This window comes from Podarcis vaucheri (assembly GCF_965113315.1).
Source record: "Podarcis vaucheri genome assembly, chromosome: 6".
NCBI lineage: Eukaryota > Metazoa > Chordata > Lepidosauria > Squamata > Lacertidae > Podarcis > Podarcis vaucheri.
Window position 1 is genome coordinate 64,887,115 of NC_138764.1, and position 288,358 is coordinate 65,175,472.

At 44.0% G+C, this 288,358-nt stretch overlaps 1 protein-coding gene and 1 long non-coding RNA gene across 4 annotated transcripts in view; both read right to left on the minus strand.

Annotated features, from left to right (window-relative positions):
- Positions 1 to 30,445: 30,445 nt before the first annotated feature.
- Positions 30,446 to 186,390, minus strand: LRRN2 (leucine rich repeat neuronal 2). 2 transcript variants are annotated; one of them, XM_082228145.1, is made up of 2 exons: positions 185,695 to 186,390; positions 30,446 to 33,963 (listed from the first exon to the last, which is right to left on the minus strand). In XM_082228145.1, the coding sequence occupies exon 2, from the start codon at positions 33,687 to 33,689 to the stop codon at positions 31,539 to 31,541; it is 2,151 nt and encodes a 716-aa protein (XP_082084271.1). In that variant the 5' UTR covers positions 33,690 to 33,963; positions 185,695 to 186,390; the 3' UTR covers positions 30,446 to 31,538. The 2 variants fall into 2 exon arrangements, with proteins under 2 accessions (XP_082084271.1, XP_082084272.1); XM_082228146.1 differs by lacking the exon at positions 185,695 to 186,390 and adding an exon at positions 185,292 to 185,597.
- A 100,025-nt stretch (positions 186,391 to 286,415) lies between these two features.
- The window catches only part of LOC309535272, a 5,629-nt gene continuing 3,686 nt past the window's right edge, over positions 286,416 to 288,358 (minus strand). The window contains exon 3 of one of the 2 annotated variants that reach the window (XR_014221168.1): positions 286,416 to 288,013. This is a non-coding gene — a long non-coding RNA (uncharacterized lncRNA). Of the gene's footprint in view, positions 288,089 to 288,358 lie in introns of both variants that reach the window. The other variant, XR_014221169.1, reaches the window with a different exon arrangement.

Sequence of the window (288,358 nt, forward strand, 5' to 3'; positions counted from 1 at the left end):
GGTGGAAAGAGGTCTAGCTCAGTGACAGAGCCCGTACTTTGTATTTGAAATGTCTCTAGTTCAATCTTGGGTATCTCTTGGTAGGGTTGGCAGAGCCACTGCCAGTCATTGTGAATAATGCTGATCTAGAAGCACCAATACTCTGGTTGGGTGGAAAGCAACTTGCTCATCTTCCTATGTACCTGGTTCCGCCTTTGTTGTCTTTCAGCTGCCAGGTAAATAAATGATTTCATTTAAGAGCTCAGGTTTTTAATAACCAGTTTGTTTGTTGCAGCTGCTACTGTGTTTAGCTTTTTAAAATTATTGTTTGTTGTTTGGAACTAATTTTATTGGTGAGAATTTGAAGTCAATTAAACGAAAAACATTTCTTTATTTTGTTACCTTTGAAATGCTGCGCTTGAAAGTGTTTAACTGCTGCTGGTTTTAATTGACGGTTGTGAACAGTAATTTGTTGTGCGGATTGTATTTCTGATGTTTTATGTGTTTTTAAATGTATTTTGGTATGCTGCCTCGTGAGGGCAATGTGTCCTGAAAGGCAGTTAAGAAATTATTAAAAAAGAATAGAATGACGGGTTTATAAGGTTGTTCTGGTTGGTTATTCCTAGTATGTGATCATGGCCAAAGTAATATAAGAGCTGCTCTCATCTGGCTCCTAAGCAAACAGGGAACTTGCCAGTGGCAAAACCAATAGAGCAGCAACTAAAGTGGTTTCCAGGGCCAATCAAAGGTCAGGGTCCAACCTAGCAGAGTTCACCATAAGGCTCAGGCAAGAGGCAAGGTCAGAGTAGTCTGCAGTCAGGTTTGCATAGGCAGTTGATGCAATAGCAGGTAGGGCAAAAAACTAGTACTTAGATGTTGTTCAGGCAGCTCTTCCAGCCCAGCACCCAGGGTTTTTGAGCTGGAGTTGTGGGAACCACATTTACTCTCAAGGAGACCTCTACCCCTGGAGTTCTTGCCTGCAGTCAGGCACTTCTCTTGATGGACTTGGTTTCTACCTAGTATTTAAGCTGCTACCCTTGGTCTTGGCACCTATTGGGCCTTGAAATTAGAGGCTGAACTCATCTGGGTGTGGGTGGCCCCTCGTTGTTGCAAGATCCTGGTTCCTCACCCTCAGATGGAGCCTGATCTAGGGCTCGGTTAAGGCCAGATCCTTCCAGCCCTCCTATAATGAGGGCTCCCTTGGCTGAGACAAGACATGTACAAGAACCAAAGCTTACTTGCATTCCACACTGTTAGCATTAGAGTTGTGCAAGGCCACCCCTGATTTTATTTCTGTGATTTGGATTGGGGCCCAGATCAATCCAGACCCCCAGATCTGAATTAAAATATGGAAATCCGAAACATTGGCACACCCATTCATTTCTATCAAAAAACCATAACAGCCACAACTTTTTTGTTGTTTCACAATAGGTATATGAAATTTGGAGACATGGTAGCACTTCAAGAGGGGGTTAAACCTGCCACATTTCAGATCTGTCGCTCAGTGGACTTTTGTGGTAGCCACCTTTTAAAGTCAGCTTTTTTTCTGGGGGCTGGGTAAGGTGTTAGACTTGGATTGGAAGTTAGAATGGCGAATGAGCGAATTCCACTGACACTTTCACAACCCGGTATTGTCTATATATGGTATTGTATTTAATAATCACAACACTTCAGAAACAGGCTTTCTGGCTTTCTGACAGATTGGTTTTCTTACAGATTGCTTTGGGTGGACTCAGCTTGATCTGGAGTTGCTTTGATCCAATCTGGTGCCACCTTGAGTCAGTCTAATTCAGTTCAGAATTTGGCCAGATTGTTGCCCTACCTGTTATTGGACTCGATGGCCCTTGTGGTCTCTTCCAACTCTATGATTCTATGAACAATAACATTATTATTATTTATGCCCTGGCCATCCAGCAAGGTTTCCCCAGCCACTCTGGGTGGCTCCCAACAGATTAAAAACAGAATAAAACACTCCCCTAAACAGGGCTGCCTTCAGATGTCTTCTAAAAGTCAGATACAGTGATACCTCGGGTTACAGATGCTTCAGGTTACAGACTCCACTAACCCAACAATAGAACCTCAAGTTAAGAAATTTGCTTCAGGATGAGAACAGAAATTGTGCGGCGGCCGCATGGCGGCAGGAGGAGGCCCCATTAGCTAAAGTGGTACCTCAGGTTAAGAACAGTTTCAGGTTAAGAATGAACCTCCGGAACGAATTAAGTTCTTAACCTGAGGTACCAGTGTAGTTGTTTATTTCCTTGACATCTGATGGGAGGGCGTTCGACAGGGCAGGCACAAGAACAACTTGAAAAATATGTAACAAGGTCTCTTATTGGTAGGTTGCAACATTCTGTACCATTTTCTACAGAGTTTTTTTTGCGATTGCCCGTTCAATATCTCTCCTTTTTCTGAATTGTTCTTGCAAGATTTATTGTCCACTCATATATATTTCATGATTTTGCTTCGGAATAGTTCAATATTTGTTGAACAATCACATAAGTGTATGCTTTTTGTTTTAAGCAAAACATTTTTTGGAAAAAGGGGAAAGACTTCAAACTGAGCTACTAATTTGAATCCAAATATTTCTAACGACTGTTAACCTGCACTCTGTTCCTGTGGTCTGCCGCTTCCACCTTCTCCTCCAGTCAACACCTTAGCTACAATCCACAAATCTGGGTTTAATAACTAGATATTTGGGGGAGGAGGTTAAATTAACATTCCATTGAACCGCACACTCCTTAAACAAGAGTCCTGTTGTGCTGGGATTGTTGGTAGAGGCTCCTGAGGATTTGATTTAATTTTGTCTTTAAGTTTCAACAAGGAAAGTCTTCTAAACCTGACATGTTTTGTCATCCCTTGATGCCAACTTTGACAGAAGTGCTGTAACAGCTCCGTTGACTACTTCACAAAGACTCCCAAGGCTTCTCGCAGTTTAAAGACCAGTAATGAGAAACATCTAACTTTCCTTAAACCCCCCCCCACACACACAACTTTGTATTTGCCATTTTTAAAACGTTAACAGATTTAGCATGGCGGATTTCAGTGGGAAGATGACTCTGTAGTTGCCAGGCATAGCTGTAGAGAGAAAATACCTTATTGCTCTGAAAATTGCCTCTTAAGTCATTGTGTAGCATATTAAATTTTGGTGTTATCTCAGGAAGGAAAATGAACTCTGTTCAGGAGAGAGGAAATCCACTGATAGGTAACCCTGAGACTTGCCACCATCCGTATTGTAAATCGGATATACAATCTAATGCAGGATGGGGAACCTTTTCTGGAAGGTGGGCCAATTTCTTATCTCTTTGAACCATGTTAGGCCAAATTTGACAGGGCTGTCCATCTTTCAGTTGCCTGATATCTCTATGATGCTAGGTTAGACCTATGGGCTGGAGGTTCCCCACCCCTGCTGTAATAGCTACCTCTCTTTTCTTGTAATAGTAGGGATTGGGAATACATGATATTTCAGGTGTTATTGGGCTCAAACAAGGCAAATGTTCAAAGATGATGGGAGCTGGGAGTCCAACAGAATCTGGAGGGGCACCATTTCTCCATCCCCTACTGTTGTCTGAAGTGGAACTTATGCATTAGAGGTTTGATATGTCCTTTAGAATCAAATGTGCTTTCAAGAAACCATGGTTTGATTGCACTCTGTCTTGGTATAATTCTCTGAAATTTCATTTAGGGCCACCAGACAAAGTCAGATGATTGAGTAACAATAATGGCACTACAGTATTTAACTGCCCTTCACCCTAAGATCCCAGGGTGGGTCTCAGGGAACTACCATCAGCTTAGAGACGAGAAATAGAAGGGCAGTTGTGTTATAGGGAGCCTCCGAAAATCTTGTGAAGCACTTCGTCTTCCGGGGAGGAGGAAAGCCTGACCTCCAGTGGGGAAGAGGTACAAGGACCAGAGGATGCTGATGGGAGCCTTAACACCACACCTGGGCAAGCCGGACAGGAGGGAAACACGCCCTTGCCATCACCCATCCTGCGCAGTAGCCTAAGGCGCAGAGAGGGAAGGAGAAGGTTGGGAGTAACGAAACTCTTATTTTGGGGGAGGTCCAAAGAAAGACCACTCCCAGATTCTGCTAGCGATTGAGCCAGACATGAGCTTTGGGGCTCTTCACTGTAAATATTTTGCACCAAAATAAAGCCAGTAAAACACAGGTTGGAGTCCTGCCTGGTTACTCTCGAGCAATCGCAACAGCCATCTGACAGTGGGTTACAACAATACAATCTTAGAAACACTAAAATAGTTAGAAACAATTTTTAAAACTTACAATTATAAAAACAACAACATGCAGTCATGTAAAATAGGGCGAGCCTTGAAATATATAGGGTATTTTAAATGTTTTCAGTGGTTTGATACAGAGGACCATTCATTTGTTAAGTGGCAATTGCCATGGTGTTTATGCAATGCTGTGATAAGTGGTCATTTGTTGCAATTTGCCAGTAATGGGAACAATCCTCACTCAAGCAGAAAGGACCACTATGGAGTGTGCGTGTGTGTGTGTAAACGGTAAGGTAGGAGCTAGAGACTTCTAAAAGAGATCTCTCAACATGGCCAAACTACAATTTTCAGGTGTTTTTTTCGGGGGGGGGGGAGGGAGGGAGATGTAATAATTAAAGTGGCAGAATGTACACACAAACACACACACAGTATTGATATACCCAAAGTGATCTCTACTAATGAGCTTCCGAGGCTTTCAAAAACCCTTTGGAGCATCATGAGAGTGACATCATTTGCATGTGTATAATTTAATGTTGACTTGCCTACTGTGCTTTTACTTTGATTTTAATGTTCTGCATTTGTAGTTAGCCCTCTTGGGCTCTCATGAGAAGAAGGGGGGGAGATAAGAAATATAATTAATAATAATGAGTAAGATTGCAACTGTTGTTTTTAAAATTTGCAATATTTTTAATATGCAGGATGCAACTTATTAATTATATCTGAATGGGGAAGGGCTATGCATCAGTGGGAGAGGGCATGCTCTGCAGGAAGATGGTCCCTGGTGCAGTTGCTGCAGGTGACATGGAAGTCCTCTATTGAAGGCTGTGGAGAGCAGCTGTCAGCCACAGTAGTCTAGGTGTGGGCATGGTCAGTGCTTGCTGGGGCATGGTCAATGACCAGGAATGGTGGGAGTTGCGGTTCAGCAACATCTGGAGGGCCAAAGGTTTCCCACACTTGCAGTACACAATAACGGCCTAGGTGAACAAAGTTGACCTGGGGTAATGAAGCTCCATTGGTTCCAGCATTGGTTCTGGACCAATGAGAATTCTGAAATTGGTTTTCATGATTGAAATGCCTACTGCTCCTCTCTTCTCCCTTCTCCCCATCTGCACTCGTACAGTTACAGAGGCAGGGTGCGCAAATATTTCAGCATTCATTTTGAGTCTGTAGAATGTTACCCTTTACCCAGTTGCACTTTGCTCCAGAGCCTGCCATTTTCCTTTGCTTTTTATTCCGCCAAACCTCATCCCTCCCTCCCTCCCTCCTTCCCAGCAAACACAAACCTGTGCTTCTGGAGGTGTCAGTCATCAAGCAGCCCTGCAGCCCCCTCCCCCAATCGCCCCCCAGAGCAGATGTCTCTCCTGGTCTGTCAGCGTTGGAATGGCTGTCAGGGGCCTGCATTATTTATCTGCTCTGTAACATTTACTGGGATTTAGTGTTTAATAACTGTCACTCCAATATATCTTTTCCTAATCCCTTCAGATCTGTCGCTGTAGCAATTTTAAATATTTAGCAACACAGTTTGTGTGTTCACTGTTAGGGTTGCAATTTTCTTGTAATTAAAGATTTACAAGACACAGCTCAAGATTTAGAAAGGATTGGTAAAAGATCAAAGCTGTTTAGCATTTGGGCTGGATATCACCGGTGTTTGGGAGCTGTTTGTTCAGGGCCTCAGCTTCTCAGGCAGTGGCCCAGATTTGGCGGCAGCATGCCATGCTTCCCACTTGCTTAGCCGCTGGAATTTTCCTTTCACTTAATCTTCCTATTCACAGAAAGGCCTACGAAGTTGGCTTTATAATGGTTCTTCTAGCCTAGTGTTACCTGCTTTTGATTGGTGTAGCTGGAGTGGTCCTCCTGCATATACGATCTCCATCGGAGATGTGGCTTGTGGGAGCACACGGAAGAGTCGATGTAGCCACCCAGGCTGTGGAACTCGGTCTACTCAGTTTGTTTCTTGCTGTTAGCTGAAAATGTTCTAAAACTACAGGGAGAGTGGTTCCAGAACACAGCTTGGTGTGTGTGTGAGAAAGAAGAGAGGTCCTAACTTCCAGACGCATAGTTGGTCAATTCGGTTATCCCTCAAAGAATGAGGACTCCTGTCTACATTTGAAGCAATATCATGTCTCTAAACAGTCATGGTTTCCCCACAAGAATCCTGGCCAGTGTCATTTGTTAAGGGTGCTCAGAGTTCTTAAGAGACTCCCCTCACAGAGCTAGTCCAAGACATTTTACCACTTGAGGCAAAACAGAAAATGGTGTTTTCCCACCACCTCATTCACCAACTGAGGCGACTGGAGGCAGTCCGGGGAAGCCCTGACATGCTAAAGATAAGCAGGGGAGAAAATAGGAAGCCAGGGATTAGCAGATGGTGGCTGCAAGTGACAAGTGTACAAGGTGGCAAGTGATGTGCTGCTTGGGGGTCTAGATCTGCCGCCCCTCCCACCTGTCCCCAACCTGCTGCCTGAGGTGACTATCTCACCAAAGCTAATGAGTGGGCCGGCCCTAGAATTACGGTTCCCAGAGTGGCTTAACAATCAATCCCTCCATACCCTCCAACATTTCTCCAGTGAAAATAGGGACATCCTAAGGAAAAGGGGGACATTCCAAGATCAAACGAGAAACTGGGATGTTTTCTCTAAATCAGGGACATCCCTGGAAAATAGGGACATTTGGAAGGTCTGTCCCTCTTTGAGGGTGAACTATGAGAATTGTCTTTCTGGGAGGCGAATAAGAGTATCCTAACAACTCTCAGCTCCCTTACAAACCACACGGCCCAGGATTCTTTGGGGGAAGCCATGGCTGCTTAAAGTGGTGTGACGCTGCTTTAAATGAATAGTGCCGGTGGAGCCCAAGATGCAGCCCATTCTGGAAGCTTTCCAGCCCCACACTGGGCTTAGCTCTAGAGTTGGAGATGCTCCTTGAACAGTCTGTTCTCTGCACTTCATCCTGCTATACGCACACCTCTCTTGTCTCCTGACCTAGCTTTTGTTGCGACTGAGCTCAGCATTCTGTGCTGAATGATGCATTATCCCAGCAAAGGTCCATTGGCATCACACCCCCTTCCTCCAGAGACAGGATCAGCTCCACAGGCTTGCTGGTGTTAGCAGATCATGAATGATTAAAATCCAGTTCTGGGCTATGCACCAGGTCAGGCCAAGGACTGATGGGACTGGTCACACGCTGCATCTGTTGCTCCAAAGAGCTCAGGGGATATATATGCCGCCATGTTTTATTAATCACCTGCCTCGTCTTTAGACTCTATGAGCTGAAATATTCAGGGGATAATTCACCAAACAAATTAATGCAGGACAAAGAATCCTGCATAATTGAATAGGAATGTGTAACAGATGTGTCTGCAACCCCTGATGTGAGCATGTTGTGCTGCCTTTTCCTTCCACTCCATTTTTGGCATTTTGACTTTGTTCCGTGTACGAGAGACCCTGTTTTTGCAACGGGTGTGACTTTGTACAAAATGTCACAACCAGCCCCTTCTAAAACCTCAGGTCCCCCAAAGTGTCCATCTCATACAAGTACTGCTCGCTCCTACACCCAGAAAAGTTTCTGCCAGATTGATATTCTAGAATATATCTAGGATCCAGACCGGAGGGAGATCTTAAATATTTGATACTTATTGTGCAGAAGGCAGAGTTAGCGGCCAGCCTTTTGAATGCATCTGTAGAAAAACTTGGCAACAGAATCTGCTTCTGGTTTTAGATGATTGGGCTTTCTGCTTGGGCCTGAGCTCCTGGCTGAACCACTGCTTGGGCTTCCACCCTAGCCTGGCCACAGGATACCCCCAGAACAGGACATTGTGGGCATCTCTAGCCATTTAGGATACATAACTGGGCAAGAGATGCCTCTTGAAACAGGATGTCAGGTGACCATGGGAGACCATTCATGCCTTTCTTCCTGTTTATATAGTTTCCAGGTTCTGCTGGAGTTCTTAGTATTTGTTATTTATACATTATATTTCTGGCCCACCTTTCACCAACTGGTCCAAAAGTGGGAATGCAACAAGGGAATACAACAACGAAACAGCAGCAATAAAACAGTCACATAGCAATCAAAACATCATTAAAAGTCTTCAGATTACATCAGATCAACAAGTAGCAGCTTCAAACTGAGCGGCTCATTACAGTTCTCACCCCCACCCAAAAACTGGAGCAAAGAGGCATGTCTTCATGAACCAGCAAAGCCAGTGCTAGATGCATCTCCAAGGGGAAGTCATTCCAGAGACAGCCGATTTACTCTGCTCTTCCCAAAAAGAAAAAAGAGGCTTTCAGAGTGTTTTACAAATATCAGTAAGATAGTCCCTCCTCTTAGGCTTGCAATCTAAAAGTCACGACACAAAAGGAAAATGGGTGGGGGAGGGAAGAAGGACAAAGGAAACTCAGGCAGTAATTATTTGTTACAGAGTTCTTGTAGTGACCAGTTGGGATGGAAAGAATTCAAGGATGGGAGAAGCAAAGGGCTGGACTCTAAGCTGAGCGGATGGAGAAGAGCTGTGGTCCCGTCTTCCCCTCTGATGTAGCCTGATAGAATTGCTGCTGTTTGATAACAGAGGCACATCTCTCTCCTGCATCATGGTGATGCCATTCTGCATTGCTCTTGTGTACCTTTGTCAGACTAACCTCCATCCCAGGCAGCAGTGAGCATGGAGCACCCTGAGGACCAGGCATTTCACAGAGAAGATGCTGGCATTTGGTTGCTTGCTTCTCCCATTTCCTTTACAGCATGTTATCACCATTTGGAGTGTGTGTGTGTGTGTGTGTGAGAGAGAGAGAGAGAGAGAGAGAGAGAGAGAGACAGAGACAGAGAGACAGAGGCAGAGTCACTGCTGTCTAGGAGGTGCCCCATGCTGTGAGTGCTTGATGATTTTGGGCGATTACACCTGCCCCTGTATGTAAAGGATATGATGGGGTTTTGTAAAGGAAACGGAGCCCTTTAACTGGGGAAGGTAGTGACTGTGCTTGTGTTGCGTGAAGACAGACTGACATGCCTTAATTAGATGTTTGTCCCTTCTAAGTGGAACTGATCTGCATATCAGGCTGACCCTCTTGCCCTCATCCCCATTAGCTCCGGAAGCTGCTCAGAAAACAGCCCTGATTGTCAGCTCAGGTCTGCCTTTCTTTCCAAAGGGCCTTCGTCTTGCTCTCTCAAATGCTCCAGCTGAGTGGTTGTGGGTGGGGTTCTTTGAGGGTGGGTGGACGGCTTGCTCTGCCCGCCCGCTCTCCTCCAATTCCTGCATTGTGCATCAGAGCTGGGCGCACGATTGTTAGCACATATTAATATTAATTTCTCATCAACCCAAACCCTGCCCTTCTCTGTATGCAAATCAGAAATAGATTTCCCCCCTAATTAAGTTTTAATATGGCCCTAGAATGGCACAGGAGCAACAAGATTAATAATAAAAGTCCTGCATCCTTCAGACAACAGGCTACAAGACTGCAAGAGGGGAGGTGCAGAGGGTGAAATCTGAGGCTCGGGATGTTTTGCCTGGAAGGCATTTCTCTGCAACAGAACTTTTGCTTGCTCCTCCTGTCTCCTGGCCGTCCTTGGCAAATGAGGGATGCTGCTCCTGCCGCTGCTTCGCTTGATTGGAATCGGCAGGGCTCCAAGCAAAATGCCTGCGAGGAGAAACACTGAACTTGCGCTCATGAATGATCTTACCTGGCAGGGCCTGTTGTAAGAGACTAGCAGACTTGTGTCTTGCAGGATGGCCACGGCCTGATAGCAAAACTTCCCCCCCTCCCAAACCTCATCCTGGAAAAATTATTTCCATAGTCTATCTCTATCTCTATCTCTATCTCTATCTCTATCTCTATCTCTATCTCTATCTCTATCTCTATCTCTATCATCTATCTATCATCTATCTATCATCTATCTATCATCTATCTATCTATCTATCATCTATCTATCATCTATCTATCTATCTATCTATCTATCTATCTATCTATCTATCTATCTATCTATCCTATCATATGTATAGCTCATCTCTCCTCCAAGGAGGTCAAGGTAGAAAACATATTTCACTTCCTCCCCATTGTATCTTTACAAACAATCCTTTGAGGTAGGTTAGGCTGAGTGACTGTGACTGGCCCACAGTCACCCAGTGAGTTTCAGGGCTGAGCAGGGATTTAAAGCCTGGCCTCCTAATCCTAATCCATGCTAGCCACTTCACCACATTGGCTCTTAATGTGAGCCAACTTCTCTTATATGTGAAGTTGCAATGTTTTTGCCCCAATGTGTATCTGTTTATATTTGCTTGTTTTGGACCTTCACCCCCCCCCCCCGTGGCCCCTTTTCTGCTTAAATATTTTAAGCGACATTGAAATGTGGGGCATTTCTAGCTATAGGTTAGGTTTCTCAGTATCGCCTTTATCTCTCCCCCCCCCCTTTTGTTTCAGAAACTGGCTTTTATACAGATATTGGCAAACACTGAAGTGACACCAATGCTATAGGAAAAACCTCCAGCTTTGGCATTTCTTGAATGCATGCCTACTGCGTACAGCAGACCCTCCAAGTGTCCCTATTTTCCATGGACGTCCCTGATTTAGAGAAGCTGTTCCAGTTTCTGATTTGATCCCAGAATGTCCCACTTTTCCTTAGGCTATCTCTGTTTTCATTGGAGAAATGTTGGAGGTTATGGAATTATCCGACCCCCAAGCCGTCTGAAGGCAATCCTGTATAGGGAAGGTTTTTTTTTATAATGTTTAATGTTTTATTATGTTGTTATTATGTTGGAAGCTGCCCAGAGTGGCGGGGGCAACCCAGTAAGATGTGTGGGGTATAAATAGTAAAATTATCATTATGGAATGGGACGTCCCTATTTTCATCAGAGAAATGTTGGAGGGTATGCATATAGTGAAATATACGAAACAGTCTTTGACTTTTCAGTTAGCCCTGTAGCTAACTATCAGGTCCCACAGATGAGTATCTGACTTACTCAAGAAGCCTTTTTGCAGGCCAAAAGCCTTCTCAGCTTTTAGGTAGGGCCACCTAGGCCCTTATACCTTTTAAAGCCAGGAAGTGTCATTCAAAAAATGGTTGTAGCCTCTCAGATGCTATATGCCACAATAAAGATGTGTTAGAATTTGCATCCTACTTTAAGCTATACCAGGAGCTTGGAATGGCATGTGGTTCTGGGTTCACTGTGGCATACATCCAGTTGGCAGAATTTTCACCACCTGTGCTCACTTGCATTTATCTACCCTGCAATTTGGTTTAAATGGTATGCAGGCAGGAAGACATCTCATACAGAGGTACTTGGATTGCACATTTGCTAGGTTCTTCTCCATGCATGGATTGCCCTGCATATCAGGACACTTCATTTGTTCTTGTGTGTGTGCTTGAGAGAGTGCTAGGATGTTATGTACTGAGCTGAATCCTAGAACAATAGGATCCAGAATGCAGCAGTCTGATTGGTCCACAGGAGCCACTCAATCCAGCTCCAGGTGGAAGTGAATCAGTGACCTGACTGGCCTGTAGAAGCAGCCAATCAGGCTTCTGGAGGAGGTGAATCCGCAACCTGATTGACCTATAGGAGCAGCCCGGAATTAGCCAATCACACGGGGCCCATTGTGTAAATAATTTATATATAGCTAGACGTTTCGGGGAAAGTTTCATTGATTGCTACTATGAGCTGAATAAAGAGCATGAAATGCTGAGTATATTTCTCTCTCTTTCTCTGAGAGAGAGAGAGAGAGAGAGAGAGAGAAAGAGCTCTCTAGAAGGGAACAGTTACTGCTAGAGGAGAAGCAAGATGGCTTTTAAGGGTGGGGGTTGGCATCACCTAGATCTAGTCTGACAGAATCTTAACTCAAGGCCACAGGGGTTTCATTACCCATCTCGGTACAGTTTCAAGGTCATTGCAATCAGTTGAAAGAGAGAACACAGTGACTTTTACATCAGTGCTGATACCTACAGGTGCTCATCAGACATATGTTCTTACTCTCGGCTGGGGAATTGCATCCTTTCAAAGTGCCAGAATAACTTGGAGACTCCTTTATGTGCATCCCCACACACCCCAAAAGAATCTCATTCTCTTTTTCTTCTGACTGCAGATATTACTGATCCCATGGAGTTTAGCAAAAGGTCAGGCATATGTCATGGAAGTTTCCCATCTCCAAATGCTGTATGTCTGTTTCAGGTAGCACTCCTAGCACTGCCTTTCGGCATAGTGACAAGTATGCATATGCCAAAACCATTAGGACTGAAGTTGGCCTATAATTGAGATTTGATGCCACATTTTACTACTACTGAGGGGCACACATTATTACTTTGTATTACATGCACGCATAAAATGCTTTATGTGTACAAATCAGGGCAATGCAATGTGTGCATGTAACTGATATATTGCTACTCAAGTATATTGGCTGAGTGGGTGGAGGATGGATTGGCTGGTATTCCCTGTCACCGTGGCATCCAGCAGTGAATACTCGTCAGTCATCATGCTTGAAGCAGTCCGTAGGGATGGTAAGGGTTGACTGTGGATGCCCTCCATTTGTTGGCCAACTCTTATTTCTCTCTCTGGCTTTTTTTGCGGTGGTGCTAGATGGGTTACACCTTCACCTTTCAAGTGGAAATGATTAATGTCTGGTCTTAGAAACCTCCCTATGACTGCCAATTAAGTCTGCAGAATGAAACCACAAGACCAGGATTAGTCTACGTGGTCCCTCTAGATATTGCAGGACTACAATTCTCATCATCCCTAATTATTGGCCATGCTGGGTGGGGCGGAGGGGAGTTACCGAGTCAAGCAACATTTAGAGGAAACCATGTTGGCTACTCCTGATAAAAACAAAAGGAAAATATTCTTGCTGGGTCAGGTTAAATATCCATTCAGGGGAGTGCTATGGCCCCCAAGCTGATAAACATAGGGTGGCGCTGTGGTCTAAACCACTGAGCCTCTTGGGCTTGCCGATCAGAAGGTTGGCAATGGGGTGAGCTTGCATTGCTCTGTCTCCGCTCCTGCCAACCTAGCAGTTCAAAAGCACGCTAGTGCGCGTAGATAAATAGGTACTGCTGTGGTGGGAAGGTAAATGGTGTGTCAGTGCACTTTGGTTTCTGTCATGGTGTTCTGTTGTGCCAGAAGTGGTTTAGTCATGCTGGCCACATGATCCAGAAAGCTGTCTGTGGACAAATGCCGTCTCCCTTGGCGTGAAAGGGAGACGAGCACTGCAATCCCATAGTCACCTTTGACTGGACTTAATGGTCCAGGGGGTCCTTTACCTTTTAAACATATATGGCAGCACCTTACAGGTTTTGTGGGCCCCATCTTCTGTTGGCCCCATCTAGCATGGTCAGTGGTCAGCCACAGGTTCCCCATCCCTTGTGCCCTGCTGATCTTGCACCAAATGCTGTTACATCGACCTAGGTGCATTCTGCTCTTGACTGTACAACTCTGTGTTGCAGCTACACCTTTTTAAGGATCAGGGTGCCTGGGCATTCCTATTTCAAGCTTTCCTTCTGTAAGCTGTAACATACAGTAGCAAGGCTGTAATCTTTTAGTTTTGTACTATTCTATGTTGCAGTAACTTCTGTAGCGGCTATAATTTCAAATGGTAACAGCATGGCCAGGCACCATAACTCATCTACTGATAAAACATTAAGACTGGGTAGAGAGGAAGAGCCACAGAAATAATCTCCACAATCACTGTACTGTGCCAGAGCCTGGAAGGATTAATGTCCATACTATGGCCAGTTTGGGTAAACTTGGAGAAGCAAAACAGTGTAACAAAATAGTTAGTTTCCATGAGCATACACAAGCATATATGCACATTTGAAATTGACAATATTGTTTGTTTTTTAATTTAAAAAATCAAAACCGTTTCTTCAAATTCTCTGCTCTCTCCACTACCCATTTTTACTTTATTTTGTTTACAGAGCTTTACTACCTGATCCTAGGGCTTGCTGGGCTAGCAAATAAATACTCGGGATGGATTTGCTGGCTGCTGAGCCAATCTAGGCAGCAGTATTACAGCAGCAATTCCAAGACATTATTCATGCATTCCAAGTATTACCCTGGTGCAAAGATTTTAAACAGCAAAGTCAAAGTTGCAGCTGCAGAGAATAAACTAGGCTTACCGAGAGTCCAGATTCAAACATGACTATTACTTTAATTTTTAAAATATACTTAGAATAGCATGAGTTGTATTAGACCCGTTTGAGTGTGGAACATTCCTTTTGAGTGTGGGGCATTATTTTCCAAGGGAAGCCCTTTTCCTCATGTTTCTACTGCAGGGGGTGTTTCCCATGGAGAACCGACTGCTGCTTCTACCAGCCAAATACCCCTCCCTTGCTCTTGTATTGACTTTACCTGGCAGGTGTGTGTTTAGGAATTGCACATTTGCTAGCAGAATGTGTAGCTCTGTGCTTCCATATGGTGACCATGCCTGGGGAGCTTTCAGTTTTCTTTGGGAAGCTTTCTTATAGATTCTACAGCAGGAATGGCTAACTTGTGGCTCTCCAGATATTGCTGGACTCCAACTCCCATCAGCCCCAGCCAGTGTGATCAGTAGGGATGATGGGAGTTATAGTTCGCAGGTAAATGGGGATGGGGATGGGGATGCGGATGGTGCTGTGGTCTAAATCACTGAGCCTCTTGGGCTTGCTGATCAGAAGGTTGGCGGTTTAAATCCCCGTGATGGAGTGAGGTCCCATTGCTCTGTCTCAGCCCCTGCCAACCTAGCAGTTTGAAAGCACCCCGGTGCAAGTAGATAAATATCTGGAGGGCCCCAGGATCTCCTGCTTCTCCTGCTACTGCTACAATGTGGTTTACATGCAGAGGATCCAAGGTTCTCCAGGTAGGGCTCCAGAAGGGAATGACTCCCTTCTGAAATATTGGAGAGGTGCTGGAAGCCAGTATCAACAATATACCAGTGGTCTGACTCAGTGTAAGGCAGCTACTTAGGTTCCTGATGTGATAGGAGAAAGTGTATCTCCTTCACTTCTCCTTGCTATAGAGTTGTTAAAGGCAGGTAAACACTATTTGGGACAGGATGTGGCATAATAACCAACCAGATATCCTACCTGAGAGCAACCCAGTGGTTGAGCACTACCCATGGCCAATTAGAATAATACTCATGAGTTTATACAGATGGAGAGAACCAATTTTCTAATGCAGGATCTGGGAAGAGAAGACCTGAGACTTGAAAATAATTGAGCTTTTGATGTTCATTTGATTTTGCTTACAGATTTTGCATTTAAACTTGAATTAATTCACACTTGGTTTGTTTCATTTCTAATGTTAATTAGTACGCATTTGATTACTTCAGGTTTGAGCAATTCATCTTCAGCTGATTTATTTTTTTACATTAAGCAATGAGCTTGAGAGGTATTACTGTCTCAGCTCACTGTGTGAATTGGCCTTGAGTGGTGAGAAGGCCAGCAGAGTCACCAGCCTTGGCAGAATCAGAAGGGGCAGAACTCTCCTGATTCTGCCCCACTCCCCAATTTGTTGCAGGATCTACTACATCCTGATTGGCCACAAAACCTATATAACTCCTTGTTGGTCAACTCCAGATTTGGACTTTTACAAACAATACGTGACCATCAAAACAGGCCTGACTGTTCTTTCTTATCTTCAACCTTTTTATCTTCCAGTGCAGGGGTGCAGAACTACAATCCTGCAGGCCAAATGTAGCCCTCTAGGCCTCTCTGGCCCCCAGAAAGCTTCACAGGCTGCACCCCTCAGTGGCCTTGTTTTCCTCCGAAGTGTTTCTGCCTGGCTAGAATGTGTCTTTGAACTCTAGCAATGTCTCTTGCTTGCCTGGATGGAGGTTGGATGGGGCATGTGAGTGTGTGCAGAATCTAGCCTATGGGGGGCACAGGTGAAATTTACATTTGTGGCCCCGCCCACTGACATGTGGCCCTCTGTAGATTGCCATGAAGGGAATGTGGCCCTCAGGATGAAACAGGTTACCCACCCTGTTGTAGGGTTGCATTTCTCTAGTCATAGATCTGGCCTAATTCCTCAGGTGAACTCAGCAAATGGTTCATCCATCTCCAGTGGTTGAGTTCTTGCCTTTCAGGTAGACACACAGCTATGGTAGGAAGAGCTGGTTAATTTATATCAGTGAAACCTTGACTTGTGGCTCCTGAAGCTGTTTCCTTCTAGACACCTTGGTGGATAGAGCACATGTTTTGCATGCGAAGAGGTCCCACTTTCAATCTCTGGTATCTCCAGTTAAAAGGGCCCGACACCAAGTAATGAGATCCTGAAGAAGGGCTGCCATTCATAATAGAAAATACTGGGTTTTATGGACAAACAGGGCAAGGGAGTATAAGTTCCTTTCTATGTTCCTAAGTAACTTATATGCCCCCTGCTGATCTTGCCAAGTAACCAACCCCCAAACTTCTCCAGAAAGTTAAAATTAATTAATTAAACCAAAAAAGGTCAGCATTTCGCATGAGTCAAAGTGCGAGTATATATCTTTTTTCCAACTTTTGTTTCATTAAAATATAGCTTCAGTTCTTTTCACCCTCACCCGTCGTGCTATGATCTGTGACCCTGCTGTAAGTCTTGATGAGGAACATACTGAGTTTTGATAAATGAGTTAATGAGATTTGAAAGATGATAAAGCCAATGGATGAGGCCTGCAATTCTGAACATGGTTCATTGCAAATTGGAACCACGGGGCCCTTGGGGAGGTTAGTTATGATGACCCCCCTCCCATCTGATAGCTCAGTAAATTACTCATTTGTTTCTTTTTTTGTCCCCTTGTACTCTCAACAGGCATACATTTAATAGGAAGCTACCTGCTTGAAATCACTAGTGTTCTTTTAATTAATGGTCTCTTTGTTCTTGCATTCAAAGAGACTATTTTAATGATCAATGTTTAACAGTTAAAGATATAAATAAAAAGTGTTTCTGTATCTACATACTATGGTCTGGTTGCACACTAGTATAGAGCTGGGACATGTTTCATACATGGTAGAGTGCAGATCTTAGGATGGGACAGCCAACAAGATGCTTTCCCCTCCCTAGAAATCTTGGACTCCCACTCACATCAGCCCCAATCAGCAAAGCCCACAATCAAGGATGATGTGAGCTGTAGTCCAACAACATCTGAAGGGCACCACTTTGGTGACCTATGATGGATGGGTTGTGCTCTGAAGCCAATGACTTCAATCTTATTGGGAAAGGTGTTGTGACCAACTGCTTTGGAACACATTTCATAACATGCCTGTTTTTTTAAGGGCTGCGAGCTCAGAACCAGAGACTGTGGTGTCTGGGCTAGGATTAAAAGGGTTAACTTGCCCATAGTTTTATGTTGCTGCTTCCCCTTGTTGGAAAGCCGAATTTGCACTACAAATTCCAAAGCATCCACATGATTTTGATCTTTCCGTGATGTGCACACCTTGGTCCTTTCGGATGCTCTGCTGGTCCCAAAGCCATTGGAATGAATCTGTCTTGTGTTGATGTGGTATACTTTTATGAGTTGACACTTGAATTCCTCTCTCAACAAGTTTTGTCTCTGATTATGTTTAAAATGTTTGTTTTGCTTTGCTCTTTTTGAGAGGTTGTCACTGTGATATGACCCAGTCCAACTAAAGCCAGCCATGACTAAAGTCTCTCCACATGTTTTTGAATGTGTGTATGGGAGAAGCTCTGCTCCTAACTTACATGTGGTCATTGTGCTTCCAACTGTATCCCTGGAGGGCTCTGGAAAAGCGGGCTGCTGGATGCATGAAGAAGAATATAATGTAACATAAGAAGAACCCTGCTGGGTCTAGTCCAACATTCTGTCCCCAGAGTGGCCACCAGAAGCCCATGAGAAGCCTGTAAGAGTACAGTCATACGCACAAGGATCTTTTTAAACACTATGATGAGCAGGGCCACAGAATAAAGATCCACAAGGGTGGGAGGAGACCAGTTGTGCCTCCTGTTTCCAAGAGGTGGCACAGTGGGAGGTGGGGTGCCTAGGAGACAGCAGATCCAGCCTGCAACTAGTACTGCAGCTGTTGTTGTCACTGCAGCAGCACCACCAGGCTGTGCATTCCTCGGAGGCTAGATTTGCTGCCCCTGTGGATCCTGCTTCCTGAAGTGGTCGCCCCACCTTGCTTCATGGGTGGGCCGGCCCTGATGATACGGATACATACATCAGGACCAGAGCCTGCCATCATGATGCTGCCCCACTGGGTGCATTCATTATACGTAGCTAAATGAATGGAAGAAACTTTTGTCCCATGGAAATAAGTAGAGTGTTGGTCATGCATAAAGGGAGCCTCATTGATTTTAATGGGATATAGCTGGATCAGGCTCCTGGATTTCCCCTTTAAGCTTCAGCAGAGTCTTCTATCAGTAACTTCCCTTCTGCACACTCTTGAGTCTGCATAAAGCCCAGGGCAGTCTGGTAGCGGCCAAACTTCCCTTGATTGCAGCTGTGAAAGCTACCATTAATCCAAACAATAACCATTCTCTTGCAAAGAAAGATTCAGCAGTAAATTTCTCCCCCCCCTTTTTAAAAAAGAATAAAATAAAATCAAGTGCTTAAAATAGTGTGGCACACAATGCCCTCAGCTGGATTTTCCTGAATTTAATAAATTGCACATGAAACTCACAAAGCTGTTTACACTAAGAAGGACGAGGGTAGAAAGGTAGAGAGCAGAAGGTGCCATGGAGGTGCCTGTTGTGTTAGATTGTTATTCCCCAAGCAAATGTAAGATGTAAACAATAATAACGGCAGTGACAGTGGCAGCAGAAGTCTTCTGGTTTGCAAGAGGGAGATGAGACCTCAAAGTGGGGCAGGGATACATGCTTTCAACAAGACTTTCACACTGCAAATGAAACCATCAGCCGAGGAATCGTTCTTTGGTCTCCCAAATAGATCATTTCTTCATCCCATCTGTTTTTCTTAATGTTCCTGTTATTTACTCAGGAAGGCTTAACTGCAGCATAAAACTTTCCCCTTTATCATGTTCATAGATTTTAAGGTCAGAAGGAAGCATTGTGAACATGAGTTTTCTAATCTTCCGTGTAGCACGAAGTAGAGAAATTCACCCATAATTCTTGCATTCGGCCCATTAACCTGTGGCTGAACTACAGTGTATTTTTTGGAAATGCTCCTGCAAGTGATGTCTGTTGGCAAGCAAATAATTGATTTACCCATTCAACACCCCCCATTGCAGTCATATATTTGGGATGCCTTCACTATCCTCATAGTTTCTTGGGTCCAAACAACGCATTATATGCAGTCACATATATATTTCTCTCTGACTTTTTCTTTATTTCTTCCGCTCCCATCTCTTTTTCTGTTCAGCCTCTCCCCCCCCAGCTGCTTTTCATCCGGAGGGGGGGGGCGTACCAGTATCTTTCTCATCACAGGGTCCAAAGCTGTGTGGGGAGAAGCTTTTGATTGGGAAAATAGTATGAAAGCCACTTGTCCCCCAACACCATGGAAACTCACAGCCTCTTGTCTTTCCAAGGAAACAGAGGAAGATGCAGGTGTCTATGTGGCCACTTCAGTGCATTGCAGATGTGGACAAAAGCTCTGACCATACTGAATTTCCAGTTCCATCAGCCCATGGCAAGGAAATATTGAGCCACATGCTGAATTCAGCCCAGAACTGGAGTTTGACATATTGTTGTACATGCTGCAGTATCTATGTTTGCAATATGCAAAACACAGATCCAGATTGAACAGAAGAGTATGCATATGAGTGCCTCACTATATGAGCTGATACAGCTGGACCGGTTCCCCACAGCTCTCATGCGCCAGCTTTGTAAACAGGTTCTAGGACTTACCGTGGTGTGCAGATAACTTGCGATGAAGTGCATTTTATTGTTCAGAAGCTGTGTATAATGCACCCATAGATCCATGATTGTAACTCCAGGTGATGGTTGTGATTGTGTGATAGAATTTCACTTGACCCATGTAATCATATGGCTAAGTCCACAATCCTGAACGGAGTGTAATTTCCCCCCCACCCTGGGTGTAATAACAGTCACAATCATTCATTTACAGTGGTATCTCGGGTTACAGACACTTCAGGTTAAAGACGCTTCAGGTTACAGACTCCTCTAACCCAGAAATAGTACCTCGGGTTAAGAACTTTGCTTCAGGATGAGAACAGAAATCGTGCTCTGGGGGTGTGGCAGCAGCAGGAGGCCCCATTAGCTAAAGTGGTGCTTCAGGTTAAGAACAGTTTCAGTTTAAGAATGGACCTCCAGATCAAATTAAGTTCTTAACCCAAGGTACCACTGTACCTCCATGGATAACAGTCTGAATCCTATCACACCACCAGTTTCAGCATTGCAGCTCAATTTTGATATGAGTATACTTGGTATGTGATGCCAGTGTTGAATCTGTTTCATATACATGGGATGTGCCAGTGGTTCTCCAAACTGTGGCCCATGGTTCACTTTCAGGCAACTTCCCTCCCAGATTATGATGAAACAATAAAAGTCCCAAGACCCTCGTTGCTTCATATCAGAAGAAAGAGCTATAAACAAGGACTGTTATAATGGAAGGATCCATCTGAGTTTTACTTCTACTACATTTTAGTTCTGCTTCTGCACTGGTTAGGCTTTTAGGGTTGTTATGAAATGGTTTAAAATAATGGTTTAAAATGGTTTTATATTGTACTTGGACTTGGATTTGTCATTTATATATGTGAGCTGCTTTGTGGAGCATGGTTTCCAAAAAGCAGATTATAAATCCTATAAATGAATAAACATGCAAGTGAGTAGGCTGAAAAGCATTTCCATAGGAAAGGGCGATGAATTAAAAGCCCTCTCCTCCTGGACTCCAGTGCTGCTGAACCAGTGAACTGGGTTCTAAGAAAGCGGAAGGTGGCGTAGCTCTTTGAAGTCACTCATGATCAGATATCCCTGTGGCACAAAAATATGCAGGAATCTGCTACCTAGACGCACTTTCCTTTCCCTTCACTTCCTGCTCTGTACAACTGCACCAGAATGAAGAAGGGCCTCAATTTTGAGTTCTTTCCCATGTAGCAACCCTAATGGCAGAAAATGTATCTTGCAAAGACCAATCAATTGGAGCTCTGTGACAGCACTAGGAGGTCTCCTAAGAACTCTCAGAACCCCTGCCAAACAATCATTTCCAAGATTCATGACTGTTTAGAGTGGTATGATACTGCTTTAAATGCATAGTGCAGATGGGGCCAAAGACAGGGTGTGGGTGGGGATACCCAGGTTAAAATCCCCTACTCAACCACAAAGCTCACTGGGTTATCTCAGACCAGTCACTATCTCTCCTCAGGACTGTTGTGAAGATAACATGGAGGGAGATCCATGAATAATGTCTCCTTGCAGGAAGGATGGGGTACATTTGTCATAAGCTTAATAAGAACATTTTTAAAATGTTTAAGTTTTATAATGCACACCTTTCTTGAATAAATAAAAACAGTCTCACGTTACCCATTGTCCTACTGACACACTTTCCCCAGGGTGATGATAAGCATGGTTAGGGCAATAGCTCATTTGGAAATGGTCTACTCTGAGTCAGGGGATGTTTTGGATAAGCAGAGCTGTGTTGAGTCACGTTGGTGGGGCTTAATATGCTGCTCCCTTTTGAGTGGCACCAGCTAGAAATGTTCCTATTCTAAAAACAAACAATGGGCGCACTGCCCCACCTTGAGCACTGATTTGTTCCAGTTATGCATTTTCTTTAAAAGAGGCTTTTAAAATTGAAATTACAAACTGTAATTTCTATTTCAATGCCTGACACGCACACACACACACACACACACACACACACACCTCTGAACTGGAACAAACCAGTGCTCAAATGGGGCAGTGTGCCCATTGGCTCCTACTCTGGATACAACCCTTGTGGGCATCAATTGTGCTGGCATCCTCTAGCACCATCACTTACTGGATCTGTCTAGCCAGTGGCAGGCTTCTGAAAAGAACATAAAGCAAATGGTGAGAGGCTAGCTTAGAGAGAGCCATTTTGTTTCATTCTCATGAGACAACATCTGGAAGTGACTTATGCCTGGCAGTCAAAAATATACCCCCTGTGGAGTCGCACAACTGCTCCATTCACAGGATTCAGCCATGAGCTACACAGTGGCCCATAAGTCCCAATAAGCAGGGCCTATAAAATTTTGCAGCCATTATAATTCACAGTGCACAGTTCATCCTCTGACTATTCCCTCCTGATTAGTGATGTTATCACGGCGCCACCTTCAAGGTAGTGATTCATGGAGGCAAGGCTAGGCTGACTTTAATAGGAGCTTCACTGATTTGTGGCTTTTTCTGCCTCTCTGGTGCATGGGCGAGCCTGTGAGCCACTTCAGACAAATACCAAAGAGCCATATGGAAGTGGAAGGGATCCAGAGAAGTTCCTTTTGCCTTTGTCTGAAGTGGCTTTCTCTAGTTGTGACTTAGGAACCTATAGATCTGCCTTATTCCAGATTAGACTATTTCTGTCTGGTGTTCTTGCTTTCTAACATTCAGCCACTGGGATTGTGGCAGTTTTATCTGCAGCTTATCTACACATGCATGTTAAGAGAAACCTCAGATGGTTTGTTTTTTTTAATCTGCCCTCAAGGATGGAATAGCTGAGCTTGCAAATTTTTGTTTCTGTACTGCTTTGGGGAAAAACCCAACACCCAATGCTTTGAAGATGCTCTCTCAGATCTTCCAAGTGTCACTACTTTCCAGGGACAGTCCCAATTTTTCAAAAGCTGTCCCTGCTTCTGGTTTGATCCTGGAATGTCCTGCTTTTCCTTAGGATGTCTCTATTTTCATCAGAGAAATGTTGGTGGGTATGGAGTTATCCAACCCTCGAGCCATCTGAAGGGAAGTTTTTAAAATGTTTAATGTTTTATTATGTTTTTATATATGTTGGAAGCCACTGAGAGTAGCTGGGGCAACCCAGTCAGATGGGTGGGATATAAATAGTAAGATTATTATTATGGAATAGGATGTCCCTATTTTTATCGGAGAAATGCTGGAGGGTATGATATGTGTCTGTGGAGCTATTACAAGCTCCTTTCCATGCTATTTGATACGTGCATGGGGGCTGTGACTCCAAGAAGTATTATTGGTCCATCTGTCAGCATCTAAGAGCCCAGCCCCTGTCTGGTATGCCCATTGTAATGCTCTGTGTCTGGGGTGGGAAACCTGTGACTCTCTGGATAATGCTATGTTGTCTGGGGCTGATGGGAGTCCAAAACATCTAGTGGGCACCAGGTTGGGGAAAGCTAGTCTAAAAGAGCAGGAGTATTTAAAGCTAATGCAGTGGCAGAGCTTGGGTTGCTTTCTTCCTAGACAAGGGAGGCCAATTCATTATTTTCATTAGGCCTTAGCCCAGAGGCTGCCTGTCTAACTGTGTCTGAAGTCCTATACTCAGGAAATGTTTCCAAGGCTATGCTACTTTGCTCCAACCCAGCTGCACAGCTGGGCATCTTTTCTAATTTTTGTGTTGATGCTTCAACAATAGCTTATTATGATGACCGTCCTTGCATTGAACCAGATGCTTGTCTTTTACCATTAGGCAGCTTCTCTCTTGCCTGAGTCATTCGGGGGTGGGGGGTGGGGAAGCTCTGCTCTCTTTGGAAGGAGAATAGCTAAAGAGAGGAAAAGGAAAGCTACTTTACAATTGATATTGGCCTCACAATCCAGGGTAATAACAGCTGTTAGCTCTGTCAGATTAGAAAGGTGCATGTTGAAAGGGCAACACAAAATGTCATGTAATACAGTTCTGCGCTTCCCTGCCAGGGATTCATTGGTGTTGAGCATTCGGCCTTGCACCAAATATGTGTTTTCTCAAGGTGGGTTCTTCTGATGGCCATTTCCACCTTGCCATAGGTTCAGGTCCCCACAGAACTGGGTTGTCTGAAAGAATCCAAATAGTGATGGGTGCAGTGGCCAGGCCACTATGCTTTGCCATCCTATATTGGACACGTTTGGGCAGTCCGGTTCCATAGGGCGCTTAAAGTAAGACTCTGCCACAGCAGAATAAGAAGCTGCCTTATACCGAGTCAGACCATTGGTCCATCAAGCTCAGTATTGGTCTATTTAGCTCAGTCTCCACTGACTGATAGTAGCTCTCTAGGATTTCTGGCAGGAATCTTTCCCCAACTCCACCTGGAGACGCTGGGGATTTAACCTGGGATGATTTTCTTCCAAAAGGACGCTCTGCCACTGAGCCACTGTCCATGTATTAGGTTTCTATCCTGAGTAATGTTGGGGATAGTCATTGCCTTATTGACTATACAGTGGTACCTCGGGTTACATACGCTTCAGGTTACATATGCTTCAGGTTACAGACTCCGCTAACCCAGAAATAGTGCTTCAGGTTAAGAACTTTGCTTCAGGATGAGAACAGAAATCATGCTCCGGCGGTGCGGCGGCAGCAGCAGGAGGCCCCATTAGCTAAAGTGGTGCTTCAGGTTAAGAACAGTTTCAGGTTAAGAACAGACCTCTGGAACGAATTAAGTACTTAACCTGAGGTACCACTGTAGTTCCAACTATTTCAATTTTTTCTTTTATGCTCCTATGACAGTAGCCTTGTGGCATCTCTATCCCATTAGGTTTAATTCAGATGAGCTCAGCTCAGTTCACCCTGACCAACAATTATTATGCAAGAAACAGACTTAGATAAACATAATGTTAATAGCGGGATTTGTAGACAAGGCACTCTCATTCCTTGCACCAAAATTAGACCACAGCTAGAAAACTGTCCCAAGTGTTGATGTTCTCAGTGCATTTCCCTCACTGTTTGCACAGCTAGCATGTAGCTAGATCAAAATATGTAGACCAGGGGTAGGCACCCTAAGGCCCATGGGTCGCATGCGGCCCAATCGCCTTCTCAATCCGGCCCATGGACGGTCCAGGAATCAGTGTGTTTTTACATGAGTAGAATGTGTCCTTTTATTTTAAATGCATCTCTGGGTTATTTGTGGGGCCTGCCTGGTGTTTTTACATGAGTAGAATGTGTCCTTTTATTTAAAATGCATCTCTGGGTTATTTGTGGCGCTTGCCTGGTGTTTTTACATGAGTAGAATGTGTCCTTTTATTTAAAATGCATCTCTGGGTTATTTGTAGGGCATAGGAATTCATTCATTGCCCCCCCTCAAATATAGTCCAGCCCACCACATGGTCTGAGGGACAGTGGGCCGGCCTACGGCTGAAAAAGGTTGCTGACCCTTGCTGATTAGATGTAGACTATCCAAACAAATGGATAAAAAGGAGGACCTCAATGCCAGGTGAAGGTCAAATATCTTGTCTTGTCAAATATCAAAGGCTACTTTCTCTGTTGACATTCCAAAGCTTACTAAACATTATGAAGATCCTCCTGGCTGATTGAAATGTGTGTGTTTAAAATGAAGTATAAAATGGTGAATAAGTATAAAATGGTGAATAATACATTTCACCAGTTCTGGAGGGAACAGCTTTTGACTGAAAGCAAAAGTCAAACAAGTGACGTACAGATTAAGTTGCTTACATCAATTTTGTACATGCAATAGTGACCAGAACTATCCTGTTTTCTTCCTGAGCTTGTCAAAATTAGAGTTTTTCAGAGAGGATTGTGTTCATTTTCCTTCTTGGGGTGGGCAGGCTGCTCAGAGAGAGAGCCAGTGTGGTGTAGTGGTTAAGAGTGGTAGTCTCGTAATCTGGGGAACCGGGTTTGCGTCTCCGCTCCACCACATGCAGCTGCTGGGTGACCTTGGGCTAGTCACACTTCTCTGAAGTCTCTCAGCCTCACTCACTTTGCAGAGTGTTTGTTGTGGGGGAGAAAGGGAAAGGAGAATGTTAGCCGCTTTGAGACTCCTTAAAGGGAGTGAAAGGCGGGATATCAAATCCAAACTACTACTACTACTACTACTACTACTACTACTCTTCTTCTTCTTCTTCTTCTTCTTCTTCTTCTTCTTCTTCAGTAGAGAGAGACTCATCTGAGTTGGCAGAGGAAAGTAGAACGCTTGCCCTTGAGAGGTGGTGGACTCTTCTTCCTTGGAAGTTTTTAAGCAGAAGCTGGATGGTCATCTGTTACAGATGCTTTAGTTGAGATTCCTACATTTCAGGGGGTTGGACCTGATGACCCTCAGAGTCCCTTCCAACTCTACAATTCTATGAATTTGTTGAACACCTCACCTGTGCAATCCATGTCTATGGAAGACATTGCTATTGTTAAGGCGTTTTTGCTGAGTCAGCTGTGTCCAACAGTTTTGGAACTCCTCCCTGATTTGCTGTTTATGGCATTGCTGGAGCAAACCCAGATATGTGTTTGGCCTGCCTGGCCTGGCCAGGAAGCAGAGACAGCCAGGCCAGTGCTAGATATTGCTGCTCTGTGCTGCTGTTTCATTAAAATATTGGCTCTGTGGTTTTATTTTAGGACTTCAGTGTACAGTGGTGCCCCGCAAGACGAATGCCTCGCAAGACAAAAAACCCGCTAGACGAAAGGGTTTTCCATTTTTCAATGCGCTTCGCAAGACGAATTTCCCTATGGGCTTGCTTCGCAAGATGAAAACGTCTTGCGAGTCTTGCGATTTTTTTTCGCTTTCCCCCCTTTTTCTAAGCCGCTAAGCCGCTAATAGCCTTTTAGCCACTAATCCGCTAAGCCTTTAATAGCCGCTAAACTGCTAATAGCGCTAATCTGCTAAGCCGCTAATAGGGTTGCTTTGCAAGACGAAAAAACCGCTAGACGAAGAGAATCGCGGAATGGATTATTTTCGTCTTGCGAGGCACCACTGTAAATTGTACCTGTTTTAATTGGGATGCTTTTGTAACCAGCCCTGGGATTAAATAAGCAAACAAAAAACCAAAACATATCAAGAACCCCACCCCAACAAACCAAAGGAAACAGAGTGCTTTTCTGCTCAAACATGACACGCTGTTGTCAAAGAATTGGCTCCAGATTTTAGAATTGTATGGTTTGGGGAATAGAGTAGTAAGTTGCCTAAATGGGGGAATGCAAATCCCCCCCCATATGCCTCTGAGTAACTAATTTGAAAGGGCACTGTAGATCAAAGAAGCCTTGCTTCATGACAGCAGTCCTCATTTAGGAAGTTACTTAAGCATGCATTTAATTTAAACATGGGAATTAGGCCCCATTTACTCAATGGAGCTAAAGCACATGATTAAAGTTAAACAGAAGATTAAGTGCTGTGCCCAATGACACCATGACTGCCAAGAGCAAATGTTTAAAAGCCATCAAGAAGGCCCCTAAAACCAGGAGCTTGAAGGATTAAACTGTATCCTCCTTGCTTCTGCTGTCAAGAAAATGTCTCCTAGGAGGTGCCCAGCTAAATACAGTTGTGTTTTATAGGGGAAGACCCAAAAAGAAGAGGCTTGCATTTTGCCAGATGAGGCAAACTTGCAGCCAGCATCGGACTTTAAGGCTAATCCCTTTCTCACTTAGAAAAATAAATTCCAGTGTTAGCCTTTTCACACTCATCGTGTTTTATTAAGCACTGCTGTGGTCAGTTTAGGGAAACTGGCCAAGAGCTGAGCTAACAATTCAAGTGTGGTCTGTTCCAAGGCGAAGTTCTGTATATTGGACATGAAAAAGGCAGCAGGGGAAGTTGTGAAATGTAGCTGTTTTTAATGAATTGTGTTATATATTTTGTATGTTTTATCTGTCAGCTGCCTCGAGAAGGCTTTCCCCCCTTCCGTGAAAGGTGTTGTAAAAACTTTTTAAAAAATAAATACATAAATAAATAAATATTGTCCTGGGAAGATTCAGGTGACCTGGGATGAAAGGTTAAAAGTTTTCGTGGGAAGTAGGTTATCTACAGCATCCAGCCAGAGTCAAATTACACCATGGCATGAGGGTTGGGTGTGGTAAATAATATTGGAAAATGGAATATCATCTCCCCTCCATGAGACTGCAGGCAACCCCCTCTTGAGCTAATAGGTACCACATGCAGAAGTGAATCTCACATTGCTGGCAGATTGCTAAGGCTGGGACTGCATCTGTCCCATGCCCTTTTAATTTTTAATGACAGCCTTTCCATTGTACACCTTGAGCAACAGTGAGTTATTTGCTGTTGTTACCTTACAGCAAGCTTGCTGTAAGTCGTAAGGGAAACGTGTTGGTTTTCCCTTTTCTCTCTGATCAACTCAAGGGCCAAGGCCTCCCTCCTGCTAAAGGGAGTTGGCACCGTTGTGTTTACAGCACTCTGGCATCTTGTATGCACTGTTCCCTGGGCTTTTTAAAGCTTGCTAATGCAGCATATTCTGCATTAGATGATTACTGCTGAAAAGTGACTGGAATTTCCCCACCGGCACTTCAGTTTTTAATTGATGAACCCAACCTCGGGTTGTAAAAAGTAAGGAGTGGGATTTCTAATCCCTGGAGGGATGGGCTTTTGCACAGGAAAGCCCTAGGCAACTTTCCTCTGCAAAGCTCTGCCTATGCCCTTGATCCTATGCTGTTGAACTCTTGACATCAAATCTGCTGAATCCCTTTTGCTGTTCCAGAATTTTGACCCCTGCTCCCCCAGCATACACACCAATTTACCATCTTCTAGGCCAGGGGCAGCTCACAGAGTATCCTATGGATATTACTGGACTCCAGGTTCCTTTGGTCCCAGCCAGCATGGCCAACGGTCAGGGATAATGAGAGATACAGTCCAACAACATTTGGAAGTCACCACATTGTCTCTTCCTGTCCTAAACCTAGCCCAGCTCTGTAAAAAAAATTGGCAATCTATCTTCCCTCTTTTCCCTTCTTTGAAATCCTGATTGCATCCTCTATTAAGAGAGGTGCAAAGTCATTCCCACTTCTGTTTATTTGACCATTGTTGGCTTACCGATAGGGGCTCATTCATACATGTCGGGAAGTTAAGCAAGGGGCTGGACATGTTTTCAGAACTCAGAAATTTCAGACCAATTTATTGGGAGGAAGGTGAGTGTAGCTAGTAGTTCTTGTTCATAGGTGTGTCTAGAGGGCTAGGATGCAGTTGTGTATGGCTTCTGGTCCCTGGCATTGTAACTCATGTTGAGGAACCAGTGATCCACATTGCTGACAGGGATTGGAGAACAATGGACCAGCACTTTCTGATGGATGGGCATTCTGGATGGATGTGACCTACCAAATACAGCCAGATCACTAGGCTGAAGGCCCCACCTCTAGGAGAGGAAATTTTGGATACATTTCATCTAGAAGAAACAGCCCTTGGGCCCCAAGTTCACCATATCTCATGGCAACTCCAAGAAAGAAGAAAATGGTGCTATTCTAGAATAGCTGCTCAAGGAAGGCTCTGCATGATATACATACCCCATGTCATATTGGAGAGAGTTCCTTGCCACTGTAGGCCCACTTAGTGAGAAGGTTGGGTGTCCATGGATGATTGCCTTAAGTTGTTCGCTGCAAGCAGCAAAAAGAGTACGTCCAGACTCGCTTCCTACTATGGGTGTGGGAATATTCCAAGGCAGGAATGAGGAACCTCTCCAGAAATTCTTGGACTCCAACTCTGCTTATCCATCTGCACTGGCCATGCTGGCTGGAGCTGATGGGAGTTAGTGTCCAACAACCTATGGAGGTTCACAGATTCTCCATCCCTGTCTGAAGGGATTGATACCTTCTTATTGTGCCGTGGAGAGGAAGGGAAGCTGCTGCTTAGAAGTGCCTTATGATGAACACTGTGCCCAGGGTCAGTCCCATTGTGCTGTTGGTATATGGGACTAAGGACTAACCTCCTCTCCCTCACCAGGGCCACTCATTCTGCTCCTGGTCTTATTTGGACTATTGCCAGCCGAGAGAGCCCTGTTAGCTATCCTGCCAATTATCACCTAGGCCAGAGGGAGTTGCACTCTATACTTTTATTATTATGCAACTGTTCACCAAATTGTTGGTTATGCAGAGATCTAGTGGATGCATTTGCCATGCTTGACTGTGTGCCAGCTGGAAAAGTGGGATACGAATAAAGTGACTATTACATCACATCTGACGGCTGCATGATCCTTTTCGTCAGGGATGGGGATCCTGTGCACTTCCAGCTGTTGCTGGATTACACAGCCCATCAACCATGACTGTTGGTCATGAAGAGTGGGGCCGATGGGAGTTGCAGTCCAACAGCATCCAGAGTCACTTGCTGGTGTGTTTGCACTGCACCAACCTTGCCCTTCATCCTCCCGATAAGCAGCACCAGTGATGGGAAGTCAGGTAAATGCTGCTGCCCCATCGATCACTACTGGCAATGATTCTTCTGTAGAACAGTTTCTTCCTATGTGTTGTACCCCCTAACCCACTGATGCATTTGTTTATTTTGCTCAGCTAGGAAGAGATTTGGGGAAAGCACACTGCCCACTGGTATGTTTCATTTGCAATTTTAATTGGCTTATCAGAGACAAAGAGGTGATGACAGAGTTAGAAAATGAAACATTTATCCTCTCCCCTTTTCCTCACCCCCTCACCCCCTCCACTTGCTTTTGTCTCCTGGGATATTTTGAGCTATGCAGCGTGGAGATCAGCCACTTCAAAACGAAGAGATTCTTATTCTTTGAAACCTCTCTTACATTAAAGATTATCCCCCCATAGCCTCCCCTCCCCACTGCCCACCCCTTAGCTGAAGCAATGCTGACCTAGCATAAAGCCTTCTAGCTATGGTAGATTGGTATACAAAGGATTTTTTTTCTTCTTTTCTTTTTCTTACAAAAAACAGAAAAGCAGGAATTTCTTCACCCTCCCTCTTCCTCTTTTTTTAAACATTATTCACAAAAGTTTACAAAATAGCCTTGAAATTAATCTCCAATCCACTTTTGAGATCCAATCCATTTTTGCTAACTGATGTTGCTAATAGATTGAAGGATGCATTCATTGTTCTGAGGACCATTATTGTTCTTTGTGATCTCATAGCCCCATAAGTTTGCCTTTCCTCCATATTCACCTTCCCTAAGGTGGTCCCCAGGAGGCAACCCATGCAGCCTACAAGAAGAGGCTTGGTGGATTTGGTTCAAGATTAGATTCTCGATGGGCAATACACATGTACACATAAGGGAAAAGCCTCTTTTTTGTATCTCCAAGGGAGCAGCAATTTGCTGAACAAAACGTACATTGGTAGCAGGCTGCCAGGGGATCCACAGGCAGCCTATAAAGGGATGGTGAGATGCAAAGCTTGGTGCTTCCAAGCTCATGGTGTCTGCTCTCTGGGCACTGACTTTCTTTGCTGGAACTTTCCCTCCATAAACAATGGATTGTTCATCTTGGTATAAAAGAACATTTGTTTGGCCAAAGTGGTGATTTTTGTTGGGTAAGGGGACATCCAAAGGGGACATTTTGTTGTCTTCATCCTCCATGCTTATTGTTTTCATGGCTGAGCTTTCCCCCCCATTTATATTTGGTAATTTTTTTTAATCCACCAGAACTTCTTGCCCACCCTCTCTGGGGGGAAAAAGCTCCCAGAATCCTTCAGGAGTCTAGTGGTGTTGCTTGAACTTCCATGGCTAGGAGTGTCTCACTTTTCCTCGCTTGATCCCAGTGTTTGATATAAGTCGGATACACAACACGCACTGAAGAGGAACCTGACTTCCATGGCATGCAGGCCCTGTGGCTCCCAGGCTGCGGCTTGAGAGCACCCAAACCATAGTTGCCTATAAGGCTAATAAGCAGCAACAAAACACAAAGAGACAGCACCAGTAGGGCGCTCTGCCTGTTTTCTAGGTACTGGTATTGTGCCTCTTTAGTCCTAGCATTGACGCAGGACACCTTGCTCTGCAAGGCTACGAAGGCGACGTGAAGGCAGGCCCAGTATTCTGTGCTGTGGTGTAGCCGTGTGATGTTGTACATATGGGTGCCTGTTGGGAGACGGGCCACACTCATCATGTCCAGGCTGGGGTTGAAGCTGGACCATGTGAGGTTGGAAGAAATGGTATTGAGATGAGGTTTCCAAGCAACCAAGATGTGGTAGGCCTGGACGTCTTTCACCAGCAGCTCCAGAGTATCCTCGCTGAAGGGGAAAGAACTGTTGACCATCAAGCTGATGCTTCTTGTATCGGCACCAATGAGATTTTGAGCCATGCATGTGTACAGCCCAGCTTCTTGTGCTGTAACCTTGTGGATCTCTATTGTCCCTTCAGGGTACACTTTATACTTTCCATCTTCAGAGTAGGGCATTAGCTTGAGACCTGATGGTGTGACCCAGTAGATCTCTGGCTCTGGTTCTGCCAGAGCCCTGCAGTGAAGAGAGACATCCTCACCATCTGCCACCTCCAAATGGGAAGGAAAACTTTTGTCGGAGATGAGGGGCAAGCACCTGTCAGTCATTTCCCTGAAAGGGACGTCGCGGATGTGCTTCCTCTTTAGGTCCGGTGGCTCAGCACATAATGTGGATTGAGGCTCAATGAAGCGGATGCGGTTCTCTGTACTGTTGACCCAGCGGATGACGCAGTCACAGCGGATGGGGTTGCTATGGATACTGATCTCCTGCAGATTGGGGAGGGACTCCAGTGTCTGCTTATGCAAGGCACTTAGGGCATTGTTGTTGAGCATGAGGGTCTCCATCTGGGGGAGGTGGTGGAAAGCACTCGGGTGAATGTAGGATAGTTTAGGGTTATTGGTCACATCCAGCTTGGTCAGTTCAGGCAGGTTGATCAAGGCAAACTTGTCAATGGAAACCAGCTCCTCCATGTTGTTGAGTCCCAGTTCCTTGAGGTGCAGCATATTTGTGAAGTCACTCTGCTTAATCCTCTGAAGCGGGTTTTTGTTCAGATCCAGGAACTTGAGACCAGGGACTTGCTGCAGCGCCCGTTTGGGGACATTGACCAGCTTGTTGTCATAGAAAGAAAGGCTCTCCAGACTTTTCAGGCCTACTAGCGCATAATCTGAAATCTCCTTCAGGTTCATTCCAGCCAGAACCAAACTCCTCAGATTGGATAGGGCCCTGAAGTTCATATCCAAAATGGCATCCACTTTGTTGCCTCCAATCATGAGGATCTCCAAACTGGGCAACACTTGGAACCAGCGGCTGTCAACTGCCCTCAGGAAGTTGGAGTTGAGGTGGAGCCGAAGAAGACTTCCAAGGCCTGAGAAGGCTTGGGGTGAAATCCTACGTATTTGATTGTGGTTAAGATAAAGCTCCTGGAGGTTTGACAGGCCCGGGAAGCTGTTGTCAGGCAGTTCAGCCAGCTGGTTCTCTTCCAGGTGAAGGCTCAGCAACTGGGGCACATTCTTCAGGCCGAAGTCCAAAACGTCTGAGAAGCTGTTCTGTGACAAATCTAGCTCTGTCAGGTTTTTCAGATAGTCCAGCTCGCTCTGCTCGACCTTGGCAATATTGTTACTTTGCAAGAGAAGAATCTGTGTCCCCTCTGGCAAGCTTTCAGGCACTGTGGAGATAAACAAATCATTACAGTCAACTGTGGCTGCTTCCCTGTACACAGACCTGGGCGTGTACCATGGCCTGATCTGGCAGACACATTGCAGTGGGCATTTGACCTTCCAGGGCACAACAGGGATTGCAGTGGTGGTTGCCATACAGATGAGAAGCAAGTTCAGTTGGAAGTGTCTCATTTTCAACTGGCAAGTCCAACTTCCATGCAAGGTGTAAGCTTTTACAGGACACATTTGGAACTCAACATAAGCAAAAACAAAACCCAGAAACAGGGAAGAGCAGACAGCAAAAATCCACTGCCCTGCCACCCCTGGAAGCTTCCACAGAAGTTGTTGTTCCTGAGGGAGGGTGCTGTGCTAGGGGTAGGAGGCTTCCTCAGCTAAAGAGGTCATCCTAATGGGCCTTGTGGTCCTTCTTTTTCTAATCAGAGCTTCTCCTTTTCCTCCTCCATAAGTGGTTCATTTTTTCTCTGGCTTGCATCATTCAGACTTCTTGTTAAGGCTGTACCTGAAAGAGATAAACGAAAAAACTTTGTGTAAGAAATGAAATTCACAAGCTAGTAACACACAGGAGTCAAAGCTTAGCATGCCATTGTGGAGATTTCGTACAGAGCTGCTGTAAGTGTGGCAGAGGCAGTGTTTCAGAACTCATGACCGAAGTATGCATGTGTCCATCATGGGTTGACATTCTGTGAAAATTGTTCAAATCTGTTTGACCAAAAAGGCCTCATGGCTTGCTAACGGCTTTCAATGTTGTGTTTTAATGTTTGCCTGCTTCCCCTTCCCCCCCATGATCCACTGCCTACAGCCAAGTCTTATGATACTACTGCATTTGTGCCCGTCCTTCTAGGGAACAATGCCTGCAGGTTTTACACCAGGCATTCTTAAAATCCAGTACTCAGCCAGGGAATTGTGTATGTGTGCTGGAGGGGTGGGGGTGGGCAGCAGCAGATTGACAGGGTCTGGAGAGTAGTTCACCCAGGAGTCATTGACTGTGGAAGACAGGCCCAGCACAGAAAGTTAGAGGGCACCACTTGTCACCTGCATTTCTTAGCTGAAACCTCTCCAGTGTATCAGCCAGGATCTGCAGTTCATTTGGGGAGATGACCTTTCCTCCTCATGGCCATTTGGAGGTGGGCCTGCCCTTCTTTATGAACAGTCCCCCTAGTCTGAAGTGGCTACTCACCAAATACCGGTGGGCTACAGCAGAAACATAAAACCCTGCAACAAACTAACTCTGTGCTAACTCTGTCACCTCGTCTACCCACCTCGTCTATATGACCTATAGTCATATAGATACTTTACAATATGAGTCCTAGCAAGAGTTTGTCCCCCTGCTCATCTTCCAACGTGGCATATACCATCAGCTGCCAATAGCACCCCTGAAACATTTACAGATGTCAAAATGGTTTTCTGCTATGGAAGAGGTTAAATGGACACAAATCGGACATAAAAAACAGCAGGAGTCCATTTCTTTCAGACCATCAAGGCACTCTATAGCAAACTTTAAGGTTGCAGTACTTAAAAAAATGTTTCAAGAGAAAAAAAAACGTTTTAAGAGGAAGTTGCCAAATGGGAATTCAGTAAGAAAACTGAGAGTGTGGAATTTGGTCTCAGCAGATACTGGGAATTTCTAGCTCACTATATAATTGCCTGTTTTATTTTATTTTGTTTTGATAATTCTTTCTCTATTCAAATGGGTCTTCCATGCTTATGACTGAATTCTGTATTCAATCAATCATTCATTCCTTCATTCCAGCTCAGAAGTTGTGTCTCTGAGCACAGTGGCCTCCAAAGTTGGGGAAACTGTGGTTTATAAATTCAGACACAACTCCAAACCACAGGTAGCACAAACCATGGTTTGCAAGCCTGTTTCAAAGCACAGCTTCTGATCCTGGTTTGTTGGTTAGTCACAAACCGCAGTTTGTCAGTTCAGACAAAACACAAATCCATAGTTAAACTTGCTTAACTATGATTTGCTGTAATGTTTAATTGATTTATAACAAATCTACAGCCAGGAAATAAAAGTTAGAATGATTTTTACACAATCCAGAAAAAGTTATGCATGATTAAGAGATCCCTTCATTCAGAATACAGTATTTCCACACAAAAAAGGAAGAAAGTTAAATGCATACACTGCAATTGCTGGAAAGAATTTCTCTGTCTGTCTGTCTCTCTGTCTCTCTGTGTCTCTCTCTTTTTAAAGGAATAGCCCATTATAGGCTTGTAGCTCAGAGAGAATATATTCTCTCTCAGTCTTGCGTGCATGTGTGCACTCATGCACACACACTTTTTTTGAGTGCAGACTGCAGTCAAGGGCTATATTGGCAGCTTGTGAGTAATTCATCAGGTTGCTCTGCTGGCAGATTAATCAGCTTAATCTCCTTCCCAGGGACGGGGGGGGGGGGGGGGACATGCCATCCTTTGGAAAACCATGTCACCAACTATTATTCTGCCTCCATCTTCCCAGTGCTCATATGATTATACTGCAACTCTCACAGACACGTTCCGTGAGAAGGTAGGATGGATAAACCTGCTGTAAAAATCACTCTCCTTCCATTCCTAGACCCACATTAATGGCATTCATAAGAGACACATCGCAGGCTCAAATGTGTTCTTAGTTTCACTTGTGAATCGGCTTGAAGACCCATGCGGGGATTGCTACTGGCCATTTGGATGTTTTAATACATTTATCTGCTGGCATGGCTCTAAATGCACAATCCAGCAGAAGTCAGGCTTGATCGATAGCATGCAGCAGGATGAGACAGCTGAATCTTGAGAGTGGGCAAATGGAACTGGCCCTACAATTGGACAGGATGAAGTAGCTGCCTCAGGAGACAGTTGCTGCAGCTGCTCTCTCTCTCTCTCTCTCTCTCTCTCTCTCTCTCTCTCTGTGTGTGTGTAGCAGCACATCTGCACCTCCCCCCCCCCCGGGCTGTTCCACCTGAGCCCTCCAAGCTGTTCCCTTTCTTGGATCTAGAAAACCAGTTTCTTCCAAAAGCGCCTGGAGTAGTGAAATATGTCTGAGCTGGTACTAGCATATAAGGCATTATACAAGTTAGGACCATGTTACTTCAGAGACCACATTACCCCTTAAATGCCCAGTAGGTCAGTGCAGTCTGCTGGAGAGCATCACTTTCATGCCCCCAAGATATCTGAAGGGTGCTCTGTAAACACTTAAAAGAGGGCTACTGAAGGCAGCCCTGTTTAGGGAAGTGTTTAAAGACTGATGTTTTAGTGTCTTTTTAATCTCTGTTGGAAGCTGCCCAGGGTGGCTGGAGAGGCCCAGCTGGATGGATGGGGTAATATTATTATTATTATTATTATTATTATTATTATTATTATTATTAAATTCATTCTGGTGTGGCTGCCCCTGTTCTGTGGAATAGCATGTATCCTGTGAGGATACAACAGGCACCCACCAGCTACACATTCCCATAAACAATTGAAGACCTTCTTGTTCAAACAAGCTTTCTCATCTGGATTAATATTTCTCTGCCAGACCTACTCTGCTACTGTTTTCTGTATTGTTGCTCACTGTTTTTATTGCATTTTGTACATTGCCTTGAGATGTGTGTTGAAGGTGATTAAACAACAGTGGCCAACCTAGTCATGGAGTGGGCACCCTCTTGTATTTAGCATTTGGCAGCAAAATCTCTTGGGCCAGCCTTGAGAAGAGAGGTGACTGAACACTCTTCTCACAAAAACACATGGAAAACATGCGCACCTAGGAAACTGGCATGCCAGAGAAAAGCCTAGCCTGGAGCTCTTCTTGACACCTGCTTTTTGTGTGTCCAGAGACTCTATTTAAAGACAATGTTTGCCTATATATCTTGATCAGTTTTCCCCAGATCACTTTCCAGTCTCAAGGAAATGAAGGAACCTTATTCTGTACCTGCCTCCTTTAAAAGAGGAAAATACATTGTTTTGCACGATCTGGATGGATTTATGGAAGAAAACACATCCGCAGAGAGGGGAAAGAAAGATGAAGGTCCATCAAGAAGGATGTGAAAATCGATACAGCCCACCCTTTCTTTAGTGCAGTTCCTCTGGGAGTTGGCATAATAAAAGTCAAAAGACCTTGTGGAAGGCAGCAGCGTAAATGTAAAGGATCAATTTTGGCACATGGGCCACAGCAAGGCAGTGGCATATAATCTTTACTCCGACATCCTTTATAGAGTGAGCATTGGGCCTCTAACTAACTTCTTTGGCCTTGGAAAACCACAGCCTTGTTCATTTAATTTTCCTGGAGTGCATGATGATTGCAAGTTGCATGTTTAAACTTCATAGATGATTGGGGGTTTTGTTCTGCAAATCACAGGGTCTTTCTCTTTCTGAACCTCAAAGCCGGGAGGTGGTTTGAAGAAGAACCGTTAAACTGATCTGGAAATGCTGATCTTTTCTATTTGGAATTGGGAGTATGAAGTGAGGGTTAAAGCAAATCAGCTTTAAGGAAGCCTTTCTGAAAAGGCTCAGCATACAGTTTATTTTCAAGGCATTTATTTTTGTTCTCTCTCTCCCCTCCATTCTTTTTATCTTTTTGTTAATTTAGTTAAGTGCCTCTAATGTTATGTGTACATCTAGAGGTTGAAGCTCTGGGAGGGTGGAAATACAATTGGAAGTGGGTATAGGCTTATTTATTTATTTGTATTTTATTTGTTATGCGGAAAGGGCAAGGAGGGGAAGGATCCATTTATTCTGGACCAAATCTTTTGGAATACAAGTTCTTAAATTAAAATATTGCTATATAAATGTTATTTTTAAAAAACAACAACAGTGAAAACAAATTGGGACTTCTCTTTTAGGTCATCCTATGGACCAGCCAGTGCTTGCCCTCTTCTCTTTCATGGAACCTGGGTCCAGAGGAGGTCCAAGTGGCCATTGCTTGGTCAGTTAAAGCCTGCGTCTTTGCTTTCCATCACCTGTGATATAAGATGAGTGTTAGGTGGGGAAGGGAATCACCCTCTTTCAGTGTAGGTGGACTGCATCAATTATTGTAGGAGACCTTTGTGGGAATCCTTCAGTCAGACCAGTGGCGTGGCGTGGGTTGTCAGCACCCGGGGCAAGGCAAGTAATTTGCGCCCCCTAACCCATGGATTTGCGCCCCCTAACCCTAACCCCCAGATGTTGCGCCCGGTGCGGCCGGCCCCCCCCTGCACCCTCCACACTACGCCACTGAGTCAGACCCATAATGTCATTTGTACTGGCCTTGCCTTAAATGTCCTTTCTAGGTCAAAATGTGGAGGTTTGGTGAAGATGAGCTTCTAGCAAACAGTTTGTTACAGAGGAGGGGTGTGTGGGAGGTGGGGGTGAAGGAGGACAGTATTCTAGCAATCAAACTGTGCAGAATGACAGTTGCGTCGTCTGTCACTCCTCATTAATCATTTTGTGCTTATCACTCATTATTACTGATTCCTTGTCTGCCATTCATTGTTAACAGCCACACAAAGCATATGGGCTAGTCAATTCTGGTTATGGATTTAGCAATTTTACCTAATGGAGGAGCTGCAAAGGTAATTAGCAGGAGACCTTAGGCTAGTCCCTGCCCTGCTGAACTCTGTTGAACTAGGTTTCTGTTTCATGGTTCTGCGTTGCTTGCTTTATTTAGCTACAGGCTCCAGATTGAATTATTATGGCCCCTTTTCTCCCATTGTCATCTTTTCTGCGGCAGATTACATCTATGTGATAAAATAAATCTAACAGGCAGGACTTTAAGGCAGGAGTGTTAATGTTTCTTGATGTTGGTGAATGAGAAGAGAGGTCCAGCACCAGTGACTGGTGGGGTTGGGCTTTGGCCAAGGGCTCTATCTGCTCCAAGATTAGCTGACTCTTCTTGCCATTGGCTCTGGCTCCTGCTAGTGTTGGGTCTCCCTCTATCCTGTCCTATCAGTCCCAGTGGGCACCAGACACCAATGAAAGCTTGAAAAATGGACATTTTTAAATTTAATTTGCTGTAAAACTCCCAGTCGACTGCAAGCAACATCCTGCTTACAAGAGAACACAGAGCTGTGGCTTTCCCTTTTCACACATTTCAACATACCTTGGGCCAGGAAGAGGGCAAGGAAAATGTGCAGTGTGTTAGTTGGGAGCAGAGTTTTGAAAATGGGACCAGTCGCTGTTTGACAGAACTGAGGATTCTGGGAATTCCCCTGCACATATTTTTTCACAGTCCTTTGTGACAGTCTTGAATGAATGATTGTGACTGCAGGAGGATTTATTAGAGCTTAATAAAACAAATTCCAATTAGTTTGGCCATTCATCTGTACCATTATACTTTCTGTGCTCTTTGCCAACCCAAGTCCACATACACAGAGCAAATGCATGACAGCCAGTGTGGTGTAGGTCAGGTTAAGATCTAGGAGACCAGGGCTCAGATCCCCACTTGGTCACGCAGATCACTGAGTAGCCTTGGACCAGTCACTGCCTCTCAGCCTAAGCAACCTCACAGAGTTGTGGTGGGGATTAAATGCAGGGGGAGACAACCATGTCTCAAGCTCCTTGGAGGAAAAAGGTGGGATCTAAATGCAATAAAAAATGAAATGAAATTTACCAATTTGCTGTCACAGATGCCTGCCCCCCGCCCCCTAGATCTTTGAATGGAAGTTCTATGAGGATACACAAAAAATTCTTGTGTGCCATGGACAAAGATTTTTCACATTGTTGAGAGCAGAGTTCTTCAAAAGAGAGAACTCTCTACAGCCTGGGATGTTAGATTCAATGAAGGAGATGAAGCCGACCCACAGCGGGTTCACATCATGGGGCCAAAATCTCTCTGACTAGCATTTGAGCACACCTGCCACAGCTACCATCTCATATAGTGTAGCTGCTCATTAAAATCCCCAACTGCTAGTTCTGAAATCTTGGGCATCTTTTTCACACACACGAACTCTGAAGCACTTCCAACTTAACTAACCAAAAACATTCACATTCACTGTGCGTAGGCACCTTAAGGTTCTATAATTGCTACCAAGTGACATCCTAATTGGTTGCAACGATGCTGTGAAGAGATGCTGGATAACAAGTGGAGATGTTGCATTCTCCCTTTCTCTTCTTTCTGCTTGCCATTCCTAGCCTACTGAGTCCTTGTATGTTTCTATCCATACGTGACAGCAGTAAGCCAGCAGTAAATCACACTGTGCACATTGGCATTAACCCTTTATTAGCAGGAACAAGATCTGCACAGACTTGGCAGAGTTTCGAACTCATCCCTGGTAGGATCAGTTGCCCCCCATGGATCAATTGCCGAGACTAAAGGTCCCTGCCTCCCTACAGCTGCCTCTGTCTCCTCTTCTCCAGGTTTCCCATGGATTGCTATTTACTCCTAAAAGGTAAAGGGACCCCTGACTATTAGGTCCAGTCGTGGCTGACTCTGGGGTTGCGGCGCTCATCTCGCTTTATTGGCAGAGGGAGTTGGCGTACAGCTTCCGGGTCATGTGGCCAGCATGACTAAGCCGCTTCTGGTGAAACCAGAGCAGCGCACGGAAACGCCGTTTACCTTCCCACCGGAGTGGTACCTATTTATCTACTTGCACTTTGACATGCTTTTGAACTGCTAGGTTGGCAGGAGCAGGGACCGAGCAACGGGAGCTCACCCCATCGCGGGGATTCAAACCGCCGACCTTCTGATTGGTAAGTCCTAGGCTCTGTGGTTTAACCCACAGCACCAAGCGCGTCCCTGCTATTCAGTGGTAAAGAGTGGATTTTTGGGAGGAAGTGCCAGGGCAAAAGAAGGGAAGGGGAAGTTCTCAGACACACTGCACCTAGGACTGTGGCATAAAAGGAAGCAGTCATGTTCCATCAAATCTAGTCCACCTCTCCATTTACTTCCCCAGGATATCCCCCTCACCTCCCCACTATTATATATCTTTCCTCTGCATCTCCTCCCTTTCCATGATTTCACACCTTCCACATCCAGCAGCCCTGCTAGCACATTCACAGCGTGAGTTCAATACAGTGTAGAAAAGAGCTCATAATTCTACACTACTGATTCCCAGTCATTGTTTTTTAAGAGTACATTATCATCAGGAGTGACTCCTAAGTTAGTGTCATGGGAAAGGGCAAGAGCTTTGAAAATGGGGAAAACCGCAACTAGATGATTGCTTCAACTACAGGGGTGGAGCATCTCTGGCTTTCAATCAGCCCCATCCAGCCAAAACATCTGGAGAGCACCAGCTTGGGGAAGGCTGCTCTCTAGGACATAGAGACCAGTGGCAGTTTACTTGGGAAAGAGTTGCGCTGAATGCAGTAAGACATCTACACTTATGGCTAGGATCAGGGACCAAGCTTCTTATCTCCCCGCATATCCAGAGATGCATTCTGTTCAAGAAACCTTCAGCACATGTAAAAGATGCATCAAACGAAGCCGATTGTCTTCCCTCTAAACTCATTTATCTGGAAGGAGCTTGCATCCATTGCACTGGCACTGACTTTGAATCATGTGCTTTTAGGACCAGGGTGCTTGGATGGCAGCAGTACAGTGGTAAATAGAAGTCATAGAGCAAGGACCCTGAGGACACTGGCTTTTCCTTTGGGTAACTCATTATGCACCACTGTCCCCAGACATCAGCTGGAAGTTTTCCAAATGCTTCCTAAATAGAATTTAATGTGGTTTCCGCGAGAGGACTACATCTCTTTTATTTAATCATCCTGCTATTGTGGGGCCTGGGCCAGTCACACGGGAGCCCAAATGCACCCTCCAAGAGGCTGTTAAAATTCAATCTGTCTCCTTTGTAATGGACTGCATGTGCTTGCAGCACAGCCGCCAATTGGTTCACTGAGAGAACAAGATCTTTAATTACAGAGCAATTGTGGGCAGGTGGGACTGGTGGAGCTTGTTTGTGGAAGGTTAAAAATAAAATAAAGTCAAATTCTGTTATTGTAAATGTATTAATTCAGGAGATAGCAGGTGGCTGCACAGATAAATACAGAAAACACACCAGATGGACTGAGATGTTGCCCTGACAATCCATCGAAAGGACCAAGCCTTACAGAGTGTTTTGCACTTATTGCAAACTCCCAGCACCTTAATGTCCCACTAAATGTCTCAAGGCACTGAAGCTAACCGGGAAATAGAAGCTTAAGTACTGAGCAGGATCAGACTGTTAAACAGCATAAGACGTGCCTATGACATTTTCTGCAGACTGCCTTCCCCTACCAATACGACAAGGCTGCCTGTTAGGAGAATCAGGATAAGCATCATGCACTTTCCATTGTTATACCAAAAATGGAAGGTTGGTTCAGATGAGCATGTTTGTCATTTTATTAGCCAGCAAGCTATGGCTTAACACTGGAGTGTCGAGTGTGTGTTTGAACTGCATATGTTCAGATGATGTCATGGGCTACAAAAATTTGGTCTGTGGAGTTTCATCTGTGGTGGCTCTTCTGCACATGCAGCTCACCACTTGATGCTGACCACAAGAACAGTATTGCTGGATTACATTGAAGGTCCATCAAGCTTAGCATGTGTGCTGGGGTGGAGCTATGGAGGTACCCTTCTGACACCGATGCTGCTGGTGCATTGCATACCTGGGTGGGACTGGAATAGGGCAGAGTTTGGGTTTTGATTCCTCCCATTTCTTTGTTTCAGCAGCAGTACAGTGGACCCTCCGGATACGAATTAAATTCATTCTGGGGGTCTGTTCGCAACCTGAAAAGTCCATAGGCAGAGGCGCCTCTTCTGCACATGTGCACAGTGCGATTGAGCACTTCTGCGCGCACACGTGGCGCGCAGAGCACTTCTGCACATGCGCGTGCACCAAAACCTTGAAGTATACACTTCTGGGTTTGCTGCGTTCGTAACCCGAAAGTTACGTATCCAGAGTGGTACGTAACTAGAGGGTCCACTATACAGTTTAAGGAGGGAAGAGTCTCCCCCCCCCCCCCGGTGGTACAGTTAAACAACCAGGAGCCAGAAATCCTTCCTGACCCACCTTAAACTGTGCAACCAACAGATCCTGATCTACCTTTACCTACCCTTCTTGTAACTAAAGTTAAATGCACAGAACCAGTGCCATTTTTTTTCCCCTAGAAAAAGAGGTGTCTGGAACTCACCATGAACTTCTCCCTTGTTCTCTTAAAATGGCAATGGTGCCCAACTGAGCTCTGGCTGAAAAAAAGCACTGCATAGAACTCATTGCATAATCCACTCCATTTCACCTGTTTCCATCTCCTGTTGCCTTTCTTGTGTCTGATATTTCTATTTATAGATGCCCTTCGGGGCAGGGACCTCCCCTCTCATTCTTTGTAAAGCAATTGACTACTTGTCAATGGCACTAGAAATAAATAACCATGCAATCCCATGCATGTCTACTCAGATGTACAGCCCAAAGAGTTCAATGGGATTTGCTCCCAGATCAGTGTGAATCGGATTGCAGCCTCAATAAGTAAACCCATATACACACAGCCATACTCATTTCTGAATGGTGGCCCTGAAAGATCTGGGGACTGTGCATGACATGCTAATGTCTGCAAGATTTTGGTTGCTAGCTCCATACCTCCCGTGGCTATTTCTGAGCTCTGTTTTCAGAAGCACCATCTTTACTTCAAACCTGTTTCTGCTCAGTACTTCATTTTTATTCTTCCTCTGTCTTTTGCAAATACTTTCCAGTTTGGGTAACCAAATGTGATGAACTTTTCATAGTTGTGCAGGGGAGGCAGTTGCAGCAGGTGGGGGGCTGCTTGTCTGAGAAGGTGCATGCCCCCAAATTTCTTCCTCTACATGGCTTTTACAAAGACAAGAACCTTGTCTTTCCTCACACTCTTTTCCCCCAGCACCCCATGGTTAAATCCAGAAAATGCATGTGCTAACTAACATATAACAGTACATATCATAAGCATTTCTGCAGAGCAGAGTGCCTAATGCAGAGTAGCTGATGCAAAAGAAGACAGGGTTCCTGCACCTTGGTGTAGGGAATACCTGCTGAATTTTCCTCCTCTGCTCAGTTATTAAAGATGCAGGAGCCCCAGCCCTCTTTTGCATCTGGTCACATTAAGCTTAATGCAGCCGAATCTCACACTTGGGAGTCCAGCTTCCTCCCCCAAATTTCCAGCCCAGATCAGTTCCAGTCTCTCCTCTGGCTTGATCTCAAGCAGAAGATTCAGCCTTCCAGGAAGTCACCAGAATGCCAAGCAACAAAGAAGCTAATTAAAAATAAGTCCCACACATTTCTCTGCTGCTTCCTTCAGTGCCTTGTTCTAACCAGCCACCGCAGGGGAGTGTGGTTGTTCACAGAAGCAGGCGGGTAAACTCATTAGTAGTGCATTCCCTGTTCATCGCATGAGATAATTGTCGGAGGCTTTAGCACATTATAGGTGCTCTGAAGATGCGGCTAATGGATTGTGTACATATAACATTTCACTCTCATGCACACACCTACACGCTCATCCCTGATTTATCCCAGGGAAAATGGGCAAGCCATCCCCAAGATTACAAGGCAGATGAGAGGCAGGATAAACCAGGCAGTCCTGCATCGTGCTAGAGCCCTCTAGCTACCTTCAGGCTTTCCTTTTTCTCCAGCACCCCAGTGGGGGTTGGAAGAGTCCCGGGAAGATTCAAAGGCTTGCACTTGAATATACTCAAGATTATGAATCACAAAAGCAGCGTTTGCTAAGAGCTGTCATCACACCTATTTTGTCCGCTGCATTATAGCCAGGGATGTTATGTACGTGGATCAAATTGTCTTAACGCTATTTTTATTTGTTTCATTTTATTTATAAGATGCCAAAAATGTTCTGGGTGGTATGCAAAGATTTTAACTGGCTATAAGTACTCTGCTCAGGCTTACAATGCAAAAGATGGTGCCAAGGGGGGAGGAATATGGGGAGGGAAGAAGGGAAACAACCAAATCCAGGTAGCAAAAGTTTCCACCAGCAATTAAAAACAAGACAAATCTTGTGTGATGTACAGCTGATACACAAGCCATTTAGTTGTTCATTGACCAAGCATAATAAGGTCTTTGGTTTAACCACTCATCCATTTGCCATTGTGTTAATAAGTTTGTAATGCATTAACTCTGTTGAATGTTAAGATGTGGGATGAAACTTGATGTACGGTACTGGTATCTGACAATACATTTAATAACAGCAGCAGCAGCTGCTGCAAACAACAATTAAATAAATTTATCAAGGGGTAGCTATGTTAGTTTGTACCAACAAAGACAATAGAGTCTTATGGCACCTTAATGGCTAAACAATGTATTCTGGCATAAGTTTTTGTGAGCAAAAGTCCACCATGGAATGAATGGAATGTTATCCTAAATTGACAGATTTAACACACACACAGATGTAAAGAGGAAAAAGTGTTAGCTGTGATGTCAGAGGGAAATTAAACGCAAGAAATGCAGACAGTAATAAGTGCATTAATACTTTAATGTTTGCAAAATAATTCCAGTGGCAATTCACAAAGCAGTGTTGAATATAATGCAACTACTCTGGTACTGGTGTGTTAATTAACACCTGTATCACCACCATCACCATCCTAACCACCAGAACAGACTGTTCTCTTGCTGCTTTGTGCTTTACTTAGACCTTGGCTGCCTAGGATTTTTTTTTTTTTACAAAGCAACCACTTCTCCCCCTTGCAACCTTGTTTGATCAATCAAACAAATACATTTGTTTGCATTCCCAGGCTAGGATCAATAGGCTATCCCTGGCTGCAAGAGGAGATTTAGAACCAGCATTATAGAGCATGGGGCTTGAATGAAAGATTGGCTATGGCATCTGACTTCTCCCACCCGCATCTTGTGAACCAGTCAGCCTCTGCCCACCATCCCATCCCCCACTTCCAATGCCCACCTCCAGGTTTGGGGGGCGGGCGGTGGCAGAGAGAATGAATCACCATGAAGGTGGAATGGTATAGAGAAAAAGAATATAAGCTGAACAGAATCAGGAAGGGGGAGAGTTGGCAGAAAACAATTTCCCTCAGGGAGGCAACATAACAAGAACAGCTGAGTGCATCCAAGCTGCCAACACAGAGTGCCTTTTGCAGGAGCTATACAACGATGCTTATGAAAAGGTGCCTCTTTTGAGCTAAATTTCCCCTGATGAAGAGCTTATTCCATCTCAAAATGTAACCTCATTTTGTACCTATTATGAAATCTGATTTGATCTCTGTTGATTAGGTGCTCCTCTCATGCTGTGCTGCCACTGCCAGACAAAAGCACAAGAGCACCTGTGTGTTTTGCTTAAGACCGGAGACAGAGCTGGACAATGGCTGGGTTCTCTAGTCCAAAAATTGGAGGATATGCTATGATTTGGAAAGCTGCCTCTCCAGCTGTACCCTGGCTGTTTGAAGGGCCCATTGAGTCCCAAGCCTGGAGCAATTCCTGAACCACCCTCCTCCCTCCCACAGTACAACCATGGGAAAGGAGCACTGAGGGTTGCAGAAGTGAGGTGGGCAGCTTGGGCACACCAGAAAAAAGGCCTGGCCATCACCCCTGAGCATTGCATATCCTGGTCCTCCAACAGCATCGGGAAGAGACAAGTATGGCTACCACAGTCAATCAATAGATGGGCCTCTCCCTTTGGGTTACCATGTTGCTCATTTCATTTTTGTCCGGCACAAATATTAATCCGCTTTCCCAGTGGCAGGGAGTCCCAGTGAAGGATCCTGGAACTGAGTGAGTGGCAAGATCTAGCAGGTCTCTCTTACAAAAAGCTAGGGTTGGTCCCTTGCCGGTCATTCTTCTAGTTCTACCTGCCTTTTGCCCTGCAGTCTGTGAGGCAGCTTTACCTTCTTGGAAGAGCATTCCTTTTGTTTGTTATGTGGTACCAAGGAAATACCCCTAGGGAAAAGGGTTATTGAATGTGCACCTCTGTTGGCAACAATGTACCAGGTAGCAGTGCTTTCCATTTTCTCTTCCCTGCCTTGAATTGATTGGAGAAGCATTTGTTCAGCGGCTTTGGCAGGAAAAGCAGAGAAGCCAACAAAGCTTTTATCATTTGAAAACCAGCCAACCTCTCCTCTGCACCCCTGTGCTCTGTCATGAAGGAAAGCCATTTTGTGTGTTTGTGTGTGTAACTCTGATAGGGCCATATTATCATGTGAGCGACCTTCTGGAGGCTGCCTGCCAGTGGCAGCCAGAGCAAGAGGCAAAAGTGAGAGAAGCAACAGATGTAACTCTTAGTTTTGTACAGCCAACTACAATTCAGCCCAGGAAAAAGGGCAGCCAAGAAGACTGTAGAGTGCAGATCAAAGTAGATGATTTGTGCGAAGAAACTTTCAGCAGGTGGTGTGAAGTCTCCTGCCACGTAGCTAGTTTTTCCTGTGCTTCTACCATTTTTAATTCCCTCTCAATGTCTTTCACAATGCAGTGGTCTTGGTGAGGGGTTGCACTGAGGATTAAAATGGTGGTGGCATTGACGAGTCCTTCTGTGGGGGGCAAACACTTCTGTTAGGGCCTAACAAAAAAATGGGGAGACATGATGAGCTGCTTGTGCGTAAAATCCAAGTCCCTCAGAGTTTGGTTAAGTCCGCAAACCTCTGTCTGCAACGGAGCCCCTTAAGCATGGCTCCGTCAGTCGCTGGCAGATTCCGACAGTGGCTGCTTTCGGAATCTCTTCCAACATAAAAGCTCCTTAACGGAAACACGTCTTCTGGACTCTCTGCGTGACAGTTTCCGGCGAGGAGTGGGTGTCCCTACAGGAGGTCCTGAAACCTCCCCACTGTTTTCACTGGAAGTGTCTCTGAGCCATCCCTCCTGCTCACTTCCCCTCAGCTCACCTCCTCTCCCCCTGCTGGTTCCCTCTTCAGCTGCTGAGTCTCTCCCAACCTGTGTGAGCCCTTCCACCTCCCTTCCTTCCGATGGCAGTTCCCTGACAGACCAGTCCCAGCACTGATGTGCTCTTGCTGGGACTCCAACATTTGCCAACGGACGTCATGTGCAAGGTACCAGGCCTGTCTTGCAGAGTTGCTCCTTTAAAGCACACATGTTCTGCATGTACAGTATGTGAAGAGAATCCTTCCTGGTTAAAGGGTGCCATCCAACCCCCAGCCCCTAGCTAGGGTTGCCATATGTCCAGATTTTGCACAAAAAACTCTACAACTTTGGCCAAAAACTAATTTTTCTTTCAGATTTTGAAAAAAAAGCGCTCAACAACTTTTCTCTTTTTGAAATATGGCAACCCTAGTCATAGCAGAAGGCATTGATAAGAAGGACGACAACTGGGCCTGATCCTTGAACTAGCTCCAGGCTGGTGCAGCAAACCAGGTCTGGATCAGACCTGATGCTTTTGCACCACAGTAAGAAAAATGCCTTGAGATCCAGAGTCCAATCCTGCCTTCGCATCAGGGCTTTCCACTGACCCACATTGACAGAGGACATTGCCAAGGAGCCTTCCACCCACCCAAGTTTGCCAGTTTAGCTGGCAGAGCTGGGTGAAGGGACACATCTGCTCAATCCAACCCCTTCCCAGTCCGATGTAAGTGGGGGTTTGGATTAATCTATGTATAATTTTAGGATCAAGTCTCAGGATGCTGAGGGCTATATTTAATTTCTCCTGATGCCATGGGCTGGGACTTGGGAAGCAGAACATGGTACAAACTTGTATTACTACCTCCCTCTCCCTCTCAAAGGCCTTGTCTTCTTTGAATAATGGGAGGATTGATGAATCTTTGTTTAGTTCCTTTAAGCTCTTTACATTTCTGGCTGCCTGATTTGTATTTATAGCCAGACATGGAAGTAAATTAATTATTCTGAGAGGCAACCACTTCACTAGGGCTACTAAAGACTTGTGTGCCCTGAAGGAAGGCAGGAAAAAAAAAAGCCCAGGCTATGGAACCGAATAGCTGAAGGCCTCCCCTGTGTGCCTACAGATACATACATGCAGCAGGTTTCCATGCGGTCCGGAACTCCAATTGCACAGTGGTCAGGATTACACAGAGCCTCCTCTGCAAGGCTCCTGTTTCCAAAAAGGAGAGGAGGGCGGGGAGTCTGATCTGTCCACTACTTTTAATTGTGCTCCAAGACGAGAAGGGGAGGAAAAGAAAAACTTGGACACTCCAGAATCAAATCAGAAACCAAGATGGCTTCTCTAATTCCGGGACTGTCCCTGGAAAATCAGGACACTTGAAGTGAATGCAAAGGGGAAACTCCAAAGAAGAATCACCTTGGGTGACTTAGGGGAGTAGCAAGGGGCACTTGCATTTTCTTTTGTCTCTTGTCACGGGTTGGTCTGGATCAGAAGATTGGGGAATGCAATTGCAGGGAGATCTAACAGAAGAGAAGGGGGAATATTCACCTCCCTCTGCTTCCAGCATTTCCAGAATCAGTGAGGCAGGCAGACGCAGAAGCTGCACAGTTGAGAGTGGAGCTACCCAGCGATAAGATAGTAGCTAAGCAACCAGAAGGGAGGGAGCAGCTGGGTGATACATCATTCAAGAGTGGGGTGGAACCCTCTCCCTCCCTTCTTCCAAACTTGGAGGTCCGAGTGTATTAGAGATCAAAGGAAGAACTTCCTGTTGGCATGCTTCTTGCTACGGAAGTGGGGTGGAGTCAGAGTAGGCAACTGATATCCTTGCAGAGGGCTGACTGTTTGTGCTTGCAACATAATGCTGTAATAGAAGGACTATAAATCTACCAATTGCTCGTTAATTCTTATCAGTGAGCTACCAGAAGGGAGAGGGGAACTCCAGTACTTGACAACTCTGTTTAATTCTGTGGTGAGTGAACAGGTTTGATGTGAGGGATGTTAGGTGTGTTCAGCCTTGACATGTGAGGGCTAAAGTGCATAGGGTGGCAGCCCCTCCCCCGTGTGTCACCAGGCATGCCCCATCCACTCCTGGTCGTAGCTTCTTTAAGTCAAAGTACAGAGGGAGTTATAAGCATATTTAGGTAAACATGCTTAAAAGCCTCTTCCTAGTCAAGAATATGCCCCCAGTCCCCACTGCCCCACTATAGGCCTTGCAACTCCAGGCTGAATGCTTGAAGGGGCCTTATATTAATCTGTATTTGCCTGCTTAGAGCATCTTGGGTTAGCAGATTTTACTTTAGGAATTTGAGTTGATGTTCATGAATTTTGAATCATGTTTATTAATTGAATTATTAATGTCCCCCATGGGATATAATTGACAGATTATTGTGATTTTTTTATTGTGGGATATTTTCCCATATTGTTTGATTTCTTCTTTTTGACATCTTGGTGCTCGTTTTGGTTGTTGTCATCGGCTGCTTGGGCTGTCCTTTTGGAAATAAAAGAGGGGTATACAGATGGCATGAAAAAGGAAATGAAATGAAGGGGGTGCACAATGCATTCTGGGATAGGATACTAGCACAAATGCAAGGATGGCATGTATATGAAAGATAGTTCTTTCTGAAAACACTCTCTCTCACATGTATTATATAATTATGCATGGAGGGGTTCCTATTCCCTAAACACCTACTGGACCTGACAGTACTTTCTCTACTGAGAATTGCTGCTCTGTGCAGATAAACACCAATACAACTATCCGCTTAGAACAGGGGTCGGTACAGGGCCACATTCACTTGGGGTAATCTGTCAGGGACCACATAACAGCAGTGGGTGGGGCTAGATTCTAAAGCAGGCAAGCTCAGAGCCAAAAATGGGTGGACCCAGAGCCAAAAGTAGCTTCTTCTTTTTCAATCATCCCATTATCTCTTTCTCTTTTTCTGTTGCCCCTTTCTCTCACTGTTCTACTCCTTTCATTTCCATCTCCTCCTCCTTGTCAGCCACTGAAATTAGACCAAGGATACCCACCTGTGGAATAGGATATTGGAGCAGGGTGTCTTGCTGAGGAAAGACGCAGACCCTTCCAACTCTTGGATCAGGTAGTGCACCACCCACAGTATGATATTTCTGCTACTGAAGGCAGAATGTGGTTCCCGCCCTAGCTGTGTTTGCTTCCTTATGCTGCATACTCCATATCAGTGCAGAATTGCAGCTGCCATGACTGCGGTGGTGTCCCTAGTGGGCAGACAGACACATTCTAGACAGTCTGAGCATTGATGGATCACCTCAGCCTTATGTTGTGCTGACTGAAAAAGCCTCCCATCCCTTTGCGCCAGGCTGAGCCTTGAAGAACATATGACTGGCGTAATGGAATCTAACTTTGATAAACTTCAGTCTTCTTGGGGGAAGATAAACTGTGGCTAAGAAAATACAGACGCAGAGACAGCACTCAACACCACACACACACACACACACACACACACACACACACACAAGAAGCTGCATAGTCTGTACACAAAGCTAATGCTCTTACTGTTGGCAGATGCCTTGTAAAGGCTTCTTGCCAACACACCTTGTGCAATACTTCAGCCGGGGCCCATCAAACTGCCACGCACTGTTTTCCTGGCATTCCCCCGTCCATCACTGCTGCTGATGGCTAAGGTGTGTGCTTGAAAACATTCTCCCTCCATCATGGCTGGAAAGGGGGCACAGGACTTGTATAAGTGGTGGAAGGAAGCCAGACCTGGGACAGACAAGGGAGTATGGGCAGTGCATAATGATGACAGGGAGTGAGATGTCATCCAAACAGAGCTTGACAAGGACAATGAAGTCCTTTCCCAGTTGCAAGGCAGCACCAGCTTCAGATAGGGGCAGAAGGGCTATGGAAAGCAGCTAATGTTTCTCTTTCTGTGCAAGACACAAATGGAAGCCCAGCTAGAGCAATTCCCCCAAAGATAAGGAATGGTCATATTTCCACAGATTTCAGTTGGTTCCCTCCCCTCCCCTCCAGAGAGTATGGAAATGGAAGATCTGTATTCAGGAGCAACTTGTGCTCAGGTCCTGCTTGTGGGTTTTTAACAGAATGTTGGACCTGATGGGCCACTGGTTTATCCTCTTATGGCCCAGAATCTTAGAAGACCTTAGGTCCTCCTCCTCCTCTGACACATCCTGTCTTTCCTACCCCCTTCCAGCTAGTGCCACTGGGCCCATGGCAAGATGACCCTGGCGCCCAAGGTTCCCTATCCTCGCTCTCCATCTTACCTGGCACACACTCTGCTTGAAGGGGAGTATGATATCCCAAAAACTCATTTTGGGGGCAAAATTAGCAGACAATTAGACTGTGAAATGCTCTATGCAATCTCCAGTGACACAAGGGGTCTAAAGTTCTTGGTTTCACACCACCTGCTCTTTGCCTGGAGGGAAAGATGTGCTTTATATGCAGGGTGGAGCACAAGCACGGATCGGATTCGCGCCGAGGGATTCCGTTCTGTTTCTGCTTCCTCCCCTGCCTCCATTGAGATAATGAGAATCTTCTTCCCACTTACAAAAATCTGCCCTATGCAAATGGGAGCACTGAGCTGGGCAGGATTATTTCCGTTGCTGAAATAAAGCTGGGGCAGGGGACCTGTTGGTCGTCATTTATTAGTTCCGCAGTCTAGAATGGAGTCTGCCTCATTATTTCTTAATTAGAAGCCAATGATGCCAGGAGGTAGCATGCAAAGTCATTTACTGTTTTATTGCACTGCACCACTGAGGGGCTTCAGGGAGGGGAAATGGGGAGCCCCTTCTGAGCAGGAAGTGCCAGATGAGACATTTATGAGTGTGTTTTAATGTCTCAACCACTGGGATGTATTTCAGCGTGGAGGGGAGGGAGATAAACTATGCAGAGGTAGAATGCTTACTTTAAACATTTATAGAGGAACTGAGCGATCTTAACATTTTTAGTGGAGGCCAGGAGTGAAAATAGTAATAATTTTAATTGGTTTTCCTCCCCCTCTACCCACAGGTCTTCCAATGTGCGCTGGAGATAAATAAATATTATGAAGTCCACTTTGTGAGATCAAATTTATCCAGTGTCCAACCTTTAAGGTGCTCAATGCTGTTCTTTGAAACTTGGAGGTCCCTGGCATCTATCCCTGGACTCACACCTTGAACAGGATTGTGAAATGTAAAAGCCAAGCAGCTAGACCCTTGCGTTAAGTTTCAGCGAGGATCACAGGGAACTTTTCACAGAAGGCGTTTCAGAATACCGCATCCCTCTTAATGCAGACAGTGTGCCTGGCAAGGGAAAAAAGACTTTGTCTAGGGTCATAAATCACGTCTGTGATTGCCGAATCTAGGTCAGGATTTTGAGAAATCCGCAGCAGTAAAAAATCTAGACCAAGAGGATTAGTTAAACAATGGTAGCCGTAATGAGGAATTCCCTGGATAACGATCAGTAGCCGAGTCTTCTTCATTCTCAGCTTTGAGAAGTTGGGGGAAAGAATCTTTTTTGCATTTTGCCACAGGAACAGTGGCGTAGCGTGGGGGGTGCAGGGGGGGCCGGCCGCACCGGGCACAACACCTGGGGGTTAGGGTTAGGGGGCGCAAATCCACGGGTTTGGGGGCGCAAATCCATGGGTTTGGGGGCGCAAATTACTTGCCTTGCCCCGGGTGCTGACAACCCACGCTACGCCACTGCACAGGAATACTCTGTTGGGTCTGAGGTGCTGTAACCCATCACTAGCATTTCTCACTGTATGATCCTTTGGGAGGAAGGGGACACTGTGTGCCTGTGAACTGGTTCCACACAAAAAAAATATGATACTGCTGAGGCAAAACACGTAGTCCTATTGATGCAGCATTTGCTAGGCTGTATGAACCGTGGTGCGCAGGGCAAGACTGCTTGTTTGGTCCTGTCTAGATGACTTATTTAATGAGCATTGAGTCTGATTTGTTTGCAGAGAGATAAGGCAATCACAGCTATTTAATCAGTATTCAGCCCGATTGTTTGTGGGCAGCTTAGGTTGCATCAAGGCAAGTGCCACCCCACACTTCCCATCCATTTTACCCAGGGAAGGCGAGTCCTGTTTTGCTGCTTGAGGTGAAACGGGAAGTGCTACCCTGCCCTGCCGCCTGCGCCACCAACCCTGCTGCCTGCACCATTGGCAGAGAAGCAGCACCAGCATCAATGCCAATTCTGGACGAGATCCCGTGCACTTTGCAATATCTCTTGTGATTTCGGTGAGAGTGCTGATACCGGCGCAACTTCCCCACTGGTGGTGGGGCAGGTGAGGTGCTTGCAGGGATTCCACCTTGGGGGTTTCTACTGCCTGAAGAAGCAGCCTCACCCCACCTAATGTTTGTGCCGGCCCTGATTTTACAATTGCTTTCCTTATTGCAAAAAGCCTGATTTTCCACAGAAGGCCACCCCCCACAAATCAACTTTAATTGTGCAGCCTGAATTTGCTGGTATGTAACTGAGCTCCACCCCACCCCAAATGATGACAGTCTCGGAGGGCCTTTTATGGTTGAGGAGACAGTGTCTAACTTTGAAGGAAATCTCTCCTCTTCCCCACTCACCTTCAATTAGCAGAGCTCACCTCTACTCAGTTCAGGGCTGGGGAACCATCAGCTAGAGCAGGTGATGGGAACCTTTGGCAGTCCAGATGTTGCCATCAACTCCAGCAAGAAGGGACAAGGCTAGTAGTAATGGGACTTGTAGTTCAGCAACATCTGGAGAGTTAGAGGTTCTTCACACCTGAGCTCGAGCAACTCCTTGTGGTTGTGGCCAATCCCCAATCAGCAGCTGTCTAAGGAAAGCCAGCAATCTAAGTGCAATTGCAGGTAGCTGTAATTAACAGTGCTCTGTCCTTCTGTTTCCTCTGGAGAGAACTGATTGCACTGTTGAACAGGTTCTTCAGACTTTCCTTTTGCATGAATCTCATCTCATTAGGGGTGTGGATTTTTCCTTGCATGGCAGGAGAGTTGCTTACCAGATCATGGAGACAGACTTCACAGAGGCATGATTTTAGTAGGTAGGAAAAACTCCCCCCCCCCCCAAGCAGTGCTGCTGCTTCTCCTTTTCCCTGGGTTGCCCAGCATAGCCATGACTGCCATTTCCGGCTTCCTTTCCACATCATCACATGGGTCACATGGCACATGTCCTTATAGTCTGATTCTCTACTATAGGATTCTTCACCCCTTGTTTATTAGTGCAAGAGTGTATCCTCTAAACATCTTCTTTGAGATACCAAATTTTGTACCAATGTGCCATCTCTGTGGTTCACCCTCAATTATGGAATACCCCCCCTTCAGAAAATCTATTTATTTGAGCAAACCTTCCATATTCATGGCCAGGTTTTGTTATTGTTTTTCATGTTAACCAATGGTTTATCTGGTTTTATGATGTTGTTGATGGCATTTGTGCTTTTCCTTTTCTTTATGGTCTCCTGCCCCAGGAACACTTGAGATGAAGGGCGCGTTAGAAATATTTTAAACAAACAAACAAAACCCCTCGCTGTATATGTGCCAATGTAGCATGCAAAGAAGATGGCTTTAGCCTAGCCTTTTCCCTTGATGCATTTGCTTTATATCTGCAGGGATTATGTGTTTTCCCCAGCTTTGCTGGCACAGGCGCATTTGGCAGCTTTGAAAGCATCAGGGTATCATTTACTTCAATGCAATAGCAAAGAAGAAATGTTAGGGTTTATTCTGCATGAATAAATCAGTTTGCACTGTTTACAGAGTCTTCTAATACTCCGTATCAGTTGGGCAATCCCAGCATACTCTTGGTTCCGCCTACCATTGGCTCTGACTCCACCTACAGTCAGTCTCCTTGCATTCCCACCACTGCTAAGAAGCTTCTTATAAGGAAACACAAAACCCTGTTATATATGCATGCAGAATCCATTTCCCATAGTTATATGTGCAGTATCTACTTCCCAAACTAAGATTGTCCAATTTGTAGGCCTAAGCTTTTTTGTGTTGTTCTTTAGTTTAAATAGCTCCCCTTCCTTTATTGTACTAACCCCCCTCTCTAATAAATTTGTGGAACACAGGTCCTCACCACAACCCTCCCTTTTTTCTTTGCTGAATAAGGTCACACTCTTCTGATCCCTCTTCATAAGTTCTTTGTTTCAATAATGGTTCCAGTTGCTTATACGGTCCTTAAGAAAATCACATGGGCCTTTTCACAGTGCCAGGGATTGTTAATTACATTGTTCTAGTTAAACTTCCTCATTAAGATCCAATTTCCACCAGTGTGCAAAGAAATTTTACAGATTGGCCCCCCCCAACAATATTTTGCAAAATAGCAATAAAATTGTCATGGCCAACGGACCTGAGCCACATCTGCATTTGCAACAACAGGCAAGGATGCGTTCTGCAAAATCCGGCAAGGTTCCTTGGAGATGAAAGGGTTATAGAAAAACAAGCTATTATTTAGGTTCGAGGGAGGGCTCCTGCTGCCATTAAAATCAATGGACAGATTCCAACAGGAGCTGGACAAAGCTCTCTGTTGGCAAACTGTGCGCCGAAAGGACACCTTCTCATTAGCTCCCGTGTAGCACACGCATTTGCTGCATGTTGCCTGCAATCTGTTGCTGCTTCTGTTCAGGGAAGCGTGGGCTCAGATTCTGGGTTTTAAGAGTTTTTTATTATTATGATCTTCAGTTCAAAAGATTCGGCCCACGGTGCTGCATGCTGGAGTCTGTGAGGGAGAAAAAGTACTTGCTATGTGACTAGAAATTCAATGTCGGAGCCACGTGACGCACATTGGAACTGTAAAGGCCCACTGTGTCTGTTAGTAATGAGCTGCTGTCAGCTGGGACTCAGCAGTTTATCCCTTCAGGCCTCGCCTGCTTCTGCCAGCAGTTGCTGAGATGCAGGCCTCTAACACAGAGGCGGCTGCTAGGAGGAAGGTGAAGAGGAATCCCTCTAGCTCTTTGTCCCCTCATAAGCAGCCCACATACCCCTTCACTCCAATTAAACTTCTGTGGCCATTCTGCTCATCCTCTCTGCTCATATTCAGATCACCAGACTCTTCTTGCCTCTTTCTCTCTGCTAATGTTTGCTAGGAATGGAAGGCTCTGTCAATTGCATTTCTCTCCCTTGTCCATTATTCCAACCACAAATTCAGTTCTCCACATTCTTGCAGCAACTTGCAAAACAATTTTTTGAAATCCCCCTGAAAATTACAATCTTAGTGTGAATTTCTTCCAATATACATCTATGTTATTTTCACCAAAGCCTTCCTTTTTATGCACACTTCCCCCCCAATATATACGCATTTTCGCAACTATTGTTTAGTTGGAGAACTGCATCGCAAAATTCAGATATGTGTGAACATAAGAAAAGCCTGCTAGATCAGACCAATCCAGTATCCTGTCCTCACAGTGGCTGACCAGAAGCCTGTGGGAAACCCACAAGCAGGATTTGAGCACAAGAACACTCTCCCAGTAGCGGACCTTGGAGCCTAAGATTTCGGGGGCAACTTCTGTGACACGAAAATTTGGCACCTCCCCACCTCTTACCTTCCATTCCACATCAATAGTTGTGGTGCCCCCGAGGCTCTGCACCCAGTGTGACCAAACCAGTTGCACTCCCCTAAATCTGCTTCTGACTCTTCTCTCCTGTGCTTTCCAGCAGCTGGTATTCAGAAACATACCAGCGATGGCTAGCTATCAATAGCTCTCTCATCCATGAATTTGTTTAAGGCCATCTAGGTTGGTGGCCATCACTACCTGTGGGAGGGAGTTCCATAGATAAACTATGTGTCGTGTGAAGAAATACTTTTTAAAATCTGTCCTGAATCTTCCAACTTTCAGCTTCACTGGATGAGTTCTAGGGTTCTAGCAAACTCCAAAGGAAAGCTGTGTTTCGGTCCACATATTGTGCAAAGTTGATATTTTTTTGTTTTTGTTTTTTTGAAGAAGGGGAAGAGGAGTTTGGATTTGATATCCCGCTTTATTGCTACCCTAAGGAGTCTCAAAGCGGCTAACATTCTCCTTTCCCTTCCTCCCTCACAACAAGCACTCTATGAGGTGAGTGAGGCTGAGAGACTTCAGAGAAGTGTGACTAGCCCAAGGTCACCCAGCAGCTGCATGTGGAGGAGCAGGGAATCGAACCCATTTCACCAGATTACAAGTCCACTGCTCTTAACCACTACACCACACTGGCTCTCCAAAGTTGATAGATTTGTCTTTAAATAGGTCCTGATTCCAACTTCTCCTCCTCCCTTCCTACCAGCCACTCTGTTCTCTCCTTTCCTCCCCCTCCTTTCTTTCTGTGTCATGAGCATTTGATTGAATTTTGACTTTCACATAACCCTTTCCTACGACATATGCACCTGTTGTGGGAACAACCGTTGTGTCAGACTGGCGTCAGTCTTTGAGGCAGCACCAGGGGTGAGATGGGCTGAAGGGAGAGAGAAACTGGCTTGCCCAGCAACATAGTGGAGTTAATTTTTGGCCCATATATATTTGAGAAGTATACTGTAGCCCAGGGATGGGGAACATGTCACCCTTCAGATGTTGCTGGACTTCAGTTTCCATCTGCTGCATCCAGAATGGCCCATGGTTAGGTCTGATGGAATTAGTAGTCCAACTGTATCTGGAAGGTCATGGGTCCCCCTTCCCATGGGCAAATAGCCCAAGCAGTTTACATCCACATCTCATAGATTCTGTTGCTGATGGCTCATGTAAATCCTTTATCCAGAATGTGTAAATCATATTAATCACAAAAATGCCAATGAACTAATACAAGCATTGGATCTTCTGTACATATTCTTGGCATGTTTTCTGCTTAAGGATGTTTTCTTCTATGCACATTAACACTATGCGCACACTTAATATTTTAGTGACAGGGAAAGGATTTGGTCAAGGGAACCCATTGCTCTCATTTCAAACATGCTCACATCATTAAGGCAGGGACCATCCAGTTGTAGTTGGAATAACCCCATCAGTCCCAGCCAGCATGACAATTTGTCAGGGATGATGGGAGTTGTTATCCAACAACATCCTGAGGGCACTCCATTGACTACCCCTGGATAAAGGCCTAGAAGTGCTTAGGTAGAATAAGGATATGTTTTTGGAAAATATGTTTTGTTATAACTTTGAATAATAAAAAAGTGCCTAGGTAGAGAGTGAACAGTGAGTTTAGATCATGTATTGCAAAAGAGAGCAACCTGCACAATGCTTGCAGCTTCTTGAGGTAGCAAATTCTGCCCCTTTCATGTTTCTTTATTTGTTTTAAGAATGCATGTGCCTCTTTCCAACTTTATGGTTCATAAAGTGGCTCACAACATGTAAAACAGTATTTTTTTAAAAAAAAATAAAAATGCTTACTATAAAAATAACCATAAAAACCAGCAGCATACTTTTAAGAACAGCAGAACAATAGAAGCAGTTAACAGCACATCAGCGTAAAACAAGCGAATTTGCAGCCACAGGTTTCTGGCTCTATCCTACTGTCCCATCTCTTTCTGTTTCATTCATCACCTTCTTTAAAGCCATTTGTTAAAACCGTGTTTATGGAAGACAATCTTACTCAGCTATGAGTGATCGCCAAAGAAGAAGAAGAAGAAATAACGAACTCTTAACCTGCCACTAAAAGACACCCATGTTGGTGCCTACCTAACTTTTCAAGGCAGAATGTACCATAGGTGGGGCACTAACACACCTTATCAGCCACTCACTTCATCTATGATGTCAGGACATCTGACAAAGGGTCTTTAGGCACACAAGATTCTCTGTGCACAAAACTCCATGTCATCAACCCTGACACCTAAATTTTAATTTGTGTTTTGGCAATCTTACTGTAACCTGTGGGTAAGGCAGAAACTGAAAGGTGCCAATCAAATCAGCCTGATGTGCAGGTGGGGAAAGAACTTTAACAGGAGAAACTTTCCTCACACTTACCTGCATATCAAGAAAATTTCACCAGTTCTATTTCTTTAAGTCAGGCTGCCAAGAAAAGTACAGAAAAGCAAGACCAAGGGAAAAATAAGAACAGAGACACTTTGCATCTCAAGAACCTATTCAAATCCTGTTTCTGCCCCAGTAGGCAGGGAAAGAACCTCTCTTACAAATTCTGCATTGATATTTTATGTCTTGATAGTATCTGAAATAGCCTGACAGCTCTAGTGCTCAGCTAAAAACCCTTCTGTTGGTTCTTATGCTGTCAAGAATAGATCTGACTCGAGCAATTCCATGGATAAATATATATCCAGCCTTAATTGCAAAGCACCATATGGTTTTAAACACCAGAGCTCAGAGGGGGGCTGTTAGGCAGGAAAGCCAGGATCCTTCCCCCTGAAGTGCAGAGGATGCCACAGATTGTAGTGGTTGCCGCTAGGCAAAGGGATTATGCAAAAGGCCCTCTGAAAGCACAGTCTCTATGCTAATGAATATGGCATCAGAGCCTTTTGTGCCATCACTGCACGTGGAAATGAAGGAGAAGTGGGAGGTCCAATGTGCCGATGGAAGGAGTTCCTACAGGGACTAGCAGAACATTCTATCTGGACCATAGGTTGAAAATCTGTGATGCCCCAAAGCCTTGCACCTAGAAGGAAGTGCTTGATATGGCAGAGATCAGCAAGAACGAAGCTCAGAGAAGTAAAAAAAAAAAAAAGAGTAATAAAACCGACTTCCTCCTAATATCACTGCTTATGCTGAGTCCGGCTGTTCTGTGCCTGCCATCAATTACTTCATTAACTACACCACATGGCCAGCTTCAGCACAGCTACTTGCCAAAAGTGTACGTGAACATACTTCCTTGACCTTGAGCTCAAATGGAGCTTTTGGATCTGGACTGGGAGCTAATCTGTCAAAGCATATTTAGAGGCTGCGCTTAACCACTTCTGTGTCTGCATCTGTCTCACATCCCTTATTCGTGCCATAAGTTCGACCACATGGGGTTCTCTGTATGGTGTACCTGGAGAAGACCAAAACAAATGATGCGATCAACAAAGAGTATGTTTCAGGGCGTGCAGTGCTACCTCCGCTTGTTCTGCTGAGGCCTTAGGGCAAAACTAGATGAGATGTGGGAGATACACAACCCCAGATCTCCTGAAATCATCTTCTTTCATTAAAGAAGCCAACTGGGGGACCAGGTTAGATCAGGGCCATGACCCTTTCTGCTCTACCGCCTTCCCTGCTCAAAACTGCATCTCCTACACTGCTGTTAACTACAGGGTGGAGAGGAGGAATGACAGGTACTTGTATCTATTGCTAATTGCTGCTTCAGTGAGTGATATAAATGGGAGGATGGGTATGGAGGGGAGAATGGTTGGACTCAAGAGTTTCCTTTAGTACCATGGTCCCAATCCAGAATGCCCCCTGTGCGGTTTGCAGCCAAAATCACAAATGCATGTTTTGCTAGACAAGCAGAGGGCTAGTACAAAGAGAGTTCTTAAACTTCCTAGAGAGGACCCTCTGAATATGGTTACTTCCTTTGCCTCCACCTGGTGGGAATTCTGTAACAAAGGAGACAATCCTTTATATTTCCTTCTGCCTGTGAGGAGAATCTCTCTTTTCACCATGCCTCCAAGCTCCAAGCCATGTTAGCTAAGACTACCAACTTTTATTTTACTGTAACTTAGAAGTACTTTCCTGCACATTACTTTGTTGTATTTGTTGCCTGCATTGATTTGTTAGTAAGCCCCTTTCTCGTTTATCTTACAAAAATGTGTGGTTTATTCTCTGCAATGGGGTGAAGAGATTCATAATACTAGAACTATCAAATCATCAAATGATGCCAAATGGTGAGAGACTCAGGGAAGAAAAAAGGGAGGTCTTTGTTCATACAGTGATTAGGTAAGGAATGGGATATGTGGCAACTATATGTGGCAGTGACCTCCAACCTGGACAGCTTTAAAAAGGAATTAGACAAATTAATGGACAATAAGGCTATCAATGGGTTGTAGTCTTGATGGCTATATACTACTTTCAGTTTCAGTGTTAACATAGGAATCAGGTTGGCCACTGTGGGAACAAACAACAAATAAAACAGATATCCAATTGGTGTCTATACTGCTTGCAATTGCAATAGCAAGCAGGGGGGAAATCTCGTTTTCCCAGGTCAAAATATAGCACAATCTTTGCTGGGAACATTCTTAATTCTTGTCTGCTCTTTTTTTTCAATTCTGAAAGGCCTCAGCTCAAAACACCCACAAAATGGTGAGCCAGAGAAAGATTCTCCTTTTCAGACCCACAGAAGGAACTGAAGTAGAGCTGTAATGAGGGAGATCGGGGAGAGGGGGAGAGCAGCAGAAAGGCAGGGGTAGGAATGAGCCGAGATAAAGAAGTAGGAAGATAATGAGAGATTGAAAAAGAACAAGGGAGAGATAGTAGTTAAATGAAAAGAAACTAGAAATCTTTTCTAAAGGGGGGGGGGAATGCAATGAGAATGAGAATTGATGAGGCGCAGAGAAAGGAAGAGTCCTTCCATCAGCAAGTTTGCCAGATGAAGCTGGGAGATAAATCACCAACTGGAAGGAGCCTGGGTTTCAGTGCCTTTGCTGGCTGCTTCTCTCCCTCTGTCATCTGTCTAATAGCCCAGCTTCAGGAGATAAATGGCTGCAGCTGAGTCTCAGGCTATTCACCCCCCCCCCAGCCACCCTCTTTCCCCAGTCTCTTTTTCTCACTCCCTTTGCTGCAGTGAGCAGGGTCTCTGTCACTTTTTTGACTGCAAAAGTGCTGGCTGGCTAAGTCCTAGGCACGGCACCATTATTCAGATTGGACAGAAGGACGGTGCTCAAATAAAGCATCAGAGGCCGTAATGTCTTCTGAGCATTTTATTAGGAGCATTATTATTTTTGTAAGGGAGAATTTGATGCATAGCAAAGGCAGCCACCAGATAAAAGAAGGCGATAAATGACACGGAAAGAGATGGACAGTGGGATGGAGCCAGAAACCTGTGGCTGCAAATTCACTTGTTTTACGCTGATATGCCTATTGCCTCTGGCGTGAATTTCATTTCAAGGCTAAAATCTGTCCTGATGTACGGAAGTCATTTTGACTGCTGGAGTGACAAGTTTTGCACAGTGCTGCAAGCATCACCATTGACTGTTTCATAGACTACAGTTTTTGTTTGCATGAGAAAAACCATGTGGTAGAGAGTCTGGTGAATCTTGGGTTAATAAATGGTTCAGCATGTGGTCTCATCTATCGGCCACTAAGTGAAACAATTAAGGGCCTTTCATTTCCCAGATTTCATTTTTAGCACAATAATATATGCACAGTTGTGACCCATTTACTGCACATAGTCCAATTTCTTCTTTCAAGCTTGCACTTGTGTTGCCATGATATCATATTTTACCAGGAATCGTTGAACTATGTTTTTACTTGGAAACCTCAATTTCCCAGATTGCTATTGTAATTGCAAGTAAACACCTGTTGGATGTTTTCTTTGATATTTGTTTTTAAAAAATGTATATCCTGTCTTTCCATTTATGGGGGGGCGGGACCATTCATGACAATAAACAATACAACAATGAAGGAAACTAGAGGAAGGAGACAATTGCACTATGGTGATCTAAGCAACAAACCAAAAGAAAACACATAAAAGCCATTGTTGTTAATTAAATCTTGTAGAAATAAGATGGTCTATGTCTGATACTTAAGTGGCAGCAGCACTGGAACCAGCTGGACTTCTCTATGGATAGAGATCCAAAACTGGGATGTCACCACAAAAAGGTTCTTTCTCTGATAATGGCCTGTTTTCCTGTGGCAGGTAGGGATTGCAGAGAAATTTGATTTGTTCACATTTAAAGGAAAATCTATCAAATCATCACTTTCCAAAACAGGAGAACGGAAATGCAGTTAACCTTTGCAATGCAGTTCTTCAACCAAACAATGTCTCCATTAGAGGAAGGTGTGCATAAAAATGAAAATATTATTGAAACTATGTACAAACATCCATTATATATGAGGAATTTGCTTGTAAAAATGTGTATTTGAGTTATAACTGCATACAAAAAAGTGTTTAATTGGAGAAATTTGCACTAAAATGCTGATGAATTTTTGGAGGATCTTTTTTTTAAAAAAAACCACACCCCACAAATTGCTGAAGAAATATAGAGAACTAAATTTAAGATTGGGGGAAAAAGAGAGAAATGAAGAGAACCAAAATTGACAGATATTTCCATCCCTAGTGACAAGAGTACCTAAGGAAGGGCCTTAGTTGTGATATTAAAAGCAGGGTAGCTTTTTGCTTGTGGCATAATTGGTGACAATTTGATAGATCACCCCATTCTTACATAATATTCATTTTATTTATTATTAAATGTGGCAGGTCTTGAGACGATTGCCCATTGGATCACCATGGCTTCACAGAACAACAGATATTTGCAGCAGGGGCTAACACCAAACACTTACCTGTCCCCCGCCTATGTGCTTGTGGAGTGCCATAGATGTCAAGGCAAAATGGACAATGATCTAAATCTGACAGGCTTTGTAGAAATATAGCCTGGGGACTTCTTAGTAAAAGGCTGACTTGAGTTGTCTGGATATTACACAGAGATTAATTATAGGCATTAATTTTCTCAGGAGCTCTGAGGAAATAAAACTCAATTTGAGATGTGGATGGTTGAAAGGTTCTTCTGGCACCTAAAGACCCGTGCCATTTTTCTTGGTATTTATATTCTGTTTCCTGAGGTCAAATTATAACAATTATGGAAAACTTTCAACATGCAAAGTGCTTTACAGCCCTTTTCTCACTTGGATTCCTAACAGGGAAAGTTTCAGCTGAAACATTCACACAACAACCAGTTGTCCCCCGGCTGGATGATAGCAGAGGGCCAATCCAGCACTACTGGCTGTCATGAAGGCTCTCAGACCTCCTCACTTTCCACTGCTTCAGCAATGTGTTGCTGAAGGAAGTCACCATGTTCTCCTCCTTTGCCACCAAACTACCGGCATTCATCCATCCATTCTGCCTTCTGACCTGTGGGAAACAAGATGCTGGATATGATAGACCAAGTGTGGGGAACCTTTGACCCTGCAGATGTTGCTGAACTACAAGTCCCATCACCCTTGGCCATTGGTGATGCTTGCTGTGGCTGATGGGAGTTGTAGTTCAGCAACATCTGCAGGGTCCACACCTGGTCTATCACACCGAGCATCTTGCTTCCCACAGTGGCCAGCCAGATGCCTCTGGTTAGCTCACAAGGCTTCTACAAAATAAAAAAATTCCTTCCATTAGCACCTTGGAGACCAACTAAGTTTATTATTGGTTTGAGCTTTCGTGTGCATGCACACTTCTTCAGATTCTTCAGGTATCTGATGAAGTGTGCATGCACACGAAAGCTCATACCAACATACCAATAACAAACTTGTTGTTGTTTAGTCATTTAGTCATGTCCAATTCTTCGTGACCCCATGGACCAGAGCACGCCAGGCACTCCTGTCTTCCACTGCCTCCCGCAATTTTGTCAAACTCATGCTGGTAGCTTTGAGAACACTGTCCAACCATCTCATCCTCTGTTGTCCCCTTCTCCTTGTGCCCTCAATCTTTCCCAACATCAGGGTCTTTTCCAGGGAGTCTTCTCTTCTCATGATGTGGCCAAAGTATTGGAGCCTCAGCTTCAAGATCTGTCCTTCCAGTGAGCACTCAGGGCTGATTTCCCTCAGAATGGATAGGTTTGATCTTCTTGCAGTCCATGGGACTCTCAAGAGACTCCTCCAGCACCATAATTCAAAAGCATCAATTCTTCGATGATCAGCCTTCTTTATGGTCCAGCTCTCACATCCATACATCACTACTGGGAAAACCATAGCTTTAACTATACGGGCCTTTGTTGGCAAGGTGATGTCTCTGCTTTTTAAGATGCTATCTAGGTGTATCATCGCTTTTCTCCCAAGAAGCAGGCGTCTTTTAATTTTGTGACTGCTGTCACCATCTGCAGTGATCATGGAGTCCAAGAAAGTAAAATCTCTCACTGCCTCCATTTCTTCCCCTTCTATTAGCCAGGAGGTGATGGGACCAGTGGCCATGATCTTAGTTGGTCTCTAAGGTGCTACTGGAAGGATTTTAAAAATTTTGTTTCGACTACGGCAGTGGCTGTTCCTCAAGAAATGTTCTTCAGTGGTATATTGCCTCTGAGGATGGAAGTTTTCTTTAATTATTATGACTCACAGCCATGGATATACCTGTGTTCCATAAATTGGTCCAGTCCCCTTCTAAAGTCATCTAAGGCACACATGGGCAGACTTGTATTTTTATTTGCGTCCTGAGATCTACTGGAATAGAATGTAAAATGGTGGCTCACAAGATGGAACCAATTACCTCTCATATTTCAAATCTGCAAGTAGAAATCTACATTTGAGTTACTACAGATTAGAAATTCTAAGAGTCTAATTTAGCTGGAGGGAGAGAGGGAAGCCTTTTTGCTGTTGCTAAACCACAGTCAGAAAACTGTAACTGATCTGCCAGTAGATCTAAGGTACAGCCACTGTACCTTGTGGTAGTAAATTCTGTCAGTTAATTAGCTCTAAAGTACTTCCTTCTGTCAGAAGCTATCACCGATCTATTTTCTTGACTGACTCAGAATTCTAGTATCATGAGTAGGGATGAGGAAGAAATTTGATTCAGTTTGCTTTTAGAGGCAAACTTCCCTAATTCACAATTTTCAAAACAATTTGCAAATTGAAACACGGCCATCCTTGTTCTCTGGCCAAGTAATGTGTATGAAAGCGTATTTGCTAGGGTCAAGTGTGTGTATATAAATGCATGCGTTAGTTAATAGAACAAAGAAGACTGGATTATATTAAGGAAAATTGGTTTGCAAAAAATGTGTATATTTGGAGAAATGGACATCAAAATGCAGAATTGAGGAATTTAAAAAATCCCAAACTGATGTAGAAATGTAGAGAACTGATAGGAGAAAACTGAGAGAAACTGAAATTGATATATTCACCCATCCCTGATGATGAGTAAGGGAGAGAAGATGACCTCTATTTGCTTCTTCCACACCATGCATGATTTTATATCTTTCCATCATGACTCATATGGGCCACCTTTCTCCCCCTAAACTGAATAGTCCCAAATCCCTGGAGCTCACGCAGCAAAGCACAGGATGGAATTGCCATCACCCCTTCTGTCCTGGCTGATGTGACTGACAGGGCTTTGTATGCAGTGGTGGTCACTAAGGCCTGCCACTCTCTTATGGGATTTAGGATTCCTTCCTTAGCCTTACCTTTTAGGAAAGATACCACAGCCCCTTGATCATTTTGGTTGCCCATTTCTGCACCTTTCCAGTTCTGGAATATCCTTTTTGAGATGTTGCAACCTGGACCATACACAGCATTCCAAATGCAACTACACTACATAAAGTCAGTGCCAATAAAGGTGTTATAATACTGGCTATTTTATTTTCAGTCTTCCCCCCTTTTTCACCACCACTAGAAATAAATTGATATTTTCATTTTTTTCCTTGCCACCACAACTTTAGGATTCATCTCCTGGCTACCCGTGGCCAGTTCAGGCTCCCTCAATAGAAATGCAAAATTTGGATGTTTTGCATTACTTTCTTTGCTAGGATATGCATTACTTAATTTAAACCTTGTTTGCTACTTTATTGCCCATTCACCCACTGAAGAGAGTTTAGGTGTTTTTTTTTTGCAAGCCTCTTGGATTTTCATTACCTTGAATAATCTGGTGTCATCTCTAAACTTGACTATCTCACTGCTCACCACGACTCCAGATCATTTATAAATAAGTAAGCAGTACTATTCCCAAGATAGACCTGTGGAAAGGACTCCACTTACATCATGAAGATTGTTCATTTATCTCTACTCTCTACTTCCTTTTCTTTAACCAGTTGCTGGTTAGCACATGTCCCCTTTTCTGTCTAGACTGGCCCTTTGCTACTTCAGCGAAAGTAAGACCAATGTAAGTAATGGCTTTCCTCTAACTAGGGCTGAGAAAACAATGTCAAAGTTTCTCAGGAATATTTTTGACCCTGCTGAAAAATATCTTGCAGTTTGATACTCCTTAGTACTCCTTTTGGATAGAATTGACTGTTTATGTGAACTGCCCATTTCTTATCAGTTTCTCTGTCTCTCAACTTCATGCGCTGTCGGTTGTGTTACCACATAGCCAAATATGATTAGTAGGACACCATTCATTGCATTTTCCCTTCCTGAGAGGTATCTAATCAAGGAAGCATTAGACTGATCTGCCCTTGCTTTCCATTGTTCTCATTGACCAGTATTACCATGTAGCCAAATGTAGCCATGCCACCAATCCTTTTATTGTATTTATTATTTACTTGTTGCACTTGTGTCCCACCTTTTTCCTCCTAAGATCTCAAGGTGGCATACAGGGTTCTTCTCTCTCTCTCCTCGAGTAATCCCCCACAGCATCCCTTCAAGGTAGGTTAGGCTGAGAGGCTGTGAATGGTGCAAGGCCAACCAGTGAGCTTCACATGGCTGAGTGGGGATTTCAACTCTTGCCTTTGTGGTCCTTGTCCAACACTCTAACCACTATACCACACTGGCTCTCAAGGTGAAAATGACATGAAATGCAGCAGCAGTCTGGTGAAACAATTGGCATCAACCAGAATGGTAAAAAGCAAATGTCAGCCCATCTAAGAGAGTGGGGGGTGGGGGGTGGCGCAGCGGCATTTCTGTGTCTCCTGAACACCAGAGTGGAGAATATTCAGCACAGCTAGTTGGAAATATGCTGCCCTTTTTAGTTTCTCTTCAGCATTTTCTATATCAACTGAGGCTGTTCAAGCTCTGAGCCTGTCACCCAGCAGCCTGCTTCTTTGCTTAGGTCCACACATATGCATGCACACAGCCACCCGCTGCCACATGCCAAAACCTAATAATTCTGAGTTCAGGGTCAGTGAATAACACCCTGTTCTAAATGTTGGAATTGGGTGTTAATGAGAAAAAGCATTCAACTCCAGCAGAGTCCTGGCCTGTAATTAATGACCCAATTGGTTTTGCTTGGTACCCCAGGCAGAAGGCAGGGTTCCTGTATGGCAATTGCAAGCGACTGACCCTGAAGGGCCACTGGCCAAATTATACAGTAATAATTCGTAAAGGCTCTAGTTGAGATGCAGGTTAATAATGGCGATTAATAAAGTCCTTCTGCTGACCCTAATTCTCGGAGGTGGAGGGCAGTGTACCTGAGGCCTGGAAGCCTTGTGGTTAAGTAACTTTAGACTTCAGACTAAATCATTTTATAGGCCTCCTGTTTAGATGGTAGAGAGTATTATTTCACTTACTTCAACATGTGGTGAGCCAACTAATGTGATGGGAAAAAAGAGAGAGGGCATCACCAAAAAGAAAAAGGAGAAACACAGATTTGCACAAAGTGCATACATTTCCCCCACAAGAAACAGTGATGGCCACCAACTTGGATGGTGTTAATGGAGGCTTAGACAAATTCATGGAGGAAAAGGCTATCAGTGGCTACCAACTCTGATGTCCATATTGTTATCTATAATTATTTAATTGACACTGAAATGGAAAATGGCTATGTGTATTACTGAAGGCTTTAACATGGGTTTTTTCCATGAGGCTATACGGCAGCCAAGAATAGGATTTGGAGTTGATAATTAACTATTGTTGTTCTCTAGTAGCTAACATGTGAGTGTTTAACCTTAGATCAGGCAACAAAGGTGTTTGGTTGCAAATCTCCATTTTGAAAGGAGGTTGCCTTTAGTCTTTGTTTACAGGCTCTATTAAAGTAAGATGAGCTGTATAGTTTAAGCGGCTGGAATGCAGGCAATGGAGCCTGTGTGTGAGAGAGAGGGAGGGAGAGGGAGAGCTCTGATTATCAGTTTATTTTATTTTTAAGAAGATGTGTTGGACTTGCATAATATTACATGGAATTATTTGGATGTATCTTTGATGTTTTTGTTCTGTTTTGAAGAAAGCTCTGCAAGTAAAGTTTTGAACAACCTAATGGGTCTGGACAATGCTTCATCCCCAAAGGAGTCAGTTTTTATGCATCCAGTCACTTTAGAATGTGCAATATTAATATCTGCAATATATATTTTGCTTCCACTGCTTTCAGTAGTATGCTTCTGAATACCTGTTGCTGGAAAACATAGGAGCGGAGAGTGCAGTTGTGCTCAAGTCCTGCTTATGGACTTCCCACCAGCATCTAGTTGGCCACTGTGAGAACAAGATGCTGGCCTAGATGGGACATTGGCTTGATCCATCAGGCTCTTCTTATGTGCATCTGCTAATTTATATGTACAGGTGCAAAATTACAAAGAAGTTGATTTTTTTAAATGAGATTTTAAGAAATAAACAAATAAGTAAATATCATACATATCACCATAGATTATGACCAGGTGACCTTATGTGTTTACTCTGTTTGCTGTTCAGGAGCTAACTGTTGATGGGTAACTTTGGAGCCCCTGTTCTCCCGTCATATGATTCTTCATCTTTAGATTGGACTTGAGTGGGACAGCCTTTCAAATAGGCAACTCCTACAAATAGAAGTCTGTTCTCTGCAAAGCAGAACACACAAGGCCATCTTGCCACGGTCTCTGGTGTGACTTAGCTTTGATGAATAGGACAGTATATGTTTAGCTAGAGTATTTAAGCCCTTAGGAAAGGGCTCAATGGCAGAACATCTGTCTTGCATGCAGAAGATCCAAAGCTCAATCCCCAGTATCTCAAGCCTGGACTGGGAGAAACTCCTTGCCTGAAGCGCTAGAGAGCTGCTGCCTGTCAGTTTAGACAATACTGCGCTAGATGGACCAGAGGATCTGACTAAGTATAAGGCAACTTCCTATGTTCCCTTGCTGTGTTCTGTGTTCCCATCTTCAGTCTTGGAAGTGCAACAAACAGACCAGGCAAGCATCAGAGAGTCATAGTCACCTGTTAAAGCTGAACAACATGACTACAGCTTTCCTTGGCATGGAGCTACACTGATAGGAAAGAGCTTTACCTGTTAAATTGCTGCCCGCCCCATACCTATGAGAAATCCAGTAGTTCAATAAAAAAGAGGCAATTCTATTGACGAGGCTGCAGTATTTCTATAATTTGTTGCACTCTATGGTTTGTTCTTTCGTCTTCAGGAATGTAAAGGGACTGTAACTCAGTGGAGGCAGGTGTAAACAGCTGCCAGGTAAATCAATAAAATTCAGATGGCATGAATTAAACTAATTACAATTGAGCCACTATTGATTTTTCTACATGCTCAGGACAAGGATATATTCATAAAATGAAATAAAAGAAAAGAAAAACTATCCATCGCTTGGAATAAGCTCCTTGGCTTTTCTGAATAGCCCAGAGATGGAGAACTGGGAGGAGAGAACTTCCTTTGATGAAACTGTGGCTGTGAACACACTATTCGTTTAAGGGACTTTAGAAGCACATGCCTTCCCCCAAAGAGTCATGGGAAGTGTAGTTTGTTAATAGTACTGGGAACTGCAGCGCTCTCTCTCTCTCTCTCTCTCTCTCTCTCTCTCTCTGTGAAACTAAAGTTCCCTGGATTCTTTGCAGGAAATCGCATACTTTAAATGTTTGGTGTTTCCGCAGCCCAAGTATACAGCTCATTTATACAGCTCAGACTGTACACTCATTGACTGTTAACACTGAACATGGAATTGTGAGGGATGGGGTCAAAATTTAAAGCTAATGGAAATGCAAGAACATAAGAAAATCCTGGTGGATTAGTCCAGTGGCCCATCTACTCCAGCATCCTGTTCTCTAAGTGGCCAACCAGATGCCTGTGGAAAACCCTCAAGGAGGATCAGAGCCCAAGAGCCCTCTCTCCTCCTGTGGTTTCCAGCGACTGGTATTCAGAAGCATTCTTCTTCTAACCATGGTAGCAGAGCATTGCCATAGTAGTCCTTGATAGACCCAGAGATGGAAAGAAGATAAAGTCCCTACCAGAGAAGAATGGCAGATCAAGTTGGTGGATTATGCCGAAATGGCCAAAATGAAATCAGGAAGACAAAAAATTTAATAAGGAATGGGGAAAATTTATAACTTATCTTAAAAACCATTGTAAACAGTTAAAATCATTAGTAGGACTGGAATATCACTTGCAGTTTAATGGTGAATTTTGGACACAATGGAGAGGTAAAAGATTCTGGATTATCATAAAAGATGCAGGAGGAAATGATTAACAGTAGGACCCACAAAGGGGAGGAGGGAAGTCCAAGAGATTCCTTGGAGTCTTGTTTTTATGTTGTAAGGTGGACACGTGACTGTAAAATTTTAATTTGGAAAACCATATATATATATATGTTTGTGTGTTTGTGTGTGTGTGTGTGTGTGTGGTCCTTGATAGCCTTATACTCTATGAATTAGTCCAATCCTCTTTTAAAGCCATCCAAATTAGGGGTCATTTGTGCCTCCTGTGGGAGTGAGCTTTTATATGTAATTTGAAGCGGAAATAGGGATTTGTTAAGCAACCCCCATGCTGGCACTCTTAGCCCCACCTGGCAGCTTCTGCTCAAGTTGTTGCACCACATACAGCAACAGGTGTTGTGAGGACTGATGCTATGAGAACTGTCAGCAGGAAGGAGGCACAAGCAAGAAAAGAAACAGATTCAGTGAGAACATTGGCCAAGGCAACAAGAGGAGAGAGAACGGACTTGGCTAACTTTAGTCCACATCTTTCCCGCTAAAGCTTGACAGCTGTAAGTGCAAAAGAGAGCAGCTTGTGTTCCCTTCTCGAGAGATTAGGTGGCAGCTGGAGTGAGTGGGAGGTCAGTTCACCATAACCTGGGAACAGCTGTGCTGTGAGTTGCTCTACACTAGAACAAACTGAGGAAAGGAGGCTCTCTTGGTGTGCGCTGGGTTTGTGGAGAAAAATCACATTCCCCCCCTTCAACCCTTTTGCAGCAAATGATAAACAAATCTGTATTTGTGGTAGTAGAATATGACTGTAGAAATCAGGAATTGGGCCAGGGCCTTGTCCAGTCCAGCATCCCCATTCATGGTGACCAACCAGATGTTTCTGCTACCACCTGGATTTTCAAAGGTTTTACATTCAACGCCACTTGCAACAACAAAAGTATGTGTTATCTCCAGCGCCAACACCATGACCTGTAGAAAAGCCAGAGGTGTTTCTCAAAAACATCCATGCATGTGTCATCTTTCCTCATATTTCTGGGGTGTTCTATTTAGTAACATGTAGTGAACAGGCAAGAACTAGTGTTTTCCAGTGGTACCTCAGTTTTTGAACATCTCCGTTGACGAACATTTCGGTTTTCGAACGCCATAAACCCGCAAGTAAACGCTTCAGTTTTCGAACATGCCTTGGAAGTCAAACATGCCGTGCAGCTTCTGCTGAGTGCAAGATTCTGAGATCTAGCTGTCGGCTATTGATTTTTCAGTTTTTGAACGTTTCAGAACTCGAACTGTTTTCCATAATGGATTATGTTCGAAAGCCGAGGTACCATTGCATATGTGAAGGGGCTCTTACTCTCTTACTATCAATTTTTTTTTGTCCAGACTAAATCATTAATCTAGACAAAAAAACAAAAACATAGATCCATAGGAAAATAAAGAAAAAAGAAGGGGAGGGGAGAAGAGAGAGAAAAATAAAGTTAAGAAACTAAGGAACTTTCAATTCTTCATCTGTCAGCTATATAGAAACATTATTCAACTCATCCACTCCAATATAATACCCAGCACAACCACTATCTATAGACCAACATTACCTTCAACCTTCAAACTCAAATGTCATTATTTCTTTTTCATGCAAAATGTCTATGAGAGGTTTCCAATCTTTAGTAAATGTTGACAATGACTTTTCTCTGATTAAACATGTCAATTTTGCCATCTCAGCTGTAATAATTTTAATACTATGTAAACTTTTTTAAATATCAGTGGAGCTAAGTACAAAACTCAGGTGACAGAACTATTGATCATTTGGTTTTCAGATATGAGCTGACAGCAAATGGAACATTTTCTTATATGAGTAATAACCGTGCTTTTAATATACTAATTAACCAATCAAAATTGATACATTATATGACTGCTTTTTCAAACATGGGTTGAGGATATTTTCCTGACTTAAAAAACGGAAATGCAACCACCACAGGGTGTTAATTCCTTATTTAGTAAAGGCAGTGAAATGTGGAAGCTCCAGCATGCAAGCAAAGGGTCCCATGCCCTCGCGGAGTATTGAGAACTTGTTCACTTTTCTTATATGATGAATTGGAGACATGCTCTGTGGGTGCAATAGCCTGTTGTGTGTATGAAGCTCTCCTTGACCAACAGAAGAAGATGTGGACAGCCCCATCTTTGCATGCCTATGTGTGCCTAGGGTATTGGCACAGGATAAGGATGAAATGAAAACTGTAACAAGGTTAAAAAACAAGATGATATGATAATGACGACTCAGACAATGCTAACATTTCTTCCGAGAAAGAGATAAAGCCTCAGTTCACAGTAGCCTGTAAGAGGGCTTGGTTTGGCCGGCTGGCTGGAATCCTAAGAATAGGACCACCATATGTAAGAGTGCTGTAGGTGGTGATGATACACTACAATATTTTTTTGCATGCTCCACTTGCAATATCTGTTTCAGAGGCAGGGGACACTGCTGAGCTTAACCTGCCTAGACTTTGATTGGATCTCTTCTCAGCCTTGTAATCTGCTATATGTGAAACATGAGCGCACGGATGAAAGAAAAATATTACCATATCAAATTATGTGTTTTTCCTGCAAAGGATATGAATTTAGAACGGCTGTACGCTGTCTCACAAAGTTCAGTGTGAAATGGAATCTGGTTGAAAAAGAAAGTTACCGAATGGTGAATTTTAATTTCCACTGTAAATTTGACTCCAGATTAATTTCCGCGTGTTCTGGATCAGCTGCTCCATAGTTGTGATCCTTGGAGTGTCTATTACCTGGCTGTTAATCTTGAATAAATGTTCTTAATGACCACCCTCTTGTTTAACATAATATAACTATGTTATTAAATTTCAATTACATTGGATGAGTCACTTGTGGTTAATGCTGACAGAAGCATATGTTTGTGGAACACCTTTGGCACCATGTTGAAAATCAGATATATCCTTTATGTGCCACTTTATCACAGAAACACTGATAAATCACAGACTCATAGAAATGTCGGGCTGTCACGCACCAAGGGTCCACCAGGGCTTCATTTTAATAAAATAGGATCATAAGAAGGATCTGCTGGACCAGGTCAAAGGCTCATCTAGTCCAACATCCTGTTAAAAGATTATTCCATTAACAGAATCAGGTACCAAGTGATGGTAAAGACATTTCTTGAGATCCTGGGAAGCTGATGCCACTCAGAGATGGCAATATTGAGCTAGAAGTACAATCAGTATCACTTGTTATAGGACACTTTCCTATGTTCCCATCACATTGCAGCCTGAACACAGAAAGTAATCAGGAGTGAGAATGTTTAAGCCTATGCAGTGTATATATATTTCTCACTGTGGAAGAACAACAAACCCATATCCTGACTTACTGGAAGTGATTCCAGGTAAGAATGGATGACTTCCAGGCAGATTTGAGACACAATGCCCCTTATTTTAGCTTAAGCACTGATATGGTTCCCTTAATATCATTAATACAGTTGATTTTATATACAAAGTAGAGCCCCAGCCAGTCTGGGAACTTGAAAAATTGTTCTGTCCCTTCAGAGTATCTTATTTGATTTCTCCAGTAGAGTGGTATCTTGGGTTAAGAACTTAATTTGTTCTGGAAGTCTGTTCTTAACCTGAAACTGTTCTTAACCTGAAGCACCACTTTAGCTAATGGGGCCGTGCCACCACCACGCGATTTCTGTTCTCATCCTGAAGCAAAGTTCTTAACCCGAGGTACTATTTCTGGGCTAGTGGAGTCTGTAAACTTAAGTGTCTGTAACCCGAGGTACCACTGTATGACCCATAGGAGAAACAACTATGTGCCCAGCTGGAGGAAAGATCAAAATGCTAGTAGAGAAGACAATATAGTTCTTTCTTATCTTTAGAAGATACATGACTTAGTTTGAGAGACTCTTATGGCTCTTTGGACTGAGTCACAGGTATAGTTATCAAGGGTGGACAGCACACAAGGGTGGCTGTGTTTGTGTGCTTCGTCTCTGTGTTAGCACTGGCTTACAGAGAAGACTGTGTGGTGTACAAGTCAGAGAAGAGTCCCCATGCCCTTTAATCAGGCCTTGTCAAACATGGCTACAGCCATGGTAGAGTATGATCCACATAGTGTATGTATTTTGCGCAGTGTACCGGTATTCTGCTTCTGAGTAGGAGGATATAGGAGCTATGTATCATTATCCACTACTTAGAAATAATATTCAGTGATTCTCACAACAAGAGATGGTGAGGTTCACACACTGCCATCAAGGGCTTGCAGATTGTTTTGAAATGAAAGCTGGGGTACTAAGAAAGCTGAATTGTATATCCAATGCTATATTCTGGAGAGTTTTCCCCCTCTGTACTTGTGCAGGATGGCAGAATCCACACAGCCTTGTTTTATATCCCGACATTGGCAACATACAGTATGGCACTTTTGAGAGAGAGAGAGAGAGAGAGTGGCCTATAATCACTCAACTGCGTGTGCCAACAACACAGCCCACAGAGGCAGAGAAACAAGGAATGGCATGTCAGAGGAATCGCTAGAAGATTAAAACCCGAATGGATTGAGGAAGTAATTCATGCTCCAAGGATACACACCAACATTCAACTTCAGTCAGATCCACACTATGGAAACATTCTCTCCAGCCCACTATCTGTTAATCAACTAGGTTCTGAGTTGGGAAACAAGCAAGACTCACCCATGATTTCAAGATGCTATGCTTCTTAATTAGGACCCTTCCTCTAGTTTTCAGCACAAATTTGTGCATTGGCTTAAAGAGCTGCCCGCTGATTTCGTATCTTTCTTTTTTTTGGTAAACATTATTATTATTTCATTTTATAATATATATAAAACAGAGATAACAATAACAACAGACAAACATTAGAAGATAAAAACAAAACTATAAAATAGGCACATAGAATGATTGGTTGCAGATGTGTTAAAGAAGTGATTTTGTATCTTTTGAGATGTGTAAAGTCATTTCCCCATCTATGATAAATCTAAGTTCCATGCAGAAGACAAGTATGACTTTTCATGCCTGAATTGGGACTTAGCCCATGCAATATTATAGTGTGGATTGAGTGGGCCCATTTATGTGCCTCTGTGGCCTTGTGATGGTGTGACTAGTCTTGGCTTTGAATGAGTTTCATGCACCATCTGTTTCAATGGCCAGTTTCACATGGGGATCATTTCACTCACTATCCTTCAGACTCAAAGCCTTAGGTCAGGACTGTCTTTGCCTTGGGGTTTCAAGCTCAAGGCTGGAAATGGAAGCCCTGCAATACTTCAAAATTTCATTTGTCCTGGTATAAGAACGATGGAATCCCTCGTACAAATGATCAGAATGGAACTCATAGGAATGCTGTACTCTTCATACTGCTCAGTTTGAAGTAGCATCAAAAGTCTATGATACAATTTCAGAGTAAATTATTTCAGATCTGTGATCTTTGAGGAATCACAACCATGTATTTGCAAGGGCATCTAAGCAGTTGTTTGGAATTTCTGATGACTGTATCCAAATTAAAAAAAAAATATTCCAAGAAATGTTCATGACACCAAGAGTGATTGGCATGTTACTCATCCTATGTATGTCTGTTATGCAATGCCAAGGAGAAAGAAAGGGTTATTTCCTTGCATGGTGGCTGCTGATTGGTAGCCTAAGGGAGAGACATTGTTCACTTAACCCCACACCCCTCTATTCTTTTTGTTTCTTTCCACCTCACAGCCAAGAAGAGCCTCTTACTAGACTTTGAGAAAAAGCTGTGCTAGACTACCTGTTTTAATGGAATGTGCATTAGAAACATTTAGCATTCCATAAAACAGGGAGGGAGGACTCATGGCTCTCTGAAAATTGTTAGACTCCAGTTCCCATTAGCTCCAACCAGCATGGCCAATTGCTAAAGATGATGAGAGTTGTAGTTCAACAACATCTGGGTGCCCCTGTGTTTCCCGTCGCTCCTATAAACAAATGCAACAGTTACTATTGTTGCTTGAAAAGGCTTTTAAAAACTGGAGATTTGCACAAACTGCAGCAAGCTTTTCCATTTTCTCACTTTGATTCTTTTTTAAAAAAAGAAAGAAAGAAAAGGAAAGAACTGTGGGCACATTGCCAAATGTGATCTGACCAGCAATGTTGTCAGTTTTAAACGAACCTGCATTTAATTCCAGCTTAAAAAACAATTATAATAACGCTTTGGATGGGAGCAATAACATTACCGGTATCATTAGTCTAATAGTTCATTCCTTTGTATATTTACTTCTGAATATGCCCATTAAACTTTGGGACTTACATCTGAGTAAACATGCATAATATTGGGCTGAATATTATTAAGTTATTTGCTGTAGGAGAAGGCATTTTATGGAAACGTTTCAGCATTTCCCATTTATTTAATCAGGCTTTGGGGAGGGGAATAAAAAGGGGGTGAGGGATTCCTTCCAATTTTCAGTTCTTGTAAAATAGTCTAAAGCTATGAGAAATAAGCCCTGCTACTACTTCCCCTCAATTTCCCAGCCTGCAAAATGTGGGTATGGCTATTTCAAAAAGGCCTTTGAATAATATAGCAAGAGGATAATGTAAAAGCACACCAAAGCGAAAGCATTGCTGGGCTGTAGAAAACAGTGTGCCAGATCTCCCTTTGTAACATGGCAACCAAATCTCCTGCAGCAACGCTAGCCTTCCTAATCTGTATGCTTTGTCACAGCCTCACACCATCCACTGGGTTAGCGCCATGGCAACACCATGGTCTTTAAACACAGGAGTTTGTGCTGTGATTGCAAACGGCATTAGGCAATTTAATTAAGAAGCTGGCAACGAAAAAAAACTTTGTCACTTCTGGGCCATTTTATTAAATTCCACTGCATTATGAATCCCTGCATCTCCACTATTTTGCTTAGAAGTAGAAGAGCAGACTTCTCTTTCACACCTGCCTCATGTTTCAAAGGAGCTGGAGTTAAGCAGAGGCCGCTTTGGAATTACTCTGCCATCCATTGGTGGAAATGCTAATACACCATTTTGTTCAGGACTGATTCGAAAAGCCTGTTCCATTTAGTAATAGTAGCTCCCTTGTTCATTTCACAAAACTGTCATACCCCGGGTTCAAACTCTGATGACACAGAGGATTGGGGAGGACTTTTATTGGGGGGGGGACCATTCCTAGTGAGAGCCCCTAAATGTATGCTGCAGGGGACCCCAGGAGCCAACACTAATTAATAATAATAATAATAATAATAATAATAATAATAATAATAATTTTATTATTTATACCCCGCTCATCTGGCTGGGTTCCCCCACCCTCTGCTTCACCCAAGCCCCCTCCTCTGACTCCTCCTCCTTAGAACACTTCATGTGTGGGAGTGAACTGCCACAATACAGTCAGGGGCAGCAACCCCACCAAAAAGCCTGTAGAATTGCTCTTTTCAGTTGTCACATCTTACTACAGAGATGGCATGGCTAGAGAACACTGTTGGCTCTCAGTTACCTCTGGGCAGCTGTTTGAGCAGTGTTCCTAGTGTTCTTTTTTGACTGCTCAGATGGAAAGACCATTAGGCTTGCCATGCGTCCGTGATTTCCTGGACATATCCTGAATACAGTGGTACCTCGGGTTAAGAACTTAATTTGTTCTAGAGGTCCGTTCTTAACCTGAAACTGTTCTTAACCTGAGGTACAACTTTAGCTAATGGGGCCTCTTGCCACTGCTGCATGATTTCTGTTCTCATCCTGGAGCAAAGTTCTTAACCCGAGGTACTATTTCTGGGTTAGTGGAGTCTGTAACCTGAAGCATCTGTAACCTAAAGCATCTGTAACCTGAGGTACCACTGTGCTGGAGTCGTCAGCAGGAAATTGGTAAAATGTCTGAGAAAATCCGGATGTATGGGAACCCATGTTGGCAATTTAAATTTTTTTTTTTTTTTTGCGATTTTGCCAAAACAGATCAATAACTTTGGCAAAAAAAAAGCAAGCAAAAAAGCACAACAACTGTTTGAAATATGGCAATCCTAAACACCATTCCAATCAAAAGTGCATGTGAAATACCTTACATGCCAATAATGGAAAATGATAACTATGTAGACATCCACAAATGGTGCAAATCTGGTGCCTTTATGGAAAAGTGTATGATTGTTGTATGAGTTGTTGTGCATTATATAATCGGCTGCACTTGCCATACCTTTGCAGTATCACAAACCACCACATCTTAAAATGATCACCATGTATTAATCTACAAATGGTGTGCAATCTGGTTCTTTCTTTTCTTTTCTTTTCTTTTGTAAAAGTGTTTCAAACGGAAACATCGAGCTAAGCCATTACAGCATTGCATCCAGCTTCTGATATTCCACAAGGAGCTGGCCAGGGTCCTGATCTCCTACGCCCAGGCTTCCCTCTTTCCAAGTCTTTCTGGTATCCCAGCTTGGTATCCCATAAGTCCACATAAGTCTTATGTGCAGGCGCATAGACTGTGCATGAGGAGTTAGTTATGCCAACATACTGTAGGATCTGCACAGAAGACCTAATCAGCATGTACAGATCAAAAGTGAGACCAGCAGTTGTGATCCTGCTCCCCTCTACATGTGTTGATTACCCCCACATTTGTGTGTGTGACAGTACCGCTCCCCTTCCCCGGGGGAAGGCATTGTGGGTTGGCATCTGGGACCTCCCATTGACCTGGCAGTGGGTGGAGGGATGCCGCCCACATCATTAGGACTCCTAGCTGCATCATGCCCCCCCAGCTGACCAATCGGATTAGCTGGGGGCATGGCCGATGGGGAGCTGCAGCACGGCTGGGGAGTGACCTCCATTCACCTTGTTGGATCTTGGGCAGCTGTGTTCCACAGAATCCTTTACAGTTTACACCATCATTTAAAGGCAATATGGATATTTTCTTATCCTTTTAGAAATGGCCTAAATGCAAGATCTGGATAATGTTTCTTTAAAAACCTTCTGAATTAAGTTTCCCAGGAGAACTAAACTGGAAGAGTTATATTCTTGCCTCAGTTCACCAAAGCTCCACAGAATGACCTGGTTTAGGGGTTCTAGTCAAAGGGTTTCTACTCCCAAGGTCCACTTGCAATGGTGGGAAATTACTGAGTCTCATTAGTTACAAAAGTGGGGTGCAGGGACAGATCCAGTTATAATATGATGGCAGATGGAGGCAGAGTTTGGCATAATCAGCTGGCAATTACTGACATCATCTTTCACTGATATCTAATCCACCTTTGGAAATTGCTCAGTTCTTTTCCACAGTATTTTCACTGTAGCTAGCAGTTCCATAGCTCAGCTTTCCTCAAGCTAAGTGCAGACATTTTCTCTGGAGGCATTGTGATTCACCCTCTCCATTTTTAGGCAGAATTTTCTGATCCTGAGGCTCTAAATCAGGGGCAGTCAATCTTTTTATACCTACTGCTCACTAATACATCTTTCTTGATGGTAAAATTTCCTTACCGCCCACCAGTGCTCGATGGAAGGAGGATTCCGCTTGTACCGTAGAACCCCCTGTCGCCCACCTAGAATCCTGAAACACCCACTGGTGGGCAGTAGGGACCAGGTTGACAACCCCTGCTCTAAATAGAAGATGCATTACCTTTTCTATTTTTGCATTCCCATTCCTCTTAAAGCATTTTTACCCATCTTTTGTAATTTCCTCTTCCATTCTCTTTTCACACTCAACTTGTATTCCCTCCAAACCCTCCCAGTTTCTTACATCCCTTCAACCTGGTTCTTTTACATTCACTTCTTCCTCATGTAACAGCTTTCCTCTCTTATCCCTTTCCTTTCCATTCCCAGTTTATTGATTTTATTCTTATAAATGCATATTAGCACTTTATCTTACATTCCTTTAGCACCTCCTCTAGTACTTTCCCCTCAAAGAAGGATGACCTTCCTTCCATTCTTCCCTGTGAACTTCTCTATCTCCTGACCATCTTTACTCAGCAGACAAGGGGTTACTGGTACTAGCATTGATCCAATCAAAAGAGGGCGGGACAGGCAATGGGCAGGCTGTGGCACCGAGACACACCTGAAAGTGGTTGAAGGTGGAAAGTCGTGGATCCTGATTCACTGTTTGAGAAACACAGTTCTACATAGACTTCATACCAAGATCTGCCAGCTGGACCCAAGTGCAAAATATGTCCACTTACTAGGAGTCCAGGAATTTGTTTTGAGTACTAGAACTGAGCTGAGCTCATAGTTCTTTCACACATATACATGTGCACACAAAATCCACTCCCAGTTACTCCCCTTTTCTTCATTTCAGCGGTACAACTTAGGAGGGAAATAATTTTCTTGCTGCAATTGCTAAATAATTAGGAGTCAGAAATCCTTGCCATTCTACTTCAAAAAACCTAGGGGTCTCCCAGTAGATCCCAACCCACCCAGCTATATCAAATGTCATGGAACACATCTTAATCCTTTAAATAGGAGGACCTCATAGAACATCCCCAACTCACAGACTTTCAGCTGAATTCCAAGGTACATTCTAGGAAAATACAGGTCAGTTTGAGCCTTTGATGGTTGGTCCATGGAACTGCGATGGCCTGAGATAAGAGGGCAGTTCATTTCAAATGAGAATAATAGCCTAAATTTTTGTTGTTGAAAGCTACGACCTTTAGCTGCTGTGCCACAGGCCGAGTTGGCCATGCCCATGTAATCGGCACACACTGAAGCCAGCACATATGGCTTTTGACACTCACTCATGACCACAGTTTCAATCTTTGATCTGCCAAGGGCTGAAAGTGTTGTGTGAATTTGCCTGGAGCTTCTGTGATCTCATCAGAAGCTATTTCCAAGAGAGTATGCTAAAGGCCATAGCCTTAATGGACCTGCCACAGCAGCCGCATATTCATAACAGCCCTGACTGTTTCATTTATAATATTCACTTAATATTGGAAACTGTATTCAACTGGACCTCCCGTTGTTATGGGCGGCGTGAAAAATGAATGCGTTCACTATGGCTTTGACAGCACTAATTGATGGATGGGCAGAATTGCAAGGTTTCTTCAGTCAATAGACCAAACCACTGTAACAATCCTGACCTTTCTCCCATACCTGCATAAAAATTGCTTCTGGTTTTGTTGAAGCTGCGGATATTCAAAAGTTATATTTCTGGCCTTATCATCACAAGGCTTAATTCCATACATGGGAGGGGATTCCCAGGTGGCTCAATGGAGCCCTTTAACTTCCCACCAGTCCTTGTCCAAGCATGCATCTCTTTGAGTGCACTGCAGTGAGCCCAGCTGTTGCCTGGAATGAGAAGCCCACACATACCTCCCACAGAGCAGCCATCTCACTCAGTGAGCAGACTGAGTAGGACTTGAACTAGGAAGACAAGTCTTCAAATTGGTACTCAACTACAAAGCCCGGTGTGTGCAGCCTGGGAATGATAATTATCCTTCAGCTTCTCCCACCTCAAAAGGCTGCTGTGGCACAATTCTGTCTATAGAGCATTGAACTTTTTGAAGGAGGTACTAGATAGTCAAAGTGGGGAGTCCTTTTGTTCTTATGAGAGTCATATGTTGCCAGTGGTGGAGCAGAGTTGGGGGGGGGGGGCTAGAGCCAAAAGCAAACAGGATGGCTTCTTTTCTCTTCTAGCCAGTCTCTTCCTCCTCTCTCTTTATCTGCTACTTCTTTTCTCTTCCACCATCTGCATGAAATCAAGTTCAGATCAGCATGAAATTAAGAATATACCAGTTATTAATAATGTTGTTAGAGTATGCCTTTCTACTGCTGCAGCCGCTCAGAATATAAACAGAATCCTGCTGCTTGATCTCTGTAGCATACCCTGTTGATATCTTTGTGTGATTCTTGCTCAGTAGCAGCTCTTCTTCGTCTGGGACTCCTCGTAGTAGAGCCCCGAAACCTGCTTTCAGTCCTGCATGGCCCAGTCCTGGAATGTGTGGCTGCTTTTGTGCATGCACAGAGCATCCTTCCCATACAATATGTTGTCAAATCCAGCCTTCAGATTAAAGCCTTCAGATTTCCAGGTGGCAATGGGCATGAGTTCCATGTGGCTGTGAGCATCTTGACCTCTCATTTGTAGATGCTCATCAGGTCTCTGTTAGTTTCAGCAGGTCTCTGTTAGTTTTAGACAGTGCTTTTTTTCTTAAAAAATGCTTAGGGGTACTCTCATTTTCTTACTCATATTGAAATACTGCCCCTCAATGAGGCCAAACTTACATTCACAAAATGTTTAGGGGTATGCGTACCCCTGCGTCCCCTCAGAAAAAAAGCACTGGTTTTAGGTATTTTAAATGTATCATTGCTGCTATTGACTCTTGTTTATAATGTGGCTTTGATAGCGTGCTTTTATTCTGTTGTTAAACTGAAGATTGTTCCCCTGGGAATCTCCTTTTTTAGGGGAAATTGGGATATAAAATCTAATATATCTGCCAGTCGATCAGCCTGCCTGCCTGCCTGCCTATCTATTTGCAGAGATATATAAATAGATAATACACGAAACTTTTCTACGGAGTTTTGGGAATCCCAAACAGGTATATTTTAGCATTCTGTTTTCACTGACTTCTTTTCCCAAATGGAAAAGAGATGTCTGTGCCAGAGTGCCTGCTGGGCCCAACCTGACTTAAAAGGAAGCAGTATAAACAGGATGAAAGCATATATTTACATACTTTCTATGTTGGTGCCTTATTTGTTTTAAACACTTAATGTCTTGCCAATTTTATTTTTTTTTACATCTCCCATGTCTTATGCTATGTGATGCTCTTTGTAAGTCTGTGTTTTTCCTTGTGGTAAGGTTGATACCACTAATTCTATTTGTCTTGAAGATGCAAAAGAAAAGAAAAAGGAAAAAGAGAGGGGGACTGCCATGACGTAGGTGCGTTTTGAGTAAACAGCCACAGCTGACTGCACCTTGTTATCTTGTGGAATCCTTAAGCAGCCAATGGGAGGAAACAGCACCTGGACAGACTGAACTGTTGCTGCTCACCTTTATCCCCTGGTTTCCGTTTTTTTTAAATAAATAAGAGGGTTGTAAAAAATATTTCACTTACTCGTTACTGCTATGAAGGGATCCTGCCAACCATTTTATGCATTTCACACTTTCTCAATATGGGGGCTTGGAGATGGAGGTGCCCAATAAAAGCAAGTGTGATAACCTGTGGGAGATGAAATAATTAAGGAGCAGCAGTAGCAGGCAATGTGGGCAAGGATACGGCTGCTTACTTGTCTCACTTGCCTGTCACGGTGCTTGGCACTGGAAGTGCAGCAGAAAATGTGTACACCACTTCACTTGATTGTTCTTATTTTGCAAAAGGAGCACTATCGCCCATGCATTTCATGTGATCCAGAAAAGGGAGAGAAATGCTGGCTAAAACAAGAATTTGCCCTATGGTTGGAATTCATTTGAGGAATGTATGAGTAACATATAATCATCCTCAGAGTAGATCCACTGAAGTCAATGGAGTTCATTGGGTATACATGGAGAATGAGTTAGCTGAATATCACTGTCTGTTTTCAGGAGAATAGAGCACATGGCACTGTGAAATTTTGAGTTCTTGATGTGCCTCTAGCTCCATTCAGGCATTCAGTTGCCTTGCAAGAGAGCAAAAAAGAGTGAAGTCATAGTAGCAAGCCCCAAGCCTTCCCCCCCCCCCCGTGCATCACCCACCCTTACTTTATCACCCTCCATAAGTCGAAGGGCTCATTTCTGGAGTGGGGAGCACCCTGTACTCTGTCATGTCAATGCTGGCATGAGAACAGGCACCATGGCGTGCACAGTTTGTCATTTCGTACACTGCTGCCGCCGATGTGTGTTTTCTACCATTGTATGTTCTATTATTCTAGAACAACCAGGCTTTTAACCAAAAGAACAACCACCCCATCGGCTTTTAGATTGGTGGGAGATGTGAAATTGCAAGACGGAGAAAGCAAAGTAGAGGCTTAAGCAGTGTGTAACAGTGGGGGAGGAGATAGCACTTGCACTACAGTGATCTGTGATATGTTACAAGAGTGTACCTCCTTTTAACTGTGCAGTGATGGAGGGTACAGTCTGGTGGAAAACATTCATATTCTTTCTCTCTCTCTCTCTCTCTCTCTCCCTCTCCCCACCCCCCACTATTCCATGTTCAAAAGCCAACCAAGCTTGCTTGCTCGAGTGTTGGCAACAAGAAAACATTCTCCACTACATATAAGAGCATCAGGCTAGCTTAGCAGCACAATGTGCACTATGTGGTACACACAGCCCTTTCCTCCAACACCTCTTCAGAGGCTCCCACCCCTTCAACATTTGTTGTCTACAGTGGTTACCTCGTTCTACCTAATACTCGGGCTGGCCTTCAGCTATGACAAACTACTACAGTGCATCATTAATTTGGGCTCTTCATTGTAGATCAAAAAACCCTAAATAATCCACATGACCAACTCACCATGAACTGAGAGAAGCTGGAAAACAACATGTTCAGGGTTCCCCACCTCCACAGCCACAACTAGGCACTGAAGTGGCCATGAGAATAGGCCCTTTGTGTATACCCTCAGCTCCTTATATAAAGAAGAAGAAAAATTACATGCAGGCCTTCTTCCATCTGCTTTTGTCTTTTAGTTCAGGTGACAGAGGACTAGAAATGTTGCACTGGAGAGCTGTGAGCTCAGTTGCCCATGCAAGATGCAAAGAAAAAGCACAGTGTTTGAAAGCAGGGGAAGGCTTAGATCATTACACACGGATAGCCATGCATGACTCTCTGTCTCTTTTTCACACAGAGAATCCCAAGGACTTTTCATTCTCTTCGAAGATCACAGGCAGAAGACAAAATCTGTGAGAGCTGTACAGTTCAATCTTTTTAAAGAGAAGTGGGAGAGCACTGTGATCTGTGCTCCGGCTTGCCTAATTAAATGAAAGGTTGGGCAGATGGGAGCTTCCTTCTCATCACATAACAGAATTGTGGCTTGTCCTGTCAAATGTGGTTCTCTTTAAAAAATATATATATGAACAAATGAAAGGAGAATTATCCTGCAATAGATTGCATCATATTGCATCTTCGGAAGCCTCACAAATGACTTGATCTCTAATAAGAAATGAATTCAGAAGTGGTTTGCTCCTGCCACAAAATATAATGCCTGCTTTCTAGCATCAGATCAGCCTGGCACCAGGATCTTTCAGATGTTTATAAATATGAGCATAACTAGCAAAGCCATCCAAGAGGAAGACTGCTGGGCTGGAAGGGAAACAAGAGCCCCCCTGGGGATTCCCCCTCCTTTTCCCCGAGAAAGGATTTAAAGGGGAGAATAGAAAACCATACACCACAGGCCCTGTTCTGAGTTTTACACGCAGCAGGAAAGCCTTTGGGCTTTTTAGTTGGTAATGCATAGAGTCCTGTGTAATTCAGACATGATCAGCAGAGCACAGAAGCGACCAGAAATTCTCTTTATGAGCTACATACTGCCAGATTTTTCAAAGAGCTGTATTAGAATGTATTATTGTGATTAGATTATCCTAACGTATAAAGCCCAGGGAAGAATGTGCTCCCAACAGAACCCCATATCCATGCCACACTTGTTTTTTGTAGCAGTAACGTGCCCTACAAAGGCATACTGTTGAATTATCCTCTTGCCCTTTCTACCATGATGGATACAGATTCCTACTATGTGTTAAATTGGCATCTAATACGGCCAGGGGTAGCCATGTGGCACTGGAAATATTGGGACTGAGTTATTACATGGTGCTAAAAATGTGTAGATAGATAGCAACTAATATGAAGATAAGATTTATTGGATTGTGCATAAAGGTTTGAGTATGTGCAGAACTGCCACTAAGCTGTTATTCTGAACAATGCCCTAGACATAAACAAAGGTTCTGGTATACTGATTGGTCAGTTGGTAGTCCATAGCATAGGATCTTATACTGTACAGGCAACTGGCTTTTTAGGAATTTGACGAGGATCAGGATCATTATCCGGAGCTTTGATGCATAATGTTTTCAAGGGTTCCAAGCACTGCTCATCCGTTATCTTACAACCCCTAGAACAACCCTGCAAGATTGGTATGCATTATTGTTCCCAGTAACAAGAGAGTGTGTGTATGTGTCTCCTGAGGTTGATAGAGATCTAGAACAGCTTGTCACAATCAACCAGTGAGTTTATGGCACAGATGAGATTCAAACTGGAGACTTCCTGATTCACAACTCAGTTGACTAGCCACCAGACCAGCATTCAGGGTCCCAAAGAAGACCTTCAAAAAACAAAGGACAAGGGACCACCTATCTCAGTGCTGGAGCTCATGTGCTGCGGGCAGAAGGTCCCAGCTCCAGTCCCTGAGCCATCTCCAGACTAGAGAAAAATACCAGGTAGCAGGTGATGTGAAAGTCTTCCTGCCTAAGATCCTAGATTGGTGATGCTGGTCAGAATAGAAAATACTAGGCTAGGTGAACAAGAAGTCTGATTTGGTATGTAGCAGCTTCCTAAATGACAGAGTTGTAAGAAGCTTGCCAATTCTCATACTGATCACCATTAATTTGAATGCATCAGCCATGGCACAGAACCAGTAATCACAGCACAAAGCTCCTGCTCTAGTTGGTACCTTTTCTGAGAGGTAATTTACTTCTGCCTTTCCTTTTTGATGCTGCCTCAGCCACAGCTATTTGAATGCAGGCTCCCACTAGCACAATGAGAAGGCACCTTCTTCGTTCACCCACCACAAGCACACTTCGTTTGCTCACAGTAGAGCAGAAAATGTAAAATTTTGCAGGGAGCTACATGCCCTCAGTGGGTGGGCTGAGTATTTCTAGGGTCATTTTGACTCCATAGGATCTGGGAAGTGCTGTTTAATAGGATCTCTAGGTGGTCTGAAGTACCTCTCTACTGTATCATTTCAAACAAGATTATTTTGTATTCAGGCACACCATCTAAGTACAGAATATATGTACCCCATCAGATGTGGAATGAACCAACTTCCATCGTTGGCATTGTTGTGTCCCTAGATAATGCATTCAGAAAAATATCGGCCTTAGAGACAAGCATCCCAAAAGTAGCACACATTTATTTTGAACTCTGAACATAGCCTACACCTTGGTATTCTTTTGTTAGGCTAAAAGCCCACAATGCTCAGCTGATGTTCCATGAAACCAATGACAGGAGATTACTTCCTGATAGGAGGAGATCTCGCATGAGTGTTTTGACCTTAGAGCAGAGGTGGGCAACATGTGGCTCCCCACATATCTTTTGAATACAACTCCAGGCTGTATGGTCAGTGGTCACAGGGATGATGCAAGTTCTAGTCCAATGCATCTGGAGAGCCACAGATTCCCCACCTTAGAGAATCTGATACGAAGGCAGAGAGGCTGCAGAAAGAGCAGTTTTGGAAAAGAAAGAGACTGAGAAATTCTAGTTAGAGTTAGGTAAGCATGCTGGGATGGTACCCAAATTGTTCTTTGGGGATTCCTTGTAGGATTGCTAGTTTGCCGCTGCTTATGCTCTGCCAAGTATATTTAAAAGTAATATTACAAAGGCACCATAAGCTTCTAGTGTTACTTCTCATCCAACTGAAACTTAACCTGATGCCACTGGCTCTGAAACCCCATAGTGCTTGAGGAAGTAAGCAGTTCAAGTACAGCAATAGTTCATTTGATGGGACCCTCTCCCCTGCTCTGTCCAAGAATCATAGGGTCAGAGAAAATGGCCCAGAAATTACCAATTTCCAGATGCAGAAGCCTTTCTTCCTGGATTCTTGGTTTTTTTAATTCTCAGGTTGGTGTCGCTGCACGGATGCTGAGCTGTCAGCTCCGGCTGTGAAACAACACGACAGGGAAAGCATCCCTGTGACCCGATAATAGGCACAGGACGCTGTTTATGATAATGCCAGCAATAAAACCTAGAGAGATTTGACAGCATCCTTTTTTTGCACCGGGAATGGATCAAAACTCCCCTGTGTGTCTGTCAGGCTGAGCAAAAACCTTTCATTTCTCAAAAATAATAATAATTCAGATTTTGGCTCCCTGTGACAGATGCAATGAGATGACAGGCGACAAGCAAAGCTCATGGCATGTAATGTAGCATCTTCCCCAGCCCTTGGAGTGTGGGGGAAGCAAGTGACAGTGGATCTAATAAAGGACGAGTTCTCTACCCGTGGAAGAAATTTTGGGGAACGTGGACATGGGGAGGGGACAACCTGGCCCATCAATCCCTCATCTGGAGACAGTTGAGATCAGAGTGTTCTGCCCTTCTTCCAATGAGCTTGCAGCAATTAGGGTTGCTTTTTCCCATCACGTTGCCATACACCTGGGTTTTCCCTGACATTTGCCGATTCTGCAAAATTCCCCCCGACACCATTTTTACACCTGAAAACCAGGACATTTTCCTGATGTATGGCAAGCCTAACAGCAATGTGGATTTGGCTATCTTCAAGCTACCACATTTTTGGGAGACTTGGTTGGCTAGGAGTTGAACTACAACTCCTATTACCCCAAGGTAGAATGGCCATCCTCTCTGGAGCTGATGAGAATTCAAGTTCAGGACATCTAGAGGGCACCAAGTTGCAGAAGGCTGCTACTGCTAACAAGGGCTGTTTGCAGTTGTTGCTCTCTGTTGTTGCTCTGAAGTTGTTGCTCTCTGTTGGCAGTCTCTGAGTTCTGCTCCTCTTCTACCCATGTCCTATCATACATTTGCTGAGTCTCCACCCCACTGCCCTCCACCACAAATAGACTGCACCCTTCACCATTAATGGCTTGAGAAAAGGTAGCAAGCTAAATACTGCCTCCCTCACCACCACCACCTCAATCTAGATGCTACGCTAACTCAAGCTGCCAAATTACCAAGCAGTTTAAACACTCCACAAAAGAACAACCCCACACCACCCCTAAATGCAGAAGTTCTTTGGGGCTTCCAACACAACTCAGATCCAGATCCCATGCAGGGGCAGATTTTGGTCTTTCAAATTTCAGCAGCACCCCGTGCAAGCCCAAAATTCGGTGCCCCCATCTCTTACCTTCTGTTTTGCTCGATTCACTGTGTCATCTTTCGCCCCAGCATTGGGTTGTAACCAGAGTATTATCACCCATGGCAGCCATTTTGTGTTGGCACCCACTTCTATATACGAGTACCATCACTTCATTTTTTATTCCCCCTCAAAACCCCCACTGGTTGTAGTTTTGGCCTTGTGGGACAAGTAGACAGAGCCAGAAACAAATTCTATACCCCAGCTGCTAGACCAAGGATGGGGAATTTGTGGCTATGCAGATGTTTTTGGATCGCAGCTGCCATTGGCCACAGCCAGCATGACCAATGCTGGGGGGGGGGAGTTCTGGAGTCTAACAACACCTGGAGTGCCACAGGTTCCCCATGCCTGCAAGCAGTCACGTTTCAAGTCACGCTGCAGCTTCCATCAACCTGCTCTTGGCATCTGCCCCACTGTTTTGGATTCCCATTTCTGCTCAGACTCAGCATGCACAGTGTTCAAATGGCAAAGTGTGAACTAGAATGCTGATAGCAGTGTTCATGCAAGTAAAATGAGGCTGGATGCTGAGATATGGCTGTGGGGTTTGATCTTTATACACAGGATTCCAGGATTGACAGCATCCCCCACACTCGGCATCTACATAACTTCCCTCTGACAACCAAAAGAAACAAACTACTCCTATATTATTAAATGGCAATGCTCCTATTCATTTTAATGGGAGACGGATCGCTGTCTCAGTATTTATGGGCCAAAGAGAAATGCAAAATGTAAGATTTCCCATTAGCTGTTTGCAGTAAACGGGCATAAAGAAAAACCTCATTCTTCCCCTTTAAGAAGAATTTTATATTTGATGCGCACACACAAATTCACAGAAAATTTAGTATCAACTTCATCACAGAAGAACATGATTTAATCAAACAGAGCTCTCATAGCACAACATGATTCTTCTGTAATGCATTAATCTTGCTGTAATATATTGATGGAATGCATAATCCAGAGAAAGTTAGTTATGCTTAAACCACACTGAAATCAATAGGGCTTAAGTTAGCTGTAAGTAACTTAGTTAATTGATTTCAATGGGACTTAAGCTTGACTATTTCCTCTGTATTGTGGGGGTTCTATGATTGTAAAGAAGAGAAAATCATCCTGTGCAGAGAAAATGGGAGAATTTTCTTTTTCATTAACTTTTTAAATCCTTTCCTGATTCAGGAGTGAGAATGAGAGCAGACATTTCATGTGGGGCAGGAATTCCATTTGAGGCGCAAGGCAAATGATGGTTTATTTATTTATTACATTTGCCCTCACATAAATGGTAGTTTCTTTGCATGTTTTAATAAGCAGGGCCTGCAACAAAATGTTGCAGTGTGGACAGCTCCTGTCCTGGATTCTACCAAGCCAGCCATTCCCTTTTCTAAAACTCCATTCCAGGTTCCCCCTGCCAAGTTTCTATTTCTGTATCCCCAAGAGTCATTCAACATTCCATGCACACTGAGCATGCTCAGTTCTCATTGAGTTGCTCGGTGCCCCTCCTTAGATTCTTCCACCCCACAAAACAAGATTTGTTGCACTTCTGCAAATATTGGTGTTACTCCCCAAACCTGACAATGTCTCCCTTCTTCAAATGAGGAGCCCACCCAGAGAATGACTTGGTAATTAATACCTAGAATTATTGCATTTTAGGAAGGAACATTCAATCCTAGAAGAGAGCCAAAGGCCAAATACTTATGCATGAACCTTGGGGGTAGAGTTGCACAACAGCTCTACCTTCTATAGCCATGAGTCTGCTGATTCACTTATTTGGCTGTCTGGCCCTGCATTAGGAACACAAGAAGCTATTTTATACACCAGGTTAATTTCCTTCGTCCATCGAGTCCAATATTTTCAACTGGCAGTGGGTCTTCAAAGCATTAGACAGTGGTCTTCCCTGCTCCCTGTAGCTATTAACTGGAGATGCTAGAGGTTGATTGTGGGACTTACGCTATGTACACACTGCAAATGTAAAGCACATAGGGCAGGATTCCTCTAACTGGCCCCATCAGTGGAAGTTCTGTGCGGACACTACCATTTGTGCAATGAGGTTTCTCCTTTCTCCTTCTCCCATGTGCCCTAGGTGCCCCCTTAAATTAGCTTGGGGGCTCAGGAGAACCCCCAGAACAATGAAGGGGGGGGAAGGGAGCAGAGTATCACTACATCTGGCAAAAGGGACTGCTTGTACAGACGGAACAACTGGAAGAGTGCAATGTTTAATTCCACCCATGGCTTCTCCCAGAGAATCCTGGGAAGTGTAGGCTATCTTTTCCAGAGCTACAATCCCTTAGCACCCTTAAAAAACTACAGTTCCCATATTACTTTGGGGAAGACATGTGCTTTCAAGTTATGGTGCATACTACACAGCTGTTCCATGTGCAGAGCATGTGCCCTACTCATGGAGCTGCAATCCCTCCCTGTCAATAACTGCTCTGGTACTAAATCTCATAATTAAGATATAATTGCATCTTGAAACTACTAGCATTTTGGGAAGAGATTTTCTTAATCAGTGGTTTAGCTAGCTAATATTAGACCCCAGATTTAGTGGTTCTTTGTGGTGGCGGAGGAGCTTTAGACAGTCATCTGCACTATTTCAGATGCAAAGTACACATTAATCGTTTCTCTTTTCCACCCACCCCAATCCATGCTTTGCAACTGCTTCAGTGTTTCTGCTATAGAGCAAAATGCAGACAAAAAGAGTTTGCCAACCCTGATTATAATGATGTTGGTGTTGATAATGATGACAGTAATACTACGAATAATCACATAAATAGTCTCAAGCGCATGCAGTTTCACATTTTTTAAAACTCACTTGAATAACAGCTCCATTATGATTGCAGGAATAAAGTTTATGTCTGTTGCCTTGATGCTAAGGCAATTACCTTGTGTGCAAGCACCACCCTGTTGCAGGAAAGGGTAATATAATTTTAAAGTAAAAATAATAAAATGAGGATTTGTAACAACACATGGGCCTGGCAGGCTGCTCCTCAACTGTAAGATTTAAAAATCAAAGCCAAAACCAAGATGAAAGACGGGATGCTGCAGTGACCCCCATGCCCATACTTGCCACTACTCTCATCCTCTGCCACCAGAAGTGACTTCTTCTGAAGCACCCAAAACAAATACAATACCTTGTTATGCAGATGCAATAATTACTACATATAGAGCTCAACAGGCTGACAGGATGTACACCATATACAATCCTTGTATATGGTGTACATCCTGGACTTGATTCCTATGTTAGGAAGTAAGCTCCCTGGAGCTGGCACCTATATCTGCGACTCTCTGAGTGGTAGTCTGGGAAGTGGGAGGGTGAGCTGTGGGGAGCGTTGGGTGGTGCCCATTGGCACTGGTAGGCCAGAAAGCAGGGTGGGAGGTCCAGCAGTAGGTGAATCCAGAGCCAACAACAGGCAGGGCCAACTCATTCCAGCTCTGTCCCCAACCTCCTTCTCCTCCCTGCTAAGTACATGGGTACAATGGAGACCAAGGAGGATGAAGCCGACAGCCACTGCCATCCTCTGGGAGGGTTGGAAGGAAGTAGGCATACAGGCAGGGGTTGAGAGCATACCCTGTAAGTGTCCTGGAATAAACTAGACATCCCATTTTCCTTCTTGTGAGAGAAAGATAGCCATTTTGGAAGCCATGAGCTCGCACAATTTAGTGCCGTGACACCCCCCCCAAAAGTGCTTTTTTCGAGGTTGTGATTTTGCTTGGTGCCCCAAAATGTGTGTATTTTGGCACTGTACCTGAAAAGGCACTTTTTCAAGGGGGAACCATGACGTGAAATCAAGCAAGATCATGGCATCCAAAATGGCTGTCATTCTCCCACTAGAAAAAGCAGGAATAAGTTGTCCAGGAAGATTGTGTCCTGGATTTTGCTGTTGGGGTGTTAAAGGCTATGTGACGGCATATTGCAATTGATGGGGCAGTGCCCCACCCACCCTCACAGACTAGCCTCCAGTGGCTATGGAGCCCTGAGGTCAGTCCTAGCTGTCCCACTGCTCTTAATAAGAAAATGGGGGGTGGGGTGGATACAGACTCCTATGGACATGTTTACTAGCATTGAGAAATCTCTGTAGTTTGAAAAGAATAGCTTTAAAGAATTTATTGGACTATCCCCTTGTAAGCTGGGACAAGCTACTCAGCTATACTAAGTCCTCATTTCCACCTTTGCTTTCTCTCCTCCTTTTCTCATATTTCACCAGCAAACCCTCCCCCTCCTCACAGCGGCTCCCCCAACATGGCTGCCTCTCCTGGCTGCTGTAGCTATGGCAACCATGCTCTTCCCCCAACAAATGATTGGGGCTATGTCTCTCTCCTCAAATGCCCTCTGGCCTCCTCATTAGTTGTGGTGCTGGCTTTTCAGAAGCCTTGCATCCCCACAAGCCAGGAGTGAAGGCTTGGGTTTCAATAATGGGTAGCGGGGTGTGTGTGTGAAATGGGATGGGTTGGCGAGGAGATTCAGGAGCCAGAGCAGCAAAGCATGCTTGCCAATTCTGTGCACACTAAGGCTGGCAGGGCTGGCTCGGGGCAAGGCTTCAGCTGCTGCTCATTCTGACAGCGGATGCGCTTGTCACATGCCCAGTTTCACTGAGGCTGGCTCGTGTTAGAGAAGCAATGAATGAAGGCAGCCGCTGTGCATTAAGAGCTCACTCCTGTACCAGGGAGGGCAATATAAATGCCTTGAAACAAGCACTGAACTCAGCAGAGCCTGCTTCTGTTTCAGTATAATTTATATGAAATCCTAAGAGAAACCCTCAAATCTGAGGGCTTGTCTGCACTTCAGCTTGTCTCATTCCAAGGAACCGCAGGTCTGAGCAGTTTTCTGTTTGTGCAGTGCATTTTCCAGGCATGGGTCCTAGTGGTTTTGCATTTGCCCCACTGCTTTCCCACAGAAAACCTACTCTTGAGGGCTAAATCAGAGCAAACAGCAAACCGGAGAAAACCCAATTGACATTTGCTCCGATTCAGTGTTACACAGCAGGTTTCCCCAGGGGAAAGTGGAAAAGTGGATGAGCCCTTAATCTATGTGACAGTGCATAAATACTAGGCTCACGTGGGTTTCCAAATCATGCACATGCTTTTCAGCACAACCCTTTTATGCACAGGTTGCCTTACAGGGATGTTTCCCCCAGACCTACATTTGCCATGGAATGAATCTGGATGCATGCGTATAGAGCTTCCTGATAGGGCCACTCAGAGGCCGCGTCTGCCAGATGGAGTCAAACTTCCCCAGCCCTTGAGATGAGATTGCTCCTACATGCCATCCTGTCAAGTGAGATGCTGAATAATTCAAGCAAGACCCTGAACAGCCTGGAAGATACCTCTAGGTCTTGCTTAATGAGCTCATCATGGACTGCTCATCCAAGGATAACTTAAAGGTGGGATGACAGGAGACTCGGCTGAATACATAGCTCTAGCACTAGGTCCAGGAGTGCTTTTCTAAAGTAACACCCATTAGAAGGGAAGGAGAGAGGGGGCTTCTCCATACTCATCTGGATCCACTCTAGACTTGGAGGCATGCTGAGAAGTGGGTTGTTCAAGAGAGTCAGGATTCAATGTTCAGACTTGGCAAAATAAAAATAAAATGAAATGAAATGAAAAGCCATACATCTAGCTTTAAATTGGAATGTTGAAGGCAGTTGTATTTGTGGTTACAAAAAGAATTGTATTCAACAGACTATGATAGTTTGCATGCAATATGTTTGCTTTCTCCAAAAGCTTTCTGGGGTGACTCATTGTGTCTATCACAATGAATTCATACCATTTGTGTACAGGGAAGCAGGGGATCTGCTTTCCTAACCTGAATCCAAGGGTTTTCCATTCTAAGACTGATAAAACTACAAAAGGCTAATACGCATTCCTTCTCTATGGAGTGTTATATACCGGGAAATGCTCAGGCTCTTAATTAGAAAACAACAATAGCAACAGCAGAAGTTTCCAAAATGGTACAGGAAGTGTGGCATGTTGTGGCACAGGTCATTGGTTTTTTCACAGACGCAAATCAGTAGGTGCTTGTGACCCATGCCAATACAGTGCACACATGATGTTTCATGTGCTAGTGGAAGCGGTGGCCATCATATTCCCTCCCCCCCCACATGATGTAAAATTGAGATATCAGTACTAGGAAATCTGATTATTCCAACAATAGACACGCTAGTTGTGTGAAGAACTTCAGATCCCCTGAGACAATTGAGTAATAGCTTCACATGTACCAATATGTGATTGTCTTGCTAGGTCCTTAGTTACAGCTAGACCTCTTTGGACAAGTGACTCTCTGGGTTCCGTGTAGGATTTATTTCTCATCTATCCAGCTTTCAAGGCCCGACTACAGCAAAAAAAAGAAAGGGGAAAAAAAGGCAATAGAAATGGAGGGTCTATATTAGAAGCTGCATCCATCCTGTTGTTGCTTTCAGCTTGAGATGGTTGCTTTAGAAATATTTACTCCCCAAGTAATTGCAGCTGACACCTGGTGAGTGCTTTTCATTTCCCCTTTCCTTCACAGGTGACTGCCTGTGTTAGGATATTAATAGCTAAAGGTTGAGAGGGCTTGGGCTGCTTGTCCCAGCAGTGGATTGCTGAGAGCTTTCTTCGTAGCAGCCAGGAATCATTATACACCAAGTGTCTACTTTCAACAAATGAGTCAACTGGGTAGTAAGTACAGCAATTCTTTTGGTTACAGAAGGGAGGGGGACTCCACAAGCAAATGAGAAGCAGACGTCTGTACACACCTTGCCTAGCTGGCAGCAGATTTGGCACTTGGTCCCATTTCTCTCTTCTGCCCTTGGCACTTCAGGCAAAGTTCGCTGAGCATCATTTATATGGCGTGTTGATAATGGCCCAGCCAAATCTTGCAGTGAGTCTGGAGAGCATTATACATTCAAGAGTGTGAGACACTTCGATAACAGTCAGGTGGAGAAGGAAATTTTAGACGAATGCAGGCGTTCATCATGTGTGGCAGCTGAGCTACACAAATAGAGTGAAATTCATGGCCTAAGTAACCTTGCTGGAGTGGCAGCTAATGTACGAGCTGCAGCCGTCTACTTCCAAGGCTTATGTTTGTGCTGGCTGAGTCTCTGGATCTGCATGAAATGGGTCAGCCTTCATTTGGTTCAATTTCTGTGGTTGCCCTGAAAATTCTTTGTTGTGATATGTACACCAGTCCCTTCAACTACAAGCTGTTAATGTGAAGAGGAGGAGGAAAACAGAACCGCTACATCAGATATGGAAGGAAGGAAGCCAGTGCCCTACTATAGGTGGAAGTTATTTAAGCTGCTGCCTGTAATGTAAACCAGAGATGGGTTTACCTGTGGCCTTCCAGATGTTGTTAGACTGCAACTCCCATCAGACTTGGCCAGCATAGTCAATATTCAGGGATGAAAGGAATTGGAGGGCCAAAGATTTCCTGTCCCTTTTCCTGCAGACAAGGACTTCTGTATCTCATTAAGACACAGAGAGAGATTCTATTGTTTCCAGTGTTTAGGACCATGCTTCATCATACCTGCTCCTTATCATACCTTTTACATTCTTTTAAACTGCTTTTTAATTGTGTTTTTCAAATTTTTTTCAAATTGTTTTTAATTGTTTTAACTTTTTATGTTTTTTGGGGGGTTATTCGGCTGTTTCTGTTTATATTTTGATTATGTATTTTGTGTTTTTATATTGAAATTTTATCTTGTAAACTGCCCTGAAACCTGTGGGTATGGAGTGGTATATAAATTTAATAATATCTGCACATGCACTGCACTTTTCTCATGTGTGGCAGAAACCTTAGGATTCCCAGACTGCAACCACTGGCTTTTATTGTTTTCAGTTGCCATGAATTAGATCTTCACACCAAGCACCATTTTTTCTACCTGGGATTCTAGGCTGTCCTGGCATGCTGTCTCTTTTGCTCAGGGAAACTGGAATAGATGATGAGCCTATTGAAGTTAGTGGAATCTCAGTGTGGAGGTAATATAGGTGCATAGCCTTAGGAAATATAAATACATGAATATTTATCCCCAGTATTTCAGGGGAAACTGTTTTGCATTGCTCCTGTATGCAATGGGACCTGTTTCTCAGTACCTCTCCTCATTGGGGTCTATATTTATCATAGACTGATACTATAGGGCAGGAGTCACTAATCCAGTGCCAGATTACCAATATTCAGAGTAGGCACCAGCCTATGGGCCCCATGCCTTTTAGGGCCCCCACAACAATGGATCAATAATATTGATTTGATCTTGGGGGGAAATTACAAAAATGTATTGTGAGGGGAGCCCCAAGATTTCTACAGCCTGGGGGCCTCCACAGGCTTTAATCTGGCACCACACTTCTCTGTGTTGCTCCAGATGTTGTTGAATTCCAAATCCCATCAGCCTCAACCAGCATGACCCATGAGAGTTGTACTTCAACAACATCTGGAGAGCTGTAAGTTAGCTACTCCTGGTCTAGGGTGCACTAGTATGAAGAAGACTAGGAACTCTTTGATTTCCTCCAGAGTTTTCCTCTTCCACTTAACAGCCTTTTCATATGCTGCTCGAATAGGCTTTAAATCTTGGGACTTCCTCATGCCAGCGTAATTTTCCATCTGGGTTCATTTTGCTCATGCACCTTATGTAACAGTTTTCAGAGAGACAGCCGTGTTGTTCTTTTTCAGCAAAACCAGTGAGGAGCACTGTGGCATCTTAAAGGAGAACCAAATTTCTAATGCTAATCTTTAAAGGTGCCCCAAGACCCTTTGTTGTTCCATACGTTTACAAAATGTATAGATAGTTTTGCACCATGAGAACAGTCTCATGGTTTTCATGATGCTAGATACCCTTTGGAGCTGTATTTGCTTGTCTACTCTGATCTCCTAGGATTTATTACTCGCTCATCATTTTTATGGACTGCTCCTATGTCAGGAGTTTGCCCATGACTGGAAGAAAGCATTATGGACACAGTTTCCTTCTCTCACATGTGAAGGCAGAATTTCCCATTGTGCCTTCAGTCTGGAAAATAATAATAATGGTGGTGGAGCTGGAGCAGCATTTATAGCATTTATAAGAGTTTACTTTCTCAGCCCTGATTAGAAAGATAATTGGGTTATCTATAATTTTCCAAGGTGGTAGCTACTATAAAGGTAAAGGTACCCCTGCCCGTACGGGCCAGTCTTGACAGACTCTAGGGTTGTGCGCTCATCTCACTCTAGAGAACAGGAGCCAGCGCTGTCTGCAGACACTTCCGGGTCACGTGGTCAGTGTGACAAGCTGCATCTGGCGAGCCAAGCGCAGCACACGGAACGCCGTTTACCTTCCCACTAGTAAGCGGTCCCTATTTATCTACTTGCACCCGGGGGTGCTTTCGAACTGCTAGGTTGGCAGGCTCTGGGACCGAGCGATGGGAGCGCACCCCGCCGCGGGGATTCGAACCGCCGACCTTTCGATCGGCAAGTCCTAGGCGCTGAGGCTTTTACCCACAGCGCCACCCACGTCCCCGGTAGCTACTATATATATATATATATATATGTATGTATAATCTCCACCCCCCCAAAAACCCTTATTATTTCCAGAGAGTGGTAGGGGGTGCTTTTTCCTATGTTGATGGCCTTTCAGCTGATTCCCTGGTGGCCTGCTGGAATGTGGAGTTAACCAGGGCTATTGACTGTTTGGCTCCGAAGCGCCCTCTCTGATTGCATGTAGCCCGGACAGCCCCGTGGTTTTCCATGCATCTGAGGGCAATAAAACAATCGCTGAGATGGCTAGAGTGCCAGTGGCGGACAGCTCATTCTGAATCTGACTGGACATGGGTTAGAGCTCAATGTTGAGCCTACCAAGTGGCGACCTTCTTCACCGCCTCTATTGCATCTGTGGACAACAGCAGCAGGAGACTCTTTCAGGTGGTTCGCAGTTTAGCAGAACCACCTGCTCCATTGGGGCTCAGTACAGGCCACATGATCTCCTGCAATGATTTTGCAAAGTTTTTTTTTTGCAGATAAAGTCGCTCAGATTCGTGGGAGCAGCGCCAGGGCGGGAGAGTCAAGTTGCGTGGGATCAATTCCAATCTGTTACATCCGAGAATGTGGAAAGGCTGCTTGGACCAGTGAAACCAACCACCTGTCTCCTTGATCCTTGCCCATCCTGGCTTATAAAAGCTAGCCAGGAAGGGCTGGGCGATGGGCTTCGCGGGGTGGTGAATGCTTCTCTCTGTGACGGAGCCTTCCCAGACCTGCTGAAAGAGGCAGTTATCAAACCGCTTCTTAAAAAACTATCTTTAGATGCGGTCAATATGGCCAACTACCTCCCAGTCTCAAATCTTCCATCCTTGGGCAAGGTGATTGAGTGAGTGGTGGCTGAACAACTCCAGGCACGCCTGGAAGAAGCGGACCATTTGGATCCTTTCCAGTCAGGATTCAGGCCTCATCATGGGACTGAAACTGCCTTGGTTGCACTGGTCGATGATCTCCGGCGGGCTAGGGACAAAGGTGAGAGCTGTTTCCTAGTTCTGCTGGACCTCTCAGCGGCTTTTGATACCATCAACCATAACATCCTTCTGGAACATCTAGAGGGGCTGGGAGCTGGGGGTACTGTTATACAGTGGTTCCGCTCCTTCCTCCTGGGCCGTGTTCAGAAAGTGGTGGGGGGGGATGAGTGTTCAGACCCCTGGGCTCTCACTTGTGGGGTGCCTCAGGGTTCTGTCCTCTCCCCCATGCTTTTCAATATCTTCATGCAGCCACTGGGAGAGATCATCAGGGAGTTTGGGCTGGGTGTTCATCAATATGCAGATGATACCCAGCTCTACCTCTCTTTCAAATCGGAACCAGTGAAGGCGGTGAAGGTCCTGTGTGAGTGTCTGGAGGCAGTTGGAGGATGGATGGTGGCTAACAGATTGAGGTTGAATCTTGACAAGAAAGAAGTACTGTTTTGGGGGGACAGGAGGTGGGTGGGTGTGGAGGACTCCCTGGTCCTTTATGAGGTAACTGTGCCCCTGAAGGACCAGGTGCGCAGCCTGGGAGTCATTTTGGACTCACAGATGCCCATGGAGGCGCTGGTCAATTCTGTGTCCAGGGCAGCTGTTTACCAGCTTCATCTGGTATCTAGGCTGAGACTCTAGCGTGGTGCACCCTCTGGTTATCTCTGTTTTGGACCACTGCAATGCGCTCTATGTAGGGCTACCTTTGAAGGTGACCCAGAAACTACAACTAATCCAGAATGCGGCAGCTAGACTGGTGACTGGGAGCAGCCGCCGAGACCACATAACACCGGTCTTGAAAGACCTACATTGGCTCCCAGTACGTTTCCAAGCACAATTCAAAGTGTTGGTGTTGACCTTTAAAGCCCTAAACAGCCTCGGTCCAGTATATCTGAAGGACCGTCTCCACCCCCATTGTTCTACCCAGACACTGAGGTCCAGCGCCGAGGGCCTTCTGGTGGTTCCCTCATGGAGAGAAGCCAAGTTACAGGGAACCAGGTAGAGGGCCTTCTCAGTAGTGGCACCCGCCCTGTGAAACTCCCTCCTATCAGATGTCAAAGAGAACAACTACCAGACTTTTAGAAGACATCTGAAGGCAGCCCTGTTTAGGGAAGATTTTAATGTTTGATGGATTACTGTATTTTAATATTTTGTTGGAAGCTGCCCAGGGTGGCTGGGGTAACCCAGCCAGATGGGCCGGGTATAAATAATAAATTATTATTATTATTATTATTATTATTATTATTATTATTATTATTATTATTATTATTATTTCATTGTAGATTCAATTTTTATACCTTTTACTTCTTTCCTTCTGTGCACCAATCTTTAATTACTCTAATTACCAGGTCTGAAAAGCTCACATTAAACAAACAAACCAACTAACCAATCAACCTGGCTTGCTTTTTCTGAATATGAGCTCTGAGAATTTTGCTTCCTTTATGACTGAATTGTTAGAATACCTGGCCTTCTGGCTTATTAATGTTTCCTTTGAGCCTGATGCTAGGCTAGTGGAATAGCCAGGGACAGAACAAAAGCAGGGACTGTTACAGCAGCAGGCGTTGGTGAGAAATAATATAGTAATGTACCTCTATTGGCCATGCCTGTCATGTTCTGCTTTTCAATGCAAAACACTAAGCTGGTCAGTAGGGGTTCTAGGTGGGATCTGAAGGATGAATCTTTTTCCAGTTCCAGAGAGGTGGGAACACACAAACAATGGAATTGTATTCACCAGCAAACTAGTGGTTATCAGCCCAATATTTTGATAATTAGTGGATAATTCTTTTATAACACAATTAAATCACAAAAGCGTAAGTGCTACCATTTAGCTTTAGAGTGGTGTCTGATAGAATAGCTGCTTACTCTTTATGCTAGGGATGGAAAATTGGTAGCCCTCCAGATGTTGCTAGACTACAGCTCTCATCATCCCCTACTATTGGCTGTGCTGTCTGGGGCTGATGGGAGATGGGGTGTCTAGAAAGCACAAGTCTGAGCAGTTTTCCTTCTTCTCAGGGATACTAATTAAGCCTCTTGAATGTTTTAAGTCTGAAGGCTTCAAACATAAAATGGAATAAGTTGTCTCATCAACTGCCAAATACAAACTACCATTGCATGCTATCTATCAAACACCAAAGAGGAGAAGCATCACTTTAAATGCTTTCTAAAAATGAATATTCCCTCATGTCAGACATTATATGTTTTAAATTATGACAAGTCATTGGTTTTCAAATTATCTACCAAGGAGCAATTGCGACCTATAAGCTCACGTGGAACCTAAATTCAGAATTCCCCAGAGCCTTCTGTGTGTGTGTGTGTGTGTGTGTGTGTGTGTGTGTAACAGACTACCACCTTTAGGATGGGAATGATACATATCAACTTGTACAGGAAACTTAGTGTCTGGCTTTTGATTAGAAGCAATTTTGGCATTAATCATGAACTCTAGGCTATATCTGCATGCACTCTAAGGTAAAGGTAAAGGGACCCCTGACCATTAGGTCCAGTCGTGGCCGACTCTGGGGTTGCGGCACTCATCTCGCTTTTTGGCCGAGGGAGCCAGCTTACAGCTTCCGGGTCATGTGGCCAGCATGACTAAGCTGCTTCTGGTGAACCAGAGCAGTGCACGGAAACACTGTTTACCTTCCTGCTGGAAGGTATTACCTATTTATCTACTTGCACTGGCATGCTTTCGAACTGCTAGTTGGCAGGAGCAGGGACCGAGCAACGGGAGCTCACCCCATTGTGGGGATTCGAACCACTGACCTTCTGATTGGCAAGTCCTAGGCTCTGTGGCTTAACCCACAGCACCACACTCTACATGCATGTAAATTCTCTTTTCCCATTTATATACTTGAAGCTTCTACCCCTGCTCACATTGCTTGCCACCCCTGCCAAACCTATCACCCTCTTGCCAACCCCCTCCCTTTATACCTTGCCACACACCCTGTCTCCTCACAGCTCCTTCAATACCCTCATCCCCACCTACCCACCCCACCCCATTGCCAACGTTACTCCTTCCGCAGCTCACCCAAAACTCCCCCTCCCACACAGTTTGCCCCAATCGCAAGATCCCTCTGTTGCTGCCGCCATTTGCAGGGGAGAGAGAAGTGAAGAGCAGAAAGCTTTTATTGGTAATGCTTTGTGCTTGCCTGAATGAAAGATAAAGAGGGCCTTGTGAATGTCTACAAACCAGTCTACTGTACAAAGGTAAAAGTCACAGCCATTGCTTTGCCCACTTTCACCTCTGGCCCCACCTACCACTGGCATGTGGCCCCTCTAAGGTTTTTCAGAAGGGAATGTGGCCCTCGGGCTGGAAAAGGTTCCCTATCCTTTGGATAAACACACAACCTTGGAGCCCCTCTCAACACCCATTCCCTCTGCACACAAGGAACATGGGAAGAAAGCTAAAAGGGTTGCCATCCCAAGATAAACATTTATACAAGCAGGAAGGATGCTATAACCTCCCTGAATATATTCGCCAATGGCTACTGGCAACAGCCCTCTCCTTTATGAACGCTGCCTTATAACTCACATACTTTACTTGTTTTTAGTTTACTTTTTGGATTTTTGTTGCCCTGATCTTTACAGCTCAAGGTGGTGTGCAAAAAGCAATTTATTATATCAAAACATGAGGAAACGGATCTGTAAAGCCTGCATCCAGCTAACCCATTTAAAAACCTTCATAGGATTAGACTACAAAGGAGCAGGCTGCAGGAAGGGATTTATAAGGTCATATTTTTTCAAGGAACGAGAGATTTAGGACTTTGGCAAGAGGTTGAAAGGGTGCTTGATACATCACTATCCCAAGAGCCACACACACACACACACACACACACACACTCTTTCAGGCAATCAGAACAGTGCCACACAGTATGAGGTTCATCTGCACTAAGTGGGAGGCTCAACAGCCCCACTGGGGATAAAGAGTGTTGTCTATCATACTCGGAGCTGACAGATAAGGCTGCAACCCTGATGAGATTCATGGCCTCGGGTTGTTTCTGTGACAGAACAAATCGCTACACTTGAATTGATAAGGGGAAGCCGCATATGGGATAAGAATTAGCAGCAAGCAGAGTTCACCAGAGGATCTGATCCTGTGGGGCTCAATAAGAGTGCATTGCTCAGGACCGTACAAGAGAAGGCAGAATGGCACATAGCACCCTGTGCAAAGGCATCACAATTTTTTTGGCAGCCCCGATCTTCAAATCAGACATAACCGATTGGTAACATTTGATTAATTCCTCTTAAAGGAACCACCATCAACATGATTTTGATTCTCTCCCAGCAGCCTGATTTAAATTGGTAATAGGCTTCCCTGTGGATGGATATAAACAATCTGTTCCCATGTTTAGAAAGATGTGTTAGGTATAAAGTCTTGTAAAGAGCTGCAGTATATCAATTCTCCTATCAACATATCATTCGAAAGCTTCAGAATTATTTGCCTGCTTTGCTTCGCAGTTTGTTTGTGAGGGGAAAAGTTATCTTCCCCACCCACCCCCTGTGGGCAGAGAAGTAAACAGCCTACACAGGCATGAACAGGCTCATGCAGAGCTGGAAACCATTCAGAGCATGTCATATATTATATATCTATTTACTGGATTTATATCCCACCTCTGCCTTCAAACATGGTTCTCCCCCTCCTCATTATACAATATGAGGCAGCTGCCTTGCGAAGTAGTGGCTGTTAGGAACAGTGGAGGCTAGTGCAGTAAGACAAATGGGGAATACATCACCAACCTTAGTCTGCCCTCAGCCAGCAGCCACTATTCTGCCATCTTCCTTACAACCAGGCATTGCCCATGAGTTGCCTCCTCCTTAGTCTTAGTCCTGCCCTAGTAGAACTCAACAGCGAGAAGCATGGAGACAAAACTAGAATTCATTGGCTCTTGGCTCCACTCTATTGCTAGTCTCCCAACCCCAGTGGTTGCTGGTATGTCTCAGAGCCCACTTCAGTTTACTGATGCTTAGCTTTAAAGTCCTGTACAACTTGGGACCTGAGTTTCTGAAGGGCTGTCTTTTTTCACATGTACCTGTCGAGGGACAGGGATCATCATCATTCCAGGTTTCTCCACCTTTCAGGAGCTACACATTTGGTGATCCTTGCCCAGAAAAGGGCCCTTTTGGTTGTGGCTTTCACCTGGGAGTCTCTCCTATACTCAATCCTGTTTTGTGCCAGGCAAATACCCCTTTAAAAAACCTCCTAGTCCCCTCAAAATATCAGCTCATCTGACTTCTTTGTTCTTCTTCAATGCTTCTTACTTTTATTCTTCTAGAGTTTTAATTTCTGTTTGCTGATTTGATATGTTGTTCTTTTATTGCTCTGCAGTGCAATCTAATACACGTCACCTCAGAAGTATGTCCCATTGAGTGGGATTGGTTTTCTTTTGAATTGATTGTGAGTTGTCCTGAGAGCCGTTGCAAGGAGGGAATGTACATTCTAAATATAAAAAAAAACTATTGGGAAACATTTCTCCCCTGAATTTAAGAAAGCATATTAACAAAATGAAGTGGCAGACTTTGAAATTGTTGCCATTTGGTCCTGAGTTGTAGACAGCTGTTAGAATCACGCAGAACTTCTACCCAAGGTGCAAAATTCAAATGCCAATTTAAGACCTTTAACAGTGATTATCTTCCATCTACTTGTGGTCTGTCTGTCCCCCAAGAAACTCTCCATCCTAGGCTGTAAGATTTTGGACTGTGGTAGTGTAGACACACCAATCATGCTCTAATGTGCAAGATTCACTACACCTTCCAAGCTCTGGAGATGGAGCAGACAGAACCACTAATGTCATCTCAGGCAGTTGTTAAGCAAATAATACATTAAATGCATACTCCATCCTTCTGACTGCATCTGTCCTTTTATGAACAGTTTGTCCTGCCTTTTAAGATTGGATCTGTTCCCAGTCCTACAAAGAGAAGAGAGGGGAATTTATGTGCTGTATCCAGATATCCCTCTTTTCAGAGGTTTATTATTTTCCCCCACATCGACCACAAGCTAATGTGGGGACTGTGTGAACAGAGCACCCCACCTGTGTTTTATGATTCCAATCACAGCTTGACTAATGGCAACAGAATCATAAGTTCAAGCATGCCAGCATGACAGAACTGGTGCATTCTGGGAATGTTGTTCTGGCATCAGACAAGCTCTGATACCCACCAGGCTTCCAATCTCAATGCCAGAGCCTGGCTCATCTTTGTAAATTTGGCACTCTTTCAACTGAAATGTTCCCCCTCCCTCCCCCAGCTCTACGTACACTGTTTATCTTTCTATTAAAGGCAGAGGAGAAAATTCTTCTTTATCCTGTCAAATTACACAAATGGGCCTGTCTCAGTATTGTAGTACTATAGCATTGTCATTACCTAGATTCTTGGCTCACCTCATTCTTAAGGCTAAGAGTGGGTAACAAAATTTAAAAAAACAACAGTCCAAAGCCTGGGTTAAGAATAAATATATTTCCAAATAAAATATTAAGTATGTCAAAAGCGGGCTCAGACCCAAAGAACTCACAGCACTTTAGGACTTCTGAGGAAATGAGGCAAATAGTATTGACAAGAGATGTTCTAGGCCTTACTGACAAAGTAAAAACGGACAAATCACCAGGTCCAGGTGGCATCCACCTGGGAGTTCTTAAATAACTCAAATGTGAACTTTTTGAAACTCTAACAAATATATGTAACTTGTCTCCAAGATCAGTCTCCATACTGGAGGACTGGAAAATAGCCATTGTAAGATCAACTTTTAAAGGGGGATCCATGGTGGATTGTGTAAATTACAGGCCGTTTAGCTTAACACCTGCTCCAAGGAAACTCATGGAAAACGTTTTTAAAGAGCAAATTACCAAGCATAAAGAAGAACATGCCTTCCTGAAACAGAACTAGCATAGCTTCTGCAAGGGTAAATTATGTCTTATTAACCTATTAGAATTTTCTGAGGGTGTTGACAAGCATAATAACCTGTCCAGTCAGAAATATGCACCACTGAAGTGAATGACGCTTACTCCCAAGTATCTATGTAGAAGACTGTAGTCATGCAATCTTAGCCAACTGTGCATAAGATTACCTAATAAATTGTGTGTTGTGTGTTGTAAAGCTGCTGTTTGTGGGGAGTATGTCAACAAAGCTGCCTGCATTTTTGGAGGTTTTGCCCTTTTGGTTTCTGTTCATCTTTCCTTTTTGAGTCTGAGCCTAGACAGAAGCCTTTTTCTTCACTTGTGACCTGACAATCCCAGCACCCAACTCGGATCACCTCTGGATAAGTTTAATTATTCCCAATTACCTATTATTTTAGCCTAATTATATTATTTATTTTCATACAGTCTAGATGTCACAATGGGGTTTGTTCAACACTCAACATGGGATACCACCATAGATATGAGAGCTTCCCCTGCAGCTATTACACATGTGGAAAAAGCCACAATGTAAGCAATCCCTAGAAGGATTTCAGGATGCTTCCTAGAAGCCTTCGCAACTCTTTTCCAAGACTACTCTCAAGAGGTCTTCTGGAGGTGGATTACTTGACAGTCAGTCATCAAGTACCAGATGTTGCTTTTTCCTCTTTCAAAGAAAACAGCAGACGTTTGGCATCTACTCTTCATGTGGGTTGGATCTTGTTTTGAGTCCTCCTTTAGTGACTCGTCTGCCGCCAGTCTGCACTGCACGAAGCCTACCAAGATGCAACTCCTCTGTCAATTAAGTCCTAAGGTGGCATCATCTTTTTAAGCAGGTTGTCTAGCATCTCCATTCCAATGGTTGATATTTCAAGACGTGACCAGGCTGTTTTCAGTGTTACAAACAAACTATTATGCTTCCATCTAGTATGATGGCACCTCGAGTCTGGCTGCTCACAGCAGCCATGGTGGAAGGGAAAGCAGGGTGATTGGGCCTGATCCTTGCCCCAACTTCAGGCTGGCATTGTGATTGGGCTTGGATTGCATGACAGCAATGAGAATGGTTTAGAATCCAGCAGATCCTGGGCCAGCCCCCTCTTTGCCCCCAGAATGCCCTATTTGGGGGCTTCCCACTGTCCCCTTCTGGCAGAGTCACCGAATGTCAGCCTTCCACTCACCTGTTTGGTGACTTGTGAGAGGCCATCTCAGCCAGCAGAGCTGTGTGGATGGACACCTCTGCTCAGTTCAATCCCTTTCCCCCATACTGTTCAAGGAAGGTTTGGATTGGTCTATCCAAAATTAATTACAACCCTAACTTTTAAAGGTGCTTTATAACTTTAATTTACTTGTAATAGGAATTTGGTGTGGTGCCAAGTGAACAATTATCTCTATGCTTTTGCATGTTAAAGATAACGCTTTTAGTGAGGACTAATGGCTAGAAAAGTTTCTTTAATGGCTTTTGACAAGTGGACGTATTAGGTATTTTGCCCTGCTTGGATAGTAACTGAAGAGAAATGATCTGGCAATTGGAATATAGAGGACAAAAATCAGTTTTGCAGTTATCTGAAAGAAGATGAAGAAGAGGCAGCAGAGGAGGAGGAGGGAGCAGTGGATTGCAGGTGTGGGTGGTGCTCCAAAGGCTACATTTCCCCCCACCTCCCCACCCCGGGAACTGATGCAGCTTTAAAGATTAGCACTGTCTGTCTTGGTGCTTGCCTGCTTTCCTATATTCAACTTGCAAATTTGAAAATAAACATCAGAAGGAAAATGCTATATAAATATCCAGCCTGTGCACATAAACTGAGCCTAGAACTTCCTACTACTCAGGGGAGTGGGAGTGTGTAAAGCACACTGTCATCTAAAATATAGACAATTTAAACCACAAATTTCAACTTGCATCCTAGCCTCTAAATTATTTCTCCAAGCCAATATTGAAATGGGTGGGATTCTTGCTCCCAGAAATGGAGATCAGAAAGACCTCCTAAGGATTGATTCCCTCTCTAACCCCCCTTCCCTTTATTTTCCTCCAGGAGAGATTTCATGCCAGGCTGAATAAAGTAAATAATATGATATTACAAAAGACTGCAGTATAGTATATTAGATACCACAGTACCATTACAGGGTGTCTGTCAGCACCAATCACCATGACTGATGACTTATCAGAAGCAGACCTGACATTTCCAAATGAGCTGTTTTGATAGAGATGTCATTTTAAAAAAAGCTATCTTAACATAAAAAGAAAACCAGGTATAAACTCAGATGTACATGGAAAGCAGCTGTCACCTTTGCATTACCTATTTATAGGATTCCCACCTAGGCAACAAAACATTTGATGTTTTCTAAAACTAAAGAAATGAAAAGCAGCTGAATATCCCAAAGGAAAAACTTTGTTAGGATACTCTCTCATATCAGAAAAGCTGGTACCAAGAGGTATGCTATACTCATGTTTTGCTGAATCTATTGCCTTCCATTTCAGACCTAGGTTGTTGTTGTTTACATTACATCTCCAGCTGTCATAGGTGGAGAGCAATTATGTAAGACAGGAGTGGCAAACCTGTGGCCCTTTTTATATGTTGTTCAATTACAATTCTCCAAATCCCTGACCATTGGGCTATTCTGGTTGGGGCTGATGGAAGCTGGAAACCAGCCACAACTAGAGGCCCCTGGGTTCCCCATCCCTGATGTAAGACAGTGAAAAACAAAAGAAGGCTGCCAAACACCTGAACTTGGAGAGCTAAATGAAAAATTGCCATGAATAAGTGTCAATTTAGGACGCAGGTGGTGCTGTGGGTAAAACCTCAGTGCCTAGGACATGCCAATTGTATGGTCGGTGGTTCGAACCCCCGCGGCGGGGTGAGCTCCCGTCTTTCGGTCCCAGCTCCTGCCCACCTAGCAGTTCGAAAGCACCCTTAAAGTGCAAGTAGATAAATAGGTACCGCTTTATAGCGGGAAAGTAAACGGTGTTCCGTGTGCTGCGCTGGTGCAGGCTCGCCAGAGCAGCGATGCCACACTGGCCATGTGACCCGGAAGTGTCTATGGATGGTGCCGGCTCCTGGCCTCTAGAGTGAGATGAGCGCACAACCCTAGAGTCTGTCAAGACTGGCCCGTACGGGCAGGGGTACTTTTGCCTTTTTAAGTGTCAATAGCTGGTTGCTTCAGTTATAGATTGAATGCCTGCTTCCATGCATGGCTGTAGGAAAGGCAGCTTCCAATCAGTAACGGCTGAAGTGATGGAACAATGGGCAGAATATGCCTACCGACCCTACTGTCATGCGCCAAGAGTCAGCTTTGCCTGATGAACATCAGCCTGAAGGGGGAGAATGTGGAGTGACTCCACCTGCAGCTGACCAACCTTCAAGGATTCAGAGGAAAAGGCACTGATGAGAACCAGTTGGCTTCAGTCTTCTTAAGCAGAGCTTCCAGCAGCAGTCAGATGCTTTTAACAATGCTTGTAGTTCGTATTTGGATAAATTTATTGTCATTGTCCGTATATACACAGTATACACAACAACGAAAATCAAACACCCACCCAAAGACCGGGTTCACATATACATTTGCACGTATCTCCGAACTCTCATCCTATTTAGACATAATCTATAAAACATAACATAATCCAGAATATAGCATGACCTATTAAAAACATAACATAACCTAAAACCTATCTCATTCCTTCCACTCCCTACTTACTAAACCTTGCAACTGGCCCTGAGATCATTATTTAGTGCAATCAGAGCTCTTGGATAGAAACTATTCAGAAGGCGTGTGGTTCGTGTTTTCATTGTCCTATATCTTCTGCCTGAAGGCAATAGTTCAAAGAAGTTGTGAGCAGGGTGGGTGGGATCTCTCAGAATATTATGTGACTTCTTCAAGATGCGAGACGTGAAGATCTCATCCAGGGTTGGTAGTCGGAGCCCAATAACGTTCTGGGAGCCCAATACCTTGCTGCTTCCTGCTTGTCTTGACTCTTGACCCCATGATCATTGGTCTCCTTAACCCTTGGACCATCTGACCATGCATGGGTGGCACTGGGGTCTAAATCACTGAGTCTTTTGGGCTTGCCGATCAGAAGGTCGGTGCTTCAAATCCATGCAATGGGGTGAGCTCCTACTGCTCTGTCCCAGCTCCTGCCAACCTAGCAGTTCAAAAGTATACCAGTGCGAGTAGATAAATAGGTACCTCTGCAGTGGGAAGGTAAACAGCATTTCTGTGTGCTCTGGCTTCCAGGACTGTGTCCCTTTGCGACAGAAGTGGTTTAGCCATGCTGGCCACATGACTGGGAAAGCTGTCTGCAGACAAACAGCCTGAAGCTAGATGAGCACAGCACTGACACACCAGCAGAACCCATCCAGTGCTCTTACAACCCGACCTTACTGCTGCCCAGTCCCACCCTGCCCTGTCCAGTTAAGCTGCAGCTATGCTGGTAATGAGAGAGCAGCTTAGCAGCATCACACCACACTCCTTGCTACTGAAGCCAAAGGTTTTTTTCACAAGGGGATATATGCACAGGAAATGACATAGAAATCTTACCACCTAAAATGATTGTCTGAGCAACTGGCCCAAAGCATTTGAGCCATGCAATGGTTCTTTAGGGATAGGCGGGTCAGTCTAAATTCCATCTGTGGCAATTTTGTGTTTGGCCAGTAGTCTGTTCCATTCATTTCCCATGTTTGTGTGTGCCTGCCTTAAAAAAAAAATCCTACATTTTGCAAATGATCTGGGGCGGCTGCATTTTAATCACCTTCCCTTTTCTTTAAAAGGTTGTAGCTATCTTAAATGGCTAGAAAGTGCAGCAGCTGCTGAACACTTTAAAATTGGGTTCACAGAAGCCCCTTGGGGTGGTTGAATGTATGATGTGCCATCCCTCCCTTGGACTGTACAGAAGATAGATCCCATCTGCTGCTATGGGTTATATACTGTAGCACCCCATGGGGATTCTGTGGTCCCTGGAGAAAATGGAATTGGGAACCTGAAGGTTTAAAGGCAGATCTTCAGTTGGAATTCTAAAGCAGACCACATCTAATTCCACATATTAAGCTGGGAGCTACAGAAAAGGCAAACCACTCTGGAACGCAGAGCCTCCAAATTCCTCAGCCATCCTTGGCTGGCATAGTATGGCATTTGCCTCCTCCTTTGTGTGCTTGTCTCATCTGTCCTCCTGATTCCCTTTCCATCCTTTGTTTTCCCTTCTTTCTACATTGGCTCTGATCTTCTGGTGTGTGTATGTGTATGTGTGACTTAGCTTTTTGGATCCTGATTATAAACTGTTCTTTTGTGTTGGTTCAATTCTGTTTGCCAGGTGACAGGGCATCTAGGCCAGCATTTGACTTTAACTCATGGAGATGCCTGTTCTTTTCCCGCTAAAATTTGGGGATGTGGGGTGGGGAGAGAAGGGAGGAAATCACACTAAAATTCAGTAATGCCATTTCTAATCCACACAGGAAAAATCACTCAATTTACTCATTAATATTTAACACTTTAATTTATGCCAATTAAGTAGCCTATTGGAATATAGCTAGGCCAAAGTCAGGGTGGTTTGGGGGTGGGGAGCCATCCAGGTGGCAGCTATGCCTATTTCCCAAATGATGAAGTTGTTCTAGTAACGTTTATGCCTCCCCTGGGGCACTGTTAGAGCGGATTCATTAATGTTAGTAAAGTGCTCTGAGACTCTCCTTAGGGATGGAAGGACCCTGAAATATAATAATAACTTTTGTCCTCCCCTGCTCTTGATTGCTTCTGTAAATAAACGAATTAATTAGGTAAAGTAATACTCTGATATTTGACTACCTCTCTAGAGGGAAAACTGGCCAAGAGCCTGAATATTCAAACACTACTTAATAATAATAATAATAATCCACCCCGCACACCTAGGGTAACAGATACTTCCATGGAGCTGACTTCTGCATTTGCCTTCAAGGCAGAAAGATAGACAGCATACATTTCAAACAGTGCAATCCCAACAATGTCTGTTCAGAGGTAAGTCTTATTGAATTTGACGGGGCTTACTCCTAGGTAAATGGGGTTGGGATTGCAACCTTCATTAGCAATCCCTACTCAGGAAAGTCCATTTGCAAGCCTGGGACAATAAAAAAAAAGAAGCAGCATCAATCACACCACTAATGCAATCTCAATCTAGGTTTGGGGCCAGGCCATGACATTTTGCTACCTGTGCCTTGGGTTCCCATATGTCCAGAATTTCCCAGACATAGCTGAGATTCAGCTGTCAGAAATAGTGTCTGGGAGGAAATCGCTGCAATGTCTCAACAACTTTGCCAACTTTTTGAAATATGGCAACCCTACCTGCGGCAAAGGACAAAATGGCCCCTCCCACTCCCCTCCACCACCTCATTCTATGCACAGAAGTAGTTGAATCTTACATCAACAGCGGTGATGACTGTGATAACATCTTACCTTCCACTGTCAGGATAGAATGCTACCTTTGGGAGCACAGGGCAGGTTGTGTGTGTCACACAAAACTCTCCCACCCAACAGCTCACCACACTCCCTGCCTCTGCTCTAGGATCTGATGCCAGAGGTAGCTGCCTCACTCTTGAGTAGAGGGATAATTAATTGTATGTAGAGGTCCCATAGCTTAGGGGCAGAGGCGGCATGACAGAAGCAGCAGGTAGATATATCCTAGTGCAAAGAATTTGCCTAATGTCTGCATCACCTCTCAACTCCTGCTTTAAGGTTGTTCCACTCTTCCAGTACTGTCACTATCTTGATCTTCAAAAAATGATAGAACTATGGTGGAGAAGTGTGGCAGCTCTGTGCCATTATGCATAGCTGTCAACGTTTCCCTTTTTTAAAGGGAAATTCCCTTATTCCAAATAGGATTCCTCATAAGAAAAGGGAAAAGTTGACAGCTATGCATTATGGCATAAGTTCTACAAGATGCTGGGGGGCGGGGGGGGGGGGAGCCAGACGTGCAAATTCTATTTTCACATATACGGTAACATCTAGTTCAGGCCTCCTTCAGAGAAGAAAATAATTAGCTAAATTGTTTGAGATGCTTTCTTTTAATTGTAGCTCTTAAGTCAAGAATGTGTTTTCTTCTATCTGCCTTCTCCCACACTGTTGTATGGGAAGGTTTCCCCCTGTAGATGGGTTCCACCCACACAGGTTTCTGAAAGAAAGGCTGCTTGGAGTTTTCCAGCACATTATTTCCTGGGGGAAAAAAAAATATCAGCACAACCGAGTCCTTGTACTTCATAATGATTCACTGAGACAAAGATTGTGTGTGTGGTTTTTTAAAAAAAGAAATGTTGAAGCTGTATTCTCTGTAGGGAACCAAAATTAGGCTTCTATTGAAACACCACCACACATCTGGTCTGCTTTCCAGTTCAATACTTGGGCTCCTGTCACCAGCGGCAGAGCAAGCCAATCAGGAGCCTGGGGTGGCACGCGTGCCCTACACCGAGGGGCAGGGCCAGCCAATGCAGGGCGGGGCAGGATTCTCTGCGGGGCCTCCAAGGAGTCTGCCTGCCTCCTCCCACTCAGCCGCCCTACAGCTGAGGGGGAGGTGGTGGGTGGAACGTTTGGGGCAGCAAGGAGCCTGCAAGTGCCCAAGCTACTGTGTTACTCCCAGGAGAGAGGCATGGCTCAGGTGCACTGCAGGCCCCGCAGTGACTGCTGCCCGGCATTTTGTCACCCCCCTCAGTGGTGACACCCAGGATGGTCCACCCCACCGCATCCCCTTTCCTCCACCCCCTGCCAGTCACCCAGACCCTTCCTGAATGCATGTAGTGAGTCTTTCAACTGTGGACCATCTCCGAATAATACTGAGTGTCCAACTAAGACAGGGGTAATAGCAGCAGGAATGAGAGAGGGTTTTTTAAGAGCTTCAATAACAACAGGATTTCCTGCTTACATATTTTGGGGTATGCAAGGCCCTAAATCAGGGTTGAGGGACCTGTGGCTCCCCCATATGATGTTGGACTCCCAGCATCCATTAGCTTGCCAGCTTGACTAGTGGTCAGGGATGATAGAGGTGGTAAGCTGAAGTCCAACAACATCTGGAGTTCCCCAGCCCTGTTATATAATAATGATAATTTTATATAAATATTATTCTTGGTAGGGCAACACGGCCTCATAGAATGATCATGTTTCATCCTCCTAAAGATCTATCTAGACTCCTGGTTCCATTCTTACTATGGCTAGCAGATGCCCCAGGGAAATTCAAGATGGCAACAGCCACCCCCAGTGCCTGGTGACTATTATTATTGAACCGCATGAGCAGTTTTGTAGTTAAGGTATGCATGGAGTGGAGACGGCAGAGAGGAGTTTCCCCCCTTTTAATAATACTGGTAAACAGGACATTCTGGAAGATTCGGGTCAGAAAAAGTAAGTACCTCTTCACAAGGTACATAATGGAACAATGGAATGCCCTACTACCAAGCGTAGTGAGAGCCACTAAGTTGGATCATTTTAAAAGATAAAATTCTAATTCATGGAGAAGAAGACTATCAATGGCTACTAACCACCCCTGGCATCATGACTATCAATGGCTACTACCTTCAGTTTCAGAGCAATAGGGCTTTGAACATCAGTTGCTGGGAATCACAAGCAGAAGAGTGCTGCTGTTTATTTGTAAAAAAGCATTTAATACCAACCCTTCAGTGGGGACTAGAGAGGTTTACGTCATAATAAAACTGTAAAATAAAACACAAATAATAAACCACTAAAACAGTACAACCAATAAACTATTGCTCACAGGTCCTGCTTGCAGGCTTCTCATAGGCAGCTTCTTAAGAAGCATATTACTGACATTGTCTATTTAGGCCACAAAAAATCTTGTTTCTTATAAAACCGAGATGGATCGCTCTGTTGGTATGAAGGTTACTGCAGAAGAGGGGTTTGAGCTATCTAACTTCAGGGAAATTGAGTGGGAAATGACTGAATTACAGCTGTTTAAAAACTGGGGGCAGACTGGTTTGATGTTTTTAACCCCTGATGCTCCCCACCATTTCAGGTTATTTGGCCGGAAGTGCAAATGTTTCAGGAAATACATGTGTGCTGTGGAGATGGGCCTTTCATTTAACTTTTTGATAATCTACTGAATACTTTTAACACAGTTACGTTTTCAGTTCCTTTATCATTCAATAGATACACACAGACATTGTAGTTTCTATTTTGGAATAGAAACATCCCGAATAATTTGAACTTTCTAAGAGCTGCATTCACACACTTGAAAAGCCTTAAGGGAGCCTGTCAACATGCTTGTTCGGGACACCCAAACCTATACACTTTTGAACCTGTTGGGGAAGTAGGCTCCTAAGGAACAGTTAAGTTAGTCTGGTGCCAGGTGGACATCTGATTTCTGAGGCCCCTGTGGCTCTGTTCCTGCTGGAAGGCAGATTCCTTTCAGTTTGCTACAGTTGGCCCAGCAACTAGCATGATTTGCCAACTGAACAGGAACAGACTATGGGTAACACTAGATTGTTAGGTCTGGGTAGTGGTGGAGCACCCCTGGAAGGGGAAACAAAGCAATGACTTTGAGAAGTAACTCAGAAAGGAGATTTGTTAAGGCAAGGGTGCACAGGTATATGGACAGCGTTCTCTCTCAACTCAGTGCCACGAGCCACTGATCTTCCCCTGCCCCATACAGACAATCTCTGTCCTCTGTGGTGGTGACATGTAGCCTATATAACATCATTAGCTATGTTGCAGTGTGAAATCAGCTAACTCAGCTATTATGTGATCCCAATTGGCTACAAACACAGCAAAAAGACATGGAGGAGCAGAACAGAGGAGGAATATCATGGCTGAAAAAAGGCACAGATAAAGTGCCATTTCTGTTAATGTCCTCCAAACACTCAATTTCACTCCTTTTTTGTCATGGTTAATACTTTTGGCCTAGCCCTAATTGCAATTAATGTTTTCATTACAGCCTACCAGCTTTGTTGCTAGTCACATGCTAACCCTGCGAAAGGTAGGTATGAAGTGGAAATTCAGTGTGAAAAATGGGAACAGTTGCAAGAGAGAGAGAGAGCAATTGTTTGAAGGGAAGGGATTTGCTTTGTAAATTCAGTAATCTAGATCTCCCTTTGAGAAATAAAAAATTACCATATTTTTCGCTCTATAACACGCTCCCAACCATAACACGCACGTAGTTTTTAGAGGAGGAAAACAAGAAAAAAATATTCTAAATGAAACAGTGGATGTATGATTTTTGTGGTTCATGCTGTGGCCACAGACATGTGATCTGATGGTGAATTTGGGGTGACCCAGTGCAAAAATCCTGAGGATCCATGTGGATCCGTGCTTTGTAACCACGTTTTAAGTGGGGAGGGAAGGAAAAGCACTCAAGGGACAAGGAGCAGCGTGGGGGGTGTGGAGAAGGAGCTTTTCGGGGAGCTGAGCGGGGAGGAAGGAGGGAAAGAGCACTGTTGCTTTAAAGGTATACTTAAGGTATTTGCCCTGTGCCTGGGTTTTTTTTTCCATTTAACAGTTTGCAGCCTTTTCCTTCCGCTCCTTGTTTTGAGGCAGAATAGATTTGAGCAAGTGAGGAGGACTTGGATTGCAGGGGATTCGCCATTAGCTGTGTAAAAGCGCTCCTCCTTGCAGCCTGAGTGATAAGCAGCCACCAGCAGCAATAGAATGGAGCACAAAAAAGAGATAGGGGCACTAGGACCCAGACAATGCTCAAATCTATCCTGCCTGAAAACAAGCTGCTCTGTCCCAGCGGATCAGCTGAGACGCGGGGTATTTGCGAAGTTTTCCCCTCTCCCTCATCCCCAGCCTTTTTTTTTACTTCCTGGTTTTCACTGCGTGGCTCAGAGCTAGAGGTTGGTTTTATTTTGCTGCTGGTTGCTTAAATTTTATCTTTCCTGCTGTCCCTCTGCAGCCTCATTGCTCTGTTTAGAGAGTGCGCAGACCTTTGCTAGCGTCTGTCCCTCCTCCGCGTCCGCTTTGCTGCCATGGCTCTCCTTCCCTCCCTCCTCCCCGGCTCCAGGTCGCTTTAAAGCAAGCAAAGCGAGAGCCTCATAGAGCGTGTAAACGGCTCCCGCTTTGCTTGACTGACGGCAGCCATGGCTCCGATCCGTGCATTCGCTCCGTAACACGCACAAGCATTTTCCCTTACTTTCTAGGAGCAAAAAAGTGCGTGTTTTGGAGCGAAAATTACGGTAGGTGCAAAACAACTAAATAGTTCTGATTATTGTAACCTGACCTGGGATCTTAGGATGAAAGGTGAGATGATGATAACATCAAACATGAGAATGAAGAAGTGTAGGATGAAAGAGCATCTACTTCAGAGAAGGATGATATTGCCATGAAAAACATGGTCTGGTCCATTTCATTTAAAAAAAAATCATGTAGAAAAGATTAATGCACAGTGTGGGTACATGGAACCATTGTAAGCAAGGACAATATGTAAGACTACAACATCGTTACTGCTTGTATGGTGCTCAAGTTAAGCTAAAAGACTTAGCAGGCACAGGGCCAGCTTGGTTGGCTTTTACACTTTGGCAAAGGGGGGAAAAGACACAAATTTCCATAAAATTTGTGTGTGATAGCACACAAACACAGAAGGAGGGAGAGATAGAGAGATGCAGAAATAGTTACTAATTAAATAGAAATAGAATCTTCTTCTTTCTCTGGCAATCACTCGTAGCCGAGTAAGATTGTCTTCCATGAACACAGTTTTAATGTTGTGTCCGTAGGTGCCTGGAATATGCTCACCATAGAAGGAATACTGTGACTAGTGGCTTGGACTATGCACCTTCAGCCTCCTGTCTGGTTGCTAACTGTTGAAAGGCAGCTTCAAAGCCGCAGCTCTCCCTTTTTATGGCTTATTGCCTTACACCAACTCAGACTGGACAGCTCTTCCGCTAGAAGACTCTGCTCTGACAGCCCTTCAAATAGAGGACAGTCCTGTGCAGACTAGGGCACAGGGCCACCTGTTCATCTTTTGAATACTTTATTGTCATCTCAATGTACAGCCCATTTCGTGATTTTAATGCATGATCTCCATGCCTGACTTGCCCTGACAGCTAAGATGACAAATTTATGCACAATGATCTAATCATAAACACCCACCAACACACCGTTTGTTGCTTTTTTTTTTTTATTAAGTGAATGCAATGTCGGCCAGAGAGGTCAATGTTACCAGCTTTACTAGTGAAGATGAACAGCTTGTACGTTTCATTTTAGCTATTAAGTACAGCACATGACAGGTGCTGCCTCTCTTTCCTTAAATCTAGCTTTTTGGAGCTTGAATGGATTTGGAAGAGACTTCTCTCATACACTGAATGCTTTTTTTAAAAAAAATTCTTGGAATATTATGTTTTAAACATTGTACAGTGTGCATGCACACGAAAGCTTATACCCAGAACAAAGTTAGTTGGTCTCTAAGGTGCTACTGGACAATTTACGGTATTTATTTATTTATTTTGACTGTGTCAGACCAACATGGCTATCTACCTGAATCTAGAATCGTAAAATTTGTAAATAATATTAAATGCCTTGGCAGTTATAGGTATTGTGATGTCCTTGGATTCGGACTCGGATGCTGAACCGAGGGATCCCAGCCTGCACAAGATTCCCCGCCTCCAGAACCAGCTGAGCAGGGGGTTGGGGCATGAGCCTGAAGGGTCCTCACCTGTGCTGGATCCTCAGGTGCAGGCATCAGCTGAGTCTGCTCTGGCTCTGGAGGTGATGGAGGACCCATTGCCTGCAGGTGCTTCACTCTCAGCCCCGTCAGAGGAAGGTGAGGTTGCCTCTGCGTCCAGTAACCCTCCAGCCTCTCCTGAGCTGCAGAGACTCAGGGCAGAGAGGCGGAGGGAACTAAGTTCCCACAGGAGGAGTGCTCGCATCCAGGCCAGGAGAGGCGAGTCACCAGAAGATCAGAGCCGCCCTATGCCTTGGGGCAGATAAAAGCCGGCCAGCCCCAGCCCCAAGTTGTGGGAGCAACATTGTTGGTTGCTAGTTCCTGCCTGAACCCTGTCCTGCTTTCCTGCCTGAGCTCCTGACCCGCCCTGGCTCCCTGCTTGCAAGCCTGCTCCTGACTTCACCCGACTCCCTGCCCTGCACCCAACTTCAGCTACTACGGACTGCTTCCACCTTTGACCACAGACCGGACATGGACCTCGCCTCTCGGGTAACCCACGGAACCAGCACAGGTATACTGCTACTGAACAAAGAAGTTCAACTTCTTACTATTACATTTTCTAAATACTGATAGATCTAACTAACCTCCATGCAATTATCTACCGTATTTTTCGCTCTATAGACACACTTTTCCCCCTCCAAAAATGAAGGGGAAATGTCTGTGTGTCCTATGGAGCAAATGCAGCACCGACCCTTCTCGCTCTCCAGGCTTCAGCGAAGCTATCGGCAAGCCTTCGGAGTCCAGCGGGAGTTCTCACCGGGCTCCCATGGCTTGCGGACAGCAGCCTGCAGCCCGAAACCTGGGGAGCGCAGCGCTGCACACCCCAGGCTTCGGGCATCTATCCGCAAGCCTTCAGAGCCCGGCAGGAGCTCCCGCCAGGCTCCCAAGGCTTGCAGACAGCAGTCTGCAGTCTGAAACCCGACGAGCACAGCGCTGTGCACCCCGGGCTTTGGGCATCTTTCTGCAAGCCTTCAGAGCCCAGCGGGAACTCCCCTCCGGGCTCAGAAGGCTTGCAGATAGCAGCAAGCTCCAGGAGCGAAGGCGAGGTTGCGCACAACCTCACCCCTGCTCCCGGACTCATTCTGGGGTCTGGAGAAGCTCGGGCTTCCCCCGCCCCAGCGCCCCAGCTAAAAAGGAAGCCAAGACAGTGAGCGGGATCCATCCCGCTTGCTGTCTTGGCTTCTGCCAAAGCCGCGCACAGCCTCTGGGGGCTGGGGGAAAAAATAATTTTTCCCCTTTATCCCCCCAAAAAAACCCCCTAGGTGCGCCCTATGGTCCGGTGTGCCCTATAGAGCAAAAAATACGGTAATTGCTTTAAGGTTGTCTATGCCGGATGCCAACTCAAGAAGATGACTCCATTGCTTGGACTGAAATTGTCAGTGGCTCAGTGATTAGTGAAGTATGGGCAGACATGTTAAACTGCAGTATTTTTTTACACCGATAGAGGAAAAATGCCCTAGCATGATGCACTGAAATTACAAGAAATGGAATAAAATGACCCATTAAAGCAACCGAAGAAGGACCTTGGATATTTCCCAAGCATTCAATACTATTCTTCACTTTACAGCTCTTTGTTGCTGTTGTTTTTAAAACAGGCAAATCTGAAGTGCATTCAATTCACACAAAAAAGTGGAAAGAATTCAAACATTTTTAAGCAAACAAGGTGGATGAAATGGAAGGTTAAGCTGCAAGCAACTGACACCCAGCATCTTAACACAACCAGCTTTTCAGCAAAGGTTCGTTCTTTTTCAGCCACAGAATAAAAAGCACCAAAAATACATCACAATGTTCAGAGACATCTTCGTTATGTACACACACAGAGAACACACCATCTCTCCAGAATATACTATAAGGGCTCTGTAAAACTGGTTTTACAATAGTGATTAATTTGCATGCGCGCGCGCGCGCACACACACACACACACACAATATTCCAGTCTGTTTGAAGCAAGACTGCAACTGGTAGATTAATCAGTTGAAGATGGAGTTGAATGAAGTCCAATTTAATCAGAAGGATTGTGGTGTTTCAATGTGTTATGCTACTTTTCCTATCACTATTGCCTTAGCCACACCACACATTGAAAGCACATAGCTTCTCCCCTGTGTGCTGTGGGAATTGTAGCTTTGTGCTGGTATAACCTCAGTCCCCAGAATTCTTTGTGTGACACCATGTGCTTTAAATTTATTGGGGAGTGTGAATGACTAATAGTTTTTCAGTGCAACCCTATGCCCATTTACTAGGAAGTAATTCCCACTGAAAATGGGGGCTTTACTTCTGAATAAACATGAATAGGATTGTGCTGTTCTACAGTTTAATAAACATTAGTTCACCTTCAGCATCTCCAAAAGTATTTAGTTTCAGTCTTTGTTAATAAGGAAATGTATTTAAATTTGAACAGTTAATCAATCAGTTAAATAGGAGATGGCTGGTCAACTAAAAATTATTTAATTGACTTGACAGCTTTAATTTAAATATACTTAATGATGGTAACTTTTTTCTTGCTAAAATAAATTAAGCTTTAGTTTAACTTAAAATAATAACTATAAATATATTTCCCAAATCAAGAGATGTACATAATTGTTTACAACAATGCCGTCAACAACTGAGCACCGTTTTAAGGGACAGCTCCATTTAAAATCCAATTAAAAGCTCACATTTTAATTTGTGGCTAATGAATGAATTGATTATGTGCACCAATTCATCAATTAGCAGTTTTAGTGCTAGCAAAAATAACATGAAGAGCAATTTGAGAGTATAACACAAGAAACCAAATGAGAGAATCGAGTCAGAAGGCAAAGTAAAATATTTATATAACACCAAACGTTAGCATTGCTTCACTTCTAAATCTTTGGTCGCTCGATGACAGCTTCCAATTTCATCCAAAAGGTTAAAAAAAAAACAAAAAAAACACCCAACCCACTTTCCCCACACTTTCCCCATTCATGTGCTTTCTTCTGTGGCCACATCTACATGGGTCACATTTGGTGTGCATATCTGTTCTTTATCAGCCTGCAAATGATCAGTGAGTGTTGCAAGCCTTGGTTTGAATACTCTGGGACTTCCTTCTGGGTAAACATGAATCGGCTTGCACTATCAGCCCCTCAAAATTATGAGCCTATGTAAAAGTTATGAGATGCAGGCATGTGATTGACACATATACACACACTGGAAAATAAGTAATTCCATTCAAACCTGGAAATGGCAGGAGAGAGCTGGAGAATTCTTGTGGCTCACAAGGACACCCTCCCCAGATCCTGAAGAGGATGTAAGCGAGGGCACAGGAAGCTCCAAAGATACCTGAGGCACAGCAGGGCTTTGTTTAGGCTGCTCAGCCTCTTTGCATAGCAGCTGGTGTGCGTAGTAGTACAGCAGCCGCATTCCTACATGTCCTCCAGCCTCCTGCCAGCCCCAGCGTGTCAATTCTAGTTGTAGATATTTTTAGACACAGTGTTTTTGGTCTGGAGTGGAGAGAGTGTATCAGAGAGGGCATCTAAAGGGTGTTCCCCACTTACACAATTTTTGCTTATAAGCACAGAGTCCTGGAACGCAACCCCCGTGCAAGTGGGGGGGGGGGACACCTGTACTTCAAACACATTCAGGGCTTTTAAAGTTTTTGCTTCTGGAGAGACCCTTATTTATTTTGATATATATAAGAATTTCAACCCTGCCCTTCTACATGTGAAAAGGATCTAGGAGTCTTGGTTGACCACAAACTTGACATGAGCCAACAGTGTGACGCGGCAGCTAAAAAAGCCAATGCAATTCTGGGCTGCATCAATAGAAGTATAGCATCTAGATCAAGGGAAGTAATAGTGCCACTGTATTCTGCTCTGGTCAGACCTCACCTGGAGTACTGTGTCCAGTTCTGGGCACCACAGTTCAAGAAGGACACTGACAAACTGGAACGTGTCCAGAGGAGGGCAACCAAAATGGTCAAAGGCCTGGAAACGATGCCTTATGAGGAACGGCTAAGGGAGCTGGGCATGTTTAGCCTGGAGAAGAGAAGGTTAAGGGGTGATATGATAGCCATGTTCAAATATATAAAAGGATGTCACATAGAGGAGGAAGAAATGTTGTTTTCTGCTGCTACAGAGAAGTGGACACGGAGCAATGGATCCAAACTACAAGAAAGAAGATTCCACCTAAACATTAGGAAGAACTTCCTGCCAGTAAGAGCTGTTCGACAGTGGAATTTGCTGCCAAGGAGTGCGGTGGAGACTCCTTCTTTGGAGGTCTTTAAGCAGAGGCTTGACAACCATATGTCAGGAGTGCTCTGATGGTGTTTCCTGCTTGGCAGGGGGTTGGACTCGATGGCCCTTGTGGTCTCTTCCAACTCTATGATTCTATGATTCTAATGGATATGCATTTCTCGGGGCAGCAAGCAGTATTTAAAATCACCATATCACAGCAGTTTCAAACAAAGTGTATTGGAATACAATGGAGGAGGGCAGATCAGATAAAACACAAAAACCTCAGGTAAAGGTGTCAATCTTCCCTGCAGAAGGCAGGTGGAAGGTCCCATCAGAAGACAACTAGAGAAGAGGCAATCGGAACTTCATGGGGCAAACTGTTCCAGAAAGAGTATTTATTTTTAGCTTTTAGAATTATATCATTATTTATATTTTGGACCTTCCACCTGCAATTATCACTGTTTTGAGACACTTCATGGCCAGCTGAAATTCTCCCAGTGGAGACTCCCCCAAATCCTATGACTCATAATAAAATAACGGGCACTAGCAACCTTGACTGAGAGATGCGTACCATGAAAGGAATAGTCCTAGAAGAGTAGATAGCATTGTGGAAGCTGATAAAATATTGTTTTCCCCAAAGGCAAACAATAATATTCATTGTGAATGAACACTAAGCAGCTATTCAAACTATTCATAGAAGAGACAAAAAAGGAAGGTGGTTATTGCCTGAGGAAGCTTTCAGATGTGCCTTTATGGATATATGAAAGGAAAGAATCCCAGCTGTATTTTTTAATAAAGCACCAGAGAAGATAAAAAAGGTAAATTTCAAGAATCTCTGCTCAGAATGAAAATCTACCGTGGAAATAACATGGGAAGATATCCCCAACTGCTGCACAGATGAAATATCAAGTCCAATTCACCTTTGTAAGGGACCCTTTGTGCTGATGCCCACAAAGTATTAACATTAAACACAGCAGGAAGACCAAAAATAATTCACACGAGCTGCTGAATTGAATGGACAGGTTCAGGGACAGCTTCTCAACTAGCCCAAACCCCACTGCTTCTTTGATTTATTCTAGCAAACCATCCAAGCCTTTAAAAAGACTCATAGAGAATGAATGTCCTTTGCTAATCAGACATTAAGCAGACAAGCCACGTAGTTATGTACTTCTATGTCAAAGGCAGTTGTATGTGTGTGTTCACACCTAGGCTCTCAAAGCAGCAGAAGTTTACTCAAGTAGAAACTACAGCAGTAAAATACTTCACTTCTACCCACATTGCCAGCTTCTGTACTGTCTTCACTGCCGACTTAGCGGGATGTAAATTGAGGGCATATGGATAATATAGAAATCAATTATGTTACTGGAATAAACTCTACTGCTCTTTGGGAGTTTAGGTGTAATTGCACCAATAATAATAAACTGGCCTATCCAAGGCATCTAGTCTCATGCAACTGCCAAACCCACATTTTCTTCTGCCAGTCCCTTTAATTCCTATTTTCTGCCATAAAGCCCTCATCCATCAGCTCCTGGTCTTCCCTGCTTGTTTCATTACAAACCCTTAACCAAACCCATAAATCTTTGCCTCCTAAGTACATATTCCTCGTGTCTTCTTGCCAGTAAAATAAAAGCGCACAGAAAAAAGAGAAAACAAGAGGGATGGACATCTGAAACCAGTCTGGATCAGCAGCATCTTGAGAATTTGGATCCTACAGCATATATACAAATGGACTACTGTTCAGTGATGTTATGTATCACCAGTGGTTCATGGCAATTAATGCTGAGTACTTAAGTGCGGGAAAAGAGACTCAGAAAGTCTGGGACTTACTTAAGGGTAGGTGCTGCTTACAATGTAGCTGTTGATCATCCAGTGCTCACAACGGCAGAAAGGACAGGATGCAATTAACATTCAGTGCATAAAATCATAGCAGCTTAAGGCTAGTTTGCTGAATCCTCAAAACCTTGATGAATGAAGCACTATGATTATGACTGTTGATAATAGCAGCTGGAAACTTGGTCTTCTAAAACCACCTCCCATTATCCAAATGACAGTGCCAGTCCTATCCAAGCAGGAAGATGAGGAGCTCAACCTTTCCTCAGCTGTGATGACCCCAAAAGTCTTGTACACGAGTGGGGAGACAACGTAGCTTTGATTTAGCTAATCTCAGATAAGTCTCGCACCATCCCCTATTGAACAGATTGATGTTAAGCATATAGTTGATTTGAGGATGTGAATGGACTGTATATAATATATCTCAGTCTTTGGTTGTCAGCACTATTCTCAATGCAGATGGTTCTGAGGACCATGCAGATAAGTGATGATGCTTGATGAAATCATGCAAATGAAACATAATGAATGGGATAAGGTAGACAGGGTTAAGAATGCTAATCTGCAGAACATGGTTTCTTGTGTTGGGGCTCATCAAATGAACACTGTGACCCAGCAGAAGTACAGAGGGCATCGCCCAGGTCAGTGTGTTGCTATAAGAACAGCAAACTGACTTGCCATAAAAGCCTCCTCACGTTTACTCTGATATAAGTCCCACCATGATCAGCGGGATTTACTCTCTAGCAAGTGTCTTTAGGATTAAAATCCTAAAATATAAGGAGAGGGCCAAAATGACTTTCATAGGTTCCCTGCTTCAGATGGGCAATGGTTCAACATCTAATTATTAGAGATGCCAGGTTGGAGACTATCTTTTTATTTAGACACTTAACTGCGTCTTAGAAAAGGGCTGGAAAAGCTATAGCTTCCCACGGGTTATTAGACTATAGATCTCATCACCCCTTACCATTGGCCATGCTACCTGAGACTGATTGAATCCAATGACATGTGAAAGGCTACAATCTCCGCACTCCATGTTATTATAAGCCCACACCTGCACTATCCATTTGAAGCAGTCTCATGCCACTTAAAGCAGTCATGGCTTTCACCAAAGAATCCTGGGCACCATAGCTTGTTAAGGGTGCTGAGAGTTGTTATGAGACCCCCTGTTCCACCCACAAAGCTGCAATTTCCAGAGTTCCCTGGGAATAAAGGTTGGTTGTTAAACCACTCTGAGAATTGTAGCTCTGTGAAGGGAATAGGGGATCTCCTAAGAACTCTCAGCACAGTTAACAAACTTCAATTTCCAGTATCCTTTGGAGAAGCTATGACTATTTAAAATGGAGTGCTAGTGCTTTAAATTGATAGTGCAGATGGATTGATCGGCTTCTTTCTAGCCCTGCAAGACTTTTTCCTGCTGGAAGGCGAATACGTTGCCTTTTGCCCAATGTGAGGAGTTTAGATTTGAGAAGAAGACAGAAAAACAAGCCTTGAACTTTTGCCCCAATTCCACTTACCTCCTAGCAGAACTGGAGAATCAGACTAAATTGCATTTTGCTATATTCAGACTATTTGCTTATAGATATGTGGCTTTGAGAAAGGGATCTCAAGGGAGTAAATCTTATCCGAGAAAATGAAGACTGGGACTATTACGACATTTTGCTTAAATGATTTGGGATTGTTTTTATCATTGCATTTATATCCCCCCTTTTTCTCCAGGGATCTCAAAGTTTTGTACATGGTTCTTTCCCTCCTCAGTTAATCTCCACATCAGCCCTGTGAGAGGTAGGTTAGGCTAAGAGGCAGTGACTGGGCCAAGGAGACCCAGTGAGCTTCATGGCCAAGGGAGGATTTGAACCCTGGTCTTCCAGGTCCTAGTCCAATGCTTTAAGCACTACACCTCACTAGCTCTCTTAAGAAAGCTGCTGCCTGGCTTCACCCTTCAGCCAGATGATCTTGTAAGCAAGAAGCTAAATCAGAGTGGGTCTGGGGTGATTTAGTCCAGAAGTCTAAAAGTGGGCCATTTACCATCAAGGGTCAAAAACCGTGAGGACTGAGGGGTATAACACAGCTGCTACAATGTATAACCTAGCAGCTATACAATCAATGTAAGCTCATCAGCAGTCATTGGAGAAGGAAAGAAAGAAGCAAGAGTAACATCAACACCAAAATAAGAGTGATCTTAAAGCTATCAGGCATCAAACAAACAAAACTGAGTAGACAGTATTATATTTCAATCACAAAATAATGACACCCACTATATGGCATGCAGCTACGGAAAACCAGAATGATGCAAAAGAAATAGCTTTAGGAACTGTAAGCAATTTTGAGGAACATTTTCATTTTCTTTGTAGTTTTGTTTGCAAGAAACTAAACTGGAATAGCAGTATTTCCCAGTAGGTTTTAATAAGTTAGCTGTGTAGCTGCTACGAATCTGAGATACAACAGTAACTGTGTCTACTTCTTCTGGAAAACTTTTGGAATTGATTCACAAATACTGAGCTAGATTGACCAGTGGGCTAACTCACAGCTTCCTACGCTTCTATACCATGAAGACTGAGTGGTACAGCACATTCATATGAAATTTGCCAGGCAGTTCTCCAACCAAAGACCATATACAAAAATGCAGATGTTAGAGGAAAGTGTAATAACTTATAAAAATGTGTTATATTAGGAGAAATTACTTACTTTAGACAAAACGGCGTAGGGAAAAAATCTATTAGCAGAAATCCACACTAAAATGCTGAAGATTTTTCACAAGCATTTTAAAAAAGAAAATTCACAAATTACTGCAGAAATGTGGAGAACCAAATTTTAAGATTAGAAAAATGAGAAATGGAAAGAACAAAAATGGACAAATCCTTCTCTCCATAGTCCAGAAATAAATTAAAGGTATAGATTCCCTTGTCTACTGTATACTTGGGGTTTTGTTTAACTGGAGAAACTTAATAAACAAGAGGTCTCTGGGTCAAAGGTTATTCTATAGCTTTTAAAAAGGTAGGTGGATAGTGCTCTCCTTGCTCTCGGCTGACACATCTGAACTTCCTTGAATATGAACTAATTTGGATTAATTGGCAATCAATTAACCCTCTTTAAAAACTCTCAAAGAGATGTTCGGCCACTACACTGGGGACTTCCAGAGCTGAAAGCCTAATAACTTGAACTAAAGAGATAACATTCTCGTTTAGCTTGAACAGAGAAAGACACATTTCACAATATGCACAAGGGAAAGAAATCAGGCCCAATTAGCATGAAATGTTTGCAGTTGCAATGCTACAGCACAGCTGCTACGGTGAAAGAAGCCCAGCCATGGGACAGTTGTGCTTATGAGATCTTGGTCATCAGGAAAGTGATACAAGTTCCCTGTATTCACCCACTGTCTTAGAAATCTTCAGGTCCTTCCAGTTGTGTAGCCACTGAATTTCAACTCAGTGATTTGGTTTCTTGATTAAGTAGCATTTTGTTCTCAGGTTGAAGAGAAACCTAGTAAATGTTATACAATCATGACAATGAAGATTGGAAAGTGGATTCCATTACCGACAAGTTCTTGGGATCTTTTTGACTGGGTGGTCTAGTGGGTGGCCAGTGAAGACATGGTTTTAATAATCTGGTGAGCAATGAACCTGCTACTTGAGACTCTGGATAAAGTAAGTCATTGTGTCTCAGCCTCTGCTCCACATATATAATATAGAAATGGCAGTGAGCCCATCTTACAGGAAATCAAACACTATGGACCATTTTTCACATCCATCGTTCTGCACACATAATAAGAGACTGCCACACATTTGGATTCCTGGCTGGTTTGCAGAAGCCCCAAATGCTTCTGGCTCTGTTCAGCCCCATTTGCACTGCCATAACTGAAATGTCCAACAGATATTGCATCGGAGAGTTAGTTGGTATTCAATGTCTAACAAGTGCCTTCTTCAATCTAAATTAAATCCCAGACCGAAAGGCAATTTAGCGTGAGACCATGAGTTCATTAGAAACCCATGCTGAATCCAAAAGGTGCTCGCAGAGAAAAGAGAGATGCACAAGCAAGCAGGTAGTGAGTCAAAGTTAGAAAAGGGGGAAATCGTCATATTAGGGAGATGAAGATTAAATGACAATACACCCTCCTTCCCACAATTGAAAGGACAAGCAGGCAGAGCTAACAAACTGTGACAAAGTGGAGTGCGCCGACACTCGCAGTCAATTCCCTTAAATAAAACTTTTATTGGAAATAATATCTGAAAACAAGCAGACTGCAATAGGAATTAATGGCAATTCGTGCCCCACCAGCCTATCTTTGCATTCACAGTGTGGAAAAGGAGACATTGCTGTGTTTGCTTCTGAATGCAAAATCTTGCAAGTGCTATTACTGGAAGCAGGTGAGGGTGGGGGGCTGGGAGGGGGCAGAGGCGGAGAGGAGGAGTGAGACGGAACCATTTAGCCTTCATTAGTCCAAATTAAAATCAGAAGTGAGATGACAATTACAATTTGTGACCAGCTAATTGTTTCCCTCAGAAGCTGATCGTTCTGTAGATTTGGAAAATTAATTGTTCACAGTCCCAGGTGCATTGGCTTTGAACCCTGCTGAGGAAATTAAACTCCTTTGAGCTAGGAATCTGTGACTCTGAGCCGTGCTCTGCAGGCCAGGCCTACTAACACATAAAATGGGAATTGCCATCCGTAACCGGAGATGGTTGGTACACACTTTGGGAGACCTGGCTGGTAGTGGAGAGGGATGCATTTATTTTCTAATCTACTGTATAGGAAGCAGAGAGCTAAAGGTACATAATAGCTGGTACAGGAAATGGAAAGTTTAACCATTGTGCTGTAGGCTAGTTTCCATACACACTTCTCTTTCCTCTATCCAGGGAAGCAGGAGACATCATCAGAGTTCAGGGACACATTCCAGCCAGGCAAAACTACTCAAGGTCTGTATGAAGCAGGAGTAGTGGAGACTGTGGCTAGGGAGGGGGCATGACCTTGGGAGAGTCACAGGGGCTAGATCAGTGGTTCCCAGACTTATTTGGGCCACCCCTAAGGTAAAGGGACCCCTGACCATTAGGTCCAGTCGTGGCCGACTCTGGGGTTGCGGCGCTCATCTCGCTTTATTGGCCGAGGGAGCTGGCGTACAGCTTCTGAGTCATGTGGCCAGCATGATTAAGCCGCTTCTGACAAACCAGAGCAGCGCACGGAAACGCCGTTTACCTTCCCGCCGGAGCGGTACCTATTTATCTACTTGCACTTTGATGTGCTTTTGAACTGCTAGGTTGGCTGGAGCTGGGACCGAGCAACAGAAACTCACCCCGTCATGGGGATTTGAACCGCCAACCTTCTGATCAGCAGGTCCTAGGCTCTGTGGTTTAACCCACAGCGCCACCCCTACTTGGTCCCATAAATTCATCCCCAGTGTCCCCTATCCTACAAAAAGCATTATTCAGAGCAGCAGCTTGCCCAACCCACTAAAGAAAGACAGTAACGTAATAAAATTGAAAATGGTAACAATTAATTGCCCATTCATTCAAAATCCAATTAAAACTATTGAGTTTAATTCAACAAAATTGATGAATTGATCCAGTGATTCCAACTTTTCAAAGTCTGATAGTCATTTACACCTTTAGTGCCACCCTGCTACCCACTCGTCTCTTAGCAGCCCCCTAGGTAACCTCACCACACCCAGGGGGCAGTACTGTTCCCCATCCAGTTTGAAACCATACCAGACCCTGCTTAGCTTTGCAAATGTGCTAGCAGCTTTACTGATGCACCAATAGCTTTGGAGCATATTACTGACAGCTCTTTCTACCTTCTTCCCAGCTTTGCAACGAGTAAGCTTTCAGCTAGAGGCACTGGGCCTGCATTACCGTTTTTCAATCAGAGTGGCTGCTATTCAAGGATGAGGCATTCCCCACCCCAAGGGGGGAGAAAACCAGCAGGAGTAGTTTTTCTTGGCATATTTAGAATCATAGAATCATAGAATCATAGAATCATAGAGTTGGAAGAGACCACAAGGGCCATCGAGTCCAACCCCCTGCCAAGCAGGAAACACCATCAGAGCACTCCTGACATATGGTTGTCAAGCCTCTGCTTAAAGACCTCCAAAGTAGGAGACTCCACCACACTCCTTGGCAGCAAATTCCACTGTCGAACAGCTCTTACTGTCAGGAAGTTCTTCCTAATGTTTAGGTGGAATCTTCTTTCTTGTAGTTTGGATCCATTGCTCCGGGTCCGCTTCTCCGGAGCAGCAGAAAACAACCTTTCTCCCTCCTCTATGTGACATCCTTTTATATATTTGAACATGGCTATCATATCACCCCTTAACCTCCTCTTCTCCAGGCTAAACATGCCCAGCTCCCTTAGCCGTTCCTCATAAGGCATCGTTTCCAGGCCTTTGACCATTTTGGTTGCCCTCCTCTGGACACGTTCCAGTTTGTCAGTGTCCTTCTTGAATTGTGGTGCCCAGAACTGGACACAGTACTCCAGGTGAGGTCTGACCAGAGCAGAATACAGTGGCACTATTACTTCCCTTGATCTAGATGCTATACTCCTATTGATGCAGCCCAGAATTGCATTGGCTTTTTTAGCTGCCGCGTCACACTGTTGGCTCATGTCAAGTTTGTGGTCAACCAAGACTCCTAGATCCTTTTCACATGTACTGCTCTCAAGCCAGGTGTCACCCATCTTGTATTTGTGCCTCTCATTTTTTTTGCCCAAGTGCAATACTTTACATTTCTCCCTGTTAAAATTCATCTTGTTTATTTTTGCCCAGTTCTCTAATCTGTCAAGGTCGTTTTGAAGTGTGATCCTGTCCTCTGGGGTGTTAGCCACCCCTCCCAGTTTGGTGTCATCTGCAAATTTGATCAGGATGCCCTTGAGTCCATCATCCAAGTCGTTGATAAAGATGTTGAATAAGACCGGGCCCAAGACAGAACCCTGTGGCACCCCACTAGTCACTCTTCTCCAGGATGAAGAGGAACCATTGATGAGCACCCTTTGGGTTCGGTCAGTCAGCCAGTTACAAATCCACTGAGTGGTAGCATAGTCAAGACCGCATTTTACCAGCTTCTTTACAAGAATATCATGGGGCACCTTGTCAAATGCCTTGCTGAAATCAAGGTAGGCTACATCCACTGCGTTCCCTTCATCTACCAGGCTTGTAATTCTGTCAAAAAACGAGATCAGGTTAGTCTGACATGACTTATTTTTCAGAAATCCATGCTGACTATTGGTGATCACAGCATTCCTTTCTAGGTGCTCACAGACTGTTTGCTTAATGATCTGCTCCAGAATCTTCCCTGCTATTGATGTCAGACTGACTGGGCGGTAATTATTTGGGTCCTCTCTTTCCCCCTTTTTGAAAATAGGGACAACATTTGCCCTCCTCCAGTCTGCCGGGACTTCGCCTGTTCTCCAGGAATTCTCAAAGATGACTGCCAGTGGTTCTGAGATCACATCTGCCAGTTCTTTTAATACTCTTGGATGCAGTTCATCTGGCCCTGGAGACTTGAATACATCTAAACTAGCCAAATATTCTTGTACTATCTCCTTAGTTATTCTGGGCTGTGTTTCCTTTGCTGAATCATTTGCTCCAAATTCTTCAGGTCGGGCATTGTTTTCTTTATCTGAGAAGACTGAGGCAAAGAAGGCATTGAGTAGTTCAGCCCTTTCTGTGTCCCCTGTTTGCATTTCACCATCTTCTCCTCTGAGTGATCCCATTGTTTCTTTGTTCTTCCTTTTGCTACGAACATACCCATAAAAGCCTTTTTTGTTGCTTTTAACCTCTCTAGCAAGCCTGAGTTCATTCTGTGCTTTAGCTTTTCTGACTTTGTGTCTACACGTGCTGGCTATTTGTTTGAATTCCTCTTTGGTGGTTCCCCCCCTTTTCCATTTTTTGTACACATCCTTTTTTAATCTTAATTCAGTTAAAAGTTCTTTAGATAGCCACCCTGGCTTCTTTAGGCACCTTCCATGTTTCCGTCTCATTGGTATTGCCTGACGTTGTGCTTTTAGCATCTCCCTCTTAACAAACTCCCAGCCATCATGAACTCCCTTTCCTTTTAGTATTGTTGTCCATGGGATCTCACCCAGCACTTCCCTAAGTTTTATGAAGTCGGCTTTCTTAAAGTCAAGAAATTGAGTCCTAGTATGCTTGGCTGCTCCTTTCCGCTGTATAGTAAACTTCAGAAGAGCATGATCACTCGCGCCTAATGATCCTTCCACTTCTACCCCACTAACCAGGTCATCAACATTGGTTAGGACCAGATCTAAAATGGCTGTTCCTCTTGTTGCTTCTCCCACTTTCTGGACAATGAAGTTGTCTGCAAGGCCAGTGAGGAATCTGTTTGACCTTATGCTCTTGGCTGAGTTTGACGTCCAACAAATATCCGGGTAATTGAAGTCGCCCATTACTACTATCTCCCTTCCTTTTGCATGCTTGGCCATCTGTTCCAGGAAGGCATCATCTATGTCCTCCGTTTGGCTTGGGGATCTATAGTAAACTCCCACAATGAGGTCTCTGTTATTCTTTTCTCCCTTAATTTTGACCCAAATGCTCTCACTTTGGCTTTGAGGATCTAAATCTTGGATCTCTTCACAGGTATACACATCCCTGACATATAACGCCACTCCTCCTCCTTTCTTGTCTGGTCTGTTTCTCTGAAATAGATTGTATCCCCCCATTATTACATTCCAATCGTGGGACTTATCCCACCAGGTTTCAGTGATGCCTATTATGTCATATTTAGTTTGCTGTACCAAGAGCTCAAGCTCATCTTGTTTATTTCCCATGCTTTGCGCATTAGTGAACAGACATTGAAGTCCATTAATCATTCCCCCGTGTCTCTTATTTAAGGATTTTTTCCTCCCACCACTAGGTCCGCGTGCTGTTTGCTCCGTTTGGTCTATGACATTTGGATGATCATCTTCATTAATTGATAGACTCCTACCTTCAGGAGCACTGTCTCCCTCCCCCACATTAGTCAGTTTAAAGCCCTCCTGATGAGGTTTCTGAGATTTTTGGCAAAAACATTTCTCCCAACCGTTGTGAGGTGCAGCCCATCACTTGCCAGAAGTCCATCTTCAAGAAACTGCAGTCCGTGATCTAAGAATCCAAACCGTTCCTGTTTACACCATTTGCGAAGCCAGCTGTTCACTTCCACTATTTTCCCCTCTCTCCCTGGGCCACGTCGTTCAACTGGGAGGACAGATGAGATGACAATTTGTGCATTTAGTTGCTTCAATTTCCTGCCGAGAGCCTCGTAGTCTCTTTTGATCTTCTGGAGGCTATTGCTTGCAGTGTCATTGGTTCCCACATGAACCAAGAGGAAGGGGTATTCGTCAGTGGGTTTTATGATTCCTTGCAGTCGTTCAGTTACATCTTGGATCTTAGCCCCGGGGAGACAGCACACTTCCCGAGACATCTTGTCAGGCCCACAGATCACTGCTTCTGTTCCCCTCAGTAGGGAATCCCCTATCACCACTACACGCCTCCTCTTGGGTTTGGTCGGGGTTCTTCCGTGAGCTGTCCGTTCCAAGGTCGCCTGCACATTCCCTGAGGACTGACTTTGCTGCTCGTCTTCATATACCTGATCGACTGTAATGAGGGAGAGATCCTCAAATGGAGTCTGCTCTTCGTCTTCCATGCTAGGGGAGAGGACCTCAAAGCGATTGTGTATTTCTAAGCAATCAGAGTGAACCCTGGGCCTCCTACTTCTTTGAGTCACGTTTCTCCATATATCTGGCTCCTGTGTTGGTGAACTAGACTCCTTCTCAGGGGAGTCCCCTGTCTCCTCCTTGGTGGAGACGGTGTGCTCTGTTGCTTCCAAGAAGAGCTCCAGTTCTCTAATTCTTTGGAGCGTAGCTACACGTTCCTCCAGTTGCTGGACTTTGTCTTTTAAGAGGGCAATCAACATGCAATTGCTGCAGGTAAAGCTGCCTGCAACCTTTGGCAAGATGGCAAACATTGCGCAGGAATCGCAGGTGACTGCAGCTGTTCCCTCCCCTTCCATCTTGAGATCGTGTCGTTGGGGTTGGCTACAGAGGTCCTCCATCATAAAAAGCTTGAAGACAGGACAAATAACTTCCCCCACACAAAAGAACACCTAGATCTCCCCCAACAAACGTTTGAGACTAGCTCCCCTAAATCTAAAAGATGGATCTAACTGCGCGCGCCGCTAGCTAATCAGCCACAAAGAAACACACACACACAAGAAAAACCCTTTTTGCTCCTTCTTCAACTGCTGCCCTGCAAACTCTGATAAGCTCCTCCCACAGCTAATCCCCTGCCTCAACAGAAACCCTGCCCCCTCTGACCTTTACACAGGGAAAACAGCTAATCAGCCACAAAGAAAGAAACACACACACACAAGAAAACCCTTTTTGCTCCTTCTTCAACTGATGCCCTGCAAACTCTGATAAGCTCCTCCCACAGCTAATCCCCTGCCTCAACAGAAACCCTGCCCCCTCTGACCTTTACACAGGGAAAACAGCTAATGAGCCACAAAGAAACACACACACACAAGAAAACCCTTTTTGCTCCTTCTTCAACTGCTGCCCTGCAAACTCATTAGTAAAACAGTTATTGGAAAATTAATTTTCCTTTGGCTCTTTCACAGAAATACCTGCCCTGAAAAATGACTACGATGAAAGGATTGCTCACTTTGCAGAGTACAGAAAGTCCAGAAGTTAGCTATTGGGTCCTGTGGCTTAGCCATTTATGTGGCATCTGCTGAATCTTGCCCCTATGGAATGTCTTACTACACACTAGCAGCAGTATTCTAGATGTTCACTATACAGATTGAGAAGAAAATAGGATATTCTTACTATCACCAGGTTTGGGATTACTATTGGGCAGCTGCGTCAATGGCAAATGTTGGAAGATGGTGGGGTGGTTGTGGTGTCAGCCTCCCCAATTCATTCTGAAATTCCCTGGATGTTCTTGTGACAGATCCTACATGGCTGAGATGACTGCCCACCTCATATATAGCCATTGAATAGAGAACTGAAGTCTCAGAGGACAGCCAGAGGAATGCCATTTTCATGTCCCTTTATGAACTAGGGATCAGAGCTTGTCTCATAGGAGTATTTGGAGAATGCAAGTCTGAGTGTTGGTGCCTATGTGGAAAACCACCAATTTAGCCTGGACTTGTTGATGTGTTCCAGTTCCTGACTTATATAGTAACCAAGTCACCCCAAGGTCTTTTTCTCAGGCTAGGGGTGACCAGAGGATGAATCATACACATGCATGTCACTGCTTTGCGGATCTGCCTTCTTTAAGATGAAGGGAAATGAATTATGTGAAGTATTGTCTTTTTTGGCCCATCCTTACTTTTGACCTTTTAATTCTGTTTGTATAATAAAAGTCTGACACAAGAAGATGATCCCTGTACTTAATTGTCTAGACAACGCTCTTAATAGAGCCAGAATTATCTGTGCAGATAGCATTTGAGCCTGGATACCTGGAAGCTATGTACATAGAATCATAGAATTGTAGAGTTGGAAGGGACCCTGAGGATCATCTAGTCCAATCCTCTGCAATTAAGGAATATTCAGCTGTCCCATATGGGGATTGAACCTACAACCTTGTGTTATCAGCACCATGCTCTAACCAACCAAGCTATCCATCTCACTTTCTGGGGGAGAGGGAGTGTCATTCAGACAGGGGGCCTCTGCCTCTGACATTCTTCTTTGTTGGAAACCAAAGCTGTGTGTATCTCCTAAACAAACTTGCTCTTTCCAGGCGCACTGGAGGATACTGCCCCATCACCATTGTAGAAGTAAGACCCAACTGACTGTTGGCTTCTGTATGTGGAATTAGGGGGTGTGCATGCACTATCTTGTTATTTGCATCATACATCAAAATGTTTGGGGCTGGCTGTGGGTTGACCCTAACCCCAGAAAGCTCTAAACTCAATGCAATATTCTGAAGTCAAAAATAAAGCTCAGCAATGGAACCAATTTTTCCACCGTTAGCAAGTTTGGAGACAGTGCTTCAGTTCACATGTGTTTTAACAAGACACAAAATATAATGAAACAAGGAACTATTACATCAATAAAAATGTTCAGAGATAAAATGTTCAGGGCACAGTGTGAGGAAAAAATACAGAATGAGATTTTCAGGGCACAGCGGGAAAAAGTATATATTTGGTACAAGAGAAGAAATGACCAAGAAAAGATTTGCAACATAATAGCATGGGATAGGGCATTGTTGCCTACCATAGGTGTAAGGAACCTTTGGTCTTCTAGATGTTGCACGACTACAATTGACTATTGACCATGCTTTCTGGGGCTGAAGGGAGTTGTAGTTTAGGAACATCTGGAGGGCCAACAGTTCCCCAGCCCTGGTCTACAGATTACACAATGGGCTAACCAATGTGGTGCTCTCCAGATATTGTTGAACTTCAACCCTCCCCCACCAGCCCAAGCCAGTGTGGCCAGTGGTCAAGGATGATGGAAGTTAGAGTCCAGCAACATCTGGAGAGCTCTACTTGACCCACACATTATTTGCACCAAATAAACTGAGGCACCAACATAGAAAGTAGTTCATTCTGGGGTGAGAATTTAAGGCTGTAATCCTGATCATGTGATTGCAGCAAAAATAACTGAACTTTCTTTAGAAGAAATATGTTCATTATAGAAGCATTAATATGAATTACACATGTATTTCATATTAATGAAGTACATCTATTAATTTACTTACTTTTGTCTCTAGCTCCACTCACCACTGGCAGGTGACAATTGGGATGAAAAATTACCCCCACCCCTGACTTTGGATTTGAGCTGGTTAGAGAAACAATGCATAAAACAGTAGGATTTTTATAACCTTGTTCAAGATACATATGCATTTTAGATAATGTCATGTGAACAGGGATTGAAAACTTGAAATGCACAGTAAGTGTAAATGTGAACACAGCCTTAGAATATCTCATGGGTTAGTGAGATGATGGCATTTCCTTTCATTGCTGATTTCTCAGAAAGATGCTAAAACAAAGTGCAGCAGCAGCAGCACTGACAACCAACTAAACCTAAACTGGAATGAGGCTGGCGTCACCGTAATATTCATATGCTTTCTTTTACAACCCAGGTCACTTGAAAACTCAGCTTGGCCTCTTTAGTGCACTTTCAGAAAAACTAGGCCTCTTGAGGATGTCCAACAGAGCAGCTTCTGCTAGTTTTTCAAATATCGTTTTCCCCTGGCCTCCTTGCTCCCAGTTTTGTGCTTTAGTGCCAGCTGTCTTGCTTGCGTTCCGAGATTCTAAGCGGCACACTTCTCAATCAAATCTTTTTTATGACACCTCTATCCAAATGGTTATTTTTATACGCGGTTCAGGCATCCAGATGGAAAAGCACAGTTGCCATTAATAGTTGGAGGACTCAGGGACTTGACAAGCATTCACTTAACAGGCATAAATAGATGAGGCAGTCCCTGGATGTTATGCTATATATATATATATATATATATATATATATATATGCAGGTTTTGGTGTCTTCGGGTGTCTTCCCGTGTAAGAGTCGGGGTGTCTGTGCGACGTTTCGACGAGGTCTCACTCGTCATCTTCAGGCTGGTGCTTTCGGCTTCTTGTTACTGGAACTTTTTGGTGTCTTCGGGTGTCTTCCCGTGTAAGAGTCGGGGTGTCTGTGCGACGTTTCGACGAGGTCTCACTCGTCATCTTCAGGCTGGTGCTTTCGGCTTCTTGTTACTGGAAAGGAAGACACCCGAAGACACCAAAACCTGCATTCCTGTACCCGTGAAAATCTACGAAAGCATATATATATATATATATATATATGGTTTTGGTGTCTTCGGGTGTCTTCCCGTGTAAGAGTCGGGGTGTCTGGGCGACGTTTCGACGAGGTCTCACTCGTCATCTTCAGGCTGGTGCTTTCGGCTTCTTGTTACTGGAACAGAGCTCTGTTCCAGTAACAAGAAGCCGAAAGCACCAGCCTGAAGATGACGAGTGAGACCTCGTCGAAACGTCGCCCAGACACCCCGACTTTTACACGGGAAGACACCCGAAGACACCAAAACCTGCATTCCTGTACCCGTGAAAATCTATGAAAGCATATATATATATATATATATATATATATATATATATATATATTCGGGTGCTTCCCATTCTAACTGGAGCACAGCTGCAAATGCGGAAGCACATTATATGCTCTAACATGAGGTCCTTCCTTTGAGGCCTCTCTCACTCCTGCTTACTAATTAGCTGAGAGGCTCGTGAACTAAGTGACAGATCATTCTAAATTTCCCTTTGGTATTTAATGTAATAACATTGATAGTATTCTGTCCACAGACCCGAGGTGCTGCCAGCCCCTGCACACTTTATTAGCACATCTGTCAAGTGCAAGAATAAACCAGCTTGCAAAGACTGGCCCTGCCCCCTTGCAGGGTTATGCTTTTAATATAGAAGTTCCCAAGTCCAGTCCTTGCTACCTTCAGTTAAATGATCAGGTAGCAGGTGATGTAAAGACCTTCTGCCTGAGACCCTTTCAGGCTAGATGGAAGAATTGTCTGGCCAAGTATCAGGCAGATTCCTGTGTCCCTTTGAAATATATTTCCCATGTCTCAAAAACGATTCAATATAAAGGAATGAAAACAATGCAGGTCATTTACATAGTGCAGGGATAGGGGACCTCAGGACCTGGAGGCCAAATGCAGCCATCAAAGAGTCTTCATTTGATCTTCAGGACCATAGGTGCCAACTCCTAGGGGCCAAGGTCCTTTCACCCCCCCCATAAAAGATTTCAGTCCCAGCCCCCATTTGATGGGCATTGTCATTCAAATGGTGTGCATGCTCCATGTTTTGGGATTGATTATTGAGGTGGGGCTTACCTGTCCCCCCAATATCTTTTTCATGTTGGTACCCCTGCTCAGGACTCTCACTAGGCTCAGGACCCTCACCATTCCTGCTCCACATCCTCCGAAAGTGCCTTTGTCTGAATGGGATACATCAAACTGTGATAACTAGCTAGTTGGTGTATGGGAGAAATGTGTCTATCAAAGATCTAGTGGTGGTACCAGAAAGAAAGATGGGAAGGGGACACACAGAAAGGGCAAAATGCATTTCCAGGAGGTGGGGGGAGGCTTTGCCTGAAGCACAAATGGCATGCTTATTTCATATTGATGCTTCTATAATGAACATATTTCCTCTATTTAGAGGAAATATTTCAATTATTCAATTGGTTCAATTATTTTTCAATTTTTCAATTGGTTCAATTATTTTTCCTGCAATCACATGCTCAGGATTACAGCCTTATTACAATTTCCAGTTTGGGTTTCAGTTATAATTTATGTGTGATGTGTAATTTATGTGCCCTTTCCTTCAAGTAACCACAAAGGTCCAGCAATGAAGGCAGTGTGTGTGTGTGTGTGTGTGTGTGTGTGTGTGTGTGTGTGTGTGGTATGAGAGCAGGATCTTATGTCACCTGTGTACCTTTCACCCCCACAAAGGCATGTAGGTAGCTAGATGCCCTTGTGACATTAGATGATTGATAGGTAGAAGGCCCTGCCCACCTGTCTAATAGCCTGCAGTGGTGAGGAAGGGCAGTGCAGGTGCAGAAGAAGAAGAAGAGTTTGGACTTGATATCCCGCCTTTCACTCCCCTTAAGGAGTCTCAAAGTGGCTAACAATCTCCTTTCCCTTTCTCCCCCACAACAAACACTCTGTGAGGTGAGTGAGGCTGAGAGACTTCAGAGAAGTGTGACTAGCCCAAGGTCACCCAGCAACTGCATGTGGAGGAGCGGGGAAGCGAACCCGATTCACCAGATCTTAACCACTACACCATGCTGGCTCTCAGAAGTGTGCAGCTACCTGGTGGGAAATGTGATGCATTTGATATCATATAATACAGGTGTGGGGAGATGGACACAAATACAGAAAGATCAACACATAACTAAAGTCCTCTATCTCAACTTTTGGAAACAAAACAAGCAATAAAAACAGCAGATTTAACATAATCAGTTGCAAAAATAGCCTACAGCTGCAGAGTCCCTTAAGCATATTCACAATTATATATTAAATATACCAAGAAGTTATTAGAAAATCCAGCAATGATAATACTAAAGGGCCTATTCACATTAAACAGTGCTATGTGGCTGTCAGTATTTAAGTGTGAATGAACTGACTATGCCAGCTGTGGCCAACTTGTGGAGCTGCAGAGCACACCCTCTGGACAAACCACATGGGAGCCTGATCTTCTGAAGACATGATGCCATTGCCCTCTAAGAGTCCTATTTACTTATTTTATGAATTAGTTTGAAAGACTGCTCCTCATTTAGCCAGTAATCCTGTGGCAGTTTCTACCACATAAAACAACTCGAGAAAAAATATATTTAGATAAAGCAATCAATACAAATCAAAACACTACTGCAGCAGCCCAGAAACCAATAACAATGGCAGCTTTGACTGAATAATCCCTTCTGTCCTTGGAGAACAGAAATGCTTTTACTTGGTGGCGGAAACCCATTAAGGCATTCACTCTCTGTGCCTCCAAGGGAATAGGATTCTGAAGCTGGGAAGCCACAACAGAAAGGCCCTATCCTGTGTCACCATAGGATAAACCCATTGGGAGACAATTAGAAGAGCCCCTCTGCCAGTCACAGGCCCAGGACTGTCCTAGCCATAGCCCCAAACTTCAAGAGCACAGATACGGAAGAAAAGGAACCCCAAAACCTTAGAGTGCCCTGGAGTCAAGTGGAATGGACTACAGAGGCAGCGGACATAAGCTCTGCCAAAACACCATGGCCTAATTATCCTCTCAAACCCTGAGCCAGAACACCCTGTAGTGGAGGCCCTGTCAGAAACAGTTACCCATGCTCCCCCCCAAGACATCCCAGTTTTTACTCACATGCTGGCAAAGCCCCCAAACCCCAACAGCATATGGCCCTTTTAAACATCTCTATCCTAGAGGGAATGGAACCTGGGATTATAGCCAAGGCAGGGAAGAATAGAAAGGCTCATCGTGGAGCTGTCCAAGGTCCTGATGCTTTAGCCTGATGCTTCTACAGTGGTACCTTGCATTACAGACGCTTCAGGTTACAGACGCTTCAGGTTACAGACTCTGCTAACCCAGAAATAGTACCTTGGGTTAAGAACTTTGCTTCAGGATGAAAACAGAAATCACGCGGTGGCATCAGGAGGCCCCATGAGCTAAAATGATGTCTCAGGTTAAGAACAGTTTCAGGTCAAGAATGGACCTCCGGAATGAATTAAGTTCTTAACCCGAGATACCACTGTACCTACTACTGATAAATTTACACTGGGGACCCCATATCCCAGGAACCTCTTCTTCTCTCTGGGCTCCTGCTCACAGTCAGGACAAAACAGACCTGTACTTAACTTGTCTCAATGCCTTACGGGAGTTATGCACTGTTTTAAAGCTGGTAGGCATTAGGAACGGGTGAATCGGTCTAACTGCACCCTGTGTCACTTCTGCACACATCTTCCCATGAATCTGTTTCCATACTTAGTATGGAATCTGTTGGGGTTTTTTTGAGGGGGGGGGAATGGTATAAAAATCCACATAAAACATGTATGCATTTAAAGAGATGTTTTAAAAATTGTTGTCTTTCAAAACACACCATGCTAAATGTATTTTCTTTCAAATATGCATTTCAAAATGTATTTTGCACTCAAATACACGTGCGTGTGTATGCCTGGAACTGTGGTGAAACATTCAAGAAGTGAAAAAGCTGGAAGGCAGCTAAGTTCCTATCTGCACATTAGTTCAGGAGATCCAGATCACATCAGTTTGTATCAAATTTCTTAAGATGAGATTCTGTGAGAATCCCTAGTAGGGACTCTCTCTTTTTGTGGGGAGGGGGAAATGAAGAAATCCTAGCAATATTTCCTTTTCTGGAAAGGACACCTGCTAAGGAATAACTTGTGCTTGACTCTCTCTTTCTCTCTGCCAAATTAGGAATGTTAGCACTGCTTTTCCCCTCAAGGAAAATAAGAAGAGTGCCTGATATTTGTGAAGTGGTGCCATGCCTCATGTTCACAGTCTGGTAGGAAGAAAGGGCAGTGGAAGCCATGGGGGGGGCACATGCAGCTTGTGGCCTACCAGTTGCCCATCTCTGCTTGATAAGCTCTTTCACTCTGAATAAACTGTTGTGTTGAACTGGGGAAATGCTTTGGTTGTTTTGGACACGCAGGTGCCACATCTGACATAGTTTAGAAATATGTGGGCCTTTCTTTCCCAAGAGGTTTTACAGCATGCAGAAGCTTGTCCAAACACCTGAGATTTTCCTTCTGCTGATAAGATATGTAGTGCTCCAGGGCTAAATTCTATTCCAGGCCTGCATCTTGGTGGCAAAAGTTATGATCCTTATTGCTCCGAAGCAAAAAAGATTGATGGCCATTGTAATTTGTATCCTGGCTAGTCTAACCTCGGTTGCTTTTTCTCCTGTATCAGTCCAAACAGCTTCCTCAGCTGGTCTTCTTAGCTGGGGAGAAGATGGGGATGATTAATCACCCTTACAGCAGGCTGGCAAGCCAAACAGGAGTGGGGAAGACGGGCAGGGTGGGATTCTCAGAGCCTTGGTATTTTGCAACTACAGGGACTCTTTTTAGGAGGCTGCTACAGGCAGTGTGAATATTTGCCTTTGAATATGCTGTCAAACAAAAACATAACACACAAGCCCTGGAATCCAAAACGAAGAGGGGTGTTGGTGACTTAACCTGGGGAAGAGGCTTTTATTTCATGTTTGTGAATCAATGAAGAACACCGCAAACTGTTCAGGGGGCTGTAATAATATGAGGAAAGTTTACAATATTCGGGTCCTTTTTTAGGAGAAAAAAGTGAGTGAGAGCAGGGGATGTGTAATGGAAATGTACATAATTGTGCATGGTGGGGAGAAAGAGAAGTTTTTCCCCTCCCTCTTCCATAACACCAGAACCGGGGGGATCATCCACCTAAGCTGGATATTGGAAAATTCAGGACAGACAAAAGGAAGTACTATTCCTCACAACGCATAGTTAAAACTATGGAACCCCCCACCACCGAAGGTAATGATGGCTGAGATGGCTTTGTAAGGAGATTAAAGAGACTCGTGGGAGAGAAAGCTATCAGTGGCTACTGGTCCTGATAGCCCAGATTTTGAGGCATAATGCCTCAGAATACCAGTTGCTGGGGAACATGAAGGGGAAAATGCTATTGCACTCATGTTTCCTTATCTGCTTCTTGTTAGCATCTAGTTGGCCACTGTGGGTATGGAACACTGGGTCTGATCCAGCAGGACTCTTCTTGGTGAAATGAACAAACTGGAGTTACAAGCCAGAAAGCTGGAACAAGAAAACAAAACCAAAACCTGGTGCAGAAGACCATTCTGCTAGTGGGGCTAGTTTTTGTTTCTTCTCCTGTATCCTTGGCAGGTGCCTTATCATAACAGGTGCCTGATTTGCTTACCAGGCACAGAAAAATGTTGTGGGCCACCCTCATTCAACTCAGTGTTGAAGGCGGTTTGCTGGCATGCAACATTCCAGTTTTCTGTTTCTGTCATTGTGACAAACAATTCAGATGACCCATGTGACACTGTAGGCACAGCAGCCATAATGGCCTATGCAGTTGGTTGTTCTGATTCTCTGCTCCTCCTCATATATCAATGGCCAAAGCCATTCCATCAGTATTTGTTTTCTTGTGAATACCAATTGATGGTGTGCATTATTTTTGTACTGAAAATGGTGTGCATTATTTTTGTACTGAAAATTACAGACTAGCTTCCAACCGCTGCTATATAACATTCACCTTGGTTTGGTACCAAGCACAGTATATTGCAGCACTGCTGCATTCTAAAAATTACAGTAACTGGGAGCTAGACTTGTGCATGACAAATTGGAAGGAAGGTCAGGCATAACTAGGAAAAAAACAAACTGTGGAAAACTTTAAGCATCTCCTACACAAGGTCTTGAGAGCTTTGTTTGCACAGTTCTCATGCTTGCATCTGACCTTCCTGACATTGCAAAAATGAACATCTTTGGTCATTTTCTAGGGAAGACATGCATTTCACGAGCATGAGTAGCAAACTGTCACATTGGAAGCAAGACCAAATGTAAAAGACAAATGGGTAGGTGGCAGAGAATTGGCATTTAAAGTCCAACTTTGTATGGTCATTTCAGTCAAAGTCAGTATTTACAGACATATACTTAATCTTGAGAAGATGCCAATCAACTTTGTTGCTGACTGTTGCTGTGGGTAAAGGGTCCCGGGGAGAGCAGATTCCATTTGTCTGTTTAGCCTGTTCCTGGTTGCCTTACCGGCCATGACGCTGTTGCTAATTCCAGAAGAGGAGGAGAATGGAAACAGTTGTAGATAACTGATTTGCCTCTTAGTCTGCAGACTGCATAATCTGCAGTGTGGTGGACTAACTCTGGAGGGTCAACACTAACAGGGAGACACCAAAGGGGTTTTCAGTTTGTTTTCTTCAACAAAGAAAACAGTAGGAGAAAGTGAATGATATTGATAACTGGAACTGTGTTTCTGCTGCCCATAGTGAGGGTCTGAGTTGTAATTTTGTTTTGTGTTGCAAATTTGCTTAATACTGCTCAGTGTGAGGGAATGGCCCAATTGAGAGGAGACAGGGATGGAGTGGTTATGATGCTATTTGTATGATACTCTATTGCCTTTTTTAGAATAAGGGTCATATTCCCTTCTGCATAACCTTCCAGGGCCACATACCAGTAGTGAGAGTGTGCAGAGCAATGAATGTAAAATTTACCTTTGTAGGGTAGGCTAGTTTTTGCACACACTCACATGCACCTTTTTGTCCTCCCTTTAAAGGCATGAGCAGAGTTCCTAGGACACATTCCAGGCAGGCAAAATCACTCAAGGAGAGTCTGATGGGTGTTGCATCAGTCCAAGACATCTGGAGGGTGCTGTGTTGACTAGCTCTACACTAAAGCATTCAAAACACTTTGCATGCATTGTCTAATGGTAAACTTAAGTAACCACCACACCATCATATTGCATATGTCTTTTGATAGACTTGTAGATAGACAAGACAGATAAACAGCATTTTGGCTTGTATGTGATTTTCCCACAACTGTCAAAGAAAACAATGTACCGCTGTACAACGAGTAAATGCTGGGGTGGGCTGTTGCTCGTTCCTTAAAATAAGCAAGCAAGACGAATGGGAGCATACAGACTTCAAAACAGAAGGGAAAAGAACAAGCTATTATAGTCTGTCTATCTACAAAGAGACATATGCAATATAATGCTGTCTGACCTTACCAATAGAATCAGCCTAGGATATTTCAAGAACTAGAGTGGTATCCTGCTGAAAGATATCTGGATCATGGGAAACTACAACAAAGTAAAAACATTTACTGAAAACAAACCAAAAAATGTATCAAAGGTTTGTGTCAAAAAGTTGTCACAAGAGCTCATGGAAGCAATTTTGCTCACGCTATCTATTTGAGGCTTGCCCCACTATGAGAAGCCACCCTTTCATTTAAATGAAATAAGTGCACCAGCTTTTGTTCTCATTTCATGAAAAAATATTGGAACTATGCATGGGACACTGTGCCAGCAGTCCAGCTATTCCAACAGTATCATCTGTTTGAGAAAGAGAGAGTAAAAAGAATTGGTTAGATAATCCATTTCAAGGAGAATTTTCCTCCTGAGCCCTATTAGTTACAGATTAGAGGATGCTCTGAGGAAAGAGGGTTTGAAAACACTCCCAGTCTTTCTAAAGCAGAATCAATGCAGCCAGCCAAAGGAGGACTTTCCTCTCACCCCTCCTATCCCATTCCTAGGTCACTGTGCAATGTAGTGAAGGCTGATGTGTGCAAAATCTGGCACCATTACAGTAATTCAAACTTGAGGTTAGCAATGCACAAGTCACACACTATATCATTAAGGAGCACCTCCCAGACTACATATGTGAATTGTTGATATGAGGGTTGTTTGGTGAATAGTATTGATTGCAGATCTTGCTATAACACACAACCTTGCTTATGAATATCCAACAGATCAGCCTTTCTAACTGGGCACCGTCCAAATATCATTAGACCACTGTATTATTGTGACACATTTAATCCTGAAGTCTTCATGCCTTTTGACGGTTCAAAACAAGCAATAGTTTAGCAACAGATCCAGCAAAGCTTCAGAAATGGGGTTATTTGCAGATCTTGGTAAAATAGACAACATGACTAGTCAACAGACCATATTTTCCAACATGATGACAACTCCCTCACCATTGGCTGGGGAATATGGGAGTTAGAGTCCAACATGTCATAAACATATTAAATATGAATAGTAGGGAGCTAACTGATTGCAATCCATTTCTTTTGCTAAAACAATAAGTTTATTCTATCAGAAATCAAATGCAAAGGCATATATCATGATGGGATGATAGTCCACAGAGTTGTGTTGGGTAAGTCAAGTATTCTAAACATCTAAAACAGATTTTCAGAAGGGGTTGAGGGCTCTATTAGGTACCGAGAGCTAGATTTTTTTCCCCAGAAGGGTTGATCACTCTTGCTCCCTGCAGGTAGATTTTAAGAAAAACTCTGATGGGGGTGGGATGGAGAGAGAAAATGAACTGAGTCTCTTTGCAAAACCCTGCCCCAGTGCTAAACACTGAGTCATTTGGACAAGGAGTTTGGCCTGTATAATTTGCACCGTCTAAAAATCCCCATTTGCCATCAGATGGTGAGAAATCCCATTACAAATGCTGAAATGTCATAGATCTTACCTTTACAAACTGTGACATAAAACTGATAGCAAGGAGAGAGAGAACTCACTCAGGGGATCCAGGGCGGATTAAACTGAACAAGGCAAAAATTAAGGTTGAAAACTGGAAAGGGAGGGATGCAATTCTTATCAGCCAAGCTTTCTCAAATGTGGGAGTGGAAGACCCACATGTTGCCTTGATTCAAATTAAATGGGATAAGAGAGAGAGAGAGATGGAGGATTTTGTAGTAAGTCACTGTATGTATCGTAAACTGCAATGACAGTGAGTTGGATGCTTAGCTAGTTTGGGAGCTGAGGGTCTTGCTAAAACCAACCATCTAAATGAATCAACGGGTGTGAGGCTTGATGCAGAAATTACTGGCTGTATTCCCAGGGCATGTTTTAAGCAGTGGGTTGGACTCAGGGCTCATTTACACTTCCGCTTGTCCTGTGCCTAGAAACCACTAGGCACAGGTCCAAGTGGTTTTCCCCTTGCACCACTCTTTTCCCAGAGGAAACCCACTCTTTGGCTCTAAACTGGAACAAATGTCAATCCACAGAAAACCCCAATTCCTGTTTGTTCCAACCGAGTGCTAAAGAGGGTTTTCCCCAAGCAGGGGTGTGTGGTGAACAGCAGGACAAGAGGAAGTGTGGATAAGCCCTAAATGAATAACAGCATAATCCGCTAGGGTGCTTCCACACAGCAGTTTATTGTGAATTTGGTGTCATTCAGGCACACAAGGTACATGCAGTGTCTACATGGTATTGCTCTGATATTAAAAAACCCCATCCAGTATTATTTCCCCATTAAATCTGGATTTACAATTTCTGCAAAAAATAATAATAAATCAATAAGTAAAGCAAAACAAAATGGAGGAAACAGTAGATCTAGATTGGGACTGGGATTATTTTGATGCAGATGACATTGTGTGAATGCTACACAAAACTTTTACTTGTGAGCAGCACAGTGGAGGTGTCTCTAGTCTACTCAGAAGAATCCTTTTCAAAGTCTACTCGTGGGTAATTGAGTTTAGGATTGCAGCTGCATACAATGCATTCTATGTTCGACATGCCTAGAATATTAAAAGTCACAAAGTACAGTGAATTTTACGTTTTGCCATTTATAATGTAAAATTTCTTTTAAATGTGCTTTTGATACTCGTATTATAAACCAAGCCACTATGTTTACAAGTTTTACTCCGCAACAATACTGTTTTCAAAATGAACTTGCAAAGCATATCCACACAGAATACACAATCATCACACATACTGACAACTATAGCTACAACTCATTCCCCCCCCCGAAATATCAATAATAAGGTTTTTAATGAGCATAGTCCTGTAAGAGTTAAATCAATGGGCATCTGGCTATGCAATCCAGATGTGATGGTGGTGCTAAGGAAATAGCCTTGCACGCAGATAGAATTCATATTCACTGATTTAAATAATCCAACACAGAGGCATGTAGTGGAGAGGAAAATTAACAGCCAGAGAACAATTAGGCCCTCTACCACTCCCTAAAGATAGAAATGTAAAGAATGATATTTGCTTAGGTTTTGTTTGCTTGTTTTCTATTTGTTATTAGTGATCCATAGGAGTGCTCCTGTGACCAGCTAGTACAGCAGGAGACTGCTCAGCCATAGCCAGGCTCTAAAGAACAAAGACTAGAATACCATCACATTTCCAATTATTCACAGCTAATACTATCAATGATGTAACTGTCAGGAAAGACTCTTACTGTGCCTGCTAAAGCAGCATTCTGCCTGCCATGAATGGTGCAAAGCTGTCCAGCTCTGCTCCCCATGTTTCTGATAGCTCCTGAGAATCTCATTTCCACAACTTTTGCATTGGCATAGGGATGTACCAGGCTGCAAGGCTGCTCTGCTAGGACTTCTGATCTCTTGGTGTGCTTTCCCTGGTCCTTTCCAACCCATGCCCGTCCCCACCCTCCATTTTGAGGGTGTGGGGGTTTTTTTTTGCCATTGCTGGCATAGCAACACAGAGGAGAAGATGTGAAAAGATTCTGCTACCTGTCAACATGCACCCAGTGTTAATCACAGATTATTATTATTATTATTATTATTATTATTATTATTATTATTATTATATACCACTCTTGATCTGAGGATCACAGGGTGGTTTACAATATAAAAACACAAACATGCATAACGTAATAATAGACAAAAGCAATACCTCTCACAGTTTAAAAGGCCATAGATGGTTTAATTAACCAAAGGCCTGGGAGAAGACAAATGATTTACTGCTGCTATATGGCAGTCATGTGATCAAGCTCTTAGGCCTACTGTCATACTATATATATATATATATATATGTTTTGGTGTCTTCGGGTGTCTTCCCGTGTAAGAGTCGGGGTGTCTGTGCGACGTTTCGACGAGGTCTCACTCGTCATCTTCAGGCTGGTGCTTTCGGCTTCTTGTTACTTCCTGTTCCAGTAACAAGAAGCCGAAAGCACCAGCCTGAAGATGACGAGTGAGACCTCGTCGAAACGTCGCACAGACACCCCGACTCTTACACGGGAAGACACCCGAAGACACCAAAACCTGCATTCCTGTACCCGTGAAAATCTACGAAAGCATATATATATATATATATATATATATATATATATATATATATATGTGTGTGTGTGTGTGTGTGTGTATGCTTTTAGAAATGATGTACATTTCTGAGTCAAATGTTTCTGTGCTAACCGTGTTCAGCTGCTCTGAATTCCTAAAGCTGCACCGATTGTTTAATTTTGATTAGCAAAGGAACACAGTATAGACATTTCTGTTCTACACACACACACACACATACACACACACACACACATCTCATGCCACCGCACTAGCATGGATGTCTCAAATATTTCCGGACATTTTTATCACTACCTCGAAGTGAAGGCTTTGATGTTTCTGATCGATTTTACATAGCAGGAGCTCAGAGTCCATAGTGAGAGGCAGCAGTGCAGAAGGCTATTGTTAATAGCTAAGTGGGAGCAAACCCTTTGAGGACTCCGAGCCTGAGGCATTTGGGAGGCCCTTGTGGTGCCTCCCCTTTCTCCAGGGCTCATGGCTGACTTCTCCAGCCTTTTAAGCTATGCTGCCTTGTCATACAGAGTTGAAAGCTGAAACATCTGTTGCTAACGTTTTCTCTCTCCCCCCCTCCCCACACAGACACTGCAGGTTCTTCCCTGCTGTTAAGCACAGCCAAGAGACACTTATTATTCCGGCAGCTGTTTCTGCAATTAGAGCCACAGGGGTTTCAGAGAGGCTGCCTCCTCTCGCCCTTCCCTCAGCCCTGAGTGACAGAGGGCACAGGCACTCGGAGGCATGGGTGAAACGAGAAGCATTAGCAAAACAAGTGTGTAGGCCCACTCTTCTCAAGCTGAGTCCTCCTAACCAGTTATCATCTGAGCATAAAGCAGAGAATATTGAGGCTGCTTCCTAGCAGGGCTAGCCCACAACATTTTTGCTGCTTGAGGCAAAGGAGGAGATGACGCCCCTGACTCAGTTCCAGTACAAAAGCAGACTGAATCTTCAGCACTAGCAATGGGACAGCACCTCCCATCATGGGGGTGGGGGCAGGCAGGCTGCCTGTTGCACACATTGCTCTGGCTTTCGGGAAACCATGCCTGTGCTCACTCACCAATGGGCACCTGGTTGCTGCTGCCCAAATGCTGCAGTGCAGCAGAGGTGGTGTCTGTGTGTGTCATGGCAGCAGAGCAATCAGTGCAGCACATGCACTATCCACTGTGCTTCCTGGAGGAAGGAGCCTTGATCTCAGCCCTCTTACTTGATCAAGGGTGTTTCCCAATGGCACTGTCTCTGGTCACACCCAAGCCATATATTTAAAGCACAATTATTCCACATTTTAAGGGCATGGCAGCAGCACCCCCTCCCAAGAATCCTGAGAATGGTTAGGGTGCTGAAAACTATCTCTGTGAGAGGTAGACTTACAGTTCCTAAGATTCTCTGTGCATGGGCTCTGTGACATGTTGGGATAAGGGCAACTAGGTGAGATAGCCAACAGTAAACACCACTGCTGGAGCACCAGCTCAGGAGGATGTAAATGGCTCAGAGCGGGTAACCAAGATGGCACCCCAGCATCTGGCAGAGCCTAATGGTAGAGCCAGCCATGGAGGTCTGGTTGGTGATTTGTTTGGGCCTTTGGGATTGCTGAACTGGAACACTCATACGAAAGGGGTGAGCTAGTCAGCATGCCCCACATACTGATGCTTCTCAGCACCTTTGGGCTGTTTGGGTTCCCCCAGAGGCATAGCAAGCCCAGGTGGTACCTGGTGCAGAAATTTGTTATGTCACTCCTCCCCCCACATTGACACCCCCTTCATATGCTTCTGTGCCCCAACCCCTGTGACTCCCAAGTACCCCGAGCTGTTGGGGGAAGGGGGGGAGCCATGCTGCTTTGCCGGGGCGCTGGTAAAGCGGTGCAGCTGGTCCTCTCGGGAGCCATGGCTCCCGTCCGTCCTCCTCCCTCCCTCCCTCCCCGGCTCGCTGTAAAGCGGCAAAGCGGGAGACACTTATGGCGAGCCGGGAAGGAGGGATCCCACCACCATCCATACAGCACTCCACCGGCGCCGGGGCGGACCGCTATGTACAGCGCATGTGCAGCATTGCTACACACAGCGCATGTGTGTGACACTGCACATGCGTTGTGCATAGTGCTTTGCTGCCAGCGCCGCCTGAGAGCCGTACGGACAGTGGCAGGATCCTCTGCTTGTGGCTGCAGCAGTTATGAAGGCATCCCACTGCCATTCGTCTGGCGCTCAGGCAGCGCCAACAGCAAGACGCTATGCATAGCGCATGTGCGGCATCACTACATACAGCGCATGCGTGTGACACCATGCATGCATTGTATGTGGCAGTTTGCCACCAGAGCCACTCGAACGCCGTACAGACGGTGGTGGGATCCTCTGCTCGCAGCTGCAGCCGCAAATGGAGGATCCTTCACATGCGGCTGTGGCGGCTGCTTGCGACGCCGCGCTCAGGCCAGGGCGGCAAGGGCAAGTACCCCGCGGGGTGCCTTCTTGTCACCATCCCAGACGTAGAACCTAGGGCGAACCACCCCCCCCACTGCGATGCCACTGTTCCCCTACCCCCTCTTCATTTTAGCAGTTGTGGGTGCGGGGAGATGGGGTGGACATACTTGTGTCCAATTCCAGTGACATTATTCTTGCTCCACTGATGTCAATGGATACAAGTGACCTATCCAGACAATGAGATGGTTCTTTCTACCTTTTAGATATTATACGAAAATATACAGACCTTTAATGTCATACATTCAACATAGACCTCTCTCTTTCCTTATCTGTTTTATATCTGTGTTCCTTTTCTCCTGCTTCAGCCTCTTCCTTCTATTCCCCCTTCCCACCCAGTTGTCAAGGTTCCCTGCACTCACTCTACCCCAGACTGCATCAGATGTCCTTTTTTATTGTGCATTGATGATGATCTCCACTCTTGTTGGTATTGGGGGAAGTTATACATGATCCCACTTTCAATACTGTTTGTGCCTCCAAAGGTTCTAGGGGCAAACATACGACATCTTTTCTAATGAGTGCACATCCCATTGCTTCCTGCTGAAATCTTGTGACTTTTCAGACCACAAATGTTCTGGGGTGTTTTTTCTGTCCGGCTTTTGTTGCGCTAGAGTGCCAGAGTGCGCCTCCAGATGGCAATGAGGCAAGAAAGTTTGGGAAGCATCACAGAAAAACTATTAAACCAGAATGATGTGTGGTTGGTCCAGTATAAATCCACCACACACTCTTAGTGCAGAATACACCTGTAAAACAACAACCTAGTCTGGAGGGGCCCACAGTCCGGGGAATGTGAAGCACTTGACTGTTCCCTTGCTTAGAGATGCTGGATCTTACCTCAGCATTAGTTGTGCTTTATATCCACCACCCCTCCCCGCCGCCCTCAGGCCGTATGCCCTTGCTTGTTATTGTTATGTTTGGCAGGCCAGAGCTGTCCTGCAAGACTGGCACCAGTTCAAAGTGAAATTCCTCATGAAGACATCCTGCCCACCTCAGCTTAGCCTGACAGGAGGAAAATACACCACGATTTAACACCATGAGCAGAATAGTAAATCACTGCCTTTTTATTAGGCTTGGGAAAGTCGGGGGTAGGAGAGGGGGGCCCATTTGGAGAAGGATACCTTTGAGCACTCAGAAGGGGAGAGCCAATTCCCTAGATCTCAAGCTCGGGTGAGATGTGAGGGGCTCTGCTGCGTGCCTTTCATAGCCCTGCTTAATTAGTGTGCCTAACATTAAAGGGATTTGGGGTGGAGAGAGACAAGCCAATCTCCAGCTGCCAAAAAGCTGTAAATTACAACAAATGCCAATAAGTCATTAGGAAGCACAAGAAAAATGTGGGGTTGCCATGGCAACTGACATTTACAGCTTTCAGGCGATGTTCTGGGGGCTGTGTTCTCTTGTTCCTCAGGTGTGTGTGTGTGTGTGTGTGTGTGTGTGTGTGTGTGCAGGAGATAGAAAGAGAAGAACAGCTCCCAATTACTATGCCATAGGTAGCTGGGGGTGAGATGGAAAGGTGGGGAGCATTGGGGGAGGACGTTAAAACCTACCTGGCTGAAAGGGAGCTTGTAGCATTTCAACGAGGAACATGAAGGGAGAGTTGACAATTCGGTTTCGGTGGACAGACTCTGATTAGCGTGTGTGAGTATGGGGGGAAGTGAGCGTGTCAATCAACCTCTTTGTCTTCACAGGGGTTACCGTGTGCATGCATGTGCTGGTGCGCCTTGGAGGTGTCAGCTGCTTATTAACTTTGACATCTGTCTGTTTGCAGGCATAGGATGGGGAGTGCAGCAGCTCCATTGTGATGCCAGGATGCTACACAGGGCGTTGGAAGGCAGAAGAGAAGCAGAAGAAATTACAGGAAGTGAGGGGAGTTGCTCCTAATTTCTATTTTCAGTCCTCTTTCCCCTTGTTCCTAAAAATCTCTCTGTGCACCACACAGCAGATACACTGGTGTGACATATTGTTCCTACTGCGTCTTCAAATTAACACTTCTTTTTGCCAAGTACATTGAGGTGCTCCTTTGTGAGGTGCCAATGGCATCAACCTCAGCCAGTGTTCCAACACCTGACCAGGAACAACACAGAACTTTACTTTATACCAGGTCTGCTAGTTCTGTCTGCTCTGACTGACAGTGGCTCTTCAGGGTCTCTGACCAAGTCCTTCCCCACCATATGATACCTGGTCCTTTTTTAGCCTGGAGATGCCAGACTTCAAATTAAAGAGGCCCATGAAGTCCAGCATCCTGTTCTCACATTGGCCAACCAGATGCCCATAGGAAGCCCATAAGCAGGGCATGAGGGCAACAGCATTCTGCCTACTTGTGATTCCCAGAAATTGGTATTCAGAATCATATAGGCTCCAACAGAGGAGGTAGAGCATAGCCATCATGACCACTAGCCACGCTAGTTCTACTCTGCTTCCACAGTCAGAGGCAGTATGTGTCTGAATGCCAGTTACTAGAAGCTGAAGGAGGGGAGAGTGCTGTTGAGTTCAGATCTGGATTGTGAGTTTTCTACAGCCATCTGGCTGGCCAATGTGAGAACAGGATGCTGGACTAGATGGGCCATTGGCCTGATCCACCAGGTTCTTCTTGTAGCCCCATCCTCCATTGATTTGTCTAATCCTAAACTGACTTGCGTCCTGTCAATAATAAGGAAAGGTAAAGGGACCCCTGACCAGTCGTGACTGACTCTGGGGTTGCGGCTCATCTCGCTTTACTGGCCGAGGGAGCCGGTGTTTGTTGGCAGACAGCTTCCAGGTCATGCGGCCAGAGCAGCGCACGGAAATGCCGTTTACCTTCCCGCCGGAGTGGTACCTATTTATCTACTTGCACTTTGACGTGCTTTCGAACTGCTAGGTTGGCAGGAGCAGGGACCGAGCAACAGGAGCTCATCCAGTCGCAGGGATTCGAACTGCCCACCTTCTGATCAGCAAGTCCTAGGCTCTGTGGTTTAACCCACAGCGCCACCCGCGTCCCCCTCCTGTCAATAATAAACCTATTTTAAAGCCATCCAAGTTGCTGGCCATCACTATGTCTTGTGGGAAAAAACTCTATAAAATAAAATAAGAGATTCCATGTAAGAACATCCAGTGGCATGTGCCGAAGATGTGGACATTTGTAATGTCAGAATAAACTGATGTAAGGAAGATGCCTGCATTTTGTAAAATCTCCAAAACCTTCCCAGAAGGCTATAAGTTTTGTCCTTCTGCCTGACCTTTCCGACTCTTAGCCGTTTTCCTTCTTTACACACATGTAATGTGGGAAGCAGTCTTAACATAGAATATTCTTTCACAAGACAAAGGAAAGAACTTTCTGAGGATACGACTTACAGCAGAACAGAGTAGGTTGTCACATTTGAGTAACTGGCCAACAGAAGATTGCAAGAAGCCAATGTGGATCTAAGAGACGGAGATATTGTGCAAAGATATGTAGGAACGCCCGCCCTGTGGAACAACTATTTGACATTTAGAAGACATCTGAAGGCAGCCCTGTTTGGGGAAGTTTTTAATGATTGATGTTTTAATGTATTTTTAATTTCTTGTTGGAAGCTGCCCTGACTGGCTGGGGAAACCCAATCAGATGGGTGGGGCATAACAATATCATCATCATCATCATCATCATCATCATCATCATCATCATTATATCAACATGACTTTTAGAAGAACCTTTTGGTTTATGCATTTGTTTAAATTATGATTGCAACTGAACACCCTCCCTCCCTGCTCTCTTTCTAGTTGGGTAAAATTTCTCACCTACATGTTCTGATAGTCAAATACAGGCACTCCCCCATTTACGTGGGGGTTACGTTCCAAGGCACTGTGCTCATCAGTGAAATCATGTATATTTGAAACATCATTGAAAAAGCCTGCAAACTTCCCATTCTGCCCCCATCCCATTCTGCCCCTTTAGGAGACATTTCTGGGTCACTTCTGAGTTTGGTGTGATGTGCATGTGCTCAAATAAACACGTACTGAACGTGCATAAATGGGGGTTTGCCTGTATAGCCAGTGTTGGGGGCTTCTATCAAGATCCTAATGCAGAGGGTAGAGGGTCTTTAATCCTTTGCCCCTCCTGTGGGCATGTCTTAAATATGTCTTGTTAGGCTTAAACTGGTTGACATCCCATGCACTAAAACTGAAGCAATGGCCTCTGCAGCCAGAAATGTATGTCTCCAATGGGAACTGGAATCCAGACACAGCAACTAAAGGTTTTAATAATCTAACACCTTTCCAGAAAGGGAAGCAATTAAGTTGGGGTGGCTAACATGAAGCCCTTCAGATGCTGTTGGGCTTCAGCTCCCCAGGCAGCATGACTAATGGTTAGCGATTATGGGAGTTGTAGTCTAATAACATCTGGATGGCCAGATCCCTGAGTTAAGGAGGTTGCATTATTAAATGTATATTTGCATAGCTAATCAAATTGAAGTAAGGAAGACTTACTTATAAGAGCCAAATGGGTTCTTAAAATGATATAACATGATTGACCTGAAATGCAAGGATTCAGATTTGGAGCTTGGTGATGAATCCTCAGCCTTTTATACAAATAAACTTCTGATTCATATTTCTATAGCCAGTTTAAGTTTCCTTACCTAGACCAGGCTGTCACGGGAGAATGAGATGTCCCACATTTCCCACCTGCCAGGAAGGATCGTGTACCACAAGCCACCAAATAACTCATTCTCCGTCTCCAGCCCCCTCCCAGCAGCCAGAGTGAATTATGAAGATCCTTTCTTCAAGTGAAAGAGATGGAATTGCCCTTCATGGGTGAGGAGTTCTATTTATTCTCAGCAAATTCACTTCCACTTTATTTTAAATTAAACTGTCTTGACTCTCACCATTTGGAACCTGATGATGAAGGAGGAGCCAGGGGAATGAGAGCAAGCCCCCCTCCCCCGATCAGCTGGAAAATTAGCGCCCAGACAGGTTTGTGTTCAAGCAAGCACAAAGCACAGGAGGGATTCTAGGATGAAGCAGGTACAACCGGGATGCCCATGACGAGAATTATCCCAGTGCTCCTGGCATTCCTATATGAGTTATTGCATTTCAGAACACATGGCATTTCCTAGGTGAGTAAAAGTAAAATGCTGATGAATTTTCACAAGGACTTTAAAATATAAATGCAGCTTTTATGCCACTGTTTGCCCTCCTTTTTGTGATGCATTTCCTCTCTGTTTTGCCAGTGCACCAAAGGTCACCCTAACTGGGGCTTCTCAGTGGCCAGGCCTCACCTGCAGCCTCAATACCTGTGCCACTAGTGTTCTGGGCCCTTACTTAAAAGCAACAACACCTGATCTCCGTGGGTCATATACCATTGCTTAGATATGCACACTGCAAAGTAGAAAAATGTGAATGTAATGTTTCCCTGAATCACTGAAATCCATTCAAGTCTACAACTCCCATTGCTGATCTCTTTCCTCCATTACACAACACCCACTATTCCTCTTCATTCCCATAACATCTCCTTCAGGTTAGGGTTTACAGCTCTGCTGACATTATGAACTGATCAGATAAAAGTTCAGAGAAGTATCACATGGTATGAAAAGGATCCAATATTAGCAACTGCCTTAAAAAGGCTGTAGATTGGCGCCTAAGGGATCTGTGTCTATTTACATATAGGGCATTGATTGGCTAAGCAAGTCATGAGGCACTAATTTGTTTTTCCAATGGAAAACTAATACCGGAGTCAAAAGGGCACAGTATGTTGTATAAACTCCCATGTGCTATATCAGTCACCAACAACTTCTGGAGAAGTTGGCATGGGGAACGGAAGTAGCTCTATCATCAAAGCACTTGCTCTGCATGTAGAAAGTCCTACGTTCAGTCCCCAGGTTCTTCCGGTAAAACTGGGAGAAACCTTTGTCTGAAACACTTAGGAGCCACTCAGTGTAGATAATACTAAACTAGATAGGCCAATGGTCACATCCAGGATAAGGCAGCTTCCTATCTTCTGTTCACTTCCTTCTCCTATTACCTGTCAGTTCTGCTGTTTCCATTTTGATTTCTGATCTCTGAAAGGTAACAGATCGCTTCTTCCATCATTCATATTTGAGAAACACTTCAGAAAACCACACTCTTTGTTCTTTTGAGCTTTATTTTCCTAATTTGTTTTGTTTTTATGCTTAAGCACCACATTAGAGGGATTTTCCTCTTCGGGTAGGAAAGATTATTTTGAAAAATGACAGCCTTTCGTTTTTCTAACTTCCCCTCTGTGATATTTCTTGCCTGAAGGTGTACTGCCCAGGACACTTGCAAATATGAAAAACCTGCTCCAGTTATCATCAGAAGCAGAAATCTCAGAGTCTAGCTGCCATCACCAAGATAAAATGAAGCTTCCCACAATAGCTCTGTCAGACCTATTCTCAACTGGGGGTGGGAGGGGGGAAGCCTAGCACAGCTCTGCTGATTTCACACAATGGCCAATTGACTCTACTGGAGATTTGACTGTTTGATGTACATGGAATAATAATTGAGGCCAATTCTGGTACCAGAAGTACTAGTGGTGTCCATACAGAGTAGTTTTGTTGAATCATTTTATTCAACTCCTTGCTGAAGTTACCTTAAGTTCTCGGTATGTGGCCATATATAGCTAATTGTGACCAATTATCTATCCTCATCAAATACACCTGGCTAAATCGTTGACAATGCAATTCAGTTCAATTGCAAGTCGGCAGTTTCTTAATTAAGGCATCAGACCTTGAGACTAATAATAAAAATTAAGCACACTTCGACTCTAATGAATAAAAAATATAAGTGCTGTGCAGTAGTAACATAAATAAAATCCTTATTTGTTAATCTCTAGCACTCAATTTTTTATTTCAACCATAATCATAGATCTTCCTTAATATGTCAAAGAAGTACATAAGAGTGTAACATAAGACGAGCCCTGCTGGATCAGACCAAATAACCCATCTTGTCCAGCATCCTGCTCTCACAGTGGTCGAACAGATGCTTGTGGGGAGACAGCAAACAGGATTTGAGCACAAGAGCAACTCTCTCCTCCTGTGGTTTACAGCAACTGGTATTCAGCATCATTGCTGCCTCCCACTGTGGCAGAGCATAGTCATTGTGGTTAGTAGCCATCAATAGCTCTCTCCTCCATGAATTTATCTAATCCTCTTTTAAAGCCATCCAAGTTGGTGACCATCATTGCCTCCTAAGGGAGTGAGTTCCATAGTTTAACTATACCAGGCATAAGCAAACTCGGTCCTCCAGATGTTTTGGGACTACAACTCCCATCATCCCTAGCTAACAGGACCAGTGGTCAGGGATGATGGGAGTTGTAGCCCCAAAACATGTGAAGGGCCAAGTTTGCCCATGCTTGATCTAGCCCAACCCCCTGCAATGCAGGAATCTTTCCTCCAATGTGAGGCTCAAACCCATGACCCTGAGATTAAGAGTCACATGTTTTACCAGCTGAACCTTTCTTTATAGGGGAGTCACCCAATCACCTTGATCATGATGGAATTATATGGTGCATTCATAATATTGTGATGTTTGCTGTTATAGGATATATATAGCTTTAAGACTGCCTAGATTTTTAAAATAGTTGGTGGTCACTGCTTGTACCCTTCTCTTTATATTGGCAAGTCTGTCTGCAGTTATCTCCCCCATGACCCTTACATCTTCTGCAGGAGAAGAGAAACACTGGTTTCAATCACCACTAAAATTATTGAAGTCTCCTACAAATTTACACCCGATGACGATCTAGTTCACTGTGCTGCTGAGTGGATCGTCTTTCTCCCCTCCTCCTTTCTTACTTAACAGGAGGTGACATTGCCCTTTCATCCATCTCCTGTGAGAAATTACAGGCATTACGCTCCATGTGTGCTGTCTGTAGCTGTGCACATCAATTTCCACCTCCTCCCACCAATGGGTAAGAGGCACTCTGCAGCTGGCTTCTCTGATTTTGGACATGGCATTCAAAAATATTAACCCCAGCCTCTCATTAATTCCTATGGAGCATCATTTTTCCTAGAAACCCATTTGAGCTTAGATTTTTAAATATGTAATTAGTTCTCTTTTAAGCATTTCCTAGAAACACTGAGCATCTTTCCTTTTTGGGACTCCAAGCAGATTTTAAATTAACATGCAGATGTGCCCAAAGTAATTCTTCCTCAAGTTCAAAGTTCTGCTTCCATGTTGTGACCACAGAGAGTTCATATTTGCATTTATCGGTTGACAGTTATGTGTTTCAGTAATCCAGTGATCTATAGCAGTGTATCTTGTTGTGGGTTTCCCTCTGCCCACATTTTGTCATTGTCATTATCACCACCAAATTGCTGGTCTCATGGAAATGGAAAATTCTGAATATTGACTGTTATATAATTTGACTGTGATGGAAAAGGATATCATGCTATTATCATGCTGTCTCTCATCCTATCACAAAACTGTTATGTGAGACCCCCTCAGGGGTTAAGCCTTCCAATCATCCAAACCCCAAATCTGTGACACCCGAGACCTCACTTTTCAGGTTGTTGATGTTTGCTTAACTGTTTAAAAGAACATTTGCACATACACATCACAACCTTCTATTGTTCTATATTCTCCCGATGGAGACCAAATGTCAGTGGTATAAAATCACAGGTCTATATATTGAGAAAAATATACTGCCGATGAAGCAAGATATCCCAGGTCAAACAAAAACAATACAGAATATTTTTATATGGTTTCCCTTGTATGTCCAAACTATGGCACAACTCTATCCTACACAAGCCTGTCACTTTGATTGCCCAGTGTCAACGCCAACAACAACAACATAATTATAATGGTTCATTACAGAAGCTGTACATTGGATAGCATATTGTGAGTGTTAATTCTGGAAGACAACTTCTTCAGCATCTGTGATGCCAAAGAAGAAACTAAACAGAAGACACTTCAAAGAGGCATTCACTAGCACAGAGATTTAGTGCTACCACTATTAGTCTATACTTTCCACGCCCATACAGCTGGTCCATGTTGACTAGTAACCAGTCATTAGCACCATTTCCAAATGATTTGGAGGGTATCAGAAGTGTTGGTTCAGCAGTTCTGACATTTCCAAACAGTTCTGTTTGGGACCCCCTAAGTGAACTGACGTGGGTGGCGCTGTGGTCTAAACTACTGAGCCTCTTCGGCTTGCTGATCGGAAGGTCTGCAGTTTGAATCCCCGCGACAGGATGAGCTCCTGTTGTTCTGTCCCTGCTCCTGCCAACCTAGCAGTTCGAAAGCACAAAGTGCAAGTAGATAAATAGATACCGCTTTGGTGGGAAGGTAAACAGCGTTTCCGTGCACTGCTCTGGTTCGCCAGAAGCGGCTTAGTCATGCTGGCCACATGACCCGGAAGCTGTATGCCGGCTCCCTCGGCCAGTAAAGCAAGATGAGCGCCGCAACCCCAGAGTCGGCCACGACTGGATGTAATGGTCAGATGTCCCTTTACCTTTACATTTAAGTGAACTGAAGGCACTTTCCTGCAGTGGCGTAGCATGGGGGGTGCAGGGGGGGCCGGCCGCATCGGGCGCAACATCTGGGGTTAGGGCAAATCCACGGGTTAGGGGGCGCAAATCCATGGGTTAGGGGGCGCAAATCCACGGGTTAGGGGGCGCAAATTACTTGCCTTGCCCCGGGTGCTGACAACCCACGCTACGCCACTGCTTTCCTGCATTGATACTATGATCATGAAGTAAATGCTACGCACTCCAGTTGATAGTACTTATACCCATGGCACAAAATTTGAAGTACTTCCGGAGATCTTAACGAGAAACTAAATGCATTCTCTGTCCTAACTATGGCATTGATTGCTGCAGCAATATTTGTCTTCATGGTTTGTCTCTTGAATTCCCTCTCTCTCAAAAAAAGGGAAAAATAGATTGTCAATGGTGTTGAAGGGCTCTTTGGGATGTAGCATGCATGATGGATATTGTATGAAATAAAATTGCACTGGGGTATGTACATGGAGCAGAAACTGTCACTGACTCTGATCCTAGCAATGCTGGTGTAGATCTGCAGTAACTCCACTGAGTTGCATGTACCGCCTCCCCAGCTAGTATTCTCGAGCTACTCCTGATGCTATTCTTGCATCATTACCACCTTGCTAAACTGTTGATATTATTCACTCACAATTCAATTCTGCTGCCAGTTGTCGTTTCTTAAAGCCTCAAGTCATGAGGCTCATAATCAACTTGAGAGAGTTTCAGCTTTGACTTATACCGTTTATATAAGTAAGATTCTCGCCCTGATTCTTGTGGAGAAACACTTCAAAAATGTGATTGCTATCTAAGCCTGAGGGCCAACAAGGCAAAAACACATTAGAAATAGCCTAACTTTCTTAATCTTTAACTCGCTCAATTTGTAAGCCAGTCTAAACAATGACCTGAGAATCCTTTTATTAAAAGGACCTACCAACAAAGTTTTATTATAGGGATGTAGAGATTATCTTTTGATAACTTTCTCCCTTACAAGATATATAGCCTGATTGTGCAGTCCTTGTGGAGGTAAAATTACTAGAGTACTAAGGATATTTATTAGAAAGTGAGTTTTCACTGAAATAATTGGGGCTTTGTTGTTACTTGAACTTTTTGAGCCCGAGACTCTGTTCTAAATCCATTCATTCATTCGCAGCTGTTGATGATCCCAATTTTCTAATGCTGATGCATTACTCAGGGCAGCTTACAACATAGAAAATTAAAATAATAATATATTTTTACTATATCAGATAAAATACATTGCAATGAAAGTGGTATGACAGATCAAAGCCATCCCTCCTGATAAAGACAGCTATCTGCCCAGCAAAACAGAACTCTAGCAGTGAAAAACACAAAGTGTTTCACATTACCTGTAAGAGGAGCCAGGCTTCATGTTCCATAATTTGGGTGCTGCCTTATAGAAGGCCCTGTCTCTAGTCACAGAGACCATTGGGCCAGAATGATCTCTTGATCTCTTATATTCCTGCCCAATTACTGGGGTCTTTTAGAAAGTCACTGTTAGTGGTTCTTCGTGGTTCAGATGCACAGCTTGTATCCACCAGGAGCCATGCATTTAGTATGGTGGGCCCAATTTTATGGAACTCCGTTCCAGTGGAGATCACACAAGACCCCTCCCGACCGAACATTGCTTCTAAGAGCCAGAAAAGCAGGGAGAACAAGACAGAAATCTCTCTCTCTCTCTCTCTCTCTCTCTCTCTCTCTCTCTCTCTCTCTCACACACACACACACACACACACCACCTCCTCAATCATTCTATGCTTGGGGTTTTCGTTTAATTGTTTCCTCTCTTTGGAGGCAGAGTAGGAATCTACTGCTAGTGATTTTTATGACTGGCTAAGCAGATGGACAGAAACCCCTCAGTCACTGGAAATGCACTGATTTTATTGTGGGTGATAGGCAAAGACTAGACCATGGGTAGGCAAACTAAGGCCCAGGGGCTGGATCCAGCCCAATCGCCTTCTAAATCCAGCCCGTGGATGGCCTTGGAATCAGTGTGTTTTTACATGAATAGAATGTGTCCTTTTATTTAAAATGTATCTCTGTGCTATTTGTGGGACCTGCCTGGTGTTTTTACATGAGTAGAATGTGTGCTTTTATTTGAAATGCATCTCTGGGTTATTTGTGGGGCATAGGAATTTGTTCATTATTTTTTTCAAAATATAGTCTGGCCCCCCACAAGGTCTGAGGGACAGTGGACTGGCCCCCTGCTGAAAAAAACTGCTGACCCCTGGGCTAGACCATGGCTTGGGAAGTTTTGGGGGGTTCAGAATCTTGGCAGGGTTATGTCTCAATCTGCCCATAAGTAGAGCCTCCCCTGCAATAAATTGCCACCTGGGGCAACTGCATTAATCTGTCTAATAGTAGGGCCAGCCCTGCCGGAAGCATAGGAACTGAGCTTCTCCCTCCATATTTGCTGTATACAGAGGTTCTGCTCTGCCAAGCTTGGCTTTACGTAAGGAAGAGAGAGCAAGCTTCCAAGAGGGAGGAATCACCATGTACAACTGTCCCAATAGCTAAAGCTGCCACCGACTCCCAGAATCATGCCCTCTCACTTGTAAGCATCTCATGCCCTTCTAGGGGATCCATCCTACAGTTTGAGAGCCCAGGACTCACCTGCAAAGAGGAACACAGGAAACTGCCTTATACTGGACCATTGGCCCATCTAGTTCAGTATTGTCTGCGCTGACTGGCAGCCGCTCGCCAGAATTTTAGACAGGGTTCTTGCCAGGGCCAACCCAGAGGTGCCAGGGATTGAACTTGAGACCTCCTGCATGCAAAGCAGATGCTCAGTGACTGAGCCACGGCCCTTCCCCATTGCAAATGTATTTCAATTTGTGGTTGGGACCGGTGGTAAAATTATGCCACACTAGGAGCAGCATGCAACAAGATACTGAAGTACTAGGAGGTGAAGGAAGAGAGAAGCTTTTACCAGAAATGGGGAGGGGGAAAAATCTATTATCATTATTCAGTGTCATTCGTTCCTCTTTCAGTTGCTTTCCAAATCTACTGCTCCATTTTCAACTTCTTCTTTTTTAAGCATAATTGATTTCCATAGACCTCCCTGGAAGCACAATCCTCAGCCCTCCTGCTGCTTTGTATCAGCAGCAAAGTAATGGGCACCATTTTTCACATGGCAGAGGTAGTGTTTTGCTGGTGCCGGTGCATAATCAGAGAGGGAGAAAGAGGGAGACTTGGGGTATGATAAGTTATCACCTTTAAACATAAACAGGTCCTGTTAATTTAACTTCCATTTAAAAGGGGAAATGGCACAGGAGGAAATTCAGCACTTGCCAAACAGAAAAGGACAAATGCAATCAAGCTGGTGATGGGGGATTTATCTGTGGAGGACGTGTGTGTGTGTGTGTGTGTGTGTGTGTGTGTGCACTCGCTACAAATAAACCAGGAGGCAATGAAAAAAATGAAATGCCAAAAAGATGCCTAGATAGCATCACAGAAATCCATTTTGTCTCATTTAAATAGCAGCTTAATGAAAAAGAAGGTGCAGCAGAAGATCTCAGCTCTGGAATATGACACTCTCCGGTAATCTAGACACAGTTTGCAACAACAGGCATTGGGAGCAGCTCAGGCTTAGGATGGTGTCAGAGGGAGAGTCCATTAAAACTGGCAGCATCACTGTGGAGCTGACTCAGGAACTGGCTTGCAATTCCTTGGAAGGGGCCAGGGACACAGCAGCTATTTCTCTACCAAGGAAGCTAGCTAAATGTCAGCTTCACTGCCTGGCTTGCTGCTGCAGACATTATAATGTTCACAAATGTCTCCTTGGATCCGTGTGTAAGAATCTTGATAAAATGAAGGTTGGGGCTCTCAGACCTCTCTGTCTGGCCTTCAGGACTTTCCCAGGCTAAGCTCCCATGTTTCCCTGCCCCTCGCCCTCCTCAAGTCCTTGCACCTGGCTAGAATGTGTCATTGAACTGCAATGATGCCTCTCGCTCATCTAGATGGAGGTGTGTGTGCATGTGTGTGTATAGAAACTTCTGGCGGTTGCATGGCTTGAATGCAACCTATTGAACAACAGGGCTCCACCCACTTTTTGTCCCTGGCCCCCACCCATCATTGAAAAGAACATAGAGGGAATGTGGCCCTCTGACTGAAAAAAAAAGGTTTCCCACTTCTGCTATTAAGGATGAGGACTTTGCCTGCACTGCCAAAAGGCATTATACCTCTGAATAGCAGTTTCTGAGAATCACACATGGGTGGAATGCTGTTTCTAGCTTGCAGGCTTCTCACAGGCAACTGAATGGCCACTGTGAAAACAGGATGCTGGACTATATGGGCCATTGGTCTGATCCAGCAGGTCCTTTTATGTTCTTATGGTAGGAGGATGTTTAGGTCACCACAATGGGCGAATGATGGGGGAGCTGAACCCTTCTCCTACTCACATTGCTACCTTCCCAAATCACTTCTCCCTAGCCATTTTTCTCTTAGTGGCAATCTGCCGCCAGACTGGGGAGATGGCAGATGTTCATTATCGCTATGTTCATGAAGATGAATTTAGGTGACCATGCATAAAAGTAGCACTGGGCCAGCCCCAGCATTAGGCAGAGTGAGATGGCTGCTTCAGGTGGTAGATGGTGGAGGACAGGGAGCAGTTCTAAGGTCTTGGAGGAATGGGTTGTTTGTGCCCTGCAATCTGCCCTGCCTTCCCATATCTAGCCTGCTGACATAGGGTGCAGTGAAGGGCGCTGTCCTCTTGCCAGTGCTGAACTTAGATTTGGCTGCTGGTCTCTTCAGCTTCTGTATGTGAAATTGGGAGCACCATTTTGCCCTTTGCCTCATGTAATGAAGCAACTTGGCCAGCCCTGATTTAACACAAAGGTTTGCTTAAGCAAGGCTGCTAGGCAAGCAAATGTTCATTATGAATACAGTGTTTGCAGCAACTTTGAAATGTATTTGCTTTGTCGAATCCCCACGACAGGGTGAGCTCCCATTGCTCAGTCCCTGCTCCTGCCAACTTAGCAGTTCGAAAGCATGTCAAAGTGCACGTAGATAAATAGGCTCTGGCGGAAAGGTAAATGGCGTTTCCGTGCGCTGCTCTGGTTCGCCAGAAGCAGCTTGGTCATGCTGGCCACATGACCTGGAAGCTGTACGCCGGCTCCCTCGGCCAATAAAGCAAGATGAGCGCCACAACCCCAGAGTCGGTCACGACTGGACCTAATGGTCAGGGGTCCCTTTACCTTTACCTTTTATGACCCCAATAATTTTAATGGAATTTCCAAATGTAATTAATAAATGTGTTTTGGATTGCAGCTGTTGGGGTTAGAAAACAGCACACACAGTTATACTATTGCAGTCATTATTATGTCAACCCCCACATTTTATGTGAATTCTCAGCAGGCATCCCCTACTAACACATGCAGAACACATGCCTCCTTACTACTGAAACTTTTTGAGAAGAGGTCATGGACAGAAAGTCTTCAGATTTACCTTCTGAAGCAGAAAAGGAGAGTAAAAAAGGCCATTTGAACATTATACTTTTTCCACAGTAGATTCAGGCCCAGTTTTAAAATGTACCTTCAGAGCTTCTCAGAATTGGTCATTCAATATTTGTTAATTTAATAATTTGATTTCCATTAGTTCAATATTCAAAATGGGATGTTTGCTAATAAAGTAATTCTCCAGCCTACAAATCTGGATAGTCTCCCTAGAATTCTCAAGAATACTGGAACATTTACGAGAGCAATTGCCTTTTATGCTCTAATTTGCTAAGTCAGTAGTGGCACAGTAGAGCATCTGTCCCAGGTGCCTTCACTCCTGCTACTAACCCTTTCTCCATTCTCTCTCCACAACAGTTACAGAAGCTTTTGCCCAGGGAGATTGTGGTTAAAAAAGCCAAGTAATTACAGGACATGACTTACCCTGGTTGACACAACAGGGGGAAATGGTCAGTTGAAGTTTGAAAGAAAGCTCCTTCCTTTTTATGCTGAGCTTTCATTTATATTTCTCCGTAAGTATTACAGATGGAAATAGACAATTGGATAATACAGACTTAACATAAAAAGTCAATGCCACCTTCTCTTAGATGTGAAGGATTCTATCTCTTTGAAGTGATTTAATTAGATCCTACTTCATGAAGCAGTTGGCAGTGGTTGGCCAATGAGTATTTAGCTTTAACAAATAATTTTAAACACATCTATTTTTAGTTACAAAGCTGCATTTTGCATTCAATTTTACTTATTCATAAGTAGTAGGAACAAATGGGGACAATGAACCACCACCTGGGAATGTATTTCCATCTTAATATTCTCCTGTATGTTGGTCAGCACAAAGGGATGTGGAATAAAAGATGAAAATCTAGGCTTTTCAAAAGTATATGACTGTTTCCTGGTTTTCAGAGCAAAACAATGGAAGACCTGGGGATATTAGATGGCAAATCAGGAATAGTTCTCTGGCTTTAAAAATAATTTATCAGCAATTAAGAGTATTAAAATCAAGCAAGTACCACTGAATTTCACAGAAGCACAGGCGATCCTCTGGAGAATAGAACAATTTCTTGTCTTGTCTTTGAACTTTTAGGACTGATTCAACTCAGATTTTATGAAAATGAAAGGGGAAGAACAAAGCCAGCCTGATATAACTAGGCGTCCTTGATAAAGTGTAATCTTGGAGGGGAAAATTATACCCAGTGATATTCTCTACTAAATATGACTTTATAATGGAGCAGAAAAAGGTTATTAATTCTAATAGGAATCACTAGAGTCTCTATGGGGTCAGTTGATATTCCAAGCATTTTAGACTCAGAAGGTGCTGGAGGGGAAAGCTGGCATTAATACCAAGTAGAACTCCTGAATAATTCATTACAAGTAAATTATATGGGGTCTCTCATGCTTCTGGTACCATTATCCCTGTCTAGAAGTCAGCACATCGTTGGTAGGAAAGATGGTCCAGTAGTGAGCGAGGATTGCCCTCTGGATAGGCATGATAGTAAATTTTAAAATCTTTCGGGGAAAGAGCATTTCTTTAAATTCACAGATTCCTTCTACTAAAACTAAATGAGAGGTTTTACGAGCATAAAACTCAAAACAGAACTCCAGAGCCAAATTGTATTCATTTTGCTATTTAGAAGATCTCTTTAAAAAATATTTAACCGTAATGAATTTCCGCTCATTCAGCCATAAGCTAAGACTGGCTGCAGCTTCTGAGCATGTATATGCATGGCAAAATGGAGATGTATATTCTTCACTCAAGATGGCATACATGTGCCGGAAAACATTTTATTATATTGAAGCAATATCTTCAGCTTTGCATATAAATGGTTGCATGTGAATCAAGACTGTAAAACCAAATGGAATGAAATGGAAGGAACAACAAAAAAAGTTATTCTAGCTTTTGTCAGAAGGAAGGATCTGTACAGTTCTGTTCTGTGCTCTTATAAGATTGTATGGAGAGCCCTGCTGGATTAAACCACAGGACCATCTAACCAAGCATCCTGCTTCCAACTGCAGCCAATCAGATGCCTACAAGAAACCTGCAACCAGGACATGGGGAAATAGCCCTTTTCATCATCACCATTTTTTATTCTGAACCACCTCAGCATCAGCAGCGCATCTCACCAGAAATGCAATACCTACCAACATGTTACTTCCCCGCCTTATTCAGAAAGGTCAACTTCTGTGACTAGAACACACCATATATAAATATAAGTGCATGTGCAAATGTAGTTGACAAGCTTGTCTTCTTGGCATTCATGGTCAAAACCACCACCCCCCTAATCCACATCCTGCACACAACATGCTCCTTCTGTTCCTTTGCAGATCCTGCCCTCTGCCTGCGTCACCCAGTGTGAGACTTGCTCATTGTATTTTGTGCATGACCTTGAGCAGTTTCCTTCTGCCTCTCCCAGCTATCATGACCCGTTCATTGCAATCCTGCTTCTTAACAGAAGGAGCAATCTCATCATATATGCACAAGCAGCGTATCTCAAGCCAAAGGATTCCGCCACTCTACTCCCCCAAAATAGCAAGTGTTCCACCTTGCATGAACAGAAGTCACAGGACGTTGCTCCCTCTCACCCACTGCCTTTCCCCTCTGACAAAGCAAAGGGGCTTGAACAGACCCCCATTTAGCTTCAGTGCCTGAGATGTGCCGAGATGCAATCGGAGCAATTTTCTTGACCATTTATTGCCTTACTAAAAACCACTCATTGGAACAGCCTTTTACACAACCTGCAATAAATATATTTATCGCAAAATACTCTACCCCATCAACAACCTCCAGACCTGCACGTATATTTCACTGCCTATAAACTGATTGATGCCCTGGAACTGCTTCAGGCTCTTAAACAGCTCTCCTTCACCTACTTCTCATTTTCCATGGCTTATGGGGAGGAAATACAAGAGGCTTGGGAGGCACAAGCTAAGTTCCAATTGGCCTTCAGCACAGGAAAGGGGAGGTGGGCAAGTGAGGTGGGGATGTCGCCAGCAGGACTGGTGCAACTATTGAAGGTCACAGCAGAGTTTCTTGTAGAATGTATGGTTGCTCTTTCAAGCAGTGATTGAGTTATGCTGATAAGGCTTTCAAGTCATGTAAATATAAAAATAACAGGGAATTAAATGACATAGGTTAAATGTTGCTGTGTGACTGACTGCTACCTGAACAGCAGGGTAGGGCTGGATTGCATTATAGGAGCTGTGTGCACAACAATTGACTTCAAGCTAGCCGTTTGCTGGAATGGAGGAGAAATTCATTTGGTCCACATTTTGAAGTGAACTGAAGCTAATTTATTGGTCCCAGACTTATGTGTGGATTGGAACGCAGCTATTAACTAGATTATGCACTCCTCTAAATGCAGCTTTGGTTCAAAAAAATATGCTTACAGTAATGTGTATTTTATGGGAGAAATGTGTATTTTAGAGGGAAATACATTGGAAAGCATACCAAAATGCATATTTGGGGGAAAGAATGCCTGCAAAGCATATCTACCATGTGTTCAAGAAGCAAACAGTTTAAATGATAACTGCCATATATTTTTCTTTTAAAAATATGCAAAGCCAGCAGGAATTGACCTAAGACTGAGTGCCTGTGAACCTGACATGGAATGCAAAGAGGCTGGTTTGTGCATCCCCACTTCAGGTCCAAACTACTTTGACTGATGGTTCACTAAAGGGTATGGCTGATCCATTCATAGGAAATTTGGTGTTTTGTTGAGCCTCCTTAAATGCCATTTGGCAGAAAGGAAGCATACAAATCTTGCATTGAAATATTGATGAAGCAATCTGCTAGGGCGAAATGACCTTAGTTCAGAGTGGAAGGATTCTAGAACACACCAAAGCATCCAATTGCCAGACAACTCCTTTCCCTCCCCAACAGCAGATACTGCCTATGATTCTGTTCACCAGTTGCTGTACTGGGTCCTGGGGAACACCTTTGTCACCTAATGTCTCTTTTTCAGACCATAGCAATTTTGGAGCAGTGAGATACTGTATTATGTAAGGACCATGTCACTTGCCTCTTGGCCCCAATGATTATTTTACCTGCTCTTGTCTTCTGGCCTGCTATAGATAGCCTGATCCCATTTTTACCTACAACAGGGAAGAGAGACAGAAAAGGATGCACAGAACAACTGCTGGAGCACACACTCCTTTCCTGATAGTAGATTGAAGACACATGGTGCAGCCACCTCCCTGAAACTTATGAGGTCTGTGTCTGGCCATTGCTTGCATGGAAGACCATGTGGGGATACCATGTATACTGCCCTGAGTTCTGTGATGGAAGAAAGGTGAGGAATAAATGTAATGAGATGATTCATGAACATACCAGTTGTTGGGTATCACAAGTGGGGAGAGTGCTGTTGTACTCATACCCTGCTTGTGGGCTTTCAATAGGCTTCTGGTTAGCCACTGTGAGAATAAGATATTTGACTGGATCAGATTTTTTTATCTGATCTAGCAGGCCTCTTTTGCGTTCTTAATGATTCATAGCACAGTGAACTCCAGTGCCTAAGGAAATAAACAGACATTTGTCTCCCTAATAGTTCATAGATCATAGAATCATAGTTGGGAGGTGCCATTCAGGTCATCTAGTCCAACCCCCTGCAACGCAGGATTTTTTTTGCCCAAGGTGGGGCTCAAACCCACAATCCTGATATTAAGAGTCTCATGCTCTACTGACTGAGCTATCCCAGAGCTGCAACAGAACTCATTTAAAAGAATATCACCCAGAAAGATAGCACATCCCATCTCACCAGATACTGCTCCTGTACGACAAAATGAGGTTTACACAGGAGTAGGACTGGGTGGTTTGAGTCACTTCCTTAAACTGTAGCACCAGCCTTGATTTCAAAAAGCATGGTGCAATTTTGTTTTTGTTTTTGTCTCCAGGTTTTTGATGCAAAAACTTGGTGTTGTGATAGAAGAAGAAATCTTTTGGGTGTTTTTCTTTTCAGGTGGTGGGGGACTGGTAATTTCCAGAAAAAAAGAGAAAGGGAATGTATTTCCCAGGAAACAATAATTTCATTTGCAGGAGGCCACACAACAGAATAGGAGAAAGTGGCTGGCACATCTTGCTCATAGAAAGAGTCAGAAGAAGATATCATCAATCAGCACGCCAGTGGCTCACACCTCATTGCAAAGAGAGTCCAAGCGAGACACAGATCTCCATTGTGCTCCCAGGCGCAAGGACTAGATTGCAAAAGCAATTGGCTGCAGCAAGCGCCTACATGTAGGGAATTAATTAGTAAGCCCCAGTAGGAAGGCCGCAGGTATCTATAGGCCAAATCCTCATGTGATCTAAACCAGCAATACCAAGAAGATTGGCTGGAGACAAACGGATTTACACCAGCTGAGGATCTGGTATATAGACACACAGTAAAGAGCAATTGAACGACAGGATTTTCTGAGCATCACAGAAGTATCAGTTGTTTTTAAGTATCCATTCATATAGCTCAAAAGCCAGTCCAGGATGTATGATGGGATTAGGGAAGAAATTCAATCCAGTATGTAATTAAAGATGAATTTCCGAATGCACACTTTCTGAAACAATATGCAAACTGAAACATAGTCATCCTTTGAAATCTGCACTCCTTCAAATTTTGCAATGCAGTTTTCTGGCCAAGTGATGTATACAAAAAACACATATACTAGATAAAATGTGCCTAAAACTCATACACGACATACAAAATACACTATATTAGGGAAATATACTTTGAAATAATGTGTATTGAAATAATGCCAAATTTGTATATTTTACAAGAAATTCACACTAAAATGCTAATGAATTTTCATGAGGGCCTTATTTTTGTGGGAATTCCACAAAAATGACATGGCAATGTAAAGAACTGAAATGTTAAAAATTGAGAAATTGTCAGATTTGTCCATCCCTAGTCTATAGTCTTTGATAATGAAGACCAGAGGCTTGCTTCTGCTGTGAAGTGAGTAATTCAGGGTACTTTAAAACATCACAGACTTGGCACAAGACTGTGTGTATTAAAAATATATATAAAAATACAGAAATGCTAATCATATTTTGCAATAAAGAAAACTGTACAAAGGAATTGAGTGGCAGAATTTTAGCTATGGACAAATAACAACCTTTTTATCCAAAATAAGTGTTAGTTGCCAATCTCTTAAAGATGTTTCTCAATTTAATTCTTTCTGCAATTTCCAGATTTTCACAACACAGTCGTAGCATTTAAGAGACTGTAGATTTTTTTCCAATTTGCTGTTAATAGAAGTGAGCTACCTTTACCATAAACAACTGGATATTGGTGCAAATTTTGTGTTGTTTAAAATTTCTTCCTGATAGGCATATTGCCAACCCTTGATTAGCTTTCAGTGGTAAGACTAGAAAAGTATAGCATCACTAGCTAGACAGACCAAGAAGCAGAGAGGTGGAGATGTAGGATAACATCCTTTCAGATAGGAGGATATCTGCTCAAACAATCTAAGTGTTTACCAAAGCAGTAACTGACTTTTGCCAGCTTTGTGCCCCAAGGAAATTATGGAGCAATCCATCATCTCTCAGTCATTTCAAACTTCCAGTAGACAGGTATGCCTCTTGTGTAAAGTAAAATCCAGTTAAATTCTTGGCCAGTAGCCATGTTGTTCAGGAACTTTTCCACCCTTCCAGCTCTTTTTGACCTCAAATTGTTGGCCTTCACAATTTCTCTTGCAATATTATTTCCCAAGTTAACAATTCAATGAGAGACTTATCAAAACGGATGCCTGTTAATGTGGCTGGATGTTTGTTCCAACAACTTATATGTGATTACAAAAATCATTGTATCTGCGCAGACAAAATAGCATCAGTTGCTACCTGCTATGCCAACTGTTCCCTGAGCTCCACAAATGATAGCAAGTTTTTAGTTATGAAACACCTTCTGCTTCTATGAGGTTGGTTGCAGAACAACTCTTATTGCCTGGAAAACTGAATAATATATAGAACCAGTAATGATTGTATAATGAAGTGTTATAACTGCTGTATCTTTCTATAGTAGCATTACTACTGGCAGAATCAATTATACAACCAAATCAAATACTTCTGGTGACAATTAGTTACAAATGGTGGCATTTTACAACGTACGAGACTGGGCCCAAACCCATTAAGATAAATAAATATGCAAAACATTCCAATTCTCCAGATTGTGCCAAGTTTCTCATTAGTTTTGAAGATTCTAGGATTACCTCATAAAATCACTGCCATTCCTGGTGGCAGCTATAGGTGATCAGTAATTCCTACAGGAAAAAATTCTATCAGAAAGTCACATTTGATTGGAGGGGGCAGGGTTGGAACTCCCATATTCATTCCTCCAGAATGCTTTCAGGTTTTCTCTACAATCACTACCACAATGTTTTTAGAACTGAAATTCTCCAACATCATATTGTATGAAGCATCCAAATTATGTTCTCAAAAATAAAAATACTGGTTTTTTTAAAAAAAAGAAACAGAAAACACCACACTTTATAAAAAAATGGTGGTAAAATCCTATATACCTTAATCTAGGACTGCCCTGTAAAATGCCTTAAACAAAATCCCAACTTTGGACAGGACTGCATAGTGTAATTTGATGGTGATTCCTCTAAATTCAATGTTTCAGCAAGCAACCAAGTTATCCTGGCTGAGGTCTTCACCCTCCAGCTAAGAATCAGTTGTGTCCAACCTAGTTTTAAATGCAGGAAGCAGAAGGAGGTTATTATAGGGCTAACAGATCTGACTGTCAAGCTGCTCTTTCAGAATACTTACTGAACTTTATCCCCTTTCCTATGCTCATTTCATGACTCCCAGCCATATCCCCTTGTTCTCATAATTTCTCTTCTACTTCCTGTGCAGATAATTCAGGTGCTGGACCTGCAGCAGACCTTTTATCTCACAAGAACAGAAGAAGCCTCTGGATATCACAGGAGACTCGGCAAGATTATGCTGCTACCAAAGTTGGAGGTACTTTGGAATTTAGGGCTCATTCACAATTCTGCTTGTCCCATGCCCAGAGCCATAGCTACGGGGGGGGGGGCAGGTTAGCCAGGCTTTTCTTTGCCCCGGATGAAACCTCCAGAGGAGTGCTATTGAGGCTCCCAACCTCTCCCTCTGTGTGTGTGTGCGCGCAAGCGCAAATGTGCATTGGAGGTGTGCCAAACTGGGTCTTTGACCCAGGTGAAATAAAGCCTAGTTTCACCCCTGCCATGCCCAGAAAACAAAGGTCCAAGCAGTTGCCCCACCACTTTTCCTGGGAAAACCTGCTCTTTAAACATCAAACCCAACTGATGTTTGCTCTGATTCAGTGGTAAAGATCGGGTTTTCCCTGGGAGAAGAAAGCAGGGCAAGCAGAAGTCTGGATGAGCCTTCAGAGGACTCCCAGATTATTTCTCCATCTATTATTGGACCATATCTGCCTCATCAGTCAACTACATTTATTTTGTCACCTTGAACTGACATGTATCTCTGGTTGTGTGTGATGGATAATATGATCCCATGGCATATAAAAACAGTTCAGGTTGCAGCTGACTTTCCAAACCACATTTGAAGCTTTTGACTTGATGGGACATTATCATAGATCTGGAGCCTTTGTGTAGCAATTAGTTCACTTTTTACTTTCATCAACCTGAATGGCAATCTGGATTAAGAAGGAGGTTAGTGATTTCTAGATTTACTGACAGCACAGAAAACACATTTTGAAAAACTTGTGGCTACCCTGCAACAGGTTATTTATTCATGGCCTCAGATTATTGAAAGCTTGAAAAATCAACCAGGGGTGGTTAATAAATAGGAGAGTTCTGAGCTTGAGTTACTGGATACTAATTCATGGCTGGCCAAACCCTCTTGGCTCTGCTTCTGAGAGACTCTACCCCTTGTTTCAATTGCTTATGCCATAATGGGCTGAAGAGGAGCCAAGAGTGAGTAATTTCTTATAGGATCACACCAGTACAGGAGAATAACTTTCCCCAAAGAATCCTGGGAGCTGGAGTTTGTGAAAAGTGTTGGCCTTACAGAGCTACAATTCCGAGCAGCTCTAACAAACAGCAGTCCTTGGGAATCTCCATGACTGTTAAAGTGTGGCTGTGACCTAATGTGTGCCATAAGCTGTTGTAATAGGACAGGTGCTTGCATAGGTACAATACTTTGAGAATTATTTTCTAGCAGAGAAGATATTTGAGCCACTGGAAAGCAAAGTCCGGTTGTAATAAATTGTAGTCTGGCATTATAATGTTAACAGAATGACAATCAATCCAGAAGCAATAATTGAAAACCCCATATAGCTCTTCATTCATTTAATACCAAACTCGCTGAAGATGCCTCTCTGGTGTCTTCAGATCTATCTTTTATGAAGAATCTTGTCTAACCATTCAAGGTGGTTGGCACAGACATGCAGATGTGTATAAAAATAAATGTCATAACACAACCAGTTGCTCTGCATGAAACAGTCTTTGGAAATAAACACATCAAAGAGCAGGAAGGAACAGTTTATCCCAGGAAGCCTTTGATGTGAGAACAGAAATAAGAGTAGAACATAAGACAGACCTTGTTGTATTGATACATCTGAGAACAGACCATAGCAGAAGAAAAAACACTTATGGGGGAAAATATTTTGAGAAGACACTTCCCAGGAAGAAACAGTTTAGTTAAGGTGATCCTGAGGAAACTAATTGGCATATTTTCTGATATCATAGGCATAGCTGCAAAAGGCAGGGGTTAGATACCTGTTGCCCTTATCACCGCTCACTGGAAGGACAGATCATGAAGCTGAGGCTCCAATACTTTGGCCACCTCATGAGAAGAGAAGACTCCCTGGAAAAGACCCTGATGTTGGGAAAGATTGAGGGCACAAGGAGAAGGGGACGACAGAGTACGAGATGGTTGGACAGTGTTCTTGAAGCTACAAACATGAGTCTGACCAAACTGCGGGAGACAGTGGAAGACAGGAGTGCCTGGCGTGCTCTGGTCCATGGGGTCACGAAGAGTCGGACACGACTAAACGACTAAACAACAACAACACCCTTATCACCATCTATAGTTTTGTTTTGATTAAGAGAAATAAAGATTTCATTACATAACATAAATCACACTAAAGCCAGAGCTGGGCCACCCAAGACATTTTGCTATCCAAGGCAAGTGACAAAATGGCACCATGTGCAAAAGCTGCTGGGGCTAGTGGGTGAACCTTCCTTCAACACTGGCAACAGGACAATCTCCTCCAATGTTCATGAGGGCAACAGGACAGCTTAGAAGGTTCAGGAAATGCCATGTGGCATAAACTGTCCTGTCCACCAATACCTTGCTCCCATTCCCTATCCCTCAGCATCTACCACCTGAAGTCATCATGCCACTCTGACTAATGGTAGGGCCAGCCCTGACTAAAAGGCCTGTGCACACATTACAATTATGTACACTGAGCATACAGGAAGAAGAATGGGGGCCCTTGCACATTCAGCATAGCTTGTGTGTGTGTGTGTGTGTGTGTGTGTAACAAACTTTGTTTGCATAAATTCTGTATGTGAGGTTGTGGACTCCACTTTTTGTGTATGAACATTATGTCTCTTGGTGGTTATGGTGAATACATATTGGGGGCTAGGCCAGTGGGCCGAGCAGGTAGACACTATCAGTATACACAGTTATAATACATATATTATATCAGTATACACAGTTATAATATGTCATAGAATCACAGAACTGTAGAGTTGGAAGGGACCCCAAAGTTAAATCTACTCCAACCTCCTGCAATGCATTAATCACATCTAAATGCGTGCAGCTCTTATGCAAATGCAGCTACAGACGTGAATAATACTTGCATCAACAATCCCCTTTTCTCACATCAGGATCTGAGTTACTCCAGTTCATAAGACATTATGATGTATCACAGCTCACATCCCTGAATGGACTCAGCACTCCTCTTGTTTCTGTAATATAACTGTGCTGCTATAGGATGAGATAAGAAGAACAAAGAGAGAATATATTTATTTCTTTTTCTTTCTTTTTTCTTCAAAAAGCCTTTTATAACATGAATGAATTCAGCGGAAAACCTTTTCACCAGGCTCAGGCGGAAGTTCTATGTAAGATTATGTAGGACGGAAAGGTGTCACCTTTTATTGAGCCAGCCTCAGCTGAAGAGAATCTTTCAAGCAGCATATAACTCTACTTTGGACAGGAGTGAATACTTAGGCATTAGCCTTAAGCTTGTACTCTATGACTGCTCCCACTAAAAGAAACTCCAACCAATAAAATCCATCACCTTTCTCATTCACAAAATCCAACATAGAATCATAGAATCATAGAGTTGGAATAGACCACAAGGGCCATTGAGTCCAACCCCCTGCCAAGCAAGAAACACCATCAGAGCACTCCTGACATATGGTTGTCAAGCCTCTGCTTAAAGACCTCCAAAGAAGGAGACTCCACCACACGCCTTGGCAGCAAATTCCACTGTCGAACAGCTCTTACTGTCAGGAAGTTCTTCCTAATGTTTAGGTGGAATCTTCTTTCTTGTAGTTTGGATCCATTGCTCCGTGTCCGCTTCTCTGGAGCAGCAGAAAACAACCTTTCTCCCTCCTCTATATGACATCCTTTTATATATTTGAACATGGCTATCATATCACCCCTTAACCTCCTCTTCTCCAGGCTAAACATGCCCAGCTCCCTTATGGTAACACCAAAACAAACAAACAACAAATCCAACCAAGTAACCTAAAACATATGTGAAGAAATTAATGAAGCTAAGAATGAACCTTTGCTCTGGGTGTTTGGAGGTCTGTAGACTAGCACACGGAGATGAATAGAATACTTGGTACTTGGTTTTGGAGGAGGCAGATTTTAAAATCTGTTTTGCAACAAACTTCAAGGCTGGATTCCAAAATTTCTTGAATTCTAGAACAGCCTCACAGCCTTTCTATCATATGTGCAAAACCTGCTAGGTTGGACTGCACTGATTTCAAAGAATATATGCAGATTCATAACCCAGGCTGCAGTGGCCTCATGCACTAATCCCCCTAGCATGTAATAAATGCCATGTGATAATGACATTGTTGATGTGTACATTGCAGTGAGGCCTTTGAGTATGTGCAGGCATAGAAGAAAGTTCAAGAACCGACTAGGATATCCCCTGCATCTAGGTTCTAGTAAGTCGGTGCCACATTCGCTGCCAAAATGTACACACACAGATGCCATTCTCATGTTTCATTGAACTCATGGTAACAATTCTGATCTGCCACATAGGGTTGTTGCAAAAATTGCTGGAGGAAATGTATGTGAGGTGCCTGGACACTCAGAGGTGTGTTATACAAATACTAGATATTAGAAGCTGGTGGAACAGCTTTAGTAAATTACATTGCCCAGAGCCAGCCAGTCTTTCAGAATTTCAAAACTGGTCCAACAGAAGATGTCACGACAGCTTCATTGCTTCCTTGAGTCCTTGGGCCCAACAACACAACAATTCAGTTTTGTTTTTGCTTGAAGCTAAATACAGTGAAACTCAATAACTCGCACAATGGCAACAACAGTGGTTCATGTTGTCTCTAATATTCTCTTGGAACATTGCACTACCAAAATGTAATGAAATATTTCAATTTTCTTCCCAGGTTGCTTTAAATCCAGCATATATGTTATTGCCAAAATTTGGAGAAACTTAACATTTCCCATTCTCTCTCTCTATTAACAATCGCGCACACATGCCAACATTTACCAGAATTTGGACGGGTGTAGCATGCATAATATATGTAGGCAACACATATAAAGGTAGAGAGATCTGAGAAACCCAGCTGCCCTGCCACTATCTGGCTTCTCCCGCTCCATAAATTTTGTCAGCACAGAAACTTCATGTGGAGTCATTTTGTATCAATGCAAAGGAACGACAGTTTTTCACTTGCTTTTAACACTGATGCTGAACTAGTGTAAGTGTCACTATTTAAGATGTAAGGCTATGGAGTAGCACGGAACTAGGTCAGCTAAAAGAGGGTGGTTTTCCCCAAGGTGAACAGCGACACCAGGTCAAGGAACACTGCAGTATATTATCATGAGGCTGGAGAACAGAGGCAAGAGGTTCATTTGGTGGTGAGAAGACCTCTTGACCCACAAACAGGGGAGATGTGCAGAGAGAACTCCTGGCAGGAGCTCTATGGGAAAAGGCTGTTTTCCAATCACTGGGCCATTTTGCCAGTAGAAACTCCTGAGGCCACAGCTAGGTGTGTCCTCTGCACTGGGTTCCCAGTATTTATATTCAGGGGGGGAAGTCACTCTGGAGTTTCCTCCTACAGGTGATGGTTAGAATGGAATTTGTTCCACTTGATGAAGGAAGGACAAACTGCAGCATTAGCCCTGCTTATTTAGCAAAGCGCTTCTACGTGCCTGCCTTCTTGCCGGATGCTCAGCGGAGCACAGAAGTCCCTTGATCTCAAGGGCAAACAGCAGCTCGACTGTTGCTTAAATAAGGGAAATAGGATCATCACAGAAAATTCAGCATACCTCCAGGTCTGTTCCTCACTTTCCTGCTAGTAGTTGCCCTCCAGGCTCATCTGCCTTACTTTGAGTCCCTAAGATATCTACTTGCCCACCTCCTGGGACCAAGACCCTTCTTTTTCAAGATATCCAGATATTCTGACGGCAAGCCACAGGTACCTCCTAGTCCTAGAAGAGTGGAGGGCAACCTTTTGGAGCTGAATCTCCCTCTGGCTGGCAATAAGCAGTGGCCATCTGATTATGGTCTCCTTCCAAGAGCACATCCCGAGACTCTGAGAGCCTAGTGAGGAGAGGGCTGAGCATGCAGAGCACCCAGCTGACCATACAGATCAAGACCCAAGAGCAACTTTGGGCATTTAACAGAAGCGGAGGAGGAAAGGAAGTGTGACTGACTTGCGCTCCTGCTTTATGCACTTCTCTCCCCCTCCCCCACCCCAAGGTGAGATGTGTGGTCATACATCTCACCCTAGTGGAGCTATGTAAGTTCCACCTGCCAGTGTTACACAGGAAACACAAAATGAAGGGCAAGTCATCTGGGTGTCCTTTCTGTGTGCAAATCCCCCTCCCCAGCGCGCGCACACATTGGAGATGCTAATAAGGAAAGCTAACACAGGTCTGGGTCAAATTCCTCCACTTTTTCAGCAACAGCTTGTAAAGGATCGGCTACTGCTGAGGAGAAACACACACCCTTTCGACAGCAGAGCATCATTGTGCCAGGAGCATTGCACTGGAGGCAAGGGGGAGGACCCTTCAACACAAGCCTTTTGACACTGAGATTTTGTAGAGTGAGTTAGCTTTGCGTACACCTTTAGAACACATTCTTCCCCTCAGATAATTACCCCTCGCAGAGTTGCGATCCCCAGCAACCCTTAACAAACTACAGAGCCCAGGAGTCTTTGAGGGGATGTGCGCTGAATGCACTTTAAAAGTATAGTGTGCACACAGCCTTAGGCAAAGGATGAGAGAATGAAAGATACAGGTCCATGCATCTGGAAAGAAAGGAAGGAAGGAAGAAAGGGGGCAAGTGATCTGATTGCTGTGAGGGGAACTGTGAACACACAGACTTCCTGATGCTCACTGTAAAAAAGATCCCTCCTTTTCCAATGTCCCCCGCCTTCCCCTTAGAGAGAGCTTCTACTCCATTACTAGGGAAGGTTTGCTTCACAGCCATGATCTAATCTAACTAAACTGCATGATCTAACACAGAAGTGAAAGAAATACAAATCATTTACAGATCTATTTCATGTGACGAAAGCTCCCGTTGGAAAAACTCCCTTTGCCTCGCTACAGGGATACATTCCTTTCCCAAGATGGGTTGCAGATCAGAAGCAGGATTGCAGGGGGAAAGGGGAGCGGGGCGGAGGGGCTGAACAGAGTCTCTTCACGTGTGGGTAGAATATGCCATAACTACAACAGGAAAACGGTTCGGCAGGGCTGTATTTCTCCTTAGGCACACGCAAGGAAGGGAAGGAAGGAGCAGACAGCAAGCACAGCTCCCTCCAACGCCTGCACTTGTTCCGCCAGCAACTCTTCGGCAGAGCTGACCCCCACCGCCTTCCTCGCTCGCTTCCTCGCAGGCTAGCCTGGCTCTCTCTCTGGGATGACGACAGACAGCCATCGCCGGGTTATTGCAGAAGGCTTTAGGGGGCTGTTGGCAATGGTGAGTGAAGGTGGTTCTTTGGCTTGTCTGCAGAAGCCAATGTGGCTTCCTAATGCACCAAGTTCCTATTCCACCACCACCCATCTCTCTCTCATAAACACATACACGCACACTTCACTCTCTCGATCAGCTCTTCCTGGGTATTATGATGCTTCTAACCAGAGCCCTTTTCGTTTATGGCACCATCGCAGGATGGAGACTGCTAGGCTAGACGGCCAGAGCCCAGGCAACCTCTTGAGATCCTAAGGTTCGTCGGGGTGAAATGCGCGGGGCCAAGCGAGCCCCAGCCTCTCCGCCAGGGGAGTGGAGGCTGAATCCTGTGACTACATGTAGACGACCGGTGTCAACCTCCTCCCCCCCACCCCACACGGGGATCACCCCCTCCACGGGAGCCACTCCGAAGTGAACACCCAAGTCAACCTCTCCCCAGTCGGACGAGGGGTTTCTGCGCTGTCTGATAGCATTCGCCAAGACCAGAGTTTGGCCTCCTCACCATCCCCTTGGATAAGTGTGTGTGTGTGCATGTGTGAGAGAGAAAGATAGACTCGGACACACCTGGATCAGAACGCCCGCTCTGTACAGCTGCCTCGGATTCCAGAGGATCGACTCCGGATCTACGCCGCCACTGGGCGCGAAATCCGGATCGAAAGTTCGCAGTCGGTTAGCGCCCTCCTCTTTCCCACCTAGTTCGTCTTCCTCCAGCCTTGACTTTCTTATCCGCTCCCCGCTCCCAAAGCCAGACCATCCAAGACGCTAGAGCGACACGGCAGCGGCTTCATCCCCGCGCGAACCCCCTTCCTCGCTTCTGCCTCTCCCGGAACAGGAGAGCGCGCGCGGGCGAAACCCACCCAGAGAGGGTGTCCGTCAAATCAAACCTTCCTCCCCGTCGGCATCCCCCCCACCTGCCACCCCCCTCCGATGCCCCCGCCACGGGTAAAGGACAAGGAGCTCAACTTACCCTTGGATTCTCCTCTCTTCTCTCCTCTTAGCTGCTGCTCCCTGCCATCGAGGCACGCACATCTGGCTCAGACGGATCCCTGGAGTTGGCAGACACAAGGAGGCTGGCGGCGGCAAGTGGGGGGCGGTGCGGTTCCGGGGCCCAGACGAAGCTCGGGAGCTTGCCCAGACTCCCCCACCCGGACGGAGAGGATGGCAGGAGAGGGCTCTGCCTCCGAGGCTCTCTCCTTCCTCGTTCCCTGCGCGCGCTCTCGCGCTCTCCTTTCCAGCTAGTTGTTGGGGAAGCGGCGGGGAGAAAGATCCTCTTTCCTTTCCCCCTCTTACATCTTATTTGCGATCTCTCTCTCTCCTTTCCTCTCCGCCGCCGCCGCCACCACCACCGTGTACACCTCCCTCCTCCTCCGCCTCCTCTCCCTCTAGACTCCCTCCCTCCCTCCTTCCCTCTAGCTGGAGTCTTGTCACTGCAATGTGCCACCCACCTGAATCAGCTCCTGCCTGCTTTGCCACTTAACTCCTGAGGCACCAGCCGGCTCGCTGTGGTAAACAACCCGGGAGAGGGACCCTGCCTGCGTGGCAAGAGGCAGCGGTGATGGTGGGGACGCCCTGGCAGAGCAGGCTGCTGGCAGCCAGAGCCCAGGCTTCAGGAGAGCAGCTGTCTCCAGGCAAAGGCTGCCATCTCTGGGCGTTCGGGTGGAAGTTGCCAGGGATCGTGCCCAGGGAGGGAGCCCACAAGTACCCCAGCGGGGAGGAGATCAAGGCAGGAGAGCCAGAACTTGCTTTTATTTATTACTTTTGTATGCCGCCTTTTACCGACAAAGGAGCCCAGGGCGGCAGATGTGGGAATGTTAACACAGTGCAAAGTAAAATAAAACGAACATATTTAAAATGTTTAGAACATTGAAAAACATCAAAAAGCAATCGCATACCCTCACAGTTGGTAAATTCAAGGTTACCATGCCCAGTCTTGTCTATAACCCATCAAATCCCTGAGTAAACAGGAATGTCTTTCTGCTGAAAGTCAATAATGAGGGAGGACAGAAGCACCTCACCAGGGAGGGCATTTTGCAAATGGGGAGCAACCACCAAGGAGCCACTGTTGTTACAATTCCTATGCCTAATATTATTAATAAAATTTCTATTCTGACAAGCAACAAAGCCGTAAAACAATATAAATCAAAACATTAAGACTTTCTTAAAAAGAAAATTAAACACAGTCGCAAGATCCTCACAGCCAGTGCTTTTTTCTGGGGACCCTCAAGGGTATGCAGTACCGGCACCTCCCCCCCCCCATGTTAAGAATGTGGCACTTACTGTAACAACTTCATGGTGAGTACGGACGTCTTTCCCCCCTAAAAAATAAAAAAGCACTGCTCACAACCAACCATGTCAAGTTTTCCAGGAACAGTCTATTTCAACTACCAAATGCTGGATGAACAAGAATGTTTTAAAAATTCCTCCCGAGTAGCAATAATAAGGAGGTGACAATGGCAAAAAGGGGTGGGGGGAAATCTGTTCGAAAAGTGCTGAAGACAGAGCCGTACCTGGGGGTGGAGCCAGGTTTTTTGCCCCAGGTGAAGCCTCCAGAGGGGTGCCATTGAGGCAAATGCACATGGGTGTGGGGGTGGGGGTGTGCCAAACTTTGTCTTTGACCTGGGTGAAATAAAGCCTAGTTCCGCCCCTGCTGAAGAGAACGGTTTCAAAAATGCTCCATCCAGGCAAGCAGAAGAATGCAAGAAAAGCCTGTTGGATCAGGCCATGGACACATCTAGTCCAGCATCCTGTTCTCACAGTGGCCAACCGCATGCCTGGAGAAAACCCACAAGAAGGATTGAGGCACAAGGTCCCTCTCCTCTCCTGTGGTTTCCAGCAGCTGGTACAGTGGTACCTTGGGTTAAGACCTTAATTTTTTCTGGAGGTCCATTCTTAACCTGAAATTGTTCTTAACCTGAGACACCACTTTAGCTAATGGGGCCTCCCACTGCAGCTGCACGATTTCTGTTCTCATCCTGAAGCAAAGTTCTTAACCCAAGGTACTATTTCTGGGTTAGCGGAGTCTGTAACCTGAAGCGTCTGTAACCTGAAATGTATGTAACCTGAAGCCTATGTAACCTGAAGCGTCTGTAACCTGAAACGTATGTAACCTGAAGCGTCTGTAACCTGAGGTAACACTGCTGCCTCCATCTGTACAGGCATATTACAGCCATCTTGGCTAGTAGTCTTTGATGGTTCTCTCCTCTACAAATTTGTCTAATCCTCTTTTAAAGCCATGTGTGTTGGTGCCTCTATGTGGGAGCAAGTTCCATAATTTAACTATATGCTGTGTGAAGAGGTTGTTTCTAAAGCAAGAAGCATTATCAGAGTTCAAGGACACAATCCAAACAGGGGAAAATTAATAATAGTAATAGTAATCATCATAATAATAATTAATAACCCACCTTTTTCCTTATCAGGGACTCAAGGCAGCTTACAGATAAAATAGGAACAGCTAAAAACAGAGAAAATAAAATAATTAAAAACGATTAAACATTAATAGAATTAAAACTATATATAAATTTAAAAGAACTATTAAAAACATACAGATAACTACACTAAAACCAGCATGGCGCCAGGCCTTCCCTTAAAAGCAGTCAGTTCCCAAAAGTCTGTTGGAATAAGAAAGGATAACAAGGAGGGAGCCTGTCTAACTTGTCTAGGGAAGGAGATCCAAAGTCTGGGAGCAGCCACTGAGAAGGCCCTCTGCTGCATCTCTACCAAGCATAGCTGTGAGGGTGGCAGGACTGAGCAAAGTGTCTCCTCCAGTGGCGTAGCGTGGGGGGTGCCAGGGGTGCCGGCCGCACCGGGCGCAACATTTGGGGGGGCGCGTTTGGCCGGCCCTCCTCAAGGAAGCAGGAACCCCACTGTCCTCGGACCTCCTCCGAAGGCTGGCGGTGGGGCGGAGAGACCTTCTCCCCGCGCCAGCCTTCGGAAGGCTGTCCTGAAGACTTGTGGTGGGAGCAGTGGCGTAGCGTGGGGGGTGCAGGGGGGCCTGCTGCACCTGGCGCAACATCGGGGGGGGGGCGCGGAAGAGACTCGAGTGCTAAAATCCACGGGTTAGGGGGCGCAAATTACTTGCCTTGCCCCGGGTGCTGAGAACCCACGCTACGCCACTGGTCTCCTCCCTCAGAACCTGGGCAGATTGTATGACAGAATATGGTCTTTCAGATAGCTTGGACTTCAGTCATGCAGGGCTTTATAGGTCATAACCAGCACTTTGAATGGTGTCCAGAAACAGACCAGTTGCATGCTCCCTACCTTATAACCCCCAAGGAAAGCTTGAAGCATGGCCAGCAAGGGATATGTCTCAAGGGCTAGACAGAGAGGGCTCCAAGTGCCCCACGCATGGAGTAGGAGAAGCCTTATGTTTCTTTGCTGCAAGACAGTACCAGGAGTTCTACAGGGAAACGTCAACAAGAGAGTCCCATTGCTGTGTACTGTGTGATGCAGGTCAGTGTGCTGTTCGCATTAGAGAACCTGTGTACACATACTGATGCAGAGGAAATGGAGCAGCTCAGGCTGCCGTCCAAGAAAGAGGAAAAAGAGAATCTCACGTTAAAGGAAGAGAATGTGTCTCAGCAGCCAACCTAAGCTCAAAACCACATGCTTCATTTATTCATTATGCTATTTATAGGTTGACTCGTTACAGAAAGTTATCTGGGCAGCTTACAGCATAAAACATTGAAACATTTAAAAATCACATTACAGTAAAATTGAATAAAACACCAACCTTCCCCAGCTATGATATAGGTGATTCAGAAGATCTGCTTCCTGCTAACTCTCCTGTACACCAGTTTCAAATATCTATGGATTTAATTCTGGCCCTTTCACTATAATGACATAACACAGAGAGCTAGCTACCATACTGGAGAGACCTAAAAAGAATCCTGTTATCCTGAAACAATATAATAGTTCATTGAGTATACTGTCTACATTGGGTACTTAGGACTTAGAATCATAGAACTGTAGAGCTGAAAGGTGTCCTGAGGGTTCTAGTCCAACCCCCTACAATGCAAGAATCTCAACTAAACGGCCTCGGTCCAGTATACCTGAAGGAGCGTCTCCACCCCCATCATTCTGCCCGGACGCTGAGGTCCAGCGCCGAGGGCCTTCTGGCGGTTCCCTCATTGCGAGAAGCAAAGCTACAGGGAACCAGGCAGAGGGCCTTCTCGGTAGTGGCGCCCGCCCTGTGGAACGCCCTTCCAGCAGATGTCAAAGCGATAAACAACTACCTGACATTCAGGAGACATCTTAAGGCAGCCCTGTTCAGGGAAGTTTTTAACGTGTGATATTAAGCATCCATGACTGATTGCAACCCAACCTCTGCTAAAAAATCTCCCATGTCACTCATTGAATTGATACCTTTTACCACATGGGCTGCTGATTCAGGTTGGGACCCACTGCTTGCCCCATGGGTGTTGAAAAGCCCGCCTTTTCTTCCAGAGACACTATCATTGCCAGAGTCGGAGCCAGCAAAAAGCTCAAGCTTAGACATTGAGCACCTGACATTCTGTACCATAGCATGGCACCCAGTACTTTGAATCAGCCTTTGCCTACTTGGTGCCCTTCAGATGGTTAGGACTACAACTCCCATTGACTAGGGCTGATGGGAGTTGTAGTCCAAAATATCTAAGATGGCACCGGTTTGGCAAAGGCAGCCCTAAATCCTATGCCTAGAAATAGAGATAACATCAGAGTTTGGAGATCTTCACCCTCTTGAAGGCCCATAAGAGTTCACAGCAAGCAGTGGGGTAGTGTTGAAGATCAACTCCCTTTCCTTATAGCTAAATATTCATTGAGATCCAAAAGACCGCTGATGCCCTAACCATGGCTTTTGTTGAGAAGCTATTTTGCAAACTGGGGGACTCGACATGCGAGGACGATGGAAGAAACTGCCAGCTGAGAAATGCTGGGCTGTCACCTCCATCTCAGAGTCAGCTGCACCGCAAAGGCTGACACAATTTTGACAGCATCGGCGTTGAGTCTGTTTTTAGCTGTCCTTCTAAGCTTTCTCTCAAATCAGCTTTATGAAGGCGCCAATAAGCACTCTTGCTCAAATTCCATTCTGTGCACACCCTGGTTCACCAAATAATCAAATCTACGCAAGGGGCAGGGGCAGCCCATCCTGCTCCTCCACCTGAGGCAAAATGGGAAGGTGCAGCAGCCAATTTCAGGGTATGACCCACAATCAGAGCTGGCTGGCATCAGCACCTGGCATCATTGGTCAGCTGCCAGGGCCCAAGCAGTTTGGCAGAACCCACTATTATGGTCCACCCTGCACCTCTATTAAAAATTCCTGACGTGGCACTCCAAGCATTGTCAGGAAGGATCTAGCCAACCCTTTCATTTTTGACAGTGTCCCTGACAGTGTCAGTCTGGGGCACTGTGGGAAATTAAAAGTGTGGCTGGACACAGCTGCCAGGTGCTGTACAGAGCATTGCCTCCACAGTCTGATAAGCCCACCAGGCTTCCAGAGGAATGGGGTCTCACTTCATCTGAACCCCCCCTCAAGCCTTAAACCTGTGCTGCCTACAGTGCACTGTTCTCTCAGTCAAAGTTGATGGGGTCACAACAGTTTTGGGGCTCCTGGGAGCACCAACAGTGACTAAGAATAGGCACTCATTTCTTGTTTTGCCTTCTTTGCACATTAGATTTTAGATGGTGACTTGGTCTCCTTCCTAACAATATGCCTGAGGGCAGTGAACTAGAGAGGAAAGAGAAGGAACACATGTATGTTAGAGGGTTGGGAGGGGGGTGAATGCAATGACCTGATTTTGTTGGCAGTGCTGCAGCAAAGTACTCTTTGTGCCTGATAAGGCCCATGAGCTCAGTTTAAATGGCTGCTGCTGCACTTGGTCAGAATGAATGTAAGCCTGGGACACAACATTTTAGCTTAGCTTAGTTCTGTTCAAGGCATGTGTTTTACTGAAATGCTTTCCCAAAGATGGATGGGTTTTCCAAATGGAAATCTCATTGAGAAACAATGAAAGGAGCCCATTGGCCTGGAGATGCACAGGAATGGTTGTGTGTCCCAGGCTACCTTGCATCACAGTTCTGGCCCAGAGAAAATCAATGTCTGCATATTTTTATGCTTGGAATTCAAGGGGTCTGCCATGAGCTCTTATACTAAAATTCCAAATGTCTTAATTTTGCAAGGGATGGACAGGACACTCTTGTTGCTGGAGGGTGTTGTGTTGGATTATTGTGAAAAGGTTTGCTGCTATGACTTTGCCCTAAAGCAAGAGCTGATCATAGTGTGGAATCAGACAAAAGTGTATTCCTGTTCTTCCATAGTCAGTTGATGCTTCTTTATGAGAGCTGGTTGTTAGAAGCTAGTTTGTTGATACAGAGATAGGTTTTGGGATGGGGAAGGTGGCAAGTCCCACCACCACCCAGCTTAGGTTTTAAAGAATAACATTGGTTTATAGCAGATCTAAACAGTGCTTGGAAGCTGTAGTTCAGCGGTAAAGATTGGATTTCCCTGGGAGAAAGCAATGGGACAAGTGGAAGTTTGGAGGAGTCCTACTGTAAGTGGCTGGTCCTGGAATGAGCAACCTTGTCACTGACAGATTGGAGAAGGGGCACATGATCTGCCATGCCTCCAATCTGAGCAATGACAATTGGATCCTTCTGCTCATGAGCTCATCAGAACTGATGGGGAGGTGGATCCAGCGCAGATAGATCTAGCAAAATATTTTAGAGTGTTGAGCTGGGCTTAGCATGTCATTCACATGTCTATATTGCAACTGAGCACATGATCTATTACAGTGGTACTTCAGGTTAAGAGCTTAATTCGTTCTGGAGGTCTGTTCTTAACCTGAAACTGTTCTTAACCTGAGGTACCACTTTAGCTAATGGGGCCTCCCACTGCCGCCTTGCTGCCACCTCACAATTTCTGTTCTCATCCTGAAGCAAAGTTCTTAACCCGGGGTACTATTTCTGGGTTAGTGGAGTCTGTAACCTGAAGTGTCTGTAACCCGAGGTACCACTGTACAGGCATAGGCAAACTCCGGCCTTCCAGATGTTTGGGACTACAATTCCCATCATCCCTAGCTAACAGGACCAGTGATCAGGGATGATGGGAATTGTAGTCCCAAACATCTGGAGGGCCAGAGTTTGCCTATGCCTGATCTATTATAATGCAAAGGTTTTCCAGGATGTGGGAAACCATAATCTGCACACATGTAGCAATCCTGGATCAGAAAGTCAATCTGTGCGGGGACAGAAAGTTGTGCACATAACTCTCAGTTTCAGTGTTTGTGAGGCGCATACATGCTAGCATAATCAGGTGTGTGTGAAATGTACTTCATTAGAAAGTGTGTTTTCCTAGATTCTAACCCCTCATGGATTCTCAAGGAAAATCAGTTGCCCAAATCACAATCTGAGAGGTTCTATGTAGGCTTCTGTTCTTCACTGCATTCACTTTAATTCAAGTCTCAATATATTTTTGGTGCATGTAATTTTACCTGTGGCTGAAATCCACCATGGTGGTTGTACTCTCACATCAATACATCAATGCTTAGTCATTATCATGGAATATTTTCTTCAAGGCTGCACTGCAGCATGGGGGTTGTATTCAAACGGTGTAAGTATTTAGCCATTCTAGTGGATTTGGGAATATGTGCTCACAATTTTAAGCAGGACTTGTCATGAAAAGGTTGTTCTGAGATTTGACAAGGAGTGGCCTGGTGGCACACAAGGATTAATAAGATGAGAATGATGATATTGCAAGAATTCATAATGCTTGTTGCCATGGCGCTAGAAAACACTCCTTGGATGAGCATGTAGCACATACGACTAAAGTGAGGTGGGTTTTGCTAAGTGTATTCTGCAAATTGTAGTCCACTAACCTTTACCCAGAGTGGAACCACTGAAATCAATGGACCTAAGTTAAACATGGTCATTAGTTTCAATGGGTCTACTCTGAATAAAAGTTAGTTGAATACAACCAAAAATTCTGTTCCATTTTGATGGAACTGAGAATTTTAAATCAAATTCTCCCTTTGCTGGATTTGTCAGTAACACAGTGTCTGCCTTTGCTTCACATCCTTTGCTCTTAATTGGTTGGAGTTGATGCACTTTATACCTATATAAAATCCTGAGAGAGTTTTTGCCAGCAAGGGGTTTTTGGAGCAGGTTTCTGATTAGTCCTGTCTGTCGGTCTGTCTGTCTGTCCCTGCTCTACTGAGCCTCACACCTATTTCTTTTCTCCACCTTCTATTATTCACTCGATATCATCCTGAATTCTTGCCTCTGGACTAGCCTGGCTATTGCTGTGTGACTCCAGCTAATTCTCAGGTGTGGGTGTAGCCTCTGTTTACCCCTTTCCTGCAGACTGATTAGTGCCTTTTCTAACAGTAACTTCCACTGAACCCATTTGGGATGGAAGGTCATTATCACCTTGCAGCTACGCTGAGCTGATTTGCACTAAGGTGACCCCTCACCTCTGTGCTGTTCTAAGCACTCAGAAAAGGATTGGGCTGCTTGCTGGGTTTCAGATGGAAGCCTGTTTCAAGCAAGCTCTCAAGCACCGAAGAGATGGAAGAATAAATGGAAGCACTTCTGTTTCTGTCAGCAAGCCCTTCAAGCATACCTTGATCTCATGTTTTTAATAAGCAGACAGAGGTTCAAGGACTATTATCTTCCTGCTATTCAAACATCCCGACTCAATCTTGAGACCAATTAAGGGACTGATTTAAAATAAGGAGATTTTTAAATAAGGAAAATAAACTAGAAAGGTAGGCATTGGAAGCTCTTGTATTTTCCTTTGTCTTTCTAATCTTTGTTTACATTTGTTTTTTTAAAAATAATAATATTTATTAGTAATTTATAGAATTATAAGAAGAAGAAAAAACATTAAAAAGCAACACTGTAATAGACAAGAAGGAAAAAAGGAAAAAACACAAAAACCAATACAACAATACAGCAAAAAGATAAAAAGAAAAAAGAAAACAACACAAATCCCAGATTACATATCTAAAACTTCCATTTGCTTGTTTCATTGACTTCCTCACACCTCCATTTTTGTATTCTAGTTTAATTAGTTATTTCAGCAAATTCTTTCCATCTTTCTCAATTTTTGTTAAAAAAATTATCCTAACCTAATTTAATCTAATAATTAACTCAACCAATCCTTTCCATCTTTCCCCATATTCTATTATTCACATTACCTTAATTAATTTAACCTTATCTTACCCTAAAACACCTTAAAGCTTGAATCTTAGTTATCAAATATACATTACTTCTGATATCATTTCTGCTAAAGTCATATAGTTTCATTCCAACATTTTCCCTAGTGTTCATTAATTTTTAGCCAATTCCCCAAATAGAAAATTTTCTTTATAAATTTTCTTCCAATCTTCATCCAACGTCCCTTCTTCCTGGTCTCGGATCATGTCAGTCCTTACTGTCCATTCCATCTAGTCCATCAACCTGGAAGCCTTATGTCCGAGGCCCTTAAGTCTTTTCCATGTCCCTTCTGCAATTCTTCTTCTTCTTGTTTATGCTTGCCCTTTTCCTTGTCTTTTGTTGGTCTTTTTCTTAGTTTCTTTCCTTTCTCATTGAGGGGGTAGGCCTCTGGGGGATTCCAAGCCAAAATTGTCTCCATCTCCCTTCATCAAACCTGCCCATTCCCCACAGTCCCACTCCCCACAATCCTCAATATAGTCCAAAAAGTATTTAAAAGCATATTCCAAGGTCTCTCCAACGTTGGGAACCTCCTCAATTCCAGACGCCCCCTGGCCCTCTCCAACTTCAACCTTCAATGACAACGGCTCATACTCCTGTAGGGCCTCGGGACTCTCCATTTGTATTATTTGGGGTGCAACCGCATCCTCCTCCATTATCTTCTGCACTTGCCCAGTCAGTACAGATTCATGAGTTGATCCCTGGATAATTTCTGTATCAATATTCCCTATTTGCCCACAGTTATTAACTGCAACATTCAAATCCATTTTCTCATTCATCAAGTCCATCTTCTCATGCATCTGTTCCAGCAGGGCGCTTGTCTTGCATAAGGCAAGCACCCATTCTTCTTTCCAACTCATCTTTAGTCAAGGTCAGAAAAGCCTGTTCCCACGGTCTTAATCTCACATCTGTTGAGCCCTCAAATGTACTGCAGCAACAATTTGACAAGCTCCCTCTAGAGGAGGCAATTTCTATTTGTATCCATTTTTTTTAAGCAAGTCCAACAAAGGAAAATTACTTTCGTTTTTCAGATATTTTTCAGATATTTTGTTTCTTTAAAATGCAAAAGGCAACATTGGAATCAGCTTGTTTCTCTTCTTTAGCAATCTATCAAAGTATCCCATTGACAGTCAATGAACCTCTCCAACAATTTCTGTCTCTGACATCCCGTTCCCAGGTTAGAGACGGTGCAAACTTATCCTTCTTCACTCCCTCTCCTGCTAGGGTTGAACAAAGTTTTCCCCCTTTTCTCCTGCTTCCAAGGGGGTTTCAGTAAATCTACATGAAGGAAATTTAGACTTTTTGGACAGCTTTCCAGGCTTTAGCTTACAAAGTTTTTGCTTTAGTCTATATACAAAAAGCGGAAGGCAGACTTCCTGTTTTGAATCTTCCCGCTTTGTTACCAAATTAAGAAATTTCTTGATCCAATTTTCCGTTTCTACTTACGGGTACTTGTTTTAAATCCAATTGTCCACAGGAAAAAGTCAGCGCTCTCCGGCAATGGCTGTGCGGCTTCACTCCGTGAAAGTAGCAGTCAGTTCGCAGCACCGCGCTTCTCACCCCACTTCGCTCCGGAGTCCCTAAATGGGATTCCCTGCGAGTAGGGGGGTTCTCCTGGTGCCCTGCCGAACCCCACGTTCCCAGGCTTCCTCCACCTGGGATTTCTAGCGGGTCCCCACCTTCGCCGCGGCGGGAAGACCCAGTTTCCACGGAGCCCGTTCCTCCGAACGGAGGGACTCCGCCATTCACCGATGGCGCTGACCCGGAAGTCTAATCTTTGTTTACATTTGAGTGCTCACTGGAAGGACAGATCCTGAAGCTGAGACTCCAATACTTTGGCCACCTCATGAGAAGAGAAGACTCCCTGGAAAAGACCCTGATGTTGGGAAAGATTGAGGGCACAAGGAGAAGGGGATGACAGAGGATGAGATGGTTGGATAGTGTTCTCAAAGCTACTAGCATGAGTTTGACCAAACTGCAGGAGGCAGTGGAAGACAGGAGTGCCTGGTGTGCTCTGGTCCATGGGGTCCCGAAGATTAGTCGTGGGGTCACGACTAAACAACAACAACAATGCTTCCAAGCTTTACTCCAAAAAATAGGAGAAAATGCCCACAGGCACCCTAGGATTCTTCAGAGTTCAACTTACAACGGAGCAGAAAGCTTTTTATTTCATAAACCGCCCTGTGATCCTCAGATGAAGAGTGGTATAGACATCCAGGACTCCACTTGGCAGAATAAGCTGGTGGGGCTATTGTAGGCTGGCTTCCACATGCTGAAATAAGTCATATACAGTACTGTAATGCATTGGTTGTGAGTTTGTGGGTGCCCCAACTCCCTTAAACTCATGGGTTCCAAATTCTCCCCTAATTTATCGCATCTAATGGGTGTTGGAGTTAAAAAAATTCTTGGAGTAATAGCATGGGCTGCCAGATGCTGGATTTAGCAAAGTGTTAAAATACAAGCCAAACCAGTTTTCCATTCAGGAAATTGCCTGGGAGAAGAGTCATTGTGGAGAACAAAAGGCAAGACGATGAGCCATTCAGAAGGCAAAGTCTGTGCCAGTCAGCAAGAGAAAAGGGCTTCTCCCCTCAACTCCGGATTAGTTAGCAGGATAAAGGCCAAAGCTGGAAAGAGTGTTGTTTAGGATTGCAGTTGGCTGGGATGTGAACTGGGAGAGAAAAGGGAAAGTCTGTAAAATGCAGCAAGCTGGAGCAGTGGGACACAGAGCCATGGTAGATTTCTGCTGGCCTTCAAGACTGAGGACATGGAAGAAGCAAGAACTGCTTGGAGTGTAATGATGTGAGCCCCTCCATCATAGGCTCAGGTTGTATATATGTGTAAATAAGACATATATGATAAAGACACCACAGTCTCCACTGTGCCTCATGTTCAGAGGAAACACGAACCCTGGGTAAGCACCTGGAGCTCTGGAATTTCACACTGCTCACAGATTGGGGTGGTTACATCTCAGGAGGGCCCCATCCCATCAGACCATTAAGTCCGGGATAGAAAAATACCCAACTACACCACTATGAAATTCAGATGCAGGAAGATGTTGTTGATAAGAGCATATTTTGCATAGAGACTAACATCTACAAAAGCTAGCATTCTAGTAAAGGAACTTCCAGTGGACTTTTAGGTGATGTATTAAGTAAGCAAAACTGTTTAGTGTTAAGGAAATCAAAACAGCTAATTTTATCCTTGCATTTCTCTCTCTCTTTAAATAAATATTATTTAATTGTTTTGTTTAAGATGTGTTAAGGTAGATAATATATAAGAAGTGTGGTTGGACATCCTTTGAAGTACAGCGACTGACTTCTGCTTCTCCCCAAATCCATCACTCTGAGACCCAAATGCTTTGCACTCACACACCTTTGTGCAACTTCTGTTTATCCAGAAAGTAAAAGCTGTTGGACGTGTTTACGCTGCAACTTTACTATTCCATAATAAGCACCACCAGATTCATTGTGACACTAAACATTCCATTAAGCATTCTTAGGTTTGGAGAAGTCAGGGCCAAACTAATTTGCTGGCAGCAGATCTGTGTGTTTAAATCCAGACTAGCTGTAATTATGTAGAAAGCAGGGGTCCGATTTAAGTCTTCCCTGCTATGGTGAGATGTATTTCTGCTTAAATTATACTAATTGCTTCTAAATTTCCATCTGTCCATATTCTTTGGAATGTGAAAATATTACCTCCCCAACCCCCCCGCTTTCTAATGATGCATAACTAGTACTCCGATCTCACCTGCCCTTCCTCTTCCCCTTTGGCTTTAAAATCATTCCCTGTCTCTCACTTTCTACCTGATTTCAGTTGATCCAGGGTTCAACACATGAATCTGTGGCTATCCAGTCCAATTTGGCCCTTTACTGACTTGTACATTCTACAGAAGAAGCCAATGCAGTCCAGGCTGTTGAAGAGTCAATAAATTCAGCACACCTCTATGGAAAAGAGCCTTTAGGCTACAACCTATAAGCACTTGCTTGGCAAAAGCCCCCATTGAACTCACCGGGGCATACTTCTGAGTAGTACACCATTAGCTACCTGTGATTGTGGGGAGGTGTTCAAGCTGTGGTCCCTGCAATAAGAATAGGTGTCCCACCCTCTTCAAGGCCATTAAATGGTGGGGGAGGGCTGACTCTTCCCATGCTTTTACTTCATGTTTTTGTGTGCATTCTTAACTGTAAAAACAGTTTCAGGCAATCAGAGATGCAGGGCAAACACAATGAAAAGCACATCAACTCGGATTTCTATGCTTTTTAACCTCCAGAGTGGAGTTTTTGAATCTCTCCAGTGATAAGACGTGCAAGCTGTCTCCAAGCTGAGGATGTTACTAATCACTGTTAGGGTGGCCACTTACTCACTGCCAACAAGGAGAGACAAAGGGTGTGTGTGTGTAGATTTTCATACAAATTGTACATACACATTTTTGTATGTAGGTACAAATTTAGAAGTAATTACTATAATTTAAATAGAAATGCACCTGATCAGGCTTGCTTCCAGAGGGTCACTGTTTTGGGGTGAGATTCAATTCAGATTGCCAGCAAATTCAGGTTGCACAATTAAAGCTGATTTGGAGCTTTTCCACTGCAAACTTCCTTCCCCAAAAGATTGGACTTTTCGCAATAAGGAATGTGATGGGGAAAAGCACTGAAGAGTGCGGGATGACACCTGTTAGTTGCAACATCATCTAACCTCCCCACAAGCAAATAAGAATGAATGCTAAATAAATTGCTGTCATCTTTTAACCTCCCTGCAAAGAAATCAGGTTGAAGGCTCAATAAACAGGTTGTACGGATGCAGCCTAGGTGACCTCTGTGTGTCGGCTGCCCAGATGCTCATTGAACTTGGACCAGGCAACCCTTCAAATAAAGGTCTCCTTCAGATAGTCATCTGAGGACTATCCACATAACACCGGTCTTGAAAGACCTACATTGGCTCCCAGTACGTTTCCGAGCACAATTCAAAGTGCTGGTGTTGACCTTTAAAGCCCTAAACGGCTTCGGCCCAGTATACCTGAAGGAGTGTCTCCACCCCCATCGTTCTGCCCGGACACTGAGGTCCAGCGCCGAGGGCCTTCTGGCGGTTCCCTCATTACGAGAAGCAAAGCTACAGGGAACCAGGCAGAGGGCCTTTTCGGTGGTGGCGCCCGCCCTGTGGAATGCCCTCCCATTGGATGTCAAGGTGATGGACAACTACCTGACATTCAGAAGACATCTTAAGGCGGCCCTATTCAGGGAAGCTTTTAATGTATGATATTTTAGTGTTTTTTGGTTTCTGTGGAAGCCGCCCAGAGTGGCTGGGGAAACCCAGCCAGATGGGCGGGGTACAAATAATAAATTATTATTATTATTATTATTATTATTATTATTATTATTATTATTATCCTTGGGCAACCCTTCGAATAGAGGTCTGTCCTGTGTAGGCCATGTATCCACCCTAATCAATTAATTTCCAAGTACCTTAACAACCTCACACTACACTTTGTTTATGGTGCATGGATGGTGTGAGGACATCACATGTGACCCAGGCAGCCACTGGGAGTGCAACTGGGTCAATTCACTTGCAAACAGTTTGGAGTGGTGCACCCAACTGTGATCTGAGCTCACTCATAAGTCAGCCTCCATTTCCCGTTCACCTCAAAGTGCATTGCCCTGGAAAAAGAAACAAGAATGTCAATACTAGCTCATCTGAATCTTCCCCAAGTACAGAAGCTGTGGGTGGGAAGTCAGAGAGGTGCAGACATTCAGATCATCCAGTTCCACCATGTATGTAAGTGTCCTTGGCAGGAGGAATATTCAGGACACCAGAAGTAATATCTGAACCATTTTCAAATCACTACAGATTTTTAGTGTGGTGTAGTGTGGTGTAGTGGTTAAGAGCGGTAGTCATGTAATCTGGGAAACCGGGTTCGTGTCTCTGCTCCTCCACCTGCAGCTGCTGGGTGACCTTGGGCTAGTCACACTTCTGTGAAGTCTCTCAGCCCCACTCACCTCACAGAGTGTTTGTTGTGGGGGAGGAAGGGAAAGGGAGAATGTTAGCCGCTTTGAGACTCCTGAAGGGGAGTGAAAGGCGGGATATCAAATCCAAACTCTTCTTCTTCTTCTTCTATTATAGTATCATCAGCATGGAGACTCTGTGAGCTGCTAGACTAGTAAAGAAGGATGGTAACTTGTGCAGCAGAAGAAAGAGCCATTTACTGTAGCAAAAAGCTCCCTCTAGTGGAAATCCTCTGTGACCACTATAGCAGAGCAATCCAAGTTCTAAAAGTAATAAGAATAAAAAAGCTTTTGCTCACCGCAGAAACTGAAAATAGTTTAAAATTTGAACACACACTCAGAGAAGCTAACATTTTCTGCTTATTTTCTTTAGCACACTAAACTGCTTATTACAGGATTTACATTATCATACCTATTGGCGCTCATCAAAACTTAAAGTATTTCTTAACTTTCCCCTCTTTCATCCCACGAAGAACTAAATATCACAAACATCTATTCTTGGGAGGAGGGGAAAAGGAGAAATTCCATCTTTTCCCTGTGTCCTGATCTGACTTTTGGACTGTCAGTACTGTACTTTATAATAGCACTGCTCTAGCATTTTAAATACGAATAGTTTGGCGTGTGTGTGTGTGTGTGTGTGTGTGTTTGTTTGAGGGCTTTTGTCGTTTTATTTTTTCTTTGGTAAACAGGCAACCAGTCCTGCAATCTTTGGCAAATGCCTGTTGGCAAAAAGAGATAGAGAGTGAGAGAGCAGAGCAGACCCTCTGACTCCATCGCCTTCCCCATTTATGGCAATGGAAGGGCGCCTGCTGCTTGCACAGGAGCTGCATGAGTGCATCAGATCACACACAGGGCTCTGAATCAGGAGGCATGCGTTTCTTCTTTTGAGTCACAAATTACATCCTAGAGTTGCATTGTGTAAAGAAGTCTTGAAGGCCATTTGGTCCAGCTTCCTATGCCGAGGGAGTGTTGTTGGGAAACAGAAGATCCTAACCATGGGTGAATTCTGAAATGCAGGAGCTCATCATGACAGCCTCCATAGCCCACACCCGCAAGGCAAATCCAAAAATGCAGGCAGCTGCATTGATCTATGACAGTCACAGAACAGCGACCTGGCAAAGTGCAATGTAGTGGTTAGCATGCTGGAATTTGGCTGGGAAGACCTTGGTTCACATCCCTGATTAGCCATGTGCCTGCAATCCCATGCTCCATTGAACTTGGTGATGCTTCCTTCAGATTGCGGTTCAACTTGTAAAACGTATTGAGCGCTATCCAAAGATATCCAGCCAGCTGAAATGCAACCCTTCGTTTGTAATTAGAAATGCAAACAATCTTGCAAAGGAGTGTGACTATTCAAACTGCTAGCATGAAATATTAACCCCATGAAACAAATGAAGCATCGTGCCTCTGCTTTATTATTTTCCTCGTTTTCCATCCATGCTAATTTGTCACAAACAATAGTAAAAGTCGAAAGCCTCATTATTGCTACATTCACTTGCCAGAGCAAGGAAAGTCCATCAATTACTCTGGTGGTTTGGCAGATGAAGTGATGGCTTCTGCTCTGAAATAAGTCCCAAAGTGACACTCCACTTGCCCTTTGTTCCTATTTCGCTACTCCACTGATCCTAACTCAGGCCAACCAAAACTGAACCTAACTCAGATCCACTGAACCAAGTGCAGCCCACTAGCTATGTAATGTTCTCTGCCAGGTGTTTGACAGCACCTCAATTGCTCCAAGTTCCCAGCAGGAGTGGCTAGCTGATCAAGGAATGAAATAAATGGATTTCTTAACTTCGCTCTATTTCAATTGGTCTACTGTACGATTAATACAAGGGCTAAATACAGAATTCAGGTTTCTAGGTGCCATCATCATCAAATGTCTAGATATTCAGGCAGTCTGACACATGGGATTATTACGTTCCAGAGTTATATCCTGAGCATGACAACAAAATCTGTTCATCCATATTTCCCAAAATAACTTTTTCATAGCAATGTGACACAAATCCACAAATTGCCCGTGATTAATTGGGCCTTGTTTTGACGCCTCAGTGGGAAGGACCTCCTCGAGTTAACATAAAATTCTGAATCTTAATGAAAGGTTAGCTACTGAAATCAATGTGGAGATGGGACAGCCATTCCTTCTGTGTCACAGGAGCTGCAAATGCGGGAAGCGAATGCTTCTGCTGCTGCAGATATCACCACACCCTATACCCAGATATGCCTTCTTGTCACTGTAGTGCATTCATCTCCCTCTCCATACCCACCCCCTCTGACTCTACTGTCCCCTCGTGTTACACAGGATTCCTTGAGAATGAATACGAGGCGGCAGGCACCATTCCTGGCATTGTAGCACAAGTGCATTTGTATCTAACAGCATCAGTATACCAGAGCAAAGCATGCACAAATATCGGCAGTTCCCTTGGCACGCCTCTCCAACAATCTGATATAGCAGGGGTTCTATCAAGGCAGGGTGAGGAGCCTCACACCCAGGGGCTGAATGTGACCAGGTCTTTTTTTATCTGGCCCTCAGAATTTGCTCTGGGCTACACCTCTTCCTCGGCCACACAGCCTCTTCCAGGAAGGGTTAGAGGAGGGTTTTGATTCAGTTTGCATTTAAAGCCAAGCCTATCTAATTCACACTCTCTGAAACAACAAGAGAATTGAAACGCAGATGCCCTTCACATCCACACTTCCCTGAATTTTGTAGTGCAGCTCTCCAGCCAAGTATACCAGGGTTAGGTATCTGTCAAAGACACATATATTACTGAAAACAGCATATTGACATGTTTGTATTGGGATTAACCTCCACTAAAAGGCTGGTGAGTTTTCAAGAGGGCTTTTAGCTGATGTGGGAAGGTAGAAAAAGGGACTTAAGATTGGGAAAATGAGAAATGGAAATTGAGAGGTTCACTCATCCCTATGCCCCAGCCCCCTGCTTCACTAGCTATGTAAAACTCCTCTGGAGTATTTGTGCCTGGTTGTGACCCTGAACTCTGATAATGCCTTGTGCTTGCCTGGATGGAGGAGAGAAAACAGAAAGGAACATGTGAGTGTAGGTAAAACTAGTCTATTGTAAAAGGAAAAAATTGCATTCATTGCCCCACCCACCACTTGCAAGTGTCATCTGGAAAGTTGCCTAGAAGGTAAGTGTGGCCTTTTGGTCTTCTTTGCTGCCCTCAATGTCATGCAATAGGCATAATTTGGTTCTCTCACTCATGATTGGTTAGCTTCACCACACATCTGTTGCCACTTGTGCTTTAGCCATCATTTGGCTTCTTTCTTCACTCTTAGACCTCTACTATACCAGGGCTGCTTTTGTGGCTGAATGTTTGTGGCTGTTCTACTTTGTATTCTAAGGAGGAGTTTTGGTTCATTTGTTTTTCACTATATTCTTGTTATACACCACTTTGAACATCTTCAAGCAGAAAGACATTAAGAAACCCCACACGGCTATGGGGTAATGTTTCAAAATGACTGTAGAACATTCATAGAAGTTCAGTGCACACTGCTGTGAAAAGCGTCACTTTCCTCATTGCACAGGTTGAAAAACCAGTGCACTTAAGGATACAGAGTGAGTCACTGAAGGAGGACTCTGGAAGGCTAATATCCCCTGTGTTTTGTTATGATTCAGATAAACAAGTACTATGAATTCTCATGAGTCTGGAACTGCTCCGGAAAGAATCAGGTTCTCTCAATTCATGCAGAAGAACCCTGTAGTGGACCTTTATGCATGTCACATTATACACCTGGGTGTTCAAGGTCTGGATAATGCATTGAACATGAACAGCAATTGTTTAAGCCATTCAGTATTGTGCATTTGGCTAAACCTGCTTTCATAGAAACCTGCATGTCCTCTGAAACAGCCAGAAGTGACCTTTGCTGATATCAGGAAGGTGGGCATGAGGAGGATTATTGGATAACCCATATAATGAAGGGTTTCATGTGTTTCAGAATACCCAGAACCTCAATAAAATCCACATGCGGCCCTTGAAGGAATCAGAAAACCCCTAGAGAGATGCTTTTAATTCATAGCTGCATACTTCATACACCCATAGGGCCTCATTGGGCCATAGAATAGACACATGCACACAGAACTCTTTAATTCATAGTTTATTTATTTGCTTCTTCCATTTAAACCCCACCTGTCCATGAACTTTGGTGTTGTTGTTGTTTTTAAAAAAGTATTTATTATTTTCTTATATTCCAAAGAACCAGAAACAGTATTAGAACAAATGTCCTAGGCCAGATGGGGAGGTGTTTTGGTCTTGTGCAACAAATCTAGTCCTTGCAGTCTTTCCCATTGCCCCTGTACACAATTCTCTTGCCATGACCAACAGCTGCTGTGAACCACAGAGGATTCAAAAAATGGAATAGCACTGGGGACCATCCAATGAATGTTGCCAAAGGCTCTGTTTTCTGAAGCCAAACTCTATTGATGAAGTGTCACTGGCTTGGCGGTGACCTTTTTTTCAAACACAGCTGGGTGAACAAACCTCATACAGAGAGCTGGACGCAGATGAACTGCAAAGGACTTCATCAATATCTATTACAATATTAGCAACGGTTTGGAAATGCTTGGATTATATCTTTAAATCATCATCATTTCCCCAAAGGAGTCCTATAGCCCAGAGTTGGAACTTTTGTAAACACTCTGTAATTTAATATTTGAGTTGATTTCTGATCTCAGTTTCCATTTATTAACCCTATATTTATTAAATGAAAGGTCTCACTTCTTAGTCCTGTTCCTTTTTGGTTATGAATCTCTCCGTACTGGTACTTGAAAAAATTTGCACTTAGAATCTCCATTTCACATCTTTGCTCTTTGCCATGTCATGTCATGAAGATTGTTCATAAGGATTGTTACCAAGGAGCTCAGCTGGAATTCTGCTCATGCCCTGGAACTGTGTGATTCCTTTTGTTTTGCTCAGCAGATAACTGTACAAAGAATGTGGACTTTTTGCCAGTGCATAGAGGAAACCAGTCTTGACACAGATTTATGGAGAAAAATTACTGGTACTCAAGTGATTGAAGAGTGCATGAACTCTAGGTGTATGCTAATGACCTAATTACAGTATATACCTGTAGTATTTGCCAACTGCTAGCACAAGTCTCTATTTAGTCTTCATTAGCCCTAGTAAGAACGAAATTTTCCTCCTGATTGGCACTGTCCTTCTGGTAACTTAAATAACATTCATTTGCATCTAAGAGTAATCCACTTGGGACACCTCTGTCAATCAAGTCAAAATATGGTATAGACTTAATACAACTTTTTTCTTAATGGCTTTTGCCCTTTACTATTTCCCCCTAGCACTACCCCATCAGTTTGCAGTGGGAAATGTGTAATGTTATACTTACAGTGAATCAGTAAATTTACCCATCATCTTGTGACTACTTTTGCTATGTTTCTAATTATGTTCCCCCACCACCACCATGTTGTAAGCCGTCTTGAGCATGGTTTTAACTGTGGAAAGGTCACATGCAAATATAATTATGTATGTATGTAAGGATATGTACAGACCTGGTGACAGGGTTTTTTTCCAGAGAGAAAATGGTTTTGTTTCTTACCATGACATGGAAAGCCCAAAGAAGCCCTCTGGTGCCACGTGCTTTACTCTGCGTAGGTGGGCCAGAAGGTAGATAATGAATACGAGATGCCTGGAAACCTTAGGGCAGTTCAATGCTCACAGCTACATCATTTAATATTATTCTGTGCCACTGTTCCTCATCTGTTCAATCAGAATAATAGTTCTTCTAGAGGCTGAATCACCAATCTCTTCCAAATGAGTCATCTGAATAATTTGTCCTGCACACAAGCCTCGACTTTGCATGTCACAGAAAACCTCTTATGGGCTGAACTATGTTATGCCAAATCTTGATTTGCACCTATGTTGAAGAATTAAGAAGTGTTCACTGCAGACACACAATGCAGTTGGTGCACAGAGAAAACAGCATTTGATCTCACAAAACATAGCTCTGTGTAAACTGGCCCTAACTCAAGGAGTTGTGTAGTATGCAGGTAATGCAATGTTTAGGGTCCTGTAAAAGTAGTGGAGTATATGATTCAGTTAATTCAAAATGTGTTGCAATTGCCTGCAGCGTTGCAAATATAATTGGAAGCACAGGAATATGGACCTCTTTTCATCATTGCCCATCTGCTCCCACATGCAACAGGCAGCCACTGCATTAAACATGGAGGTGGGGGGAAGCTTTCAGCCTTTCAGCCGGACTGGGAGGCAAATGCACTGCTTTCAAGAGAACAAATGTGGTGTGTATTCAGACTGCTAACAGCAGCAAATGACTAATGCATGTCATTTCTGAGATGCTATCTCTGCATGGACAAGCACACTCTGATCCAGGTTTAAATTGGGTGTGATTTTAGCTGAGACGGCGCTAATTTATTTTCTCTGCTACTTCAGCGATTCTTGTGCTTTTACCAGGGTGAAATCATCCAGAACCTATTCTCTAAGAACAGAGGGTTAAAAGATTATCCTGCTACAACAGCAGCTAAAAATAAATAAATAAAAATCAAGGCCTTGGGCAGCATCGTACATATATCTGAGTTTGCCAATGTTCAGATCATTGTGTTTGCCCCCAGAAAGGTGTGGCTGCTAAAGAAATATTCTTTGAATCCTGATGGGATGTTGTGGTTGAATAGGGGTCCAGAGGCTTCCTGAATGACCATGAATAGGCACTAAATGACCATGGTCCTGGGAATGCTTTCCATGTTACAAAATTTTGGCACGAAAGACAACTCTGTGTAGGAGTTAATGTGCAACTCATGCATGAATTATCACATGATCAAACATACTGTACTAGCTGACCCAGTTCCTGAAGTCAGCAGGGTAGAGACAGCTACATGCAGTGACATGGTATATGGTTTTCTCTGTAAAGGTAAAAAGGTAAAGGTAAAGGATCCCTGGACGGTTAAGCCCAGTCAAAGGTGACTATGGGGTTGTGGCGCTCATCTCGCTTTCAGGCCGAGGGAGTCAGCATTTGTCCACAGGCAGCTTTCCGGGTTATATGGCCAACATGACTAAACTGCTTCTGGTGCAATGGAACACCATGACAGAAACCACAGTGCACAGGAATGCCGTTTAGCTTCCTGCTGCGGTACCTATTTATCTACTTGCACTGACACGCTTTTGAACTGCTAGGTTGACAGGAGCTGGGACAGAGCAATGGGAGCTCACTCTGTCGCGGGGATTCGAATCACTGACCTTCTGATCAGCAAGCCCAAGAGGCTCAGTGGTTTAGACCACAGTTCCACCCATGTCCCATGTCTTCTCTGTTGTGACACCTTGACAATGGAATTTTCTCTCTCTCTGGAGGGCACAGACAGACGCTACATTTCTGGACTTCTGGTGCCAGTTTAAGACACATGATTACCCAGGGCTTTGGTGGAATTTAATTGAAATGTCCAAATCCTGGCTTTATTATGAACTGCTGCTGCTTTATTGTCTTGCTGTTGTAAGGGTTTTTAGAAATGTTGGTTGTTTCATTGTAGGTTTAATAATCTTAGTTATGTTTACAGATAGGTAGCCGTGTTGGTCTGCCATAGTCAAAATAAAAAAATTCCTTCCAGTAGCACCTTAAAGACCAACTAAGTTAGTTCTTGGTATGAGCTTTCGTGTGCATGCACACTTCTTCAGATACACTGAAACAGAAGTTGCCAGATCCTTCTATATAGTGAGAAGGTGGGGAGGGGTATTACTCAGAAGGGTGGTGGGAATGGGAGGCTATCTGCCAATCTCCCATTCCCACCACCAGAAATTCAATGATTTTCACCCCACAATCAACCTTACAATGAATCAATCTATGCAAGAAATACATTTTTGGACACTACTATAAAAATACAGGATGGGCGCATAGACACCACCTTATACCGTAAACCAACTGACCGACAAACATATCTACATGCCTCTAGCTACCATCCCAAACATACCAAACAGTCCATTGTATATAGCCAGGCACTACGTTACAGCCGCATCTGTTCCAATTCTACAGACAGAGACTCTCACCTAAGAGATCTACAGCAAACCTTTTCAGAACTAAAATACCCAGCGGATGAAGTTAGACAACAGATCAACAGAGCCAGACTGATACCCAGAGAGAACTTGCTGCAAGACAGACCCAAAAAAGAAAATAACAGAACACCTCTAGTCATCACATACAGCTCCCAAGTTAAAACAGTACAACGCATCATCAGAGATCTACAACCTCTCCTGGACAATGACAGTTCTCTTTCTCAAGCTCTGGGAGGAAGACCTTTCATTGCCTACAGACAGCCACCCAATCTTAAACAACTCCTAACCCACAATACTACAACAACCAGACTTAACACGGACACTGGCACCAGAGCCTGCAATAAACCCAGATGCCAACTTTGCTGCCACATACACCCGGACAACACCATTACTGGCCCCAACAACATCACACATACCATCTCGGGACTATTTAATTGCTCATCGTCTAACATTGTGTATGCCATCAAATGCCAACAGTGTCCTTCGGCTCTCTATATTGGACAAACAGGCCAAACCTTACGCCAAAGAATAAACGGACATAAATCTGACATCAAGAATCACAAAACAGAGAAACCAGTAGGAGAACACTTCAATCTCCCAGGACATTCTATACAGGATCTCAAAGTAGCTGTTTTACTACAAAGGCATTTCAGAAATAGACTAGAAAGAGAAGCTGCTGAATTGCAACTCATTACCAAACTTAAAACCATGGAGAGACCTGGTCTGAACAGAGACATTGGATTCTTATCTCATTATACATGACTAAGCCATTTCTCACCTTCTCACCCCTTGCCTTTTCCTGTAAGACCTATTACAGTCGTTAAGCGTCGTCAACAGGCTCATCTCAGCTATCTGCCAATCTCCCATTCCCACCACCCTTCTGAGTAATACCCCTCCCCACCTTCTCACTATATAGAAGGATCTGGCAACTTCTGTTTCAGTGTATCTGAAGAATGTGCATGCACATGAAAGCTCATACCAAGAACTAACTTAGTTGGTCTTTAAGGTGCTACTGGAAGGAATTTTTTTATTTTGACTATGGCAGACCAACACGGCTACCTATCTGTAACTAAAATCCTAGGCTAGCTTTCCATCCATTCAAGATACATAGGCTTTCAGCCCAGTTTTTCGGTAGAATAAGACATCATCATCATCATCAATCTTTTTCAACTACTTTTGCCCAAACAACTATTAAGTTTTGTGAGTTCACAAGGTTCAAGTCAAGCAGAAGCTTGTGGTTCTCTACCTTTTTCGAAAGATTCCAAAAATATGTGCTAAAAGGGCAACCCTAGTGACTCACAACCCTTGCTGTCTGCTCCATCTTATGTCTATTTTAATGCACAGAAACATGTGCGCTTCCCCTGTCTGATGCTGCAGATTCATCAGCAGGATTCAAAAATAGACTGACATCTTTCCATCAGAACCAGCCTGGCACACCCTGGGATTGGACCACAAATGCCATTTAGCTCCTTCCTTGAAAGTTGGAAAACCATTCAAATAGTGCATAAACCCCTATCCACCTGAGATTAGGTGTGGGGTGTGTGTGTGTATTTATTTATTTATTCAGAGAATGCATCAGCCCTGCTTTTCTTTATCCAGCCTCTTGCAGGCATTTTCCTGGGAATTCTGGCTGTCCCAAATGCAAGCTCAAGGCAGGACGAGAAAAACAAAGCCAGAAGCTTTTAAACCATCCCAAAGACAACCTCATTGCTATTCGCATGCAGAAATCTTTTTATGGTTTTCTTTTTTATTGATTTAATGAAATAATAAGAAGAAGCAGGTTGGAGGGAGAGTATAATAAAACAAAACGGCTGCAAAAAGGAGAGAGAGAGAGAGAGAGAGAGAGAGAGAGAGAGAGAGAGAGAGAAGTCCGTTTCCAGCTCAAACAAGGCCTAATCTCCCCTCCTTCTCCCCTGTGAAGAATAAACCGAATCACCTACCAGCAGCACTGAGTAAATGATTGCAGGCTTGTCACTTTGGTAGGACAGAGTCATAAGTCACACACGCCCTGCACACTCCTGAATTATGGTCACCTTCATGCCCCAGGCGGAGCTGCCATACTTTACCCCTGGCATCCAGGGCTCCCTATGTGGCTGGTTTTAAGCAAAGGTCGATAAGCCTGCCTCCCTTGGCAGTGACACTGAGAAAAATGGGTTGTGTAAAATACTGTCAGGGCTGGGCTGCCCAGGCTCAAGAGACTCTCTTCAATCAATCTCAGTAAACAGATACTTTTAAAGGCCTGCTGTGCCCACATCCTCCTCTTCCCCCTTTGTTTTTTCTCTTTGGAGGCCGCCCCTTTCTTCCTTGCTTCCTGGATCCTTCACACTTACTTCTACCCAGCATCAGTTCCACTAGGGCTTCACCTTAATAGTCCAATAAACTGCTCCACAGAGCTGGAACTTTAGATTTAACAAGGGCTTTGGGAATGGCCATATGAACGCGCTACTGGCCCTGCTACACAGAGGGCCTCTGTCATCTTGCATTGCCTGCAAGCGTAGCTGGGTAGGAACTTACACAGTGCAATGAAGAATCAGACAGAAGCAGTTTGAGAGCCAGTAAGGAATGCTCTCCAGCTTTGGAATACACAAATTAGAGCTCTTGTGGGACTATCCTAGTTTGTTACAGGTTCACATGCTGCATTTGCTTTTCTGTACTACTCAAGAGACTAGTAATTCAAGAACAGGGCCCATGGTAATATAACCATATCTCTTTCTTTAAATTTGCCACCAGCTAAGCCTTCTCGGCCATTAGGCAGAGTAGGGCAACTGCCCCAAGGAGTAGATGTTGGGGACCTTGGCAAGAGGCTACTTACTAGCTGTTCCTCCTGGGCCCCACAGCAATTAAGAACATAAAGAGCCTGTTGGATCAAAGCAATGGCCCATCTAGGCCAGCATCCTGTTATCACAGCAGCCAACCAGATTCCTGTAGGAAACCCAGAAGCAGGATTTGAGCACAAGAGACCTGTCGTCTCCTGTGGTTTCCAGCAACCAGAATTCAGGAGCACTGCTGCCTCCAACTGTGGAGGCAGATAGTGGCGATCCTGACTAGTAGCCATAATTAAACTTCATGAATTTGTCTAATCCTCTTCTAAAGTCATCTATGTTGGTGGCTATCACTGCCTCCCACGGGAGCAAGTCCCATAGCTTAAGAAGTGCCGTATTTTTCGCTCCATAAGACGCACCCGACCATAAGACGCACCTAGTTTTTAGAGGAGGAAAACAAGAAAAAAACATTCTGAACGAAACAATGGATGTATGATTTTTGTGGTTCATGCTGTTGCCACAGACATGATATGTGATTTGACGGTGAGTTTCTCTCCTCATTGCTTGCTTTAGTATTCCTGTCGCCTCTCCTTGCAAGTTCACTGTCATTACCTCCCCCCTCCCAGGCAGCCTCCTTTATCGCTAGAGTCCTTTATCTCCCTCCCGATTGCTTGCCGATCAGCTGTTCAGGGGCTTTGTTTCAACACCCCCTTCCCTCTTTCTAAAAGAAAAAAAGAACAAAGCATGATCTGCCTTTTGCCCCTGGGCAATTTGGCTCCAGGGACCACACATTCGCTCCATAAGACACACAGACATTTCCCCTTACTTTTTAGGAGGAAAAAGTGTGTCTTATGGAGCAAAAAATATGGTACTTTCTTCATTGGATGCCCATGAGTTCTGCTGCCCCCAGGTCCGTCCTGGGGCCCCTAATCCCCCCCAGCTTACTTTGCAACTTTAAACTCCCACCGCCCAGTGTTAGGCAACCACAGGCACTTTCACAATTTCTCCATCCAGAATGCCTTGCTCTGAGGGAAGGACACCCCTGCCAGTCCTTCCTAGAGGGAGGCAGGGAGGGTGGAAGTGGCAAGCCTCTCTAGGCATGTGGGCCATCCAGCAGAGGCAAGTAGTAGGCCAGGGGCGAGACACCAATTTACTGCCTCTTGCACCTGCCGACTGAAGCTGTTGACTTCTTTTGCCTAATTGTCATGAATACACACTCGTTGTTTTTCCAAGATTCCTTGACACTAATGGAATGGAATGGCCCCTGAATGACACATTACAGAGAAGAGAACTCGGTAGTGGGATCCTCTTTTCATCAAGCGGCTCATGGTCCTCATAGCATATAAATGCGTCCAGAGAGGTCTTCTGGTTTCCTAAAGGACAGTCCGGGCTGCCTTATGCCTCTCCCCAACTGCACATGCTTGCTAAAGTTCATGATCACCTAACACAGAAGTCTAACTCTTCTTGATGATTGCTGATAAACAATTCATATTGCTCTGCTGCTTCATGGCACTTTGGGGAACGGTGGGCCTCTGAAGCTGCCATCAGAGCTTACAGCGTTGAGACAGTGCTGCCATATATCTTTCTATCCTGATCTGCAGAGAGAAACAAGCTGATTGAGACATTCTGCACTGCTCTGTGTTCAATTGCCACATGGGATGGGATGTGTGTGAGAGAGTAGCATCCTCTGCCACCACAGTTCAAGGATATGGGTGCCACTTCCTGGTGGCAAGTTGTGAAGCAGCTGGAAAACAGGCTTCTGCATTCCAGCGAAACCACCACCATTAGGATTTCCAATGGGGCGTTTGCCGCTGATATGCAAACTTACAGCAGAATAAAGGAATTCACAGGGGAAACAAAATAGTATGGGGCGGGGGGCGGGGAGAGGAGATGCTTGATTTCATGTGCCTCGAGACCATATCCTAGGACAAGTTGGTTATTCACTTTACCTTGGCCGTGATGATTAATGAGCAGCAAAGCAGCGCTGGGTAGGGAACTACTTCTTATGACATTATCTGATGCCAGAGCTCAGTCGCCGTTGTAAACAGGCAGACTAGGAAGCAGGGAATTGGCAGTGGTGGGAGTGGTGGGGCAGAGAGAGAGAGAATGTTCCCATACAGCTACTTTATTTTGTTACTTTGAGGCTGTTTTACAGCAACCATAAAAGCTTGTCGTAAATCAGGGCCTTAGCTATAAAATACAGGGACAGCCACAGTTAGATGAATCTGAAAGGGGCTAGCCCCCCCCTTCTGTCACCGGTAGCCCGGAGGATGGTGAGAAGCTCCCCACCTTCTCTGTTTCTTTACAGCCACCTGATGAGAGGAGAAGTAATAGGGGGTGAAGAGGAGCTGAAGGAGCCACTGGTGATATGAAAATATCGCTCCAGGCACAAGCTCGGTGCAACAACTGGGCTTGTTTGTGGGTGTGTGGGTGTGGGTGTTTTAAAGGAGACTTTTTGCATTGCAGAAATTTTACATCCCTCCCCTTCCCCTCATCAATTTTATGGGCAGGCAATTGGCGCAGGGGGGGAAATAAACTCTTTATAAGAGCACAATGTTAGTGTTTTGTTTGTTTTTTTAATGTGATTACACTGCCTGATATATTCATAGCTCAAGTGCCTTCCTTTAAAGAGTCAATTTTTTATGATTTTATTGTCAGATCCAAATTCAATTAAAGGGCTGCTGTGGAAATCAAGTCCACTCACTTTTGGAGGAGGGGAGGACACGGTCATTTTTATTGGGCTGAGCTCATTTCGGCGACACACAAGTACTGTGCCATCCAAATTCCCAGAAATCAATGGGTTGTAAGCCTGCATTATCTTCCTACTGGATTGCAGCCTTAGGGCAAAACCAGGCTGGACTTTTTGTGTGTGTACAATATGCTGCTGATAGTAAAATAAGGAAGAGGCACAATACTTACTGCTTCTTGTGATATGTCCCTGTCCCTGCTTTTCTTCTTCTTCTTATAAAGCACAAATCTTGTTACTCATTAAGTGGTACAGCCTTTGGGTTAAATAAGATCATAGGCAAGCTGTCTTCTACTGTGTCCATCTAGCTCAGTATTGTTTAGCAGTGTTTCCCAAACTTGGGTCTCCAGCTGCTTTTGGACTACAATTCCCAGCATCCTTGACCACTCATTTTGCTAGCTAGGGATGATGGGAGTTGTAGTCCAAAAACAACTAGAGACCCAAGTTTGTGAAACACTGGTCTAAACTGACAGGCAGTGACATTCCAGAGCTTCAGAAGGGACATTCCCACCCTACCTGTAGATTCCAGGGACTGAACCTCAGACCTTCTGCTCCCAAGCAGATGTTCTACCACTGAGCTGCAGCCTTTCCCTGGTCTGGGTGGAACCTTTGAACCATTCCACCTTCTGACTGCTGTGCTGTGCATACCTCTTCAGGATTGGGCCATTGTTAACAGTGCGAGCTCCAGGTTTTGGGGACTCCTTGGGCATGATGTTCCCAAGGTCCTCCTTTTCATCCTCCCTGCCATTGGCCACTTGCTTTTCATCTGCAAAATGGAAAGGATGGACAGCAGACCTCTGCTGCTGTTGCTTCTCCTCCTTCTTACTGCTTGCTCAAGCTCTCCCTTTGGGTGCAAGGCTAGGAAACTCTTGGGAGAACATAAACACGACATCAAAACCCAAGTAAACCACTCCATGTAGCCTTCCTCAGACAATTTTTAAAAATCTCGTTAAATGTATCAAATCTTATTAAGGACACACTTTAAGGCTGTATAACACAATATTTCTGATGCAACAAGCAAAATGGGATACACAAGTGCAGACTGACACCTCACATCCCAGAGTCTTTGCCCTGCCTAACCATTACTCATTAGGTTTTCTATCATGCCTTGTTTTCTCTCTTGGTCACAATGCCGCCTTTCCCAACCTGTGCCCACCAGGTGTTCTAGACTATAATTCCCATCATCCCCAGCCAGCATGGTCAATGGTCAGCAATGTTGAGCGTTGTAGATATTTTGCAACCTCTTGCACCAGGTTGAGGAGGGTGGCATCGAAGACTGTGCCCATTTTGAGGGACAATAAGCAGGCAGTTTGCTGCAACAAGAACATCCTATTGTACCTGGAATCGATAGACTTTATCTGGAACAAACATCTACAGAGAATAGTTGAAAAGGTGCTCTTGCCTGATTGGTTTTTTGTTTCTGGGGGCATTCTGAACTCTGAGAATCTTTCAGGATGTTTCTAGGATCTATTCTGGCTGCTGAGTATAAACCTGTACATTTCATTAGTAACAACAGAATATCCTCTCACAAGAAACTGACTCTTCAAAAGCTGCTGTAAAAATTCTAGGATTGCTTGAGGGAAAGGGCGTGAAATAATATTAATAACGCTTTCTTATAAGATCATTTTCAAAAGTGGGTCTCAGTATTACTTTATGAAGTCCAAACACTTGAGCTGCTAAAGAGGTCCATGGTGCTGAAATGTGGTCAAAATGTGACCGGTGCACTGGATTTTAGGGGGATCTCAGTTCCCATATGTGCTTTTCCATTGTGACCTTGTGCAAGCTCTCTGGAGGCAGCAATTTTTGAATGAAATTTGCTCTCCTGGTGTACCCCGCAGGATTTCAGGCTTATGCCCGTGAAACTTTCTCATTGCAAGTTGCAAGGGATAGGAGGCAAGGCACTATGACAACTAATGACCTCTGTTTTCTCTTATCAGCTTATATAGCAATTGTTAATACTGTGTGAATCTGACCACCATACCAGGGAAGAAAGGACTTGCCATCTATTTATTTTAAAGCATGTATAAACCACTTAATGTTTGAAAAATCTCTAAGTGATGTACAACATAAAAACAAGGAAGACTAGCATTAAAAGAAAAATACAACACAGAACTTAATTAACAGGAGTTCTATCTGTGACATTACCATATATGAGAGAGTGCTGGAGGGGAAATAGTTAAATAGGCTGCACAGACAAGACCCAGGGGGGTGGAGTCAGTGGGTCTATAAAGGAGTTCTGAGAGGAGTTCTGGGGGGTTAGTTCATGGGGAGTTGTGGGTGGGTAGTTGGTTGGTTTGAGTGGGTTGGCTGGTTGGGAAAGGCAGTTGGTAATAGAGAGACAGTTAGGGCAGTTGGTCTGTGAGTGTGGGGTGGTAGCAGAGATAGAGAGAGGAACATAAGACTAAGAAAGTAAAGAGGAACACTGTTTGGAAGGCTGTAATAGTTTTGTTTTAAGTCTGAAATAAAATACACTCTTCTTTATGAATTGAAAAGCTGGCTGAAACTGAAGTGATTTTTACCAAGGAGGACCTGGTTGGTGGCAGCGGATTAGTGGAGTACGGGTCAATAGTCCGTGAGATGACTGGGGGCTCCGTACAAACGCCACACTATCCCTGTCAGATCTTTTTTTTTGGGGGGGGGTTAAAACTGTGTGTGTTTGATATCAGAGTCATGGCAGGTCCTGTATTTTGATAAACAGGAGATTCCCAGTAAGCAATCTTAAGGTATCAGGGGCAGGGCTGAGAGGGAACTCCAGTCTCATCACAATTAGCCACAGTTTGTCTTAAAACAGTGGTTTAATTGTGAATGTGCCTCTGCCCCCAGGAGTGGTAAACCTCCATTCCTGTGGGCCAACGCTGACCCACCAGAGGTTCCAATTTGTCCCCCAATACTTTTCCCCCCTTCAAATCCACACCCACCTGTCAATCAGCTGACTTTACTCCAGTGGAAGGGTGATGAGCTGATGGGCAGGGTTGGAGTTCAATTATGTGTCGGCTGCACACACCAGTTCAGCCAACGCAACAGGATTTAACTCCCTGTTCATAATACACAAATGAAAATACTGGAAACTCAAATGCAAATACCACAGACTATGTGCACCCTTAACGAGGAATTTCATTATGGTTTGGATGGGGAAGTCTCATTTTTTTTTTGGTGATTCTTAGTGCCTCCCTTTCAACTCAAGTAAGTGTTTCTCCTTGCCAACTTCCCTAGTGCCCTTTCCCCTGAAATGGAGACAGTGCAAGGCACAGCTTGATGTTGTTCTGCACCCGTCTGCCCTGTAAATCTGCTGAGAATACAGAAAGAAAAAAGACAGAAGAGACTGAAAGCAAAATACTGGGGCTGGAGTTTTAGGCAGAGATAGGGAAAGCAGAATAAAAGAGAGAGCCAGTGTTACTGTTCCCTGCATTCTTTATTGTACTTCCATTGTCTCATTTGCTGTGTTTGTGTCATTTATCTCACTGTTCAAGGAAAAGTTTGGAAGCAAGAGAGAGCGATTAGTGGTGTTTAAGTTGCCATAGCAATATAGTCCATATTCTTTCCCTAAGCATGCACACACCTATCTTAAAACCCTGTTGTAGTTCTGCAGGGTTTTTGTCTCTTCATTTCCATATGAAAGGGAGGTTCCTCAGCCTCCAGGCACGGCTTGCTCCTAACAATACAATAATGGGGTCCCTGATTTTAGTGCTGGCCCTTGCAGCTGAACACACTGATTTGTGCAAATAAACTACAGGAGGGGAAAGCAGCCTTTATGAGTTACAACTCTCTCTCCCAATCTCTCCCTTTACTTCTGCCATTTCCCTCTTACTGATCACGAGCACAGGGACTGCTGGTGAGAGCAGGACAGAGAAATGTGTGGCTGCTGGATACTGGAAGAAGCTGCTTCTCTCCTGGTGTGCGCGAGGGGGGAAGGTGTGGCTCCTTATTATTCTCCACACGAGCGTAGTGTACATCTGAAATCGGCGTGGGCAAAGATAATTGTGCCAGTGCTAATGTGTTGTGCAAATACGCAGTAAAAAGCTCCGAAAGGGCTTGCAATTTCAAAAGAGAAATAGAAGTCCATACTGAAAGATAAGCATCTTCCATTTTACTGATGGAATCATAGAATCATCAAATAGCAGAGCTGGAAGGGACCACTAGGCTCATCTAGTCCAACCCCGCTGTGATGAAGAAATCCTTTGCTCAGCATAGGACTTGACCCTGAGATAAATATTCTCGTGCTCTATCAGTTGAGCGAGAAAGATTCCAGGACTTTAAAGCAGCTCTGCAACCATCTTGATTTTTAAAATTTTTATTAAACCAACTCAGCTTGCCAATCTTGTTTCAGATCAAACTTTTCAGACTCAGCTGCTCTTTCTTCCTGAAGATGTGAATAATCAGTTCAACACCCCTCCTTTCACCACCTTGATGAAAGGCAATTATGCAAATAACCCTGTAGACACTGATTGATTGGCTAATATGACTTCAGTTAGTCACATTCCTTCCTGTCAATGCTTCCTGTGTTCTACTTGCATATTGATCTATCTATTGTTAATCGAATAACTTTAGAAAAATATTTCTGATTATCTATGCTTCATGTGGGATCTGACATCACAGTACTTTTTTAAAAAATATTTCTTAAATACATTTTAATTTACTGGGTATGTTTGGTTCCTTTGATAGCTCTGTCACCTTTGTCACAGACACAAGCTGCATGATTGTTTGTAACTCTGCATCTTTGAGGAGAAAGGCTAGATATATGATCTCTAAAGAAATAATAGAATTGTAGAGATGGAAGGAACAATGAAGGTCATCTAGTCCAAACCTCTGCAATGCAGGAATATTTTGCATGGGGCTCAAGCCAACAACTCTGAGATTCAGAGTGTCATGTTCCACCAACTGAGCTATTTATGTTAGACTGCTGGAAGCTGAGAGTGAAAGAGAATAGATCAACTTTATTATTGCCCACATTGGGATTGCCAGTGTCATGTTTCCTGATCACAGCTCTCGTCACTCCTGACCATTGACTGGGCCTAATGGAAATTTGGAGTCCACCTATAGCTGGAGGTGACCATGTGAGCTACACCTGTAGCAACGAGAAAATGTACCCTCTAGAAATATTGAGGTAGATGAGCTTCATCTAAATTTCACTTAAAAAATGGTTTCATATTTTGTAATTACCTGGTTTGGTGTATATATGAAATTATCTAGCTCATAGTGTTCACCAGTCTTATGAGTTCATCTCCAACTCAGTTTGCTAAATAAGCATGCTTAGAAATTTTAACAATCAGCAAACCAGATTCCTAAAGCCAGCTGCTTCCTAGACATGGCCTCCATGACAATGATGCATTGGGTAAGGAATATGGGACCAAGCTAAAATTTACAATGAATGGTTGTGACTGACATCTGGACACAAATGTTTTTCCTTCTGAAGATGTTAGCTAGATCATCTCTGATGCAAGCTGGAAGAGTCTGCCATTTGGATCCAAGGATTGTGCTTTGGTTAAATATGTTCAAAATTGTATAGTAATATCACGGAATTACAAATCATAAAGTTCAATAATCATGAAATCCAGATTAAAATATTTCACTTTTTAGCAAACTGCACACTTTATTAAAATAAGTTGTTGTTCTATTCATTTCTCTCTCACCTTTCTTCCAGGAAGTTCGAGGTAGCATACATGGTTCTCTCCTTCTCAATGTTATCCTCTCAATTTTATTATCACAACCACCATGTGAGGTAGTTTAGGATGTGAGACAGTCACTGGCTAAAGACCCCCCAGTTAGCCTCATGACTGAGTGGGGATTTGAACCCTGGTCTCCCAGGTTCTAGTCCAGTTCTCTTAACACACTACAACACAATGACTCTGTTATATTGAAAGCAGCAGATTATGTTGAAAGCAGATTGCTGTATTCCTCAAACAGTAGAAACATGAATTCTGAGATACAGTCAAGAAAACAAAGCCTTGTCTGCAGAATTGCCAGCCTCCTTTTAGAGGATCTGACATGGAATGCATTGCTTGCAGTGATTTTAAGTGTGGGGTTCAGCTGTTGTTTAAAAAATGGTTCCACACCCTTCCCAGCAGAGATGACAGCAATCCTCCAGTCTCCCGCTTCACCAGCCCTTCAAGTGCTGCCTTCCTAAGCAAAACAGATCCTTCATTAACCATTACCCCTGGCTCGGAACATTGCTAGCCCGAACCTCAGTAATCCCATTAGTTTTTCTTTCCTGCCTGGCATTATGGCCTCTTATCAGAGGCCTTTCAGAACCCTGGATCAGAGCTGCTGTTCCCGTTCAGTGTCTCTGGGAAAGTCATGAGGCAAGCACACTGTGCTTGCTGCTGTTATTTTCTTTAATTGGAATCTCTGTTGAATCTGCTAATTAAGTTCTTTGCCTGCAACTAATATTCGGCTGTTAATTCCTCCCAGGAGTGTTCCCTGCAGCAGAGGTTGCATTGGCTGGATTCTTGCCATAGCATCTTCAGGGCAGGAGAGGAAAGAACGAAAGAGTCCTTTTAACCACAGGAATGACTCGTGCATTGCCTCTTCCGCATCTGAGTCCTGGTGCAGTTTTGTTTTGATATTTGATGGTCTAGAACTGCCAGAAAAGGAAAAAAAAGTCATCCATTTCTCTGATAGACAGCACCTATTGGGCAGTGCCTGTGACATCACTAACAAAACATACCAGTGGTGAAGTTGGGAGTGGGAGCAGCTCAGCTAAGGCTTCGTCCTAGCATGTATGGAAAGGGGCAATGCAAAGAAAGGGTTCTGCTGCTGTCACATTGGATGGCCATTACATCCTCTTTTATCTTCTGATCTTTGGCTACCCTGCCTTCCTCCATTCCACAAGGCCTGCAGGGTGAAGGAAGCTTCAGGGGAATAAGTCATGTGCATCTCCAGTTTGGTCACCCTCGGCTGCAGTCCATGACTCCTCCATGCACATCTGTGGGCTACACAGGTGGTAGATCAAGTAAAACTGCTTTTACTTTTTCTCAGAAAGAGCGAGTGAGCAAGAGATTCTGGATTTACTAAGGAAAAAAATATTGCTGTCAGCCAGTCCAAATTTCTGGCTTCTGCACATAAATTCCTGGCAACTGGCCCAGAGTTCTGTTTTGTGCTGAACTGTTCTTGTTCTTGTTTTGTTTTCTTACTAGTCGACGGGCAATCCTAGTTTCTTACTGTGCTGCAGACTCCCAGCGGAAACTAAATTATAATACTTCAGTGTCAGGGGCAATATGCTTCTATGTAGCAGTTGCTAGGAATCACAAGTGGGGAGAGCACTTCTGGACTCAGGTGCTGCTTGGAGGCTTCCTCCAGGCACCTGGTAGGCCACTGTGAGAACAGGATGGAGGATTAGATGGGCATTTGGCCTGATCCAACATGGTTGGGCTATTCTTATGCTATTGCAAGACACATTTCCTGAATGTGTGTGTGTGCTAAAGAGATTAAATCAGGTGCATAGATGATGAAATCCTGAGAACTGCATAGACATGGGTAGGCTGATAGCTATAAGCTAATGAAAATGACAAGCAAACAGCTTAGCCTTGCACCCCCAAAGTCCTTCCTTGACATAGCATCTCTGTGTGAATTGTCATGGGGCAAAGAGGCCCCCACCAGTTGCTCTTAGACTTGGCACAGGCATTGGGCTCAGATGTTGAATTAAATGACATATACGACAACCCCTGTACGTGTCTTATCTGACATATGGAGCCCAGTGAGACTAATTCCAAGATAAGCAGGGTATAGGATTGCAACCTTTATTTTTTTAAAGGTGAAGTACCACTTAGCCTTCCCTTGCAATTGTTTTCCAAGAAGCAACAAGCCCACTGTCCCATTCCTCTCGGGAAAACTATGAAAAATGAGGCAACTTCCGAAGTGAGCAGGGAAGCTGGCAGAGCAGCAGGATCCCCTTGCCAGCTTTTGGGAAGATTTAAATGGCATTTAATTAGCTGCATTCAGGTGGCCACAATGGTTTTTTTTTCCATACAGCAGCAGCAAGGAAGGATTGCAGTTCCTGGCATTTGTTAATTAAAGCAGCTCTTGACAGAGACTAATGACTTCTTAATGAGTCTGTTGTCTTAATGTCTTATTAAGTTTTGACTCTTCTCTTTCCTTCCCTGGCCGCCATTTTCTTGGGAACTTTGCAAGTCATGAATTATTGATATTCCCCCTCCCACTTCTCCCCACCAATGTTTTTTTCTCATGTACCTCCTTGATTTTGTGGCTTCCTTCTTTAAAAAGGAGATCCAACCAAGCTAAAATAATCAGCTGGAATAGCCAGGATAAGGAGCATAGTAATAAGGAGCTTAGTCCTTCCCCTAAAGCAATTTATATGACAATTTATATGATGGAAGTTTGGGTGTAAGTTAGCTTGCAGAAGAGGGATTTGCATGGGTCAAAAAAGATAGAGTTAGGAACCTCTAGATTCCCAGACTATCCTTGTAACTTTAAACTCTTGAGCTGACCTCTCTCTCTGAGGTTTAGACTGATATTCTCAGGTTGCATCTTGTTTGCATCTCCTCCTCACGTTTCTTTCTCAGTCCTCAAGATGCAAAGTCACCTTGGAGATATCGTTTGAGAGAATAAAGGAGCAAACATGACTGACTTTGTTATTTTCCGGACTAGTTAGACGAGAATGAGAAACGTCTATCCAAATTATGTACTTACTACAATGAACTACTTTATTATTTTCTTACCGACAAGCATTTGTGTCTGTGACTGCAACAAATGGAAGATTCAAGAATTTTAACCAAGATTCACGTGCCAAACACTGCTCACATGCCATACGAAAGGATTTCAAGAGGTAATTGATCCAGTTAATCCCCAAAACAGTTCATACAAGTAGGAAAAGGGTTTTGGAAAAGTAAGAATGAGGGTTGCTCCTTCAGCTTGGAATAAGAAGAAAAGAACATGAGGTCAATGGTCCATCCAGTTCAACATCCTCTTCTTGCAATGGCCAACCTGTGGGAAATCCACAAGCAGGACCTGCAAGAACAAGATCACTGGTATTCAGAGGCATTGCGGACTCCAACTGTGGAGGCCGAGCATAACCATCATGGCTAGTAGCCCTTTCCTCCATGCACCAGAAGATATCCTGCCAGAAGACATGACCCATCCGATTGATGTGAACAATGGAATGGGGTCCTAAATGCCACATCTACACTTCCCTGGCCAGTGGATATGGTTATGACATGAAGCCTGCCCATGAGGCAGGTGAGGCAGCCGCCTTGGGCATTGAATGCCCAAGAGGCAGCATTCCTGTGGACACCTCACCCATCCCACCACTGTCAGAGAAGCAGCACTGGCTTCCAGCAAGATCTTGTGAGTAAGCTGTAGAACCCTGATAACATGCCCCCCCCCCTCTGAGGTGGTATCTGTGGTGAGAGATGTTTCCACAACAGTAACTTCAGTCTGAACTATAAACTCATTGGGTTGTTGTATCTAGTACTAGTTCTACTAGATCCATTGAAATTAATGAACACAATTAACTTAGGCCCATTAAGTGGGTCTATTCTGAGGAGTAGCACTGGATACAACTCCTTATTGCTACTCAAGCAACATGATACATGGAATCACTGCTATTCTTTCACCAAAATGCCCAGAAGAAGAAGAAGAGGAGTTTGGATTTGATATCCCGCCTTTCACTCCCCGTAAGGAGTCTCAAAGCGGCTAACATTCTCCTTTCCCTTCCTCCCCCACAACAAACACTCTGTGAGGTGAGTGGGGCTGAGAGACTTCACAGAAGTGTGACTGGCCCAAGGTCACCCAGCAGCTGCATGTGGAGGAGCGGAGACGCGAACCCGGTTCCCCAGATTACGAGACTACCGCTCTTAACCACTACACCACACTGGCTCCTGCAGGGGCAGGGAATTCAGAAGCAAGTGGCTCTAGTGCCAATGGATAGCAATTACTTTTAAATCCTGCCCATCTTTTTATGTGTTCCACTTTCTCAGAGCCTAGAGCAGCTCCAGTTCAACAAAAAAGGTTGCAAGGCAGAAAGCATCCACTGCTGGCCAAAAATAAATACATGTCCAAGCATGGCTTTGGAGAACACTTGGGTTTAGAGATGCAACACATCTCACTATTCTGGGGAAGAGTGTGTTTCTGCTCAGTCTGCTGTCCAGGTGCTAACTGTTAATGGAGAACTTGGAGCTTTCTGTTCTCCCTTCTTATGCTTCTTTATATTTTAACTGGTCTTTGAGTGGACAACCCTTCAGACAGACAGACATGTGGCCACTGCACTGGAAAACCAACTCAAGAGCAATGTTTTCTCTTTGGGTCTCCCTGGTGGTTCCTGCAACCCTTTTTCCATTGTACCCTACTACTCCTCTCTTTAACTTCATATTTATTCAGGAACGGTCCCATTTTTTCTCGCCGATATTTCAGCTGGCTGTCTCAAGCATTTGTTGTTTGTGTTCCCCTGGAAGCATTATTTATATTTGCAATAACTCATAACTGCAGTAAAATGATATAAAGAGAGAGAGAAAATAGGCATGGTCCAGAAGCAAAACAATTTTGTTGCAGCCGTGCTGAACTTTTACCAGGTTCAAACCCAAATATGGTTAAGAGAAGGAATATCTCATTATCTTGTTTGCTCTGAGGACAATTCATGCTTCAAAAGCTAGGTAGAGTACCGACAGCAACCTCCCTGGGTTAATTGAGTGTAGTGTTGCCACAGAAATGCCACCGCAAGCTAAATCCAAAGCAGTTGTGAAGGTTCCTCTTTAGATGGAGCATTTAAAGAAAAGTCAGTTGGAGCCAATATGGTCCTGTTGATAAAACTAACAGAAATTCTCAGGAGGGAGACAGGGATGTTCTGCATGCCCTTAAGGTATCAATGGAATTAAATAAAGGAAAAGTTGAAGTGAATGTATTCAGGCTCTTTCTTTGGTAAACTCTCTAGAGATTTTGAGGGAATTGTTTTGAATTTACTGGAAACCGTTTCAAGAAAATTAGCAAAAATTCTCAGTAAGGTCACATCCACACCATACATGTAAAGCACTATCATACCACTTTAACAGTTCTGGAGAATGCTGGGTACTGTAGTATGTTAAGGCTGATGGAACTTAAAGCTCTGTCAGGTCAGCATCCTTAACAAACTACAGTTCCCATCAAGGCTTGATAATCATCAAGGCTTCATACATGCCTAATTGAGGACCCTTTCCTTCAGAATGCTCAGACCTTGGAGTTTGCAGCATTTTCAAGACCTGTGAAAATATTACAATGAACACATGCAGAAGATGGAGTGAGTTTGTATCTGCTGACCATGCCTCTCCTGTACATTCAGCAAAACTTCTGATAGGGCCTACAGGCATGCCAACTGTATGTCAGTAAGCACTGTCTCCATGATCATGAGCTCTAGAAAGAGGAGAGGGCAAGGCTGGTGGCCTCCATTCTCCTCTGTGTGCATGCACTGGAACATACAAATCCAAGTGATGTTCCCATTGCAAGTGTTGTCATTGCAGAGAAATCACACTTTTCCCGCACTCACGTTGTTGGGAAATGACAAAATGAAACGCTTCCTAGAGGAAGGCATAGAAATACATAAATACATCTATTCTAGAGCTGTGTATTTGTCTTCAATGAGGAAGCCCAGGGAAGTACCCCTGCTTCAGAGCTACTCAGACCACCTTGGCATTCAGGGTTGTTTTGGAACAACTTTAGGGCCTCAGGAGAACTTCTAAATTGTTTTTTTCCTGATTCAGTCTTGTAGCCTTTCCCCAGGTACAGAGGAGAGGGGTTCTAGCTTCCAACCAGATAATGATTCTCCTTTCACTTCCAGTCACCATGCTTTGGGGAGTGAAATACAAAGAACATATTTCAGAAGCTGTTTCCATTTCTGTGATTTTTGATGCAGATTGATTAGGAAACAAAATAATCATTCTTAACATCTCAGATACTGTTTTTCGGTCATGCCTCCCTAATCCCTACACCTATCCTTGTGACATTTTGCAGATAACAAACAATTATACTTTCATGTAAATTATGTTCCAACAAATTGCCTACAAAACCATAAGAAAGCACATCAAACTTTAACACTTGAATTATAATGACACCTGGCATAACTTCCCCAGGGGTGTAGCTAGCTCCTCCAGTACCTGGTGCGGTGGGCGCGGGACGACCCGCCCATGGGGTGGAGCGACCCGTCCACAGGGCCGCCACTGTGATCCTTACACAGGGTGGGGGCCGCCAATGCAATTTCTTCTTTATCTAGAAGATTGAGTGTCCTCAAGAAAAGGTCAGATAGCAAATGAGTTCTCTCCATACGCATGGGCCAAAAGATGGTTGGAGATTTCCTCAGCTTTTTATGAGGCACCACCAGTTTGTTGCTCAAATATTCACCACAGACACCATGCCATAATACTTCCTGTGATTGCTTCTCTTTCTTACTATCCCTTCCTTTCAATAATTGGGTACAAGACTTGATTTTTAACATTTTTTTACAAGGGTAGATGTCATCATCTCAAGATTACTGCCACTTATTACACCCCTAATTTCAGGTCTGCCTGAAGCAATATGGGCAGTGCAAATTTGAGAAAAAGTACCTTACATTTTACAAAGTGACTCTTATTTGCAGTCATTATATTGGGGAAGGTTTAATTTCACAGGCATTAAAATTCAGTCAAACTGGAAAATAATCTATCATCTTCCACCAACTTCAAAGCAAGGGACCAGGTGCTGTAGAAGGAAGCCAGTTTTCTGAAGTCCCAGGTCAGATAAAAAGATATTGCATCACTGGGCTGTCCCCCCTACCTGCCTTTGGTAGATACTTTAGGAGGCCCTGCAGTTTAAGAGCAGAAAGTATGACAGTTCCTTCATCTTTAGCTACTTAACCAGAGAGCTGTTGAAGACAGTGGTGTGCTCTTGTTGTTAAATGGCAAAGAGCACAGCGTGAAGTAGCAGCTCTTGCCCACAAGCAGATCAACAATGTTCCATTATAGGTCGCTAAGGTCTGTGGATGCTCAAGCACATTTACATCCTTTCCACTGCCTGTCCTGCTCATAACTTGACCTTTCTGCAAGGAGTTCAGGGCTGTGTACATGGCTCCCCTCACCCCTGTTTTTATCGTGACAGAAACCCTAAAAGGGGTTGAGAGAGGGATCGGCCCATGGCCATCCAGAGAACTATATGGACAAGTGGTAATTAAATTCTAAGCCTTCCAGTCCAGGTATATTGGCTCTCATCCTCTCCTCTAATTTTAGCCACTCCTAGTTGCCAATGTGGTAGCCATTTTAAAACAACAACACAGTGCACCTGGCAATGAAGTGAGCATCATGACATGGTGTGTTGGGGTATTTTGAAAGATTCCCTACATGAAACCCTAGAGAGCTGCTACTTTAGTATAGATCATGGGTGGGGAATCTCCAGTTTGATCCCAATTTGGCCCACAATGACATTTTCCCCAAATCACACCTATGTGCCCCACAACTGACATCATCTGTAGATTCAAAGGAACAACTGTGAGTTCAAAATGACCTTCCATTTTTTTAAAGAATAGGGTTGGAAAATATCCACGCTCAGGTTCCATCCTGCCCTCACTTTCCAGAAAGCACTGCTGCTGCCACAGGGTTTCTACTCTAGCTTGATAACTGCAACTTGGTTCCAGTTGCTGACCCCAACCTAGACTCCATGCATACCCACTATCTCCAATTATCTCAATAAGGTCAGTGAATCTTGATTAAATAGCTTATTCCCACTGGGAACCTGCAGTTGATTTGTGGGTGGGTGAGTTTCCTAATGCGGCCCTCTTGTCATAACACAGGCTGCCAAACTGCATCTGTTGAACCATTTTACTTTCTGGCTATGGGCTTAATAAAGACTGACAGAGTATGCAGTTCCAGGTAATTCCATTGTCAGTTTCCACAGCATATCACACCTAGTTAAACAACGGCAGAGAGAAAGGCAAGGATGGGGGGAAGGTGGGGGGAGTCAGGTGGAACTCGGGCTGCCAGAGCCCATCTGTTGAATTAGCCATGCTCAGGCACCAGATACCACTGCCTAGAGCATCTCTGCAGTCTCTGACAGGGGCTGGAAGGAGGTCACTAACGCAGGCCCAAGAAAAAGACCAGATCAGCCTGCTGCTCCCAAGGAAATAAACACATTGTGGAATGATGAATGATCCAATCAAGATTGATGGGGCGAGTGCCCTCTGGTTGTGCTTCCTTGCACGGATGCTGTCAACTCGGGGGAGCCACCTTTTTCCTTACAGAGGCTTGGAGTCTTTAACCATCTGCATAATAGGCAGGAAGAAGTGCAGCTTTTCATTCTATGGCTATGCAATGATGGAGGAGAACGCGGCTGACTAGATTTCTGGCTGTCCCAGAGCCTAAATCCAGAAACGCTGGTATTTCTTGCCACATGTGATAATGCTGTATTGTTTTTAACACTTGATTGGGAGCCACCCAGAGTGGCTGGGGAAACTCAGCCAGATGGGTGGGGTATAAATAATAAACTATGATGATGATGATTACTGTTCATGTCCCCTTGTTTATTTGGCTAGCATGGTGAATAGCATTGGGGTCTCTTTTTAGTCACATGGAATTAGAAAGGCAAATGTATGACCAAAATCAATTTGGGTGCTGTGAAGAATCAGTGTTCATGACATGACACTAGCCTAGGATGGCCATACTGGGCTCCCATATCTTTAAGAGCTGTATAGAAGAGAAGCTTTTGGTAGGTAGATTCCACCTTCTGTACAATTATTAAGAATACAGAAGCCTTATCCTCCTTTGCATCTGATCACTTTGGGTGTGTTCATATTGCAGCCTTAGAATGCAGTGAAGTTGTTCTGACCAACCCAGTGCATTTCACAGCTCTTTCCCCTTATCATCACAGCTCCATCAGTGTGTGATTCATTTCTGTTTGTGTACACACCGGGAGGCATTTGGGATGTCTTTGCCCTATGCAAAGCTGTTCACACCTTGGCTAGAGATGAATTAGGAATGGCTTAAGGACTCTAATCAGTGTGAAGCTGGTTTGAGAAATGATGCATCAAACTATAGTAATTTATAGCGAAGCACAGGATACATATGCTTTTTGGATAATGTTGTGTAAAAACCCTGGGAATGTCGTGAGTGCACAATAAATAGGAATGTGAACACAGCCTTAGATGAGGCTTTTCTTTTCTTTTTGGGAGGGTGTGTGTAAAATTACAGAATGTGGAGAACAAAAGCTGGTACCAAAATGGGGACAGCAGACTCCTCTCTGTGTTTCTTCTGACTTCCCCTAGGCTAAACTCAGAGCCAGGGTTGTCGTGAAGACTCAGCACTCATCTTTTTCTGAAATTGCACAGCAATAAGAACATAAGAAAAGCCCTGAAGGATCAGGCCAGGAGCTCATCTAGGCCAGGATCACATCCTCACAGTGGATGTAGAGAATTCTAACTCCCTGCTACCCTTGTCTCTCTCTACCCACAGGATGTCTTCATATAAACATCACCATAGCTGGCACTCCCATTTGAGACAGAACTCAGCTCACGGAACCAGTTTTCAATTCCAATGCTCCGTTCTGGGGAACCTGTGATGTTATAATACTAAACACATACAAAGATGCCATCTGCACATGTGCAGAGTGCCAGTTCATCATCAATGAGTGACTAGTCAGATCTCATACATCTAGATTCCATGTCTGTTCACATCAGCTTCAAGCAGGTTTCAGGCCTAGCCATCTCGTCTTTTGCAAATGGCGCACTGACTGCATCCTCAAAAGTAAAGCCAACGCAAACCTTTATAGTTGAAAGGATCCCGAGTACAAAAGAGCTTTCAATCTTTCAGCCGAATGTTCCATGTATGTCTATGGCTTCCTCTCTTCTGGGGCCGCCCCTGTATTATTTCCATTATCACAATGATTTCTATGAAGGAACTATAACGACAACCTTGGCCTCTTTCTGAATTGCAAAAATCTCAAAGCTTGCAGGGGAAATCAGAATTCCATCACCTGTTAACATAATAGCCTTGGTTACCAAGCCACATCTACAGAGCCTCCTCCCTCAGCAAGGCTGCAGCCTCAAAATGAGGGGAATATGATTGCCAGGTAAGCTTCTTTGCAGTGGTGGGGGCAACCGGTTCCCAGAGCTATTTATCACCATCTGTCAGGGCTCCCTACAAATGGCTGAGACCCTGCAGAAATGCCGGGTGGGCCTGTCATCGCTGAGCAGGCTGCTCAGCACCCTGATTTATGGCTCTGCTTTTCCGAGCTGCCTGGATTCGCTGAGATGTAGGATTTCTCTCTAGATAGAACTACAGCAGAGGCCCAGAGAGAAAGAGCAAGCCAGTAGCTGGAGGTGGAGAGGACCTGCTGGGCACAAGCAAATTGCTTATAGTTAGGTTCAAACTTGGAGCAGCCACCCATCTCCTGCAGAAAGGCTACTCCATCTGATCTCCACCTCCTGGAGCAAGGTCATCCCCTGACCTCTGTGATATCGGATTTGATCTAGCGCAAAAGTTGATCTCAGAATAAACAAGTTGGTATGGTAGTAACCAAGATGTTTGAGTTAGATCCAGAAGGGCACTGCAATCCAAACCTGGGGTGGGTGGGTATTAATTTTAAAATTACATTTGTATTCCCCCTCTTCCACAAAGAAGTTCAAGGTGATGCAAAGTTCTCCTCCTCCCTGTTTTATCCTCACGATAATCCTGTGATGCAAGTTAGGCTGAGAGACAGTGGTGGAATCTACACACAAATAAAAATTGCTGTGAAAATGTTTTCTTAAAAAAAGTTTTGAAAAAATATATTGAATTTGCCATAGCTCACTATCGCCATCTAGTGTCACATTTGCACACTGCACTTTACAACACAATTTATTTGCAGCTTTATAGCACTGTCTAGTGACTGGTTGAAGGTCACCTAGCGAGCTTCAAGGCTGAGTGAGTTTGAACCCTGGTCTTCCAGGTCCTAGTCTGACAATCCTGCCACTCTACCACACTGGATACAGTGGAGGTGCTTCTCTCCACCCAGGATCGCTGGCCTCCATCTGTGAAGTGATGCTGGATGAATGTGCTGGTGGACCTGCTGGCAGTGGTAGCCTATGGAAAGCCCTGAAATGGAGTTTCCTGGGTTGGGGAGGTGCTGAGCTGGGTTGGGATCAACTGGAGTTCAAGTCTGTCCCGCTAACATCACACGGCGGCATCAGCCCTGATTTGGGCCCAACCACTGCATAATCTTTAGGCTGTTGCAGTGATTGATTTCCTTTTCCTACTACCTTCTGCTCTGGGCTAGCAGTGGCCCCATCATTCTGTTAAGCCCCACCTGGATTTGGATTGCAGCCTAAATTAGTTGCTCTGCTGAAATTCATTTGATAAGTTAGTCGTGACTAAGGGAGGTTTCAGTGATTTCAGTGGGAGCTAAGCTCTACTAATTTGGTCTGGATCCAACCCACAGAGTTGGGAAGAGAGATTCCAACCAGGTGAGAGAGCCAGAAGCCGCTTTATTCAGTCCAATAAGATTTTATAGGTCTGTTAGGCCAGCTCAGAATTGCCAAAGCATAACATTAACCATCACCACTCTTTTATACCAGTCCAAATATGTCTGCTGAAAGCTCTCCGTGGGGCATCAAAGTGTGCTGAGGATGGAAAATCTCCCTATTTAATGTGTCTTGGCAGGAAATGAAACACTTGAATATATTCTGACACCTCTTTCCTCCTCTCCTTTCCCCCCACTCCATACATCATTACATTGATTGGACACGCTATAGACACTGAGATATACAGTTATCATCACCAACACTCACATGCATTGAGGTGGGGAAGTATTTATTTATTGATATAACATATTTAATTCCCTTTCTCTTAAAAAGACAAACACACATATCCAAGATGATATGCAACAAATATAATTTGAAATGAAGACAATAAAATAATAGCATAATTAAAAGAACAACAACAAAGCTCAGCAGCTTCATTTTAAACCATTTAAAAGGCACAGAAGAAAAATGACTGAACTTTGTGCCTAAAGGATAGTAATGAGGTGCCCTTGGTACACACACACACACACTGTCAAAAACTTGCTCATCCATTTACTAAAAAGATATACTCACTCACACATGCAGAGTCAGGGACAATTTGTGCAAATATTTTAGCATTCTGACAGGTGGGTTGACTCAATTTGAAATGCAGTTAGGTCTGCAGTGAAACAGTTTTCTGATTGGTTTACCAGAAGCCTAGATTGCAATTTGCCACACATTTAGCAAGTCAAAGCACCAATCTGCTTCCAGAGGCTTTGCAGAGTTGCAGTCAGGGCTTAATACACCAGTATCACCACACCCTTATGAAAATCTATAATGCTGCTGCATTTGGAATGGCTGTGTTCGGGTTTTTTTTTTTTTAAATGATATTTATTACTTTTTCAACATTTTCAACACAACACTACAAACAAAAAAGAAAAGAGAAAAAACAATACAAATACAATACAAAAACGCTACATGGACTAACAAAACAAAGCAAACACCAACAAAAATAATTTAAAAACACCTCAAAGATTTTCAATATCTTATATTTCATTCACTTATTTCCAGCGACCTCCTCACACCTCCCTTTTTGTATTCCACTTCTATTAATTGTTTCAGCAATTCCTTTCCATCTTACTCTGTTTTCTATCCTATAATTATCTTAACACATTCTTGCCTTATTTTTCCTTTAATTTTCTATTAATCTAGTTATACTTAATTCCTTATGACATTTCTACTAAAGCCATATAACTTCATTCCAACATTTTTCTAACATTCCTTAATTTTACAATATTTCTATAAATAGTATTTAAACTTTTTCCAATCTTCTTCCACCGACTCTTCTCCCTGGTCTCGGATCTTGCCAGTCATTTCCGCCAATTCCACATAGTCCATCAACTTCGTCTGCCATTGTCCAACACTTCAGTGTTTTCAAGAAGCAGCCATTCTCTCAACCAGAAAAAAGCAGATGGTTCACAACGAAATTTAAAGGTCTGGCAGGGCAGGTCCACCTCCTTCTTTGGCATCCATCAATATCTTAAGTTTTACTCGAGGCTTGCAATATTTGAAACAAAAGTAACATCCCCAGCAACACAGCAGCCCTCATCCCCACCACAGTAACTTGGCCCAACAGTAACAACTTCTGATTTGTCCATATTTCCAAATCCCCCTTCTCTTCAATCCAACATCCTTCACAGTTATCCTTAAACAGATTCACATTTTTGGCGGTCATACTAACTCCCAAATACCTCTCTTTCTCAACCGATGTTAGTCCTGTCACCTCCTGAAACTCTGTCAAGCTTTCCTTTTCCAGTTCAGATAGAGCTCTGGTCCTCAAATTCATCTGTTCTTCTTTAAGTTCAATCATAATGAATGTCAGCTTATGTTTAGATTCAGCAGCAAGGGTTTTTTCCCTGACTTTATCTGCAGTTTGCCGTATCAGAGTAGATTCCTGTGTCAGTTTCTGGGTGGTTTCTGAATTGGTATTCACCTTTTGTCCCAAGTTATTTAAACTTTCTACAATTAAGTCAATTTCAATATTTGCAGCATCCATTTCCACATTTATCACGTCTGTTTTCTTGTGAAGTTGTTCCAGCGAATTGTTTATTTTCAATAATGCAGCCACTAAGGCCTCTTCTGTCGACATCCCGTCTGTTTTTTCCTTTCCGTTTGCCATAACACTTAAGAGATTCAAGGTCAGTTCCAAAGTCTCAGACTTTTTTATCTTGCAGCTGGAAATTCCCCTAGCCCAGCTCCTGTAAAGTAACCAATTTCAAAAGCTTCCACTAGGGGAAAACAGTTTCTATTTGTATCGGTCAGTATATCCTCTTTTAAACACAGTTTCAATAATCCAAAGTTAGTTTCAATTTTCAGTTACTTTCCTCCTTTTTTTAAAAAAACAACCAGAGACAATAGAAACAATGTATTCTCTTGTTTAGCTACCTGTCAATGAACGTTCCAAAAAAATCAATCCTGCTAGCAGCCCGTTTCCAGGATCAGAGTGGCGGTATTTTAACTCTTTTAACTCTCTCCTACAGGCATATTCAGTCCACCACTTCCCCCCCTTCTCCTGTCTCCAAAAGGGGGGGGGGAGTAGTTCTTTACTGATGGAAATTTAGTCTTTTACAAAAGGCTTTCCAAGACTTTAGCTTGCAGCCTCCTTGCTTCAGTTTATCTACAAAAGGGGGAGGCAGACTTCCTGTATTGAACCTCCCCGTTTCGATGCCAGATTAAACGTTTAAAAATCCAATTCTTCCCAGTTCAGCTCTACTCACGGGTAATTACTTTAGAGTCGAATTGTCCACAGGAAAAAGTCAGTGCTCTCCGACAACAGCTATGCGGCTTCGCTCCGTGGAAGAAGCAGACGATTCGAAGCACCGCACCACTCACCCCACATCGCTCCAGATCCCCGAAACCGGGTTTCCCCATGAGTAGGGGAGGCACAAAAGGTGCCCGCTGAATCCCACGTTCACAGGCTTCTCCCGCCTGTGATTTTTATGGGTCTCCGCCTTCGCCATGGCGGTACAGACCCAAATTCCCATGGGGCAAATTCCTCCCGATCAGAGGAATTCCACCATTGCTGGAGGCACCAGCCCAGAAGTCCGGCTGTGTTCAGGTTTTGTCATCCCATCTCACCGGAAGGATATCATAAAACTGGCAGAAGTGCAGAAAGGACAACCCAAAATGATCAGTGGGCTGCCATACCTTTCCTACAAGAAAAGGCACTATATTCAAACCACATTCCACAAATATTCCACAACCTTAAAATTTGTACATATTAGCAGTTATTACTTAGTTATTTTTTAAAGTTATGTAGAGACCATTTTGTAATCGTTTAAAAAATTACGCATTACTAGCATTTATTTCTTTATTATGACATTACTATTAGCCAACACTGGATACAAATCTATACACTCATGTGCCCCGAATCTGTGTGTGCATAAACACACACTGATATATACCACAAAATCAATTGTCCTGTGCCTTATGTGCAAACTAAGCATATTCCACTTTTGTGATCTCAGATACAGATGTACAGGCTGACATACATTCCTGAACAATCCATCTTTGGGCAGTCATTCAAATATAGCTGGCATCTTCCCTCCTTGATCCTCACCTTCCGCCCTGGCTCTGGTGAAATGCCTGGCACAGAGCAAGAGACTGGAAAAGTGCCTTTGCCATCATGATGGGAATAAAAGGTAGGAACTCTGGCAGGCGACTTTCCTGGCTCAACAGACCACAACAGCCAGAAAAGCAGGAACAGGGCTGTTATCTCATAGAGCCACCTTCTCTGCACTGCATATCTACAGGGACTCCTGGAGGAATTAGCCATGGCACACTGAGTTAAACTGTCCCGGGAAGAAACAAATGCATCTCTGTTTTATCTTGCCAGGGAAAATGCACAATGCACACAAATGTAGCAAGAGCAAATTTAAAGTGGTGACTTCTACCTTCTCCATTCCCCAAATTGCAGAATTCTAACAGAGCCAATTTTGCCTGTTATCTCATTTTCAGTGGTTTGGAGATGTGGAGGCACTTAGCATCATAGCGCAAGATCTGCAACACAGGATGCAACAGATGCATCTCTGAGGAATGGTGCCCCACCCCTGCTTAAACTTCTCCCATGAACATGGGCACCAACTCCTAGGGGCCAAGGCAGTTCTGGCTCCCCAAATATATTTTTTGTGGGAGCAGGGCCCCCTCAATATTCAGAGACCGTCGCACGTGTGACATCACGCGCATGACGTCAAGATGTTATGTGACATCATGTCGGGCCTCCTGATCCCCGGGAGAAGCTGGCACCTCCGCCCATGAAAGTTAGCATTCTTAACAAACATTCCCAGGGATCTTTGGGGGAAGCCATGATTGTATAAAGTAGTATGATACTGTTTTAAATGTATAGTGCAGATGTGGCCTGAGAGGACAGGCAGGAGAAGAACAGTTGGAGAAGGAGGAAACAAGAGGTGAGGACAACAAAATAAAATCTACTCCTGCTAAAACGTGCTCCCTGGGGTCTGAGCATCTGTTGCCTACTGAGGCATACAAAGAGGATGGGTGGCTCCTTCACTCCCCCCATAACCAAAGTGGCTTTAACAGCATAGAAATAAGCATTCATCTGACTGGGAGTGAAACGAGCGCACAGCATGAAAACAAATGCAGCTAAAATAATTACAGGTTGCAAGGAATCAATCAGGGCTGCGTAAATAGCCTGCAGGAAGGCATCAGACACACTTGTCTTTAGTTTCACGTGGTTAGAGCACACAGACCTCCCAAAACACACACACAGTCCCACTAGAACTCGGTACAGACAATAGCTTTTCAAAGACTTGAAAGGAGCATTGTAGAGCTGCTATTACACAACACATGATCTTTTTCTTCTTCTTGTCCCATCCCCGTTCTTTGGTCAAACTAGGTTTGCAGAGGTTTCTCTTTTTTGCAGTTCTCCAAACTGCAATGCCCCAGATGCCCTAAAAGAGGTACCAGGTGCAAAGCTGCACAGCCATCCCCACCCCTAGCATCAGGCAAAAACTACAGCTCCCAGGATTCTTTGGGGGAGGTTATGCCTGTTTACAGTGGTATAATACTGCTTTAAATGTAGAGTGCAAATGGGGTCTCATTTAACATGTGGATGCATATGAGCCATGGGTAGGCAAACTAAGGCCTGGGGGCCAGATCCGGCCCAATTGCCTTCTAAATCCGGCCCGCGGACGGTCCGGGAATCAGCATGTTGTTACATGAGTAGAATGTGTCCTTTTATTTAAAATGCATCTCTGGGTTATTTGTGGGGCATAGGAATTCATTCTCTTTTCCCTTCAAATTATAGTCCGCCCCCCCCCCACAAGGTCTGGGGGACAGTGGACTGGCCCCCTGCTGAAAAAGTTTGCTGACCCCTGATATGAGCAGAAATCATACTTCTGTGCCTGGTCTGGGATACAGAAAACCACTTTCGCCAGAGCAAATTCTTTTCTATAAAAGAAACCCCTTTCCTTCTTTCAGTTTTATCCTTAACATGGGTGGAAATGCCTGTCATACCCCCTTCCTTTAAAACGGTGGTCTGTCTCCTTCATCCAGACACTGGGAAAGTCCAGGACTTTCAGGACAGACAACCTATCATGCATTCATGAGGTTCTTTTAGGCTCAGCTGTCGTTAGGTATTCAGGCAGTTAATTCACAGAGACACACTGTGAGAAATGAGAGGGCAGAATCATTGTAGTATTGAAATTTTCATGGCTTGCAAGCCTCATTACAAAACACTTTGAGGGAACAAGACAGAAACAATTTTCCAAGATGTTTCCTTTGCTTTCACAAACCCAGATGAATAACAGCTCTGCACATTGCTCCTCCGGCTGCACTGCAACCCAGCTAGGGCACCAACCCCAAACTTGGTTGCCTCTTCGCATCGACCAACAGCGACATTTAGCCCATCAAAAGCAGTTCCGTGGCTTATCGGTGGCTGTTATGTACTGAGTTGAATAGGATCCAAAATGCAGCAGTCTGATTGGTCCTAGAACAATGCAGCAGTATGATTGGTCTGCAGGAGCCACCCAATCCAGCTCCAGATGGAAGTGAATCCACAACCTGATTGGCCTACAGGAGAATTCCGGAATTAGCCAATCACATATAGCCCATTGTGTAAATAATGTATATAAAGCAGATACTTTGGGGGAACATTCATTCCTCCTCACCACTATGAGCTGAATAAAGAGCATGAAATCCACTCTCGACTCTGAGTATATTTCAGTGGCCATTGCTCAAACATGGAGGAATCTACAGACAATGGATCTGTGGTACAAGAAAGTGCGGGAACTGGCCACAGCTGGGGGAAAAAACACTAAACAAAATACCCGTGCCCCTCCAAGGAAAGAAGAACTCACAGATGCCTTTTTTGCAACATGGTGGTTATTTGTTACATACACAAACACCACTGGACAGCCAAACAAGTTACCAGCAACAACAACACAAATATGCCTCTGAGTGCTTGCCAATTGGAATATGCCATGACTCCTTACCTGCCCACACTTCATGCCAGCTATGACCAGAAAACAAATCATACATACTCCCCCCTCCCATTGTCTCCTTATTTGCATTCTCAGTTGTCTCAAGGTAACTGATTCCTAGAGAAACTTGTATTGGGACTGCAGCCCAAATAGCATTGGACATAACATTCCAACACTGAGTACCAAATATCTGATGGATGTTCGACATTAAAATCTGCAGAGGATGGTTATGAGGAGAACTGGGGGATTTGTGGATTCCTTTCACCTCTAACACTAGCCTCTTAAATATCTTGTCTCTATAATCATCAATATGCTAATCAGAAGTGGTAGGGAACTGAAAATGAGGGAAGGAGCCCCGAGATAATTGGAATATGTTCACTGAAATCTGTTTTGATTTGCGGTAGATCATGATTATGCTTCAACAAGAGCCCAGCATTTTGTTTGTGTTTTATGTTATGCTGGCATGACATAGTGAAATTTTGTACTGTTATGTACCTCTGCACTGCATTTTGGGGAAGCATTCATAAAGATTGAAAACTAGGACCCTGTACCTGGTATATTTATTGTATTTTGCCAGACAAGGTGGCTTACAAAACAAAATCCCATGGATATACCAGCAGATTAAAATTCACAATAATGACAAGGGTATCAAAAAGCAAACCTGATATAATCACTGACAGCCAGGGACAGCACTTAAAATAGCAATGCACAGCCACCACCTCAGTCTATTTCCATTACGTGGAATGCCTTCCAAAAAAGCCAGGTCTTGAATGACCTTCTAAAGCAGTAATCTGTGGGGAATCCGTGACCCTCCAAGATGGTGCTAGACTACAACTCCAAACATCCTTGGCTATTGACCATGCTGACTGAGGCTGATGGAAGTCCAGCAACATCTGGGTAGGAGGGCAGAGGTTAGCCACCTCTGTTCCAGCAATAACAATGCTGAATCAACCAGTTCTCACTGACAGTACAAATAAGCTCACCTCCTCTCCCAAAGATAACTAAAGATACAGAGAAGAGGAGGAATGATAACCATCCTATTACCTTTCCAGTCTCAGTTTCCTTCTTCATGGATGGATCAAGCCGCTCGCTTACATTTTTTGAAGCATCCCACAGAGAGGGAAGGCAAGTTTATTTAAATTATTTTATAAAAGTATTTAGAAACCACCAATTCTTAAAACAAATATTGCAGTAGTATATAATCATTAAAACATCACATAATTTTTTAAAAAAATCATGAAATACATACCAAATGGACCAACACTGCATCAAATTAATTCTGTTTTCAACAGATGATAAATGTCAAAATTGGAGGTGTCTGTCTGATTTCAGTGAGAACTGTGTTCCAAGTTCTGGCGCCACTCACAATGCTAAAAGCCTTCGTTCACATACAGGCTCAAAGGAACATGAGATAAGTGTGGAACACTTAGGAGGGTTTTTTCAGGTGATCACAATGATCTGGCCAATGAATAAGGGACAAGGGACATTCAAGTAATCTTGTTCTAGGCCAGTTAGGATTTTTATTCACTTAAAAGTAATACATTGAATTTAGCTTTGAATTTCCATTCAGGAACTACAATCTATGTTCCTTGGACTGAGCAAAGTTTGAGCACCTTCCTTTTGGCTGACAAAGGATGTTCCGGTGCGCATCAATGCTCCCAAAGGAATTAACTTGTCCCTTCCCCCCCTAATGGGATGGGAGCTGGTGTGTAATTATCTAAGCACATACAGTACAATAATTACCATGGCTCTGTGGGAGGAGCACTTAAATAGTCAGCATGTCAGATGAAAGGATACATTGACAGGAAAATCCTTCTGTGTAACCTATTTATATTGGATGCCGAATGCAGGGGCCTAGATTGTCCCAGCAACTCCATTTTTGTTTATGCACTGCAAGTTGGGAGACACACACACACAAATGGTTGCTTGTCTTGCCTCCATCATAGTCAGGGCCCAGGCCAACCCACACATGAGATCCCAAAGTAGATCTTCTCTCACTCCTTCCCTAGTGGGGAAGTGGGCACCATTTTGTGATTCAGCTTAGGTGCCAAAGTGTCTTGGGCTAGCCCTGGTCAGGAGGACACAGAGAAGATTCCCTCTGTCAGATCTGAAGCAGGCTGGTGCGGGAGAAGGGTGTTCCTAAGTTATCCTGGGCCCCGGCCATTTAGAGCTTTAAAGGTCACCATCAACACACCTGGATTTCAATATATGGACATATCCTGATGATTTACTTTGCTGTATTTTGCATTTCATTTGTGTAGCATAGTCCATATTTTGCTACTTGTTTTCCTCTGCACGGTTTAATTTAGGTAAGTTTTCGATGACTTAAAATGTATATCCTGCCTTTCCTCCCTAAAGGCAGAACAGGGCTACTCCCAATAATAAAATTGCATAAAAACTATCCAAAACAACACTATATTACAGATAGCAGTTAAAATCAGCATTGTAAAAAAACAAAAAACAACAACACTTCATAAGACTATTGCCCAAAAGCCTTTACATATTTCCTGAAAGCAGGTAAGGAGGCGGACTGTCTGATTTCCCTTGGGACGGAGTGCTGCAAAAAAACTAAACTGAAATTTAAATAAGACCACTGATTCTAACATCTGGATGGAAGGGGTTAAACTTCTCTTTCCAAACAGAATATCCATCACTGCCAATGCCTGCTCTCTGTGAAAGGATTTGCCCAGCCCGCAGTAGCAGATGGAGAGAACTGGTCCATTAAGAGAGGCTCTGAGCCATGAAAGTTATTTTCAAATTTGGTTCATCACGAGTAGCTCTCTGAAAAGAGGGGAATGATTTAGATTAGGACGGGTTGGGGAAACCACTTTGGACCAGTATCTAAAAGCGACCAACCCTCCATGAGCCACGTTGACAGGTGGGTTGGGGTACCAACATTTCAAACGCATGGTGCCATAAATCAGTGGTGGAGAACCTCTGGCCTAATTGTGCCTACCTGGCCTCTGAATGTGGCCCATGAGATGGGGAAACCATGCTGACCTATCCCATGATTGACCTCATATGATGTCAAGAGCAAGAAACTTTCAAATATTGACTGCCAATGGCCCATCTAATCCACCACCCTGTTCTCAGAGTGGCCACCCATGGGAAGCCTATAAGCAGGACCCAAACACAAGTGCACTCTCCCCTCCTGTGGTTTTCCAGCAACTGGTATTCAGAAGCCTCATTTTCCATGAATTTGTCCTCTTTTAAAGCCATCCATGTTGGTGGTCACCACTGCCTCCTGTAGGGCTGAGTTCCCTAGTTTAAGTATATGCCACATAAAGAAATGCTTTCTGTAATCTGTCCTGGAATCTTCCAACATGCAGTTTCATTGGGTGTCCAGTACTATGGGGGAGGCAGATTGCACTGCTAGTTATGAAATTCAGTGCGTACATCTTCTCTCACCACTGTTGTTCTGTGAAAGGAGAGATTGGGTCCGCCAAAATTCTCCTTTCTCTCAAGGCACAGGAGGCTTGACCCATATTGAATCTGGCAGTACTGTATGCAGGCTGCACAGTAAGCTGCATATCTGAGCACATCATGCCTTTGGAATGTTAGACCTTTCCCCCCTGAGGCAAACTGGGAAGATACTTCCTCAGTAGCATCAAATGAAGGAGACATCATCTTCTTTGGCGATCACTCGTAGCCGAGTAAGATTGTCTTCCATAAACACGGTTTTAACAATGGGTCTGTAAGTGACTGTGGAGGCCAATTCTGGATCCACACGTCCTTCCACAGTGGGGACATTGGTTTCCGGGCAGGAGGAAAGGTGAAGCATGAACAGTTACATCTGAACAAGCACAGTAGTGGAGAGGGCAGGTGGAGGGGGGAGGGAAGGAGAGAACAAAGCCTTTTGTGATACCATATCTTAAGGGATGATAACAGCACAGCACAACTTGCTGAGAATCTGATCCAAGGAAGCTAGACCAAACAACTCAGGCTGCAGACATGCACTCACTGGTTTGTCAAGGGCATCAGAAATATGAACGTTACACAGAACCTGAGGGGAGGGGGGAATTCCTATTCATTTCCCTTCCACTTTTCATTTTGACATTTTCTAGCTGATATATTGCCTGCACAATGCTCCTTCCCAACTGATTGATCTTCTCTTGCCCCAAGGGATGTTTAACTAGATGCTAATTTAGTGCCATGGTCAGCTCTGAAGCATATCAAAATGAACAAGAGCTCATTTGGCAGCATTAAAGCATCGATTATTTCTAAACATGTTGGTGGGTAAAATGCTACCTCAAGGTTTGGTTGAACTACAGACCTAACACAGCTTGAGTAAAGCATGCCAGCTTTCTTTGAATGCATAAGGGAGTGGTTCCCCTTTTGACATTCAGCACCCCCAGTAGAGAATTCTCCTCCACCTCTCTGAATTCAGAAAAGTGACTGAAGTTCTTCAACTGAGATTTCTGGTTTGTTTGTTTGTATAACCAGCAAATTGCTTCTTACTATAAAATAGATCAGTGGTGGAGAAGAAACAGCACCAAACTCTTCCTCACTGACTGGGGGTGGGGCGGGGACAAACTCTTCATCCACAGATCAGTGCTACCTGTTTTTATTTCTCTTCAGGGATGATGGGAGCTGTAGTCCAGAAAGATCTGGAGGGCTGCAGGTTCCCCATTCCTACCCTAAATGAAGTTAAAATTCAGCCTTATTTTTCTTCTTCGTAGACTGTCTGTGTCTGTAAACACCACCCAGATCTGCCATCCTCAGTTGAACACAGAACCAGAAGAGATTAGAATGATTCCTTCATTTCTGCCCCTTATGTCTGGACCTCTCTCCTGGAATACCTATAACAGCCATAGGCAAACTCGGCCCTCCAGATGTTTTGGGACTACAACTCCCATCATCCCTAGCAAACAGAACCAGTGGTCCAAAACATCTGGAGGGCCGAGTTTGCCTATGCCTGGCCTATAACCTCTATCTTTTCCTTCAAAGATCAGCTTTCTCTGAAACCTTGCACTTAACCGCTTATTTCTCATCTCCAACTAAAAGTAAACCTAAGGCTGACCTGAACTTCTCCCATCGGCCCTTGGTGCCCAGCACACAGAAGCCACAAAATGGTGGCAGCGTCCTGCCATGCAGCTACTGCTGCCCAACTCTCAAGCAATTGAGCAGATATTTACATGGTTAAGCTTCTTTTTGGGGCACAGGCCTGCCATTTTTGCTTGTTATTCTGTAAAGCACAATGGACACCAAGGGTACTATAGCAATGAAATTGTTGCTGCTATTGTTAAGAGTACATTATTATTAACCTTCCCTCCCTTTTTGGAGGGGTGGAGGGTGGGAACAAACCAGAACTCTCAGCTGAAGTTGTTTCTTGCTACAAAGCTACCTAACCAAGTGAGGGACCACACTGTTCACTAGCACCATTAATCTTTGTACATGGTTCTATGTAAAGCAGCAATGATCCAGTCTGTAGGTGTCCTCTTTGGACTGCTACTTGCTGCACGAGAACAGCATAATGCTTTTTAAATGAAGGGTCACTGTATTTACCTTTGATATGAGGCAGAAGCTTGGAAATTTTAACTCCACCTGGTCTGGTCCTGTGCCTCAAAGAGAGATGGAGCAATTAGTGGATTACCATCTCAGTGGATGAAAAGTGCCAGTTAATCAATGTCCCGTTGGCAACACATCTACACAACTGGCTCCTAACCTTTATTTTTCATTGCACAATCATCCAGTTTCCTGAACATGCACATTTTAGGTGTGGGCATACAAATGGTCTAATGCAGGCTGAATGTGAAAATGTTCGCAAGGACATTTATTCAGAGCACAAAGGTAGCTTTGGTGCAATCTGACTTTTTAAGGGTTTTATTTACGCCTGCTCTTCTCCCTTTGTCACACAAACAAATAATGCTTAATAGAATTGAAGGACTTTTGTATGTGAAAACCCCATGTTCTTATCATTCACATAATGTGCAGTCTTCTGAACATATGACATCAAAAATTAAACAGTTCTGTATGTAGAAGATCTTTTAGCATTGAAAATATGAGGCAACTTACCGTAAGTTTCAAAATAATCTTCATATTTTGAGGGTTAACTTTTTGAAACGCTAAAGACATCTGCAAACATTTCAATTCAAAGCTTTCTGAATTTGAATCTCTACGTTCAGCATTTGTAGACTGGCAAATTAATCAATGTCTAATTCAATCTTGACATTTGATTCAATTTGCTCCCAGCCCACAAAGCTGAATTGAGGGCAGCAGTGGCAGTAAGTGCTTCTGAAAGGGGTGAGTCTGTTGTCCCCAGAGGAATCTAATTTGTGTCCCTTTCCTACTCTCATGTGTAAGAAGGAAGTTTGTAGCCCTTCTTTGGCTGTCAGGGTGACTTAGAAGGTCATCAGCAACTGCAAATAGCTACATTAAGAAGAGGTGAAGGTGGTGGTTAAAAATGCCCTTTCTCCCCTCTCTACTTTCACACACAGTCTCCTATCCTAGTCCAAGAAGGAGCTATTGGCCAATGGTGTGATTAGCGCCATGGAGAGGAACAGTTCATAATGGTTCTGTCTCACTTCATGATGAGTCTGACTCAAATCTTTAATTTGGGCTTCATTCCTTTAAATTGGACCTGCTGTAAACTGAGCATAAGGAGCTCCCCAACACTGCAAGCTCTTTCACGAACTTACTGGGGAACATAGTTTGAGTGGGGTACTTATAGCAGTGGAGGTCTCACATGCAAGGCATTATATTTCACATACTTCCCATCACTTAATTTTGTGCTGCTATAAAGCTTCTCCCATCATCAACCTCTTCCCATACCCTTGGTATGTTCAGGAAATGGAAGGGTGGGGAGATCTGATGATTAATTAAGCCTGTTGTGAGTTGGGCCCAAACCTCTTTTTGGCATTCCAAACCTCACAATTTAACAAGAGAAGGCACCATCACTCATGAAGATACCTTATGTTCCTGCTATAGATATATCATGAGACTTCAGGGCAACTTCAGGGAACACACAGTGCAAAGAAGGACTCTAGGGTGACAGGTATGCCTTCAGCACCATGGACAGCACACAATGTAGGTCAAACTAAGGATAGCTAGCTAGTGCAGTGTTTCCCAACCGGTGTTCCGCGGCACACTAGTGTGCCGCGGAACGTTGCCTTGTGTTCCGTGGGAGGGAGGCGGGCGAGGCGGGCGGCGAGAGGCGAGAGGCGGGGCGGTGGCGCGGCGAGCACGCGCGGGGCGGCGAGCGAGCTCCCTCCCACATCCCATCGCCGCTCGCTTCGGCCAGCCTACTGGAGGAAGGCGCGAAAACCTCGTGCATGCGCAGGCCTTCCGCCTGCGACAGCCCAGTAGGCCGGCCGAAGTGAGCGGCGATGGGATGTGGGAGGGAGCTCGCTCGCCGCCCCGCGTGTGCTCGCCGCCCGACTCGCCCGCCTCCCTCCCACGGCACACCAGCCTACCTCCGTGCGAGGGAGGCGGGCGAGTCGGGCGGCGAGCACACGCGGGGCGGCGAGCGAGCTCCCTCCCACATCCCTCCCCCCTCCCCCGCCCACTCTGCCGGAAGCGCCGCGAGGCGTTCGAAACCCGGCGCGAGTCGGAAGCGGCGGTGCGATGCCCGTGGAGGAGAACGGCGGAGCCTCGTCCGGGAGCGGCGCAGGTGGGGAGCCGCCAAGAGAGGCTGGGCTGCCTCCTCAGGGTCCGGGGGGAGGATGTTTATTGTGGGCTAAGGGGTCTCCTGAGCATGTGCAGAGCGCTCTCCGCCTCGCCCGCCCCGCCCCTCAGCAGAAAGCCCACGAAGGAAAGCCCAGCAGCAGCACCCTTCTTTTTATCGCTTATTGTGCAGGCGAGGCTGCCTCCCCCGATGATATAGATATGAGAGAGGAGGAAGTCAGAGAGGTGGAAAAAATATGGGGCTGGTGTCGGTGGGATTATAACCTCCCTCACGAGGATAAGTCGGAATTTAGCAAAGTAGGGTGCAGCTTTCCTCCCCCCTCCAAAAAACAAACAAACAGAAAAGTTTGTAGCACTGATCCTGAAGCCAAAGTACAATTTTAGCATGCTGCTATTATTTTCCACCTCATTTCGCTTTGTAGCTGGTGACCGGTATCCATTACTTGTTGTTTGTATTCTTGATGAATGCTATATTATAAAAAGACAACAACAGGGGGACAACGGAAGAATTCGGGAAATAGATGGTGGCAAAGGGGTTGGAGGTCTTTTAAGATAGAGCTTTCAGGAGCTAGAACCAACAAGTACCGTGTTGTGTGTGTGTGTGTGTGTGTGTGTGTGTGTGTGTGTGTAACACATAACAAGAAGCAACAAGTACTGTGTTTTATATATGGGTTATTTTGTGCTAGTTCTTAAGGCAGGCATATTCAAAGTCTGCTTTGGGGCCCAATTCGACCCTCCGGCCGGTTTTATCAGGCTCCTGTGGCAGTTCATTCATTTATTGCTGTCAAATTCTTTAAAAAGGTCAATAAACCTTGGGGGGGACATCCCCCAAAAAGCTCTTCAATCCTAAAAAAAAGCTCAACTTTGGTCGGCCCTCATGCATGTTCACTTCCATCAAATCTGGCCCTCTTTGAAAAATGTTTGGGCACCCCTGCCTTAAAGGGCTTCAGCCTCCCAGAGTGGCGGGGAATAATAATAATAATAATAATAAAAATTGACAGGTGGTGTTTTTCTAGGTGAGGGGGTGGGGACTGTAATAACAAAAAAATCAGCTGTATATCAACCGCTGTTTTGCAATGAGGAATTGCAAATAAGGAAGATCAAAAGGAGAATGTTTTTTTTGGGGGGACTCTCTTCCTCTTCCTCCTCCTCCTCTTGTTCTTGCTCCTCTTCCTGGCAAAAGGGCTGCTGAGACCCCTTCTCTCTTGGGTGCCGGTGGGTGCTGTGACGTTGATGCTGCTGTGGCAAGTGCCTTTACTTAGCAGAGTGCATTCCCCTTTACACAGGAGGGGAGGGGAAAAATTGAAACTTACACTTTCGTGCGTCCCTCCCGGCGCGACGCTGCGCGCTGACGTCACGGGGCTGTAATGGTGGTGTGCCTCGAGATTTTTTTCATCAAACAAGTGTGCCTTTGTCCAAAAAAGGTTGGGAAACACTGAGCTAGTGAACGAATCAGTAATCTGACCTGATTCTCAGATAAGGCCAAAATAGTTAGCTGTCTACTGAGGTGCCTCCACACCATTAGTATGATTTGTTTAAGCACACATTTAGCTTTGTGGAACTAATGTCAATTAAAGTGCTCTAGCACAACAAATCCATTTTTCCCCCAATGGACTTTTGTGGTTAGAAAAGTGATGGGGAAATGCACTGAAAAGTGAGGGATGAATGGATGATTAATGGGAAGACATATAAAAGCCCTACAAGCAAGTCAATATGAATGCTTGTTGTCATATAGCTTTCCTGCAACCACATCACGATGAATGCTCAATAAAGATTGGGCATAGTCTAACATCAGCTTAAGTTTTGTGCAATCAAATCAGGATGAATACTGCTTTTTTAAAAATGCTTGATGTTTTTAGTATGTTTTTAGATCTGCTGTAAGTCACCCAGAGTTTCTGGGGAAACCCAGCCAGATGGGTGGGGTAGAAATGTTGTTGTTGTTGTTGTTAGGTCATCTGGAGGAGCTCTGACAGCAAAAATACTTGCTCCACCTCTCAGGTGGAAAAGATCCCATTTAAAGGATAATGTTCTGGTTTTTCTGAAATAGGCACTCCAGCAACATCTCTGGAACTGACTGGCTTGCTGATGAAAGCAGGATAAGACAAAAAGGAGAACAGGCTTCAGTGCCCAGTGATGCAAAACTCTTTATTGTAGCTCAAGACATTTCAGAGTGAAAAACTCCTTCTTCAGGAGCTTGAAAGGAGAATTATTAAAATTCAAAAACACCTCATTCCACTTAAAGAAACAGCTTGAAAAAGTAGTATAGCAGTATTTTCTCTGGATGCTCACATCTATGTTGAACCTTAAAAGGTGACATTTGGATGATGGGTGACTTAGGAAGCAAAGTCTTCTCAGTAGGGCTATCAGCCTGTTCTGTGGATGTTTCTTTCTATCGGTTGGTTCCTGGGATGGTCAAGATATAGGAACCCTGGGGGAGAAATAAATTTTCCCCAGGCAATATTGAGCCACAAGCTTTGAACAGTTCATTGTAAATGTGACCTGTGTTTATTATAGAGCAAGAAAGAGTCAAATGTCTGTAGCTTTATGGCTGGTGTCCTATAATGCTGTGACAGACAGTATCTGACAAGCACACCAAGGATTGAAACATGGCCCTTCTGAGTCAGCAATAGCTAGAAATCTCTGCCTTGAACTAACAACTCAGTTTCTGAAGGTATAATATGTGGCACTTAGAATGAGTTATGACCAATCCATCACTTAGCCACAAAATACCAGATGTACTTGTGGCTAAGTGATGGATTGCTCATCAGTCAGGCCCACTTTATGTGCTGTACAAAAAAATGGTGTAAGTTCAAATGCTTAATTTTTGCAATGTTTCTCTGAATGTATTTGGGGAATAGGGAATTGGCTGCCCATCTTGCTACTCAATATAGCTTTTGCTGTTTCAAATGTGCCCACTGGCCCCAAAAGGTTGGCAACTCCAACCCTAAGCTATGGGAGAGGCAGATCTATAGAAAAGGAGCATATTATTATTATTATTATTATTATTATTATTATTATTATTATTATTGCTGCTGCTGCTGCTGCTGCTACTGCTACTGCTACTGCGTCTGACTGGCTTGCCCCAGCCACTCTTGGTGGTTTCCAGCAAGATAGAAAAACACAATAAAACATCAGACATTAAAACTTCTCAATATAGGGCTGCCTTCATAGGCATACATGAAATAAAACATATTTTTCAGTCCATATCAGTGGAAGGTCCAGAAACCCAGAGAAATATCAAGCAAAAGAAGCTGAATATCAATGCAAGGTATACTGACTGAGATATAGCTGAAAGTGAAGGAAGCCTTCTGGTCTCATTAAGCTTGATATGACATCTGAGAGGGACCAGAAGTGACCTCATGCCTCTCCTGGCACTTGCCTATATCTCCATATGGAAAGATCTGTCCTTCGCTAATGACCCTCCTCTGTTTCCATTTTCAGCATGAAGCATTTTCTTGTTTGTCTTCACTGTGTCTTGGCTTTATAAATATTTATAGGATGTAGCGCTGAGGTTTGTCACATGTAATTATGTGAAAGTAACATGATGCTGTCTGCAGGTGGCATGTGTAGGTTGAGATGCTTTGCCAAAGGACATGATTGAATGGCATGCGGCAGAAGGAGAACTGCCTGATAGTTATGCTCTCTGAACAGCTAGAGAAACAGAAGCTCTTTCCTAAAACATAAACAATGGGGACCTGGGCAGCTCAAACCAACCCTTTCACAGTGTTCATCTATCTCATTGAGTGCAAAACAGGCAGTCACAACGCCATCCTTTGATTTTGCTGTCTGGTGGGAACTTAGGAAACATGGATTCACTTTCCTTGCTCTTTCTCCATAAAGAAGCTACTTTGATTTTGTGCACTTATAAAATTCAGACTTTCCCAATCTTGCCAATGCAACATTTATGACAGAGATTGCAAAGTATTGTGTTGGTTGGATAGTGTGTATATCTTATGTCATATAGCAATTATTTAAATAGCTTATCTGGAGACAAAAAGCTCCTGTCACATGGAAGTCTATCACTTCTGTCTGGGACTCCAGGCCTTTCACCAGGAATTGCATGGCCTGAAGATGAGACTATGCTTAGTAAGGTACCCAAGAGTATTTATGTTTAGGCTTTAGAAGAATGCAGGACTGTGCAAAACTAGCCCCTGTAACTGGCAGTCAATATGAAGTTTCTGGGTTGGCCAGGTCTGGTATAAGCATTAGGAGCATAGTTTTATGACCTAGTGTGATCAGCAGGGTATGTCCAGAAGGATCCTGTCATACTTCTGGGTCTCAGGTTGGAGAACACATGCTCCAGGACTAGATTCAAGTACAGGTCATCCTAACACAGTTGTAAGAAGAATGGAGGTTGCTTCCATATTAAGGTCCTTTAGTAGTGCTATTTTGCAATTAAAAAATGGGAGAGGAAATCCATTGCCCTGCTCCACCCCCCTCCAGGAAATCTGTAGCAACACCAGTGACTGGAGATGGGGGCATCTTGGGCAAACCACATCAGCAGCTAAATGAAGAAGAAGAAGAAGAAGAAGAAGAAGAAGAAGAAGAAGAAGAAGAAGAAGAAGAAGAAGAAGAAGTTGTTATTATTATTTATACCCCGCCCATCTGGCTGGGTTTTCCCAGCCACTCTGGGCCACTCCCAATAGAATATTAAAAACATGATAAAACATCAAACATTAAAAACCTCCCTAAACAGGACTGACTTCAAATGTCTTCTAAATGTCAGATAGTATTTTATTTCCTTGACATCTGATGGGAGGGCGTTCCACAGGGCAGGCACCACTACTGAGAAGGCCCTCTGCCTGGTTCCCTGTAACTTCACTTCTCACAGTGAGGGGACCGCTAGAAGGCTCTTGGAGCTGGACCTCAGTGTCTGGGCAGAATGATGGGGGTGGAGACGCTTCTTCAGGTATACTGGGCAGAGGCAGTTTAGGGCTTTAAAGGTCAGCACCAACACTTTGAATTGTCCTTGGAAATGTACTGAGAGTCAATATACAGCCACATACTCTTCAATTGTAAGACTTTTAAAGGCATCTGAAAAAAAACCCAGCCTGAAAAACTGTGGACTAGCCTGAATTTGCCATTACTGAACTGTTCCTTTCTCCGGATATCTAGTGAAACTATCCAGGCAGCAAATTTCTAGCAGGAGAGACTCTCGCTAGTATCAGTCTCCTCTGTTTTCTCACTCAAATGTTCCCAGAGCCATTTTGCATTAGTCACTCTCTCCTCCCACAGACGACAACAAATACTAATGGGATATGACACTGTAACAGCTGAATGAAGTGCCACTAATGGGACGAGGCTGTCACATTGTCTCAGTGCAAGGGAAGCCTTCCATACAGCTTCAGCTTGTTCTCACCCATGCCTGCAAGCGCCAGCCTGCCCCTTGGGCACCCAGGGAAATCCAACCTCATGAGCATCCTCCAAACTGTTCATATAGTGGCAGGGAGGAAACTGCGCAAGCATATGCCATGGAAGACCGTGACTTGGCTGGGCTTTGTCAGCTAACCACAGAGGCATGACCTTAGCTACAGCACTCCCAAAGTCCCCGCTGTGAGAGTGCACTGGCCTCTGACCAGCTCAACAAATACAGACCAGAGAACCTGTCTGTGTTTCACGGGCATGTCCACCCTTCAGCTTGGTTGGGTTTCAGGAGCTCATTATCACACACAGCACTCATCCAGCTCCCAAGGCTCCAGTCAGGCATCCAATATGGTTTCAGCAGCATGAACTGAGGGATAGCTCAGTTGGTAGATCATGAGACTCTAAATCTCAGAGTCATTAGTTTGAGTCCCATGTTGGGCAAAAGATTCCTGCATTTCAAGGGGTTGGACAAGTTGATCCCTGTGGTCACTTTCAACTCTACAATTCTGTAAGTTGTAATCTAAGGCTGGGTATACTCTTATACCCACTTACACAGAAGCAGCAGTTAAGAAATCTGTGATTTCCACCCCTACATTCCATTTCTCATTATTTCCAGTTTTAAGTTCAGTTCACACTATTCCCGCACCAGTTTGTGATTTTAAAAAAAAGTCCCCATAGAAATTCACCTGCATTTTGTTATGTTATGTTCTCTTCATTTATGCATTCTTATCTACATTTCCCCCTAATATATGCATTTTGAACACTTGTTTTGGTTAGAGAATAGCACTGCAGCATTCAGAAAAGTGTGAATTCTGAAAGGTAGCTGTGTTTTGGTTCACATATTGTTTTCAGAAGTGTGAATGAAGTAGGTTTGCATTAAAATGTAAGTGGAACCAAATTTCTCTCCCCCCCCCCATCCCTACCTGAGAGAAAGCCTCGTTGAATGGGACTTATTTGTGAGCAGACATCTATAAGGCTGCACTGAATATTTACTTCCAATGTGCATTCTGAACTCCATAATCTCATATTGGAGAAATACAGGATTTAGGGAGACTGCTGCATAGAGAGAGCTACTCTCACAGCTTTAAATCTTTTTCTTTTGTATAACGTCTGTGAGCTCTTTGCATTGTTATTGTTTTGATGGTTTGGTCCAGATACGAAAAGAGTCTCAAGCCCAAGCTGACCTCCCTCACACAAGTCTCCAAGAAGTTACAGCTACTTCTTCAGCCTTGGCCAGCGGTTTTCCCATTAAACAATGGATGGTCACAGTATCATTTTTGTATAGCAGCCTGTTCTTTCACTTGAACTTCAACCATATGAGCATGACTCACAGGGTAGGATGACATCCATCCACAATAAACATTGGTCTCCAACATCCTGGAGCCACCCACACTTGGAACTGTGATGATTACAAAGCCATTTCCCGTATTGTCATAACCTTCTTTTTATTATAAGGGATCACCTAATGACCACTTGTGCTTGTCAGTGTTGCTGCTGTGTGGCCCCAATTTATGCACTTGTATCTACCTACATGCCTGCATACCCATTTGTAGGTAACAGATCTATATAAGAGCATGATTTTCTTTTGTTCTGAACGTTTCAGCTGCTGGAGGCTTTTGAATTGCACACCCAGACTCTCAAATAGTCTTGCCATTGTTCTCTTCACTTATCACTGTGCACTGAGTCATACTGTTATCTGACAGTGCAGGAAGGACGGGTCTCTGAGATATCAGATGCAATCCAGTCAGCATCAGGCTTTTTTGTTGGTTTGAGTCTGTGCTTTGCCTTCAGAAGGGTAGCAACAAGAGGGGGAGGAGGGGGAAAACTAATGAGATTAATCCTCTGAATTCATTATGCAAAATCCTGGCATCCATCCAAGCTCTCTTGCACGAGCGGTCAATGCCTTCCTTTAATAGCATTAAGCAAAATTACAAATCACAATGTTGGCTAATCAATCTCAATAGGTTTCACTGCATCCATTAAAAAGAAAAGAAAACTCCATCCAAGAGAGCCTGTAGTCACTGGAATTCAGGGTGGAGGGGTGGAGCTTTCTAAGCATCTTCAGCCGTAATTGCTGGAGAGGATGCCAATGACTTTTATCTGTTTTGAAGTTCTTATGCAGGCAAGCATAAAGGTGGGTATGAGGAAAGAAGAGACAGAAAGGTGGTTGGGGAGAGAGTGAAAATAATCCAGTAAGGGGCAGTGCATAGGAAAGCAAAAGCAAGGAGGAATCTGGAGTCGGGGAGGGGGGGCAGATGAGCTCAGTTTATCTTTCTCAAGCAGACCTGGCTGCTTTTGTGTTGCTGAAACTGACTAGAGATCAACCTATCACAAAGCCATTCATCTGCACCCTCCACCGGTTGTTTGGCCCTATTTTGATGGTTGCCACATGGATGATGAATAAACATGGCATCACAACAGGCTATGGAGAAGCACCCCATCATTGCCCCAATCAACTCAGTGGGACCTGTTGAAGAAAGAGGTAAAACTTTTTTCAAGAACTTCCCTTGATTGATTACAAATAGAAACAGGGCTTTTCCTGAAAATTAGGCTGCGGCAGAGACTGAGTAACCAGTATGGTTCCCTCAAGATTTTGTTGGACTACCAATCCTATCAGCTCCTGTCAGCATGGCAGATGGTCAGGGCTTATGGGAGTTGTAGTCCAGCAATACTTGGAGGGCCACAAATTGACCACCTGAGATTTAGAGGAGACTTACGTTTTTTTTTAAAAAAAAAATCCTTATAATTACAGAACACATATTGAGAAACAAGGGGAAACAATAATTTCAAGCTCCCCAACCCTGTCTAGTGTCAGTTCCCATCCAGATAGTACAGTCTGGAGGGTGTTTACTTGCAGCAGCTGAGCACAACCTGTTTCCAAGCTAATGCTGAAAATAAGAGTACAAAATGTTGACCAGAGTGCACGGAAAAATCTAACACCACAAGTCCCTGTTCTGTATTAACCCAGAGTTTAAAGGGGCCACCAGTCCATCAAATCTTCTCCAGCACAAAGCATTTCACAGGCAGCTAATAGTTTCCTAAGCAATTTCTAAGGGCAGGCCCCCTCCAATAATCATGTGGCACAGGATAAAGGATCAGCAAACATCTAATAAATCCTTGATTCAACAAAAATTGGAATGTATTTGTGTTTGCAAGGGGGATATAACTCACTCTTTTGACAGTACAGATTTGTCTCTACAGCACATTTCATAGGTTTAGCGGGGGTCTTTTAGAAACCTCCAACTTTTCCTCTTCAAATCCTGAATTCTTTAAGAAGAGCAGTTGGCGGTGAAAGACACTTACTAGCCTATAAAAGCAGATGTGGAGAGCCTTGCACTCATAGGCTGCATACCGCAATCTCCCAAGCCACATCCCTCACTGTCCCTCCTGTGATCCCTACCTGAGTACTTTTGCCCCCTGTTTACATTTGTTTAAATATTACATTTATCCCTTCCTCTCCCCTTCATTTATCCTCACAACAACCCTGTGGGCTAGGTTCAGCCGAGAGATAGTAGACCAAGGTTACCCTCTGAGCTTCAAGGCTGAGTGGAGATTTGGATCTGGGTCTCTCCAATTCTAGTTCAACACCCTAACCATTACACCACACTGCCATCTTGGTTTGCAGAGACCTCTGCCTCTGGAAATGCTGGGCAAAATGCAAAACTCAAGTGCCAGTAGGAGACATCTGATAGAGATTGGCATGTACAGAATCAGGTGAACCTCAGGTGAGATGGCAAGGTGAACTCCTCAGAACTAGAACCTCAGGAGGTCAGGATGAAAGTGAACTGGTGGCTCTGTGTAGAAGTGGCATAGCAGGTGAGCACGTCTGACACCACAGATTTTGACATTTGAGAACACTAGAACAGCAAAGGCATTCATGGCTCTGGAGCTGGAGTTAACAAATGAGCTATTTCAGCAGAGCTGCCTCAGGGAGCTTCAATGCACTGGTATGCTTGTCTAAAGTCAATACCTTCAACTCTGGACTTACAGGAATATTGAGCTTCTCTCTCTCTCTCTCTCTCTCTCTCTCTCTCTCTCTCCATTCCCCCACCACCTTGTTCAAGAAATGGCAGAAAAGGGGTCTGAGGGAGATCCCTTATCACAGGCATGAGGAATCCTTGGCCCTCCAAATATTGCTGAATTACAGTGCCCAGCATAGAACAGCAATGTTGTACACCTAAATTGCCAGCAGCAATGTCACTTCCACTTACTGGAAGGGCGAAAGGTGAGGCAGCAAGGATGTCAGTGCTGTGCAAGCACCCTTGCGGAGCCAATCTGATAATCCCACCAGTGCACCCACACAGCACCAACATCCTCCCTCCCACCCACCCTTCTGGAGGTCAAGTTGCAGTGGTGACCCTTCCTACCAAACATTGTGGGGATTACTACAACTCCCAGAATCCCCAAGCACTGACTGTGCTGGCTGAGGCTGATAGGAGTTGGAGTCAAACAACATCTGTTGGATACATCTTTGGAATAAGAGTCATGTTCAGTGGGGCAGTTCACCATTAACAGAGACAGCTCTATATTAAGGAATTAGGGGCAGTATCATGACTTGGGCTTATATAACCTGCCTGTGATGTAATGAGATATAGTTCATCTCAAACAATCCTACCACACAATTTACCTCAGCCCAGGTTTCAAGACATTTGGTGGCCCAATTTCTCTGACTCCCACAGCTTATCCAGGCTAGTACAACCCCCTCACATTACCTCATTGCCTCACACTCTTTCTACCTTAAAGTTTCTCTCACAACGTGTTCAATTAAATTCCAGTTGTACATAAAACTATTTTAAGTTATAGAGCAAGAGTAAGGCACTGAGATTTAAAGATGTAATGAAGGACTGTAGGTTTTTCCTCAAAGTCTAACTAGAATTGAGAGAGAAGTGGTCCCCTGGTACCAATACCTACAATGGAGTAATTTGGTTCAAGACTAGCATTTGTGCAAAACTAATTGGAATCTGGCTGCGTTAAGAATCAGATCACTAAGTGACTCAGTCAGAAGGGGGCACATCAATATTCTGCAACTTACTGTGGCCTCAAGTATGGCAAAAAAAAATTAAAAATCCCACCACAACAATCTCTTTATGCTGTCAAATGCTTCCAGGTCTTTTCCCCAGAGGAGAAATAGAGGCAGATATGGTCCATCACAGTCTCCAACACAACTTGAATCTTCCTCAATATTATTTTTTTTTAAAGAGAAATCTCCCCTGTGGTAACAATAAGGAGTGCACTCCAGCAAAGTTGCAAAATATTAATGAACAATGTTCCAACCATGGTTGGGTGGACATATTGTTAGCTTGGTTGGTTATGTCCCCAAATAGGAAGATTCTGAGCCTGGATACACTAGTTTATTGACTCAGTTGTGAGCTATTGCATCCTATTAGACATGTGGGAAGCCCTCCTAAGTATCCCACAGTTATCTTTTATTCATTTAGTGGTTACACTGTAGAATCTACAGTGTTGCTAGGATGTTTAGATATAGAAGCTGTGTCAACAACAACAACAGATGCTGAATTGCGACTAGATGAAAAGACCTTCATTTGCTGCCTTTTACAGGTTGGCATGATAAAATGTGGGAACCTTTAGTAATGGATGAAATTTCAGAAAGAGGCATATGACCTGCTCTTTCTAGAAAAATTGTTTCCATGTATTGTTAGCTCAGCAAAAATAATACATAGAAGACAAGTGCATCTAAATCAATATTTATTGTTTAATGTTAAAGAGAGGGAGAGAAAGAAAAAAACAAAGAAAAATCACTCTTCAACTGTAAACTTTAGTGATCTTTGATTTTTTGATACTGTGGAATGTAGAAGAAATATTGGTTGTTATTATTGCCTGTTTTGTCATTGCTTTTCTTTTTTCTTTTTAAATTAAAATCTATTAAAAATACAATTGGTGGTGATTATGGAGTATTGAACAGTTCTGAGAAACAGAACAGTAAAACAGTATTGCTGCACGTTCTGGGACAACGCCTACTTGGAGGGCCCTGGAGAATGAGAACTGTGTGTTTGCACAGCTAGCAGAAAGCCTGCTTTGTTGGTTCCATTATGTTTTCCTTTTAAAAAGTCAACCGGGGGGTGGGGAGCCCAGGGGACCAAATCAGGGACTCAACTTGGAAAGCCCACTTTACTTTCTCTTTACCATGGAGTCAGATTTGAGAGACAGAGGAATTCCCAGCCGAATCTCTGCTATGCTGCAGTGCCACCCCCATGGCGGGGTGGGGTGGGGTGGGAATGCAGCTTCCCAGACTGGTCAGGATCATGTGATTTGTGGAACCAATGGGGGCCTGGCTAATTCTATACAATTCTTGCTCCGAGGAGTGTTCTTCAATCTGAGTAATTTGCTGGGTGGATTAATAACACAGATTGCCATAGTTCTCATCTGCCCAAACTGTTACCCAACTTTCAGCCTGTGATTTTGTCTACCAACTCCACCTGGTATGCAGGCTGAGACCCTACCTGCCCGCGGACTGTCTGGCCAGAGTGGTGCATGCTCTAGTTATCTCACGCTTGGACTACTGCAATGCGCTCTACGTGGGGCTACCTTTGAAGGTGACTCGGAAACTACAGCTAATCCAGAATGCGGCAGCTAGACTGGTGACTGGGGGCAGCCACCGAGACCACATAACACCGGTCTTGAAAGACCTACATGGGCTCCCAGTACGTTTCCGAGCACAATTCAAAGTGCTGGTGTTGACCTTTAAAGCCCTAAACGGCTTCGGCCCAGTATACCTGAAGGAGCGTCTCCACCCCCATCGTTCTGCCCGGACACTGAGGTCCAGCGCCGAGGGCCTTCTGGCGGTTCCCTCATTACGAGAAGCGAAGCTACAGGGAACCAGGCAGAGGGCCTTTTCGGTGGTGGCGCCCGCCCTGTGGAATGCCCTCCCATTGGATGTCAAGGTGATGGACAACTACCTGACATTCAGAAGACATCTTAAGGCGGCCCTATTCAGGGAAGCTTTTAATGTATGATATTTTAGTGTTTTTTGGTTTCTGTGGAAGCCGCCCAGAGTGGCTGGGGAAACCCAGCCAGATGGGCGGGGTACAAATAATAAATTTATTATTATTATTATTTATTATTATTATTATTATTATTATTATTATTATTATTTGTGCTCATGTATATGGGGCACAAATATTATTATTATTATTATTTGTGCTCATGTATATGGGTGGGGCAGAACTTCAGTTAGTGAAACTACCTAGTTCATAACTTCGTATAACAATTTGTGGATCACAAGACAGACATCCTTCAAAAATGGCACTTCTTCATATTTTTCAATGTAGCTATCTAACCAAGGTTTGAACACAAAACAGCATGTGCATAAAATGCATACATTGGTGGAAACCACATATAAACATGGATTATATTTGCAAAAGGTTAATATCAGGCAAAACTGCATACAAAAACATGTGTACAGTGGTACCTCAGGTTAAGTACTTAATTCATTCTGGAGGTCCATTCTTAACCTGAAACTGTTCTTAACCTGAGGTACCACTTTAACTAATGGGGCCTCCTGCTGCTGCCATGCGATTTCTGTTCTCATCCTAAAGCAAAGTTCTTAACCTGAGGTACTATTTCTGGATTAGCGGAGTCTGTAACCTGAAGGGTCTGTAACCCGAGGTACCACTGTATTAGGTGAAAATCACATTACAGAATGCTGATGAATTTTCAAGAGGACTTTGGGGGTGGGGAGCAAAACTGATGTGGTGAACAAAACATAAGGCTGGAAAAATGAGAAACTGAAACTGACACTTTCGCCTGTCGCTCTCTCTGGATCTGAGTCTGTTTCACTTCTATGAAGACTCTCCTCCCTGGAAGAGAGGGGAGTGGTTGTGGGCGGGAGCCCGAGCTCCGCCTCCCCCACTCACCTAGCTGGCGCCCACGCCCACCGGCAGGCACCCAACCAGGTGCCTCCGAGGGGGTGTTTACAGCAGCTTAATGCTGCGGCGCCAGCCCCACCTCGGCCTCATTCTCCGCCGTCCCGTCACGAGTCACCCACCCCCCACTCCCTTTGAGCTCAGGGTCTTATTTTTCCTTGGCCTTGCTATGGACCTTAGGTTGGTTGCCCTGGTTGTCTGGAGGGTCTGGTAGGAATTTTTCCATTTGGCATTAGGCTTTTTGGTTTTTTCGCCTACCTCGTAGCAATCGTCACAACTTTTGTGGTATTGGTGGGTAGGTTAGGCATTGGAAAAATGTGTTGTGGTGTCGAAGAGCTAGGTGTGGCCATCGCCTATGCCTTCAATATTTTGGGTATTCCGTTAAAGGAATCTGGCGGTCGTGTATTCTGTCCGATGCCTGCTTGGTGGGAGGTCATGGCACGACCCTCGGTGACATCAGGGGAGAGCCTATAGTTGGATGAGCATCAACAGGCTCCACCTACTGGTGAATAAACCCCCCTTGTTATTGACATCCAATGCCTAAGCCACTACATTTTCACTGCTGTAATCAATAAAGTTGTGGTCTTTCCTTGCCCATTAACCTTATATCTCGTGTCCTTGTGTATTATTTCATATTGCAGGGGTCAGGTCCTCGCACCACAATGCCCAGATATTGGTGGTTGTATAACCCTGCAGGAGTGTGCATTGCAAGAACATGTGCTGCAATATAGCTGTGATCTGTAATATGGCAGTATGAATGCATGTCTCCAGCTTCAGATCACAGTACCTGCGTACAACCATCTGCAAATAAACCAGCAGACAGAGAATCCACTCCCTGAAGGAGGGAAAGCCATTGCTGTAGCTTCCCCTTAGCTTCCCAGCCGCCTCCTCATCTAATCTAAAATTAACTCCACTGTTCAGCTGCATTTAAGCAAAACCAGTTGCCATGGCCACGCCAGGGGCTCCTGGATGTAGCGAACGAGGCACGAGGCAATCAGTTAAAATGAATAGCCACCGAGCTGATGCTTGCTGTAGGTTACATATGAAGTTCATTCACTTGTTAAACCTAATGGACTGGATTGCCCGTGAATTGGAAATGTAAATTTTGTCTCTTTCAGTGGCTAGAGTTCGAAGCAGGAGAGAAAGTCAGGGAAAAATGTCGTCCGGCAGCTGCTGCTACCAGTGACATGAGCTGACAAACGCCGCAAGGCGTGACAGCTGACGGGTGGCGTCGGAAGGGCTGCGCTTTCGGCAAGTAAGTGGCAGAAATCACAAGGTTGAGCACCCCTAGTAATTCCTCAGAAGGCGCCTATAATATTTAGTTAGTGTCTGTCCTGGTGTTTTCTCCATTAATGCTGCTATTCCTTTAATCTTGACCCCTGCTACTTACATAGCCCCTTTATGATTATAGGACCGTTGCAGGCAAAACCATTAGAACTGTGAAAAGCAATGTCCCTGTGGCTTCATAGACATGACCATTTTTGACAGTAGTTATAACATTGAAGTATATCACCACTGTTTCTAATATCCAGCATGAACACACACACACACACACACACACACACACACACACTCCATCCCTTCACTCTCCAATGTAAGATGTCGTCAAAAGTCAGATTTTAGGGGTGTGTGGGGCATGGCAGGGAGTGAACCTCAGCAAATTTGAAATACCCAAACAAGAGTAAATTGCAAAAGTTAAAAGTATAGCCAGATAACATTTGTTGTGATGAGCTGCAGAGCTTCTTCCTCAAAATAATAAGTTCAGGTGTAATGCTGAAACAGTTTAGCATTATAAGAATGAATCTAGGCAAAATGCAGCCATGGGGATTTTTGAACCTTTTCCTTAACTTTTTTAAATTAACTTGCCATGTCATCTGACCAAAGAAACTGTGGCTGATCTTGCCAATGGTTTGCTGAAACAAGCCAACTTCCAACTGTGTTGTAAGAATCTAGATTGTTTGAGCAAATCAGAGTTAAGATAAACCACAGTTCAACTTTGATCACAACACTAAACTGTGGTTATTATAAAATTGAAGTAGAAGCTTCCAGTACCTTCTTCACAGCCACCCTGGAGAAGGGTGTTTGAATGGCTGATCCTCATAATGCCAAACCTTGGTTTAGTGTTACATGTGAACCCCACAACCCTTATTTTAAAGCAAAGAAATGCATGCCATTTGCATGCAAACCTCTTGTAATTTTTTCTACAAAAATAGTGTCTTTCTGTGCAAAGCCAGTAAGCTGGCCAGAGTTATAGGAGCTGCTGGAAAACTTGTGGTTTGAAACACAGATGGCAGATACTACCTGCCCAGCCCTATCATCCCTAAATGGGATCCTGGATACAGGAAAACATTTCCATGGTACGTAGTTACATGTTGCCAGTTAGGAGCACTGGTAAGGGTTGGCCCAGGGGACTTTGGGTGTATGTGTGTTGGACCTCTTATTTTTTTAAGGCAACGACAACTTTGCTTATAGGGTGGCTGGGCACAGTGCTTGTGAGAACCAGTTATGTTCCATGGAAATTTGCCCAGAGGCCCCCAAATGTCAGCCACAATTTGCATGTATGTATAGGAACATAAGCAGCTGCCTTGTACTGGATCATCACTGGTCCATCTAGGTCAGTATTGTCCACACTCACTGGCAATGGCTCTTCCGGGTTCCAGGCAGGGTTCTGTTCCAGCCCTACCAAGAGATGCCAGGAATTGAACCTGGAACCTTGTGAATGTAAAGAAGATGCTCTACCACTGAGCTATGACGCTTCCCCTGCTCTGAGTGTCCTTATCCTCCATTCAAAATAAGAAGAAGAAACCAGGTCTTCTCAGGTATCACCTTTGGAATGCCCTTCTCAATGAGGTTTGTCTATTTTTTGGTTGCTGCCAGGTGAAAACCTTTTATTTGGCCAGGTCTTTTAATTTGCTGAGTTTTATATTACCCTGGAAGTTGATTGCTGCTGTGTTCTAATGTGTTTTACTGTTAGTCATTTTATTCTTAATGTTGCTCTGAGAGCTTTGGCTGAAGTGCAAGCAGCTAATAAAAGTTTTAAATGAATAAATAAATTTTACTATATATAATATATGAGGAAGGCAGAGAGCGTAGGTCGTGCTCTGCCGTTGGCCCAGTCAGCGACACATTTCTAGTGCCTGTTGGTTTTGATTTTTACAAAGAATGATGGAGTGAGGGGATCTTGGCCTCATTCAACTCAGCTGGACCTGGGCACAAGAGCACTCTGTCCTCCTGCAGTTTCCATCAACCAGCATTCAGGAGCACAACTGCATGGAAGCAGAGCATAGCCATAATAGCTAGTAGCCATCAATAGACTTCTCCTTCATTAATTTGTCTAATCCCTTTTCTAAAGCATCTAAATTGGTTGTGAGTTGTCCAGAGAACCGTGTTATTGGGCAGCCTATAATCTATGCTGTAAATACACAAATAAATAAAGTTGGCAGAAACAAAATGGCAGCTGGGCCAATGAAAGAAGAACTCTGGTGCTGCCTATAGCTGAAGCCAGAAGACACCTACCATGACTGCAGTGCTAATGGTGAATCACCCCCTGATTCCGATTCTGAATTTTGTAGGGATGTGCACTGGATTCAACCAAAGCCTGAACTGAATTGGTTCAGTTGGGGGCCAAGGATCCAAGTTCAGGCCAAGTCAGGTTGAGACAGCCCTGGATCACCCTGGGTCAGGTTGGACCACCTGGAGATATCTAGGACTGGCAGGGGGGAGGCATCAAGCAGGAAGGCTGCTGGTGAGTAGAGCATTCGGTCCTGTGGGCTGTAGGATGTTCCTTCTCAACAGACTTCCCACAGGGATTGATCCTTCCTACTCTAGGTCTGGAGGGTGAGATCAGATGCAGCTTCTCCTTCCACTGTTCCTCTCCCCACCATTGGGCTTAATTATTAAATATTATCCCTGCCAGGCTGAATGTTCCTCAGGTCATGGACAATCCAAGACTCTGAATCGGGGGCAGAGAGGGCACTGTGCACAGCCCTGGGATTTTGCACCTCTACTGAAAAGACAGAGCAATACTGTCCCAAACTTTGCTGCCTGCAAATGGGGTGATGAAATTCAAGGTCCATTTGGGTTCAGTCAGTCAGATAAATCCTGGTTAAAACACCATTAAATATATTATACAGTCCATATAAATATATATTGGCTATACATTAATAGGTTTTAATGAGCTATTGCATATCCTGTGCTATAAACAGTTACCATTGAAACAGGATCCTGGCTGCTTGGGATCAGCTGCAGTTACTGCCCCCCTGCTAGAATGAATAAGATACTTTATACTATGTATAAATAGTATGCATGCTATGTTTGTCATACCTTACTTACTGCTAGGAAATAAACTGCAAAAGAGGTGTGATGTTCTGCTCTTTCATCTTATATTTTTCTTAAGGATTCTGCTACAACCAAACCATCCCTTTATTGTTCCTGACCCAGCAGCCCAAAAGTGCCAGCAAAAAAGTTAATACCAAATTAACTTACCAATTTTGTGTTCAAATTTCAAAAATAAAATAAAAAATGAATATAAGAGAAAAAGTTAACTCAAAGAAGACTTGAGTTATTTCCAACACTGAAGCAGTCTTAATTTAAATTAGGAGTGAAGAATTGAAACACCGTATTTAAATGATTTTTTTTAAATACCCAGAAAAAGGAAGATAAAGAGGAAATCAAAATAAAAGCAATACAAGCATCAATACATACATTTTACAGAAAAGATTCATACTGTGTGATATTTGAACTTCTTTGAAGTGTTCTTTCTCAACAGCAAGGCTTCTTCAATATTCTAGATGTGTTTACTATTACTCGGATGGGATATCAGCCTCAAATAACCAGCATGCTTAGCTCTAGTTAATGCACAAAGGGGTTAAGACCATAGACTAAGCTAATTTGCCAAAATCAGCTTGGTCATGCCTTCTCACCTTGGGATGAAGGGTTAAGCAAAGCTATCTGTTCAATCTCTTCCACCATGTGAATCTGACCAGAAAGGACATTTGGACTGATCACGTCAAGCCTAGACCATGTGTTTAGAAACATTTCACACTATTTTGAAACTAGGTGTTACTGCGTGTGTTTGTTTGCTGCTTTATGGAAAAGCACATGAACCTGACCTTTGAAGAGGTTGTAAGAAAACCATTTTTAACTTGCCAAACTCTGTGGTCTTTTCTAAGCTAAAGGGGAAGAAAGGGGAAGCGTTGGAAGTGACTTAAAATGGAATATTTTAAAGATCTAAGAGCCTGTAGTTCCATGCTTTACTTTGCTGCATGTTTTGTGATTTTAAATCTCTGCTGGGACTCTATTATCAGGGAGTACTTGCCCCAAATCTGGATCAAGGATCCAGGGAAATCTTTTATTATTACCAAATAATAACCAAAACTAACATGTTCTTTCCATGCCAACTAATGGATCCACAACTTAGTTACTTATCATTTGCTGATTCTGTGCAACAATCACATGTGTAATTAGGATTCTGATCTACCAGGAAATTGCTGCCACTCTGAGAATTGCATGTAGACAATATGTGCTTATGACATTAGCCCACTGAAATACAGTAATGTACAGCTGGATAGGGACCCTGTTCAACCAGAAGGCTGCATTCCATTTTGGACAGCCTCCCAAGGGCCACAGGCCAGAAGCAAATGTAGGCAGAGCAACACATGTTAAAATACCTTTCCAATGACTTGTTTCTACACATACACGCGGCAACCATTTTTGACACATCCAACCTATACAGCTGCTGATGTGTGGGTCCATTTTGGACCTGGGAGAGGGAGGAATGGGGGCAGAATGGTGAGGTGGAATAGGGCAGGCTGGGCTTAGGCACATTCTGCTGACATTCACTTTGACCCAGAATGCAACCTTCACAGAACTGGGGAGCTGCCTGTAATCAAATACCCCTCTCTATCTTCCATTCAAACAAGTAAAAGGAGTTTTAAGAGTTCAAGAATAAACTCCAATCAGCAAAAAATACTCAAGGAGGTGTAAGCAAGGCCAGTGAGGGGTATGGCCTGGGAAAAATCCAGAGAGCAAGACAGAGAGACCTGGAGGGCTGAATTTGCACACACACATGCAGACTTGAGGTTTCCCATCCCTGGTGTAAAGCAACATGCCAGCCAATGTAAATATAATATTGTTGTCAAACTGTTTATTCAAAGACTTGATTGTGATAAACAATTAGTGCCCTTAATATGTAGTGGGAGATTTTGTACCATATTTTGAAATTTTAAGTCAATACAGAGACAGCAAGAGAGATCCTTTTGGTTGTTGTATTGTTTCCAGTTGTGTTTAGGGTGTTTAGGGTGTGGTTGTGTTTAGGGTGGCTGGCTTTGTGCACTTGGTAACATAAAAACCCTCCAGGAGCAAGACTGATAAGGAAATTGTCTGTCAGATCTCTTTACCCCAGTACACATGATAATGATGGGATTCAGTCTTTAAAATAAACATCAGAACACAGGTTATCATCACTTTAGCTACATTAGACCCCCTGCCTGTAATAACCTTACATTCAGTGGACAACACTGCCTACGAATACAGGATACAGCTGTCTGCGGGCACCTGCTTGACTCCATTTTATGCAAAGCTGTTTGTGGGGAAACTTGAACAAGGCATCCTGAAAGAGCCTATGTGTAAACCACTTATATGGCAGTGGTATGTTGCTGATGACTTTGTGATATCACCAACTGTATATATCCCACTTTCAAGTTTGCGTTTGGTAACACCACCGATAAGCCATCCATCCCTTTCCTTGAGCCCTACCACCAGAAACAACAAAAAATGTCACTGATCACAACAACAAATGCACTGATGCCCACAGCTATCTAGAGTGGAAATACAGGCATTCCAGACATATGAAGAGAAGCATTATCCACAGCTCGAATCAAAGTCATCTGCAACAACAAAGAAAACGATCAAAGAACCAGTTAACCTGAAGAACACCATCTGCACAGAGGATATCCTCTACATGTTAATACAACATCTAGCAGGAAAGCATTTTACCTGAAAACATGTTCTCCATGAAAGTGATGTATCAGTCAACAAAAACCACCTTATTCTGTGTTTAGTAGATTTCTATCCAACATCTCCTAGGTATCACCCGGCAATCAGAGAAAGCTACCCATTACTAGCAAATTCAGAACATCTTGCTCAAGCAATCAGCAAGCCTCCTGTTATAGCATTCTGCCAGTCTCCAATCTATGGAGACTATTAGTGAAAGTTGTACTGAAGCCACCAATCAGCAATCCTAGATCACATCCTCATGACTCAAAACACTGTATTGCCTGTGCTTATCTCATGCAGACAGTTACCTTCAAAAGCACTATGACTGGCATAATTTATTATATCAAACAAAACATCACTTGTGGGCCGTGCAATGTAGTTTATTTCAATGAGTGCAAATGCCCAGAATGCCACTCAGTTCATGGGTAAAACAACAACTGATCTACACACACTTTTTAGGAACCACAAGTCCACAACCTTGATTGGAAAAATGGAAAAACTAGTTGCAAAGCACTTCAGTTTGAATCACAGTGTCTCTGATTTATCAGTTGTTGTAACAGAGATGGCCGTCTGACCCAAGAGCATTGCAAACATCTGGGTCTATAAACTTGATGCTAACACTACATGAGCTCAGCTCAGACAATACTATTACCTGACATCATTCACCTACAGAAATGTTATACCTCTGACTATTCCATCCTCAGTGTCCTAGAACTGTCAATCTCTTGGGGTATGGGCAGGGAGTCTCAGGCCCCAATGTGGCCCTCTGGGCCTCTCTGCCTGGCCCTTGGAACTCTTCCCAGGCCACGGTCCCTCTCCACAGGTCACACTTCTCATTGATCCTGCTTTGCACCCCAAGCATTTTTGCCTGGAAAAGAATATGCCCTTGAGCTCTGATAATGCCTCTTTGGTATAATGCTGTGGGTGGTAACTAGCCTACTGTACAAAGATAAATTTTAATTCATTGCAACACCCACTTTTGCCCCTAGCCACACCCACCACTGCCATGTAACCCTTGGAAACTTGCTCAAAAGAGATCACAGTCCTTGGGCTGAAAATTGTTCCCTGCTCTATATTTGTTTTTCTTTCATCCCTCTCTTTACCCCCCTCTCTTTCTGTCTCCTCTTCCCCTCCTCCTTGCCACCCACATGAAATTAGACAGAGGGTCACGTTAAATTGCATGGAGGGCCATCTTTGGCCCTGAGGCTGCCCACCCCTGTTCTAAACCCTGGAGCTCTGAATAAATTAATCTTTCTGATGAACTAGATATCCAAACACCACAATATTTCAAACCTGCTGCACAAGCACAAATTCAAATATTCTTTCCCAAAAGACCAGCATTTGAATCAATACTTTAAAAAAGAAAGAAAAAAGCAGTTTCATAGTACTCCTCCTGGGGTTTGCTCTGAACACGATTCCCCAGAGCAGCCTTTATTTGTTCATCGTGCTGTTTCTCATAAAAAATTGGGAAGAGAAAAACATAATGTGTCATTGCCTTGTCCCTCTCAAGTATGCTACTTTTACTCTTAAAGCAAGACTTCCATCCTACTCCACCTTATATGTGAATGGGACAAACTATGAATACCAGTGACAATTTATGAATGTAAACTGGAAATCCTTTGATTTGCATCTTGCCTGTCCCCCAAAGAGCTCAGGATGCCCCAAGAAGTGATGGCTGCCCAAGTCTTTAGTATGTCTGTTCCATGATTGAGCAGGATTTTGCACCCAGCTCTCCTAAATCAGAGTTTAACCTTCTATCTGTTACACCCCTCTGACTCTCACGTATTTAAGGCCACAGTCCAATGGAGCACTCACTCTTATTCAGTCTCCTGTTTGACAACAGGTGGTGACTTATCCTTTATTTTGAACAAAGGTCATCCTCTTAAATGCCTCACTGGATTCATTGCTTTTATGCATGTGACTGACCAGTGCAATTGCTGTGCTGCCTCCTTGACCTCAATGCGTGACCCAATGACACTATTAATTAGTGGCATTTTTCAGAAGGTTCGACTGATTGCATTCATTTACTAATTGGATTCCAGCACAACTATAAACTAAATTGGACGGGTTTGGTTTCTCCCCAACACCCGCATTACCTATAACACTTGCAAAATGGAACTGTTTTACTTGCCTGGCTTTTATGTTGGTTAAATAATTGATTGCTAATTGTTGTTGTCCCTTCATTACCCACCATCATTACTGTAAAGGGCAAGCTAGAGTTTGTTTGCTGGGTCTAGTGACTTGGGCAAAAGTCAAGCCTGCATAGAAATGATCGAAGCTGGATCCTCATTATGTGTTAGCATAAGTACATCTCCATAGATTTCAGCACTGTCACTCTGATTTATATTGGCTAAGGATCTAACCCAGAATAAAACTCATGATCTGTCTTGCTCTTAATAGCTTTATTTACTAATCTGGGGAAAATGAACTTTCCCTCTGACAGACAGCACAGCCATCATCTCTGAATAAAAAGGCTCCTGCTCTTAGCAACCCACAAATTATAGCTATGCTGAGTGTTTTATCAGTAACAGTTCTACCCTGACAATTTATGTGTGGCCAGGCAGAACCCATTTGGAATACTCAAGCACGCTGACTCTTTGATAAGTTGCATTTGGGTCTTCAGATGCTTCGCATTATAAACAAAGAGGATGAGTTATATATAGTAAATAGGGACCCTGGCAGGGTGGCTGGGTTGGAAACACATTCTCCATTGTGTGTCAATAATTGCAGGAGTCTCTCTTCTCTGTGTTATAACTTTACTTTTACTGTATAACTCTGGTGCCTTTGATCCTCCCCATACATGGCATCAAATAGGTGGAAGCTAGCTATGAAAATATAGGTTCCTGACTGGTCTTTAACTTGGTAGATGTGATGATGTATCTGTGCCAAACCGCAGGCCAGTGGAGTCTAACATCCAAGGCTGAATGAACCATTATGCTAGGCAAACAGCAAACTGAGGCCAAATGGAAATGGTTTTGTGGTGCAATTAGGATTGCTTCAAGAGCATGAACTTTGTACTAGGGTCTTGCAACATTTAAATTGCTTAGATTAATTTAGAACATTATGTCTACTCCTACAGCACAAAACACGAGAACAGTGGGCCAGTTTCCAGTTAGAATACTGGTAGATTTGCCTGTATCAGGAACAGAATATAGTGTTTACTGCCAAATATATCAACAGCAACATATAATGGGCAATCACAAGGTACTCAGCATGCGGCTAGGTGTACATTGAGCAAAGGTGTGTTCAAACTGGCAGTGTATTGTGATGTGTGGGGGGAATTGCAGTCAAACGTAAGTATGCATAAGTGCTAGTTAGCTCATGAAAGGGTTAAGACCAAGGAGGTCTGTTCCTGGACTCAGCTAGGTCACATCTGCTCATCTCTGTGAGGGAGGAAGTGTAATTCTCATCAGCCTTATCCAGCATGGCCATGGGGCTGATGGGAGTTGTAGTCTAAAACATCTGGAGAACAACCAGGTTGTTAATGGCTGGTTTAAGCAATACCAAATAGGTACCACTTGCAGAACCGATTCCACAAGACAATGCCATCACAATCTTGGAGAAGAATTGCATTTTCCAAGACAGTACACTTTGAACAGCCCCAGTGAGAAACATTGGCTTTTGGGTCTGTTTTTGTTGTTTTCCAGAGTGTTGAGCCATTATTTCTTATTATTATTTCTTTTTTCTTCCCCATTATATTTTTTGCAAGTATTTGTAGTGCTTCAAAAACCTGCTGAAAGTACTGGACCAGAGACAAGGAAAACGAGAATAAGTATGCATATATACCATGGGCAACAATCATGGCTCTGTTGTATTAGCTTCAGTTGGCTTAAGAATGATTGGCCCCACTGTCAGAAAATGAGATTTCTCCACAACAGAAGCAATATATTGAGAGAAGACATGTGCACCTCAAACAACAAATAAGCAGAGCATTGTACAACTATTCATTTACTGGACGGAGGTGGAGGAAGAGAGAGAGAGATAGTTGCATCCAGCCCATTGATATGAACACTGACAGAACAGAGAGCCTGTTTAATGGACAAGAAGGGCAGGTAACCTGGATGTGATTCAACACAGAGCTCACATGCCCTTTGATGTGAACTTGCAAGGATCAGCTCATTCAAGAAAAACCCTTTAACCAAGGCACCAACGTCATGAGATATTTGGCATCTTCAGAACTGACTGACACCTACTCTGTAGTACATGGGGATTTTCTTTGCTAAGCCACTCACAACCCATTGGTCATAGATAATTGGATAGTCCTTATATAATGTATAATCCAGCATGTGCGCATGAGCACCCAGACACTGAGAAATGAACCGCTTACCAAGGACAGGCATAAGAGACGTGCACTTGGAGAGTGGAACCTTGTTAACTTTTAGACACATGAAGCTGCCATTTCATAAACCCTCTCAAGAAACAAATTGTCCCTCCCCATTTCTCAGTTTAAAATTAATAGCAGAAACATCCAGTTACGGCCGATAGGTAGCTGGACACCATCTGATTGCCACTGAACATGAGCTGTATCTTATCTTCCTCCTTTGCAACTGCTCAGAGAAAGAATTATAAACTGGTTGCCTGGGAGACGAGAACGGCACTGCTTTGGGTGATGAGGAGTTCTGCTGCACCCAGGACTCACTTAAGGCTGCTTCACACAGCAATAAACCCAAGTTTGTTACCAACAGTCAAGAAGGACCTGCCAAATCTCTGGGCTTTCTGTTGAGCTTGTGTGTTCTATTTTGGTTTTTAAAAAAATGCTATTTGCATTCACACTTTACATTTTTCAGAGTATTATTAAGATGACACAAAAGCTGATGTCTAAAAAGAGAGATGCCGAGGGATGGACTGCAACCCACCTAGAATCCAGTATCTCTGATCTAGAATTGCCCTGCAATCTCAGACACGTGGACCAGTCGGTGGTTGCTCAACTGGAGGGAGAAATGCACTCTGCATATGCCCAGATAGACTTTTTCTCTTTGGGTTTCTTTACATGGTCCAGAGCTGAGCTCTTGTGAACAGGTTCTGAGCTGAGACCTGAGTCAAATTTATTTATTTCATAACATTTATACACTCCTTGGTTATTTGCTTTTTTTAAAAAAAATGAAGTTTGTTTTTTTTACAAAGTTAAACCCAGGTAATGTCTATGGAGATGGCAGAAGAGTGGAGAGGAGGGGAGAGGGGGACTCACCATTTTTATACATTATGGCTGTAACTTGCCTTCCTCTCAACCCCCATTTCCTCTAGAAAAACATTATGTACCTGCATCAATCAGCTCCTATACACATGCCCAATGGAAGAAGAAAAAGACATTATCTCAATGAACCAAGGGTCCTTAGACCTTATCTTTGCCACTCTTGGTAATTTCTCTAGGGAGGATTTCTGCTTGCTGCCTCTACTTTTAGTGCTAATCAGCCATTTCCGGCTGCAAGGATGTATTGATCGGATAACGCGGGATGATAGGCAGGGGTGGGAAAGAGAAAACCGAGCAAGTACAGAAGAGCATTACCTCCTTTAGATACTGCAGCTGTCAGCCTGGAGATGAGGCAGACTGCATCCCATACAGAGCAACTTGCCAGTATACAAACATTAGGATGCTGATATGACCTCCAGTGGGGGTTCAAGAGAACACCTGAAGGGGAAGCAAGCTCTGGGAGAAAAGGCAGTATTGTAAGTATATAACAAGAGCATGCTGCGTTAGGCCAATGGCTCATGCAATCCAGCATCCTGTTTTCACAGTGGTCAACTAGATGCCTGTGAGAAACCTACATACAAAACCCAAACACAAGAGCCTTCTCCATCCCTGAGGCTTCCAGCAACTAGTATTTGGAAGCATTACTGCAGGCATCCCCAAACTCAGCCCTCCAGCTGTTTTGGGACTACAGCTCCCACCATTCCTAGCTAACAGGACCAGTGGTCAGGGATGTTGGGAATTGTAGTCCCAAAACATCTGAAGGGCTGAGTTTGGGGATGCCTGCATTACTGCCTCCAACTATAGAGTATAGCCATTATGGCTAGTAGCCATCAATAGCCTTATTCTCCTTAAATTTGTCTAATCTATTTTTGAGGCTGTCTGAGGCCATCATTGCTTCCTGAAGGAGTGAGTTCCATAGTTTAACAATGCACCTTCAGGTTTGTCCAAAGGCAAGGTTGCTTTTGGTCACATGGCGAAACAAAGCATAGTTACCTTAGGAAACTGTTTCATACCATATTCATGATGAAACAAATAGTTATCCATAGAAAATTATACCCCTACCTTTTGAGAAAGCTCCTCTATAAAGCTGCTTACAATCTCTGGTAAAAGTCAGCTCCACCTGGCAATCAAATACACAAAATACAATACAGCTGAACAATATAAACCATCATAAAAAGTGAAGTACAAGAATGGACTATAAAACATAATGTGGGTCATAAAACAGTATAAAAAACACAAACCAACAGGAATGAAAAAGGCAGAAATAAAATAGGCTGATTTGGGGAGGCTTGGGAGAAAAGTTTTCAATGCATGTCAAAACACTGCAACATTGTGGTTTGTTTCACTTCTAAGGGAAGAGATCTGCACAAGTTGAACGGACTGCACTGCTAACCAGGATTCCCAATGCTGAGCGTCGCTGCTGGTTACCAAGAGGGGAGAGGCAAAGAGCAGGAAGGTCTGCAAGATGCCTGTACAGCCAATCTGATGCTCTTGATGCCACGCCCACTCACACTGAGTTCCTCACACCTTTGGTAACCAGCAGCAATGCTCAAAGTTGGGAAGACGGGCGAGCAACACTGCTCTGCCTGCACCCCACTCCTGGAAGTGATTGCCACAGACATAGGCTCCATTAGTGCTAATCTTGTCCCAGTTCAAATACTGAATCCACCATGCCAGGGAACTCGTACAATAGCCAGGAGTGCCAACTTGGCCCCACGACTGTGGAACTTCATAGGGAATTGTGTGGGTGCTCGGGCACCCAGGGCGCTGGCCCCTGTGGCAATAGTTGTGTCCTTGGGGCAATATGCTAACGCTATTTTCCAATAGTCAAAATGGGGGAAATGATTTTCCTGTTGATCCTATCCCACAATTTATTTATCAATCAATTAATCCTTTCTTATGTGGCCGCAAGCCAGTTAAAAATATTTATTCTTCCAACCATTTCACAAATTGTTCTATATGCTGCTTCTCCACTCTAAAAGCAACTTCCAAAATGTCTCTCATAAAACCACCACCTAGTTTTATGAGTAGGTATGCTTCTATACCCCACATCATTCTCAAATCATCTCTAGAAGCTGGTATTAGATACAAGGAGGCACCAATGCAAGTTTGGAATCCACTGCAAAAATCCAGTGAACCTCTCACTGAAGCATCTGTCTCTTTCTTCCCAGCTGCCCTTCCATTGAGTTCCCATACTCTTTCAATCTTTAGGACCTTCTTCAGTCCAGCTCCCTGCACAGCTCCTCTAAAGCAGTGTCAATGTGAAGTTTTAATCCCAGACAAATAGAACCCTATCCAGTTTTACTGAAGCTGGGCTATTGACGGACATGTTGTCAAGTCACATTAGTTGAAACAGTTGGTGCCAGTGGTTTTCAATATAAATTCAGTGGCTTCCCCTCACAGAACATGTGCATCTTCCACCTCCTTGCTCCCAAAACACTAGAAGAACGCTGCATCTACTGGATGTCTTGCCCACCAGTCTCTGAGCCAGTGGCGCAACAGACACGGTTGCTGTGGCAAAAGATTGCAGCTAATCTGAGTGTACCAACTCAGAATGCAGCACGATAGGAAAGGATTGAATGCAAGTGTTGTCGCGTTCAGACTCCGGTTCTCAACAGCCCATGTGAAAGGGGACACAGCAGAATCCTATGCAAGATTGCTCAGATCGAAGTCCCACCATGCTCAGTGGAGCTTATTCCCTAATAAGTGTACGTATTTGGGAGAGACATTGCACATTCTTTTGTAATTCAAGAAAATCTTTAATAAAAACTATTTCACAATGTGGTGCCAAGGGATAATAATGACTCTGCTAGCTTTGCACCTGTGCAAGGCTCCAAAACACACAGGGGTTTTGGAGTAGGAGGGAAACAATTGAAGAGGGGAAGAACTGGACAACAAATGAAAGGAGGTACAAACAAAGCATGACAACTGGGTTCTGTGGACATCCTTTCTTATAACCATCCTCCTAGCTGGTTGCATTACTTGCTGGCAATTCTGGTTTCTCTGTTTCTTATTTTTCAAATGTTCAGTTCTTCATATAAGTTTAATTTTATTTTAAGGAAAAAATTCACCAACATTTTAGTGTGAATTTCCCCTAATATACACATGTTTGTATGCAAACTTGCCTGATATGCAGATTTCTGCAAAGCAAATTTCCCTAACTTAATGCATTATGTGTGTTATCTTCATTAATGCATGCATTTCAGTGCAAATTTTATGCTAGTATATACATTTTAAACACATAGGCTAGGGAACTGCAGTGCAAAATTTGTAGAGGTGTGGGTTTTGAATAATGGCTTTGTTTTGGTTCAGAAAGTGTGAATTAGGTGGCTTCACCTTGAAATATGAACTGAATCAAATTTCTCCTCCATCCCAAGCTTTATTCATCAGCGTTCCTAACATGAAGGCAATATATTGAAAGCCAAACAGTGGCTTCTCTTGTATTTAAATATGAATTCTCTGCTAGGGACACATACATTGTTGAAGTACAAAGCTGTCCTAAACAGCATTTAATTATTATAGTGGTGCTGCAGAGCAGTAAAGCAAGGAACATTGCAGAGTAGAATTTAATGTGTGCCTACTGTTTAGCAGAAGGCTGGCATGGGGGGTGAAAGGCTGTTTCCTAATTCATGGAGTCATATATAGCAATTATACAAGACAGCAAAGGCTCCTTTAGCAAAATGACCGATTTTGGCCAAAGCCCCAGCCAGTGTCAAGCAATGTCACTCCATCATATGCAATGGAGCCACTTTAGTTACAGAAACAGGAAAACTCAAGCATAAAGAACCCCAGCAGTCAGAGGGACCAGAATTTCAGAGAAAGTTTTCCATAGGGTTGAGATCTCAAATAGTGGTCTTCTTTTAGTATATTTTTGAAATGAACCCCTAATGCTCATCAGAGCCCCTCTGTATACATCAATTAGAAAGAAGACCTGTGTTCTCCTGGTGTGCCCAGGTGTAGCTGTTTGACAAAATACAGTCTGCCTTACTTGGCAATTAACTCTTGTCACTTGGCTAGTTATAATGAGTTTGAAAAATATGCTGACGTGATTTGTGCATTGTAGGGAAATTCACGTCAAAATTAATATTGTTGCATCTACTGTTGCTATTGTAACATGCAAATTGGAGAGGCGTCTCTATCTCTAGGTTTCGATGCAGTCTGCAGCAGCTGGATACAATGGCAGCAACTCCTGTCCAGTTTGCAGGTTACCTTTTCTGCCATAGCTCAGTGGTAGAGCACATGTAGATAGTCCCAGGATCAGTTCCTAACATCTTGAGGCAGGACTGATACTGAGAGAAATGCCTATGAAAAGCATAATTGCCTACAAACGTGTATATTAGGAGAAAGGGACACTAAAATGCTAGTGTCTGTGTGTGTGGGGGGGGTGTTTTTAGGACTTTATATGAAAAAATCTGGAAACTGATGTAGAAATGTGGCCAACTGAAGTGAAAGTTAGAAAAACAGGAAACCAAGAGAAACTGAACTTGAAATATTTATCTATCCCTAGGTGCAGTGTGTGTGTGTTCATTCCCTCTAACATATGCTGGAGGGTGTGGAACATTTTCAGAAGGATGCAGCTGTTTGCATAAATAGGAATTCAGGTTTCCATCAGCAGCCTAGGGACTCAGTACTTGGGTCAACTCCTGATATGTTTTGAGGAAGGGTAAAAAGGTAAAGGGACCCCTGACCGTTTGGTCCAGTCGCAGATACTCTGGGGTTGCGGTGCTCATCTTGTTTTACTGGCCGAGGGAGCCGCCATACAGCTTCCGGGTCATGTGGCCAGCATGACTAAGCCGCTTCTGGTGAACCAGAGCTGTGCACGGAAATGCCGTTTACCTTCCCGCTGGAGCAGTACCTATTTATCTACTTGCACTTTGTTGTGCCTTCGAACTGCTAGGTTGGCAGGAGCAGGGACCGTGCAATGGGAGCTCACCCTGTCGTGGGGATTTGAACCACTGACCTTCTGATCAGCAAGCCCAGAGGCTCAGTGGTTTAGACCACAGCACCTCCCGCGTCCCTTTGAGGAAGGGTAAATGGATTTAAAACAAGACAGGACTCCTGCAGCTTTAATGCTTGTGTAGGAAGAGGGAATTTCAATAGGTGAAATTCTCATTCACCACAGATATTAAACCTGCGGGCACACTGTTCTCTTTTCTACCTGGCCACCCTATTGTTGGGAGGGGGGAGTGGAGCAGAGCCTTTCATGTGTACAAACTAGCCAACCAGGATTGTGGTGTCTTTAAACTCTGACACTTCCAGTTCTTTGTCTGCAAAAGAGAGATCAAAGTTTTATGCTATTCACTTGCCTTGTAAGTGCTGAGGACTAATCAGCACAATCAGCATGGTAAAGTGCTTTGGAGGCTAATGGAGCCTTGTAAGCATTTTGTATTAATATTTATTACTCTTGATTAAGATGAGAACCAAATTGAGTTTCTCATCAATGACCCTTACAGCATACTCTGGGCAAATATTTTCCCTCCCTCCTCTCTCTGCAGCGGTCCAGGTTTTTGGGACTTGTCAGTGATACCACCTACATGAGAAATTCTCATTCGTAGGGGAACAATCAATTTCCAGGTCAGTAACCATATATGAAATTGGAGCACTTTGTAATTTTCACTGAGTGAAATGTTTGTTCCAGTAGGAGAAAGCCGGGTTAGTCTGCTCCAGTCAGGGCAGGGAAGTGCATGTCTGCAGGGATGCTTTTAAACACGTCCTCTGAAGAGAACAGCCAAAGGATCTTCACCTAGCCTGACATTTCAAGCTGGGCAAAGGGAGACAGTCAAACATGGGACTCGCTTGCTTCAAATAAGAGTCCTCTGCAGAGCCACACACAACTGCTAAGGAAGTGTTTTGATGGTCATTAGCACTGCTGCATTTAAGCAGCTGACCAAAAACGAAAAGGATGCATGGTTGCAAAAAGGAAGACAGAATTATTAGCCAAACCGGAAATTATCTGACTCTTCAACTATGGGATGCCAGACTGTCCCATGTAGCTCAATGGGGGTGGGGAACCAGGTGTTGCATGAGTAGTGAGAAGCAAACAGGGAGAGAACACCCCCCCCCACCTGCAATGCTGTATGACATTAGGTCTGGGATATTGTGAAAGATGCAAAATGGAGGCCGGGCTGCCAAGATAGTTGCTGCTGTTGCCGTTTACAGCAGCAGCAAAACAAAAACCACAACTGTAGGTAAAAAGAAAGAAGCCGAGCTACCGAGCTACTGCTTCATGGTGAGCTCTGCCCTTGAGAATGTGTTGGGAGAACTTCTCCTTCACCCAGAGAAATTTGGTGACGTGCATCCCGTTTCTAGATAATGTCAAGAAGCCATCTCACAGCTCCAGACTTTTTCACTCCCTTCTATAGCTATGCCTGGTTACTGGGAAGCAAGAGTTGTGGTGCAAGGTGGAAAGAACTTGTTAAAGCTTGCAGTGGTCTGTGCTGGATGGCTGCCCTGGATGCCCCAGGAGTTAAATTTAGACCAGTTGTACTCCAAATGCTGAGCCTGTGCAGCTTTTTCTAAATCCATATTTACATTTAAATACTTAATCACAAGATATGTATTATATATCCATGTATGCATTTTAAATGCATTTTATCCTAAAATAGAGATCGCTTCTTGAGCCAAGAACTGCACTGTAAAATCCCAAAAAGTGCGAAATCTGGATGGCAATGTCATAATTAATGAACTAGCCCAGGAGATTTAGTTCACTATAAAATACAGACCAAATGCAATTCTCTTCTATTCCTAGTTTCACCTTCCCCAAAATGCCCCTGAGAAGTTCCCAGGGCCCTGCAATATCACCAGACACTTCTGAAGGGAGCTGTAGCTTTGTGGGGGAAAACAAATCATTGGCAAACAATAATGAAAAGGCATCAGATGCACGTCTGGCAGAGATCAGCACAGCGGGCAGTAGGATTGCTTCACGCTGGGCTCTTCCACTTCCATCAGAAGCCCTTTGGCTAATCAATAGGGTTTGGTGCTAAGGAGAATTTTAATTATTCTAGGAGTGATGCATGGAAGTCTCCTTGCACCGGGGAACTGTTTTTCTGTAGATAATAGATAACATGTTTCCCTCCCCACCCTGCAAAAAACCATGAGGATCAGGTCGAGTTGACTGCGACTCACAAAAACCCTGTATTAAATGGAACAATTGCTTTAGTCCCAGTAACCACTATTCTCTGAACAGCCCAGCTTCTAGATAGAGGTCATGGTACCTAGCCACAGCCTCCACATTTTATGGGAATCTAGTTCAATGCAGTTATGTGCCAAGACTAGTATTTGGTTTGGGGACTTGTTCAAGCATGGGCTTAGCACCCCACATGTTCTCCAAAAATGGGCTCTCTTGACATTCATGGGGAAATTGTGACCTTTCAGATAGGCCATTGCTTTGGCTTTTGACTTTCCTTTCATTTTAGTTTTGATGCTTCCACAGGTATGTAAGCATCAACAATTACTTTGTGGCATTGTTAAATATGTCCTATTGCCCAACTGTGCTGAGCTCTTAATACAGTGGTACCTCGGGTTACATACGCTTCAGATTACAGACTCAACTCACCCAGAAATAGTACCTTGGGTTAAGAACTTTGCTTCAGGATGCAGCGGCGCAGTGGGAGGCCCCATTAGCTAAAGTGGTGCTTCAGGTTAAGAACAGTTTCAGGTTAAGAACAGACCTCCGGAACGAATTAAGTACTTAACCCAAGGTACCACTGTACACAAATATTTGGGTGTTTACATGAGATTTGAGGGTCAAATGTGATGAGTGGCTAAGAGAACCATAACTGGATCTCCCATGGGTGCTGCTATTTGTTATTGTTTAAAGCAGCTTGGGGGGGGGGGGTGCGCAAATAAAGTCAGGGAAGAAGGCAACTCTGATGGCCTGTATTTAAGCTTCTCCCCTGCACTGTTTTTTCCTGATCTAATTCACACATTTTCCAAACCTCCTATCTGCACCCTGTGGAAAACTTACTGGGTTTGGTATGATGCCTTTCTATTTTCTCCTGTGGAACACCAGTTTTTGGGGAGGGGTGCAATTTAGATTGGTAAAATGGTGCTGGTGGAAAGGTCAAATAAACACCCAGTTTTTCACCATCGCTGTCCTTTTCAATGCACATACATGTTAATTGATTTGAACTTCAAAAAAGACAAGAAGGTGAGTGTCTGGAACCCCAGGCCTACCTGGCAGCAAGTCAGTATGTTAAGTCCAAAGTTCAAAGTCCAGGGGTCCATCTACACAATCAAAGTCCAAAATCTAAAGTCCAAAGATCAGGAAACACAGTCCAGGGCCAATCCAAGTAAGCAGTCCACCAGTCAGGATACAGCCCAAAGCATAGTCCCATAGAGGTCCAGGAGAAGCCAAGGCCCATCAACATGGGCAGTTGAGCAGATAAAACACCTCAGCTCTGCTTTCCTTTTGTACTTTTCCCGCATCTGGGCTTGATGAGGCAAGTGACCCTCACCTGCTCCAAGCCTACTCCAGCTGAGGAATCACACCCCTCATCCCAGAGTTAGCGAGCCCCACCTGGCCAACTAGAGAACTGGGCTGTGAACCCTTGCCTGCCTCAGACTCCTAGAGCACTTCTACCGCTGCTCCCTATGCCTTGTGTTGATGGAGACAGGGGTCCCTCTGGCTCTGGTGATGGGTCCTGCTGCTCTGGTTCCTGTGTACTGACCCTCATCCCCTTGCCATTCTCCATCACCCAGTGAGTACTTACTTCCCCCTTCCCAGCTTGCCCCATTGTGTCCCAGTCTCAGCTACACCCTTTGCTGGGATCCTCTTCCTCCTCTCTGCCATCCTGCCAGTTCATTACAGAAAGCGGGAAATCCTGCCACATATTTCCCAGTGTCTCTACTTTAGCTCTGAGGGGGTTAAAAACATGAGCTTTAATCTGCCTGCACCCAAGTTACTCATCTCTAAAATGGAGTTGGTTTTCCCTTTCCCATACTCTTTGATTTTTGATGACTGTAACTTCCATAGTATATATTTGATCAATACTCTAGATTGGTCTGCAAAGCAATTTGATCTATATGTGCAAGAAGCTCGTCCAGTGCGTTCCGCAGAATCAAAGTTCCATAGAATTCTGGCTCTATGTACTCACACTTCTAGGCTAGTATTTGGTTAGGGAGGACTAAGCAAGCAAGGCATGAATTGCACAAACAGTGTAGTCATGAAGGCCAGGAAGCAATTCGTAATACAGCAAGGGCCGAATCTACCCCCAGATCAAATCATCTCCACTGTACTGTATTGACTTGGTCTGGGGAGCTATGCCAGTTTACAGCAAAGAAACCACCCTCTCTCCAAAGATGTATTAGTGCTCCTGCTTATCTTTCATTTACAGCCTGAAGCTGCCATGCTTCTTTCCGTTGTTTAAAGGGGTGTTCTTTAAACAACATATAAAGGCTCTAAAAGCAAGAGGAGGAAGCAGACAATTCTCCTGAAATTAAAATGGCCAGAATCTCAGGCTTGGCAGGTTCCCAGCTCTGTATTTTCAATGCTTATTTGCAGAAATGCTGCCACAAGAAACTAGCAAAAGCTTCGTTCTATTCAGAGGCATCTGCTGATGGAGCTTTTTGGGAGAGCGGCAGGCCAAGGAAAGGGAGCAAGAGATAAACACTGTGTCATTTAGGATCAAAACTCTTCTTTAAAAAACACAAGATGGCTGTGCATTGCCTGCCTGAGGGCCCCACTTTGGAGAGAGTCTCAACCCAAAACCAGTGCATTAGCCTTGCTGTTTCCCACCTTAAGAAAACCTGTCAAACTCTGGCTAGAAAACATTGCAGGAATCCTTTAAGTTAGCAATGCCTAGGGAGGGGAATAAGGCAAACTTCCTACAGATGAGGCATAGGCCTGAGGCAAAATATATGTTTGATCTCCTGGAAGGAGGGAGAATTAAAGACCTTCTTAAATAGTGTACTCTGCACCAAGCTAAAGGCAAATGGCTTTTCCCTAGGGGAGGGAAAGAGTGTTTGTGAGCCAGGAACTGCTCTAACTATTGCAGTCTTTATTAGGGAATGGTTTCACTTTCACACTTTCTCCAGAATTCTCAGTTTGCCTGCTCCAAAATGTTTTAGGCAGGAATGGGGGACCTGTGGCTCTTCATGTGTTGCTGGACTCCAGTTCTCATCAGCCCCAGCCAACTTGGCCCATGCTCAGGAATGATAGAAGTTGTAGCCAGACACATCCAGAGGCCCATAGATTACCATACCCTTGTTTAGGGGATAACTAGAAAATAACAGGTGCAACAACAATGTAGTGTATTTCTTACATACAGCTTTTGGCAGCTCTAATAAAGTTTAAGGACCCCTCAATGTAGCTGATTCCAATCTACTGCTAAGTGTAGTCTAGCTACACTGTATTTATAGCGACTTCAAAAGGTATGTCTATTTTGGAAAATGTTGCCAAGCATCATGATTCTTTGGCTTGGAATACAAATCTTGGTAAACTGTAATTAGGAAGAGGCGAGCTGCTGTTTGCTTGGCTCACAAACCAGCTCAATCTTTTCTAAGTATTGCTAGTGAGTACAGTATTTGAAATTCAAGTGCTGGGTGGGGGAGTTGCAAGTCCCCACCAGGAAAGCTTGCAAACATTGAGATGCTGTATGTTTAGACGTATCTCCTCCCTTTGCATGCAAAGCTATCCCGTTACATTGTGTTAGTGGGAGAGAGACCAGCTGACTGCCTCGCAGGTCTGCTCCATATGCTGAAATGATGGTAGTGTGGTGTAGTGGTTAAGAGCGGTGGACTCGTAATCTGGTGAACTGGGTTCACGTCTCTGCTCCTCCACATGCAGTTGCTGGGTGACCTTGGGCTAGTCACACTTCTCTGAAGTCTCTCAGCCCCACTCACCTCACAGAGTGTTTGTTGTGGGGGAGGAAGGGAAAGGAGATTGTTAGCCGCTTTGAGACTCCTTGGGTAGTGATAAAGCGGGATATCAAATCCAAACTCCTCCTCCTCCTCCCCTCCTCCTCCTCCTCCTTCTTCTTCTTCTTCACATGCTCAGGACTGCAATTTTCTGTCAGAATCAAGGAGCATGTAATACAAGACCAATGCCACCAAGTAAGATTGTTTGGGGACTAACAAGACTATTCCCATCCATAGCAACACTGTGAGAGTTAATCCCTTCGTGATCTGTCAAAAAGTATTGTGGATTCATTGATTTTGTGAAGTCAAGCCACTTGCATAGCTGATTCACTACAGTGATGCACTTGAAATCGAAGGCCTGGCCAATAGCCTGTGTGGTAATCCTCTCAAACCCTTGCTTCACATTGCAAAGTGTCCTAGCTTACCTCCTGGCAGTGCAACGTCTCTTACTACTGTACAAATGTAACTAAAGAATATGGGTTTGTCAACACACACACACACACCTGACCATCAAGCATAGGTGCCTTCTTTGAATTAGGAGCTGTTAAATAGGCTCACCAGCCACCTACTTCTAGGTACCCTCAACAGCTACCTGACAGGCAGTAATTCAACAGAGGTGGTTTCCCTTCTTCTCTGCACCTTCATGTTGGCAAAATGTTTTCCTGCTCAGTCATACATCTGCTTGCAGAGCAACCCTATGAACGTTTACTCAGAAGCAAGACCCACTGTGTCTAATGGTACTTATCCTCTGGTGAGTGTGCTTAGGATTGCCACCTGTGTCCAGTAACAGCAAATACAAATTCTGAAGGTCTCGTGCATCTGTCAAAAGCAGTCATCATTAGGTGCTGAGTATATTATTATTTTTTGTTGTTGTTCTTTTGATTAATGCCTCCATTCATTTGAAACACCTTTCTCTGCCATGTGAATTTCTCATGGTTATATACATAGTATTGGTGGAAAGTGGAAAGGGTGGAAAGGGGAGGGTGTTGTTAAGGAAAGAGAATTTGCCAGGGACTTGATCCTTAACTTGGATCAATGCTAGAGCCCAGTGGACCAGCAGTATGTGTGATAATAATAAGTAACATCATGCTTCTTCTGAGCAATGCAAAACAACTTTGCCTCACTGATGAAATATCATAGTAATTTGCGCATGCATGTATGTGCATTCATGTGTACACACAAAGATATAGATTACGAACAGGAGGCTGGATTCCAAAGGGTATGTCTTCCAGTCTACCTTGAGCCCAACACACATTTTTAGCAATTAGTCCTGGAAAAGAGCATTCTGTTTGGATATAGCCTGGTTAATGTGGAGTAGAATGAAGTATTCTTCTGGGCTCCCAGCAGGAATGCTCACTCCTTTGATGGAGAGAGAAGAGAGTGAAAGGATTTGTCTGTGTAATAGATGTTTCCCCTGAAGGTCTGCGTCAGATCCCCAGGTGGGGAGCCTGTCTCTAGCTGCTGATATTCAATTCCATGTCACACATAAATAAGGGAGAACAAGCCAGCTCCTATTTTTATAGGCCTTTTATCTTTCACTCTCCCTGTCTCTTATTCTCTCTCTCAGATACACGTCCTTTCCTGCATATTCTGGGCTTTGCAGTACAGCACTAATTAACTTTGCTAATTAGCTCAAGCTTGCACTCACTGACAATAAATATGCAGTGCACTGTGAGTGCAGAGTATTATTAATGAAATGGACACAGACACCTTCACTGGGGAGAAGAAAGCTTAAGGGCTATGTGTGCACCAAGCGGCATCGAGAAATATAACGGATGTGGCAATGAATTTATTCTGCAGCTCATAAACCTAGTACATTTCCATCTCCTGAAGTAACAGACACCAGGGAAAGGAGCAAGGTACTACCAGTGTGTATGTGTGAGAGAGCAGATTCAGTAGTGGCCAGGGCTCCTGCAGCTTTAATAATTGTAGAAAAGGGGAATTTTTGACAAGTACATCTTTCCCAACTGCCTATGACCAGAATTGCATCATCTATATCAGGGGTGGCCAAGTCCCAAGAGACTGCGATCTACTCACAGTTAAAAACTGGCAGTGAACTACCCCATTTTGGGGGGTTCAGGTCAAAGTTCTTGAGCTTTTTTAGGAGAGCCCAAGTTGTTGAGCTTCTTTGGGGGGAGCCACTGATCTACCAGTGATCTACCACAAACGTCCACTGATCTACTGGTAGATCACAATCTACCTGTTGGACATGACTGATCTATATCATGTGGGAGCCATGAAGTCATGGCAAAGGCTTGTAGCGCCACCTGGTGCCTCGCTGACCTGCATGTCCGTGCCTTGCAGTGTATTAAGTGCATAACCTTATATGGAGTTATGTTCCCCCTCTGGGCAGTAATTACCTTATATGGCGATGGGTGGGTAAAATCCATGACCGGATGAGGTAACGTGAAACATTGGCAAATGGCCATGCGAGAGGGGAGAAAAAAGGAGAATAAAATTGGAGGAGAGTGGTCGAAGGAGCTGCTCATACCTTCCTGAAAATATTGCTGGCTCTCTGTGTCTTTTTTCAAATGCTATACAGCGCCATTTGTGACAGCTGGCTTCCGTCAATATAATGCATTAAAAGTGAAAGAGGTATGTCTTATACAGCACAAACCAAGTCACCCAGCAAACAGGAACAGAAAATAGTTTATTTTTAAAAACAAACATGGTATATACTGCTTCAGCATTTGCATTTCTAAGTATCATGTGCAAAATAAAAAAAAATTCTACAGAAAATGAGACAATAAAACAACAAAATGACCATCAATCTGAACACAGCCTTACAATGCCTGCTGGAACGAGAAAGCCTTAGCCATGCACCTGAAGTTCAGCCAGAAGGGTGACTGCCTAATCTCAGTTGGGTGTTCCACAGGTTTGGAACAAATGCACGGAATGCAGTTAGGAGCCATGTGTCTGAGTTATGGGGTGCCACCAACAAAGGCTCCTCCAGATAACTCAGGCTAAGATATAAGGGATCAGGTGATTCTTAAAATTATCTGGACCCATGTTGCTAAGGGCCTCGTAAATTAATGCAAGAACCTTGAACCTGGCACAGTAATGCATGGACAGCTCCCTGGAGGCAACAAATATGATTAGGCTGCAGCTTATCAATCATGTGGGGGAAAGACCATATTTCAGTAGCAGCAGTGCTTTTTTCCTTTAATAAAGGTTTAGAGGTACTCTCATTTTCCTACTGATATTGAAATACTGCCCCTCAATGAGGTGAAACTTTGATTCACAAAATGTTTAGGGGTATGTGTCCCCCCCAGAAAAAGCAGTATCAGGATCCCTGGTTTGCATGCAAAAGGTCAAAGGTTTTGTTCCTGGCACCTCCTAGGAGTGCTGGGAAAGACTCCTGAATTCCTGGATAGCTGTTTCCAGTTAGTATAGGCAATACTGACCTAGGTGGAACTACTGGCTGATTTGGTATTATGCTTTTTCCTGCAAATAATTCAGGTACTTCTAGGGCTGCAGAATGGGACAAGGCTGGACTGCCTTTAATTGTTGTGCAGAGAAGGGTAATTTCAGCAAGGGAACCTCACCTACCCCATTTTTAAACATAAATATTAAAGATACAGGAGCGAGGGAATGCCGTACTCAGAAGCAGGAATCTGCACAGATGCACATCTGGATCTATGCACTGCATGCTCATCTGGGTCTCTCTGAACTGGTTGGATATGTCTTTCGATGTAGATGGGGACGCACATCTCTGTCCAGGACCTGTTAGCTGCTGTGCCTGATTAGTTGCACATTACTAGAGTTCAGTCAGAACCAATGTGTCTACTTTGTTCATACATTAATATATGGAAGTTGTATATGCATCACCCGCATGTAAGTCCTTCAGTTTCCAAATTACAATATGACGTTGCCAGTGCTTTTTTGTGAATATACTCACTGGTATAGAGTATCAGCACCTTTTTTTCCTGCCCATAGCAGCCATTTTGTGTGGTATTAACACCACTGATATCAAGAATATGGGCACCTCATTTCCACACCCAAAAAATTGGACTGTCTTCACTATGAACCACAGAAGGGTGCAGTACCCCACCGTTTCCTGCTTGGCAGGGGGTTGGACTCGATGGCCCTTGTGGTCTCTTCCAACTCTATGATTCTATGATTCTATGATTCTATGATAGTAAAGAGTGTGAATTCCTAGGACAAAAACTAGAATTTAAACTTAGCATTTTTACTCTTGATAAAAGCCTTTCCCCCACCTCCTTTGCTCACTGAAAGACTGCTTCTGAAGTTATTTTACATAACAGATTGAGGGTGGAATAAACTTGGATTGTTAGAAATAATAAGCAGAAGAATACACAGTTGCTATGTACCTGACTCAAATCAGTTTCTCAGCCGTTGACCAGGGAATACAGCAGCCTATCCTTTATGAATACCAATTACTAGTAACTGTGTTATTCCATCAAAGTTCTAAGAAACTCTGTACCTTTCACATATCTCTCAGTGCCTGACTAAGGGAGACATGGAGCTATCAAGACTATGAAGTCCATTTCTCTGAAGTACTCTAGAGGGATTTTGGACCAGATGACTGGCTGGTGTAAAATCACTGGCCTCAAGGAAACAGTGCTGGTTGGTGGCAACAGAAGATATGACCCACTGTTCTCAAAAGCTGAAGCTGTTCTGGCAGTGCAAGGCAGGATTCTGTGGCTTTTCAAAACAACTGAAAACCTATGCAAGAGAGTTCCATTAAAAGTAGAAAGGAATAAAATGAAACTTATGGATTATTCAGTGCTTTAACCAACAGAAACGAAAAGGACCAGAGGCATTGCATTTTAAATCTGTCCTGTGGCAGGTTGTTAAATTATCTAGCTCTAGAACAGGTGTGGGGAATCTTTGGCTCATCAGATGTTTCTGAACTACAACACCCATTATCCATGGCCATTGGCCATGTTTGCTGGGGCTGATGGGAGCTGTAGTTCAGCAATGTATGGAGGGCCAAAGATTATTCACACTTGGTATAGAAGAGTGAAACATGCTCCTCAGAAAGCTAGAAACATCCGATTTGTTTGGGTCCCTTTGATTTAGAAAGAATTCACTTCTCCATTTGGATTTTGCTAATGTCCTGTGACATAATGAGTGCCATTGGCCCAATTATGTCCAATGTGAGAGCAGAATTGTATGACTGGCTGTGACTCAGGCTGCCTTCAGATAGGGGGTTTATTGTGTTCATTTTACTGCTTATAATGCTAGGACTTCTGTCCTTATTTCTAATATTCCTTTAACACTGAAGTACCTGTTGTCTTATAGAACTGTGGCTTTTGATCAGTATGCTGCCATGCTGTGCTAAATTTTAAATGGTGAGAAAGAACTGTATGCCAGGATTGTTGTTGTTGTTGTTTAGTCGTTTCCGACTCTTCGTGACCCCATGGACTAGAGCATGCCAGGCACTCCTGTCTTCCACTGCCTCCCACAGTTTGGTCAAACTCATGCTAGTAGCTTCGAGAACAGTATCCAACCATCTCATCCTCTGTCGTCCCCTTCTCCTTGTGCCCTCAATCTTTCCCAACATAAGGGTCTTTTCCAGGGAGTCTTCTCTTCTCATGAGGTGGTCAAAGTACTGGAGCCTCAGCTTCAGGATCTGTCCTTCCAGTGAGCACTCAGGGCTGATTTCCTTAAGAATGAGTATGCCAGGATAGTGACCCAAATTTTATGTTGTGAAATTACAATGCAAAAACTCCAATGTTTTTCTGATTTACAAAGGTTGCAAATTGTTTCTTTTCTGCAAACAACAAACAGGGAGAATAGCACGAAACTGCAACTAGATTCCACTAGATTTCCAGAAGTAGCTTTATGTCTAAAAGGTAAAAATTATTAGGTAAAGAAAGAGAAGACGGAACAAAGTGCTGCCTGATTGCAGCCTCAGTTATGGGAACTGGGATCTCAACCAAGCAGCTGCAAAGTAGAAGGGAAAAGGTATGCTATACTGTATTTGAAACAGACAGGTGGTGGGTGTGGGGCTTTGCTAAACATTTAATGTCCCCCCACCCAGAACTTCCCCTCTGCAACAACTCACTCTCACATACCACCCAAACTGCTATTTTTTTAATATTTTTTTTTACTATTC

Bases quoted from the DNA above. Each gene is read 5' to 3' on its own strand.
- LRRN2 (XM_082228145.1), bottom strand. From the start codon at position 33,689: ATGTGTCCTGTAAAAGCTTACACCTTGCATGGAAGTTGGACTTGCCAG.